The sequence below is a fragment of the Mirounga angustirostris genome, unplaced genomic scaffold (genome assembly GCF_029215605.1).
Source record: "Mirounga angustirostris isolate CCGP_5_RB_7025 unplaced genomic scaffold, mMirAng1.0.hap1 SCAF_9, whole genome shotgun sequence".
Taxonomy (NCBI): Eukaryota; Metazoa; Chordata; class Mammalia; order Carnivora; family Phocidae; genus Mirounga; species Mirounga angustirostris.
The window spans coordinates 47,547,745-47,788,643 of NW_026991717.1; the positions used below are offsets into that span (position 1 = coordinate 47,547,745).

A 240,899-nucleotide genomic window follows, 5' to 3' on the forward strand; every position below is an offset into this window, starting at 1 on the left:
ACTGATTCTGTAACGACTAGCTATTATTGACTTTTTTGAAAAGAAATAGTTTCACATATTTATGATTTTGAAAGTGCAAAGGTTCTCCCAGCTTTATATAGAAATGAGCATTCTCCTGCTCCATACCCTTATTCCCACTCTCTAGATACAACCACTTTGAACTCTTTTAGCTATTTCTTCCATGGTATTTATCTCCATATATTCAAATGACTCATTGATATGGCTATACCTAGATTTTATTTAGATTTTAGATCTTATCTATCGACTTTCCACATGGAAGCTGAGGTTTTGCTCTCTTAAATCTCCCTATCCACCTCCAACTCCTCCATTCTCCAGATAGAAGTATGTCATAATTTTGGTTAAATCAATCTTCAGTGCTTACACCCCATTGCCGTGTGATTATTAGGCCATGAAGTGCACTATATAGTAATATTCTTTCTTCCAACATTTTTTCTTTTTCCTGGAGTTAACAATTATTGTGTTGTTGTTGTTGTTTTTCATTTATTTAGCTACTATGTACTTATTACTAACTCATTGCTAACTTTCCTGCAAAAGTAGCAATCTCTCAGTACAACAAAATGCATTGGGTCCTTTGGCATCTTTTTCTGGAGATAGACCCAACTCCACGTCCTGGCAGAGCCCTCCAGACTGGCCAGCTCCACAGCGCCCCCCGGGGGCATCCCTTTCCATCCTGGGGACTCTCAGAATGTAGCTCCTGGGATGGATCACACCTGCTTTTCTTCCATCTTCCTCTTTCTTGGAGAATGCCTTCATTTTGGAGGAATACACCTAAAGATAACCAGGAATTGAAAGTTTCAAGACTTTGCAGTTTTGAAACTGCCTTGATTGATGATGTGGGTGTGTACATAATTCTGGTATAGAGAAATCATTCTCTCTCAGAATTCTGAAGCCTTGCTCCATGGTTTTCTAGCATTTAGTGTGGCTTTTTTGGAAAAGTCTGACGCCATGCTGACTCCTGATAGCCCCTTCTCTCTCCCAGAAGCTCTCAGGGTCTCCTCTTGGGCCCTAATGGTCTGAAATGTCACAATACATTCTTTGTTGTCCATCTATTTTCATGCACTGCACTTGGCACTCTGTTGACCTTCTCCATCTGTACATCCATGTCCTTCAGATACGGGGACATTTCTTGAATTGTGTCTTTGATATTTTTCTTCCTTCCATGTTCTCTGTTCCACCTCTATGGAACTCCTATTATTTGGATGTTAGACCACCTGGACAGATCCCATAATTTTATTGTTTTCTCTCCTACTTTCCATCTCATTTATGTTACTGTTCTACTTTCTGAATGATTTCCTTAGCTTCGTTTTCTGTTTTATTTAATTTTTCCTTCTACTCTCAAACTTTGAAGTTCCAAAGGCTATTTTTGCTCTCTGTTCTCTTATAACAGCTTCCCGTGCTTGAGTGTACATCCCCGGGGGATCAATCACAAGACCTGGTCGTTGCTATGATGGTTGTTCCTTCTGCCACCTAGACTGCCTGTTAATGCCCAAGTTCCTCTTAGCTCTTTCTTTGTTTTTGTCTCTTTGATATTAGTGATTTCTCTCAATGCCTGATGACTCATTTTTGAGAGTGGAGTACTGAAGAGCAGATGGCAGCCCTCTGTGTGAGGACAGGATCCACCCACTGTGGGGTTCGCCAGAGTACGTGATTGGCCACTTTCCCCAGGGGACATCCAAGTTCTATGCCCTGAGCCTGCCATCTTTCCCAGGAAGGAATCCTCCAGGCTCCCATCTGGCAGATAGCAAGCTGGCTGCCGGTGCTCCTGGAGCTGGGTAGCAGAGTGGCAGTGGTCTCATTGGTAAAAGTACCAACTACCAGCATCCAACGCCCCGTCCTCAGCCGTGCTACTGCCCAAAGCCCACAGCTCCAGGGAACCAATGTCTAGTCTTCTGCGAGGATGGGGGACAGGATCTAGGAGGGCTGTATCATGTACAAATGCTATTTGTAGCCCCACCCGCATTCCATTTTCAGAGGATACAGCTTCAAGCTGCCCTCGCTCTCTATCCACATTCTGCCCTAGGTTCCACCATTCTCTAGTCTATTAAACTGACACTTGTCCATCTCTTTTCAGTTTCCCAGATTTTATTGCTGTTGTTTACTGTCCTCTTCTCTTCTACTGTTGTTTTACGGTCTTAAAAGAGCTGAGTGCTATTTTAGTAGGGTTTCAAGAAGGAGCAATGATAAGTGAGTGAGTTCAACCTGCCGCTTCACCAAAAATCTGTGTCATCTTGGTGAGCTACTTCGTGTCTCTAGGCCTCTTTTCCCTTCTCTGGAAAATGCTGCCAATTAATACTTACCTCCCAGGGCTATTCTAGGAATCAAATGAGGTACCATTTATAAAGCCCTGTAATAGTTACTGTGAGGCATATACTATGTACTCAACACATCACAGTCCCTGTTTTCAATTACCAGATCCACTCTAAGACAGTGGCCTGCAATGCAGCAAAGAAATATGCAGCTTCTGTTCAAGTAGAACTTCCCAAATAAAAATTACATCCCAGGGGCACGTGGGTGGCTCAGTCATTAAGCGTCTGCCTTCGGCTCAGGTCATGATCCCAGGGTCCTGGGATCGAGCCCTGCATTGGGCTCCCTGCTCCGTGGGAAGCCTGCTTCTCCCTCTCCCACTCCCCCTGCTTGTGTTCCCTCTCTCGCTGTGTCTCTCTCTGTCAAATAAATTAAAAAAATCTTTTTTTTTTATAAAGATTTTATTTATTTGAGAGAGAGAATGAGATAGAGAGAGAGAGCATGGGGGGGGGGGGTCAGAGGGAGAAGCAGACTCTCTGTTGAGCAGGGAGTCTGATGCAGGACTCGATCCCGGGACTCCAGGATCATGACCTGAGCTGAAGGCAGTCGCTTAACCAACTGAGCCACCCAGGCGCCCCAATAAATAAAATCTTTAAAAAAAAATTAGATCCTGGAAGTCATCGTTTGCTGAAGATATCATCTTTCCACACCCATGAAATCTGAAGACTATGATGGGCAGGCAGAATGTGATGGTTACTTTAGATACATCCTCTCTGGAAGCAGGAACTGAGTGAGATGGCTCTGAAATCACAAAGAATCAGTGAGTCTCTGATGACTAAATATCACAGGGAGACAGGGCGATGGAAATAGGGCAGCTCATTGTTGCTGGAAATTTGAATTGCTTTATTTCCAGGTGGTAGCTTATTGGAATATTAGAACTATCTCTGAGTAATTAGAAGTATACAGGTGGGTTATATCAGTAAGTGGTGTAGAGTAGTCCTGCAAACTGTATTTGCATTAGAGCTAGAAAATAAATCTGAATTTAAACAAGGAACATCCAGCGCTTGGATTGACCACAAGGCCTTCTCAGTAGGATTCTGGACGCTCAGGCTTGGGAAACACACATCTCCCCCTAGGAGCTGGGTTTTAAAGGAGGTTTATCTACAGAATCTGGTATCTTTTTACCCAGGGTGAGTTGATATAATACAAAGCTCATGCAAAGACTACTTGGGAATACATAAACCTTGGGGGGGGGGGGGCGGGGGACATAGCTTCTCTGAGGAGTGATCATGCCTGACCATTTTCAGAGGAAATCAGCATACACACTGATGCTAATGTTGGGGGAAAGCAGTTGTAATCTATAGATGATGAAAAAACATTTGACAAGAGTCTTTGGCAAAGACTCTTTTTAAAGAAGCCATGGTTGTGAGGAATGTTCTCTCAGGCACAGAGAACTAGTGAATGGGCAAGAAGGAAGGAGCATTTGTGAATAAGAATTGCTGTCAGAGAAGAACTCTTAATCCTGGAGGCTTCTGGATCCTGGGCTTTGGACCATTCTTTTGCTTCTTTTGAACATTTTTAGTGATTACATCTTCAATGTTTAGGAAAATGAAAATAAGTAAAAAGAAAAATTCCTTGAAATCCTGCCACCAATCTTAGCTTTTTCACAAATGGTCTTTGAATAAGAGGAAAGATCTAGAAAAATCTTGTGGCTTGAACATGGTCCTATGTTCCTACAACAATGCTGAGCTTATGGCCTATGCACAAAGAGGGATCCCCTAGGGCCAGATTTGAGAGGGCCTCAAAAACTAATCTACTCTGTTGTGGGTCTACACCTGCCCCATCACAGATGTGTTCACACTAGGCAAATACTGGGACTCAGCAAGTTCCCTCGTGAAAGGCCAACACCTCATTGGCCTTAACACACCTTAGCAGGGATTACTTTGCTTTAATAAGGCCAACACCTTTAAAAGCAGAGCACAAGGCCCCAAAGGAAAGGGAAGTAGGAGGCGCCTGGGTGGCTCAGTCGTTAAGTGTCTGCCTTCGGCTCAGGTCACGATCCCAGGGTCCTGGGATCGAGCCCCACATCGGGCTCCCTGCTCAGCGGGAAGCCTGCTTCTCCCTCTCCCACTCCCCCTGCTTGTGTTCCTGCTCTCGCTATCTCTCTCTGTGTGTCAAATAAATAAATAAAATCTTTAAAAAAAAAAAAAAGGGAAGTAGTACAGTGCTCTGTAAACGGCAAAGAACCGTACAAAGAGAGTGTTATTATTGGTCCTAGGCATGGGATTCTAGATAAAAGTATGACGGAGCCTCCTCACTGAAGTCAGGTATCAGTAGGAAAACTATGAGTCACGAGGAATGACTGTCTAAACAATATATGCAAACATGAGACATGAAGACCCAATATACCTGTCAACGTGTCTTGCAGAAAGATAAGAGGATCACAGCTGATTGAGAATGTCCTCTGCACTGTGGGATTGTGAGTAGGGGAGCCTCTGGGCCAGTTGGCCTGTGACTGCCTAGCTTTTAGAGACCGTCATGGTAGCTGCAATGAAAAATCATGAAATCTGGGCGCCTGGGTGGCTCAGTTGGTTGAGCGACTGCCTTCGGCTCGGGTCATGATCCTGGAGTCCCGGGATCGAGTCCCACATCGGGCTCCCTGCTCAGCGGGGAGTCTGCTTCTCCTTCTGACCCTCTTCCCTCTCGTGCTCTCTGTCTCTCATTCTCTCTCTCTCAAAAAATAAATAAAATCTTTAAAAAAAAAAAAATCATGAAATCCCCCTACAAGGCTGTTATAATCATACAGTTATGCAGGCACTTTGGACAACAGCTTGGCAGTTCCTCAAAAGGTTAAGCAGAGAGTTACCTTATGACCCAGCAATTCCACTCCTAGGTGTATACCCAAGAGAACTGAAAGCATATGCTCATAAAAATTTGTACACTTAAGTTCATAGCAGCATTAATCATAATAGTCAAACAGTGGAAACAGTTCAAATGTCCATCAACAGATAACTGGACAAACAAAATGTGGTCTAGTCACACAATGGAATCTCATCTGCCATAAAAAAGAATGAAGTATCAATACATGCCACATGGATGAACCCTTGAAAACACCAGGCTAAGTTCAAACACAAAAGCTTATATACTGTATGATCTCATATATATATATATATCTATCCAGAATAGGCAAATCCATAGAGACAAAAAGCTCATTAGGGGTTGCCAGGGCCAGGAGGATGAGGTGGGGGGTTGGAGCGGGGCGGGGGAGTGAGGAGTGACTGGTAATGGATATGGCGTTTCTTTTGGGGGTGATGAAAATGTTCTGAAATTATATAGTATTGACAGTTGCACAACAGTGAGTGTACTAAAAAAACAATGAATTGGAGCACCTGGGTGGTTCAGTCAGTTAAGTGTCTGCCTTCGGCTTAGGTCATGACCCCAGGGTCCTGGGATTGAGTCCTGCATCGGGCTCCCTGCTCAGCGGAGAGCCTGCTTCTCCCTCTCCCTCTGCCTTCCCCCCAACTTGTGCTCCCTCTGGCTCTCTCTCTCTGTCAAACAAATAGATACAATCTTAAAAAAAACAGTAACGAATTGTACACTTTAAATGGGTGAATTATATGTTATGCAAATCATACCTCAATAAAACTTATTAAAATAAAATACATGAAAACCCCCAGGATGCTTAATTTTTCCTTTCCAATGCCCAGAAAAGTCTTAGCCTCCTTCCAAATACACCAAATATACATCAGCAACTAGCCTACAAGAAAGGGTGGGGATCGAGCAGAGTGGAATAACCTGGTGGGAAGCTATTCCATGTGAAGCAACCAGTGCATTTTTCTTTAATAATTGACAGTGAACATGTCTAGACACTTTCATTATCTGTGAAAACACTACAAAGACAAAACAGCAGAATCAGAAGTGTGGGACCAGCCCCCCACCCCCACCCCAGGACACACCTTTGGCTTTGGTTGCCTGTTTCAGGAAGGTAGAGGGCCGACTCCACAAGGCCCTACCCTGGCAGGTGTGCGGAACAGGAAGAGGAGCTGGGAAATATTGACACTGATGGAAGAGACTGAAGTACATGCAGCCAGACATGGGAGGAAACAGAATGGAGAACACTCAGTCCGATGCCAGGAGCCTTTCAGATGGGTCTCTTCCTCAACCAATTTTATCTTCTGCTGACAACTGTACTTCTGTATACACAGCTTCCAACAAAACACCCAGCATATGTGGGAGTTCAATAAAGATGTGTTTCATGAATTAAGAGCAACATCACTTATGGCAGCAAACAAACAAACAAACAAAAACCGACTTCAATGTTGTACAAAAGACTCTTGGTTCATATACATTATAATTAGGCAAGTTACTTAATCTTTCTATGCCTGAATCTTTCTTTTTGCTAAAATGGAGAGAATAATGGTACCTTTCTCGTAGGCTTATCACAAGGATCTGAACGAGCTCACGTATGTAACCTCCTAGCATACAGTAAGGACAAAAGGAGTGTCAACTATCATTATTATTCCATGGAACACTGTGCAGCTCTTAAAACTATGCTGAGGAAATATATTTTATACATGGAAAAATTCATGGTAATTTGAAGAGTACGTTATGTAATAGTACAAACCGTATGTTTCCAAATTTTATAAAATAAACATGCAGAGAGAGAAAAAATTCTAGACAGATATACATGAAAATACTAAGAGTTCTTTCTAGATAGCAAAACCTGCTTCCCCTCCTCTTCTCCTTCTCACTCATAGTCATATAATTATTAATCTATCTGTATTTATTAACAATGAGTACAAATTATTTGAATAAGTGAAAAAAATAAATATTCCTTTTGGATTTTTTTAAAAAGCATGTGACATAATAATTCCAATTTTGGGAAACTATTCCAAGAAATAATCCCAAATACCAAAGGAAATATTGCCTATAAAAATTAGGTAAAGTATATTTTCTATACATTATAGAATAATATAGTGATTTTAAAAGATGTTCAGGATGTTCTAAAACATTAGAACAATGCTTTAAAATATTAGAAAATATTACTAATATTAAGTAAACTAGAGTCAAAACATTGATCTCAAGCATATAACAAAAAAGATTAAATATCATAAGTTAAACTAGAAAGAATTAGAAAACAACATTAACGGGGAAAATCATCATTAGCAGAACATTAGCATGTTTGACTCTGTCCTTTGTTGATTAGTCAACTCCATTTGTCACCTTTTGAATGGACAGGGTACATTCTTTCTCAATGATTCACAAATTAACTTAGAAACTTTTAGACTTGAGGCACCTGGGTGGCTCAGTCAGTTAAGTGTCTGCCTTCAGCTCAGGTCATGATCTCAGGGTCCTGGGATCGAGCCCCGCGTCGGGCTCCTTGCTCTGCAGGAAGCCCGCTTCTCCCTCTGCCTCTGCCTGCCACTCCCCCTGTTCGTGCTCTTGCTCTCTCCCAAAACTAAATAAATAAAATCTTAAAAAAAAAAAAAAAGAAAGAAAGAAACTGCTAGACTCATTAGAACATCAGTTCTTCCATCAGTGAACAGTACACTATGATGTAGGACTAAAATTATCACATCTATTTGGTCTAGGAGGAGAAAGGCCCAGAGGAAATATGCTTTCAATTTACAAAATCATAAAGTTTAGGTAAATATAGCCCTGATCACTGATCAAAATGTGAGACGAAAGTCATTTCAATTCCAACATTGACGAGGTCCCTCCTACAAAGATGAATAATGAGTCTTTGCCGTGGAGGAGCTCACCACCTAATGGTGAAGGGGGAAACAACTACAATCGGCTAACCACAGTTCGGGAAGGGCGACATTAGAACTAGGACCAGGGGAGCCCAGAGAAGGGAGCAATTTGGATGAAGGGTCAGGGAAGGCTTCATATGGGACTTTTGCACTAAGCATGGGTACAGTTTTGGCAACTGGTGGGTTGAACAGTCAGAACCCAAGCAGGGATGATGTCCTTCATTGAACAACTAACAGGCAGTGTGTAACTGATCACTCTCAGGGTTCTGTGTTGGTTTGTAAAAGGATCAATGTCAACCAAATGGCCCTTGGAGCTGCTGACAGGGACAATCCCTGCATGAAGGAGCGGACATTGCAGACATCTGGGGGGACATGGCAGGATGCCATCTCACTCAGGAGGGCACCTAATTCCAGCCTATGTCTGGATCGGGGCTGGTCTCTGCTGACCATGAGATCTGCTTGAAGGAGGTCCCCATGGCCACAGGCTAGCCCGTCCATTCTGGACCCCATAGTTCCCATTCCAAGTTCTAGTTCACCTTACACTCAGACAAAAACCATGCTGGAAGAAACCTTGAAAGTTATCAAATCTACTCCACTCCTCAGGGAGGGACTAGATGAGGAGAATTCTGAGGGCCAAGCAGATGGTGGTTAGGGTAGAGTCAGGAGTGGGGACATCCAGGAGGAGGAACAAGATCCCAGTCACTAAGCACTTCCTTCCACAATGTGTCCTTGCATGCTTGACAGCTTGATGCTGAGGTTGGTTTGCATAGTCATTCGGTAGCAAATCCCTGCAGTGAAGGCTTACAGGCCCCACAAGCCTCCGTCCCAGGACTCCAGGTTTGGCCAGTGTGGTGAATGTGGCGCTCTCTGCTGCCACCCAGTGGACACACTGTGAAAGGTCAGGTAGGAAATGTAATCCCAAGGTTCTCTGCGTGCATCAAATTCTTGGCGGTTCTGGAAACTCCGGGAGGGAGGCCAGCAGTCAAAGTTTTAACAAGCCCTCCAGGCTATTGTGATGCACACTCAAGTTCAAAAAGCACTGATTTAAACTAACTAGTGATTTGCACCCTGGGATGTTTGAAATGGATAATTAGAGAATTCTCAGTTGGGGGAAGCTGATTCTCCTTATTGATAATCAAGGATCATACTAAATGTTACCAGCCACTTAAAAAAATTATTCATCTTCTTCTCAGAAAGGACAAGAAGGCATAAAACTCAACACTCTGTTTTTTTATCCAGAATCTCTTACTTATAAACATCACTGCTTCCCTGTTTCTGGGAGTCTTCCATCAACAAAATAGGGATAGATGGAACATACCTCAACATCACAAAGGCCATATACAAAAGATGCACAGCTATTCTCCACCCGCAAAGGGGAAAAACTGAGAGCTTTTCCCCTAAGGTCAGGAACAAGATAAGGATGTCTACTCTTGCCATTACTATTTAACATAGCACTGTTGTCTTAACCTCAGCAATCAGACAACAAAAAGAAATAAAATGCATCCAAATTGGCAAGGAAGAAGCCAAATTTTCACTATTGGCAGACAACATGATACTCTATGTAGAAAAAAACCCAGAAGACTCCACTAAAAAATTGCTCGAACTAATACATGAATTCAGCAAAGTAGCAGGATTTTAAATCAACGTACAGAAATCTGTTGCATTTCTATACACCAATAATGAAGCAGCAGAATAAGAAATCAAGGAATCGATCCCATTTGCAATGCACCAGAAACAGTAAGATACCTAAGAATAAACCTAACTAAAGAAGTAAGAGATCTGTACTCTAAAAACTATAGATCACTTATGAGAGAAACTGAAGAGGACACAAAGAAATGGAAAAACACTCCATGCTCATGGATTGGAAAAACAAACATTGTTACAATGTCTATATAACCCAAAGCAATCTATACATTTAATGTAATCCCTACCAAAATGCCACCAACATTTTTCACAGAATTAGAATAAACAATCCTAAAATTTGTAGGGAACCACAAAAGACCCTGAATAGCCAAAGCAATTTTGAAAAAAGAAAAGCAAAGCTGGAGGCATCACTATTCCAGATTTCAAGCTATATTACAAAGCTTGTAATCATCAAGACAGTATGGTACTGGCACAAAGACATCGATCAATAGAACAGAATAGAAAACCCAGAAATGGACCCACAACTATATGGTCAACTAATCTTCGACAAAGCAGGAAAGAATATCTAATGGAAAGAAAACAGTCTCTTCAACAAATGGTGTTGGGAAAACTGGACAGCAATATGCAGAAGAATGAAACTGGACTGCTTTCTTACACAAAATAAATTAAAAAACAAATTCAAAATGGATGAAAGATCTAAACGTGAAGCAGGAAACCATCAAAATCCTAGAGGAGAACACAGGCAGCAACGTCTCTGACCTCAGCTGTAGCAACTTCCTACTAGACAAGTAGCTGTAGGCAAGGGAAACAAAGAAAAAACAAATTATTGGTATGTCATCAAGATAAAAAGCATCTTCACAGTAAAGGAAACAATCAACAAAACTAAAAGGTAGCCTACAGAATGGGAGAAGATATTTGCAAATGGTGCATCTGATAAAGGGTTAGTATCTAAAATCTATAACGAACTTATCAAACTCAACACCCAAAAAACAAATAATCCAGTTAAGAAATAGACAGAAGACATGAATAGACGCTTTTCCAAAGAAAACATCCAGATGGCTAACAGACACATGAAAAGACACTCAACATCACTCATCATCAGGGAAATGCAAATCAAAACCAAAATGAGACACTACCTCACACCTGTCAGAATGGCTAAAATCAACAACACAAGAAACAACAGATGTTGGCGAGGATGCGGAGAAAGGGGAAACCTCTTGTACTGTTGGTGGGAATGCAAACTGGTGCAGCCACTCTGGAAAACAGTACGGAGGTTCCTCAAAAAGTTAAAAATAGACCTACCCTATGATCCAGCGATTGCAGTACTAGGTATTTACTCAAAGGATACAAAAATACAGACTGAAAGGGGTACAAGCACCCCAATGTTTATAGCAGCAGTATCAACAATAGCCAAACTATGGAAAGAACCCAAATGTCCACTGACTGATGAATGGATATGGAAGATGTGGTGTGTATATATGTATATATGCAATGGAATATTACTCAGATATCAAGAATGAAATCTTACCATTTGCAACAATGGGAATGGAGCTAGAGTGTATTACGCTAAGTGAAATAAGTCAGTCAGAGAAAGACAAATACCATATGATCTTATTCATATGTGGAATTTAAGAAACAAAACAGATGAACATATGGGAGGGAGAAAGAAAAGAGAGGGGGGAAAAAACTACAAGAGACTCTTAACGATAGAGAACAAACTGAGGAGCGATGGAGGGAGGTGGGTGGGAGAGGGGCTAGATGGGTGATGGGTATTAAGGAAGGCGCTTGTTGTGATGAGCACTGGGTATTGTATATAAGTGATGAATCACTGAATTCTACTCTGGAAACCAACATTGCACTGTATGTTAACTAACTGCAATTTAAATAATTTTTTTTTAAAGATTTTATTTATTTATTTGAGAGAGCGAGAATGAGAGAGAGTACATGAGAAGGGGGGAGGGTCAGAGGGAGAAGCAGACTCCCCGCTGAGCAGGGAGCCCGATGCGGGACTCGATCCCGGGACTCCAGGATCATGACCTGAGCCGAAGGCAGTTGCTTAACCAACTGAGCCACCCAGGCGCCCTAAATAATTTTTTTTTAATCTTCCAAAAATAGAGTCCCAAACCTGTTTTCCAGCCTCACATCCAATCATTCCACCGCTTTATTCATCCTAGACTCTAACACAACTGGCTGATTCTCTGAATCCGAGCTACATCCATGCACTCATCCTGTTCTGTCCACCAAAGAGGCACCCATCTGTTTAAAATTTCCTCCACAAAGCCTTTCCCAGTTGCCCCGGCCAATAGCGATCTTTCCCCTCATGAACCACATCACAGTTCCCCTGTATCTCTCTTTCAGCGCTTTAGGCTCTGCCCCTCGTTTTTTTATTTCGTAGTGGTCATTTCTTATCCCTTTGAGTCCAGGGACTGAGTCCTACTTATCTCAACATAGGCCCCCGCAGAGTAGGTGCACAGCAAATGCCCTCTGGAAGGTGTAAATGAATAACTTTGGTCTCACGAAATAGCAGCTCACAGCAAATGTTGGAAATAAAATCAGTGGGATGCAAACATTGCAACATAGCTGTAACTTAGGAGCCCCAGATGACCTGGGCTAGGTTGGGAAGACAAACATTGGTATTGTTCAAAGTCCTCTCTGGGACTCCACCACTGATGGCCTGGGCTCTGGATATGCAGCGCCCAGTAATCCACCATCAAGGCCAGTAGTGACCACAGCTCCCCCTGCTGGCCACTACAGCGATTGCACCAGGACTCACGGCAGGTAGCCAGCCCTGTGAAGCCTTCCATCCCATCAGTCTCTTAGCCCCTTAAGGAACCACCGGAGAACCCAGGAGCCTTTGGAAAACTTCACACCTGCAGCCACCATTTATACCTGGTTAGGAATGCCACCTCCCACAGACCCTGAACCTTTGGTCCAATTCTCCTATTGCCATCTCAGGAAAATGGGGTTGACCCTGTAATTTCTCTTCTCCCAGGACACTTGCCCCAGTGATCCCCATCCTCGCTGCCTTTACCAATAAACGTCCCTATATTTAAGATTTTCACCATGTGGACCTGCTAAAAGAGAGACACCCACTGGGTCTGACAAAGGGTGGGACAAAGGAACTGGGACAAACGGTATCCTTGAAAGAGAACCCGAAAGCCAGTGGGAAATCAGAGAGTAAGGAATCCAGGACATCCTTCCCTCCCCCCACCCCACCCCGGCCGAGAGAATGTGTGAGAAGCAGAAGATAGTCGCCAAAAGAGGGACCAAGTGATGTGATGCCTGAGTGGGCAGGTGGGAAAGGACAGTCCGCGAAGTAATCTGGGGCTGACAAGGCCATGAGCACAGAGTCCTAGGCATGTCCAGGCACAGGAATTTGGGTGCCCGGATCCCTTCTGAAGGCCTAGGCCTCTTCAGACAGATTTTGGCCTCTTGTGGTGAAGCCCCCTCATGTATTTGACACTATAGTTACTGGAGAAAAGCCTTGTGGTCAGCCTTCCTTCAGGATCACCTCACTGGGTCATGAGCTCCAGTCCTGAATGTTGCCCTGCTGGTGAGCAGTCCAAAGGCAGGTTTCCTTTGTTGTGGGGAAGGCAGGGGAGGAGGCAGCCTAGCGGTGGGGAGTCCCAAGGCCCACAGCCACCTCACCATCTTTTAAATCCCCTCAAGTTGCTTTCATTTACTTTTCTATGAATGTGCCCAGTGGGATGCTTACAAATTCTGGGGCCTGGATGAAAATCAAGAAGGTGGCTTGGAAGAAGGGGCGCCTGGGTGGCTCAGTCATTAAGCGTCTGCCTTCAGCTCAGGTCATGATCCCAGGGTCCTGGGATCGAGCCCCGCATCGGGCTCCCTGCTCAGCGGGAAGCCTGCTTCTCCCTCTCCCACTCCCCCTGCTTGTGCTCTCTCTCTCACTATGTCTCTCTCTGTCAAATAAATAAATAAAATCTTAAAAAAAAAAAAAATTAAAAAAGAAGGTGGCTTGGAAGAAATAAAAGACACTAGAAAGAGTGGTTGCTTAATTGAAGATTGGAGAGATTGGAGAAACTGGGATAGAGATTGGAGAAACGGGTCAGGGATGGAGGGCTCTGTTTTTTTTGTTTTTTTTTTTTTTACTATTTTACTCTATTATATGATTTGCATTTTCTATTCTATGCTACTTAAAAAACACACTAACCTTAACCGAGAAAAATTAAAAGAACAACAATAGACAGATCTCAAAAGTACATCTTGTGACATAAACCCCACCGACAATACAAAAGGAGATTAACCTGATGAAAGAGGTTATCCTGTTCTTCAGGAAGAGACGCAAATTAGCAAAGCTGGAGGAACTATTGGTGTCTGTGTAAACTGGTAAACCCTTCTGAAAAGCAATCTGGTGGCACTTACAGAGACTTAAAGATTTGTTTTTCACCTGACACCCCAGTAATTCCACTTCTGATCTCTACCAAAGCAAATAATTGAAATATGGAAAAAAAAAAAAGCCCTACAGATACAAAACTATTAATGGTAGGAAGGCAAAATTTAGAATCCTAGACACCCAATATATGGTGACGGTAATTCACTCAATGGCTTGTTTCGCAGCATTTTAAAAAGTGCTACAGATTATCCAATATCGGGAAACAGGCTTATTCGAATGTTAAGGGACCACACCGCATATATAAAATCACATAAACACTGTGGTTGTGGTTATGTTCAAAGAAATTGCATAAGAAAAAAAAACTGGGAGAAAATGTGCTAAATGCTCATGATGGTGGTATCAGGCTGGTGGGGTTATTTTCCAATTTTTAGTAATACAGTTGTCTTATTTTATATGGAAAAATAAACACATAAAGAAAGAAACGAGGTCTTCCAGTCCCTCTAACTGCCAAGCGGGAGCACCCATGAGGCCTCTTGGCAAGTTGAGGGGTGATCCTATTTCCAGAAACTTCAGGCTGGAAAATGCCTGCTGAAGGAAGAACACCATAATGCCTGCCTCCATTGCCATACTGTTAGAAGAGCTATTCCTGGGATGGAAGGATTCCAGCTACTATGTCGCAGCTAAAAGGGAAGTCTACCAAATGAAGCTCACATTCTGATCATTGAGGGTCCAAATGGAACACAGCAAAAGAAACATGGCAGCCAGCCCCAGCTGGCCCTGAGTGATTGATGTGCATGGAACCCTCTTCACCCGTCTGACCATCCAAGAAAGGTTGCAAGCACCAGGGTCCATGGAGGCAGCAGCCAAGGCTGGGTGTGTCCAGGGATGACAGAGGATGCCACCACTCTTCGTTCCCTAGGGCAGACAGCCAGTGAGACCTTGGTCTTTGTGAGCCTGGAACTAGGCTTGTGGGCATCACAGGCAAGCTGAAAACACCACTTCCCAAACAGGCAAATCACTGGGTGTTCCTTCAAATCCATATTCTTTAATATCTGTCCACCATATTTGAGAGACAGAGGGGTAAGGAAAGAGAAGGAATATCTCTGGGGCAACATCCCAAAGTGGACATTCCAATTCAGCCAAACCAGGGCCCTGCCCCTGTCTGGGTTCACCATTAGAAGGCAGCTTAACCACCACGCCATCAGTCAAATACGCCCCTTGTGGGGGAGGGGTTCTCCCCACTCCCCAGTGCAGCTTCCATCTCTCCTTCTAGGGCTCTCATCTCCACTCGTCCCTCACTTCACTGATCCTGGACACTGACACAACCGGCTGATTCTCTCAATAGTGGTTGCCTTTGGAGGGAGAAAAGGAAAGAGCAGGGAGTGAGGGACAAAGGGAGAAATCTTCAACTTTCTCCGTAACATTTTATTTATATATGGGAAGCAGTATGACCCAATGTTAGCCACTGTTAATTCTCGGTGGTGGGAACACAAATTCCTTAAACAAACAAACAAACAAACAAAGAACACACCCAAACTCAACTAGAAACTCGCAGAGATTTGAACCCGTGTTAACCTTGTACATTTCGGTCTTCTTCATATTTGATGCTTCCTAAATGTCTTTTTTGCTGATGTTGGTAGCAAAGTCACAGGGACTAACGCCACAGCTGGCCTCCAAACAGCTGGGGAGCAAGCTCTGGACGCACACTGGCACTTCTCAGAAATATGCCCCCGGCCCCCGCGGCTGCACGCCTCTGACCATCACAGGGCTGAACAAGTCCGGCTTATCTTGGGCACACCTAACCTTCCCATGGGGCCTGGGAAGCCACCTAATTTTAGTGAGCGCACAAGCACTCTGTACTTGAATTTTAGAATCCAGCAGCAATGAAACACACAAAGGAAAAAAATGGCCTTGAAGGGGCGGAGACAGTAGCAACTGTTACTCATTTCAGAAACCAAAGCTGGTTCGGGAAGCCACGCGTGCATCAGGAACGAACGCTGCTTGGGAGTCGGGGCTTTGGATCATAGCCGGTCAGATGAGGAGGTGGCAGGCAGGTTGAGTGGAAGCCAGTTCTGTTTTCTAGCCCTTCATCATCTAAATGCCAAGAGAATCTCCCCAGGGAGATTGGACAGCGACATGGCCTACCTCCTTCAAGAGGAGCCAGGAGCCCGAGGGTGTCTGTTACCTTTTACAGATCCAATTTCCCTCGCCTAGCTCTTCAGGGAGCCCTGTACAGATCTCCAAAGAGCCCCGGATTCATGACCATTGATAGGCTGGGAACTGCAGGGAACCCCTGGCACCCGATGAAAGGCCAGGCAGCCCCAGCCCCAGAGATGCAACTCCGCAAACCAAGAAGGCGGACCACAGGCTTATCACTCCGGCCCTTCCGAAGGCCAAAGGGCATTTAACCGGAGACACCTGGTTTATCTTAATCTCCAAGCCCTTTCCTGGAAAACAAGCCTGTCCTGAAAGGACCAGAGGGCCCCGAGGTTGGCCAGGCTCGCAGCCTTCAAACGGCAGGATGGGGGCGTGCAGAAAGGTTTGGGCAGGCCTTGTGCTCCGGGTGCAGACTTGCAGTCCAGAGGCTGGGGCTCTGTGACCTCAGATAAACCACCCAGACTTTGGGGCTAATGGCCTCAGCTAGGGAAGTCTAGGGACATCAGTGGTGTCCCTAGGAGGGGCAGCAAGGGAGAATGGCCAAGGTACGGGGAAGCTCTGGGTTGCAAGGGCAACCGACCAGGGGCTTTCTCCCAGCTCCACTATTTACTAGCTCGTGACTTGGGACACATTCTCTCTCTTTCTGCACATGTTCCCTAAATGTGAAACTACCCCCCTCACAAGGGACACATTAAATCAGACAAAATGCAAAGATTCCTGGCCCATGGGTGTCTGCCCAGTTGCAGCGTCCACCCTATTAAGGGATTTCAGATGTTCACAAAGAATCATCCCTATACATTAAAAAAAAAAAAATCATTCACCACGATCAAGTGGATTTATTCCTGGGATGCAAGAGTGGTTCAATATTTGCAAATCAATCAACCTGATACGTCACACCAACAAGAGAGATGATAAAAGCCATATGATCATTTCAATAGATGCAGAAAAAACATTTGACAGAGTGTAACATCCATTCATGATAAAAAAAAACCCTCAACAAAGTAGGTTTAGAGGGAACACACCTCAACATAATAAAGCCCACAGCTAACATCATACTCAATGATAAAAAAACAGAGCTTTTCCCCTAAGGTCAGGAACAAGACAAGGATGTCCACTCTTACCACTTTTATTCAACAGAGTACTGAAAGTCCTAGCCACAGCAATCAGGGAAAAAGAAAAAAAAAAAAAAAAAGACATAAGGCACCCAAATTGGTGAGGAAGAAGTAAAACTTTCACTATTTGCAGAAGACATACTATATATAGAAAACCCTAAAGGTTCCACCAAACACTACTAGAACTGATAAGTGAATTCACTAAAGTCACAGGATACAAAATCAATATACAGAAATCTGCTGCATTTCTATGCACTAATAATGAAATAGTAGAAAGAGAAATTAAGAATACAGTCCCATTTACATTTGCACCAAAAATAATAAATACCTAAAAATAAACTTTAACCAAGAAGGTAAAAGACTTATACTCTAGAAACTATAAACCACTGATGAAGGAAATTGAAGACAAACAAATGGGAAGATAGTCCACGCTCATGCATTAGAAAAACAAATATTGTTAAAATGTCCATACTACCCTAAACAACCTACAGATTTAATACAGTCCATATCAAAATACCAACAGCGGGACACCTGTGTGTCTCAGTCAGTTGAGTGTCCAACTTTTGATTTCAGCTCAGGTCTTGATCTTGGGGTCATGAGTTTGAGCCCTGTGTTGGGCTCCACGCTGGGCATGGAGCCTACTTAAAACAACAACAACAACAACAACAAAAAACCACCAACAGTATTTTTCACAGAACTAGATAGAACAAAGAATCCTAAAATTTGTATGGAACCACAAAAGAACCTGAATAGCCAAAGCAATCTTAAAGAAGAAAAACAAAACTGGAGGTATCACAAATCCAGACTTAAAGCTATAGTAATCAAAACAGATGTTACTGGCACAAAAATAGACACACACATCAACAGAACAGAATAGAAAGCCCAGAAATAAATCCATGATTATATGGTCAATGAATCTTTGACAAAGGAGGTAAGAATAGGCAACGGGAAAAAGTCTCTTCAACAAATGGTGTTGGGAAAACTGGAGAGCTACATGAAAAAAATGAAACTGGACTGCTTTCTTTCACCATACACAAAAATAAACTCAAAATGGATTAAGGCCTAAATGTGAGACCTGAAACCATAAAAATCCTACAAGAGAGCACAGACAGGAATTACACTGACATCAGCCATAGCAACATTTTTCTAGATTTGTCTCCTGAGGCAAGGGAAACAAAAGCAAAAACTACCGGGACTACATCAAAATAAAAAGCTTCTGCACAGCTAAGGAAACAATCAACAAAACTAAAAGACAATCTACTGAATGAGAGAAGATATTTGCAGATGACATATCTGGTAAAGGGTTAGTATTCAAAATACATAAAGAACTTATACAACACGGCAGAAGACATGAACAGACATTTCTCCAGAGAAGACATACAGATGGCCAACAGACACATGAAAAGATACTCAACATCACTCATCATCAGGGAAATGCAAATCAAAACCACAATGAGGTATCATCTCATACCTGTCAGAATGACTAAAATAAAAAACACAAGAAATAAGTGTTGGCGAGGATGTGGAGAAAAAGGAACTCTCATGCACTGTTGGTGGGAATGCAAACTGGTACAGCCATTGTAGAAGACAGTATAGAGGATCCCCCCAGAATTAAAAATAGAATTACCGAAAGATCCAATAATTCCACAACTGGGTATTTTCCCAAAGAATATGAAAACACCAATTCAAAGATACATACACCCCTATGTTTACTGCAGCATTATTTATAATAGCCAAATTATGGAAACAGCTCAAGTGTCCTTTGATAGATGAATGGATAAAGATGTGATATACAGAGAGAGAATGCAATATTATTCAGCCATAAAAAAATGAAATCTTGCCATTTGCAACAGCATGGATGAATCTAGAGAGTATAACACTAAGCGAAATAAGTCATTCAGGGAAAGACAAATACCATACAATTTCATTCATACGTGGAATCTAAGAAACAAAAGAAATGAACAAAGAAAAGAGGAGACAAACCAAAAACAGACTCTTAACTCTAGAGAACAAACTGATAGTTACCAGGAGAGGTCAATGGGGGGGGGGGGGGGGGATGGTTAAAACAGGTGAAGGGAATTAAGAGCACAATTACCATGATAAATAGTAATGTATAGAATTGTTGAATTACTATATTGTACACCTGATAGTAACATAACACTGTTAACTGTATTGGAGTTTATGCTATCATTTTTCTCCATAAGATTTTTTTTATGTTTATTTATTTATTTAGGGAATCTCTAGATCCAAAATGGGGCTCGTACTCATGACCCTGAGATCAAGAGTCGAATGCTTCCAACTAAGCCAGCCAGGTGCCCCTAACTATACTGGAATTTAAACAAAACAAAAACCAAAGAATCACCCACAGGGCAAAACTGATTAGACTTTGTAGAGTCCCTGTGTGGCGTTCTGAAGGGACACTCTCTGTCACTGTGTGGATGGAGAGGCAGGAGCTATCGGCTCCCCTGACGCGCACACACAAACCCCGCCTCCAGCTCATACACTGAGTTACGGAGACCAGGAGTCTAGCTTCCCCAGCTGGAGCCCTGCTACTGCTGGGAATGACTGGGGCGGAGGTCCCCCTTACCTTCGAGATGAGCTTCTGCACACAGCTCTAAGTCCTAAAGCTGGCTGTGATCAGCAGACTCCCCCCTCCCCTAGACACAAGGTGGCCTCCGCCCACTTGTAAGGATCCAGAGCCCATTCCCACTGGGACCGCTCCTCCCACGCTCGCAGAAACTATGCTGTCACCTCCGGGAAGGCAGCCCACTATCAAGCCCAGGAGTTTCAGACTCCAGCCCAACCACCTGGTAATCTTCAATGAGCGATTCTGGGGTGAGGGGTTTTCTTAGTGACCTCAGTGGAGAGTGTTCTGGTGAGAACAATCTGCTGATTTCAGATCGCAAGAGCAGTTTTGAATGTAAAACGAACATGAAAGGGACACCACACGATGAAGAGTATTGTTATATACGGCTCTAGAAGGAGCTCACCAGAGAGTAGAGTCTGGGGTTGGGAAGATGAATGTTCCCTGGGAACCATCCAAATTCCAGGACTTGCTGATGCTTCTCAAAGACCACCTTCCATGCAACGAGATAGTGGCAAGGCCCAGCGACCACCTTGAGCAGCCATCCCACCCCAGACAGGAAAGGCGAGCACAGCACCAAGAGGTCGTTGAAGGTAACATGAGAGATCCAGCAGCAAGTGGAACCAGAGACGGTTGGGTTAGACGAGCAGCTAAAAATCTGTGACTCACCTTGATCATGTGCTCTGTGGCTTCGAAGGCTAATTTGATTTCCACCTGCCTGTGATTGCAGTGCTGAGTGGGGGCAGGCAAAGGTGGTTGAGCTGCACAGAAACTCACACCTGAGGGGGATCTGAAAAAGGAAAGATCAGGAGGTCTGAGGGGTCTCTAATTCGGGATCAGATGAAAGACCTCTGTCCTCCAGGGCGGTGAGTGTTGGGGGAGGGGCAGCAGAGCTTCCTGGGAGCAGAGTGTGAGCCCCAGAACCAGACCCAGACTCTGGTCCTGCACCTCCACCTCCAACCGTGTGCCCTGGGGAAGGTCAGGGACTATAAATGGGAAAAAAAGACAAATTTGGCATGCCATAAACATAGGAAAGACTGAATACTTAAATCTAATTTCCACTCAGTTTAATAATCCCCATTTTGATAATTGCACTGTAAGCTCCTGCAGGTGCCAGACTGTGGCTTACACCTTGCATCTGCTACAGCACCTGGCCCGGGGTGGTAGGTACTACTCCCAGGGCGGCCCCCACTCCAGATGTGACTTACAGCCTCCGATTCCTTACCTGCCGAAATTTCTGCCTTTCTCATGAACTTGTTTAATTCTGTTCACCCAGAAGACCCCAGGAATCATGCTCCCCACCCCCAGGGAGTCCCTGACCATCTGCTGTGAGAGCAGGTGGGATTCCGTGCGGTGGGAAACTTGCAAACATCCCCCGCACAACAGGCAGTATTGTTGAGTGTCTTTTGGACCGCTGGTAAGGGGCACACGCTCAAACCTCGCTTTCCTCACGGAGAAAGGCATGAATGCCTGCGGTGATTTTCAGCGCCTGGCATTCGACGGGTCTGAGAGCACCATCAAGGCATGCGGATCCCTCGGCAGAGCCTGGCACCCCACCTGCCTGTGGGGTTGTTCAGCCCCTGACAGGAACTGGCTGTCAGGTCATTTCCCCCTACCATGTGAAAATTTAGAAAACTTTCTGGTTCATGACTGTCTAGCAACAAAGACAGGATCATAGCTCCTATCAACCAATTCAAGGAAGGAATGTCAAGAATGCAGACAAGGGTGCCACAGGCCTGGAAGGACTTTTCCCTTTAGCTCTGGGCTCTCCTTGGGTCTCCTATCCCCACCAAGAGGACCCTGGCGGGGGGAACCAAGGAAAAGGGGCCTAAATATAGTTTCAAAAGGAGATAATACCAAAGAGGGCACCTTTTATTAGAAATGATAAAATGATACCTCAATAAACCTGACCTTAAAGAAGAAAGTAAACAGCATTTATGCAAAGCCTTTGATGACTTATTAAAATTAGAAAATCTCATTTATGGGGCGCCTGGGTGGCTCAGTCGATAAGTGTCTGCCTTCGGCTCAGGTCCTGATCCCAGGGTCCTGGGATCGAGCCCCACATTGGGCTCCCAGCTCGGCGGGAAGCCTGCTTCTCCCTCTCCCTCTCCCCCTGCTTGTGTTCCCTCTCTCACTGTCTCTCTCTCTCTGTCAAATAAATAAAATCTTTAAAAAAAAAAAAGAAAATCTCATTTATATTTGAGATGCTCCCTTTAGTCAGAATAAGAGGAGCCTAGGGCTGCACCATAGCTGGATGGGCAGGATGTTTACATTGCTGGGGGCATCGAGGGGGCAGTGGGTAGAGCTCAGGGCAGTAAACAGCACCCCCTTGCAGGGGCCCAAAGAATTTAGTGAAAAGCCACACAGGAGGGTAGGCAGTGTTGTGGGAACCCGCCAGGGCCGCTGAGGGACCCAGAGGAACAGCAACAGGAAGCCAGGACCACCTTTAGGACCAGAGGCACAAGGGGGAGGTAGGGTCACCCAAAGTCCTGTGGGAGCTGGAGTCACGACGGAACCCCGTCCCCCCATAGGAGCCACCGCCAAAAATGTTGCACGAAGCAGAGAATGATAACAGAGAAATATCCAACCCCTACCTGCTGCTCCTGGCTGACCCTCAACAGAGCAGCCATAGGTCATGGAGAGACCCCAGGGCCGGCAGGGATCGGCCTCCAGAGGACAGGGCAGAGACTGTATCTGAGGATGAAGAACCAGCCGTGTAGGTCCCTTTGTGGAGAAGGAGCCCTTTCCTGTAAAATGGGGACCCTGGTACTTGCTGTCAGCCTGCTATCGATCAAGAGAGATCATGCGTCAACTCTGATGGTAGGAGAACACATTTTAGTTTAGGAACAAGGAATAAACAGGGCGTGTCTGTTTATCCTCAGTTATGAACGCACTTCCCATGTTGCCTTTTTCTGCAAATGGGCAGGCTGGATTTCTCAGAACATCACCATCTGCAGGCATATTAATTCTCCCAGTGTTTACCACGGACCCGCTCCCATCCTTCTAATTTCAGAAACTGGTTCTGGGCATGAAAGGCCACCACGTTCCACTTCCTCAGGCAGCCTCCAGCCATTCACCTTGGCTGTTTCTTGGTGGACACGGAACCAAGCTCTGGAGAAAACAAGGGAGTTAAAATAATGGCAGAGTCAAGATTCCTGTCGGATGACACCATTTATTGAAAGGCAATCCTGCTTTATCCAGTTCACGTACATGGAGGTAGCTGCCCACAACATCTCTTCCCCATGACAAACCAAAGCAATCAAACATCCCCAAAGCTGAAGCACAACAGAATAAAGCTTCTTGCATTTGTCAAAGGACACTCCGAAGCAGGAAAAAAAAAAATTATAAAGATATACGATGATTGTCTCCTCGGCATTGCATTAGGCCACATATTGGTTTATTAAATAAAATATTTTCTTTTTTTTTTAAGCTAGCTAAATATTCTTGAGTAGGGTTAGTTCTTAAAATAATAAACAGGAAAGAAAATGAGTATATAATAAAATCAAAGAATGATAGCATGTCAGAGCTGGAAAGGACCTTGAGCCATGGTCCTCATGTATTCCAGGCAATCTTGCGCTCTGAGAGCACACGCCCCGTCCCCCATCAAGGTCACCCCCGTCAAGGTCACCGGGGCAAGAAGAGTGAGGACTTGAAAACATCTCTCAAGGCCCAGTCCGATGTTCTTCCCACCCTGCTACCCCGCACGCCTCACCTCCAGCACCAAGCCCGTGTAGGCTGATGCCTTTGTTAACATTTACAACGGCCCATCTTTTACCGTGAGGATGCAACCCTCTGAACAGGGATCTCTTTTCTCTTTCCATGGGCACTTTTGCCTCTTGCAGCCTGGTGACCACGAGGAACTGCCAGAAACAGTGACTTTCTCACAAACCCCAGATAGACACTCGCCCCACCCCGTCCCTCCGCCAAGTTCTTGCACCTCTGACCTTCTCCTGTCCCACCTGTAGTTATGAGCGGGCTGAGGCATTTGTGGGCAGACTTCTTGGCATATAGCTAATGACAGTGAGTGGAAGCAGCAGGGAAATCAGAAATATAGTGAGGGTCGGAGAACCCCCGGGGAATTCCAGTGAATCAGGCTTGTTGTGTCCCCAAGAGGACAGAGGCGCTCCAGGGCTGGGTACGGAGGGGCTAGGCCTCGGCGTCCGTTTGTAGGACTACTGTCCTGCACTCTAGGAGGGCATTTGGGTCTGTTTTATTCACTGCTGTATTCCCAGTGTCAAGGACTGTGTCTGACACATGGTGGACGCCCAATCAATATTGGCTCAATGAATGAATGATGAAAGGGAGCAATCTCTCTGCACCTCAAATGAATAAGCAGAGGCAAGAACCACTCCAAGCCAGGAGAGGTGGGGCTCCCTGTCCTGTTAGGGAGGCAGGGGTGGGGTGACACGTGCCCTTAAAGCAGGCTGATCACTCTGAATCCTGTTCAGTGGGCTCTGAGCCCTGGTGTAGCTAGGGCACTGAAGCTCCCTGCTCCTCACGGTAACTGTCATGGAGTTCTCTGGTCCATGGGCTATCCGTCTCTTAGGATACCTGGGGATACTGCCAACCCAACTGAACACGATCCTCTCCGCCCCCGTATATAGACACATCCTACGAGGTTCTCTCCCTGGCCGTGGCCCTACTGAGCTGCCTGCTCTACACCCTGGCCCTGACCTGTGGGGGCCCGGCTGTGCCTGGACTCGGCCTCTGGGCATCCATGGGACCAGTGGCAGTGGGAGGTGACACCAGGAAGGCCAGGAGGAAGTACTGGGATACGACAAGACTGCAAGTTCCCAATTCCACATTCCCTGTAATGCTGCCCCAGCAATGTAACCTCACCCAATTCCGCTTCCTTCGTGCCTGGTGCCGGCCCACGTCCCTCCGTCCCAGAAAGCCAGAAGGAGCCTTCCAGTCTGCACCTCCTGACTTTTTTCCCCTCACTTTCCTGACATAAACTCCAGATCCGGCTCAACATCCCCCTTGTCTACACATCCCCCAGCTTTCACGAACTTCCCTCTTCCTTCCTCCCCACACTCACACGGGCCCGCTTACCCCCTCTCCTCCCTCCCCCCATGACCTTCCTGGACACCGCCCGCCTCTTCCTCACACCCTCCCACTCCCTACCCAGCAACCATCGGCCAGAGGAGGCTACCTGGAGGCCTGACGTGGGTGGACAGGAGGAAAGGACCAGTAAGAAACGACAGGAGGACCCCAACCCTCCAGAAACCACATGATTTGTCAAAAACCTTATTTACGAGTCTCCCCACCCCAACTGTGGAAATGAAATTGCAGTTGGTGACTGGGAATTGGTCTCAGCATGGTTCAGAAATTGTAACAACCTTCTAGATAAAATAAGTAGGCAGGGCCACAGATACCCATGACCTTCTGACTTTCTCTCCCTCCGTAAGTTGTTCACCAAGACCACTTGAACTTCTCTTCTCGGGATTAACTGTCCCTTATCACCACGACAATTCCTTTTGTCCAACTCTGATGTCAAAAGTAGTCTGTATTCTACCCTCTCTCTCTCATCTCTGTGTCTTCATCCTTAAAACCTCGTAGCTCCATGTTTTAAAAAATAAGAAGAAAGATGTGTGGAGTTTACAAACAAGCCATCCTACAAGCTTCTGTAACATTCCACAGTGGAACAGCTGCAGCCCAGGAGAATCTGGATTCAAATATGTGCAGTCTATGCATCATCTCCTCCCCCGCACAATGGCTATTAAATAACAACTAGTAGCCTTTTGGACCCTTCTCCTTGGCCAGGGAGGGAGGAGGGCACAGGAGCACCGTTGAGAACAGTGCGGCAGACAGCTATGCAGAATCCGGGCTTCCTCCCACTGAAATAGAGCCTCCAAACCCACAGTGAGTGGTGGTTCCTATGCCTCAGGCGCCAACATTTAAACTGCTACCTGTCCAAGCGAGGAGAGGTGCGCTACCAACTCAGAGACCCCGGGAGGAATGCAATGTGGAGGAGTCGGCCTGTTCTGTGACGAGGAGGTGCACGGGTCTCAGGTCTCGGCTCCGCATAGACGCTGCCTCTCCTGCTCTCCGCTGCGGGTGGCTGGCTGCCGGGCCCTGCCAGGCATGACGGGCCACCGCAGCCCCGGAAGGGGCCTCACATCTGGCTGGTGGCGGCGCTGTCCTTGGGGAAGCTGTGGCTCAGCGGCACCTCGTGGAGGCTCCCCCCATCCGTACTGAGGTCATCATCATCCGTGTCGTCCAGCACCTTGCTCGGCAGCTTCTTAAGTCTGCCGAAACAACAGGGGGCATGTGTCCTGGCCCTGGGCTGCAGTTTGTCTCTGATCGGGGATGAAGGAAGGGTCTGGGGTTCCCATCTCTCCACCCCTCTGGCTGCCACGGAAGCACATGAACTGGTCTGCACCTGACAGTTCCTTCAGCAACAGGGAGCAAACTGCCTGCAGGCGTCCGGTGTTGCCAGGAAGGGCTAGACGGGGCTGGAACAAGTTCAGTAGGGCTTTTTCCTTTCGCCTCAAGCTACGATATGTCTCGTCAGGGTGCTGTTATTGATCCCATCTTAATTAAAAATTTTGATATCTTGTTTACCATGGGTTGTTTGCATTCACTTTATATAACAGCGCATGAATTATCTATCTTGATTACTAAGATTTTTGGTGCCCCCTTAAATGGTGCACCCTAATGCCAGCCCTGGGGCCAGGCTCTTAATAGACAGGCCCTATTTATAGGATTCTCACCGGGCTGGGGTCTTCTGTCCATTTACAAGAGAACCACCTGGGCTACCTGCATAGTCAGCCTCTGGGAAAGGCTCAGCTCTATGGATGAGCATGAACTTAATCTCACCCTGTACCCCAGTGACCCTGGGGCAGGGAAAGTGACCCCCACCCCAGGCCCCTTCCAGTCATGGCAGGGGGACTTTAGAGGCAGCTCTCTCCTGAGATCAGGCCCAAGAGAGTCTAGTCTTCATGGGGATATGAAGCCAAACCTTATCTTTTTTCTCCCTAAAAGCAGGACTCCTAAGGACTGGTCTAGAGGCTGCCCCCTCCAGGGTGGTACGAGCTAGGTCTCCTGCTCTGAGCCTCAGTTTCCCCTTATGGACAAGAGGGATGAAATCTGTCTGGCTGACAGCAGGGGATTGGTATGGGGAGGACACATGTGGGGTGACCGAAGTGGATGTGGCCACTCTCGACTCCAGGATGCGATAACCCCGAGAGGCAACAACAAGGAACTGGAGTCAGACACCAGCAGTAAGCATGCCCTGACAGCGTCGAGCTCTCCTCAAATGGCAGGGGGATCACAGTCCCTGCGGGGCCGCCACACTCGCCCACCTGAGGTCCTTCTTCATGGCATTGAGCTGTCCCTGTAGCTGCTCGTTCACATCCATCTGCTCCTCCAGCTCCCTCTGCAGCTTCTTTTTAGAACTTTCTAGTCTGTCGATCTCCTCCTCAGCCTCCTCCACTTGCCGCTTCATGGCTTTCAAGCGCAAGCTCAGCTGCATTGGGAGAGAAGGCAGGTTGAACGCCGGCTGGTCACCCAGCCCAGCGGGGATGGAGAAGAGTCCAGCACAGAGAGGCCTGCAGTCCAGCCGCGTCCTCCCCAGGCGACCAAGAGGTGGCAAAGAGAGCAACCGGTCTCAGCTCCGGGGCTGAGGGTTGCTGAACCCCCTGCTAAAGTAGGCTACAAAGGCCCCATTGTTCTACAATGTACCTGGGGAGAGGGGAAGACAGGACTCAGTCTCTACAACTCTATCACCCACCCGCAACAGAAAAATCTGAGAATAAGGGTCTCTCACCTGGTCCTTCTGATCAGTCAGCGACAGGTGCTCATCATCCACCTGCATCACCAGCTCCTTCACCTTCCGCTCCAGCCGGCGGTTGCTGAGCTGGAGGCTGGCCCGGTCCCTAGAAGGGCAGGGGGAATAGAACCGAGGACCCTCTCATCCAGCCCCACAGGAGGCCCTAGCCAGGCTGTGGAGGCAAGGAAGCTCCAGCCAAGAGGCCTGGTCAACTCGTGGCTTAGGGTCGGAGACATGCAGCGGTCAGAAACGGGGGCTCCATGAAGGGGAGCGACTTGCCCGAGGCCGCAGAGCCAGCGACAGGCAGAGCTGGGAATGGAGCTGCCCTGCGTTCTTCCAGTCCCAAGCTTTACTTTGTAAGGCAGAGGGCCCCCGACTGCCCAAGTATGAGCGGCATGGGTCTACTCTAGGCTGCTCCAGCCCAGCCCCAAAGTCCTACTAGGAACGGATCATGTACAGTGCTATATGCACGCACACCTCACCCCTGAGGGGCCAAGAGTAAGAACAGAGGCGAGTCAGGCTCAACCGGGTGCTCGCTGGCCCTCGGGCTATGATCTCGGAGCCAGATGCAGAGAATCTCCTGGAAAGGAGGGAGGCCCTCTGATCCCAAGCGTCTTCCACCCACTGTGGGGGTCCTGCCCATTTCTGAGCCAGCACTGGGCCTCTGCTCCAATACCTCTGGCCCCTGGGGTAGAGTGGACCCCCTGCCTCTAATCCAGCTCAAACTCAGTAGCTGATGAGGCAGCCTGTCATTCCGAGGGGTGGAAAGGAGCAGCCAGCACAGCGCGGAAGCTGTGGGCTCAGGCGTGGGACGCCTGCGCTAGAGTCCGCGGGCCAATATTCAGCCCGGCTACCTTCCCCAGTACTTACTGGCACCGGTCTTGCTTTTCTCGCCTATTGTACTTGCTCCACCTTCCTCACAGGAAGGCTCATAAGGACAGGAAGAGGCACAAATGGGAACGTGCTCTGCAGTGTGGACACCACTGCTCACCGGGCCTCCGCACCTCGGCTGGCCGGGCTCACCTCTCCTCGCTCTCCAGACGGTCCTCCAGCTCAGCGATCCTGGCTTCCAACTGCACCACCAGCCCCTCTTTGCTGGACCTGTAGGAGCCTTCCAGGTGGATAATCCGGCTCTTTAAGTCCTTGTTCTAGAATCAGACAGGGATGCTGTGAGGGGTTGTGCGTCTGCTGTGCTCTCTGTGCAGGGAAGAGTACAGGGTGGAGCCAGCACGTGGTCAGCAACTGCGATGAGCCCGCCCTCCACACGGGATGCATGGCCCTGGGGGACCAGGGGAAGCCGGGCATGTCTCTAGGGACAGGCCTTGCACTCCACTCCTGGCATGCTGAGAAGAGATTCTACCACATTCCCTCCTGAGCCCAAGTGAAATCTTTGGCCGTCGTAGGACTCCTGGATGTCAGGCAAACATGCATGGCCTTGTTTTTGTATAAACCTATGGGGGGGAGGTGGGGATGGCAGGAGAAACAGGCTCCTTCACCAAGATCATATAGGATATTCAGTGAAGAATTTACATGAATAGCATGTAAAAGAAACGATTCCAAAACAAAATAAAACAAAACAAAAAAAAGAAACGATTCCAATAAGCTCTGTTGGCAACTCATGGCCCCCATTTTTCATTCCCTTTATGTCAGAATTTAGCCCTCTTAGGATCTAGAAGACGCCACCCGCAATTCCTCCTCCCTAGCTGTTCAACCTCCAAGCAGATTTAATATTATTGGGAAAACCTCTCTGGAAAAGGCCTTCAGAACACCTCCACCTCTCAGGTGAGTTAGGCTCCAGAGTTCTTGGGGTGCCATGCAAAGGAGACCCCACCGAGGGGGTCTAATCCAAGACCAGCCTCACCTGCCTCTCCAGAGAAATCTTGTCACACTCCAAGTCCTGCTTGACAGCTCTCTCCTGCAGGAGCTCGCTCCTCATCTGCTCCATCTGCACCAAGGAGAACAAAGCCCAGCAGTTAGAGGGGCTGTCTCTGTATCCTTCGTGTTGATATGGTCCCTGGGTACCAAATTCCAACCACCAAGCCAGCTTCTCTTCATCATGCCATCTCCTCTTGGGGGCAGGAGCTGTTTCTTAGATATTCTTGGTTTCGTGATGATTGCAAAGACAACGTTACAAACGACGGTAACGGTCATAGCAAACCCTGCTGTTATGGGCTGAATGGTTGGCCCCCCAAAAAGATACACTGAAGTCCTACCTCCTGGTACCTAAGATATGACCTTATTTGGAAACAGGGTTTTTACAGAGGTAACCAAGCTCAAACGAGGTCATTAGGGTAGGCCCTAATCCAATATGACTGGTGGCCTTATAAAAATGGGAAATTTGGATTCTGGGACAGACATGCAGCCAGAAAAGACAGCCACGTGAAGAGAGACACAGAGACAATGCCACGTGAGGACAGAGGACTGGAGGAAGGCATCTATGGTCAGGGAATGCCGAAGAGCCAGAAAGCTGCCCGAAGCCCGGAAGAAGCAACAGAGAATTCTCCTACAGGTCCAAAGAGAGCAAGGCTCTGCTGATACTTTGATTTCAGACTTTTGGGCTCCAGAGTTATGAGATAATAAATTTCTGTCCTAGGCCACCCCATTCGTGGCACTTTGTTACAGCAGCTCCAGAAAATGGAATCACCTGCTTAGCACTCCACAAGCACTATTACTGTCCCCACAACAACCCCAGGAAGTAGGTAATCCTATCTCTGCGGAGGGCACTGGGGTGTAGAGAAGCTCATCAACTTGCATGGTGCTCAACCATCCCGGCCAACTCGCCCAACTTGGAGGATGTTCTCGGGGCACAAGACTTCCGATGCTAAAACTGAGCATCCGGGCATCATTCGTCCGGGGATGATTCAGTGATCCAACTTGCCCGAGATCTACACAACTAGTAAGAGGGGGAGCGAGCACTCATCTGAGTTCCTGACTGCTGCAGGGTAAGTTCAAACTTTGGGAAAGGCTTCTACACTTAGCATATTTCAGACGCTGCTAGATTTCTCCCTTCGTGTACCAGAAACAAAAGTCAGCAAGAACACTGGGCAGCTCTTGGTGACCTGGCAAAGGCTAAACGTTACTGAGGATTTCGTCTATGTTAATAGGAAATGAGCCTTGGGGTGCCTGGGTGGCTCAGTCATTAAGCATCTGCCTTCGGCTCAGGTCATGATCCCAGGGTTCTGGGATCGAGCCCCGCGTCGGGCTCCCTGCTCTGTGGGAAGCCTGTTTCTCCCTCTCCCACTCCCCCTGCTTGTATTCCCTCTCTTGCTGTGTCTCTCTCTGTCAAATAAATAAATAAAATCTTAAAAAAAAAAAAAATAGGAAATGAGCCTGGTGGAGCAGTACCCAGAGAGAAATCCCGTGGCCTGCCTCTGTTCCCCAATCCCCAGCGGGCTTTCAGCAGCAGTGACATGAACCCCAGACCCTGTTCCCAGGACTGTCCAGCAGAGGGCAGCCTGAAGAAGCTGGGAGAACTGACCACGTGAACCAGTAAAATAAAACCACCCCTTCCTTCATAAGGTTCAGCCTGGGTAAGAGGTGCACCCACGAGTCCCTGGATGCCCGGGGTACACCTGTAACAGTCTCACTGGTCTGGTCTCCACTTGCATTTTCACCACCTGCACAAGCACCTGAGTAAAGGAACAGCCCACCCCTCCCCCACCCTCTGCCTGGAGAGCAAGACCTTGCAGGGTGAGCCAGGGATAATAAGAGGAAACGCTGGGACAGGCTTGCATCTGCTCCCGTCTCCCGCTGTCCCTGCCACAGTGCATGCAGGGAATGACAAGCAGCGTGGTGTGGGTGGCCCAGAGTGGGTGACAGGGAGGGCTGAGGAATGAGTCTGGTGATGGGCAGGACCTGGACCTGGAGAGGCTGGGACTCTGCCCACAGGTGAGGGAGTATCTGTGTGGTCAAAACAAAAAAAACGCTGACATTTTTGCATTTCTGGCCAGCAGGCTTCTAAGTCAAGGGAATTCAGAATTCTACAGCAGGGGACACTGACGCCCAGGGCAGGGATACATGTGACCAGAGAGAGCAGAACTAGAACCCAGGCCAAGCCTACTCACAGCCCACTACTCCGCCTGCCCTGGCTCTCTGGACCAACTTAGTGCAAAGGCCTCACGCGGATCTAGGGTTCAAATACAGCGGTCATGTAAAAACCAAGACCTGGGAAGAAGGCAATCTCCTTAGGGCACCCTTGTACGCTGCAGGGAAAAAAGTGCCAGCAATGCTAAGGGTCAGCCGGCAGAGCAGGGAGAATTCCGTCCGTGGCCCGGCTCCCACCCCGCCTGGCCCCAGAGCCCTCGAGAATCACCTGTTACAGAGGTGCTGGAATATTCCTGTAACTGCCACATGAGCACAAAGTCCACAGCTAACGAATGCGGGCTCACAGCCCCACTCTGAGCACGGCCTCCAAACCGGCCAACGCAGCACACGGAGCACGGAGGACGTCAGCACGGCTGGGCCACGGGACTGCCATGTGCCTCCCGGGGGAGAGTGTTCTGTTCACCAGAACACGGTTAAACTGTCACTGTGATGGGAAGTCATTCCACAGCCGAGCAGCGGAGGCCTGGCTTCTCCTCTGGCTCTGAGTTCACTTGTGTGTGACCTCAGCCACCTCACCTCCGGGATGCAGACTCATTTCTAACACAAGGCACTTGAACGAGATAGCCTGTGAGGGCCCTTCGAGGTGGCTGGTCACAGTGAAAGCACATTCTGGTGGGTGCAGAGTGGCTCTCCCTGCGAGGAAGCCAGAGGCCCCTGCCCCCATCCTCCGACCAGAGTAGCCGCCCCATCTCTCCAGGCACTGAGGAGTGTCCCCAGAAAGGACATGAACGTACTTGTGTGCTGGGGGACAGCTGGTCTTGGAATGACGGGATAGGTGACAGGATGAGTTCGCTCCTTCGACGTTAGCAGCCCGAGGACACTGACAAAGACCAACACAGGACCTGCCCTAACTGTAGCCTCGTGGGGGACAAACGAGTAAGTCCCATATGTGTGGCGCATGGCAGTGGTCACAGCCCAGGCATAGAGGGCCAGGGAAAGGGCCCCTCAGCTGTGACCCACCTGAGAGGCCAGGCTCAGGCAGGGTAGAGAAAGGGGCAGGAGAGGGAACACAGCTTCCCAGACCAGGGCCACCAGTGAGTCAGAGTGGGAGGTAAGCAAGAAGATGGGGTGCTCGAGAAACAAAGCACCGGACTAGACACGCAGGGGCAGGAGACAGGCAGGTTAAGAGAGAGGGCACAGGGAGCAGTCCCATGGGGCCTGTTACTACATGGTGACCAGAGAGCTTGGATTGCACTTACTAAAGGAAGTCTTAAGCATTTTTACAGTGCTGTTCCTTTAGTCCTCCATCCCCCCACCCCCTCGCAGGAGGTAGGTCCCGTACCAGCCCCATCTACCCCTAGAGTCCAGGAGAGGCTGCAGACAGGTGCAGAGACGGGATGGCACCAGCTGAAGCCACGGGCCTGATGAGCTCCCCAAGGAGAACTGTATGAAGAATGAGGAGGCCCCAGAGCTGTGCCCTGCGGAGCACTCCCCCTAGGGGAGACTGGGACAAAACCAGGATACTGCCCTGTCCCATAAGCCAAGAAGGGTGAGGACTGAGGAAGGTCAGGCAGAAGGAAGCCTGGGGAAAAGCGCCTGAGCTGGACAAGAAGTTGGCTCTGGAAGGCTCGGCAGAGAGGGGAACCCAAGTGCAGAAACTGGGAAGGTGCCGGGCACGAAGAGGTGGAAAAACGCCTTTCCTCGAACTCCAGTGGTGACGAGATGACAGCTACAACTGGAGGGCTGGGGATGTGAGGGCCCCAAAGAGGGCTGTAATAGAGGCGCCCCACACCTATTAGCAGGCGAGGGTGAGAATCACGGAGAAAGGAAGTTACAGACGCTGGACAGTGACGAGAAGGGAGTTGAACAGGGAGACTGACTGTGTATGGGGAGGGACAGGATGTAGGCCCGGTGCCGGGGGCAGCATGGAGTGGGAGAGAACTTTCTCTGAGCCTCTGAGAGACAGCATAATGCAGGACTTAAGGGAGGCAGGCTCCTGTAGCTCAGAGGCATGGGAGGGAGGGAAAGGAGCGAAGGGAAGGGAAATTATTTTTCCAAAAGTGGGGGATAAGGAAGAACTGTGGGCTTGTAGAGAGAGAAAGAAATTTAGAAATTTAGTTGTTGTGAGGCATTAGGCTGAAAAATACCAAAAGACAATAAAAGGCCGGCAGAGTGGAGACAAGGGTGTGGTTGTAGCTATATATGGCATCTGCTTTTAGGGGGTCAGGTGGTGGTTTCTGCAGCTGTGCTCCAGGCCTGACGACCGAGGAGGGAAACATCAAGAATCAAAAGCCCCGGGTGACATGCCCGGGGCAACTGCGAGTGTCCTGGGCACGTCTGGGCCTATCAATCCTCCTGCCACTCTCTGAAGCAGATGTTATCACCCAATTTTCCAGGTGGGAGGTTCAGGAACGTTGGACGCAGCTTTGGGATTCTAGCCCAGCTTTCTGGCTGAAAATCATTCACTCCTTTTCTCCCTCTCGGCAAACGTGGAAGACCCAGGTCTCTCAGTGAAGGGCAAATCGTACAAGGCAAGAGCGTTCGGGCGGGGACTTCCACAGTGGAGCGAGGCAGAGAAGCTGCAGGGAGGGGCTCCGGGACCACCAAGGGGCCATGCAGCGCTGGGCCCAGACGGGAGTTCAGGAAAATCCCTGTGACTCCAAGCAGCAACCAGTGGCCAAGTCTAGCTCCCTCAGTGCCACTGACTGGAAAATCTGGGTCCCGCCAGGATACGGGCCTCCCAGTGCACAGGAGGGCTCAGGGGGGCAGCATCCCAGAGGTCTCCTCAGGTTCAGGACCTCCCTGGAGGGGCACCTGGGTGGCTCAGTCGGTTAAGCGGCTGCCTTCAGCTCAGGTCATGATCCGGGGTCCTGGGATCGAGCTCCGTGTTGGGCTCCCTGCTCAGCAGAGAGTCTGCTTCTCCCTCTGCCTGCCGCTCCCCCTGCTTGTGCTCTCTCTCTAACAAATAAATAAATAAAATCTTAAAAAAAAAAAAAAAAATCTCATTGCTAAAAAAAAAGACCTCCTTGGAGAGCCCCAGGCAAATGGTGATACTCCAAAAAAATCCCAAACAAAACAAAACAAAACGTCACTATTTATACTCCCCTACATCTCTTCAAAAGATGGCTATTAAAATGGAAGTGCAAAATAAATCAGAGTGAAGAACAGGAAGGAACAAATGTGCAACCATAAAACTTAACAGTTACTGTGACGGGGCTGTCCATTTTTTCTTACGCTTTCGCAAACCAGGCCTTTTAGCAGGCATGCGAGGCTTCCTTCAATTCTTCAAAAAGGACAGCCTGACAGAAGATTCCAAAATAAGCCGACTACATGAAGCCTTATACAAGGAAGACCTTGTGAAGTGACGGACAATGCTCTCAAGGCTGGGTTTTACCGTAAACCAGAAGTACTTTAGCCCTGTCAATACAGTGATCCCTAGGACTGGTCCAGTGACTTGAGCCCACAATGGGAGAAGAGAGGAGAGGTGAGAAAAGAGGAAAGGGGAGGGGATGGGAGAGAGGCGAGGAGGGGAGGGGCAGGGAGGGGAAGGAAGGGGAGAAGAGAGGAGGGGAAAGGAGAGGAGGGAGAGAGGCAAGGAGGGCAGGAGCAGGGAGGGGAGGGAAGGGGAGAAGAGAGGAGAGGAAGGGGGGAAGAGAGAAGAAGGGAGGGGAGTGGAGGGGAGAGGGGGGAGAAGGGGCGAGGAGGGGAGGGGAGGGCCGGGGAGAGAAGGGAAGAGAAGAGAGCCGCTGGCTTGGCCAGCTTCCTCCTGTGGACCAGAGAAGTAAATCTGTGGCTGGGAAAACATTTCTTTTATATAAGCTTAGTGCTTTACATGTCGTTTACCCTTCAACTATACTAAATAGACCAAACAAAAACTTTTCCAGTCAAATTAAAAACAGAACAGGAGCTGAAGGCAACAGTTTATCAGAGCTGGATTGGAGAAATGCTAAACCCTGAGCATCTTGATCGGAAAGAACAGTATCAGATTCCAGTGGGTTTTATGTCAGAGGCACCCATGACCTGAGCCAGCTCTCAGGATGAGACTCAGCAGCCTTCCATGTTAATGAGAAGCCAGAGATATTTATGATCGCTAATAACAATATTTTGCCCCATCACCTGTGTTTACCATTGGGCTGTAGAGGGCCTTGGGACCTACACTCCTGGCTGGTATTAAAAACACCAGGAAGATCCTCAATCATAAGAGAGGAAAACCATTATTAACCAACTATACACATTGGGTTTTAAGCCGTCCATACAATCGGAGCCAGGTCTGAGACTAAGGAGCATTTCAATTAAAAGAAAAGAAGCTCCATAATTGATGGTTCAGTCACTGACTGCAAAGGAGCCTTACTTCCCAGTACCATATCCTGCCGGATGCATCACCCTGGTGCAGACTGAGGAGCAGGTGTGAGCCAACCACCTGGGAGCAGTTCCAAAAAGGAATGCAGGGGTCTGCAACTTCATCCACTGGGATTTATTCTGTTGTTGCCAAGGCAACAGGGAAGCCTTACTCAGCCCCTGGAAGGATCATAAAGCCACCCAAAGCTCTGGAGTTGGTGTTTTTCCTCTTGTCTGCCTATATTAGAAGAATCATCTTTCCACTGAGCTGGGTCATCATAGCTTCCATGGCCAAGAAAACGCCTCTCCATTGAGGCCCAGCCCAAGTGTTAACTGTTTGTACTCAACCATCAGGAACAGCACAGCAGCGCCCAGTGAACTAGAACACGTTTAAAACACACCAATGCTGGGCCTCTCTTTTACTATGTAAATCCTGGACTCACTGGACAGTCAAGAGAAGATCATAAATCCTCATCCATATTAAAAGACACCATGGCCTTATTGTTAACTTGTGAAGAGAGGCCCCAAATGTATCTGGGGAGGTCTTTACCAGTCTTAAGTCTGATGCTGGAATGATGGGAACAGGTGGGAGGCAGTAGGCTCTGGAGTCAAATCCTGGCTTGGCCTCTAAGCTTCAGGACCCTAGGTGGTCACTTATAAGCAGAAACAATGACACAAAAGCATGTAAGCAGGGCACACAGAGCCCAGCACTTAGCAAATCCTCCGTAAAGATAGCAATTGTAAATGGAGACACGGTTTTGGAGGAAGGAGAGAAAAAAGGATTTCTTTGTATTTAAACAGACCAAAGCCGGTGAAATACCCACTATTTAAATCAATTTGCCTTCAACTTACAAGCCAGAACCCTTCCTGAATCAGGTGAAACCATGTTTGGGTGAGAAAACAAATAGTCCTCACCTCTGTTTTACAGAGTAGATAAGATATGACTTTATCAAGTCTAAATTCATCCCTTCTCCTTCATGTTAGTCAGATTTGGAAACAAAATTCAAGCATCCAAAAAGTTTGGGGAAAAAAAAATTTGTTAGGATTTCCTGAACCCATCAGTCTGAAAAATTACATCCTGAGCATGTACGGAAAAGAACGGCTGGGAACTCACAAATAATGCGCCCAGCATTTACTGAGTGTCAAATGTATGTATAAGAACGGGGGAAAAAAACATACAAAGGATAGGATGTTTGATCTCATAACTGCCTTTTCTATTCTCTGTCCCCGAACAGCCCAGTTGAGCTTCCTCCTGGTCTCCCCTTCTGCTGTCCTTACTCCCAACCCCACTACATTAATCTTTTAAAATACCCCGGATGCCTCACTGTCTGCTCTACAACCTTCAATGGTTCCCCACTGCCTTCAGGATAAGGTCCATTCAACACCCTCAACCTGCCTCTCCAAACTTATCTCCTACTATTCCCTTATGGAAACCAGAAACCTATCACAGTATTCCGTTCATTGTCCCCCAGACACTGTAAATATCCTACTTCCCAATCCTAATTCACACTATCCATTCTGTCTAGGATTCCCTTCCCACTCCTTAGTTTGTCTAAATCTTACCCTTTCTTCAAAACTAGCTCCAGGTTCACCTTCCTCAAAGAACTCCCACCATCACCCCTTGCTATGATGGCCTTTCCTTCATGAGCTGCCTGAATCCTGCACTTGGCATTTAGTATCTGTTGCTTTTTCTTATTAATCATCCATTTTGGGGGGCATCCTCCATCTCTTCAAACACTCAAGGACAGGGGCCACTTTTGATCATCTCTACAGTCTCACCACAATGCCATTTATGCACACAGGAGGTATCCAGCATACCTTATGAGCACCGAGCACTGGTAGAACCCTGTTTGGGGAGTCAGGAGATTTGAGGCCAGCTCTGCAACTGACCACCTGTGTGAGCTGGCCAGATTGGGGGGAGGGGGGGCGTGACGATGGGGCTGGGCCTCAGATCTCTTGTGCACTGCACCAGAAGTCTGGGGAGAGGAACTTGGAGGTCCTTGCCAGATCTAAGATTCTGTGAAAGGGGTTGGCCATTTGCTCATATTGCTGGAAAACCTTCCCCCCCCGCCCCCAGCTTTTCTACCTAAGCCCTGCCACTAAGACTAGGGAAAAAATGAGAGATGTTTGGGGAAAGCAAAATTCAGAAGGGGAGCTTATAAGAATGCAGAGTTTAAGTAAGAGCTGTAACCTTTTTCCTTTTCAATTTAAAGAGAGCAAGATCCAAAAAGTCTAACTCCCTACGCCTTCCCTTTTCAGTGCCTGGAAGCAGTTTGCTGAGCTTCTGGGGCTGATGCTATAAATCGGGTTGGAGATACCAGACAGGCAACATTTCCTGTTCTTTAGGGGATGTCCCTGTTAAGGAGGCATCACAGGTCAGTGTTTGGGGGGGGAGAGGAGAAGGGGTCTTAGGTTTGGAAGTTTCCCCTCTGATTCTGGCAGGAAGGCAGCAGGTTCATGGCCCAACAAGTTAACGTAAGCGGATCAAAATTAGGGCCCGACTATCTATACCCAAGGCCCTTCCTTGGAACCTTTACTTTAAGAGGCAAAAAAGAAGTCTCAGATTGACCCCAGCATTGAATAAGAATTAAATGTTGTCCTGTGAGGCGGGTATTCAGTCAACCCAGTTCTCTACGCTACCCTTTCTCACAAATCCAGAGATAGCAAAGGCCAGAAGAGAGGCCTTACCTCAGGAGTTTTGTTTTGTTGTTGTTTTAGCAATTCCTACAAGGTGAACGTGACACTCCGTTCCTCCACTATGACAGGCACCAAGTTTTACCCCTCAACCCCCCACCTCAGGGAGGGCAGGGACAAGAAAGGAAATAGAAGGGAAAACAGAACGAACAGGGCAAACAGGCTAGAGGCTGTGGAGCCCTCCCTTCGGGCACTCAGCTCAGACACAGGGAAGGATGGGGGTTCGAGGGACTCATGACACTTGGCTAGACGCAGCCTTGTCAGAGTGGCTCAGTGTTGGAATTTGGAGAAGAGCCGCCCTTTCACAGACTATAATAATAGTCTGTGATAACGATAACTCCTCTCCCCCACCCCAACACTGACCTGTGACACCTCCTTAACAGGGACATCCCCTAAAGAATATGCTCAGAGAGGCTGGCACCTTCCTGGGACTCCATGGGGCTGGTGCAGGAGTTAGGCCAGGCACTCGCAAGCCCACGTTCTTTCCAGTAGACCAAGTTCGTTCCCTTAACCTCCTCCCTGGGCTCACTTCACGTTCTTGGCTCAAAGTATCTTCGGCCATGGCCACATGACGGAGTGCAGCTCTATGTGTCACATGCTCAGGTGAGAGGAGAAAGAAGGGGACTGAGTCATCAGTTCTCTTCAGGCTGGGCCATCAGCTGAGCCAAGCAAGACAACCACTTTCTGGTTCATTGTGTCTGTGTTTTGTTTTTGGTGTAAAACATGGGGCTCGGGAAGCCTGTTTTGCCTGCCTGGTTATTGACAGGGTGACAGACTTTGCCACCGTTCCTCCCTGCCTAAGCCACGAGCAGCATTAGCAAAACGAATTCGTGGCCACTTCTGTTATCATGAATGCTTAGCAGATCCTGAAATGCCCCATGGCCCTGTGGGGGCTCAGCCACACTGGCAGGAACGCGTCACCAAGCAACTTTTATACCAGGGAAAGAGCCTAACAAAATGCAGACTTTAGTAAGAACGTACAAGGGCTCAAGTGTCAAGGTTGGGTGATCCATTTGAGGTTTCCATGAAAGCCTTTCCCTAGCTTCTGCAGCTCCGGTTGGCTGGGCTGCTCCCCCTTGAGCAGGATACTGTTAGCATGGCTTTGGAACTCGTAGACAGAACTGAACCTGAGGACGGAGGTTCGGATTGGAATTTCTCCACTCTCAGAAGCAAAACAACACAACTGTCTTACTTGTTTGCAAAGAATCGGTCAACAGGGAAACAATGGAAAAGAAGCCAGTGATTTCCCTTCAACTTTGAAGAGGGGCTACCATCATGGAATGGCATCATCCCCAAGCATTAGAACCTCCAGTTCTTGGTTGTCCGGAGGTGGTGGAAAAGTGGGGCATGTGCCGAAGTCGAAGAGTGACCAGAGGAAAGAGCTTCTTGGGATAAAGAAGATTTTGCCCAAATTAACTTGTATTTTAGATTTTTAATTTTAATCCTTTATATAGATAAAATTTCCTCATTTGTACTCAGCCTCATCCAAGGCTTTTAGGTTTTGTTTGCATTGCTTAATTAAGAAAGTGCCCAAAACAAATCAAGAGGTGAAGAACTTTCTGAATGTCTATGTATGGTTTCTCTGGTACCATTTTCAGAAGCCCAGCATACAACTAAGTTGTCACTGAAAATACATCCCTTCAGAGGTTTCTACAGGTAGCCATGGGTGTCATGTAAATGAAAGGCTGAGATTAGTGAATATAGGTTCTTTTCAAAACTGTCACTACGTATTCTGAATATCGTCCCATAATGCTTCCCCATGTGATCTGTCAAATGGTTTGGGCAAGGCAACCATTGAAGGGAACCACCACTTCCCAATGAGAGGACTCCCTATCCCCAGGACAGAACCCAGCTGCTTTAAACTTTTTTTTTAATTAAAAAATGGAAACAAAATTCAAAAACCTTCGGATTACATGGAGTGTCATTTAGGAAATTAGTTCTATTATCTACAGTGTGAAGACAGCGAACACGGTCCCTGGCTGCCTCCCAGTGTTGCTGTACAGATCGAAGGTAAGAGGAATTCCTCACCTTTGAAAACTGCAAAAAGCATTCACTTGGAAGAGGTTGTTAATGTACTGTGAATGCTTCATAGGCGTCTGTATGGCTATTTAGCTTGTAAAGTTCTTAAAGGAAAAATCTGCATCATGTCCTCTACTTTCCATGGCAACCCAATTTCACACAATTGTTTGTTGGACTAATGATTCTTAGAGCCTCTGCTCTAAGCAGAGCAGTTTGCCTATTATGGCTAATAGACTGTTACCTATAATCACTCTGGAAACTTCCACTTTGTGTGCTTTATGTTATATACTACACCTCCCTCTTCATGGCTTACTATGGTGAACACTACCCAGCCTTCCATCATTTCTATAAGGCAAGAACTTTCTTCCCTCTTCTAGCTGAATCCTTGGGTTTCACTTCTCACATTTCCTTTTCCATGAAGGACAATCCATTCATCATTCAACTACATACAGCACCTGTTCCCTGCTCCGAGTGATCCTCTCAGACAGCAAATCTGAGTTATTTCTTTCTTCTTCCAGTTCCATCTCCAGCTGAGACACCTTGTCCTAAGAAAGAAGGAAGACACAAACATAGCCCTATTAAACTCACACTGACCCAGGTGGAGTGCAAGGACGGCCCTGGGGAATGCAAACCTCAAAGGCAGATCAGAGCTGAGTATCACTAGAGTTTAGGGAAAGGATGCATCTCCTTCTCATACAGCCCAAAAAACCGAGTTGTATTGCTTTCATAATGTAAGATGTAATTGTGCATTTCAAAAATACATGAAAGGAGACAAAATATTACCCCGAGCCCTAACATAAGCCCTGTGGATATTTTAGCCTGTTTCCTTCACATCTTTTGTTCCCCTTATGAATCAGTAACTTTACAAAGATCTACCTAGGCCTAAGGTCCCCAAGTTACCTGTTAAAAGGCAATGTGGGAGCTCAGACATCATCCAAGACACATTTTTCTAAAAATTCCAAGCTCTGGACAATGCTTTCTCTCCCTCCTGCTCAGAGTTTCCGAGAGCCTTGCAGGAGTAAAGGCTACGACTTACTATTGCCCCCGCCTGCTTTTCTGGGACACCTCACACACTTCGTGCATTAGGCAGTCAGTCCCAAATCTGCACCTGAGTAACCCAGAGATAGCGGTGGCTCAGTCATTACAGAAGAATTGTCATTTCTGTCTTCCTTGCTGGCTCCTCATTTAACACCACTGAGTGCTAAGAGAAAAGCATGTCAAAGTAGCTGCGTGTATGAAAAAAGAGGCTTCTAACACAAACCACCCTACCTAGAAATAGGGGCTTGTAAGGTCTATGCACATGTTTCTCCTGTCACTCGCCAATGTGTCATATGTCTGCGTTAACTGAGTGCCATACTTGGTAAAAAAGCAATCGGCATCTTGAGTTTTGAAACACGAGTCTGCAGCATCTGCACGTAAACACTGTCTCTGCAATTGTCAAAGTGGGCTGGCTGACAAGCTCTGGACGCTTCTGTAAAGGCCAAAAATCAGAGCTACTCACGTGAATGAGTAAATGTCTGTGAATGCCTTCCCTGCTGGTGAATGAAATCTACAGGGAACCCAGAAAGCTCTCTCCCGTGAGCTGAGAGGCTCGAAGACCAACTTGGAACAGAGCACCGGGTTCTGCACTGACCCTCCTTTTTTTTTTTTTTTTTTACATTTTATTTATTCATTTGAGAGAGAGCACGAGAGGGGGGAGGGTCAGAGGGAGAAGCAGACTCCCTGCTGAGCAGGGAGCCCGATGCGGGACTCGATCCCAGAACTCCAGGATCACGACCTGAGCTGAAGGCAGTCGCTTAACCAACTGAGCCACCCAGGCGCCCTGACCCTCCTCTTTGTTCCGTGGTCCCTGACGCCTCCGAGGCCAGTTCCACTCGTGGCAGAAATCACCGAGGGTCCACAAGTGCTTCATTTACGTAAAACAGCCACCTGAGTTTCTGATCCTACAGAAAATGCCCATTGTTGAGAGAGCTCTTGAGTCCAGAGAATTAATTTGTTAAGTGCTAGTGAAGGAACAGGCAAGATATTCATCACAGCAAGCTAGTCCTGCCAGCTACCTCTGAGGGGAGGAAACACTCCTCCAGCGAGCTGCTCTGGTAGGGCCTTGAGAGCTATTCATTTTGTCATTAATGGAGAAATATCTAAAATAATGCCCAGGGGCAAGGGAAGCTCAGTCATGTCACTGCTTCTAGACCTTGATTTGGTAAAAGGAAATGTTCTTTCTAGTCAGAATATTCTAGAAGAAGATGACAACCCAATGTTTAGCTAAAAGCACCTCCTCACAGGCCTCTCTTCCTGTCTAAAATCTGTACTATTCAAAACCCACCAAGAGCATTCAGGGGCCCAGGTCAGGGGTCATTACACCAAAGGTTCTCACACCGCTGTCCAATGCAGCTTTAGCTTGCTTTGAACCAGATTGTTTGGGTCCTTGAAAAATCACTTCCTAGTTAACTGGGTTGACCTTAGCTTGCCTTAAAATGACCCCCTCTAATGAGATCAGAAGCAGGAACAATAGCAAAATACACAGCAATCCTACAAAAGGACAATAAGACTGTAACCAGGTTATTCTAGTGTCTAAAAGGGGCCCATCTAATAAAATCTTTAATGGTTGAAATATCCCTCCCTGGATGGAAATTGCTACTAAGTCCCCTGGAGGTTTTAAAAGTTATTTTTATTTATTTGCAAAATTGAATCAGAAATTCCATTGACTTTAAATTCAAACCATCTCTCCCTGTCCTTGAGCACTGTCTTTTTACCAAAACCTTGACAATTTTAACTTCTCCCATAGGTCTGGGGCTGATTCTCCCCCTCACTAAATTCCATTGGGATGTGGGGTATGTGTGTTTTCGGGGGGGTGTTCTGGTTTGGGGCTGGTTTTGTTCTTGAGGATTATTCTTTTGTATAAGTTCAGGTGGACTGATGTTAAGATTCCTCCTGTCCTGCTCAGTAGCTTGTGCATGTTTTGATTCTATTACTTGATTCATATTTTTCTACCATGTTGTGAACAGGTCACCCCCAGCTGGTGACCCCAGTGAGCACATTCTGACATGCTGTCTTAGACTATGTACATATGGTGTATCCAAAAATGAACTGAGCCACAGTTTGCTGCTAGCTTTGGCAAAGCTGGATCATGGGACAGAAAAAAAAAAAAAAAAGGCCAGAGTTAGGAGACAAGAACAGAGCATGCGGTGTGACAAATGAGAGCTGGGTGTCCCCAGGAGTTAGGTGGTTCGGGTCCAAGGCACAGCTCAGCCCCTCTCTAGATTTGCAGCCGTCTTGTCTCCTCTGTAGTTGGAAGCACCTCCCAAAGCAACCAATAGAAAATGCACTATGTGCCCTTATGTAAAATCACCTGGCCTCTTTCCGGCTCTGTTTTGCTTCCTCTTCAAGACAATGAGGGCACTGTGCTAAACTGTCCCCATCATTCCTTTTGGCTCTGACAACTTATGAGTCTATGAACTATTAGCTTCTTCCTCAAATCAAGAAATGACTTTACTAATGTCTGGCTGTTCCAGAGAATAAAAACCGAAGGCATCCCAAAGGCTTAGGTGTGCACAGAGAGGTCACTTCTCTTGTGTCCCATGCTTGCCCTGCACAGGCCCCGGCTCACACTCGCATAGCCTACAGACCTCCATCTGCTTGACGAGTCGGCTTCGGTCGTCTTTGAGGTGACTCTTGGCCTCCAGCTCGTACTCCAGGTCCTTCAGCGTCTGCTCCAGAAGTTGCCTTTTTGTGAGCGCTTCATCCTGAGCTCTCTGGTAGTCCCGTAACTCCTCCTCCATCAGGCGCATCTAGAAGGAGGAGTGGGTGGTTACCTGGGCTGCATCAGGAGAGCATCTGGACAGACAGTGCAGAGGCTGACCCCAAAGATGATCGGGGGATGCCCACATACTGCAGTCCAGAAGACCCTGAGCCAGTTCCAGCTCCCTCTGGGCCTCAGTTTCCTCTCCTATAAAAAGCAGCAGCTTCCTAGCTACAGGTAGCAAACCACTGAGTTATAAATTCAATTTAGTAGATGTTGGCCAGCATTTTGAAATTTAGTATAACAGAAAATATCAGAGTAGAATACAAATAGATATTGTTTTGTGAAACCTTTGTACTAGACACTCATACATTTGTATGGATGTACATATTACTGGGTTGCGATGCGGGACGTAGTTCTTACTATATAGGTCATGGCCAAAAACACTTGAGAGCCACCGAACTAGGTAAGTGCTTCCTACAGTGTGATTTATGACCCACCTGTACCAGCATCATCTCAGTGGGAGGGCCAAAATGAGGGGAAAATAAAAATGAAATTAATGACCCCAAAACAACTCGCAAGCACAAAATCTAATAATATAAGCATGCACATTAGGTGAAACCATCTGCTCTCTAGAAGAAAATCCTAAATCAGCTGTCATAATCTACAGTGTTCTTTTCATCCACAAGGTGGCACTGAACTAACAGCTTTGAAGAAAGTGCAACAAACAGATTGCTACGCAAGGGGGTTGTCCCTGTTTTCTACTTCGCTGGAATCTCCCCGAGGGGACCAACCACCTGTACGTGCTCCTCATACACCTGTGTGGATTGATTCAGTGAAGACCAAGACTATCTGTTTTGTTTCCAACTTCCTTCCCTCTTGGAGCTGGTATAGGGTATTGGGTGAAGGCACCGTCTTAGGAATAACTAACTACACCAGGGGTTTAGTTCCTTCAGAGAGTATATGACAGTGAGTGGCAAACTCCATTAGAGAACAGCATCTTTTGGGGGTGATTTTCACAGAGAAGTTGGGGAAGCCTCAAAGATAGTCTGGTGTTGGGGGTGGGGGGGCACCAGGTTAGGCTAGTTTCAGAAGCCCAGTGGCAAAACTTTAGGAAATGGGTTCCTGGAAGCTGACAGGAACCCCTGACCTTTCAATGAGAACAGCACAGCCTTGAAGAAGACCTCTCCAGATAAAGACCGTCATCTGGTGTAGTGGTAACTGAGTCAAGGGCTCTGTCAAAAAGAATACTCAAAAAAAAAAGAAGAAGAAGGTAGCAGGAGGGGAAGAATGAAGGGGGGGAAATCGGAGGGGTAGACGAACCATGAGAGACGATGGGCTCTGAAAAACAAACAGGGCTCTAGAGGGGAGGGGGGTGGGAGGATGGGTTAGCCTGGTGATGGGTATTGAGGAGGGCACATTCTGCATGGAGCACTGGGTGTTATGCACAAACAATGAATCATGGAACACTACATCTAAAACTAATGATGTAATGTATGGGGATTAACATAAGAATACAAAAAAATTTATACTTAAGTAAAAAAAAAAAAAAAAGAATACTCAATGAGGCCATGCCCCACAGAACACGGATAGTGCCTGGGATCCCAAGCACTACTAGCTACACTAGTGCTCCCCTGAAGTAGTCAGAACTGCCCTTCGCTAAGTGGGATTCAGACAATAAACCAACAGTGAACTCCAAGCCTTCATTCTCTAGAGATAACCTTCGTCAGAACTTCTCTGGCTCCACACCAAAGGCAAAACATGTCAAATGTCTATTTCTCTTAAAGCAAAGAAGGCAGTGCTTTGCCCCTGAGGATAGACCGACTCCCTGCCCCTTTTATGTTAACAGACAAGCTTTATCTCAGCTCAACCAAAACACAGGGTTGGGGGCCGTGAACAGAGGTGAGCTTGAGTTTTTCAAGGATCCAGGGTGACCCTGGCTTGTCAATTCACTTTTGTTTTCACCAACTCCACTGACTTCCATAGCTGGATACAGGGCAGTATCTGCCTGCAGTTTCCTTCCAGAACGATGAGGTGTCCATTTCTGCCATTCAGACGGAAACTGTGTCTCACAGGGCTGCACCACTGAGAAAAATCTAGGAAGGGTCATCTTTTGTTTTCACTGTTAAGGGATCTCGTTTTGAATGACTGCTCTTTTATGAACAATACTGATCTCCTTCTGGCCTTAACTAATCTCTCTGGGTCTCAGTTTCCTCATCCAACTAGAGGATCTCTGAAGTTCCTTCCAATCCGAAGATTCTAGCAGAATGATAACCATCACACAAAAAGCAACAGGAAGGGCGCCTGGGTGGCTCAGTCGTTAAGCGTCTGCCTTCGGCTCAGGTCATGATCCCAGGGTCCTGGGATCGAGCCCCGCATTGGGCTCCCTGCTTGCCGGGAAGCCTGCTTCTCCCTCTCCCACTCCCCCTGCTTGTATTCCTTCTCTCGCTGTCTCTCTCTCTGTCAAATAAATAAATAAAATCTTTAAAAAAAAAAAAGCAACAGGAAGCCCTTTGCAGAGGTCATCATGACACTGATTTTTCTGAAATCAAAGCAGCGCACCATGTGTTTGTTGGTGTTCTGGCAAATATCCGAAACTCCCCTCCTGTTTGCCGTAGAAATGCAAATGACTTTCTTTTAATGCCAGAAAGAACTGTGATGTCACTATGCTAATTTCAGTTACTGGGGTCCTGCATCATATGACCCTGCAGCAGAGGGGACTTGTTATCAGGATCCTTTCAGAAATGTTCTAGAAGTCTATAATAAATCTCCATTGTTCTTTCACACAGTTCCAGCACTGACTCATGGGCAATATCTCTTTGATCATCAAAGATATTAAAAGTTTGTTTTTTAAAGAAAAACTTGTTTTCCTGTGGAATCTTGATGCTCTTGGCACTGCTTATGAAAAAAAGCAAGCCTTGGACTCTAAAAAAAAAACCCTTAACATTGGTGTCCAGGATATACAAAAACCCTCGGCTCTCTAGTCTCACACGTTATCTCATTTCATTATTAAATCATCGTTATTTGGTGTGTTTTTAAAGAGGTAAAAACAGATGCTCCGAAAATTGGGGTAAGTTGCTCAAGGTCATCCAGCTGGCAAGAGGCATAACGAGAAATCAGCATACGCCGTACTTGTGTTTTAGAACCTTCAGCTTTCCATTAAAATAATCAAAAACATTCCTTTTATTTTTCTTGGCTCTTTACAAGTCAAGACTGAAGGGAGCTAACATTTGAGTTATTTTGCTCTACACCTATTCCTAAATATAATACTAAAAAATATGTTTTAATAATTTCAGTACTCATACATTCCTGAAGATTTCTTTTTGTCTCCATTATCGTTGTTCTGAAGCTCATGTCCACCACACCCGCTCCCATAAAAGTCTGTATTTTATAAATGAATGTCAAAAAGCAATTGTTTACTATAATCTGTGTTCTAGGGTTAAATTAAAACACTAATACACAAATGGGCGCCTGGGTGGCTCAGTTGGTTAAGCGACTGCCTTCGGCTCAGGTCATGATCCTGGAGTCCCGGGATCGAGTCCCACATCAGGCTCCCTGCTCGGTGAGGAGCCTGCTTCTCCCTCTAACCCTCCCCCCTCTCATGTACTCTTTCTCTCTCATTCTCGCTCTCTCAAATAAATAAATAAATCTTTTAAAAAACAAAACAAAACAAAACAAAACACTAATACACATGAATCGTTGAGACACAGCTGGGTATACCAGTGGTGCTCCATAAATGGCAGCTAAACATTTTAGGCAGAAACTGTTGGATGAATCGAGAAAATGGTCACTTTAAAGTTGTGTCAATTTCAGCCCAGGGCCCTGGGACTTTGTGTCTTAGAATGCCATTTGCCCCATGTGACCATCCTAAGGGTTAACACTGAAGAATCAAGTCCAAATGCTGTCTTCGGACGTACCCTGAGTCTCTCCTAGAAGAGTTGCAAAACAGTCTCTAGTACAGCATACTCTGAACGGGGGGGTAAACCAGGAAAGGATCTGGCCAGGCATTACCTCATCCTGCAGTTTCATGGCAGTCAGACGTGACTTTTCGGCCTCTGAGGTTTTCTCCTTCAACTGCCTTTGCATTTCTGCAAGCTCCCGGCGATTTTTCTCCTTGTACTCATCCAGCTGGTTCTGGAGCTCCAGGGTTGATATGCGGGACACCTCAACAATGTCAGCCATCTGGAAGGAGTGACATGGCTGTGAGCCCACCCTGTGATACTCCAGCTGGGGCCCGAGAGCTAGGTTTGGGTCCCATCGAAACACAGAACACATCTCCTCCTCTTTCTTCTACAACCTCCCCAAAGACTTTGCAAAGCACCTGGTCATGGGCTGTCCAGGCTTGGTCACCTCTAACTTGGAAGTAGCAAGGAGGAGTGAACAAGCACACCTTTTGTGGCTGGATACCTAGACCTGGGTCATGCCCTTGCTTTGCCACTTACCAGCTACATAACCGGGCCATGCCCTTAAACCTCACTGGGCCTCTGTGGTGTCCTCATCGGAAATACTGGAATCATCATATGTACCTTACAGGGGTGTTGTCAGAATTAATACATAAGAGAATTCCAGTTACAAAATAGCTGGTACAGTGACTGGTACATAGTAGGGATCAGAAGATGGCAGGCATTCCTGTTGGCTCCTAGAATGCAGGGAGCCCGTCAGCTTTGTGCCTCTCCCCCTTCTGGGTATTTCAGGGCAGAGATGAGCAGAGAAGAGAAGTAGCAACTACTAGACTTTGAAACTGCCTTTCACATTTCTGGACAAGAAAGATGGGTGCAAATGCAGACGTTACACACGGTTCTGATTCAGGTAACAATTGTTAAGTCTGCCCTTACGTGCCAGGCTTCTTTGGGTGATTGTTGAGAGGAGCTGGGCCCAGAATCCAGAGAGTACTGGCATTTTCTAGACCAGTTTCCCTTTAACTGGGATTCTCAACAAGTCCAAAGAGCTGCTTCAGGGGATCTGGAAATCTGACACATGCATGCTTAGACATCAGTGTAGGTTTCCTTAGCTCTCACCAGGCCCTCAGAGGACACTGGGCCCCAGCCCAGGTGTTCCCCCCACACCCCTTGCTTCCCCACCCCTCACCTCCTTCTGCAGTTTCTCAATGGTCTTGTCCAGGTGCCATCGCTCGTTCTCCATCTCGTTCTTCAGTCTCCTTAACTGCTCCTTCTGCTCTGTCTCATCTTTGAGCTTCTCAGACAACTGCTTCTGCTCCTGGGTGGCCCGACTCAGATTTCTCTGCACACGGCAGGGAAGGGACAGCACGGTCACCTACCTACCAGGTCAGCCCCAGGAACAGGGGGCAGAGGGAATTCTGCAGCCACACCACAAAGCAATCAGACCTGCTACATCGGTGATAAGGAAAAGGATCAAAACAAAACCATCCCAAGACACAAAGACACGGCTGGTTCTGAAATTCAAGGACCCAAATGCAAAGTTGACTCAGCCAAAAAAACACATGAGAATAAAGGGGCAAAGGATTTATTACAGAAATACAGAAAATGGCCAAGGCTGCTCAGGGCAGTGATTAAGGACAGTGTCTGAAAACATGAAATTTTCAAGTTCATGCTTGAAAACTGAGGTAAAGATATATATCAGACAAACCTGAACCAATGTGGCAATTTACATCCTGTGTTATACAGCATTACATCTCATGGTCTAGAATTTCCTCTGCTCTGCAGACGCTTCCTACAGTTAAAATAGCTAAAAATGAATCTATGAGGAAAGAGAACACTGACCCATAAGGTCAAGAGTCCACTTGGGTAGAGGGAGTTGTAATCAACAAAATCGTGGTTGGACTCATAGATGGAAGAAAAAGGAATCTGGCAATCCACAGGTGGATAAACTTGATGAGTAAAAGGTGTGAAACGGAAAAGACACTAGTTAGAAAAGTGCAAATGAGTGTTATTTAGTGATTCAGCACCAAATCCTAGTACTTACCATAAAATGAAACTATCTTGAGTGAGCTATTTTCCCCAGGATCCCCTGAAGCTCTCACCTCACCCAGTCACAGAGCCTGATATTCTTTATGTAAAAAGATGCAATTCTAAAACAAAATCCTAAAGTATCTTAAAAAGATTATGGTGGCCTCTTTAAATGGCTAAGTTCTGCAGCCGCTGGCGTAAAGATACCAAGAAGGGGCAGAGCTCAGAAAGAGGCAGCATGACCCAGACGTGGGCTGGATCATCTAGAAAAATGGGTCTCAGGGGCGCCTGGGTGGCTCAGTCGGTTAAGTGTCTGCCTTCGACTCAGGTCATGGTCCCAGGGTCCTGGGATCGAGTCCCGCATCGGGCTCCCTGCTCAGTGGGAAGCCTGCTTCTCCCTCCCCTCCCCCCCCCCGCTTGTGTTCCCTCTCTTGCTGTGTCTCTCTCTGTCAAATAAATAAAAATTTAAAAAAAAAGAAAATGGTCTCAGGTACTGAGGGCTGCATGTGAGTTGCTACAGGGACTGCTTAGGACTTGTGTCCTGTGTCTCCGCAGCTGCTGTTACAAGGACAACAGTCTCTGTATCTGTACGGTGCTTAACAATTTACAAGCTATCACATGCACCAACTCAGGCGTCTTGAAAACACTCCCAAATCACTTGGGGCACTCCTGGTTTGCAAAGCATGGCCAGCCATGCTGCTGGCCGACCCTGTGACCTGGGGCCAAAAAGCCACCTGTGGAGGCCTTCCGGCCCCTCCACTCTGCCAGGCTGAACTGCACTCACAGAACCAGCCAACGCAGCTGGGCTGCTGAAGTTAATTTCTGCGGGAAACCAAGGTCAACAAAAGCTGTTGGGAGAAAAGAAGGTGGTAAAAGGAAGGTAATTAGAAGTTCAGTGTGGAGGCAATTAGCAGGAGTGTGTCCCACCACAGTCCAGCTGGGCACATACCAGAAACAGGGTCACCTCCTGGGATTTGTGTTTGTAGTTGATTTAGTGGTGTTGGGGGCAAAGGGGAGGATGCAGGGTAAGGCAAGCAAGGTCTGGTTCCATGTGTGGGAGAAAACTCTCAAGTAACGTATCTCAAAATGTAAATTCCCGAAAAACAACAAAATACAGAGGGACATGAAGGGCTTCCTATAGGATCCAACTCAACCATGCCCTTAGAGACCACCCCCCCAACCAGCCTCTTTTTCTCCTCCTGGATCCCAATCCCAGAGGCTACAGGCCAGCAGACAAGCCAGCCTTGGCTCCAATCAACCTCCATATGGTGTGTGCATCTCTGCTTCCCCCTTGGCTCAGGCAGGGCGCCCTGCCTGGCCCCGGTCTCCTGTGCCACCGGAGACATGAGACTCACCCACTCTGGGCCTGGGGCCCCGCCAAAACCCCACACACCCCACCCCAACACTCACACATTTGTCTGGAAGAACAGTGTTGCTAAATTATTTAAAAAATATTTCTTGTAGCTTGCCTCTATTGCAAGGTAGTAAGATCTGTCAAGGCAGGAAGAGATTTTCCATCTGAGTATGTCTCATAGCCCAGATTCATGATGAGACATATGATAAAAACTCAGTGGCTGGAAATTAATACCTACCCCCAAAAGTGGTCTAAAGACTTTGTATGTCAGAGTCGCCAAGTAAGGATGGGGTGTTCCTTACTTGAAATGCAGATTCTAGCCCCCTGTGATGGAATCACAATTTTCCTTAGACCGGGGCCCACAAATTTAGACTTAAAATTTACTCAGAAAATTCTAACATACTTTAAATTTTAGAGATGCTGTTTAGAATAATGTTCTGCCTCCTCAGTTCCTCCAGGAATGTATTCCAATACACCATTGCTGAGAAAACATGTTCCAAACTCACACAAAAAGAAGCAAACTCCCCATTTTGCAGCTGGGAGTCAGGAGCGAAAGGCTGTTGCTACAGTGACTATATTTCGAAGACCAGCAACATAAACCCATTGACCAAAATACTGCGACAAAAATCGGGGAAAAAATGATCAGTTCAGAGAATAGAAAACACAGTTATTGAATGTATAGTGAGTACCCTTGAGCTTGAAGACCACTGTCTGTTGATGGATGCAGAGCCTTTTACTGTATGACTAAGGAAGGCCCCTGTTAGTCCCTATTAACAATAGCCGAGTGGCAGGTGAGCCCATGGACTTACAGGAATGAGAGGCTTGATCAGACCGAAGCTGGGGGTGACGGCCCCTGAGCTATGGCTGACCCGAATGAATCCTAGCACAAGCAGGCTCCTCTCTGCCCCCGAGGAGAAGCTGTATACTGAAAGGAAAGCTGCAATGAAGCACTGACAAAAATGAACTGATGAGGGGCGCCTGGGTGGCTCAGTCATTAAGCGTCTGCCTTTGGCTCAGGTCATGATCCCAGGGTCCTGGGATCGGGCCCCGCATCGGGCTCCCTGCTCGGCAGAAAGCCTGCTTCTCCCTCTCCCACTCTCCCTGCTTGTGTTCCCTCTCTCGCTGTGTCTCTCTGTCAAATAAATAAAATCTAAAAAAAAAAAAAAAAACTCATGAGAACACTTCTCAGGAGTGTTGTCCAGATACACAAGTTACAGCTTGTGAGAGCAGCTCATGAATGAAAACGCGCTCCCCTTACGCAGCCTCTGTGGGGACACAAGACCGCGTGGGTCCCAGGCAGTTCCCTGCCACAGTACCGGGGCTGCCACGGGGGAAGCTCTAGGGCTCTCTTCTGTCATTTCATGACACGGAAGTCCGACAGGGTGGGAGGGGAAGGCTTACAGAACTTACACATTATCCCTCCCCAAAGGAGAGAATGGTGGCTTCTCCAGAAAGGGTTTCTTCACTTCCCCATCTGCAGAAGCCGTTTCTCAAGGGAATCCGACACATCTCTGCCTGAAGGCAGTTCCAGTGGATCTACTCGGCAGTGCCATCCTAACCCCAGCAGCAGGGGTCGAGCAAACCAACAATGGCATCGTTCTATCCCACTGCCACTTTCTGAGTCCTAATAAATCAGACCTAAGTTCCCGTGGCCTTTGGCTACTGTGTCAAGGAAAAGTTACCATGCATGAAGATGCCACAGACTGCTAAAGGTACAAAGACTCTGAAATATAAAATGCCATGTGGGGACTAAAAAACAAAAACAAGTTACTCTTCCCTCCTCCTCGAAGGGTTAAGTTCGCTTTCGGTTGCCAGCTTTGGGAAGGGAGGCATGCGGAAAGTCATCGGACCGGCTCTCTGGTTCCCGATTTGACAGAAAACCCAGCATCTGAGAGCCATGGTGCATTGTGCAGGGGACTCCTTCCGAGACCGGCTACCTGAGAGAACCGCGGGGAGGCTGCCGGGCCTTCTTGAGTGTCTTCCAGAGAGCGCTGCTGGTGGTTGGCACGGCCACATACCGCCCCAGGCCTTCATGCGCCAGCCAGCCCGGCACCACGGGGCAAACAGGCCCGAGCACCCGGGAACAGGTCAGGGATCATTTCCCAGGCGGGGCGAGGCTAGCAACCCGGGGGTGCGGTGGGTGGGGATTACATTAAGACCTTTAGGCCTTGAGGCCATCACCCGCTCTCCCTCCGCCAAAGCAACCCGGAGCTGCAGATCCACAGCTGGTACACTACTTCCTTCTGTGCGAAATGCTCTGGTTTGACCTAAAGATGATAAAGACGGACAGCGTGTAATAGCTGCGCCCAGCACTTGGTATGGACGTGACACGAAGGTGCAGACTTTTGTCCCTGCAGAGTAGGAATGCTTTCCCTCTCCTCCTGCCCCCAGCTAGCTCTCCCGGTGGAACCCTGCACCTCAGCGGCTGGCCGTCGTCAGCACAAGGCTTCAGGAGCAGCATGCTGAGCCTGCCGTCCACGCCAAACTAACCAAACCAGAGTTTGTAACAAAGAGGAGGGAAGGATGGAAGGGAGGGAAGGAGGGAGGGGAGAGAAAGAGGGAAAGAAGTCCAAAGTGAGGACAGTCAGACACCAAACTCAAGAGAAAAGCGGGCTTTACTGTCTGCAAAAACAAGGTCTTTGTCCAAAGCTGGAGAGAAGGCACAGACCTCCGCTCTGGGGGTGACGGCCCCTGGCTACGGCGGACCTGAAGCGAATCCTAGCACAAGCAGGCTCTCTCTGCCCCGGAGGAGGGGAAGCGGTATACTGAAAGGAAAGCTGCAATTAGGCATTAGGCAGATTTACAAATCTGAACCCTGACTGCTTTGTCAGCCCCTAACACATTTCATATGTCCCTTCCCCACCCAATGGTCCTCATGGAAAACATTAACAATGTCCTCCTTGACAGCTGCTCAAAATCACTGCCTTTGGCCTCCTCAGAAACGGCCTGAGGAATGCTTGATGCTGGTTCTTTAAAACCCAGAGCAGGTAGAAGGACATACCTGGATCCCACTGAGGTCGCTGTGCAAACTCATTTTAGAGCTTCACTGCAGACATTTTTTTTTTTTTAAGAATGTACTTCCTACAATCTTTCTAACCTTCAAATGGGAAAACCTAATTTTCTAAGAATCTACTGATTTCGAATACAGATAGCTATCTAGTTTAAAAAAAAAAAAAACACCCGACTTCCTCCTGCTTTTAATAGCCGTCCTGAAGGACTACACTCTGCGGAGTATATTTGCCCAGAGGAGAAAGGAAATTGGCTTCTGCCAGAGAGCTGACTCCACACTGCCTCGGGGACCGATCCTGCCAGCTTTCTCACACAATTCATATTTTATCTTTGGAAAGCTGTCAAGCTCTTTACTGTCTACACCAGGATTTCTCCACCTCGGCACCACTGCCATTTGGGGCCAGATAATTCGTTGCTGTGGGGGCTGTCCCATCCCTGGCCTCTGCCCACTCGATGCGAGGAGCATGTCCCTGGCTGTGACAACCAAAAATGTCACCAGACATTGCCAGATGTCCCCCAGTTAAGAACCACTGGTGGTCTAGATGGAGGGTCTGAAGCCCAGTGTGGTTCTTACTATGCAAGGAACTCACTGGGTGTAGAGGACCAGTGGCGATCTGTCCACGTCTCACCAATTTTGCTTCTCAGGCTTCTTCTATGAGGAATAAAGACAACAGCTCTATGTTTACCTGCACATCTTCCAGCTCACTCTCCAGGGTCCTTCTGGCTGATGTGGCTTCTCTTTCTTCCTTTCTTGCCTGCACAAGGGCCTCCTCTAATTGCCGGCTCTCTCTCTACAATGACACACAAGGTCAGAGTGCACGCGGATGCGTGTTGTGTCTAGGAAGCGGGCTCGGGGGCATGAAGGGAAGGCGGGAGACATCCAAGGACACAGCCAGCAGTGGACCCAAGGTGGCACATAGCAGGTAGGCTCTTAGACATGTGTGCCTGTCTGCAGTTCCCCATTTAGCCAGACGTGAAAGTGCGACTCATCCGGCATGACTGAAAATACATATCCAGCCTCCCCCCTGCAGCTTTGGAAAGAGCAGGTATGGAATGGACTCAGGCATACGGAGTTTTGGGAAAGGTTTCCAGGTGATTCTGACCAAGGAGCATTTTGGGGAGCCCTGTTGGAACGCATCTCCCTTTACAATGCTTCTGTCCCCTCTTCTATGGTCAGTGTGAGCTCTCATTGCCCCCTCCATGTGCGTGTCTCTTGCCAACAGCCTCCCACTTCTAGAGAGCTGGCAAACTAGATAATCGGTTAAAACTGGTAGGGCTTCAAAACCCGTCAACTATGTGTTAAAGAAGAAAAAAGTCGCCATGCGTGAGAACGGGTCTGATGGTGGTATTAAGGTGGCCTCTGCCCGGTGTCAAAAAGCTGAGGGTGCCTGACGTCTGGTTGAGCGGGGACGCCTGTGTTTCCCACCCTGACTTCATCGGCCCCGTTCCTACCTTCCTGACAAGCTCATCTCCTCAGTATGCCCTCATAGAGGAACAGCAGAAATGGCTGGTGGAGAGGACACAGTCGCCACTGCCTCCAGCTTTCCTGCTAAATTATGATAGTAAATCTCCTTCCGCTTCCAAAGCCACAGACACAGGAAAAAAGAAGGATCCGCGGCTGCCAGGCCTGGGCTGGGGGCCCAGCGAGCCTTACCTCGCCCTTCTTGAGCATTTCCTTTGCTTTGGCCTCATCGCCTTTCATGTCAGCAATCTGCCTCTGAAGCCGAGCGACGCTCTGCTCCAGCTCTGCAATGCTTTCCCGCAGCTTCTCATTCTCCTCCTGCAGCGCCTTCACGTGCATTTCAGCTCCCAGCTGGCTCTGCTCTGAAGTGTTGCTCCGACTGGCCAGGACCTCGACATTCTGTTAAAAACACGGAGCGGGTGAGCATGGGAGCTGCTGTCAAGGGGCCGCCCCCAGCTTCGAGCATGGCTGACCTTTATTAAAAACCCGCGATGTGCCAGGCGCCGTGCGAAGCCAGGGATGGACATGCTATAGCCTGGAGGCCAAGTCCAGCATGCCACCTGTTATTAAAAATAAAGTGTTCGGGGAGCATCGCAACGCGCGCTGGTTTGCACACCAGCTTTCGAGCTACACAGCGGAGCAGCAAGTGGCCGATGCCTGTGAGGGAAGGCCCCCCTGGTGCTGCAAAGCCTAGAATATTCACTCCCTAGCTTTTCCCAGAAAAACTTTGTCATCCCTTGCCTGTACTAAATCTTTAACATGGGATTTCAAGCTTTTAACGACTCTTGGAGGTGGGTACTATTCTTAACACTGTTTTTAAAGACAAAGAAACTGAGACTTGGGTAGGTAAGGAACTTGTCCAAGGTCACTTAGGAGCAAGTGCATTTGGGCAGACGGACTCCAGAACCTGTTCTTGTAAGCGCTGCCTTCGGCCCGAGTCCACATCCCTGACCCCTCGCCAAGTGCGGGGCCCCTTAATGGAAGTTCTGGATGAAGGACAGTTCCTGTTTACAGATTTTTTTAATGTCCAATACAAAGCAGAAATTAAAATTCACTTAAATTGTGATAGAGTTCCTAGTGCAAGCTCTGGGCACCATCTTCTGAAAATGAGCTCCATGCTGCACAAAATTCCTAACAGAAAGGCATGGTGACAAGTACAGTGTGGTTACTGCTAATTCCAGATGTACCATGGGCGCTTTTTTTTTTTGGCTCAGCAACGTGAAGTGATGATAAGTGGCCTTGTCCAGAATTCCACTTCTCCCAGATCTCTCGCCTTCCATTGCTCCACTACTACAAAGATGCTAATGTCAGCAAATCGGATGCTCACGGAACACCCCTGCAGATGCCTGCAAGGAAGGGAAGGCCCAGGGAGGGCAAGCTTTGGCTTTGAAAGTTATGTCATGGCCCCATGGGAGAACTATCTGCCGGAATTGCTTATTTGCTTGCATAGCCTTACAGAAAGATCTTTAAATCTCTTAACAGTACAATAATATGTATTATCCTGAACTTAACCGATTAGAGAGTTTCAGAAAACAGAGCATCTTTTCAAACCCAAATGTTTAATTCTATACATCTGGGAACACCCATCACGTCAAGCTACTGGGTCAGAACACGGTTAGCTGCCATTGCGAAGGAGAAAACTAAAGTGCCAACCACTAGGACTCCTCAGGACCCACTTGGGTATCCTCTCCTACCGAAACCAGCAAGATGAACAAGGAGAAATAGTGTGGTTGAAAGCATGAGTAAGGATCCAAAGAATCCAATAACTGGTCAGACCAGGGAAGGAAAAAGAAAAGTCTAGATTGCCCATTCCTGCCCTAACTTTCCCATTAAAGTATGAGACTACAAAGCTAGAGTTATAAGACAGTGTGGCACTGGCATGAGGATACACATACAATTCAGTGGGACAGAATTGAGAGCCCCCAAGCAAATCCAACATTTATAGTCGATTGATTTTCAACAAGGGCGCCAAGAAAATTCGATGGACAAAGAAGAGTCTTCAGCAAAGGGTGTTGGGACAACTGGATATGCACAGGCAAAAAGATGAAATCAGCCCCCTTCCTTACAACATACACAAAACTAACTCAAGATGGATCACAGAATAAGAGAAAATAGTTATAAATCCTATATCTGTTAAAGGACCCATATCTAGAATATATAAAAAATTCTTCAATAATAAAAAGAAACCCCAATTAAAAAACGGGCAAAGAGGGGCACCTGGGTGGCTCAGTTGGTTAAGCGTCAGACTCCTGATTTCAATTCAGGTCATGAAATTAAGCCCTGGGTCAGGCCCTGTGCTGGGCGTGGAGCCTGCTTAAGATTCTCTCTCTCTACCACCTCTGCCCCCCCACAGCCCCTGCTCCCACTCGCAAATACAGTCTCTCTCTCTCTCTCTCTCAAAATAAGGGGGGGCAAAAGATCTGAGTAGACCCCTTTCCAAAGAAGATCCACAAAAGTCCTACAAGCACATGAAAAGATGCTCAATATCATTAGTTATCAGGGAAATGCAGATCAAAGCCATAATGAAATGCAAATCAAAACCACTTTGCACTCACCAGGATGGTTATAATCAGGAAGATAATAGCAACAGTTGAGGATGCTATAGAGAACTCAGAACCCTTATACATTGCTGGTGCAAATGCGAAACGGTGCCCCCACTTTGGAAAACAGTTTGGCAGTTCCCCACAAAGTTAAACAGAGTTACATGACCCAGCAATTTCACTCTTCAGCGTATACCTAAGGGAAAGGAAAACATACGGCCACACAAAAACTTGCACAAAACCTCACAGCAGCATTATCCCTGATAGCCAAAGAACGGAAATAACCCAACTGTCCATCGACGGATGAATGGGCAAACAAAATGTGGTATATCCATGCAATGGATTATTTGGCTCAAAAACAGAATGAGGTCCTGATCCATGCTACAACATGGATGAATCTTGAAAATGTTATGCTTAAGTGAAAGAAGCCAGTCACAAAAGCCCACATGTTGCCATTTATACGAAATGTCCAAACTAGGCAAATCTATAGAAACAGAAAGAAGATCAGGGGGTGCATGGGGCTGAGGGTGATGAAAATGTCCTAAAACTGACAGTGGTAATGGCTGTGCAACTCTAGGAACATACTAAAAACCATGGGATTGTGCGCTTAAACAGGTGAATTGCATGTCACACAAATTATGTCTCACTACAGCCAAGAGAAGACAAAGGAAACTGGGACGCCGAGTCAGGGCAGAGGGGAGAGGCGAGGCGTTGACCTCAGTGGTCTGAGGTCGGCCGAGACACCAGGGAGAGGAAAAGCAGGCTACAGATATCTGCCTAGATGCTCTGGTGAAGTGAAGAACACACACGTGCCATCACTGCTCTTTTGTTCACCCAGAAATCTCAGGAAGAACAAGGCCACTGAAAACCGGATCTGGTTTAACCTGAATTTGGGCCTAACTGGCCCCTGACACTCTAGATAAAGGACCTCGCACTGTGTTTTGATGTCTAGGACTTGGTATACTCTCCGTTTGCAAGTCGGGGAGGCACCTCCTGAGTCCTGAGGGATTGCATGCCGGGCGGGTTGGCCAGGCAAGTGAATGGCTGAGCTGGGGGCTGGCAGGGCTCTGCGGCCTCGCTAGCCTTCTGTAACACAGGCTGGGTGTGACTCCAGGGAGCCTGCATGGGTGGAGACGCCGAGTCCTGTTTTGACTATCTGTAAATGATAGTATATTTTTCTCTGTGTCTTCATAGGGTGGCAGACATTATGTTTATAAATAAATTTATCTTAACCCTCTGTTGGCACACTTTTCCAGAAGCCCTCCCCGTCCCTGAACCGCCCCCCCAACACACCCAAGCCCCTATTTTATATCAAGTCCACAGGCCAAACTTCCTTTTCCTGCAACCATACCCGATTCCCAGCATATCCCTTTGTTCAAGGCAAGTCCTACCTGACTTCTCAGCGAAGAAAACAAAACTGTTCTCGAGGACCTTCAAATCCCCCCTTCCAACTCTGAACCTTGACCTAAGCATCATCTTTTCCAAATGCTTACGCTTGTATCTCAGGAATGTGGTGAAGGGCAGCAGAACTCTACCGGGCCCAGAGCTGGTAAGGACCGACTTAGAGGTCACTGGAGACGGTACTGCTGACCTCGCTGAAGTTGCTGGGACCATGTTTCTCTGATCCTTTGATCTTAAGTCCTGTCTGTCATAACAAGATGGCAGAGGCTGTTACAAGCATCAATAAAACTAAGGAGCGCATGGTCTCTAAAGATTCATTTAGCCGTATCACATCACCAAGGTAATATCTACTTTTAAAAGAATCGTATGGATTTACTTCTCAGTATTTTAACTACTGTTCATTCCTGCAAGCAGTCACACAGTGTCAGCAAAAACCAGCTCTAGTTCCGCTGCCACTCCAAAAGGTTGGAAGCACCTTGCAGTCTTCACCACAAGGGCAAAAGTAGCAGATGTGCTATGTTCTATTGTTGGTCAAGACTGGACCATCCCTTAAAATTGCACTGAGATCATTTCTTCACCTTTCAGGCGGCCGAGGTCAGAAGGCAGGTGGGTAAGGTGTAAGTGGTGTAAGGGATCACAGGACCCCCCCACCCCCCTGCCACTGCTGGGTGGGGGGTGGGTGCTGGAAACTGGTATGAGGTCCTGGGGGGCAATGTGGTAGTATCAGTCAAAATTATAATGTCCATTCCCTGTGACCCCACACCTTCTCTTCTCGCACTTGTCCTACATGTGTGCAAAATGCCATATAAACAAGATGATTAACGGCAGCATTATAATAGCAAAAGATTGAAGTGAACTAAATGCAACCAGTGGGGCATTTGTTAAACGTTACATGAGTTCAGTGATAACCTGTGCGACCGAAAAACTAAAGGAACAAGAAAGCAAGGAAAATGCAAGGGAGAGAATGGTACCCATAGAAGGGAGGTCTGTATAAAAGAAAAGCAACAGGAGATAGACAGGTCATTACCTGACTACCTGAGAAACCGGTAACACTGGCTGGCTGTGAGGAAGGGAAGGAGGGTTATGGAAAGAAGGAGAGGGACGTTTTCCATGGCAAACCCTCCTGTAACTCTTGAACTATGGAAATTCAAGAGATACGACATTTTTTTTAAATAAACACACATTTTCTTTGAAAAGACTATCAATGCCCACAGGCACTTGGGGGACAACCACCTCCCCAACCCAGCTCTCGCCTCCTCCAGCCGCTAGGAACCCTTCCCCAGCACATTTGCAGATGCTTCTGGGCCATGAAAGATAGCAGAGCCGGAGCCCTGGGGTGCAGCTGTACAAACAGCCTAGCGCCAACGAGATCTCCCACGCGGGTTTACATAGCTAAGAAATTCCTTTTCACCACATACAGCTGGGAGAGTGCAAAAAGGCCCAGATGGCCCAGGACTTGCACTTATGGGAGCATGTCTCCAAAACTTCCACTCGGCAACCCGAAGGCAGAGAAGTCCAATGTGGGCTGATGAGAGACATCCAAGGGGCTGTGGAGAACGGCTTTTCAAGGTTTGGGTTTTTCCAACAAAACTGCATGTATATATTTTGCATTTGACACCACGATATTTTTCATTCTACTCCATGTCTCTTTTTATATTAAGATACGGTGCCCTTGGTGCTCTGGAAGACGGACCACTTCTCCCCTACAGCTGTGCCAGGTACGCTCCCCTCAACTACCCAGTACCCAGTACATGCATGCCTACCTCAACCCGCGTAACACAGACGTAAATCATCTCAAGAATGGAATTCTCAGGAAGGAGCAGGGGGCTCTCCAGTCAGTCGGCCAGATCAAACTCAAATCCAGGCTGTGCCCATTTCCAGTGTCTTTTGCTGGAAAGTGTCTTTTGGCCTCATAGAGCTTTACTTCCCTCACTTGGAAAAGGTGGATGAAGTTCCCCCCCCGGTACACTGTGGTCAACATCTAGGCAAGAGTCCTCACCATTACCAAGAATTACCAAGCCCACGAAACCCACATATGTTTTCCCAAGGGCAGGACTAGGCACAGTTCACTTACTGTGGTTCTAAATCCTCCAACTTGGCTTCAGACCACAACTTGCACATTTTGGGCAGCTAAATGTCAAGCCTACATTTCTCCAAAGAGAAACCCGAGATCTTCCAATGGTCTTTCCAGGACAACTGCACTGCACAAATTAGATGACCCCCATCTCATTTCAAGGGCAAATCAGGTTTCTTGGTTGGCTAATTCATTAAAAGTTTAAACATCATTTCCCAATCAAGGAAGGTCTGCTAAACTGATGGCAACTAAGGAAATTTTTCCAAAATAGACAAACAGCATGTTTCAACGTCCTGAATTTCCACTACTTCCAAAATACTTGACTTTTAAGTGCCCCAATTACTCTTAAAAGGGGAGGAGAGGATATAATTGTATCACCAAAAAAAAAAAGCAAAATCCCAGTCTTTGCCAAGTACCACCATTCACTGAAAATAATGACTCGCTATTATAAGTTGACCCATTTTCATGAGTTAATGCCCACATTTAGAAATGCTCACACTGTCCCCTGGAGCCAGAGGAAACTTTTATCCATGACGAGCACAAAATTCCCAAACAGCAGCAGAAAAAGCCAGGCCTGCGTGGTTTTTTTTTCTGATCCAAAGGGGCTGATGCACTTTCCTTTGCAGGAGCACAGGCACCTCGGACGGGTTCGCTCCTGGCTTGGCCACAGACCCAACACGTGGCCAGATGGGGCTTTACTAATTAACAAGGCCTCCGCCACAGCCAGCTTTTGTTTCTTTTCTGTCTCCCTGTTTTGCTGAATGAGTGAAAACAGCTGAGGCGTGGAGGCCGGGAGTCCAGGCAATGGAATGTGGGTCTGTCAGTTCCACGTCACTGGCCGCCCCCACACTCCCGTGTGTTGAGGCTGCAGGACCTCAGCTGACGGCTACCAGAGTGGCCCATGGGTCAGGCCATCTGCGGGAGCTTCCTGCCTTTTCACCAGCACAGCTGTGGACGCCACTTTCACCTCCCCAGGGAGGACCTGGGTCACAATTAGGAGTCCCTTTCTCAGTTTAAATTATAGAGAACCAGGTCCCCTGTATGCTGTCCTCACCTGAGCAACAGTAAACTATTTAGGAATAGAAACAGCATAAGCTGTAGTCATAAGCCGCTCACTTCATCTCTTTCCCTCGCTGTCTATGAATTTCATTGGCATAAAGCCTCCAAGCCAGGACTTCTCACACTTGACTGAGCCTCGGACTCACCTGGGGGTCTGGTTAAACGCTCACCCTGACTAGGGAAGCCTGGGACTCTGCATTTCTAACAAGCTCCCAGTGGATGCCAAAGATGCTGGCCTGTGGGTCTCACTCTGAATGGTGAGGCCAAGACAGAAGAGAGGCTGTTGTGACCTCGGGGCCTATCTGCGGAGGCCCACAGCGGAGGCCCCAACTGTTCAAGTCCTTTATGCTTCCTGGCCTGACTCCAGTGCCCAGAGTGGGGGGTGTCAAGTGGCTTGGACGTGACCACAGGCTTTGCAGCCTGCCCACACTGGGACCTATGCAAACCTCTGACCCCTCTGAGCTCAGTTCACACCATTAAAGAAGTGTAACAGGTGGGCGCCTGGGTGGCTCAGTCGTTAAGCGTCTGCCTTCGGCTCAGGTCATGATCCCAGGGTCTTGGGATCGAGCCCTGCATCGGGCTCCCTGCTCGGCGGGGAGCCTGCTTCTCCCTCTCCTGCTCCCCCTGCTTGTGTTCCTGTTCTCGCTGTCTCTCTCTGTCATATGGATGAATAAAATCTTTAAAAAAAAAAAAAAAAGAAGTGTAACAGGTAACATTAGCTCTGAATAGGTCAGAAAATTAAAACAAAAGAAGATAAGAGATAAAGACGCTTGCAAAAGCTGACATCCCTGCACTCATGTAAAGTGATGGGGTTTCCCTTCCTTTCTGACTCTGCTTACTTAACCATTTTTTGGTCACGGTGGGGTTGAGCCACTGAAAAACATCATCTCTTAAATCCCTACTCTACATCAGAATTTCCAGAAATTCTCTCACTACATTTCCCAAATGCCAACACCATTCCTTCCCAACGTATCTGCAGCTCAGAACTGAATCGGTTATACTGTTGGAATTCCCCGTGAGCTTTGTTTGTGTTTTGGCAAGGGGGCAGCATACGAGTGAGACAGGAATCAGCGAGGAAGTAGAGGGTGCTCATCACCAAAACCCCAAATATCTTCAAGGGAGAGTTGATTCTAACACCAAGCACAGTGGTTGGAAGATAGGGATTCTGGACCAGACTCGGCTAATTATTCACTGTGTGAGGACTTCAGGCCTGCAGTTGGCACCTCTGTTCACGAACTGGTCTCATTCCAGTGTCCTGCCGGCTCTCACAGTCTGGGATTCTAGAATGAACTTGAAGAAACTGAGGCGATATCAGGCAATCATGGAATTAAAGAATTCCAGAGGTTTTACTCTTTTAACATCATGCTTAAATTTCATTTTTTCAAATGCTGTCAGCTAATCTCAGATCCTTTTTTACCGTTGTCCCTACCCTGGTTTCTGGAAGTGAGGACTCTTATCCAAAGGCAGGCAACTTCTGGCCACCGAGCAGAACAAAGTGTCACTTAACTGCCTTGACTCACCGAGTTTAAATGTATTATACTTAAAGAAGATGCTGTTTACATCCTATTTTTCTCTCTGCCCTGGTGGTAGTTTTCCTGCTTACCAAACCACCTGAAAGATACTCCCTTTCAACAGATTCAATTACCCAATTTTCTCTATGTAACTCCGTGATTACAAAGGTTAAAAATATACCTGGTTTTCTTCACAATATTCTTGTGAAGTAAGTCAATATAACCCCCTTTAAATAGTTAAGAAACCTGCAAGATTTGCTCTCAGAGTGGCCTGTCATTCAGACACAGGTCCCAGACAAAAGTTATGCTAATAAAATACCTCACATTCACTCACAGAATGCATTTGACATAGGTTCTCATTTAAGCCACACAATAAACCTAGAGAGATACCCAAGATGAAGATAAAAACATCTATGATAAACATACTCTGCCCCTAAATAGGTCAAGTGCTTTTCCCAAAAAGCTACATGCTCAACAGCTCAGGCTTTGACATATGGTACGATTCCATTGATATGAAATGACCAGAACAGGCAAATCCATAGAGAAAGAGAGTAGACTAGTGGTTGCCAAGGGACCAGGGAAGGGGAAATTCGGATGATGTAAGGGGCTTGCTATCATTTGGGGGTGATGGACATGCTTTGGACTTGGCAAGTAGCGACACCTGTCCAACCTTGTGAATACATAAACACCATGAACTGTACATTCTAAAAGTGAAAATAGTAAATTTTATGCTAGGTGAATGACACCTTAATAAAAACAAATGAGAAAAGAGTACCGGCCTTGGCATCAGCCCCCCTTGTTCCTCTCGAAGCCTCGGTTTTCCTGTTGTTCTAATCATGAAGGGGGACATTGCACCAAGCACAGAGCAATGGTTGGGGCGCACGGTAAGAACTCGATCGATGACAGCTGCGTATTAAGGTCAGGTAGCCCAAAGTCACATGATCAGGACTCATATCTAGCTCCGAATTCCTGTCTCTGATCTCTGCTACCTGCTTCTAGGTTCTTCTGAGTAGAGCAGCAGCTTCATTCATCCAGAGAAAGGAAAAGGAAGATCCACACCTGGCAACTGGGGGGTTTGGCAATGTCCACACACTCACCCTGACTTAAAGGGGGTGGGGAGGAGAAAGGAATATGCAATTATATCAGGAAAACAGTCAAGGGCTTCTCTAAAACAGCCTTAGGCTACACTTTTATTTTTTTTATTTTTTAAGATTTTATTTATTTATTTGAGAGAGAGAGAGTGAGAGAGAGCAAGAGCACAAGCAGGGGGGATGGGCAGAGGGAGAAGCAGGCTCCCCACTGAGCAGGGAGCCTGATGTGGGGCTGGATCCCAGGACCCTGGGATCATGACCTGAGCCAAAGGCAGATGCTTAACCAACTGAGCCACCCAGGCGCCCCAGGCTACAGACTTTCAATTATGCTTTTGCCTTTATTCTTCTTTTACACCATTCCTTAAAAAGTTCTTACAAAAATTTCTCCAGTGTCCCTGGGTCCTCTCAGTTTTCAGGAGATAAAAGGACCCTCACGTCATATTTATAAGACGCCACTTCCCTCACCCTGAGGGCGGCTGTCTAAGCTGACCTTGTAACCAGCATGTAGCAGTTCTTGTTTATGGAACCCAACATCCTCCCGGGTGTGGCTGGCCCTTCAAGAAGCTGCCTGCTAGCCGGCAGGACTCCACCCAGACAATGCCATGCATCCAGAGTTCTGCGTCACCAGGAAAATATTGGGGGGTAGGGGCAGGAAAAAAGCACGGGTTAGACGCCCAGTTACTTCTGTCACCGATAGGCGTGACAGCTTTCCAAATGGTTAAAATCAGCTCGCTGTCAGCACACACGTGCCCAACAGGTTGAACAGGATTTTTGGAGAGAGAAGATAAATAAGCAGGTTCTCCAGAGCATTGCCTATGGGGGAGTTATGGGGACCCCTCCAAGATAAACCAAAGGCTCAATCTAGAAGCCAACAATTCCTAATTGAGTTCACAGTTCTATACTGTTCCCTTCCCAGAAATCTTGTTACTGTGAAAGCTGAGCCTTCAACTTTCCCATTTTGCTGCTACCGTATTTTCTATACATACTGAAAGGATTAACCCTAAGTTGTAGAAATCACGCCATTTAAAAATTTTAAATAAAAATTCTTAGACAAAGAACTCTCAATCCAATGACCATTCCCATTAGGGCCTCTTTGCACTCCCAAGCTAGACCAAATTTCCATGCAGAAAATTGTCTCCTTTGTCCCCCACTTCCGCAGCTGCAGGGATAAAGCCAACAGGGGCAGAAGAAAGAAAAGCAGGACTAGCTGGACCAAAACTCTCCCCAAGCTTTGAGGCTGGTTCCCACAATAGCCGGGATTAAGACATAAGACAAGGATGACCTTTATTGATTTCCTCCTTCAAAGATGTTGGCTGTTTCCTAGGACAGAGCTGAGCAGACTGAGCTCCTATAAAGCCCACGCAGGGTCCCCAGGTCCCTCGCTGCAGGCCAGCCTGACAAGCAGAGGGAGCAGGGCCAAAAAGAGGAACGGCCTAATCCAGGTAGGGTCACCTGCCCACTTGGGAGGTTTGGCTCCAGTAACAATTTCTCTGAATCACAGTTTGGTTTTCTTAAAAGCAGGGGTGGTATTACAGATCCATTCACTGTACGGATCAGGGAAAATGAAAAATAATGGGGCCAAGTGTCAAAACACTAGTCACTGTATAAATAGCAGTGTCCAGGAAAGAATGAGTATGTACCACCCAGAAGTTATAGAACATAAATCACAGATTGCCTTTGAGACAGAGGCTTGAAGGAGGCGTGGCGAGTTTCTGGCCTCCTTCCCCTTGGACCAGTTGTTTCTGAGCCTTGGCTGCTGGCACGACTCTCACTCGGTCCCAGACTAAAGAGAGAACAAAATATCACCTTTCCTGTCAGGGAGCTGGCCAGGTCTAAGCTCTAAGCGCCACTTACTGATCCCCATACGCCCCTCCCACTGCTGCAGCAGTCATGGGCCTGGGTCTCCCAGGAACTCTGATGAGCAAAGCAATCTCCACCCATACCCTGCCATGACCCCCATGAGGAATGTAATGTGAGCAAGAAATAGTCTTTTCTTAGTTAAGCCACTGAGATGTGGTTATTGCGACATAACCTAGCCTATCACGTCATGGAAAGCCCTACTACTTACAGGTTCAGCCCATCCACCTCCAGTCCCCTGAGAACAAAACTCTGAGTGCAGTGCAAGCTTCATCCCGAAGAGCCTGCGGGGCTGTCACAAGTCAGGCAGACTTGGGTTCAAATCTTGACCCTGCCACCTACTGGCCATGGGACTCTGAGCCAGTCCATTACCCCTGAACTGAGTTGAAATGTTTTTCAACTTTGAAATGCCAATTACATGACCCAGCACACAAGGTCCTGGTGGGGATCAAAGGTAATGAATGTGAAGTACGTAGCATGTGGCGAGGCATGAACTATGCACTAAAGAAACAGCAGAGAGGGGCACCTGGGTGGCTCAGATGGTTAAGCGTCTGCCTTCGGCTCAGGTCATGATCTCAGGGTCCTGGGATCGAGTCCCACATCAGGCTCCTTGCTAAGCAGGAGCTTAGCACAAAGATGCTTCTCCCTCTGCCTGCCACTCCCCCTGCTTGTACAACTCTCCCTCTCTCTCTGGCAAATAAATAAAATAAAATAAGAAAAGAGAAAGAAGAAAGAAAAGAAAGAAAGAAAAACAGCAGAGAATGCAGTGACCCGCACACCATCATCTCCGCCCTATTCTGACTACTTACTAGCTGTGGACTGGAGCCTCTGACCCCTGCTCTGTGAAAAGGGGGACTAGTGCTGTGCCCGCTCTCAGGGTGGCCGCAAGGGCTCGGTGTGAGCGTGTCTGCGGGAGCAGGCAGCAGGACGCCCGCGCCACGGTGGCAGCCGCTTACAAGGGAGCATACCCCACCTTCCTCCAGACCACATACTTTATCCAGCCTGTCCTGAGGGAGCCCTAGTGCACCAAGGGCCAGGGAGGCTGCGTCCCCGGGTGCATGGAGGGCCCAGTCCTTGACTGGCCTGCCCTGGACTCCCGACTGCTCTCCGGGCCCCGTCCGATCAGAAGCCTCCTCCCCCAGCCCCAGCCAACTCACTGGTTGCCATTTACTGGACCATAAGCACTGCTTCTGTTAGGGACTCTGAACTTGGGGACCCACACACCAACCTGCCCCTGAGATTCCGCCACCAGCCCAGGTGACCTATGAATTTGAGAAGCCCCCTTGAATATTATCCACGAAGATCTGGCCCCTGGCCAGGGGAGGTCCCTCACCAGGGCTCCTACTGATCTATCACTGAGGATTCGGAGAGCGAGCCTGGCGGGCCCTCCCAGCTTGAGCGTTAATAGTTACAGTGCTCTAGCGAGGCTCTGAGGGTAACTGAACACACAGCCAGGAAAACCTGCCATTTGCCACCAGAGCCCTGGCCAAACACTCAGAGCGTCCTGAGCTGTGTGCCTGTGGATGGTGACTTAATGAAATGCTATCATGGGTCCTGACGACATCCGACATCCCAAATGCTCACAAAGCTCGGAGAGTGACCTGTGTGGAAGGAATGCTAGAGGCAGGATGGAGCCAGCAGCCTGGTCCCGAGGCAGCCCCTCACGTGCTGTTCGACCTGAGGCAAGGCACAACCTCTCTGAGCCTCCTTTCCACAGCCATCAAATGTCTGGGCACAAGGGAATCCAATTAAGGATTTAAGCATGCACGACTGAGGGTCTATGCTGGATAACTATACAAGTCGTATGGGGCACAGTGCCATTCTTAAGAGTTTGAAGTGCCACTGGGTATTTACCCCAAAGATACAAATGTAGGGATCCGAAGGGGTACATGCACCCTGATGTTTATAGCAGCAATGTCCACAATAGCCGAACTATGGAAAGAGCCAAGATGTCCATCAACAGATGAATGGATAAAGAAGATGTGGTATATATACACAATGGAATATTATGCAGCCATCAAAAGGAATGAGATCTTGCCATTTGCAACGACGTGGATGGAACTGGAGGGTATTATGCTGAGCGAAATAAGTCAATCAGAGAAAGACATGTATCATATGACCTCACTGATATGAGGAATTCTCAATCTCAGGAAACAAACTGAGGGTTGCTGGAGTGGGGGGTGGGGTGGGAGGGATGGGGTGACTGGGTGATAGACACTGGGGAGGGTATGTGCTCTGGTAAGCGCTGTGAATTGTGCAAGACTGTTGAATCTCAGATCTGCACCTATGAAACAAATAATGCAATATATGTTAAGAAAAAAAAAAAGAAGATAGCAGGAGGCGAAGAATGAAGGGGGGAAATTGGAGGGGGAGACAAACCATGAGAGACGACGGACTCTGAAAAACAAACTGAGGGTTCTGGAGGGAAGGGGGGTGGGAGGATGGGTTAGCCTGGTGATGGGTATTAAAGAGGGCACGTTCTGCATGGAGCACTGGGTGTTATGCACAAACAATGAATCATGGAACACTACATCTAAAACTAATGATGTAATGTATGGGGATTAACATAACAATAAAATTTTTTTTTAATTAAAAAAAAAAAGAGTTTGAAGTGCCACAAATGAGTTAAACATGTTCACAATTGAAATATAAGTAATCACAGCCTGAACAGAGGGTTGTGAGCACGGCAGTCTCGTGGCCTCCAAGACCGTGTCCGTCTCAGTGATTAAGAATATGGCGCCTGCAGGGCAGATAAAGGTTATTTCCTCTCTCTGGCCCACCAAAGTTTCCATTTCTCCAGATAAGTTAAAACAGACCTGGATATTATTCATCCACTCATATCTGGCTCATAAAGTGGTACAATGTCAGCACTATTTGAGACACCAAATTTCTCTGGTTCAAAGCCCAATCTGAATTTCCAATATCCCCCCATCTCTCTCTGCCCCCGCCATATCTCTGGCAGATAAGCAGCCATCAGCCTCAGCTCCCAGGGGCTGGAAACACACTGCCTATCAAATTGGGCCCTTCCGTTTTCTGACAGCTCTCAGCCATGGAAACATCTTCATGCTGAGCTGATGGTATCTGTGTTCCTATAACGTCACTAGGCCCAACCAAGAAGGATACAGCCCTTCCTCCAAATGACAGCTGCTCCAACATGTGAAGCCCCCATACCTCCCTCACCACCTTACCCCGCCCTTTCTTCTTCAGGCTGAACTTCCAAAGGTCTGCCCTCACCCACTGGAGTACGGTATCAAGTACTCTTTCAAGTGTGGGGCCCCAAACCAGAACAATGCTCCCTGAAGAATCTGGCCTGCCATTGCCCTGATTACCAGCTACCCCAGGCTCCGGAAACAAAGCCTTCCAGGAAATAAAACAGCCAGATCCCTCCCAGACACAGGTCTGCACAGAGGCCAAAGATGAAACGGGTGCTTGCTCAAGTCCACAAGCCAAACAGAGCTTCAGCGACCTGGAAACATACAGACACCCATGAGACCATGGCCAGGACCCCCCTGTGAGCAACACTGCTGGGACCAACGGTGACAGTCAGGGTGTCACTGCCGGAGCCCCACTCCTGCTCCCATCCCTTCTTTGGCTCCTAGTCCCTTTCCGCTTCCCCCACCACCAGGGCACCTCCATCCACCACCCCCTGGTTCCCCAATATTTCTCATATAGCTCCGGAGCTCACCCTGTCACCCCAACACTGTTCTCTTTGCTTCTAAGTTTTCGGGGGGGGGGGAAAGACTCTCTTTCCCTTAGCCTCCTTTCCCTCCCGCACTTCTCTCTCTTTATGGCCAACACCGTCCAACCCACCCCATTCCAGGGCTAGGCCTGGGGAACTGGACCAGAGGCCCAATTTCCCACCGGCCCCAAGTGAGCTGCTGGTTGCATCCTGCAGGACAAGGCCCCCGGCCAGACAGGCACAACAGAACTGAGTGCTTGCTCTATGCAGGCACCAGGCCATCCCATGGGCATCTCACTTAACTCCTACGTTACCCCTCCCCTCCTGAGCGAGAGACTGTCAAATCCTTTGCTTATAAGCAAGGAAATGGAGACACTAAGAGGTTGGAGACACTAAGAGGTCAAGTAACCTGCTTATGGTTTCAAGGCTAGTAGGCAGTAGAGCCAGGATATAATCCCAGGCGACCTGACTTGAGAGCCCAACATCCTGAAAACTCAACTGTGAGCCCATGGCAGGCAGGGCCTGCATCTCCCTCTGGGCCCAGCCCAGGGCCTGGCACACACTGCACTCAAGTTCAAGTTCAGTGAATCAACTGGCTATCTCTGTTTTTCAGTGTCTAGGTACGTTTGTATCCAATGACAGTCACCAACACACACATTACCCCAGTACATATTGAGTTTATATTGTTTTAAATCGTTAACATACACTACCTCTGTAGTCATGAGCTACATCAACTTTTGTTATCTGACCTGAAAACCTAACCCCGATTTATAACAATGTTGCCATGAGAAAATCCTTTCAACTTCCAAACACCCTGTATAAAAGAAATTTTTAGCACCTTCCTTTCCTAAATTGAGGCCCCAGTTAGCAGATTCCTTCATTAGGGTGCTGTTTACCTTTGCATTACTAAGGGCTCTGTCTTGACTCAAGCCTGCTTCACTTCACTGCATCTCTGCCTCAGGAAAGATGCCTGAATTTCAAAGGAATGTGTGAACTGGATACTCCTCACAGTTTTTACAAAGGCCCCATTCTCAATCCAAATTTTTTCACAAAATTGTAAGTTCTGAGAGGCACAGCGTCTTGTTTAACCTGATAAATGATTATCCTAATTACTGAATTTTAAATGGATTTAACAGGCATAATGCTAAGTGCACTAAGTCACAGAAAGACAAACAGCACATGATTCCACTCACATGGGGAATTTAAGAAACGAAAAATAGAGACAAACCAAAAAACCAAACTCTTAACTGTAGAGAACAAACTGATGGTTACCAGAGGGGAGATGGGCTGGGGGTTGAAGGGGGTGTGAAACAGGTGATGGGGATTAAGGAGGGCACCTGTCGTGATGAGCACCAGGTGTTGTATGGAAGTGCTGAATCACTATATTTTAATCTGAAACTAACATAACACCGTATGTTAACTATACTGGAATATAAAATTTGTTTTTAAAGAAAAAAATGAATTTTCAGTTCCTTGAGATGGCTAAAGGTTTTAGCTTAGAAAGGGCCTGACATCTTGTAGCCATTCATTTTCCAGGACATGGAGAGGTTAAGTGACGTGTTTAAAGTCACACGGTGGAATTTCCGCCGTGGTGGGAACTTGGTGGACCCAGCATTATCTATTAACCTTGGTAGTACCTCTCCTGCCCTTGACAAGGACAAGGTGAACACACACCTGCCTCTTCAGCACTGCCTGGGAACCCAAGCACTCCAAGACAGTCCTGTGCCTATCTGGCCTCAGAAAAACACAGAAGAGATTCTCTTTCGGCCTCCTGCCACCAAGGAGACCGTCACCAAGGAGAAAGGGTGCAAAGAAACACATCCTTTCTTGAGTAATCATAACCCACATATTAAAGGCTCTGAAAAGTCCTGTAATAAGAAAAGCCATTTAAAACTTTATCTCAGGGGGCGCCTGGGTGGCTCAGTTGGTTGAGCGACTGCCTTCAGCTCAGGTCATGATCCTGGAGTCCTGGGATCGAGTCCCGCATCGGGCTCCCTGCTCGGCAGGGAGTCTGCTTCTCCCTCTGACCCTCCTCCCTCTCATGCTCTCTGTCTCTCATTCTCTCTCTCTCAAATAAATAAATAAAATCTTTAAAAAAAAAAAAAAACTTTATCTCAGGAGTTCCCAAATTTGTCTCCGATATGTCTTCTGCTCTCCATCCCTACTGCCACCATGCCAGTCCAGGCTGCCACCATTTCCTTCCTGGATAACAGCAGAAACCTCCTGGCTGGTCTGCCTACAGCCCCTCTTTTGCCCTCTCCGATCTATTTCCCGCACACAGGGGCAGGAGAGAGTATTTTTAATCCCCTGCTTAAATGTTTCAATGGCTTTCCTGTGCTCTTAAGAAGAAAGACAAAAACAAACAGCAAGCCTTCTTAACTTGGTCCACAGGGCTTCCATGGTCTGCCTACCTTCCCAGCCCCATCACATCTCACACTCCTCCTCACTCACCCCATCCTTCCACTGGCCTTTTTTAACCATGTTTGCTCCTACCTCAGGGCCTTTGCACTTCTGCCTGGATGACTCTGCCTCCCCATATCATTAGCTCCTGCTCAGCCTCATCATCACCTCCTCAAGGAAATGGTCTCTGACCCTCCAGCCTAGGTCAAATCCTAGCCCCTCCCCTCCATGAGCCTCGTCACTTGTCACACAGGTACAATTTTCATTTACTTACATGATTTTTTTTATCCTTATATATTCTCTCCCACCGGGCTGTACGCTTTCTGAGGGCAAGAAGCACATGTCCACTTTTGCTCAAGAGGCTTAATACAGTGTCTGGCCCAAAGTAAATACTCAAAATTACGCACGCGCATCTGCGCGCGCCATTGGTGAAACCAATCAATCTGAAGCATGAGCAAGTGATGTGAAAAAAAAAGTACAATACAGTACATCCCATAGTGGAGACATAAGCCAAGTGCTCTGGGAGAGGAGGCAGGGGAGCCTTAACTCTACCTGGGTGAGTGCGTAAAGCTGCAGAGTGCTCGGTGCCACACAGAGAAGGGAAGGGAAAGGCTGTGTGTGCCAAGGTACAGAAGCCAGCAACGGCTGCCTGCTTTCTGCTGGATTCTGCCCTACAGCTGCAATCCTCAAGGGAAAGGAGACTGTCTTCTAAACTCTCTTCTCTAGCACAAAGCCTAGTGCGCCAGTGTGAGAAGTGAACCTCTCCCTGTAGGTCAGCAGGGCTAAATTCCATCAGGGGAGCCTCGGGGCCACCCTCCCCCACGTGCGTACGTGGGCCAGCCCACGTCTTTGCTGCACGGCGCACACACTCAGCTCACCATGGCCCTGAGATGAAAGCCACGGTGTGCAGCCTCTGCGGGGTCTGCCCCTAGGCCTACAGCCCTTCCTAACCCCTCTGCTCCTGGGGAACCGCCCCATTTCTGGAAACTGCAGGCCTCTCTTTAATCCCACTCTGTGGCTGGCCACTGTGCTCAGTAATCTTCCCATTGATGCAGAATAAGAAGCCTAGGTTAAGAGGTGTCAGGTCACACATGACCCTTTTCTGTGGGCTTTGACTTGGCTGTTTCCAAGTTTAAGCATGTGTGTACGTGTCTTTAGTCTACTCCCCGTCTGCAACAGGGAGACATACACCAGACGCTCCTCCTAGAGTTTAACCAAGAGGAATCCCGTAAGGAACCACTCCCGCCCCTCCACCCCCCAGCCCCCAATCTAACCAGGCCTGTTCTTTGTTCCACAAAACCAAACAGCTAGTTCTGCCTGCCAGGGCAGATGAGGTGCACACACACACAGGAGCAAACAAAGAGGCCCTCTTGCCCAAGACGGTCCTTCCTGTGGGGCTGATGTGGTCACCGGCGCCCTTTGTCTGAAGCCACCAGCTGAGCCAGGCACCCACGGGGACCTGCAGCCACTGGGAATATCACTCCCTACCCTTCTATTTCCACTGCCACCCCTGGCGGACCCAACGGAGTAGCATGTGGGGCCAGGGTATCTGCGGCTCCATTGTGATTGCATGCCCCCCCGCTGGGCAGTCCTTGCCCAGGCCTCCCCTCTCCTCTCCTCCCTGGCCTACAGGCATCCATCTGTCACATCTGCAGAGTGCCAGGGACCGTGCTGCCAACAATCCAATGGCACCCTCACTACAGCTCTGCGGCTCTTTTCTGTCCCCATTCGACGGATGGGAAAAGCAGGGCACAGACTAGTTAAGTGACATGCCCCGAATCATACCCGGCCAGGGCTCAGATCAGGTCTACCTGACTACAGGCCCCAGGCCACCGACCTCTTTCTTGAGTGCCTTGGTAATTCCTCTACCAAAGGGACTTGTTAGGGAGTGGAAGACTATTAAACCCAAACATCGGGTCGAGGACAACTCTTGGTCGGTTCAGTGAACAATTCCATTGATAATTAGAACCATTTTCTTGGAAATAGTCACATTTTGGTTTTAAGACCCTACAGAGACGAAAATAGGCGGTGTGGGTTTTGTCTCTCTTTTTGAATGTATTTGTTGCCTTTGTGAGCACATCCAATTGCACTTTAGATCAACCCTGGGAATATTTTCCCTAAAAACACACATTTCCTCCTCTTGTCTTTCACCCATTTATCTTATCTCCGCTCCCCAGAGCTCATGAGGCTCCCCTCCACGGTCACTCCTGGTTATCAGTTTTGCTTTTGCAAGCAACATTTATCTGGACTGCTAAGACATTCTTGGCCTTCCAGAAATATGCTTTCATTTTTTCTTGTCAATTAGTTACTTTATAGGCTTCCAAAGTCATGCTTTCCTAGAAAAATAGATGCCTTCCGAACTCCCTCACCCTTTACGTGGCATTAACCAAAGCTGCAACGGAACTGGGACCTTAAGACTTTAAACTAAAGTCATTCTATACCAGGAAAAATAATGCTGATCATCATCCAAGTGACATTAAACACTTCCCAAGACAATGTGCACTAGCTTACCTCTCTTGCTTGGTGTTTATAAGCACCTCCCCCCCAAACTGCTCATCGATGCTGTACCATGAAGAATCTGAGAAAGAGGAGGGTGGCTCTACTTTCATATTTTCCCAGACAGTTCCGAAGGCTGATGTTCACCCTAATCCCTTCCTTCTCTCCTTGGTGGTGCTCCTAGGTCAAAAGGGCAAAGTAAAGCTGTTTCTGAGAGTCCTCAAGGTATAAAACCAGAAATTCAGGTTTTACGATAAATTTGGTTTTAAAGAAAGCAGGAGGTAATTGGCATGAGGAATTCTTGACATGGAAGGGAGGCCTTCTATTAAGACAGGTCAAAACATTCTCAAGGTATGAGACCTGGCAGAGGTTTCAGAGTCACTGCATTTTACAATCCACAAGGAAGCTGGTAATGAGACCCACACAAGGCAAGCCTAGTGGTTAATGAGCGGACTCACAAAGCAAGAGGAATATTAATGATATAATGCAAATGAGCCGCTGACACCCGGTTTCTGGGTTACACATGCAGGCTAGTTCATGGCTTCCTAGGCAAAACCTCCTCTAGAAACTACAGGAAAGGTCCATGGTTTCATGACCCATGGGGTATCACCAAGCTGATTCTCTAACCTACGAAGCCCCTGGAAGGATGTAAAGAAAAATAAGACTCTGTCCTCAAAGAGTTTCGAGGTGATGAACAACCATCTTCACAGCTCCTTTCATACAACAAATGGATGATAAATCCCTAAGAAAAGAGCAAAGAGAAAGCTATTGCATCCAGAGAAGAGGAGCTACCTTCTGGCTTTACAATCAGTATTCTACAAGAAGCATATGGAGAGATTCAGAGGAATGGCAAAGATGCCAGTGCGTGAGCTCATGCCTAGACACTCAAGTTTCCAGGGAACACCATTGGCCAAAATCTGTTGGATGGGATACCGGCTGAATGCTGTGCACCATCACAAGTGGCTGGGGTTCAGGAATGAACAGAGAAACACATAATCCAGTCATTCTGGGATGGAAAATATAATACACACCAGTCTACAATTAGTCTAAAATAAAGAATTGGGACCATTTAGCCCCAAACAGAAAGAACAGAAAGTTCATGGGATTGGGGCCTTTCCCAAAATAAAATCCATCCTTCCTAATGCTTCTTAATTTTGTATTTCTATTTTAAATGGCCTAATCGTATATACGAGTAGTTTATTATAAGCCGCTCATGAGTGAGGGGTGTTAAATGCTGAATCCGGGTGCAGAGGGGAAAAAAAGACCAAGAGACAGGACAGTGGCCGAGACAAGCTCTTTCACGCCCTGGATTTCAACAGAACCATGGCAGGAACCTAGAGAGGAGGAGAGAAGAAAGAGAATTCTTTGTATTTCCATCATAAATAAAGCTTTTTGGCCGCCAGTTCGGAACACAGATCCTTCTCACTTGCACACTATCCAGTTACAAATACTCATATGACAACTACGCCTTTAAAACAATAAGTTCTATAAATGTAAAATTTTTAAATGGCAAGAGCACAGGCATATAAAAATGATGGTCTTTGGAGCCTTCCTTGACTTGTAAGATTTAAGTGATTTTCAGGTTGGTATGCCCAGTCAGTGCTTTTTACATCTCTGAGTGATTACTGTTTATCTTACTCTTCTGAGTACAGGGGTCCAACAGTGGCCCATGACTTCATGCCTCACCCGCACAGATTGAGGAGAGAAGTCTGGGTTTCTTGGAGATGGAGACCACGTCTCACTTATCTCCTCAGCCACAGTGCCTGGATCAGTGTCCTATTAACAACTGGAGCTCAACAGCTATTTGCCATTTGCTGAATACCCCCGAGTGGGGAAAATTACTAAATGCCTATTATAACCACAGCAGATGGAAAGAACAGAATTCAAGAATTTGCAATGTCACTGCATCCAGCAAATGGTACTTTGGAGGATGCTGACTTAATGCACGTGAGGCTAGCTATGTTCGCATCAGGGTCGACGCAGTAGAGCTTACGGCCATCCAACAGGCCTCCTGAGCCTTTGATCCTGCATTCTACACTTAATCCCAAAAAATGAAAGAAAAGGAAACAAGAGATGTCATTTTATCTCTTTTCAGTTTAATCAAGTTGATCATTTTGAATCTCGAATCCATCATCTAGTAGCTGGGCTCTCTCTGCCTGCTCTGGGTCTTAGGCCATGGGAAACAAGTTCACAGAACAGGGCCAAGGATCCTGTCATCTATCACTAGGCAACTCCTTCCAAATCTCTCTGTAACCCCAATCTCCTTGCCTAATAACCCCGTTAAAAGGAAAAGCACATGACTTCTGTGAGTTTTTGATGACTTTCGGGGATTACCTCTTTCTTCAGTCTTACTCAAACACTTAGTAGTTTCCAAAGAAGGACAAGAGGATCAACGCGATTGACCTTTATTGCCATTAACGTCACTGCGAATTTGAAATCATGAATTCATTCTTAAAAACATTATTAGTTCTAGTCTAATATACTTCCTTTTCTTGCCTTGTTTATTCCTGATAATAAACCAGACCTCAGAATCACAAACACTCATACCCACATTTGCCTGATTGACTAGTCCCCTCTTCCCCCCAGGGCAGAAGGACAGATGTGCTACCATAATTCTCAATGTGAAAGTAAAATCTGGAAATACAATGCCCATACCCCAAGGGCTATTCAAGGCTCCAGGGCAATGACTTATTTCTCTCTCAGTCATATGTGAGCCTAAAGTAAGCAGAAACGACAGCAGGCCTGTCTGGATCTTAGCATCTGTCCTCTCTCTCTGCTCACAGACTCCCCATACCTCCAGCCTAGGAAAGAAACATGGGTATAATTTTCAAAGTTGTATGTCAAGAGAAGCTTTACTTCCCCCTGAAGAAGTGTTTTCTCTCCCCCCCCCCCCACTCCCTTATGGACAGCAAACATCATGAGGTTGACCGTGTTTCTTTTTTCACTCTGACCACCAGGAATCTCAGGGCGACTTTTCTAATTCGCCTTCAGGATCTTTGGATGACATGCTTCGGCTCTATTTTGTCCCCTACTACTCCCAGGATTAACTCTATTTGAATTTCTATTTCCCATAATTTTTTATTTTATCCTACATGCTTTTGTGAGTGGTGTCAGATTCATCCTATAAAAAATATCAGGATGTAAATGAAGTTGCAAACCCATTGCCCATGGAAATTTTTCCTTCCAAAGGAGAGCCTGGCGACCCTTAATATTTGCACTGTGCTATTTGGTAAAATTGCGAGTGTTATTCTGAAATGTGTGTGATGCCTCTGAGGAAGTAACTCAGATTACACCTACTTCATATTCTGGGACCACTAAGAGGGTCAGACCCTCTAAGCCCTCCATGAAGGGATGCCTATCTTCCTGCCTGCCCGGTCTTCCCGTTCTGCCCTCATCAGTTTGACAAATCGAAGTCTTCAGTTGATAAATAAAGTGGGCTCCTCCAGGTATGTCCCCCTACCTGTCGATGTCCAAGAGCAAAAGCCTTAAATGAAGAAATAAAGCCTCTTAATGAGAAATCCCTGGGCATGAAACTGGTGCGGTGGGGAGGGGGTTGTTGGTGCAACTAGTACCATGGGAACCCTACTTGAGATGAACCCCCTTTTTGAGAGCACTTTTACCAACAGTATCCCATTGTGAACTTTATGCTGGGCTTGACTGCATCATGGCATCACTATCCATTCCTATTCTACCTCTTGGCCACAAGATGGGCACCTCTGGTACGAGGACCATAATTATAGCAAATGGTCATGCACACAGTAGATTCATGGAGTATTTGTTCTGACACTCAATCCCTCATTCCATCAGCCAACACACCTGTGAGTGCCTGCTGTGGACCGGAGGCGGTGCACAAAGATGAACGAGGAGGGCACAGTCCAGTGGGGCAGACAAGAGTGCGTTAGCCACAGTGCAATGTGCAAGAGATCTAACAGAGGTCCACGGGGCGTGCAACGGAGAAAGTTGTGCCATCAAAAGGAGGTGGTTCAAGATGACCTCAAGGAACAGGTGCTGAACTGGGTGTGAGGCGATCTCACCAGGTAGGTTTACTTTGTCAAATAAAATCTATTTTTCAGAACAGTTTTAGATCATGGAAAGATTGCTAAGCTAATATAAAAGTCCCATATACCCCACACTCAGTTTCCTCTATGATTGCATGGTACATTTGTCACAATTAACAAACCAGTATCGATACATTATTATTAACAAAAGCCCATACTTCATTTAGTTTTCCTTAGTTTTTACTTAATGCCCCTTTTCCATTCCAGGATTCCACTTAGGACACCACATAACATTTGGTCATCCTGTCTCCTTAGGTCCTCTTTGTTGGGACGGTTCCAAAGACTTTCCTTAGTTTTTGAAGACTGTCTAGGTTTAAAGAGTACAGGTCCAATATTTTGCAGAATGTCCCTCAACTGGAATTTGTCTGATGCTTTTTGCATAATTAGACTAGGGTTATGGGTTCAGGGGAAGAAGAGCACAGAAGTAAGTGCATTCTCATCACATCAGACCAAGGGTATATGCTATCAATGTGATCGATCACTGTTGATGTTGACCTCCATCACCAGTGTTTGTCACATCTTTCCACTGACAAAAACAAAAACAAAAAAGTTACTCTTTTTTCCCCGCTTTCCACACTGTCTTCTGTGGAAGGAAGCCACAATGTGCAGCCCACACTTAAGGGGGTGGGAAGGTTAAACGACCTGCCTGAAAGCAAAGTACCTGTATAAATCATTTGGAATTCTTCTGAAAGGGAGATTTGTCTATTCTTCCCCATTTATTTATGTATTCAGTCATTTGTTTATGGACAAATGGATACTTGTATGGACCCGTGGATATTTATTTTCTATACCCAATACTACTTTATTTTATTGCTCAAAAGCGTTCAAGTCTTGGCCACTAGGAGCTCTTTCCGTTGGCTCCTGAGTCCCTTTGCCATATCTGCATCAATACGTGTGCGCACGTACGCGCGCGTGTGTGTGTATGGTGTGTGTGTGTTTCTTTCTAGTGTTTCCTTACCTCTGTCACTGCCAGATCGGTCTTTATAACATGGTTTCTAAATAGCAAAGTCTCACCATGCTGATAACATCTTCAAGTACACCAGCAGAAGAGAGCTTTAATGTAAGAGAGGACCTCAGAGGTTGTTCATCTAGTGCCCTCCTGAGGTCACCTCAATGCCTGGGGACACAGAGCCCTTTTGAGGAACCCCTGCTTTCTATTACTTAAGCTCATTTCTCTTTTTTTCACTATTCTGACTACCTACTATTGCCCATATGTGAATGCCCAGTCGACAACAGAGAAATGTGTCCATCACTGAATCTCTCCAGCTAACCAAGGGACCTCAGTAAGGTTGCAGCCTGAGCGGGGTCAAAAATGTGCTTTTGGGGGGTGCCTGGGTGGCTCAGTCGTTAAGCGTCTGTCTTCGGCTCAGGTCATGATCTCAGGGTCCTGGGATCGAGCCCTGCATCGGGTTCCCTGTTCTACGGGAAGCCTGCTTCTCCCTCTCCCACTCCCCCTGCTTGTGTTCCCTCTCTCGCTATCTCCCTGTCAAATAAATAAATAAAAATCTTAAAAAAAAAAAAATGTGCTTTTGGAACCTTCAGATAGTCAGGGAAGAGGGCACTCTTTATTTTTTACAACCAGTTGAATTTTCCTGACAATCTCTCACCCATTTGGGACAGCAGTAACCACAACTTGAATTTAGCAGTTAGTGCTGCCTCAGTCCCTTCTGGTTTCAACAATCTCTTTTGGGGAAACCTCTATGTCCTAATGTCCAGGCCTCACCACCAAACCTGAAGTCTGGGGAACAATTTAGGTGGTAAGGGGCCTGGGAAGCACACCTTAATGGGGGCAGACAGGGCTAAGATCATTTATTAGGGTAAGAATAGCCTCTTCAGCAAATGGTGAGGGGACACCTGATATCTACATGCAAAAAAATGACTTTAGAACCTTAACCCCACACCATCCTCAAAGATTAAATCCAAATGGATCACAGACTTAAATGTAAGAGCCAAAACTATAAAAACTATAAAACTAAAATGATAAAACTCTTAGCTGAGTAAGTCATCATGACCTTGGTTTAGGCAATGGTTTCTTAGATATGACACAGGTAACAACAAAAAAAAATACATTAACTAGACATCACGAATATTTAAAATGTTTGTGCTTCAAAGGACAGCATCAAGAAAGTGAAGAGACAATCCAAAGAATGAGAAAAATCTGCAAATTACGTACGTGGAAAAGAGACTGGTATCTGAAATATATGAAGAACTATTACAACTCAATAATAAAAAAAAAAATCCAATTCAAAAATGGGCAAACGACCTGAACAGACAGTTCTCCAAAAAGGACATATAAATGGCCAATCAGCACATGAAAAGATGCTTCATATTATTAGTCATCAGGGAAATGCAAATCAAAACCACAACAAGATGCCATTTTACACCATTACATTGGCTATAGTCCAAAAGATAAATAATTATAAGTGCTGGGGAGAATGTGAGGAAATTGGAACCCTCACACATTGCTGGTGGGAATGTAAAATGGCACAACCACTTTGAAGATCAGTTTGGCAATTCTTCAAACAATTAAACATAGAGTTACCATATGACCCAAAGATGCTACTCTTAGATATATACCCTAAACAAATGAAAACATCTGTTGCTAAAAAAACTTGTACACTTCATCTACTCCATAAGTACATGCAGAGACTGTAGAATACTGGAGACTCTTTTCAAGAAAGGCTATCTTAAGGTTTTTATTTTCACACCTGGCAGCACCTGAACTTGGACCTAACTCTAGTTCATTAGGACAGAAAACATGACCTCTAATCCTAGACCTGCACATTAAGAGAAGAAAAGAAGCCAGTATGGGCAAGATTCTCAATAACACACTATCTACAAAGCTAGCAACTAAACACAGTTCTAATCACCCAGTCCCATATAGATATTTGCCTCAATCTTGGGCCTTCTTTTTTTTTTTTTTAAATATTTTATTTATTTATTTATTTATTTGAGAGAGAGAGAGAGCGTGCGCATGAGCTGGGCAGAGAGGGGCAGAGGGAGAAGGAGAAGCAGACTCCCCACTGAGCAGGGAGCCCCACACACAGCTCAATCCCAGGATGCCGAGACCATGGCCTGACCCAAAGACAGATGCTTAACCAACTGAGCCACCCAGGTGCCCCAACCTTGGGCCCTCTTAAAAATATAAATTAATGTGAACAAAAAGAAAAATCCAAGTATATAGATTTATTTGGTTACACCCAGTGACACTTATATTATTACCAATTATCAGAGAACACGAACCCATTAAAATTCCTAAAAACATTAGTATAAAAAAATGTATTCTAAGCCAGTATGCCAAATATTCCCACTAAGCATCATTCTTGCCCATAAAAACAAAAGTAAACCAACCTTCCTCTTCAATGACTTTTTTTTTTGGCTTTGCATACCTGAAAATAAGTAATGTTGGCTCAAGGGAAAGTAAACTAAGAAGGTTAAATAAACTCAAGAAGAGAAAGGAAAAGTTGTTCTTTGGAACTCACTTAACATCTTGGAAAAACTCATCCCCCAAGGAGTGGTGGTTCGGATCTTCATAATAAATATGAATTTGCAAACTCAACCCAACTTCCCCAAAATACATGCACACAATATAGAGTATCTGATCTTAGTCTCTTCTACGTGCTGTGCAATTAGAGTTTAGTGTGGTTGTCCTGGTACAAAGACCTTTAAGTCTGCCCACTAAAAAGCTTTCCTCTGTTAAAATCTTGGCTTGCATCAGGAAACAGCTAAACTGGGCTGGGAAAAACAGTGCCAAAGAAGTCAATTATCTCCACAGTACTTCAAGCATGGCAGGCAAGGCCAGGCCTACAATTGCTGTGACATCAGTAAGAAGTTCTAGAATATGTCCTCTCAGTGGGAATGTAAAACTAGGACAGAATTCAAACAGCCTCTTCCTTAGGATCATTTAACTATTTCAAGTGCTCACTGGGGCCAATCAAAACTGGTAGCTCCAGCTAGCTTCTCTCTTGTGCCAAAGACCTTTCCTTGGATGTCCCAAACGCCCTTCAAACTCAACACGGTCATACTCAATATAAATAAAATGGAAGTCCTCACCAAAACACGACTCGGCTAAGACCTCAACTCCTCTGGATTTTCAATGTCTCCAATACTCATCTGATCACTTAGTATAAATGTCTGAAGGTCACTCTTGACAACCTGTTCTCACCCATTCAATCAAACCATGGCTGAGGGCAGGGACTCCAGTTTAAGGACTCAGATGGCAGAAGTGAGGGAAAGGAGGACTGAACAGATTTACCTGAGAGGTAGAAACTAGCATACTTCATGATAGTAACAGTTTACTTCTTCCAGAAGCATCCAGTGTCTGTCTTGCTTTCCAACCCTGTGTTTCTCTCTTACTCACTGTTAGTTATTCACCTCCTTCTTTCTTCCCTCCCCACCTTCTCCCTGACCCTTGCAATGATACCATTCCCATTTCCACAGAGAAAAACAGAGTCATGGGACCCTAAGGTTTGGTTTACATTTTTCTGACAGGTAACTTAATACAGGAGAGGTAGGGAAGCTTGACCTGGGCCAAATTTTTTGGCCACATCTGGCAGCCAAGCCCTGTGGGAGATAAAGTTTCAGACTTCAGCACAAGTGAGCCCAACCCTGTCCTGAAGTATCAAGAAGGCAGCTGATCCAGGGGCGCCTGGGTGGCTCAGTCATTAAGCATTTGCCTTCGGCTCAGGTCATGATCCCAGAGTCCTGGGATCGAGCCCTGCATCAGGCTCCCTGCTCCGCAGGAAGCCTACTTCTCCCTCTCCCACTCCCCCTGCTTGTGTTCCCTCTCTCACTGTGTCTCTCTCTGTCAAATAAATAAATAAAATCTTAAAAAAAAAAAAAAAAAAAGACGGCAGCTGATCCAACAAGGTCATCACCTCAGCTTGTCTAAGTAGCCTAGGCCCTGCTCTTGACTCACCCTCACTTCTGATTCTAGTCCCCTGACTCAGCTGCTCATAAACTCAAATTCTGGCTCTCCTGACTCTGGCTTGGTTTGCTGACTTACCTTGGCAGGCTCTTTGATTTCTCTAGCAGGAGAATGCTAGGCTAGAACTCAGTGAGGCTGGGGCACCCGAAGAGGTAGCAGGTGGCTAAACCCCTATTAAATCATTGTCCAGGGGGCTGTGCTGCTGCCAGTAAAGAAAATGCAGATGTTCTACACTTGTTCACCTAAAGACACTCCAAATACATTGTAAGAGGAAAATATGTATTGTCAAAAGCATAATCTGAAACATATATTTTTCCTATCTTATACTCTTATGCATTATTCAAATTATTTTAAAGCAAGCTTTTTCTATCATTCCTTTTACTAAAGCAACTATAAAACAGAAAAATTCCATAAAATTATTATCTGAATGGGAAAAATGGCAAATATAATACTTTACATATCCTCTACCACTTAATTTTAACATGCAAATATAGATGTGTTTGTAAACCACTAAAAAGGATGCATTCTCATTCTGTTGATGATATAACTAAGGCTATGAGTGATTAAGTGGCTTGTCCAACTAGAAACAATCTATCTACTGCCCAGGTAAAAGAAATCATTTATTTTTATCCCTGAAATTTATCTGTATTTACTATTTTTTTTAAGATTTTATTTATTTATTTGACGGTGAGAGAGGGAACACAAGCAGAGGGAGTGAGAGAGGGAGAAGTAGGCCCCCCATGGAGCAGGGAGCCCGATGTGGGGCTCGATCCCAGGTCCCTGGGATCATGACCTGAGCCAAAGGCAGATGCTTAACGACTGAGCCACCCAGGCGCCCCTGTATTTACTATTTTAAAGTCCTTTTCTGGGGCACCTGGGTGGCTCCGTCGGTTAAGCGTCTGCCTTTGGCTCAGGTCATGATCCCAGGGTCCTGGGATAGAGCCCCAAGTCAAGCTCCCTACTCAGCGGGGAGTCTGCTTGTCCTTTTCCCTCTGCCCGCCCCCCCACCCCCACGCATGTTCGCTCACTCCCTCTCTCTCTCTCTCAAATAAATAAATAAATAAATAATCTTTAAAGTCCTTTTCTAGTAAAACACACATTCTTTTCAAGAACTGATGGAATATATAGCACAATAAACCATAACCTGGGCCATAAAACAAATCTCAACAAATTTAAAAGAACTGAAGTCATGCAAGTGTGTTCTTTGACCACAATGGAATCCGACTGGAATCAATAAAAGACAAGAGGAAAATACCTAAACACTTAGAAGTTAAACAACCCACTTCTAGATAATGTAAGGGTTGAAAAAGCCTGAAAGAAGAGAAAAGAGAATACATTCACCTGAGTGAAAATTAAAATACAACATATCAAAATTTATGGAACACGGCTAAATCAGTGCTGAGGGGGAAATTCAAGGAGGAAAAGTCTGAGTTCAATAATCTAAGCTGCCACCTCAAGAACCTAGAAAGGGAAGAGCATTACAAACTAAAAGCAAATAGAAGGAAGGAAATAATGAAGATAAAAGCAGAACTCAATGAAACTTCAAACATAAGAACAAGAGAAAAAAATAGTAAATGAAACAAAAAGCTGATTCTTTTAAAAGATCAGTAAGACTGACAAACCTCTGGCAAAAATGACAAAAAAGATAAAATAGAAATTACCAATATCAGGAATGAAACAGGGTATTGTTCCAGACCTTGCGAGCATCAAAAGGATAATACAGGAATACTACAAACAACCTTATACACGTGAATTTGACAACTTAGAAGAAATGAGCCAATTCTTCGAAAAGCATAAACTACCACAGATTACCCAAGATGAAATAGATCATTTACCTGTCCCATACCTATTAAGGAAATTGAATTCATAATTCAAAAATTCTCAAAATGAAATCTCCAGGCCTAGATGGTTTTGCTGGAGAATTCTACCAAGTGTTTAAAGAAGAACAAACATGAATCCTACACAATGTCTTCCAGAAAACAGAAGGGAAAGAAACACTCTTAATTCATTTGATGAGGTCAATATTACCCTGAAACCAAAACCAGACCAAGACGGTACCAAAATAACATACACAAAAAACCCCGTAACTATAGACCAATATCCCTTACAAGTACAGACCCAAAAATCCTAAACAAAATAATAGAAAGTAGAATTCAGCAATATATAAAAAGAATTAAACACTAAGACCAAGTGGAGTTTATTTTAGGGATGCAAGACTGGTTTAATGTTTGCAAATCACCGGAAAAATCACATGATCAGATCAGTGATGCAGAAAAAGCATTTGACACAATTCAACACCCATTCATAAAAATACAAATAAAAACAAAAACTCCCAGAAAACTCTGACTAGAGGGGAACATCCTAAACTTGATAAAGAGCACCTACAAAAGACTTATAACTAACACTGGATTTAGTGGTAAAAGACTGAATGCTTTCCCCCTGATATCAGGAATAAGGCAAAGATACCCACGCTCACCACTCTTACTCCACAGAGTACTGGAAGTTTCTAGCCAGCATAGTAAAAAAGAAGTAAAAAGCATACAGATCGAAAAGGAAGAAACAAAACTATCCCTATTGGCAGAGGTGTGGTTGTCAATATAGAAAATTCCAAGGAGGAAGCACAAAAATACTGTGAATACTTTTGTCCCCCTTAAAGAGTTGATAATCTAGGGTGCCTGGGTGGCTCAGTTGGTTAAGCGACTGCCTTCAGCTCAGGTCATGATCCTGGAGTCCCAGAATCGAGTCCCACATCAGGCTCCCCGCTCAGTGGGGAGTCTGCTTCTCCCTCTGACGCTCTCCCCTCTCATGCTCTCTCTCACTCTCTCTCTCTCAAATAAATAAATAAAATCTTAAAAAAAATTAAAAAATTAAAAAAAAAAAGAAAATTCCAAGGAATCCATTCCCCACCCAAAAAAAAATTAGAACTAATAAGATACTATTGGTATCTGATAATGTCAAGATACAAAGGGGAGGCTGTCATTCTAATCATCAAGGAATGATTTGGAGGAAAGAGAAAATCTCCGATGACCTATCAAAGAAAGTTGGTTTCATGTGGAAGGGAGATGGCCCCAAGCCAGCTGGTGGGAACAAGGTCCTAGACCCACCAAGCAATGCCTCAAGCTCACAAACAGACCACTGGGAACCAAGAATGTGTCCGCCCTCCTCTTTAAAAGGCTGTATGAATTCTTGGCTAGAGTATAAAATTTTTTTTGTTTTAAGATTTTATTTATTTATTTGAGAGAGAATGAGAGCACATGAGAGCGGGGAGGGCCAGAGGGAGAAGCATACTCCCTGCCGAGCAGGGAGCCCGTTGCAGGACTCGATCCCGGGACTCCAGGATCATGACCTGAGCCGAAGGCAGTCACCTAACTGACTGAGCCACCCAGGCGCCCTAGAGTATAAATTTTTAAAAAGTGAATATTTCTCTTATAATTCTCAAGGATGGGACCTGAATCATTTAAATTCTTCTTTTGACATCTTTCCAGGGGTGACTCTGCAAACTCCTGCTCAAAGACCAAAAGAGACAGCTACAACTTATTGGACTACAGTCCTATTTTCGTCAGACACATAAATGCCACTTGGAACTCTTTTAAACCCTAAATCCAATGCATATTTTCACACCTATGCTCAATGCTATCAACAGAGAGTCCCTACAATCAGGAGGCATAGATTATCCATCTTGGGTGACAAAAGGTCCGTTTATCCTCTTCTAGTTTCTCACATCTCACATTTTATTTTACAAGTCCTTTATTTAGTAACCACATGTTTTTAACATTGCAATGAAACCAAGGCCGACTGCTCTGTATCTAGGATCACTGTGGGCCGATACCCCTGGGGCAGAAATCCTGGCTGGTATGACCCAGAGCTCACTTAGGCTCCATCCTCTGCTGCCCCGCTTAGGTCTCTCAGAGCCATCTCTCCTCCCTTTACCCTCTAGACGGTGGGCTCAAACTCCTGATTCCTCTCTCTCTCATCTTCTGATGCTCCCAGCCCCCCACTTCCTATCCACACCATCTCCACCCCTCTCACCCTCCCCCTGCCATCCCTCATCCCTTCCACCTCCACCTCACCTTACCACGCCCATCACACTTCCAACTAACGATTGTCCATCGTGCCTGTTTCTCATGCTAATTTTCCCTGTAGCTGGGCACCGGCCAGTCCCCAGTCCTCTCCCTTCTAGCTCCTCTCCTTCCTCTTCCTCCTCTCCTTTTCTCTGGCTTGCTGTGTTTTTCAGTCCCATCCTCCACACGCTCCCATCTTGTGCAGCTGCCTTCCCCAAAAGTACATGTGGATTTACAGAGTCCGTATTTGTTGGCTGCATAAAAGTGCTGGCCAGCGTACTAGAAAAAGTACAACCAGGAACCAAAAACTATGTGCTGGAACCATCTCTAACCAAGTCATGGCACCTTTATAGAGGTCTAGGGGAAGGAGAAGGGCAGCTGGCCATCTACAGCACTTTGTAGCTTTTTTTTTTTTTTAAGATTTTATTTATTTATTTGACAGAGAGAGAGACAGCGAGAGAGGGAACACAAGCAGGGGGAGTGGGAGAGGGAGAAGCAGGCTTCCCGCTGAGCAGGGAACCCGATGCAAGGCGTGATCCCAGGACCCTGGGACCATGACCTGAACCGAAGGCAGACGCTTAACGGAGCCACCCAGGCGCCCCAGCACTTCGTAACTCCTGACAGGGAAATAACTGCATTCCTACTTCAGAGAGCAAGAGTGCAACCCCCCAGTGCAGCTAACACATATTCATTTGGACAACTCCCTAACAAGTGAGTCTACCTTTGGATCACCACGTATTTGCTAGCAGCCTAGGCTTATCCAAGAGTTAACTAGAACTTTTAATCCAGCTGTCTTTATTGCTCTGAGGTTGCTTTCATTTCAGGGAGGAGAGAGAACAAATTCTACAGTGAGAGCTTCCCCACCCCCCCCCATATAAAGTGCCTCTAGAAGCCGCAGTGCTGTTGACTTTGCATTAGGAAGTTTACTCAGTATAACCTTCACCTTGCACCGGTGGTAAAAGATTCAGACCTGCTCAAGAAAAGGGGCGATGGGTGCCTGGGTGGCTCAGTCGGTTAAGCAGCTGCCTTTGGCTCAGGTCATGGTCCCAGGGTCCTGGGATCGAGTCCCGTATCGGGCTCCTTGCTCGGCAGGGAGCCTGCTTCTCCCTCTGCCTGCCGCTCTCCCTGCTTATGCTCTCTCTCTCTGTCTCTGACAAATAAATACATGGAATCTTAAAAAGAAAGGAAGGAAGGAAGAGAAAGAAAGAAAGAAGAAAAGAAAGAAAGAGAGAGAGAGAGAGAGAGAGAGAAAGAAGGAAGGAAGGAAGGAAGGAAGGAAGGAAGGAAGAAAGAAAGAGAGAAAGAAAAGGAGCTATGATTTAAAATGAAAGCTGTGTGGGCTGGGCTGGCAGGGAGCCTCTCCACCTGCCTTACCCACCCCGAGCCCTCAATGTGGCTCTTGTTCTCTACCCCGAGGAGTGGCTCCATATGAAGCCAGGCCCCCTGACCTGGGATGACACCTTTATCTCATGGATGCCATGAATATGGTAAGCAAACAGTTGTCCCCTGCTGGATGCAGATAGGACCGATGTAGATGAATGTCCACTGTAAATGCGGAGACAGCAACAACCTCTCAACAATAAGTTATTTCTGGGTCATTTTATCCTGTTAGCTCAATGCCAGGCCAGGCTCTGGCTCATTTCCACCAGAGTTTTGTCAAGGTCAACATCGATGGCTGCACAGAGGTACAGTAAATTATTAACCCTGGTTCTCCACAGGGCCCAAACCAGCCACAGAGGTCACCACCCACCAGCCACGTTTTCTCCCCAGTTCAGCAGCGGAAGTTCACGGTACACAGCCCACGGGTCTGCCTCTGCCCAGAAGGGTCACTGAGACAGATATTGGGAAGGGCAGCGAGCTGGGGCTGTAAGGGAAACTAGTCGTAACAGGATGGGGAGAAGGAAGCTGAGCAGGCAAGGTCAGCACCTGGCAGCCTGGAGTCTCAAGAAACCAAGTCCCAAAGAAGCAGTGGGAATCTTCTTCTCACACAAGGTCAGGGGCTGAGAGACGTAGAAGAAAAATACCTGGCCAGGCAGACAGGACCCTGTAGATCAGAGAGCTTGTCGGATTCTAACGATGTACTGCTCCTTCGGGCTTGGCACGTGCTGGACTCAAGTTCACAGTCATTATTTATAAACCCACTGGCTCAAAAGACTTCCCCATATGGACTGTGGAGGACAACCGCAGTGCTTATTTTCCAGAGCTTCTTAATGCCTTGGCTCTTGCTCCAAAGCCATGAAGAACTCCATGCTTTCCAACTAAATATGCAGGCATCAGAGGCTTCCCTGCCGGGGGCCACACTTCTCCTGGTGCAAGACAGACATCTTTATAGGCTCTTGGGCAATTCAGAGATGGAAAAGCCAAGTTTTCACATCCTCCTATGCCACATCTGCCCAAATACTTTCAGATCCTTCTCAATGCCACCTCTTCTGGGCTCGGCCATTTATTTGTTTGACTTTATCCCCAGTCTTGTTCCAAAAAGTCTCTGATGCACATCCAGCCCTTTTTTCTAACCATAAGTGGACTCAGAGTTTCCCTAAATCCAGACGCAGCCAGTATTCCTTCTCTCTGGACCACACACTTGAGAAACATGTGCAGAAATTTAACAAAATTTTTTTAACAAAAAGAAAGAAAATGAGGAGAAGTGTTAAAAGGAGAAATATGTGCACTTGGCCATATTTTCCCCTTCGTCTCTAAGTCCCCAAGGATAAGGCCCATCTGCGACTTTGGAATTTCCTAGGAAAGGAACCAACCTCTCCCCTGTCCCTTCTCCCACCCAACTCCTACTCACTGCTGACAAAACAACATTACTTTATTCTTTACTGTGAAAACTGCTGCAATCACCCTGTGGAACGAACATCTTGCCCTTTATTTGGTCTCTCATGAAACCAACCTAACAATGCTGGCTCAAACAAGTTCTGTTCCCTAGTGATCACTGGGGCAGGAGGAGTTTTCCATTACATCTGCCTCTGACTTGTGCTTACACACATTTCCAGGACCCGAACGTGTGGTCCCCACGAACACATGACTTTATCGGTAGCTCCAGAACTCACTAAGCCACATCTAATCACTGCAGAGGACACCTACTACTCTAATGGCTTTCTTCTGCAATCCATCTGCCACCAACAATATGCCTCAATCCACTTATGTCAGATATAGCAGGCACTCAAAAATATTTTGTTGAATGAGTAAGGACATGAACACACAAACACATCTACCAACTGCCTAGGGTAAGACTACGGAGGATACCAAACGATTAAGGAAAACGGCTATCCCTAAAAGTCTCAGGAGACAACAACCCCAAAGTGTCCCAAGCTCCAGTTCATGAAGTTCCCTCTGTCTGGAATGCCCTTTCCCACCTGTAAGTCACTCACTAACTTTCACTGCTCCCCAGACTCCATCCACGCCTCATTCCCTCCTGGGGAATTCCCTTTTCCTGGCCCGCCTACACAGAACAAAATCATCCCCTTTGTCTTTCTGCTTTACATGCTGGATGCCATCACTTCGCATGACGCTCCTTGAGCTGAGTGAATACACGGCTATGGGCAAAGCACAACAGTAAGTGCTCCCAGAGGGACAAAGGCTCTGGGGATCTCAAAGAGAAAGGGCAGCAGCTACCAGACCCCAGGAAGAGGGCATATGAGCTCAGCCCTAAGGGATGGCAGGGTTCTAACTGGCAGAGACGGGGGTCCCGGGGTGGGAAGGACATTGGAGACAGACAGCTAACATGACCAGAGACAGAGGAAAGATGGCAGGGGGTTGCCAAGGGGACACAGGGGAAGGTCCAGGAGGAGGATACGGGAAAGCAAATCAGAAAAGCCAGGCTGAGGCCAGGATATGTACAACTCTGGGAGACAGAGTTAGCAGACTCTGTGAGCATTATTTTCCCAACAGAGAGAGGAGGATTTTGGGGATTACAGATGTGGTTTGCCAAAGGATGCAGTCATCGCTCACCAACTATGCTTAAGGTCACACAGCAGTCATCTGCGTAAAAAGAAAAGAATATATATGTGCATGCGCATACACAGATGTACATGTAGGCATAGATTCCAGGTTCTCAACATGTTGGGGGGAGCAGCTGTCCTGTGCATTGTAGCATGTTTAGCAGCATCCTTGGCCTCCACCCACCAGAGGCCAGTAGCTTTGCCCTGGTTGTGACAACCAAAAATGTCTCCAGACATTGTCAAATGTCCCCCAAGGCAAGTGGGCAGAATCAGCCCAGCTAAGAACACCCAACACAGACCACCTCCCAAAGAGGTAAAGAGTTACAAGGGTTGGGAGGAGGAGAAAAATTTAGGGTATTTTGGTGACTGGTGCACAGAAATTGAATTAAAAAAAAAAAATCATGTGCAATGTTACTCTACAAAATAAAATATGGTACCCCAAAAAAGGATCTCCCTGCCAGTAAGCAGTGGAGACCAGGCCCATGTCTCTACTCTGTCTACTGCACCATGCTGACCAGGCTGGAGGGGACCACAAAGCAAAGGCCCAGAGGCGGCAAGCATGGGGGACAGGGGCGCAGAAACACACATTTTTGTGGAGGGAACGGGGATTCTTCAGTGTGACTGGTGCTGGGTTCATCACAGAAAACAGTGAGGACCAGGGCTGAAAAGGCAGGCTGAGAGGCGGCCTGTGTAGGACTCTGACCGGAGGGAAGCCACGGGGGTGGGCGGGGGAGCAGCTGCAGGGTAGCCCACCTGCAGCAGGAGGGAATGGTGGGGAGGGACCAAATCAGGAGGGGAAACAGGAAGGGCATTACTGAGCGCATCCAGGCTGACGCTAAGGAGGCTGAACTAGGGCAGCGGCCATAGGAAAGGAGACGAGCCGATGGCATAGAAGCCACAGACCCGGGCAGCAGACAGAAGGTGAAGGACAAGGAAGAGACAGAGATCCCAGGGACAAAAAGTAAACATTCCTCACTAAACTCAGGGGTTCCTCTTGGCCCACCTGGTGGAGGCACAGATCAGTACCCCCATTTCATTGTACATGGGATAAATTCAAATGGTATGAAGGGTTTTATACACGATTTTTTTTTTTAATTTTTTTTAAAGACTTTATGTATTTTTTGACAGAGAGAGACACAGCGAGAGAGGGAACACAAGCAGGGGGAGTGGGAGAGGGAGAAGCAGGCTCCCCGCTGAGCAGGGAGCCCGATGCGGGGCTCGATTCCAGGACCTTGCGACCGTGACCTGAGCCAAAGGCAGACGCTTAACGACTGAGCCACCCAGGCGCCCCTTATACATGATTTTTAAAGAGTTTTCCTCTCACCGCATCTGCCTACTTGTCCCCAAATGCAATCACCACTTATCGCTTTGCATCCTTCCTGAGATTGTCTATATGTGCACAAGAATATATGCATATGCATTCACTTGGGGCTTGTTTTTATTAATACAAACGGTATCCATTTACAATAAAGGAAATAAAAACAAGGACCAGGAAATTTCTGGGAAGTCCATAGCAGAGCCAGATTTAGAACCCCGACCTCTCCTTAAGCTGGTATTCTGTTTTGCCGTTGTACATTCTGATTCATTCACACGGAGATTACTTAGTGAGCACTCTGCAAAGTATCAGAGATAGAAAGGATAAGACGGTCCCTCCTTCAAGATGAGGAGAATGACATATGACCTAACAGGAATAGTCTAACAGAACAAGAACTAGAGCAGCAGTGTGGCAGGATGCTGTATTTCTGCTGGAGTCAGTGGCTATTAGGAAAAGCGACACAGAAGAGATGGCTTTGTTAAACCATGGTATCAGGTATCTATTACTACATGCCAAATTGTCCCCAAACTCAGCAGCATAAAATAACACTATTTATTATCTCAAAGAGTTTCTGAAGGTAAGGAATCTAGAAGTGACTTAGTTGGGGAGTCCTGGCTCAGGTCCGCTGATGAAATTGTAGTCAAGATGCCAGCCAAGACTGCAGTCATCTGAAGGCTTGAATGGGGCCCGAGGATCCAGTTCCAAGATGGCGCACTCACATGGCTGTTGACAGGAGCCCTCTCCCTCACCACAAGGGACTTCCCACAGGCTGCCTGTGGGCCCTCACAACATGGCAGCTGGCTTCCCCCAGAGCAAGCGGTTCAAGAGGAAGCAAGGAAGAAACTTTTATGTCTTTTACGACCTAGCCTTGGAAGTCATACTCTACCATTTCCTACTGGTCACCCAGATCAGCCCTATTCAACACGGGAGGGGACTACAAAGGAGCAAGAGCACCAGGAAGCCCAGATCACTGGGGGCCATCTCAGAGGCTAGCTACCACAAATGCCTTATATATCCGGATTTGTTTTGACGTTGTACATATTTCTGTTTCCACACTGCTCCTTATCTAATGGACTTAAAGCTTATGACGGGTTCCATTTTCTGCTTAACGTGATCAAATAACAGTGCCAAATTTTTCCACCAAGTAGAAATCTACTTAATGATCTTGGCAAGTCTTTAGAAAAAAATTCATCAGGCAGAGTTTAGAGGGTCAGAGAGAGTATAGAGGATCAGGGAAAGTGTAACACAGATTAAGTAGGATTTCTGGTAATAAAACTGAAGTGATTTTCCTTTCAGATGTTAAGGATTTAACTATTTGCAATATTCTAGTGGCTGCGATGATCCCTGCTGTTGGAAAGAGCCCCTCTCTTTACACTGCCCAGTTCTGTGGGCTGACCATATTCACGCCCGGACACGCGTCTGGTTGCTGGCCCTCAGCGTGTGGACACCGCTCCTGTCTTGCTTACATACCTGCTTACATACCTGAACTCTGGGTGGTGTCCCTGATGCTTCAGAGATCTCAAAACATTCATTCCATTTGGGGAGATAGGCAAGCACACCACTTGGTTATTCTCACTACTTCTACAAATGCATGAAGGCATTTCCAGCCCTGACACACTACAACCACCTTAGCAGACAAGTAACAAATGAGAACTTTCCTCCTACAAACCTCACCACCATGTAGCAAACTTTTCCCTTCTTCCAAGGTCCCTATCCACCCTCATCCACTTGCTCCTGGACACAGTTTACAAACTGGGAGGCACCTGGGTGGCTCCGTTGTTAAGCGTCTGCCTTCGGCTCAGGTCATGATCCCAGGGTCCTGGGATCGAGCCCCGCATCGGGCTCCCTACTCGGCGGGAATCCTGCTTCTCCGTCTCCCACTCCCCCTGCTTGTGTTTCTGCTCTCACTATCATTCTCTCTGTCAAAAATATAAATAAATAAAATCTTAAAAAAAAAATGCAACTGAGGGATGCCTGGGTGGCTGGCTCAACAACCCTTCCCAACCCATTCCCAAGGTTAGGAATTGATGCTAATGTCAAATCTCCTGAATTATTTAAGCCTCGTCCTCTGGTCATTCCTCAGGACAGATGGGAAACGGACAAGAGCTCCCCTCCCTCCTCCCAACCCCCTCAAAGCCTGTGTCAGGCAGGGCAGGGACGGCATGACTTGTAGACCAGGCTGTTGTGCTGCCCTCCCTGAGGCCCGGGAAAGGTTTTGTTACTTCCTTTCCCACCCAATTAAGTTTCAACACTTTCTCTTCACACTGCAAGTGAATTCACTGTGATTTTCTGGGTCATCTGAGTGCTCTGGGTGTCCTGAAAGCCCTGCTTCTGCCACCCCTCCCACTGGAGCTGCGGGAAAATGCTCTCCTGCTTAACCACACCCATGAAGCCTCGAGGTACCGTCATTAAAACCTGGCCGACGTCCTACCCATCCCTGTGTGAGGAATCTTCCTAATGCAATCCGGCATCGGTTCTTCCTCCTGCGCTGTGATGCTCCCCCAAATACAGCAGCAAATCCACTCACGACTCCCAGGAGGAGAGCTCTTGTACTGCTGTGGTCCTAACCAGGAAATAGAGGTCCTCCTTGTAACTATCTTATGAGGTCCTACCCTCTGGAAATCTTAACTGTAACTGGAATCCAACTGTCTCCTTAAGCAAATGAAATCTATTTTAGCTCCTCTCCCAAGTCAATGCTCTTTCTTGGTCTTGCATTTAGGGTATTTAAGCATCCAGGATTTCTAACTGTTAACTGTGAGTTTCCTAAAAGGAGTTGAGTACAAAGACAGCAGGTTCAAGGGGTGCTAATGTCCAGAAACTCTTGGAGAGGTCCTGGGAAAGGGAAGTTATCGTTTTCATTTCTAATTCTTAACTATTTGGTACGTAGGAGACACTTAGGGTGTCCGGGTACAGAATGGATGTGCGGCCTGCTTCTCTCCTGAATCTTGCCATCCAAGGCAGTAAGCCTTTCCCACCCTGCTTGTGACTCAACCCCAGCACCAAAACTTCATTATCCTCTTATCTGCATGCCTTTCTTCCTACAAGACTGTAAAAGATCTTCAAAGCTAGAGACCATGGTGCGCCCACCTATGGGGCCCTCAGTGACTGACACCAGTAAAACACACTCAAACATTTGATAAGAAAGGAATGGCTGTCTCTGGGACTCTTATTCTGTCTTTTACAAACCACAGCAAGTGAATTTGGCAGCTCAGCTAAAACACCAGGAGTGAAGTGCAGAGATGTCCTGTTCACCAAGGCCCCCAAGAGGTTTATCAGGACCCCTGCACTTGGGATCAGTCACAGCAGGAAGGGGGCATATCTAGGGCTTAGACGGTGGGTCCCAAACAAACATGCTAGGACACCACACCATGCTTCCTATTTAGCTACTCTTTAATCAGTACAGAATGTAAAAGAGCAAGGTATTACTAAACGAGTCATTTCTGGAGGAGAAAAAAAAAAAAAAACTAGAGAGAAGAAAAATGAAAGGGGACCTTGTTTAACCTTGAATCTTCCCCATTTTACTTTTGCCGATGGAAAGTTCTAGGCCACCCCAGGCACACGTGAGTCGGTGGAAAAGAGATACTTCCCTTTACCTGGGCACATGCAACTGCGCCACTTCTCCTGTTCTCAACAGTGGTCATGCAGAGTAAGCGGATTATCTGAAGTTAGCAAGCTCAGGAAATATGGATTTTTTACAGGTTCCCTCACTACCCTAGTTCCCATGGAGAAAAAAGAAATGAGATTTTTCCCTGAATCAGCCCTGTCTTTAAGGGAGGCAATTCCATTGATCCTAAGATTAGCAGTGGTTTTGCCATCTGAGCCTCTGCTGACCTTTTTGCTTTTAAAGAAACGGTTCGCGGGTTGTAAGAAAAGAGGGAAGCAAAATCTAGAAGTGATACAGGAGAGGAGCACTGAAGCACATCATTTTCGTAAGATTGAGTGACATTTCCAGATTGTTCAGTGAGATGCAAACATGAAGCCATAATTTGAGGACAGTTTTGGAGGCAAGAAAAAGTTGCAACATTACTGAATTTGAATAAAATCTATATAAGTGTTACAGAATTTAAAACGTAGACATAATGTTAGAAAGAATTTATACTCTACAGAGAAAAACAAGATGAAAGCATGGAGACTTCTATATAAATATGCACTGCAGGGGCACCTGGGTGGCTCAGTCGGTAAGAGTCTGCCTTCGGCTCAGGTCATGGTCCCAGGGTCCTGGGATCGAGCCCCGCATCGGGCTCCCTGCTCAGTGGGGAGTCTGCTTCTCCCTCTCCCACTCCCCCTGCTTGTGTTCCCTCTCTCACTGTGTCTCTCTGTCAAATAAATAAATAAAATCTTTTCCTTTTAAGATTTTATTTATTTATTCATAAGAGACAGAGAGAGAGAGAGAGAGAGAGAGGCAGAGGGAGAAGCAGGCTCCCCACCGAGCAGGGAGCCCGATGCGGGACTCGATCCCAGGACTCTGGGATCATGACCTGAGCCAAAGGCAGACGCTTAACCATCTGAGCCACCCAGGCGCCCATAAATAAAATCTTTAAAAAAATATATGTAATGCAAAAACAAGTTGCTTCTAGAAGTTTCTCAAATATATCATTTATTAAGCCAAATTCAGTGCTCTTCTGCCTGCTTTCCTGTTACTGGACCTGGCTGCTTGTCTTCAATTCTCTGTGCTTGCATCATCATCCTCCTCTCCTACCCTAAGCTGTCCCAGTCCACCAGGAGTGGTCCCCACCCTCGTGGAGTGGCTCACCATCCCACCCAACAGGGCTGCCCTGCCTCTCACCAACCGCTTCCCCTAGGGGACCCACCTGGAACTTTCCCACCCCCAGCAAGGCCTCAGCACCTGAGGGAAGATCTGCGGCTTAGCTGTCTCTTCTTTCTCCCTCACCTCAATCATGGCACCCCCGTGGGGTCTCTCCTGCCAGTCCTGCCTCTCCTGGCCACCATCCCCCAAACCCGCAGTTCCATCTTCCTCACTCCTTACTTCTAACCACTTTTCCACCTGCTAACTTCCCCTACCTGCAGGTCACTGATAGGAAAGCACGTCCCAGGTCCCTACAACAAACACCAAGTAAGTGTTCCCTCAACAATTAAAAACCACTCATGTGTCATGTCATTATGACACTCAATGAGTCCTCACATCCTCTCTGCCTCACCTTTTCTATCTTAAGTCTGTGTTCTTAAAAAAATAAAAAAACACATGTTATGAAAAATTTTAAACATTAGCAAAAGTAGAGCACATAGTATAATTAACTCGTTCTTATCCATCATGCAGCTTTAATACTTATCAACACATGGCTAATCTTGTTTCATCCACACCCCCACGCACTTTCTCCCCCAAGTGGATTATTTTAAAGCAAATTCCAGATAGCCTACCATTTCACCTAAAAATTCTTCAGTAAGTTTCTTTAAAAGATAAAGGACTCTTAAAAATAATGACACTATTGTCACCCCTAAAGCTTTTGCTTACTTTATTTCTTAATATCCTTAAATATAGAAACAGTATTTAAATGTTCCCAATGATTTCAAGTGCGTGTGTGTGTGTGTGTGTATTTACAGTTGGTTTGTTTGAACTGGGATCCAAACATGGTCCACGTGTTGGATCTGGGACTCTGCCTCTCAAAAGTCTCTTTCAATCTGTAACCATCTTAACTTGTATTGTTCCACAAGGCTCCAGCCCAGACCCACATTGCATTTTCCCACCTACAAGGTGCTGGACTCAGTACCGGGTGCTCGTGTACTTGGCCTCCATGCTCAAACACCACTCACATTCCCCTACACACTGCCCTCCTGAGCACAAGCCACCTCCTACAGCACTTTGTGTCTGGGACATTTACTTTTTCCTACTCTGTAGTCAGCTTGAGTGTTACTTCTCTCCCCCGCTTCAATCTTCTGGAAGGTACATTTATCTGATTTATCTTCATAACCTTCATAATACCTTGCACTTGGCAACGGTTCAGTAAGTAAATCTGTAAATGCTATTATTTACAAATGATACAAATGGAGAAGTGAAGGATGGCAAGAGTCTCTCACATATCTTCATCCTCCCTCCACTTACCCCTCACCCACTCATGTAAGAAATATCTGTGGCTTAACTGCTGTATGTTGGGGCCGTACAACAGCCTCATGGCTCCGAAGTCTATCACACAATACAAAAATAAAAGTCGCTCCTTTAACATCCTCAAAATGTTCTTAACATAACTTGACAGTTTTCACCTAATGTTCTAGTAATTTAAAACTTTTAGTGCTCCGTATTGAATGGAGCACTGGGTATTATACGCAAACAATGAATCATGGAACACACAAAAAAAAACTTTTAGTGCTCAAGCTCAGGCCAGGATGAAATATTTGTTATTGGACAACGATAAGATAACACTTTAGGAGTTTTTGGCCCCAGGGCAGTGGCGAAAATTAGAAAATCTGATGCCAGACAGTTGGGCTGCCTCCTAAGACTTACCAAGGAAATGAATTTTTTACTGCAACACAGTTCCTCAAGGAAATGTCAGTTTTTAGTCACAGTGATGGGGGAGTCCTTCCCCTGGGGCTAGAAAAGGCTGAAGGCTAGTACACACACACATTTAAGAGACACACTACCAAATTTAAAAAGTTATATTTAATTCACTCTCCTCCAAGTAGTTAATAGAATAATCTTAAAATTCTATTCTACAATATCCACATGTAAATCATTTAACAAAAAGGCAACATCTGTCCGCTAGACTGACATAATTTTTTCCATTAGATAAGATTCTGTCACATTTGTTTGGCAACCACCTTCAGAAGCAAAAGCTAACAGGTGCAAAGACACAATCATGATGCTCTTTAAAAAACTGCAGGGAGGGGCGCCTGGGTGGCTCAGTCGTTAAGCGTCTGCCTTCGGCTCGGGTTGTGATCCCAGGGTTCTGGGATCGAGCCCCACATTGGGCTCCCTGCTCGGCGGGAAGCCTGCTTCTCCCTCTCCCACTCCCCCTGCTTGTGTTCCCTCTCTCGCTATGTCTCTCTCTGTCAAATAAATAAAATCTTTAAAAAAAAATAAATAAATAAAAATAAGAAAAAAAACTGCAGGGAAACATAAAAGCAAGGTACAGAAATTCAGAGTCATAGCAGGGTTTCTTAAAAGACCTCCCACATCACCATCAGAGAAAATCCAACAGGAACCACGCCACAGGGACTGAAAACCTAGTTAAGAGGGGAATTTGTCCTCCACTTACTTTCATTCGTCAGACATTACATAGACATAACTGCGTGCCAAACACTGTGTTAAACTCAAGAGACAAAGATCACACGCTGTCAATGTGCAGATGGGTTGAGTTTGGTCTCTATCATTCTTTTCTTGCTAATTTAAAAGCCAGGAGATCTCACATCAACATCCAGATATCTGGCTTCTTAAAAAAAAAAAAAAAAAAAATTTGAGAGATTGCAACATGAGCCCAGGATTCCTTCACTGACAACTTTCAACTGCAGCAGAGAAGCAACTGACCCTACAGCAAAGGGCACACTTTCTAGTTTGCCACAGTCTCCACCGTGCCCTACTGTCACCCCAACAACACACCCAGAGGTCCACTCATTGATGTCCCTGTCTGGGCCCTGAGGTACTTGGGTTTGTCACTCTCACTCTAGGGAAAAAAAAGGGGGCGGGATAAAAATGGCCCCTGTACTTAAGAAGCTCAGAGTCTAATGAAGTTGGTAGACATGATGAATTATAACATGGTATGATACAAACTACAGTAGAGGAATAACCAGGGAGCAACAGAAACCCTATGGAAGGATCCACCGAGGGAAGTGGAGGTACCCAGTCATCATCACAGGGGAGACGACATCTGAGGAGGGTCTTGAGGGATGAAAAGAGGGTGGTCAGGCAGAAAAGTGGAAGGAAGTCAGTCCACATGTGCACAGAGGTGAAAGGACTAAAATAATATGGAGTTTTCGGAGACAGGGTTAGGCAGAGGAAGGGCCTACCATGCTAACAATTTTGAACTTACATCTGGAGCAGTGGGGAGCCAAGAGAGCATTTAAGCAGAGGCTGACATGATCAGATTTGTCCTTTCAGGGAAAGATGCTGATAGCACTGTAGAATATGACCTGGGGCAAAGAAGCTTGCTGGCATGCACCCCTTTGGATGCTAAGGTGAGCCCCTTTGTGTTAGTTTCTGGGTGCTCAGAAACCCTATGTTCTCTGCCCATGATAGATATCTTGGCGAACTCACCTGTTATTTCTTTCACAGACCGGTACAGGTCAAGGAAGTTATCTCTCTTGAACTGGCATAATGAAAATGCTGTAAATGAACATATAATACTGACCTTTGCAAGGGTCAAAATGCAACAGACTAAGTCTCTACAGATTATCTCAATTCCACTCACCTACCACGTTTCCCTTCCCCACTCACAGTGTTTGTGAGTGGACGTAGAAGCTTCTGACAAAATATCTTGCATCCCAAGTGTGGCACAAGCTTAACTGTCCTTACATTTAAATCACTATAAACATGCCCCAAGACACCATCCTCAAATACCCTTCAATAAATCAACCACGTTAACTCAAGCTCTGACGCAAGGTCTGAAGGTGAAGAACACGTGGTGGGTCCAAAGGAGAATCATCTTTCTCACTAGCCTCCTGGCACGTCCCCCATGAAACAACAGCACAGAAAGGCCTGGAGCACCGCACAGAAAGAAAATAAGATGGAAAAAACAGACACGTCCTCTCAAAGCAACGAAAATGAAATCGGTTTCCATTTTCTCCCTCAAACGAAACCAAGTCTCAAAAACAAAACAAGAAAAACACTAAGGCAAATCAATGAGAAGAGCTTTAAAAACTGTCTCAGTTATAACAAACCCCAAACAGACTATTTCCCAGACTTTTTATTGTTATAACAAACAAAACCATCTTTCACTTCTTGTCATTTGCAATTACCATGCCATAATTGAAAATCAGTGAATCACTATGCAGCTTAGGGGAGACAGGGGGCCTACTCGCTCTGAGCTGTCTCTGTAATCATCCCAGAATAAAACAACAATATCAAGAGTTCTTTCCTCATCATCTTTAACCTGTGCGTTGCAGAGACGCTAAAAACTTTATGCTCTGTAATTCCTCTCGTTCCCTAAAGATGGCATGATATTGCAGAGCATTTTCCCCTTCAAAACACTGCTTTTCTCTTCTCCAATGGCCAAGATGAGGCCTGCACCAAAAGACCTCAACATAATTTTTCAATCTATTTATAGGAGCCAAGAATTCAATTAAGAGAAAAATTATCTGGCAAGGGTTTGGACAATTCAGCCAATTAACCCTCGTGGAACTCTGCTGAGAAAAGAAACTGAACTGTTCAACACAAGGCGTCACGAGTCAAAAGGAACAGGCTAAGGCAGGGGCAGGGGTGAAGGATTCCAGAAATCTGGGTCTGGTCGGCCACCCTGCCCCGTTAGCAAAGCCACACGATGCCCTCGGCCACCGACCTTCAGGCATACCTGGAGGGGCCCAGCTCTCTGCTCTGCAAGAGGCTCACTCATGGGCCTCCAAATCTCACCTTGAACGAGAGCATGCCCGTGTCTTTAACAACGTTTAAATTTACTGACTCAAAAGGGTCCACAGCGGCACTGCCAAGCTCATTATCTGTGAACAAGCTCTACTTCCATGATCTGATGAAACTGAGCTTCACTCTGTAATGAAAAACGACTAGCACGGGTGTGGGCGAGGTGGTCTCACCCCCTCGTCTGTCCCCAAGCCAGACTCTCGCGCCCCAGGCCCACGGGCCCTAGGGTCTGGTCAGACCTGGCGCGGTGACTCACCTTGGTTGCTTCTTCTACACTCTCCCTCAGGGCCTGCAGCTCGGCGTCGTACTGCTCCTTCAGCTTGTCCATCTCCAGGTCATGGCTGGAGACCTCTTCCTTCAGGGCTCCCTTCAGGGCGGTGAGTTCACGCTCCCGCTTCCTCAAGAGGTCTTCCTGCTCCTCTTTGGTGATGAGCAGATCTTGAAGATCCTGTTTTGCCTGTAAGAGTTCCTAGAGAGAGGAATCATGAAAGGGGAGGTGAGGATTAATCACCTCCGCTGAGCAGCCCGGTTGGGGCCAACGGCCATACTCCCAAGCTGTCCTCCGACTCTCTCCTCCCCACACTCCCCACCAGTTTAGCCCATCTCCCCGTCTTTCTTTTCATTCCTTGGACACCATCATTCCCCTTGATTTGTCTGTCTCAGCTTTTCGGAGTTTGATTTAATTTGAGGGAGGAGAAAGGGAAACTGATTTCGTTTTCATTGCTTTGAAGGGGCATGTCTGCCTTTTCCACCTCCTTCCCTTCCTGTGCAATGAAAGGCCTGTCGCTCTTGCAACGAACGGGCTTTGGCGTGCTGTTGCTTCACTGGGGGACATGCCGACGGACTGGCCTCACTGACGTCACACCACCCCTGGGACCCCGGGGGGCGCGTGCGCAAACCCGGGAGCCAGGGTCCCAGGCCTGGCTGACTCCGCCCCCTCTCCTCGGGTCCCGCTCGCCCCCCTGAGCCCGCGCAACACTCCCATCTTCTCCTCCTTAACTGCCAAGCGCTCCTGGCGAAAGGCACAAAACCGGGGCAGCAAGTTCCACTACAAATCGCATTCCCTAAACCCAAGTGTGTCCTGCCAAAAGCTCAGCATTCCTTTTACTTCGCCCTCTTTGTCCCAGACCCACCGAGCTCTCGTCAAGCCCCGACGCCCTCACTTCATGCTGGCGGGACTCGGCCATGGCTGCCTCAGCTTCCTGTCCACCCCGGCTCTCCTCCGCTTGCCCGGCCTTCTCCCACCCGCAGCCGCCTCACACACATCCAGCTGCCCCTCGCCAGACTGCTCCCAGCCTCTCCTCCATCAGTGATCTTTCTTCTGTCACTTTGTTCTCTTCCGTTTCCTTGCAGCTATGTCCTTTTCCTCAGGCCGTAAGAATCCACTGGGTCAAAGGCAACAAAAGAAAACAAAACAAAAACAAGCTTCCCCACGAAACTTCCTGAAAGTATAATTTCTGTTGGCTGTGCTTCTTAACCACCTATTCACTCCTTAATCTCTTGCTATATAGCTTTGGATCCTATTGCACTAAGACTGTCCCCTCCAAGGTCATAGTGACCTCTTAATTACCACATCCAGGCTTCTTCCCGGTCCTCAATTGTTCCCCGACCCTTCTTTGATCCTCCCCACCCATCTCCTTCAAATTCTCTTTGGCCTTGCAGTTCAAAGAGGGTACATGCCTGTTTTCTTCCCTCAGGCTGCTTTTTCTAGACAGTCTTTTCTGGCTTTTCTCTCCCTCTTCCCAAAAGCTAAGATGATCCCCAAGAATGCAACTTTGCATTCTTTATTCTTTTTTGGCAAGCTCATCTATTTTTTCCCGCCATCTATTAATTCTAAGCAAGTAACTCCCAAACCTTTACCTCCAACTCCTATCTGAGTTCAGACCGGCACTTCCAGTGACCTGCCAGACACATCCATCTGGATGTCCCATGGGCACCTCAGATTCAGTAGGTTTATATTTTTTGGTGAATTCATCATGTTCCTTCCTTTCCTCCTCCTCCTCCTCCAAAAGTTCTGTAACATCTTAGATCCTTTCCCTCACCTCCCTGGTTTAGGCTCTCCTGCCACCCAACTGCTCCCTGCATCCAGTCGCTCACCTGGGGCCCCTATGACATTATCCACATGCATCCTCTGTCTCAAGTGCCCCTCTTCCCTCTCAGTCCCGCCTCTCTCTCTGTCTCTCAGAAAATCTCTGAAGACGCAGATACAGCAGGACCTTCTCCAAGAAGTCTTCCTTGAATCCCCCTCCTGATACCCACCTCACTTTAGCTATACATCTCAGAGCATGTAATTCTTTTACCTGCAGTCCATTAGACTATGTTCTTTTCTCCCCTGCCAGACTGTCAGCCCCTCAAAAGAAGGATACCGATGTGATCATATTTTTGGTGCATGGATCAATGTTATTGGGAATGCGTCTGTTCTGAATATAAATGAATTAACATGTGCAGTACAGCAGAAGTCTGCAGATAACAGAATTCTAAACTAGTCTCTCTTTTTCACTGGTGCCTTCTGAGTAAATACACATGCTGTGCTCCTGGAGCTCCCGGGAAATCAGAGGAATGACTGCCACCGGGGGAGCCGAGGCCTCAGAGATGAGAAACTACTTTCCATTCAAGAAGTATGTCACTCATGAGGGGATGAAAATATAACTGGCAATGGAATCTCTTTCGTTTTCTCTAGGACCTGCACATCCGTTGAACCAGGGGAATCTCTGCAGTCCCAGGGTAGGGCTGCACTGCAGACACCGAGACTTCGCACCTTCCAGAATCTCACTAGCAGGCACTGATAAGTTCAGATGAAACGCCAAGAGATTCATCCAGATAACTACAGCAATTCGGGGTCTTCCGAAGCACCAAGCGCAGAACACATGAGCGAATCTTAGGAAAATAGAGCCGATCCTGAGATTCGTCAAAAGGGGGACATCCTGGTGCCGAGGCTGCCAGTCCCTCCTTCGGGAGGACCAGAGCCGCACCCATCACTGTTGCTACCGGCTGTCCCTGCAGGTCTTCCTGGGCCTTCTGCCAGCCTGTTTGTGGGAGTCCCTGTGATTCCAACCCCCGTTTCCTGCTCTTACTCTCACACATTTGTTTCTCAGTTGTTGTGATGATAAGGCAGTTTCTCTTCCCACACTTATCTTTTCCAGGATATATCTGTGCTTTGTGTCGCCTTTTGTGTAGTGCCACCAATGCATGTCAAGAACCTAGGTTTTCATGGTCCCTTTGACAGCGACATGGTGTTGTGTGTGGCTGCCGCCTAGGTGGCCCGTGTTGTACAGATCCCATCAGATTACACCGCGCCGTATCGCTCAGCAGCACTTGGAGGTGGTCCAGGCTCGGAGAGACCAAAAGGCAGGAGAGATTTCAAAAACTTGACTTCATCACCTCATCAGCCTTACTGCCAATCATCTCAAGCCAAAGAAAGGAGAGGAAATATATAAATTTCAAAACGTAAGTAAATATCCATTGGAGATGAGCATGCCTCTCTGGAGACACCACTCAGAGAAAACAGAGGGAGGCCTTGGCCAATCGGAATCAGCACTTTCAAAACCTCTATGCAGGGCGCCTGGGTGGCTCAGTTGGTTGGGCGACTGCCTTCGGCTCAGGTCATGATCTTGGAGTCCCGGGATCGAGTCCCTCATCAGGCTCCCTGCTCAGCAGTGAGTCTGCTTCTCCCTCTGACCCTCCTCCCTCTCATGCTCTCTGTCTCTCATTCTCTCTCTCGCAAATAAATAAAATCTTAAAAAAAAAAATTAAAAACAACAACAACAAAACCTCTATGCATCCAGGCTAGCTGCAGACACAGAAGCCTCTAGGAGATAAAAATCTAGTGAGTACGTCTGTGGGCTAGGGGGAGGGGCTACAAATTTCACTGTGCTTGGTACGCAGTATGTAAAAAGAACTGTGCTAAGCATTTCCAAAAATCCTAGGAGATGAATATTCAAGGAGATTAATAGTATTCTCATTCCTAAATGAAAAAAAAAAAAAAAACTGGCACTCTGAGACACTAACGTGCCTAGGATCACACAGCTTATAGGTGGAAGACTGGGACACAGACTGAATACCGCTGCCCCTTCTCTTTATCACCCAGCCTCTGTAGGCCTGACAACAAGCCTACACACTCAAGAGGAACTTAGGGGCAAACAATTACACTGTGCTCAGTCTCTTCGATGCAAACGCAACAGAACACTGTGTTTGGCTGGAAGTGCCTATAAGAAGGGTGTCCACCTCCTTAAAGAAAAGAGACAAGCCCAGAACCTGAAAGGAAAGAAGGAAAGCTGAAAGAAAAAGAAAGCACACTCTGGAACCTGGCTGTTCTTAGCAGCAGCAAGTGGCTGTCCTGACAGCAGGTGCACTGAGACCCACACACCAGAATATCCAGGCCAGCAACTCACTGGCCCATAGAAAGCCCCATTTCACACACCACCTATTCACAGGTATTCCATGCCAAACTGAGAAAAATGCTGATCTCTTCTGTGTACATATTTCCCAGAAGTTATAAGGTCTCTATCTGCGGCCCATACTCACTAAAAGGACACATAAAAGGTTTTATGTCGAAACTGTAGCTGATAGGGAATTATGTAATTTTTTCCCCCAGAAGAATGGCCTAGAAAGCAGATCACAGCTGATGAAAAACCTTATTTTTTAGTTATTTTTTAATTAAAATTTGTAAAATGTGCAGTCATATCCTACCAGTATTTTACTATTAGAGACCTCGTTTCTGAGCACAGTTTATCCTCAGATCAATACAATTTCAATACCAGAATATTTTAAGTACTTGCATCTTGGCAAATGCCAGGGATAAACCGTTACCAGTCTCTGCTGCAGTGAGGCCCATCCATCAGCACTGCAGGCTCCCATCAAAGACAATGGTTGGTAATTAGAAACTCCACTGTCAAGGCACTTAGAGCAAGGTCTCATGTTCACCCATTACCCCCAGAATGGAGAGGAATGCATTTACCAACAAAGAAGTGATTGAAAACTTATTTTGTAATCATTTTTGTAACTTGAGTTTAAAAAAAAAGTTCAGAACCATCAACTGTTTAACAGAATAACAAAGTCATCTTATTTTTGGTCAATTATATGGTTTATCCTAAGAGAATGGTATTTTTTACTCTTTCTTTCTTTTTCACTCTCTCTCTCTTCCTTCTTTTTTTTTTTTTAACTTTATTCTCTCTTACTGTTACTTCACTGATTTTGTGTTGGTGTCCAATGTTACTTAACAAAATGTAAAAAATTAAAAGAGATTTCATGAAAAATCTTGTGCATTTGGCAAGCCTCCCAAAATAAAAAGCCTTCAAACTTTTTTCAAACACTCAAAAGCAGGAGTGCTTAATATTCATTGTGTTTAAGAGCCTGTTCTAAGCCAAATGCCATGGAAAACTTGGCCATAACTATAATCTGTTATCAGATTCCCCCAGGCCACTTTTTATTAAGATATGAAGAATAAATTGAATGTGACAAGGAGATAGGGTCTATTTTATTAGTGCTATAGAAACCATAGGTCATGTTTTAACTATTGCTGACAAGTCAAAGGAACCTGATTGAAACAGTGAGGATGAACCTCCAGAGAAACCCAATCTGACACAGAGAAACTGTGCCCTAACTCATCTTGCAGAAAGACAGAATAGATGATATTCCTCCTGTTACAGGAAAGAGGCAAATAATCAGAAAGCCAGCAATATCGGCTATTTTAAGAACAGATGTGCTCTGTTTCCTTTTCTGTCTCTCATTACCAGCCTGAAAACACATCACCAAAACTGAGGCTCATATCCTTATCCTAGTTACCACTATAAATAAGTCAGACTATTTAATTAATTAAATTTTATTCAATAATATATGCTCGGTGCATTGTGCTTAAAAAGGCAAAGAAGCATGCGGCTCAATTCAGAATTATTCCCTTTTCTTAAATGGTGACAGTTCTTTTTTTTTTTTTTTTTAAAGATTTTATTTATTTATTCATGAGAGACAGAGAGAGAGAGGCAGAGGGAGAAGCAGGCTCCCAAGGAGCAGGGAGCCCGATGCGGGACTCGATCCCAGGACCCTGGGACCATGACCTGAGCCGAAGGCAGAGGCTTAACCATCTGAGCCACCCAGGCGCCCCAAATGGTGACAGTTCTAAAATAATTTAAATACTGAAATTTATTTATTCATTTGCTCTGTTGCTTGGCACTGTATGAGGCATGAAATGGGGGAAGAAGCAAAGCCGACATGTTCTTGAACTAACTGGCTAGTAGAAGAAATGGACAGATAGAAAATAGAGCAAGCTCAAATGTGCTAAAATGAACCTAAAAGGAAACAGGATTTCAGGTGAAAGGACAATTAACAATTAGAGGTTTCTATTAGTGAGAAAATCCAGCAACTTAAAAGACTTCCCAACAGCAAAGATAACACCTTCCCTTTTTAGAATCAATAAAGTGTCCACACAAGTATCATAGGATATGGCAAAGTCTTCTATTTAAATTTGTTTATGAAGCTACATTTTTATTGAAAGTCATAAACTGTTCAGTGACATCATTTCTGGGAACTTATCCTTAGGAAATTTTTCTAAAGAAGTAAAAGGATACATGTGAAAAACATTCAACACATTTTTATGTAATTGAAAAAAAGAGAGAAACAATAGAGGATGATGAAATTTATTATGGTTTATCTCCCTAAAAAATGAAATATGAAGACTATAAATTATAATAAGGAAAAGTGTTTCTGAAAAATGAACTTTTTAAAAGATTTATTTATTTATTTGAGAGAGTGAGAGCACTCATGTGCAAGGAAGGGGCAGAGGGAGAGGGAGAGAGAATCCTAAGGAGACTCAGCAATGAGTGCGGAGCCCGAAGCAGGGCTCGATCTCATGACCCCAAGATCACGACCTGAGCCAAAACCAAGAGTCAGATGCTCAACCGACTATACCACCCAGATGCCCCTTGACTAATGAATTTTTAAAGGCAGGTATCAAAGCTGTAGGGACACTATAATTGTCCCTAAATTACAGAAGGGTAGATGAAAGCTATCAATGGATAGGGAGGTAGTGAAGAAATAAATGTAGATATAAAAATAGAAAATGTAGAAATAAAAATAGTCATTAAGATGTTAGGAAAATATTTCTACCACCCCTCCATTTTAAAATTCCATTTTATAATTTAAAAAAATTTTAATTTTTTTTTTTTTTTTTTGAGAGAGATAAAGAGAGCGCGTGAGCAGGGGAGGAGGGGCAGAGGGAGAGGGAGAATCCAAGCAGGCTCCATGCTCAGCAGAGAGCCCGATGCAGAGCTCCATCTCACAACCCTGAGATCATGACCTGAGCTGAAATCAAGAGTTGGACTTCACCAACTGAGCCACCCAGGCACCCCCATTTTATGATGTTTTAATATTTCAGCAACAAATACACCATTTTCAAAACCCCATTCTAATGTACCTTGTCTTTGTAACTCAGCCCCAAGAAGAAGGCGGAACCATGAGAAGCAATATAATACCATGAATGTGCTGGTTTTTAAGATAAAGGTCACTGGCTAAAAAGAGGTGCTATGGAACAGGCCCAAGGCTTTCTCAGGAGAAAAGATCTAAGTGGAGACAGAGAGAGAGATGCTCATGTGGGAGAAGAGAAACAATTCCCCTCTGCCTACATGGTAAATGAATTTGTGAGAACACCTATAACTGGGTAGCCACCAGCGCTCTGCTCTCTGCCACCACCAAGTCACAGGGAAGAGACTCTAAGTTCTAAAGAGCAAGACCTAAAATCCCTCCAGGGAATTAGTCCAAAATGAAACAAGGAAGGGAGTGAGAAAACACTTGACCGCTGAGACTTGGAGGCAGCCAGAAACTTGAACTCCAAGACCAGAACAAAGACCCAGGCCCTTAGGGGGAAAGCTGTAGAAAATGAGAAGTAAATGCTGACAAAGTACCTTTATTGTTTTATTTTTTTATGGTTTCTTCTTCTTTTTTTTTTTGCATTGTTCTAAATTGTGTATCATTTATTTGTTGGCTGTTCCTACAAACCGAAACTTATAAGGAAATAAGCTTCAAAACTATGCCAAAAATACAGGGTATGATAATTATAGCCAATATCAAAACACCTAAATGGACACAGAGATACAAATTCTATTTCTGATCTTCAATTATACCCATCTCTGACCAAAAAAAAAAAAGTAGACGTTCACAACCTTTGTATGTATCTACCACCTTAACAGGATTGCAGTCTAATTCAGGGAAGAGATAATGACTGTCTTTAGGAAACCACACAATAATTAACAAATGCTAAGCAGAGGAAAGAGTCAACTTCATTCACTGATTCGTGGATTGATAAGAACTAAATAGTCAATAGGGAATATACTGATATGGGCAGAAGCCAGACGGACAGCCTATGTACATAGCAAAAGTGTTCATTCATTCATTCACTCATTCATTTATTCATAATGAATCCATCCAACCATCTCCACAAATATTTGCCAAGTGCTATATGTCCCAGGCACTGGAACAGCTAATGAGGATAAAACACTAAGCCAACCATCACCAGCCCTGCCTCCTGGAGCTTACACTCTTGTGGGGGCCTTAAAAAAAAACTGTGGTAAATGCTGTATGGGCATGAGCATCTTTAAAATGCTTTCCCATTACTAGCATTACTTACAAAGTGTCTTTGCCTAAAGTTTAACCTGAATCTATTAGTGTTTAGATCTAACTTCACATTTACTGGAAATGCAGGATATAATGGAACAAGTTAACGGACACCGTGAGGAAATAATCAGACAAATCCAGAATGTGGGCCATTGGTCTGGTCTCTTTGGAAAATCAATGGAATGGAAGAAAGAGAGCAGGGAATAGGAAATTGGTGGCAGAGAAAGAGAACAATGAAGGCAATATGGGATTCTTGACTGGACCCTGGGTTGGGAGTGGAGGAAACAACTATAAAATATACTTGAGGGACAACTAGCAAATTCTGAATAAGGACCAGGTATTACTGTTATATTATAGGAATAATTCATTGTTTTAGGTATAATAATAGTATTGTGGTTATAACAAAATTCCCTAATTTTTTAAGATGCGTGCCAAAGAATTTAGGGGTGAAGTGTGGTATTATCTGTAATTTATTTTGAAATGGTTCAGCAAAGATGAATAGATGGACAGATGAAAAAAATAACAGGATAAATGAATGAACATGAAGAAATGGGGTATGACAAAATATTGACAACCATTGGATTTGGATTGGGGCTCTATGGGAGTTAATGAATTACTTTTTTCTACTTTTCTGTATGGTTGAAATTTTTCCTAAGACAAAGTTTAAAAACTATTACAGATGATGCTTTTATGGAATCTAGCCATAGGCATAGTGGAACATGGCTTGTAGTATCCAGACCCCGCCGCCCCTACCCACCCCACCCCCTCCAGGAAGTTGGGGCCTCTCTTGACACCTGATCCCACGCCCTCCCCCCCTTACCTCAATCAGAGCTCCCTTTTCCCTGTCCTCAGCTCGTTTGGCGCTGTCCAATTCATCATGCATTTCTGAGAGCTGGTCCTGGAGATCCCTGATCTCTGTCTGGTGCTGCTCCCGTTCCATCTTTACCTGGAACAGTCTAGCAGGGGAAGAAGCCCATCAGAGAGACGGTGCTAAGCCTTGCATTGTTTCATCCAGTTTGATTTCAAACCTTCAGAGGGTCAAGCAGAGTCCTCTGAAGCCCCAAGGAGCCTTCCATTCTCCGTTCTATACTGAACAAGGAATCACAAACCAGAAAAGGCACTGGTAGGAACTCATGTCTACAGTCTAATTTGTCCAATAAGAAGGCAAGTGAGAATTCAAACCAATGTAATGGGGAAGGTTATGCAGTGACAGTTTCTCCCCAAAAGGAGACTGTAGGGTACTAGAATTTAGATGATAAGAAAGAAATTGACCCAAAAAAGCAGAACCTCTTTGATAATGCTTTCACTAAAGCCACCCTACTCCCTACCCCCCACCCCGCCCCCAGGCCCAGAAGAGTCAGCAAATTATGGCCTACTTGGCCAATCTGGCCCACGGCCAATTTTTGTAAATAAAGTTTTATCGGAATAGAGCCATGCTCATTCATTTATGTATTACACGTGGTCATTTGCACAATACAATGGCAGAACAAAAGGGGTCCAACAAAGACCATATGGCCCATAAACCATAAAATATTTACTACCTGATAGAAAAAGTTTGCCAACCTCTGCTCTAAATCAAACTCACAACTACTTTACCTTTTGATTTTGTAAAGTCTTTACTACACCCTAAATTTTGTTTTTTTTCTCACCAATTTTTCTATCTAGGAATGTTTTTAAAGCAATTTCCTTCTGGATTTCACTCCTGCTTAGACCTTCACTTAAGACCTCCACCACAGCCGCAGAGCTTCATAGCACTGCACGTTTGCAGACTTTGGCTTCAGATCCCTTTTTCACAGATTTTAATATGATGCAATAGCAGGGCCATCTTGGCTTTGACCTTCCCTCTCTGCAGACTCAACAGAGGCATAAGCACTGGTCAGCAGCATTCAGGATAAAATTCACAAATTGGGAGATTACAGAAGTCATAGGACATGTGCTTTTTGGAGGCTGGGTCCAGGCTTCTTGAAATCTCCGTCTACAGATATCACCATTCAGTATTCCCTGCTTCTCGCTTATCAGCTCCAGGAGCCAGTCTCAGAGCTAAAACTTTACAAGGCATCCTTTAAGGTATTCAACGAAATTTGAAATTATTAACCTTTCTGCTTACCGGTCTTGCATGTGTCATCAGCTTCGCAATTTTACAAGGTAAGAGGGAGAAAAGGAAGGGTCAGCAGCCCCTCTAAATATTTGGAAGGCTGGGTAGTATTAAATAGACAAAAAGATTCTGGCTACATGGGATGCAGGAACCAAGGCTCTTGGCCCAGAACTCACTCCTCCAGGTTCTTCCGGAGCTCCCCTTCGCTCTCTTCCAGGCGCTGCTGCAGCACGGAATTCTCTTCCATTTTACTGTCGTGCCGGCCCTGGAGCTCTTCCAAGCTTGCTCTCATTCTCTCTCTCTCTTCTTTCATGTTCTGCTGATTCTAAGATGAATACATGTGATTTTCAAGTACCTCCACTGAACGTTAATGCAATCCCACAGAAGACTACCTCAAAACTCTGATGGACTCCATGTCTTTGCACTCATTTATTAAACAACTTAATCACCCTATATGACTAGGCCTGGGAGTTTGCAACTAGAAACATTAAATACTGAATGAGTTGTAATACTTCTAAGAGAAATACAAAGACAGCTAAACCTCAGTCTGCTACTTCTATTACTCAGTTTGGATATTTAATATGCATTTAGTTTCCTACTGGCCTGCCTGAATCCAACAGTGTTTTACTCTGTCAAAGCAAACTGTGTCTATGGGCTTCGATTACTTTAAAAAAATTAAAAATTAGGGCGCCTGGGTGGCTCAGTTGGTTAAGCAACTGCCTTCGGCTCAGGTCATGATCCTGGAGTCCCAGGATCAAGTCCCACGTTGGGCTCCCTGCTCAGCAGGGAGTCTGCTTCTCTCTCTGACCCTCCCCCCTCTCATGCTCTCTATCTCATTCTCTCTCTCAAATAAATAAATAAAATCTAAAAAAAAAAAAAAAAATTAAAAATTAAAAAAAAGTTCTTTGGATAGCAGGAGCCAAATATACAGGAATTTACTCAGTGATGAGAGGAATATTTCTTTTGGGGGGGAAAAAAACGCTTTCGCTTCGCTTGAGCACCCAGATTTGCTTAAAATATTCTTTGCAAGACAGAAATTTAAAAAATAACATAAAAGGAAAAATCAGATACCTTGACTTCTAGTTGAAGCTTTCTCTGAAGTTCAGCCACTTCTGTGGTCAACTTGTTTTTCTGTTCCAACAGGTCTCTGACTTCAGGCGAAGAATTAGAAGCCTGTAATTAATTGCAGAGATAACCTAATGTACATGTTCGAGATGCTTTATTTTCTTTCTCCCAAAATGTAATGCGAGCAGTAACATCAAAATCTTAAGACCCAATTCAAATGTAAACCCCTCTAGAGAAAGGGGCACAAGGAAGCCTTCTGGGGGTGATCAGAGTGCTCTGTATCTTGATCAGGGTGGTGTGTGCATGGACACACACCTATATTAAAAACTCAATGAACTAGACAGTTGTGCGATCTACTGTATATAAGTCATACCCCAGTAAAACAATGTAAAAAGATAAAAAATAAGTATTTGTTGAAGATCCCTCTATTGCCTAAAGTTATAACCAAAGCCCATGTTTCTGTGTTCCCAAGGCCCTTCGTACAATCCATCTATTACAGAACTTCCATTGCACTGGGAATCATTATTCTAGAACCTGAGATTTTCTTGCTCTCTGCATATGCCTGTATACAAGTAGTAAATAAATGTATGCTGGCTGAATTGGCTTTCTTCTTTTAGATGCTACATTTCCATAATGAAGGGAGATATAATAAAGAGGGGTCTGATTAGAGAGTCTATTAGAAAACAGACTCTGATCTGAGTATGAATATTAACGATCTCATTTTTTTTCTTCCATGGATATAACAGAATGATGCTCTTGAAAGGATTTGGCTAAAATCCTACAGCAAAGTGGTTAGAACACCACAAAAGGGGAGGAAAAGGGATAAAAACAGGAATCAAAGCTAGAAAAAGCCGTCTTGGCTCTCACACGCCTGAATCCAGGTGTGAGTTGTGTGTGATGAACTTGGAATGAGGTACTTCCTCACCTACTCCTGTGAAGTTAACCGAACCCAACCACCAACAAAAACACAGGATTTCCTATTTTCTTAAGCAAAATGAGAACAATCCATTATGGAAATCTAAATCCAACCCAATGAGGGAAATTGTACATTGTTCTCGCCCAAACGAAAACTGTACCTACTCTGCTGTTTCCAGTATGGTCTTTCCTTCTCTCACAGGAAATCATTCAACTGACACCAAAAAGATAAAACTCCAAAGCCTCTGGCCACAGATAATCAGATTCAAAAAATAACAGAGGAAGAACAAGAGTAGAAAAGTCTGGGCAATTAAGCAGTCATGGTGAATGAATGAACGGAATGAAATTCTACAAATACCACACTATTCATTCCTGTTCAAAGCCCATCGGTGATGGCCCATCACCGTTAGCCAAAAATGGAAACTTCTGTGATTTCCAAGGTCCCTTCTATCTGGCACTTCCTCTCCACACCCTGGCTCTCTGCTCCAGCTACACTAAATCACCTCCAGTCCCCTAAACATAGCGAACACGTACCTCTTTGTATTTGTTCATGCTAGTCCCTCTACCTAGAACATCCTGCCTTCCCTTCTTCTCCCAGAGACTTCTTTACTTTTTTAAGACACTGTTAGTGTCCCAGATTCCAGAGGGCTTAACCTAACTTCCCTAGTTTGGTCTGGATACCCATAGTCTGTGACCCACAATGACAATCTTAACATCAAGGCCAAAGGATGTGTTCACCCTAAAAATATGCAGGTGAGTGAAAAGCAAGAGTCACAGTGGTAATTTGGATTTAAGAGTTTTAGCACAAAACCCCTACACCAATTTTAAGAACTATGTAGAGCCCCCGAAGCCTGCCTATAAGCAAGGTGTATAATTTAAAGATTCCCCCATCGGAATAGTTCGTGTGTGTGTGTGTGTGTGTGTGTGTGTTGTGTGTGAGATCATTCTACTAGATGCCATAGCAGCAGTCATGGGTTAGCTGAGCGCTGAACAGTAGAGAAAAGAGGGAGCTGATGCCTAAGAACATCCTGTATACCTATGTTTCCAAAGTGACAAAGAAGCTATAGGCAAACTTCCTGTGAACGGTCTCTGGTATACTCTTTCCTTTGCATGCAGAATTCCCCGGGAGAGAAAGAGAAGACACACAAGCAAGAAGTGCGTCCCAATTCAAGGCGGTGCAGGATTGAGGAACAAGCTTTTAGTCGTCCCTCTCAAATGTTGCTTCCTGTCAGGACACAAGGTATGTCTGGCATGTAGCAGATGTTCACCAAACATGGGATGACTCCTTTAACAACCAAAAAAATCTCCACATCCCAACTGTAATTCAGCACAATAAATGAAACAGGCAGTTTTTTAAAAAAGAATTTGGCCCCACTCCACTTCTTCCTTTCTCTTCTACCCATGCTGGTTGGCTTCACCAGTCTCTATTCCTTATTCTCCTGTTCTTATCCTCTTATTTCTTATTCTCTGAAGTTCTAGAGCTTCCTTCGATACCTTGGATATGTTAGGGTTCTCCGACCATGATTCCATTCCATTCTCCCTATTTTTATTTTCTCTCTCTCTCTCTTTTTTTTAGATTTTATTTATCTGAGAGAAAGAGAGAGAGAGAAAGAGAGAGAGAACATGAGGGGAGAGAGGGTCAGAGGCAGAAGCAGACTCCCTGCTGAGCAGGGAGCCCAATGCAGGACTCGATCCTGGGACTCCAGGGCCAAGACCTGAGCCGAAGGCAGTCGCTTAACCAACTGAGCCACCCAGGCGCCCTTATTTTCTCTTTCTAAAGTTCACCCCCTTTTTGTTTCATCGTGTTATATGTTATATATTTTTTAAATAAAATCTCTTTAAAAACCTTGCTGAAAAAAAGGCAGGTGCACAATAATATTTACAACATGATCTTCCATCTTAGATCCTGCTCCCTACTCAGGTAACTTTCCACTTACTGCAATAACCAAATGTATAGGAATGTACTGGCTGAAGAAAGAGCAATTTGTATGCCACATTCCAAGTTAAATGCCCTCTGCAGAATACAGAACTCCAATTTACTTGATTATTTCCTTGTGTGCTCCCTGCTGCTCGAGACTTTAAAGTCTGGATTTTCTCAAAGACCAGGTTGACTTTCCGTTTAGTTGCGTCATCATTATCGGTGCTTCTGGAAAAGAGGCAGCAGAAAAAACAGTGAGGGGTACAACCATGGGTCTCAAGATACTTTAGGTGCCACAGCATACAAACAACAGAGCCGTTTAAGAAGATAAACTGCAAGAGGTATGAATTAATTAAGGCTGCAGGCAAAGCCAGTGTGAGAAGAACAGGATGGATGGTGTACTTCTCTTCAAATAAACTGTTCTATGTTAACACTAAATTTGGAATGAGGGGTCCCATTTCCAAGCATGTGAAAGAGATGTACCAACATTCTAAGCCTGGAGAAAACATACAGTGAAAATTCAGTAATTTGTTGTTTGACTCAACTGACTTATATTCATTCCAGCAAGGAATTTCTTCTGTGTGTCTCTCTCACACAAAACCACATCCACACACTTTACTTGTAAATCTTAAATGATCTACAGTGACTTTAACTGGTTTTTAGCCTGTGTTTAAAAAAATAAATCGCCCAAGAGGAGACTGTCAATACCCCAGCTCTTTGTCTACACTTTCACAGGTAATGATCAGATAGAGTTTTGTTGTGTGTTTTTTAAAGATTTCATTTATTTACAAGCAAGTGAGAGAGAGTGAGAGAGAGAGCACAGAGGGAAGGGAGAAGCAGACTCCCCACTGAGCAGGGAGCCCGACGCAAGGCTCGATCCCAGGACCCTAAGATCATGACCTGAGGCCAAAGGCAGACGCTTAACCGACTGAGCCACCCAGGCACCCCCAGATAGAGTTTTACTAACTTCGACCACACCTTCTATCACACATACCTGGCAGTTAGGAAAAAAATTTTAAATAAGTTTCCTCAAATAGTCACCTCCTGTTAAAGTCTATTTCACCAGTCTCTCAATACATCATGAGCAAAAAAATACAGCAACAACTAGTTCTTAGCTAGAAGAATCTGCTCGGTTACTCCCCACCCCACCCCCATGCCAAAAAGAGCCCCTCTCTTACATTCTGAAACTATTTTGTCAGCTCTTTAATTGTAAGGTACGATGCAAAAATACGAAGCGTTTTGATACCAATGAGTACTTGCCAAGTGACTTGCAGTCACGTCAGGTTGTAAAGCTTTTTTTCCTTTTTAATCCTTTCTGATGAGACAATGGAAACAGAAAGTGCAAATTCCTGACCTAATATCTAAGCAAGGACTGAAAACCAGATTACTCAAACTCAGCCTCCAAGATAAGTATGCGAAAAGCAGTGCTTTTAAATGACTCATACATGCTTTAAAAATCATGGGAGCAGGGGCTCCTGGCCAATGTCAACTCCAGGGAGGGGAAGAAGTGGTTTTATTTAATAAAGGGGTTTTATTTAATAAAGGCTAATAAGGGGACGATTGATTACTACTATATGCATGAAGAACTCAAGGTGGCAGACTCAAGTCAAAACTGAAGAGTGGACATTCTTCCCATCTTTGAACTTCTTTTTAAATAATAAGGAGTCATTTGAAAAATAGGGGCCCGTGGCTGGCCCAGTCGGAAGAGCATGACTCTTGATCTTGAGGTCGTGAGTTCAAGTCCCACACTGGATGCAGAGATTACTTAAAAAAAATAAATTATATATATAAATTCATTTTCCCCCTGCTCTTCACACCCACGACCCACAACTCAAATACTGTTATGCAAACTTCAGCCATTGACTCCTAAGCCTCAAAGAGTTCACACAAGGGCAGGAAGGGAGGGGAAAACACAAGGTCTCAGAAAAGGAAATTAAGAGCAACCCCCCCCCCCCGCAAAAGGACAAGACTTTGCTCCTTTAAGAAAAATCACTAACCCCTCTTTGAGGTAATTGTAAAGTATCTGCTTGGCCGTCTCCTCATTGGTTTGTTGAGTAAGCTCTTGCTGGCCTTTCAACAGATCCGGTGTGGCCTGGAACATAAAGCCTGTTATTAGACCACAGGATGAAGTTTCCAGGAAGAAGTCAAAACCCTGATGCAGAAGCTTCCAAACACATTCCTACTTTCCAAAAACAATTCCTCAGGTAAGGATCCTCATTACAACTGGCTCCACCACTTAGTAGCTCTGTAACCTTGGGCAACTTACTTCACTTTGCCTCACCTCAATTTTCTCACCTGTAAATGGAGATTAATAGTACCTACCTTCATAGGGTTGGTGCAATCCTAGAATCTATAACAAATAGTGCCTGACACTTACCAACCTTATCATCATTTTTACCACTATCATTATTTTTTATTGGTACTACCAAAACACTAAATATACCACTTAAGTAAATTCCGTCACTCTAGGATTCACCTAAATTAAAATTAACCTAATTTCTCAGGCCAGATATTAACCCAGTCACTCAATGTCATGAGAAAAGTCAATATATCTACACAACCTAAGCACTGAACCTCTGTGTGGAAACAAATTCTGCACACCTTCAGATGTCACACACACACAGAGAAATCAAGCATATAGTGTCAGGTCACTTGACAGACAAGACCACAATGGGATTCTAGCTGTACCTGAGTTAACTTGGAAAACCACACAATTGGCAGTAAGTTGAAAACTCTGTAGGGGAAAACTGACACAAATCAAATATGCAGTTAGTGATTCAAGACAGAGGGTCTGCATTCCTGTAGCCTCCTACAGCTAGCATTCCCTAAGCATTACCTCAGGCCAACCTGAGCATTACCTGAGTACCAGAAGTAAATGTCTTCACAGAAATCTTCTTGCCACCGGAGTCAGGCGAAGTTGCTAGTGCCCGATTCTGTAACATCAGCGTCGCAGTGGCTGTTTTGATTTCCTCCTCCTTTTTATTCTGTGCTGGGAGGGAAGATGCGTGCGTGTTTGTACTCTGCCGACCACCTGTGTTTTCTGGAACTTTCCCATCCTTGCTCTGCTGGGGAGGCCTGAGGTGGGCCCCCTGCAGCTTGGCGAAGGCCCGGCCCACGCTCTGTCTCCCCCGGTGCTCCTGAGCAGGTGACCTCTGCGGGCACACCTGCGACGGGCGGAGGAGGTGTTCGCTGGACTTGCCCAGGTTCCGGCTAAATTCGTTTAGGTACTCGGCGTTCCCCTGGAGACCAAAAGGAAAGGCACTGTCCACGCTTCTGGACCGCTTCCTGTCTTCCGGGTTGATTCTGTTTCGCTTCCCAGACCTTCCTCTCCTCTGAAGCCCGGGTTTTTGGTCAAACTTTTCGATCAATTGATCCACACCAGGAATTGATCCTGTATCAATATCCCGCCCAGTTCCTGGCAAGAAGGGGATATACCGTCTGTTTTCGTGACGATTTACATTGTCGGCATGGATGGCACATTCCTGATCATCAAGTAAAAATCTGTACAAAGAGTTGGCCGAAGTGGGAGTTGCCGATGAGGAAGAGGACCTCCGGGACCGAGCTCCATCCAGCACAGGTCCCGCTGAATCCTGTCGCCGGAAGGGAAGCACATCCGGCCTGGCTTTCTTGGTTTCGGGATGGGTGTGTGGGCTGTGGGCCATCAGGGACCTCCCACTAGGGGAAAGGGCCTCCTCCACCAGCCCCTCCTTGGCACAGCTCTGAACATTTACGCACACTGAGGTCTGCTTCTTGGGGTCATCGATGACCACAGAGCTGCACAAACGAATGGCCGTCACGCTGGATTTGCCCACATCTTCCAAAGGAGGGCTGGTAGGCTGGGAACTACCAGGTTTGGGGAAGCAAGTCCAAGCCTTCTTATTGTTGGAACCTTCTTCTGTTAAAGTGTTTAGCCAATTACTCTCAGGAGGCTGATGATTTTGCAAGTTCAATTCATTCTTTTCAGGGTCGTAGGGCTGCAAAAGCTCTGGATGCCTCTGAAAGTTCAACATGTGGGATGGTTTCACTGGCCCCTCTTTGCATTCGAGAACCCCATTCTTGCCCTCAAAGAGAGAGGATTGTTTCAGGTTTCTTACTGGGCTGGGTTGGGCATAAGGATTTTCTGGGAGCTGCAATTCTTCTGCGTTGCTCTCCTCCAGCACAGACCCATTGCTGGAATGCAGGGGCAGGTTATTTATCATTGGAGATGGAAATGGTGGCCCATTTTCAGGAAAAGATGTGCCTGTCAGACACCGCTCCGTGTTATTCAGGACTATGTAGGGGTGGCCATCAATTCCCTGCACCCGGATACTGACACCATAGGAGCCTGCCTTAGAGTGTTGGGAATTCCTTGATTTTTTGCTATCATCACTTGCGAGTCTCAGATGGACGCCATATTCTTGCTGCACATGTTGATATTCACCGAAATACAGCTCCATGGTTCACTGTTCCCGCTACCAGGGAAAGATGGGGTAAAAAGAGGACATTAGGTTAGAATTACATCTGTTTTTTGTTTTTTGTTTTTTTAAAGATTTTATTTATTTATTTGACAGAGAGAGACACAACGAAAGAGGGAACACAAGCAGAGGGAGTGGGAGAGGGAGAAGCAGGCTTCCTGCTGAGCAGGGAGCCCAATGCGAGGCTCGATCCCGGGACCCTGGGATCATGACCTGAGTCAAAGGCAGACACTTAATGACTGAGCCACTCAGGCGCCCAGAGAATTACATCTGTTTAAATGAAGATGATGAGGGGAAAGTTCCAAGAAAACACAACACTTTAACCAGCAAGGACACTTCAACCAAATGCTCATCCAAACAGGCCTTTCTGGATGCCCTCCGTGACCATGGTTTTGTCAACACCGGGCTTGAACCGTGGCCTCTGGGGGACGACAGGCATAAGAACCTGACACTTTGGCATAACCTCCTTATTCTGTTTCTAGCTGACAGGCCATTCTGGTTGCTTTGTTTTTTTCCTTAGTTGGTTTCCTCACAACTTATGCTATTTATTTTTAACCAATAGGATGTTCCAGTTACTAGCATTTGAGAACAAGGTACTTTTCCATGAAACGATTAAGACCGAAGGCACTCTGATGTTCACCATTTTCTCTTTTCTCCTGTACTACTGATCTTCCTGTTGGAATAGCATTTTCAACCTTTTTTATGCACAATCTTGCTTTGAAATCTTTCTATTTATTTGTATATGATGTGCAGAACATTGTTTTATTTTGTTCCTGAGACTGCCAATGAGAGCAAATGATTAAAAATAATTTTTCATCATTTTTTTCTTACCAAAAAGGTTCCAGTAACACATGGATCTGAAAAATGTTACAAAAAACTAAAGAATTGGGGCCCCTTATTTTGGGATGTGTCCTAATGCCAAGAATCAGTGCCATCACCTTTCTGGGGCATGGCCACCGTGGTCAGAGACAGAACACAGATCACCAGGCAGGACGCCCAACCCACCCCACCCTCTGAGGCCTCCCACCAGAAATTCACTTCCACCCCCTCTAGAGAACCCCAACAGCAAAGAAGCCCCAGGAAGAGCAGTAACAAGTGGTCACACATAACAGCTGTCTCATTTCTTTCACTGCTAGGGGCCTTTTTCAGTTTTCTTTCTATTCTGGAGTCAGTCTAGTAGCACATTTTCCAAGAAAATCATCTATCTGATCCACATTTTCAAGTTTATTTGCACAGAGTTTTACAAAATGTAAATCATTTCATCTCCTTTATAATTTCTCATTATCCAGTTGTGTTTATTTGTGCTTCTTCACCTAATTCTTGACTGAGCAAGTAAAATGTGTATCTACATATATATATATATATATATATATTTTTTTTTTTTTTTTAAAGATTCCATTTATTTATTTGACAGAGAAAGACACAACGAGAGAGGGAACACAAACGGGGAGTGGGAGAGGGAGAAGCAGACTCCCCGCCGAGCAGGGAGCCCGATGCGGGACTCGATCCCGGGACTCCAGGATCATGACCTGAGCCGAAGGCAGTCGCTTAACCAACTGAGCCACCCAGGCGCCCTCTACATATATTTTTAAAAATAACTGTTCTCCTAAAGAGTAGCTCTCAAGATTTCGCAATCATTTCTCTTTTTTAATTTTCTTATTGAGTTCTAGCTTGATCTTTATTATTTCCTTCTGCTCTCCTTTGTTTTGTTGTTCAGTATCCAATTTCTTGACTTGCATGCTTCATTTATTTTTTTTGTTCTTTTTTTTTTTTTTAAGATTTTATTTATTTATTTGAGAGAGAGAGCATGAGAGGGGGGAGGGTCAGAGGGAGAAGCAGACTCCCCGCTGAGCAGGGAGCCTGATGTGGGACTTGATCCCGGGACTCCAGGATCAAGACCTGAGCTGAAGGCAGTCGCTTAACCAACTGAGCCACCCAGGCACCCTATTTTTATTCTTTAATTACATCCCATGAGTTGTGATATCTGACTGTCAGTTAGGAACTGTGTTGGCTCCTACTAACAAAGAGACCCAAAATAGCAACTTTAGAGTTAGGATTTTTTTTTTCCCCAGAGGCAGGAAGTCCAAGGCCAGAATGGATGGCAGTATATTTCTGAGGAATACCTCTTTTATCTTTCCACTCATCTACTTTTAGCATGTATTAGTCACCCTAGGATTACAAAATGGTTAACCCAGCATCACATATGCCAAAGGTTTAGTAAGTAGGTCAGCTGAGTCAACCTTTTTAAGGAGCTTTCCTGGAATTCCCACCCACCACTATTATTTTATATCTTTCTCATTGGTGAGAACTTAATCATATGGCCACCCCCATCTACAAGGACGGATTGAGAAACAGGAATGTTTAGCTGGTCATTGACACTCTCAACAAAATCAACGTCCTGTTAACGCTGGGAAGGCAGCCGGTAATTTCTACCACAGTAATGTTTCTATCATGATTTCCTACATAGTCTCAATCTATGGATTTGATATTTGCTTTGACCCATGAGTTGTTTTCGAGAAAGTCTTTTCATATCCAGTATGTTTGCTGTTGTGTTGTTTTGGCTTGGAGGGTCCTTATTTCTGTATGTTGTGAATTTCTACCATGTACTGTAGTCAAAAAATTAAGTTTCTATTATTCCTTCCTTTTTAAATGTATTGAGGTTTCCTTTGTGGGCAAATGTATGGATAATTTTTGTCAACATTTAAAGGGTAATGGGCGTAGTCTCTTTTTTAAGGCATGGCATTCAAAATATATCCATACGACTTTACCAATTATTTATTCAGCTATAGTGCATCCTGACTTATTTTGTCTTTCCAATTTGTCTTGGGTCTGCCTGGATACATCTGTCTCCTACCAGCCTAGTGTTGTCACTTCTGCTTGGTGATTATTCTTCTAAATGTAGAACATGTTAGACGTCATCGCCCCCAATTTTACAAACGGGAACAACTTAGAGAAGGACATTCATCTGCAAATCCATTATTAACTCACCAACCCCAATGATTTCATGATGCCTACTTGTATTTTCAGATGTATCCTAACAGTATTAGGCAATTTCATTTTTAATCGAAGTAAAACAAGATATAATGAAAACTTGGACTCTCCAGCTTCCCTTCTCCACCCAGTCACATTCCCCAGAGGAAACCAATTGCAAATTTTAGCTATTTCTCTGATATTCACCTCCATGGTGCCCAGTAACATGCCTAGCTGCAATTGCCTAACTTACCAGTTTTACATATGGGAGATGACACACCATACATGCAAATTTCTCATTCTGTTAGCTTCTCAATAATATTATTTATATTATGATTATACATTATTTATATATTATTTTGATATATATTGTTATGACTATTTAAATATTCATTAAAGAGCCAAACTGTAGACTCTGGCCATCTTTCCTTATAAAACTTTAACTTTTCTAGGGTTAATATCTGATTGCTATTCTCACTTGTCTTCTTTTTGATACACCTACCTATCCTTAAATCCTTTCGTCAGCGACATCCCATGTTAGATGCTTACCAAGCACTAATTTCAAAATAACCAAACTATCAGATAATGTGGTGATCTTTTCTCCTGGTGCCCTCCCTTCTGCAGCCTTCCATCCTCCCGCCTTATATTAGGGTCTGGTTGCTCTCTTCCTTGCATATTGTTTCCTAAGTTTCCTCTTTCTTAGTTTACCCAATTGGTCTGAGGGAGCTCACTTCCAGTAGCTTTTTTTTCTTTTTAAGATTTTATTTATTTATTTGACAGAGAGAGAGAGAGAGCAAGCACAAGCAGGGGGAGCGGGAGAGGGAGAAGCAGGCTCCCCACCGAGCACACAGCCCTATGTGGGACTCAATTCCAGGACCTGAGCCAAAGGCAGATGCTTAACTGACTGAGTCACCCAGGTGCCCTCCGGTAGCTTTTTAAGAGGTCCAAGGGAGTAAACTTTTTGAGTCCTTGTGTTTTGAAAAATGTCTTTATTCTATGCTTACTTTTGATTGATAGTCTAGCTGGATTTAGAATCCAGGTTAGAAATAATTTTCCCTCTGATTTTTTCTTTAATTTTTTTTCCCCCAAAGATTTTATTTATTCATTTGACAGAGAGAGATACAGCGAGAGAGGGAACACAAGCAGGGGGAGTGGGAGAGGGAGAAGCAGGCTTCCCGCGGAGCAGGGAGCCCAATGCAGGGCTCGATCCCAGGACCCTGGGACCATGACCTGAGCAGAAGGCCGACGCTTAATGACTGAGCCACCCAGGCGCCCCTCCCTCTGATTTTTTAAAGTATTACTCCATTACCTTGTAGCTTCCAGGGATGCCGTTAAGAATTCTTCTATTAAGACACCCTTTCCTCTGTGTGTGCCCTGTGTACTTTTCTCTGACAGTTTTTAGGACCTTTTCTTTGTCCCTACTGTGGCTGAAATTTCACCATGATGTATCTGAGTGAGGGTTTTATAAAACATGGGCACTTAATATACTTCTTCAATTTGGAAATTCATGTCATTAGTTCCATGAAATGTTCTGGTATTATTTCTGTGAGAATGTTCAAAGAACCATTTTATTTTGGTTTTGGTTTTTGCATCTAAGATATTAGTAATGTTGCATCTTTTAGACTGAGTTTCAATTTTTTGGATTTTTTTCCTCATCTACTTTTCAACTCTGTCCTTTTCGTTTTACTTTTTGAGAGCTACATCCTCAACTTCTTTTAAAACTCAAGTATTTAATTTGTAATCCCCATTATCTCCTTCTTGTTCTCTAATTGGTCCTGTTTCATAAATGCTATTCTCATTTTAGACATGAAATAGCTTCTCTCTCTCTCTGAAGATACTATAATTTTCAAAAGAAAATGTTTTTTTCTGCTTTCTGCAGTATCTCCATCTTCTGTAAGGTATCTCTTTGCTGGTCTGTTTTGGTCCTTTCTTTCCTGTTGAAGCCCTTCCTAAGAGGACTCAGATCCTTGGCTGCCTGGTCCTATTTAACAGTAAAGTACTAAAAGCAGATTGGAGCCTCTGCAAGTGGGAAGAGGAGTTATTAGCTAATGAGCTTCAAGGAATGGGGGTGTACCAAGATTTCCAATGAGGGACATGCACATTTCAGTATCTGGGGCATTTTTTTCTGGATTGGTTTGATTTCTCAAGGAAAGAATCTTCCAATCCATTGCTGGGGCTGCACAAGCCTGGCTGCTGGCATTATGGGACAGGGCAGGGGAAGGGCATGGAGGTCCCAGCTCTCATTCAATCCCCCTGTTTTCAGCCATCCATACCTCCTTCCAAGATTACTCCAGTTCAATTTCTCCAGGGAACAGACCTCCAGTCTGCTGATTGACCTCCTCCAGGGGGGAGGGGAGCAGACACAGATGGGTGTCTAGATACCAGGGTGTAGAGAGGGCCCTGGAGGGCTAGCTGTTCAAGGCACTCACATAATTCCCTAGGTTTCAGCCCCTCATCCCCGCCTCCTACGGCAACCAACCGATGCCTTCCATCTCTGAGCCTCCCAGCAGCTCTGCAGGGAAGTCATCTCGTTTCTCCACCACCACCAGTTCAATGGTCTCTCTTCCATTTGTGAGCAAGCTCTCCTCCACGAGGTCTGACATTCTTTGTCTTCGTAGCTTGAAACATTTTTGCGCCTTTACTATCTTTTCAGTGGGATTTTGAAAAGGGATAAATCCCCTGCTTGTAAACTGATCTAGCTTGACAAGGCTAATAATATTTATAAAATACTTCAGTACTAGACCAAGAACAGCAAGCGTGTCTTAGACCGAGGAAGCAATGCACAGAGGCCAAGACCAAATGCCTGGGTGTGTCCCAATCCTGCGCGGAACAACACTGGCTTGTGTTATTCTGGATCTCTAGAAGTGTTTGCACTCATTAAAGTTTATAACAAATACTTTTTTAACAGAAGAGTTTCTGAACAAACAAATGTGTTCACTGCAATGCTTTGTTTATGATATTTGCTAAATGGGGTCACATTTTACTCACCAATAATCTCTTCTGCGCTGACTCTGAGTTTTCTATGAAAATATTTTTCCTTAATATTTATTAATAAAATTCTTTTCTAGGGTTTTACAGCCCTTTCATTAGCTGCTGCTACTATAGTCAACACTAATTACATTTCAATCTTTGAATAAGGCCACCTCGGTTTATTATAGTCTTAGCTCCCTGTTAGCAAATTAATCCGCATATTTGAATTTCATGAAATGTCCACAATACACATTTCCTTGACAACAAACCTCAATCCAATATTTTTGCAGAATGACATTTCTCAGCTGGGCACTGGTGTTTTAAACAAATGTGGATTTCCTTCCCAATCACAGTGTAAACACTGAATTAATGAATGAATTTAAGGACAGCTGTTCATTTTCAGACACCAGGCCACACCACCATCCTAATACACTCCACAGAACACACTTGCTCAGTTGGGGACTGAGCCCAACCAAGAACTTACATAATTTGGCAATAAGTGCAGACCAATTGCCAGGATGTAACGTTGTGGCACTTGGCAAATAAAAGTGGTGTTTTGGAGTGGAAATAATGCTTTTGGAAAAGACTACTAAATGATGATAATTGCTTTAGTTAGCGAGATCAATGAGTGTGTTTCTGAGTAAGAACAAAGAGCTTAGCACTTGAAAGAACGATGAACATATGCCAGACAGAAACAGTTCCTCTCTCTGGGACATCACATGTTATCAGCTGGGCACAGAGATTAGTCACAATGCTGGGCCACACATCCCCACCTCATCGCTCTAATTCCCTGTGGCACCCCTAAGACCTGGAAGCCTATGCACCAGCCCCTCCAAAGGCCCTGCCAACTACCGTGGAAACAGAGTCAGGCATTCGGAAACGTCTCTGCCATGGATCTAGGACAACCAATCCGACCACACTCAGACTGGAGCACAGATGCCAAGCTGGCTTTCCAGGGGCCCCCAAGTCTCCTCTGGAAGTCTGCCATGGATGGTCCCCATGGATGGTCCCACTACATCCGTCTCTGTTCCATTTTTGTCCATTTTGATCCCACTCCTCTTTCCTTACCTGGTTAGCATGTGTGTTACCAATAAATTTATAATGTTCTTTTCTTCCTAACTTTTTTTTTAAGATTTTATTTATTTATTTATTTATTTATTTATTTATTTATTTATTTATTTATTTGACAGAGAGTGAGCACAAGCAGGGGGAGCGACAGGCAGAGAGAGAAGCAGACTCCCCGCTGAACAAGGAGCCTGACGTGGAACTTGATCCCAAGACCCTGGGATCATGACCTGAGCCGAAGGCAGATGCTTAACCGACTGAGCCACCCAGGCGCCCCTTTTCTTCCTAACTTTAATTCTAAAATTCGGTGACTGACATTTTATATTCTACATGGGCTCTGAAAAAAAATACAGAATTCATGTCCAAACAATGTTGAAGATATATTATTCATCCTTTTTCACCTCTTGACCCTGAAACGATTTCTAAAAAGTTCTCCCACCAATGCAGGGCTAAGAGATGGAAGTCTGCAATTGTGAGGACAAGTAATGGAGCCCAGCACCCAGGTGCAGGGGTGGGGAACGTGTCTGATATTCAACTCAAGTCAAATCCTGGCTCTGGACAGGTTCTTTAACATCTCTGAGTGTTTCCCTCTCTCTAAAGTCAGATTACTGATGATTACTGCATAAGGTAATTAAGAATTTAAATCATAAATTGCAGGCTAAAGGAGATAACAATAGTAAGTGAAAAAAATTCAATATGGCGCTTATGGCCACAAGAAAGCTAACTTCTTGGGGCGCCTGGATGGCTCAATCGGTTAAGCATCTGACTCTTGATTTTAGCTCAGGTCACTATCTCAGGGTTGTGAGATGGAGCCCCATGGTGGGCTCCACGCCAAGATTTTCTCTCTCTCCTCTCTCTCCCTCTCCCTCTGCCCCTCCTCCCACTCTCTGTCTAAAAATAAATAAATAAAATAAAGAATTTAAATTAAAAATAAAAAAAAAAGAAAGCTAACTTTGATCATAAAGTGTTTTTAAATATGAGGCAGAGGCTAAAAACCCCACTGGTTAACCAAACAGCGTTAACCACCAACATCCTGAAATAATTAACTAATTAAGAACCCAGACAACAGCTGAGAATCTAAAGTACAGTGCTGTGTCCTTAGTGGAAATTCAGTAAATAAATGCTGTAAGAATAAATGAATGTCTTTATGTTGCCAGGCACACGGAAAAGACCTTAACCAGAGAGATCCATGACATTTGTCCTGTAGTTTCCTATATGGAGCGTAAGCCCCAAACACATAAACACAAGGTTATCTACCACTGCCTTTTTTCTATAAGCCAAAATCTAGCCTCAAAATCCTCCTCAACACCGCACTCCCATTGTCACTGACAATCTGTGTAGACATAAAATAAAACCTACTTGCCATTCCTGACACGTGATACTTACCTAAAACTATCTACACTGACTGAAGCCAAGAAATTAACCTCCTAAAACCTAGGGGAGTCTTCTTATATTTCCCGAGAAATTTCTCCAGTCTTGTCACTACTTCGTAGGCAACTCTAAACACTGGGATGCTCCTCAAACTCCGTGCATACCTTATGCTCACATTCATCTTATTGCCATTAAAACATTCTACCAGGCCACCAAGAGGAAGGGAACCCTTATACCCAGCAAGAGAAGCTTCGATCCTCACCCTGTTATTGCAACCTCGACTTTCAACATTTTCTTGCTCCAGTAAAAAACGATCCCCCTTCAGCTACAAAAACCCTGTTCCTTCTTCAGGCTCAGCACCTGCCTGCTCTGGATTTCAGGACAGTCTGCCTTACGCAGCTCCACACGGGATCTCCGGCAGTGGTTCTTCTATTGATGGGTTTTGTCCCAACAACTGCATTTTAAGTTTTTCAAATGTGGTTGCGCCGTGCCATGGCATGTGCAGGAGGCTTTCTTTGTACCATCTTGTCTGCTCAGAGCCTCGCAGCCCCTAACTTCTCCCTTTTAGAGATGTGTCAATGCTTGATGGGCCAGTGGTTTCCCCCAACGTCTCACCTGGCTTGGGGGCAGTGATGGATTCAGGCCCAGACCTTCTGTCCCAAAGACCTGAGCTCTTTCTTGTGCGGGGACCATGTTTTCCTTTTTCTGCCTCCCACAGCATCTGGTACAGTCACACTGGTGTGGTCATCGCATGGCTGTGGAAAACGCGCCCCTACATCCCACTGCACTGGCATCCAGCAAGCCAGCCTCTGGACTGTCAGGTGTCAGGAGCAGTGTTAGTCTCCAAGGAGGCCTTCCTCCTGAACCCAGGACAGTGTCTTGCACATAGCAAGGTACCAAATGAATAAATGAATGAACTAATTAATAAAGTATGCACAATGCATGTAGCCTTTTAAAATCTGAACAACTTTCACGCATGCTCCTACCTCCAGCTGTTAAGTATGTCACTGTTGTGTTTTTTTAAAAAGATTTTATTTATTCGTTTGAGAGAGAGGGAGAGAGTGCACATGAGCGGGGAGCAGGGGTAGCGGAGGAAGAGGGAGAGGGAGAAGCAGACCCCCTGCAGAGCAGGGAGCCTGACTCCGGGCTCAATCCCAAGACCCTGAGCTCACGATCATGACCCGAGCTGAAGGCAGACGCTTAACCGACCGAGCCACCCAGGTGCTCCTGTGTCACTGTTCTAAACACTGGAACCTGAGCATCAGATCACTGTGGCTTTTTTCCCCACCCCAGCAGCCATGTTTATAAGATGTGCATACTTCGGGCGCCTGGGTGGCTCAGTTGGTTAAGCGACTGCCTTCGGCTCAGGTCATGATCCTGGACTCCCGGGATCGAGTCCCACATCAGGCTCCTGGCTCGGCGGGAAGCCTGCTTCTCCCTCTCCCACTCCCCCTGCTTGTGTTCCCTCTCTCACTGTCTCTCTCTCTCTGTCAAATAAATAAATAAATAAATCTAAAAAAAAAAAACAAGATGTGCATACTTCAAAAGTAGAAAATAGGCCCTGGGTTATCAAGCATCTCCTCGGGGAGGTAAAAGGGACACTGGAATTCCAACAATGCCCGCTGTAACAAGCCTGATTCCCAGAACCTCCTCAAACACAACGTCTGCAAAGTGAATTCCAAAGCTAAACATTCTCCCCTGGGATATGTGTTATGCCTTCTGCAAAGTATCTCTTCTTGGTCACTCAAAGTAAGATTAACCAGGGCAATCTGTCCAACTTTGTCCTCACCAGGGAAAAGATGGCAGGAGTCGGCATCCTGAGCAAACCTCGCCAAATGACTCAAAACCCAGAGGCACCCAGGAAGGGTCCGTGGCATGCAGCCTCCCCACCTCCCTGCAGCCATCAATTCATAAACCAACCAAGTGCCCTAGATGCACCCCTCAGTTGTTTGCACAGGACCCAGAAAGACAAGGCTATAAATGACAGGCACCTGGATTTGCCCACAGAAGCTTACTGAGTCCTACACTGCTAAAAACAAACAGAAGATAACACTGGGTAGCCACCCAAAAATCTTACAATATAAAATTAAAGTAAACCTAAAGTAGAAACCTAGCAGATTCCCACATGTGTAAATACAGGTTGTCTGTCATTCATTCAGTTATCACCCCCAGCATCTGATGGCACCACAACTCCGATAAACTCTGGGCGGGTGGCAGGGGAAGGGGGACTATCCCAGGGCCCAAAGTCACGCCCAACATGCTGCATCTTGCTCTCACCGGTTACTTAGGTAACTGGAGAACGGAAAGTTCTTTTAGATAATCTGAGCATTTCTTTTTTTTTTTTTAAATAGCAGTTCTTTTTTTTTTTTTTTTTTTTAAAGATTTTATTTATTTATTTGAGAGAGAGAGAATGAGAGACAGAGAGCATGAGAGGGAGGAGGGTCAGAGGGAGAAGCAGACTCCCTGCCGAGCAGGGAGCCCGATGCGGGACTCGATCCAGGGACTCCGGGATCATGACCTGAGCCGAAGGCAGTCGCTTAACCAACTGAGCCACCCAGGCGCCCAATCTGAGCATTTCTGAAGTCCTCTTTACCCTTCTCCCTGAAGCATTCCCACCCCACCTCCATCTCCACCTTCTGCTCTTCGCCTTCTGCCCCAGTCTCCGCGGCTGCACAGCTCCACAGGGCTGAGCCCGTTAGCACAAGAGCCTCCAATTATATTTGGAAGTTACTACGGTCTGAATGTTTGTGTCTCCAACCCCTTTCCAAATTCATGCTGCATTCATAACTGCCAAAGATGCTGGTATTAGGAGGTGGGGCCTCTGGGAGGTGCTTAGGTCATTGAGGGTGGAGCCCTCATAAATGAGATTAGTGTTCTTTTAAGAGAGACCCCAGAGAGTCTCCTAGCCCCTTCCACCTTGTGAGGACACAGCAAGAAGGCACCAGCTATGAACCAGGAAGAGGGCCCTCACCAGGACGCCACATGTTGGTGCCTTGATCTTGGACTTCCAAAACTGTGAGAAATCCCCTTCTGTGGTTTAGAAACAACCCAGTCTCTGGTATTTTGTTAGAGCAGCCCAAAGGGATGAGACAGAAATGTACAGGATATAAACAAACGCATATATTCAAATGAAATGTGTGGGGAAGTACCCCTCACAGCTCCTTTCAAAGCAAAGAATCTGTCTCCTCTTGGGTCTCAGGTCCCAAGTGCAGAATCACCTCCTCTCCAGTCTCGAGGGGCCAGAAGCACCTGGGGCAAAAGTCAGAACTGGGAGCTCCTACCTGCACACCTTCGTAACCCCAGCCTGGTACCATCAACTCCAATGTCTTTGTTTTGTGCAGAAATATGGAAGTATCATTACTTTATGCAGATGTCTCGGGTACAGAAGTTTCACAGTTCAGGATGCTCTTCAATAATTAGAAATTGAAGCAGTAACCAGAAACAGAAGGTTCAATTATGTAAATAAACAAAAGTAGTACCTACTTTATCCTTTTGGGGTTTGTCAGTACATTCTTCGGTATTCATAGGAATATGAATATTTTTAAAATTTCACTCTCTTGAAAGCATGCTAAAAGAGCCCATTCAGAGCCACGCTATCTTCATTGTGTTAAAAATAGCTTTTCACCAGCAGTTTGAGATGTTAAAACCTATTCCTAGGGGTCCCTATTTTAGTCTTTCACAAGCTTGTATCAGTACAGAGGTCTTTAAAGAAAAAATTCTCAAAGACCCTTGGTGTTAACCTAATGTACAAATATGAAACCATTATAGTTCTTATGATACCATACAACCAAAACAAATCTGCACATTAAACAAAATATGTTTAAGAAGTCAAAACAATTCAGATTCACAACACAAATTTAATACCCAGGACAACGTTCATTTTGCCGAAACTGAATCGCCATCGCCGTACGTCGTGTGAGCAGGACACTGACCCTACGGGGCAGGTCCTCCTGGTTTCACCGTGTACACGTCACCTTGTGCAATACTCCGTGCCCTTTCTTTATTCAAACAACTGCGAAACCTTCCTCTGTGCTGTCTGACATAAAACTATTGGGTCTTTCCGTGGGGCGATGGCCTCATTTACGTGCCCACTGTATCTCAGTTTCTTTCCAATAGGTCATGATAATTAAAATACAACAATATTGGGTGCCTGGGTGGCTCAGTCGGTTAAGTGACTGCCTTCGGCTCAGGTCATGATCCCAGGGTCCTGGGATCGAGCCCCGCATCGGGCTCCCTGCTCCGTGGGAAGCCTGCTTCTCCCTCTCCTACTCCCCCTGCTTGTGTTCCCTCTCTCGCTGTGTCTGTCAAATAAATAAATAAAATCTTTAAAATAAATAAAAAATAAAAATAAATAAATAAATAAAATAAAATAAAATAATAAAATTAAAATAAAATAAAATAAATTAAATTAAATAAATACAATGCAATACAATACAATACAATACAATACAATACAATACAATACAATACAATACAATACAATACAACAATATTACCCGAAACCCAGCCCTTGCAAACATAGCCACTGGAACTGATTGTCGGTGTCCAGGAGTCACCCAGTCACTGAGGAGATGCTGACACTAACCTTCTGTTTAGTCACTCACAGGTTCTCACGGAGAGCCTCTCTCTGGGCGAGGCCCCTGCCACCGCAGAACTTACGCACTAGTGGTAACTCAGTGACAAGTGCTGTGAAGACAAGGAAGCAGGGCAAGGAGAGAGCAAGGTGGTGGTAAAGATCCGTCTGCACTACAATGGTCAGGGAAGGCCCCTCTGAGAGGGGAATAGCTGACTGGAAGGCTACGGGGAGATCTTTGCAAGCCATGCAAGCACCAGGTAGACAGAACAGCAAGTTTAGAGTTCCCAAGAAATGGAGGTACTATTCGAGTTGGAGAATCAGCGAGAAAGCCAACTTGGCCAGAAGAAATTGAGAGATGAGCAGGAGAGGTACCGGGGAGGGCAGAGCAGTGGGCAGGAGCCAAATTATGGGGGTGTGCGGGAATCCAAAAGGGCTCTGGGTCTTATGCCAAGTCAGGTGGTTAGTCACGGATAGGAGTCAAATGTTCTTGAAAGCCAAGGGCCGGATGAGCTCCCCTAGGAAGTAAGGCAGATGGAGAGGCTGAGGACAGAGCCCCGGAGGCCTTGCTGCATAGTGGGCTCCTGGACCAGAGTCACAGCATCACCTGGGAGCCCCACCCCCAGTGAATCATTATCTGTATTTAAGGAGATCCAAGGAGGGCCGCAACACTGAGGAATGAGAAGAGAAGGAACAGACAAAGATACCAGAGCAGGGACAGCCAGCGGATGGGAGAAAACCAGGGAGTATGGTGGCCTACAAGCCCACAGAAGCTGGTGTTTCAAAAAGGAAGGAGGGTCCAAGGAGCCAAATGCTGCTACTAAGCCGATGAAGACTAGGGAGCAATGCCAGTATTAAGCATCATGGAGTCGAGAACTCTGTCCCTGACTCGGAAGGCAGGGAAACCTGACCAGAGCGGGCTAGCAAAAGAACGGAGTCAAGACAACTCTTTCAAGGAATGTCAGTTTTCATAGAAACGAAAGCACAAAAACACAAGCAGTCGGGGAAAACTTAGATGTCTCCCTTGCCCAGCCTGCTCCCTTTCCAACCCAGGAGATCTCTGGCAGATTTATTCTCAATCCCCAGGGATGCGTCTGCAGCCCGGGGGGCGCCAATGAAACGAAAAACCTGGTATTCACGCTCAAAATATTCTGAGCCAGACCTTCCCTAATTTTAAGGAACATAACTTCTCTCCCTCCCTCTGGCAGTTGCCTATTGTCCTGGTTGCAGCTGAAGCTCCAAGGCTGTGCCAAGAGCAGCTGAAGAGGTATGGTCTGCATTTAATTTCGACTAACAGCAGAAGCACATGGAAATACCTTTTCACCCTGGAAATGCCAGAAAAGACAGAAACAAATCCAACTTAACAGAATCCAAACGGGAAGAAGTCACTCCTTTTCCCTCTCTTCTACAAAACCCCCTGATCTATCCATGCCCATGCCCACCCAGCCCTAGCCCAAGTAGAGGAGAACCTACTAGAATCACGTTCTAAAGGTAAAAAGGCTTTCAGGGGCCACGTAACATACCCCTGTCATCCGTTAGACAAAGCACTTTCAAGCTCCTTCGTTCCCAGTTTTTAGACCCAAACCACTGCTCTGGGATCCATTCCTACCCCCATTATCACTTCTCCTATGCCGGTAACACAAGAGCAGCAATTCCAGTTTATTTTCCTCTGCCTACACCCAGTACTGACGTTAGTCCCTCGTGTCTGTCTCACGGTCCCACAACACACTGCACGGGGGCCCTTCTTTCGTTCACGATAATGACAATAATGTAGTTAACTCTTAAACACTCCACACTATGCACCAAGTACTCTTCTAAATGCTTGTATACTAAACATTAACCTACTCTGAACTGTAATGTCCAAAACTAACCTCTGGACATTAGCCTAATGTTGAGCATTAACACACACGCTTTAATTTGGGTGGGTAAGTGATGACCGTATAGAAAAATACGGCAAAAAGGGAACATACTTAAAGGTCTCATTTTTCTCCTAGGGGCTCAATTTAGCAAGGTTTTGTATTAAAACCCAAAGAGTAATTTGTTTTCCTGGCTAGCTCTCCCCAGTCGGAGCCTCCTCTGAGTCACAGCAGTAGAAATCAGGGTGTGAAGCCCTGGCAAATTCACCCTGTACGCTTTGACTGTCCTGAGGGTGGCAGGAAGCAGACATTCCTATCCACACAGGTGCCAAGGTTGTGAAATGAAACAGGCAATAAAAGTAAATAACTTTTTTTGAATCCTAGACATGAAAAAGATCACTACAAAGGAAAGAGAAAAAAAGAAGAGGAAAAAGGAAGAAACACAAAAGGAAAACAATGAAAGGAAGTCCCTCCCTGGCAGTTAAGAGTTTTTGGTTTGTTTTCGTTTTTTTTAATCACCCATCTATAAGAATTGAGGGTCATACATTTCTCTGGAGCTTCAGGCCTCTTTTTGTTTCCGTGACAGCTCCTATGATTTTTCTACAGAGGGCTGTAAGGCAAAGACAGGATGACCTGTCTAAAGAAGCTAAAAACACTTAACAATAAAAGTAGAAACATGGAGAACTCACAGCAGCATCCCAGAGAAAAATCTGCCTCAAGGAAGCCTCGGCCTTTAACATGGAACTTTTACCAGTCACTCACATCCACGTTGCAATGTTCACCAAGCACTTCCAAGCTCACGATCTCGGGCAGGACAGGAGCACGTGATGCCGTCTGTCTGGCCACAGTGAAGAGCTAGAACTCGAGTCCAGCTCAGAGCCACCAGAGAGCGAGCCCTCCGACCCTTCGCAGTGTGCTTCCTGCTTCTATAACCAGGCCCTCCTGCTCTCTCGTAGGCTCGGTATGTTTGGGGAATGGGGTTATGTTTTTCTCCAACTAAGTGATTATAATCTTTCCACTGAGCAGCATTCCCTTGATCCTGACGCTTATTTTTGCTCAAAGTATCCCATCATAGCATCAGACAATTCCAATAGAGGCTTTACCCTGGAGCTTTCATAGGTAAATGTACCTAGACCCATCTCCTACCCCAGATCACTGGAGGAAAGGGAGATCCTTTGTGGTTTAGAGGTAGAAAGGGAATCGGTGATTTAAGAAAGGGACCCCTCAACAGTGCAGGGGTGCCTATCCTTCTTCTATAGAGAGGGGTGCATTAGACTGCTCACCACAAAACACCACAGGCTGAGTGGATGAAACAACAGAAATGTATTTCTCACAGTTCTGAAGGCTGGGAAGTCCAAGATCAAGGTGCTGACCGATTCAGTTCCTGATGAGAGCTCTCTTCCTGGCTTGCAGATGGCAGACTTCTCACTGGGTCAGCACATGGCCCCTCCTCAGTGCCTGTGTGGGGAGAGATCTCTCTCCTCCTCTTCTTCCAAAACCACCAATCCCATCAAGAGGGCCCCACCCTTAGACCTAACCTAATCTAATCCTAATTACTTCCCAAAGGCTCCATCTCCAAATAACATCACATGAAGGGTAAGGGCTTAGATCTGGCTTAGATATCTGCATTTGAAGGGAACACAAACATTTAGTGGCAAATGGGTAGGACAAAAAGGAAGCAGAGGGAGAAAAGATTATGAGAATCCTGTCACCCAGCGGCAAAGAACCACCATACATTTGGTAGATATAATTAAATATCCCCAAGTTTTTTCTAACTCTGTTCCCTGACAGCTGAGTCTTCATCCCCCCATTTCTCTCTCCTAAAGAGCCATCAGACTGAAATAAATCTATCTATATTACAAATGTATGAAACAGGTGCCTGGGTGGCTCAGATGGTTAAGTGTCTGCCTTTGGCTCAGGTCATGATCCCAGGGTCCTAGGATTGAGTCCTGCATGGGGCTCCCTGCTCCTTGGGAGCCTGCTTCTCCCTCTGCCTCTCTCTCTCTCTCTCTCTCTCTCTCTGTCTCTCATGAATAAATAAAACCTTAAAAAAAAATGTATGAAACAACTTCACAGAAGGGGGTGAGAAAAAGAAATTATCTAAGTAACTCTAAAGATGGGTGGAGACCAAAAGCAAAAGGAACTATACACAGGTATTTTAGGGTAGTTGATTAAGTTGTTTTCCAAAGAGGGATGGGTTAATAATGCTGAAACCACTATACCTGTATCCTGGTACTAGACAAACAGTTAAGTCAATGGATGGCAGATGGTGGGGGCCTTGTTTCTCACTATTGGAGTGGGAGGCTATAGATCTGCAAGGGGAGAAGGCTAGAATGACCTTCGATAGTGGATTCCACTTGGAAACATCAGTGTGAACTCGTGTTTAGCTCACCATTGATACAGATAGTTACATATTTATAAATACAGTATATACATGTTTTTCCTTGCTCTGTCAGCCAAGAGGGCTTAGGAGCAACAATATTGCAGTAGCAATGAACACTCCTAGCACCCAGATCTTGGTTTATAATACCAATAAATTCTCTCATAAAAGCAACCAGAGCTCCTTGAAGAAATGGCCACTTCCAGGACTGGGGCAGGAAACATACAAGAGGGCCTGAAGCATCTTGTAGTGCCAGAAAGTAAGGAAGGGCTTTAAAAAATAAAAAATAAAAAATAATTTTTAAAAAACCCACAATGCCTATAATAACAGAGATATATATAAGAGATATGGAGTTTCCAATGGCTAAAGCTGGAACACTTTGAGCAACAGATAAAGAAGTATCAAAACCCAAAATATAAAAATAAGTATCTATGAGTACATGCTGATATAAGCAAATGATTAAATAAATACATAAATGAAGGAAGAGGGACAAATCTCCCATGCAGAAGAATTCTAAATAACTGATTGAGATAATCTGCCTTAAAGGAAGGAGAACGCAACTCCTCACTCCCTGAGTGTAGGCTGCACACAGTGACTTCCTTCCAGAGAGGACAGGATGGAAAGAAGAAAAAAAGAAGAACTTTGCAGTACAGAAACCCCGACAACACGACCTCAGCCAGGTCCCTACTTCATCAAGGTCATCGTCAGTCGTGGCAAGTCATATTGATAGTATGTACTGGAAGGAAAATGGCAGTTTACCTCCCCAAATCCCCACCCCCAGGGTAATAATGAGAAAAGCATAAGACAATTGGTAATATAGAGGGGCATCCTATGAAATACCTGACTAGTCTTCCTCAAAACTGTCAGCACCATCAGAAACAAAAGTTGTCCCAGGAGCTATCTCAGCCCTGAGGAGCCTACCATTACAATTACATGTAATGTGGTACCCTAGATGGGATCCTGGAACAGAAGAAAGACATTAGATAAAAACTAAGCAAATCTAAAGAAAGTATGGACTAATAATAATTTATCAATATTTGGGTTTTTTTTTAAGATTTTATTTATTTTGACAGAGAGAGAGATAGCGAGAGCAGGAACACAAGCAGGGGGAGTGGCAGAGGGAGAAGCAGGCTTCCCGCCAAGCAGGGAGCCCAATGTGGGACTCGATCCCAGGACCCTGGGATCATGACCTGAGCCGAAGGCAGACGCTTAACGACTAAGCCACCCAGGTGCCCCAATATTTGTTTCTTAATTGCGACAAACCAAATGTATGATGTCAATAGAGGAAAGTGGGTGGATAGTCTATGGAAACTCTATACTATCATCATGATTTTGTTATAAATCTAAAACCATTCTAAAATAGGAAGTTGTTGGGGTTTTTTGTTCTGTTTTGTTTTTTTCAAGTAACATTAAAAAAGAAACCACCAGGCAGTCAATCCCACTTCTGTGGTCCTTGTGGTCACTTCAGAGCCAACACTTTTAATTCCTGACTCATCTTCCACCTCTGGCCTGTAGGTGGTCAGAACACAGATACTCATGTCCTTCAACAGGTCACCAGGCATACCACCCTGGTGAGGTCTCAAAGCTCTACTCTTGGATGGTACCTCTGCCGGAAAAGAACAGGGTAAATAATCTTCCAGGACCCTGTGAACACAGAGCATCCCATCACAGGGAGGTGGAAAGAAACCCAGCGAGTTCCCAAGCTGATAGGCTATACAAGGTGGGGTGTGAATATGCTCTCTGAGCTGGGGACAGTTTCCCACAAGACACAGAGGAGAGCTAAATGACCAAAAAACTTGCAAACTGCATTGTGGAAAGGAGAACGAGCACATGGGGGAGAGCTGGGCAAACACAGAAGCTATGCCTTCCCCAGAGAACGCGGCATGGGGGCAGAGTTTAAATGGGGCATCAAACAAAACCTATTCACCAGTGTTGCTTATGGACGACAGAACTCAACCTCCTTCCTCCTCCATCTCAGAGCCAAAGAGCACGCTTTTCCTAGAGAGAAACGTTTACTGGATGAAACACAAAAGAGCTGAGTTAGTCACAGAACAGGACAAACCAAACAGGAGAAAACAGAGAAACAGGGATTGAGAGCAAGAAAGAAGTAGTGAAAAATGAGAGATAAGAGGGAAGCAATTATATGGAATAGGATATTAATTAAACTTGCTTGGCCACAGGGAGCCGCAGTGACAGGAAATGCGGACCAGGGTTATCATTTGGGCTGGACAGGAGCGGCCAAGTTAAAGCCCCATTTCAAACATTCCTTACTAAGCACCACCTGAGGGCTCAGCTGCCCAGAGTCTCCTTGCCTCCCCAGCCGTGCTCTTCAGAGTTGCCCTCTCCTATAAACACGCATGCCTCTGATGGCGTCCCTGAGGTCTCAGACACCTTGGACTGTCACCGGCTGGGGCCCAGGCTATCACCACCCTGCTTTGATCTGGACCCAGTGCTGCCAAAGCCCTAAGCCTCCCAGTCGAAGACTGTGTCTGCCCCGCAGTGACACAGATCCAACCCCAAGGCCCACCAGACACTGGGCAACATCTCCCTCGATCCTCTCCCAGCTTCCTCCACAGCAGCTGTCTTTTTTTTTTATTTTAAATTAATATCTGTCTTCTCTATCGGACTGCAAGATCCATGGGAACAGGGGCTATATTGGGTTTTGCTCACCATTTTACCCCCAGTTCCCTACAGAATGCCTGACAGTGCGTTTGTGAATTGACTGATTGATTGAATGAAGGAAGGAAGGAACGGAGACTCCTTCCCCCACAGCAATCCAAGACCTCCAGAAGGAAAAAAGTACATTCCCATTCTGAGTGCCTGGTACAGAGTCTGACCTTGGAATCAGTTTACCCATAGAAATGACAGTATAAATAGCGATTAGGTGTCTGGTGTTTTTAAACAAACCAGATACATGATTAATAGTACAGTAATAAACAATACCGATCCCTCACCGAACATTTACCAAGTACTACGCTAAGCACTTCCAATACATTGTTCAGCAACCCTGCCAGGTAGCTTATTACTTATCATCATTTGCAGGTGAGGCAACTGAGGCTCACAGGAGTTGAATCACTGGCCCAAGGTCCCCCAGATAGCTGTGGCAGAGCCTGAAGTCACCGAGGCCAATCTGACTCCAAAGCCTTCTCTCTTCGTGACTCCAGATTTTGACCATAGAACAGGTGCAATAGATGCTGGTTGGGGGCCTGGAACCCAAGCACCATTTGGAACACTGAGTCCCCAGGACAATGCATTCTAGCTCCAAACAATCAATGAATTGCAAAATAAACTTTCAGAACGCATCTGGTTTGTGGGTTAGGGGCCATCTGCAGAAGGCCAAGGATGTGGCTGCCAGGACCACACCCGGGGGGCAGCAGTTGAGCATCTCTGTGTGCCCCGGCAGTAGACATGAGACAAGGTTCCAGAACACACGGACAGCAGGCACCTCTGAGAGCAAGCATGGTTCGGGAAGGCCTTCCCAAAATACCTCCAATTCCAACCAGAGGGAAGATGGCGTCTGATGGCAAGGAGGCCATGTTAAGAGCAGGGAAGGGAGGGCTAGGGTACAAGAGGATGCTGACTTAGGGAAAAGGGAAAGCAGAATGCAAAGGGCTGTCTGGAATTCTAGGGGAAAATGAGAAAATTCTTGACAACTTTAAAGAGGTGGTGAGCCATGGTTCCAGCAGCTCTGGGAATAGAAATGTCTCCCGCCCCTATGAGAGAGATTGGGCGGGTCACTACCATGGAAAGGGGTGATGGGTTTCCACCCCAACATGTAGAGTTTGGATGCTGTCACTTCCATACTTAAACTGGAAAAGGGTTGAGGATTAAATGAGATCCTCAGTGTGGAAGCACTTTTTCAACTATAGTACATTAAAGAAAAAGAAGGCATCAAAACCATATTTCTGTGGGTTGTTTTTTTAACAAACCTCTGCTATTTGGAGACTATGAAAACGTGGCAATCATTCAGTCTCACAAAGCAGGTGAATTCACACAGAGAGGCTCTCGAACAGATTCCAAGTTTGTGAAAGAACAGTTAGGGAAGAAGTGGCCATCTCGGGGCCCACACAGGGCTCACTGGGAGAAAATCATGAGGGACTGGCCTTACTCCTTTTCTGGCAGGGCTGTAAGCTGGGAGGCCGAGAACTATGATTGAGCAGCTGGATTTATATGAAAGACCCCTCCGGGTTTCTCTTGGGGTCTTTGGTTCCACGGACATCTACCAGGAACCCACCCGACGGAGGGTGCATGCCGGGCCCTGAGGCAGACAACAGTGATGATGGAAGTGGGAAGGCAGGAACAAACCAAACTGCCTCCAACGTGGGCACAAGGGGCAGGTGGGGAGCTCATTACTGCAAGAGGGTGGGTGGCATGGGGAAGACTTTAAAGCAAGGCACTTGCAACCGAGTGGCTTAGAACAACATTTATTTTTACCGTAAATGGAGGTCAGATGTCTCATTCAGCTAACATCCAGGTGTCATCAGTGCCGCATTCTTTCTGGAGGCTTTAGGGGGAAATCCCCAGCCTTTCCCAGCTTCTAGAAGCTGGCTGCACTGCTTAGCTCTCTGGCCCCTTCCTCCATCTTCAAAGCCAGCAGGGTAGCCTCTTCTGACTTTGCTCCCTTCGTCATGCCCCTCCTCTCCTGCCTCCCTCATGAGGACTTGCGGTGACACTGAGCCCACCGGGATAATCCAAGAGAATCTCCCCATCTCAAGGTCCTTATTTTAATCACAGTCCTTTTGCCATGTGAGGTGACATATTCACAGTTTCCAGAATTAAAATGTGGGTATCTTGGGGGGGGGGCATTATTCTGCCTGTCATGTAAGTGGACAGGGAAAATCAGCCTCCAGAAAAGAAGAAAAAAAAAAATTAAACGTTCAGAAAACAGCAAGAATGAGATGAGATCTTTTTTCAGCTTCCCCAGTTCTGATTTCCTGAGGATGCTCCCTCTTGCCCTTGGGTTGCTTAAAACACCACCCCTCTGTTCTGCGAGTTGCCCCAGAAGATTCTTCACTATGCCCTTGCCCCAAACCATACACCCAGTAGGTGGTAGACATGGGATTTACACCCTAAAGCCCGTGCCCTGAACCACTAGAACCACAGAAACTCAGGAAACACAGGCGCTGTGTTGAGAGTTACAGGGCCAAACAGACCAGCAGACTGGACGATGGGTCAGGCCTAGCAAAATGAAGTTTAACAGGGAGCATCAAAGGCCCCCCAAAAAACAACTGTTTGCCTCCAGAATGGGTAAGGCACAGAAGCAAATCTTGTTTTTTAAGAAAAAAGGAGTTGGGGGATCAGAGCTGACAAGTTCACTGTGAGATAGATGGTTGTCAATGAACACAATGAGCTCTGGAATTATACATACAGATTCGGCAGGGCAGGGCAGGGCAGGGCAGTTAGCCGGACTGCAGACTCCCTTGAAATCAAGAACAACTAGCCCCAACTATCTCAGAAGTGTGTCTTCACACCCAAGCACACAGCCTCAGGGGAACATTCAGGGAGTCCCAAGGACAAAAGAGCTGAGCAATCACATTAGCCAAATGAACCCTGCTAATCGGTGCTAACTCCCTGGTGAGTTAGGGAGCCCCCTCTGCTTGGGGCTGATCAGAGATAGTCTAGTTTGCATGGCCAGGATAATGTCAGGACTGAGAAGCTAAGAGCAGGCACTGGGTACAGAGGAGGAGAACAGGGCTGAGAACAGGAAAAACTGTCATCCAGTATAAATACCAGAAGGGCTGCCATGCGAAAAGAGATTAAACTTGCTCTGCACGGCTCCAAAGGTTACAACAAGGAATAATGACTAAATGTGCCAGGGACACAAATTCCAATTCAATCTGAGCCGGGGAAAGTTTTCTAACAGTGAGAGACGCCTAGAGATAAAATGGGCTGTTCTGGGAGACAGTGAGTTCCCCATCGGTGGAGGAAAGCAAACAGCGTGGGGCTGCCTGGAATCCCTTAACAGGCTCACAGGCAGGTTTGAGAAGGAACTCCAGTGTCAGCCCCTCGGAAGGGGAAGGGTCTTCCAAATCTGAGAGTCAATGATCCCATCTCATACGTACTCAGTAACAACTGTCCACTTGCACATGCAGAGAAAACATCAGGACGATCACACCAAAGATAAGAAGCACGAAGGTTAAGTACAGCCGGGGAGAGAACAGTCTTTAGGATGGGAGAGGGTAACCGAACAACCAAAGAGCAAAGTATTCTCCAGATCTTATCCTGCACTTTTATCTGTGCCAACACTGACTTGAAAATAAAAGTCCCTTGAGTGGAGGGAAGCTGCTCCTGCCTGCAGCTGGGGTGTGGGTGTTCTGGCCCACCCAACACATCCACCGCCAAGGGACTCCAGCCCGGACAGGAAGTGAAGGACAATTACTTCAGGCACATCCTTGACATCAGGCTTATCCCCAAACCCTCATCATCAGCTGGCTGCCCTCCTTGGTAGAGGAAGGAAGTCGAAGGAAATCTGGGCACATCACATTACAAGGCTGTGAACACACAAAAACTAGGAGCCTCGATGGACTTTTCCAAGAAGCACTGGGCACTCATTGAGGACAGCATCTGTCCTTGCAGTACTAGGGAAGAGCTGGGGCAGCAGCATGGAGACTCCTCTCAGGGAAGTACTGCAAGATACTAAGACACTCCATACAAAGCGGAGTCAAGGGATGGGGTAACAGGGTGACGGGTATGAAGGAAGGCACGTGATGTGATGAGCCCTGGGTGTTACACGCAACTGATGAGTCAACGAACACTCCATCAAAAACTAATGATGTACTAGATGTTGGCTAACTGAATTTAAATAAAAAAATAATAATAAAATAAAATAATAATGCAATTAAAAAAAAAAGAAACGGAGTCAAAGGCCGATGAAATCACCCACATCACAGAAGAGAATGAAGACAAGGAGTGAGAGGTGTGCAAGACATGGCAGGGACGCCGGAAAAGCCCAATTGTAAGCTCCCTGAGGACAAGGACGGCAGATGGGGTTCGGCTTCCCAAACCATAGAGAGCACAGCTGGTATAACACGGAACACGTGAACGAATGCCCAGCTGGCAGTGAGTGAAGCCACAGGGGACAAATACAGACTGCAGACAGCTCAAGAGGACTCTAGAAGATGACTCGGAAGATGACTCAGAAACCGGCTCCTGTCGGAAAAATCTGTATCTACAGATGAAGCACCTGCTCATGGCACACTTCTGTAATATTTTGACATGGAGAAAGACGTTGCCAATGGCACCATCCAATACGGTATAAATTTGACATGCATATTAGTTAACTCCTTCAAAAGTTGGGTTTTTGGTTTGTTTTTTTTTTTTTTTTTTTTTTTAAAGATTTTATTTACTTATTTGACAGAGAGAGACACAGCGAGAGAGGGAACACAAGCAGGGGGAGGAGGAGAGGGAGAAGCAGGCTTCTTGCGGAGCAAGGAGCCCGATGTGGGGCTCGATCCCAGGACCCTGGGATCATGACCTGAGCTGAAGGCAGACGCTTAACGACTGAGCCACCCAGGCGCCCCTGGGTTGTTTTTTTAACGTGGTCTTTGTGGTAAAGTGCTCATTTGTGTTCTCTAAGCTGTTCTATATTTTCAGACTCTTGTATCAAAATACAGAAACTACATATCTCATTATCTTCAAGTAAATCTGATTTCCTCCACTGACTCTGAAAAGACACAAACATGATAAACTTCACTCTTGGTAGGAAAAGGATTGCACGTTATCTTTTTAGCAAAGGAGAGAAGAAACTAAAGCCACACAAATGCATCATGTTTAGGGGCACCTGGGTGGCTCAGTTAAGTGGCTGCCTTCAGCTCAGGTCATGATCCTGGGGTCCCAGGATAGAGCCCCCATATTGGGTTCCCTGCTCAGTGGGGAGCTTGCTTCTCGAAGTGAATAAATAAAATCTTAAAAAAAAAAAAAAGCAGCATGTTTAATACAAGAATTGAAGGGCACGCTCATAAACCATGATAAAACTAGGATGCAGAGGTTTAATATTTTGAAAAAGCAGTCTTGCTAGGTTCTATTTATGGTTTCTCTAGTGGTTAACAAGACTTTTTGCAGGTCTTTAACAAATATTATAGCAACAGATATATTTAATTGTATTTTTCCTCTCTCTCTCAATCATTATTATTGAGCCTTCTCATAGTCCAACCCTCCCACCTCAAGGCACACCACGCATACACACACACACACACATTGGCACTATGCAGACAGATGAGAGAGAGGAAGTGATGAGATGGCCCCCATCCCCCTCCATCTATTGACCAAACCAGCTGCAGGGAGTAGAAGAGAAAGAAGATGGCTATCTGCCCAAAGGACTAAGTGTCATTCAGGTCATAAGCAGAAAGCCACAGTTCCTGTCCAGTGGTGATACAGACATGTCCCACATCAACAACGGGGAAAGATCGACAATTTCCTGAGTGCCTACTATGGGTCAGGCACTCCTTAGGGCATTTTACCTAGGTTCACATTTAACCTTCCTAACATTCTTGTCAAATGGGAAACCTGGACTCCCAAGACGGCGGACCTACTGGGCTCAGCTCCATCCTGAGCTCCATGGAGAAGCCACCCAGCCTTGGTGACCAGGAGTCTCGGTGCAAGGCCTGAGGGCAGACATTACAGGAGCAAGGGAAACAACAAATAAAAGGATGGAGAAAGAGGGGTCAGATTTCATCCAAGAAACTGGGCAGATCAAGAAGTGTCAGCTGATGAACAGGATAGAGAGGAGCATTCTACACGATATGGTGGAAGTGGCTGGCCTGACATCCTTCTCCTTTGGGAAAGATGATGAGAATCACTAGATCTTCAAAAAGAAGTTTGCACCCTCAGATGAAGAGCTGGACTCCTACCATCATGGGGAGGAGTGGGACCTGCAGAAGGCAGAGGAGACACAGAAGCTGAAGGAGCTGGCCCAGAGGCAGGAGAAGGTGGAGGCCCAGAAGGGGCCCACGGTGGTGAGCCCTGCTAGTGAGACTACAGGACAAGTATAGCCACCTCATTGGCAAGGGGGCAGCCAAGGATGCGGTCCACATGCTACAGGCCAAAAAGACCTACGGCTGTGTGCCCATGGCCAACAAGAGGAATCCATGCTCCATCGAAGAGGCCATGAATGAGATCCGGGCCACAAAATGTCTGTGGCAGAGTGGGGAAGAGTTGCCTCCTACCTCCTGGGCACCCTACTCCCTTGGACAGGTCAGGGGCCAGGGAGGGACAAGGCTGCTGATATCAGAACCCATCCTGGAGCCCCACCTTTGCACCACCCCCTAACAGCTGTCACCAGTCTGGGGGAGCCAGGCGTTTGATCTGTCACTGTTGGGGCTTAGATATGTACGTGGCATGCATGCTTGGGCATGCATGTGTGCACATGTGTGAGTGTGAAGGCACAGGTGGGTATTTAACGTCTTTTATCCTTTCTCCTTGGAATTTTCTTCCCCGTGGGGCTGGGATTACTTCACATTCAATAAACACTGTTTGACAACCTCCCTCCCCTCCAAAAAATGGGAAAACTAAAGAACAAGGAGCTTCATTCAGTAACTTGGACAAGGTTATAAGCTAATAAATGACAGAGTGTGGATTCTGAGCACATCTGGTCCATCCACTCCAAGTCCCTGTTTGTCCACTTTACTAGACCATGCCACCTCCCAAGCAGGCAGTCCTCACACCACACACAGGGGAGCCCCCCAACTAGGGCAGGACTCACTTCCCTGAAATGGTGAGCTCTTGCTGCTCAGAACCCCAAACCTTCTGAGCTAAAATACCTTCTGGGCTGATGGCTTGTGCCTTTAATCTTCCCGAACAGAAGGAATTATTGCCACCTGTCAAGAGGGTAAAGGGCAATGCCTTAAGGCAAGGCAGCATACAGTGAAGATGCTCTGCAGGGCACTTTCCGTTCCTAATTCTCTCCAAGTAGTTTTGTTTCTCAAACCAAACAACATCTTATTGGGACGTCTCTATGTTTTTCTCATAAGAAAAACAACTGCCTGGTTAGACTCAACTTAGAGCCGTGCCCACTCTTCTTGTAGTACCTTCTGATTGCCTTGTAACAGCGCTAAAGCTCCTGGCCCCATCTGATCCTTTCTTAAAAATCCTGACTAAGCACGGGACATGGCATTAATGTCAACCCCCCCACCCCCTGCCCCAGGCAACCTGGAAGCATCCTAGATTCTTCCTCTCCCTTAGGTACCACACCAGTTAGTGATTCCTTCTTGCTGACCCTCCTAGAACATCTCAGCTGTTCTTCCCTGTTCCCGTGCTGGCATCCTCATTTGCCCTGTTTCTCACCTGCATGTCAGCAATGGTTTCCTGAATTTTCTCTCAGCCACCAGTCTTGTTTTCCTCCAATCCATTCCCCACATGACCCTGATCTTTTCAAGTGTGACCTTTTCAAATTTGTCCACTCGTTTGTACTTCAGCTTAAAAATTATTCAGTGGTTTCTTCCTTTACGCTCAGGATAAAAATACTCCTTGGTATTTTTTTTTTTTTTTTTTTTTGCACTCCTTAGCATGGTATACAAGACCAGGTCCCTGACAATCTCGGGCTACCTGAGATGGCCCCATGCAGGACTGAGGGTCTCCAAAGGCATCATGCTCCTTGGCTTCCATGAGCTTGCCTGGCAACCCCTATTCTTCTCAGACGTCACCCAAGTTTCCTGCCTTTTGTCCCCTTCCCACCCTTCCCTCTGACTTCTCTACCTCCCCGTTGCAGACTACGGGCTCCTGGACGGCAGGGCTGCCCCTGAATCTCTACAGTGTTTAATTCCTAATGGCCCTCAATGAATGCACACAATGACCCAGAGGTGGGGGCTGAATGGCAATTTCAAGAGTACACCCCTCGTTGCGCCCGGGTGGCTCAGTCGTTAAGCATCTGCCTTGGGCTCAGGTCATGATCCCAGGGTCCTGGGATCAAGCCCTGCATCAGGCTCCCTGCTCAGCAGGAAGCTTGCTTCTCCCTCTGCCTCTTCACACTGCTTGTGTTCCCTCTCTCACTGTGTCTCCCTCCGTGAAATAAATAAAATCTTTAAAAAAAAAAAAAAAAGAGTACACCTCTCATGAAGAAGGAGCCTAGGAAGGTCCTGTGCTGACTGGTGGGAAAGTGCCTCCAGATATCTAGCCCTGGGAAGACTGCCCGAACTTTGCTTTTGGGCTTGAAAGTCTCATTTCTGAAGAATCAGTTCTGCAAGCCCAAAGAGAGCAACTGGACGGTCCCCATTTGAGAAAAGAGATTTACCTCTGAGTGAGGCACTCAGGACAAAGGTCTCTATCGCAGGAAATGAGTGCAGCTTATGAATGTATGTGTTCATCATCCCTGACATTTGGGGCCCCAGGGAAACCCAACTCTGTTTTCCCTTTACCAAAATAAACATATAACAGGGTGTGTTCTGTCCTCAGTTGCTTTGGGGAAACAACTTCTTGGAATGAAGTATTTTCTTTTTGAGTATCCCACCTGCTGTAAGATTTCAGCAGCACACAGATATTTAACCAGGCCACTTAACTTTCACCCCACCCTCTCAGCTCCCTGCCTTTTGAAGAAACTAAACAGAGTAAGAATACTTTCAGACATGGAACAAATTTAAAAATTTAAATATCATCAAAAGGGGACCACTGTTTTCAGTAGCAAAAAGACTACATGTCATTCTAATGAGCTTTGTGATAAGAAACTTCATCCACACTAAGCCTACTTTTCACAATTATTTCCTTGAAGATGTTTTTGGTAAGACTAGAAGCAATTCAGAAAATAAAGCAGATGAGAAATCTTTTTTTTTCCCTCATATTTGCTAAAAACAAAAAAAATAATATTCCCGGGCATCGGGTAAGTTACAGCAAGTGAGTCAAGACCTCCCGTAAACACTAAATGTTAGCTCTTGCTGCCAAATGTCCTGAAACTCCTCGTGTATGCAGGAGGCCGTTTTGGCAACCCCCCCCCCCCCAAAGAGCTGGGGCAAATGACAGGGCTCTGCCGTCAGTAGTCAAATGACCCAACAGCTACCAATTCTACCCCCATCAGATACTAGAAAACTCACGTCAGAAAGACAGATGGCCCAACCTTCCACGTGGCCTGTGAACCGACCAGGAATAAGACAATAAATTCTAGTATCAGTCAGTACATAAGCACCAAGTTGCTATGTGGGAGGTAGTCAATCTTTTGTTAAATAAATGAATGCAAGAAAAAGCATTTGTTTCAGAATATACTCAGGGCACAGCACTATCAATAACTGACCATCAGTTTAGTATGCATCTTAATAATTTTCTGGATTTACACAGCATTTTCTTTTTTTTTTTTTTTAAAGATTTTATTTATTTATTTGACAGAGACACAGCGAGAGAGGGAACACAAGCAGGGGGAGTGGGAGAGGGAGAAGCAGGATTCCAGCTGAGCAGGGAGCCCTATGCGGGGCTCGATCCCAGAACCCTGGGATCACGACCTGAGCCGAAGGCAGACGCCCAACGACTGAGCCACCCAGGCACCTCTTACACAGCATTTTCATGCAACTTTCTTACCGTGCTCTCATGTGCTAGTCGACATTTTAAAACACATTTTTAAAGCCGGCTGGCATCTGGTTTCACTCCAGGCTTGTTGTTCCCACCTTCAGGGCCCTGCCTTGGTCACTGGCCCTACTCTTACGTGTCACTAAGCCACAGCTATTCGGCAATGGCTGCAGAATGAGTCTACAGGAAGTCCTGGGCTTTCTGTAATTCCAGAGAGTTCTAGGCTGTCCACCTCCTTCCTTCTTGAAACCCTTCAATGGCTTCCCACTGCCATCACAATAGAAGCCTGAAGATGACCTGCAAAATCCAGTGTGTTCTGCACCTCCAACCCTACCACCTCTTAGAACATGGTCCCCTTCCCCACTCCCCTTGCTGTTCCCAGAACACACTTTAGGGCCAGAATGTCTCCGTCTCCTGTCTCCCTTTCCCAATGCTCTTCCCCCAGAGAGCCATGCTCCAGACTTCCGTTCTGGTTCTGGCCTCAACTTCTCGTTGACCACCTCAGAAAAGACCATCCCCATAAAGCGGGATTCTCCCCATCCCCCACCATCCTCACAATCCACCTTATCTCACCAAATTGTCCTGAGCTCTTATCACCCGCTGATAAGCCTTCATTTGTGTGTTTATTGGCTTCTCCTCCAGCAGATCTCCCCCACCTAAATACAAGCTGCCAAGAGTAGGATCCTTGCTTTGCTATCCTTTGCTAAGGATACCTCTATATCTTTAGGGTTAATGTAGGGTCTGGCACATAGCTGTAAATATGCCAGTTGGTAAATATCTGTACTGAATGAATAATAAGCATTTGTATTAAATGTAAAATGCAGCCCCACCAGGTTAAATAAGGCCAATGCCTTCTAAGAGCTTTCAGGTCTTCTCAAAACCCCAGGGAAGGGGGCAGTGTCTGGGCTGGGGGAGGGGAATGTGGAGGAAGCACGAAAAGGTCAGATTAATAAGCCACCTTCTCAGGGCCCCCCCATCCCTTCTCCCCTCCCCACTTACTGAGCTCACCACCCACCCTTAAACAGAAAAGAGCCGAGAGAGCAGAAAATGCTGCAGAAAACAGAGAACCTATAACAGAGTCCAAACAGGAAGAGAAAGCCTTACCACCTGGGTGCGGGAAAAGCAAGGTCACATCTCCCAAATCAGAAGCAGGGCCAAATGGCTGCCCGAAGTCCTTGACACAGGAAAGTGTGACACACCAGCCTGGGTACAAGAAAGAGGGTCCATTGCAGAGACGCCAGAAGCAGTGATGTTGATGTCACCACTCACCCCAGAGGTCATGGGATGGACGAAGTGAAAAACAGAGCCCTTGACTTGATAACTAACACCAACACAGCACTTTACAGTTTAGAAAGCACTAACACCACATGACTTTACTGATACGCATAAAAAGACAGGGAGGTGGGCTGCATCATTTTACAGGTAAGGAAACTGAGGCTCAGAAAAGTCAAGTGATTTCTTGTCTCAGATCACACAGCAAGCAAGCAGAGGTGGAAGTTCAGGGGTCTCAGTGCTCCGAGGACTCTCAGGTCTTGTAACCCTTCAAATCCAGACAAACAATCCTTGAGACCCCTCTCAACATCGTTAACAGGACTTCACCCACATTATGCTAAGGACTATTTATTGAAAAGCAGGATGCCCTTCCTGAATTCCTCCAGGGATTTATTCATGATCTCTTGACTTGAAAGAAATTTGGTCTTCTCTAAGTCTTTCTCGGGTGCTTGAAAGCTGAAGAGACCAGAGCAAAGTCAAGCCCAGGCTTCTAAGCCCACTGTCTCCGGCTCCGCAAAACCACAGCCACAAGGTAACGACAGCAGAATGAATGAACAAAACTACCACTGGAAGCATTTCTATGTGAAAATGCACCATCTGCAAAACCTTACTGTAAGGGCCCAGATTTCCCAATAAATCCTTCAAAATAATCACGACCGTAGCTCTCATAGAAACTTGGGTCTCTGAAAATCCCAGACAGGTTCATCGGATTTATTAGAACTGCATTCTTTGGGGCGCCTGGGTGGCTCAGTCGTTGGGCATCTGCCTTCGGCTTAGGTCATGATCCCAGGGTCCTGGGGTGGAGCCCCGCATTGGGCTCCCTGCTCAGCGGGAAGCCTGCTTCTCCCTATCCCGCTCCACCTGCTTATGTTCCCTCTCTCATTATGTCTCTGTCAAATAAATAAAATCTTTTTAAAAAATAAAAATAAAATAAAAAGAACTGCATTCTTTACTTGAAAATATCGCACATGCTTTTAAAACTGAAAAACCCTTCGTGTTCATAAATCCAAGAAGATGCTGTTCGGCTTTTGTCACCAGCTGGTAGATGAGAAATTGAAAAGGAAAGAAGTGGATTTGCCCTGGAGTTCCAAGAAGTCCAAAGCTGGGCCCCTCCAAACTGAGCAGGGAGGCATGCTGCAGAGCTCCCAGGTTCTTCTGGGCCTGGCACCTCGAGAAAGCACTGAGAGGGGAGAGACATGTCTAACAGTCTAAACCAACACCTCATAATGCACTGGAAGCAGACAAGAAGTCAAGGCTGACCCCAGAGCACTGGCCCAGGGTGCTCCCCGGGCAGCAAACACATCTCAGCTCTGGGTGCCAAGCGGAGCTCTAGGAGGCCCCCTCTCCTCCAGGGAAGACTCAGAAAGAGAGAGGGTAGGTGACTGGGCTCCGGCTGTGCATCTGTCTTCTAGAAGGTCAGGGGGAACCCACAGAGGTAGAGAAAATATCAACCCTGGGACAGAGAGGGGTGTCTCTCTAGACATGGGCATTAAACCCCATAGCTGTGTTCTCAGGCTGTTTCTTTTCCTTCTGTGCAACGTCACCTCCATCTGTTTAGACTGAGTATTTGCCAGCTTGCCTCCAGCCAGCCAGATGTTGCCTTTCAGCGATTGCGTATTTCTATAATTATTTCCAGGAGAAGCAAACACTCTTGAAGTACTGGGGTTTGCCATGGAATTCACTTTTTCCCACAAAGGGGCGTGGGTCGGCCTCTGCCCCCTCCTCTCGATGGGCCAACGATGGGGTAGGCCACCCAAATCAATGCAGTCAATGAAACGTGGTTTGAAAGAAACTCCTTGGTATCAGTGAAGAGTTAATTCATCTCCCAGCCTTTGCTTTTTGTTCTAGGAGGTGCCTTTTTGTTTTATTGTTTGTTTTTTTAACCCCATATTTCTTGGAAAGGAGCTTTACTAGTTAAGGAAGAGTTTTAAACACATTCCCATTAGGCCATCCTTGCAAAAACAGTATAATTTTCTTCACAGCAGAGTCTTGGCCTAAACGCTTCCAGGAAACCAGCATGTTGTCCTGCGCTCAGAAGAGGGGCGTGTCAGCCTGGCCGGAGAAGCCGGGCAGGAGTCAGGGGGGCATGCCGGTCTGGCCAAGACCACCTCTGAGGGTGCCACTGAGAAGGCAGACCCCCTCGTCAGGAGCTGGCAATCAGGGCTCCCGAACAGTCACTTTCCAAAGGGTCCCCTAACATCCGGTTCCTGGCAGGCACTGCGGAAAGTACAGCCTCCCAATGATAGCAACAGATCCCATGGTGGCCTTTCCTGACATCATTTGAAAACCACCTCCAATTTCATCAGTAGATTCAGAAAAGTGCCCGGTCCTTGGATTTGTATTTGAAATAGTGCATGCGTGCAGTGCAGCTGGAATTTCAAAGGCCTACTGTGCACGGACCTGTCAAAATATTTGAGCCTGTGGCACAGGGGAGTGGGAACCCCCTTCCCGGTGGCTGCGACAGAGCAAACAAAAGGCCCCTAGGAGTGATTTAATGTGACGCAGGAGAGGCGGGGGTCAGAGCAGCTGAAGCCTTCAGTACCACTGTGCATTGAACTTGCCAAATACTAAAAGAGCACCTACTGTGTGCAAGTCACCTACAGGTGGGGGGGCCTCCACACAGTTAGGGTAGGTTCAGCTGCTCATGACTGAAAACCCAAAATAACTTTGGCTTAACCACTAAGAAAGAAGTGTGGAGGCTAAGCAGTCCAGGGGTGGTATCGTGGCACATGGTCATTAGGGAACAAGGCTCCTCCTTTTTTTGTGCCCTACTTGCTTAGAGCATGGCTTCCATCTCCACGATGAGCTCGTGAGCCAAGATGGCTGCTGGATTCCAGCCATTGTGTCCATGTTCCAAGCAGCAGGTAGGAAGAGAGAGAAGAAGCAAAAGGATGCATTGTCTATACAAGTCAGTCTCTGGAACCTTCCCATAAGCCCCACACATAACACTTCACCTTTTACTTACTAAAGCTTAAGTCCTTGGCCCATAGCCAGGTGAAAGGGAGGCTGGGAAACAGAATCTTTTAGCTTGGCACATTACTACACCCTAAAAAAATATCAGGTTTTTTGGTTACCAAAGAAGAAGGAGAGGAGTGATACTGGATATAAAGTTAGTAGTCTTTGGCACAGAATGCATAAAAAGAGAATCTGAGGGCACCTGGGTGGCTCAGTTGGTTGAGCAACTGCCTTCGGCTCAGGTCATGGTCCCGGGGTCCTGGGATCGAGTCCCGCATCAGGCTCCCTGCTCTGTGGGGAGCCTGCTTCTCCCTCTCCCACTCCCCCTGCTTGTGTTCCCTCTCTCGCTGTGTCGTTCTCTGTCAAATAAATAAATAAAATCTTTAAAAAAAAAAAAAAAGAGAATCTGAGTATGAGACAATTTGGCATTCTACTATGTTCAGAGAAGAGTTGATAGTAGAAAAAAAGAAGGGGTATTGAGGGATGAAGTCTCAAATGATATTATCCCTCAAGGATGACTAAAATCTTTATTAAGTTGAAGATGCTTAATAAAACCAATTTTCCAGAACCACCCACCTTTGGACTGAACATATTTCACGAGACATTAAAACTGATAAGGAAATTTCTTCAACATTCTAGAACTGTGGCGCCATCAGAATCGCTTGAAAGCCTTTTTAACAAGTCCCTGAGACCCCTTTTGGAAATTCTGATGGATGGTTTACAGACGAGGCCTAACGTTCTGCATGCCAGCATGCGCGTACCCACACCACCCCCCACACACACGCACACATGCAACCCAGGTAATTCTTCTGACGGGTAGTCTGATTCAAAAACAATGACTTCATCCAACTCTCACTGAAAACATGAAAAATAAATAAATAAAATAATAAAACATGAGAAGACAACTTAAAACAGTCATGTGACTTGTCCCAGGTCCCTATCGGTTTTCAGGCAGAACCAAGCCTAGAATCTTGGTCTCTTTACTCATAATCCAGTCCTCTTTTACCTGAAGTCATCTCTCAAAGGAATGCAAATTTGGGCCTCCAGACTCCTGGACACAAATAATCCAACCATCTAGGCAACCTACCCAGATGTTCTGGCTGAAGGGTCTTAGTCTCCAAGCTAAATCCAATTTCCATCTAAATCATCCTTACCTGGCCACCAGCAAACATGGCACAACCAACCGTCTGCCGGAATCCCTACCCCTGTGGTCAGACCCAACACCTTCAGAACCACATGCTGCCATGCACGCCACCTGATAAGGGGGAGCACTTGGAGTGATTTAAAAATGGATATGGGGCGCCTGGGTGGCTCAGTTGGTTAAGCGTGCCTTCGGCTCAGGTCATGATCCTGGAGTCCCGGGATCGAGTCCCGCATCGGGCTCCCTGCTCGGCAGGGAGTCTGCTTCTCCCTCTGACCCTCCTCCCTCTCATGCTCTCTGTCTCTCATTCTCTCTCTCGCAAATAAATAAAATCTTTAAAAAAATAAAAAATAAAAATGGATATGTATAGGGGTGCCTGGGTGGCTCAGTTGGTTAAGCATCTGCCTTCGACTCGGATCATGTTCCCGGGATCCTGGGATCGAGCCCCACGTCGGGCTCCTTGCTCAGCAGAGAGCCTGCTTCTCCCTCTGCCTGCCACTCCCTCTGCTTGTGCACTCTCTCTCTCAAATAAATAAATAAAATCTTTTTAAAAATATATAAATAAATAAAAATGGATATGTAGATAAGTGTGTGTGCATGGATGTGTCTATATATCTGCAGTACATCCCTCTTCTCTGAAATCTCAAAGACCCAGGGGAAGGAGGTCGAGGGATTACCCAGGGATAGAGGTCAGAGGCTGGAAATGATCCATATTTCAGTCAGCATCTGAACACGATATCTTCCTGTGTTGGGGAATTCCCCACATATGCCGGAGCTGAAGTGAAGCAGAGTCCACCACCAGCTGGTGGGAACGAAAAGGCCCAAGTCTCATCTCTGCCCCCATGAGGTGGGCCTGTGTCCCCAGGGTGGCGTGGCCGAGGCGGCAGGGCCTACTCAGAGCATGCCTGTGGCCCTATCTACCCACCCACCTGTGGTCCCGGACCATTTCCACAGGCTGGTTCCCACCTGCCCAGCAATTCTGTGAGCCTTACAATATCTTGGATCTACAAGGGCTAGTTTCTATCACTGACAGTTAAGACCCGTGATTGGTGTCCTCATGGAAAGAGGGAGGCCTCGTGCCCCAGAGGTCATCCATTTCAGGGTAAGTGGATAACCTGAAATGGTGAAGAGGGAGGTGGGGATTTAGGAAGACCCTGAGGCCAGGCTAGAAAGAGCCACATGCAGAGACCAGAGGGCGCAGGAGGGATCTGCTTCTGGTGATAGCATTTCCCCTGGTGTCTTCTCTTTCTTCCATCCTTCCCTCCTCCTTTTCCTGGCTCTATCTGCCTCTCTTCTTGACAGAGAGGCATCCATTTCTCCTCTTTCTTGCCTCTACATCCAAGAAATCAAGGTCTCCCTTTCTGACTAAAAACTGAAACTCAAAAATATCTCATCTGACACTTCTGACTCACAATTTGCGCTTTGAAAACACCAGGAAACATGCAGAAATAGCCTTTGATGAGGGTGGGAGAAAAACAAGTGCAAATTGGCACATTTATGGCAGATAATACCACATTTTAAATGTATACATCATCTGATCCAGCAATTCTACTTCTAGTAATTCACCCTAAGCAGAAGAATGATACAAACATAATCCTAAATGTATAAATACTTGTATACAAAGCATTTATAATAACTCAAATGTCCATTAATTGGAAGCTGGCTAAATTTTTATATATCCATATTGCAGAATACCGGAAAGCTATTAAAAAAATTTTAGGGGCACCTCGGTGGCTCAGTTGGTTAAGCATCTGACTCGATCTCAGCTCAGGTCTTGATCTCAGGGTCATGAGTTTGAGCCCCACATTGGGCTCCACACCCAGCCCCCCCACAAAATTTAAACTTAAAACTTAAAAAAAGTTTTATATACACAGCCATGAAAAGTATCAAGATACCTTGTTTTTGAAAACTATCAGAATGATATATATAGTTATAGAGTTAGCCTTGTTTCTGTAAAATCATATATGTTTATTAAGTTACATAAAAATCTAAAAGTTTACCAAATTCTTAAAGAGTAGTTATGCCTAGAGGTGATAAAATAGGACATTTTGAATTTAAATCACACATTTCTGTAGTGCTTCCATTGTGGTTATAAACAAGTTATTATTACTGTAACAAACAAAAAATAAATAGAAGCAGAAATGGCCTTTGAGCATGCAGAACAGTGGTGCTGGAAAGTCACCATTTCCTTTTCAGGCAACACACAGTCTCAGACCCAGCACCCAACATACAACACAGTTCACCATCAGCTTCCTTCTTTTCTTCTTACACACAACCCTGCACAGTTGGAAATCACAATCCCTAGGCCAAAGTAAAGCAGAAGCAATGACATAGAAGTGTGAGCTGCTATGCAAGCAAATAAGGTATCAGTTACAGACAATGACAGAAGGACCACAAAAAGCAGTCATATGAATTAGAAGCACAGCAATTTCCACAGCTATTTAGTGTAGGAGCAAGGAGACTTATGCACCTAGAGCCTCTAAAGATATCTCCACATGAAAGCAGCCCAAGTGTCTATTGATAGATGGAAGGATAGAGAAGAGGTAGTATATATATAATGGACTATTACTCGGCCATAAAAAAGGAGGCGATCTTGCCATTTGCAACAACATGGATGTATCTAGAGGGTATAATGCTAAGTGAAATAAGTCAGAGAAAGACAAATACTATATAATTTCACTCATATGTGGAATCTGAAAAACAAAACCAACAAATAAAAACCAGAATCATAAATACAGAGAACTGGTGGGCGCAGAGGAGAGATGGAGGAGGGAGGTGGATGACATTAGATAAAGATGATGAAGAACTACAAACTTCCAGTTACAAAATAAGTCATGGAGATGAAAAGTACAGCCTAGGGAATTTAGTCAATAATATTGTAATACATATGGTCACAGATGGTAACTACCTATCGCGGAACATACAGAATTGTTGAATCATTATGTTGTACACTTGAAACTAATGTAACATTGTATGTTAACTATATTTCAATAAAAAAGAAAGTGTAAAAAAGATATCTCCACATGATAAATAAGACTAATAAGAATGATGTTGATTAACATAACATAATAAAAAAAAAAAAAGACTAGTAAGAGTGAAAATGGTGGGGCGCCTGGGTGGCTCAGTCGTTAAGCGTCTGCCTTCGGCTCAGGTCATGATCTCAGAGTCCTGGGATCGAGCCCCACATCGGGCTCCCTGCTTGGCGGGAAGCCTGCTTCTTCCTCTCCCACTCCCCCTGCTTGTGTTCCCTCTCTCACTGTGTCTCTCTCTGTCAAAATAAATAAATAAAATCTAAAAAAAAAAAAGGAATGAAAATGGTAAATTTAATTAGTGTCTAGGTTTTAGTAATTCAGGGAAATGTGTCCCTATTGAAATTTTATTTTTTTATTTTTTTAAGATTTCATTTATTTATTTATTTGACAGAGAGAGACACAGAGAGAGGGAACACAAGGAGGGGGAGTGGCAGAGGGAGAGGGAAAAGCAGGCTTCTATTGGAGCAGGGAGCCTGATGTGGGGCTCAATCCCAGGACCCTGGGATCATGACCTAAGCCGAAGGCAGATGCCCAATGACTGAGCCACCCAGGCAGCCCCCCATTGAAATTTTAATTAAAAAGCTAAATATTTAGTCTTGCCCCTTAAACAAATAAACTTCAAAAATCAGGAAAATGACCTAATATGAAATATCTAATTGTCCAACATGTTCCATAATTAAGCTATTATTTTTATTTAGGTTGTATTTTCTGAATTAAGTTTTATGAATTCTGGGTTTTGTTCTTAAAGACCATTAAAGTAAATATTCACTATTCTTTAAAAATTTTTTTAAATTTGAGTATAGTTGACACACAATGTTACATTAGTTTCAGGTGTACAACTTAGTGATTTGACAAGTTTATACAAAATAATTATCATTCTTAAAAGTTATTCCCCCACACAGGCAAAATTAACTTACACCTACATGAGAGAACTTTACCGTAGGCCAGCAAGCTTCAATAGAAAGATTCCATACCCTCTGCTCTTGAGAGAAAAACAAGAGATCTCTACAGATTGCCATGAAGATCTAAAGTACATTCAGGATTATAAGATTGTATATTTCCTGTGTATTTTTTTTCTTCTTTACCCCACCCCCCAGTGCATTTTTACTGGCAACAAAAATTAGTCCTGGAGATGTCATCTCCTTCAGGAGATGAAGCATGGCTTCTAAGAGCAAGGTTCCACTTCTCAAACCAATGAAAATTTCAGCCAATAATGCAAATTATTCAGATAAAGACTTTAATTAGGATTTTGAGATTAGATTCAATGTTGAAAAACAACAAAGAGTTGGATTTCATGCATTTGAAGGAAACAAGACAATTGTTAAAATATGAAGCCTGTGCACCAAATAATGAAGTGTTCTCCATTCAAAGTGTTGTTCCCTGTGCGTTAGTGTTCAAGTGGTTAAAACAATAGGAGTATGTGTACCTTTGCGACTGGGCAAACAACCTGCCAGTCTAATTAAACTCCGTTTACACTGGGACATGAGCCCAGTTTTCCAACATGCTCTGTTACTAGGTGTGAAATAAGACTTATTTTTCAATCATGTTGTATGGTAGATGGCTGCCGTGTGGGTTACACTTTCCCATAGTACACAAGTCCCCTCTGGACGCGTACAGCACTTCCCAGCACCACAGTGCCCAGGGCATGGCAGGTGCATAATAGATGCTGGATTCCTTTCCTTTTTCCTTCTTCCTCCAAGTAAAATAGGAAAATGGCAATACGATGTACACTTACAGTATCATCAAGACTCTACTCCGGGGCATTCCATTCATTGCTTTCTTATTTCATCGTATAGGCACCCCAAATATCACCTAACTGAATCTTGCTTGTGTGAAACAACTCCAGTTTTGTATTTAGCATACATATGCATACACATATGCAGTGGAGAAAAGAGAAAATACACGCAAATATTAATGCCTGTATATCTTGATGGTAGAACTGAAGTTTTTAATTTTCATCTTATACTTTTCTGTGATTTTCAAAACATTTTACAATAAGCATCTATTGATCCAAAACCAAATTTGCTACAACACAGTCCCACTACATGCTCACTAGAGGACTAAAATGGAGATGACACACAACACCAAGCATTGACACTGGAACCACTGAAACTCACACACTGCTAGGTGGGAATGTAAACTGGTAAAGCCACTTTGGAAAACTGTTTCACAGTATCAACCACAATAATGTGGCTCCACAATAATGAAGACCCAGCAATTCTGCTCCTAGATATATAACCAAAGAACCGACATACATAGGGGCGCCTCGCTGGCTCAATCGGTAGAGGATGCAACTCTTGATCACCACCAGGTCTTGAGTTCAAGCCCCACGTTGGATGTAGAGATTACTTTAAAAAAAAGAAAAGAAAGAAATAATGTGCATACATATACTGAATAAGACCTTTTAATAACAGCCAAGAAATACAAATAACCCAAAAGTCCATCAACAGTAGATAAATCAATTATTGAGGTACAGTCATACAATGAAATATACAGTGAGAAATATAGCAATGTATTTAGTAGTGAGAAAGAAGAAATTACTAGTGCAAATCCATGCATGAATGTCAACATAATGTTGGATGAAAAAAGCCAGACACAAAAGAGCACACTCTATATGAATATCATTCCATTTTTATGAAGTTCAAGATTGGTCAAAATTTACCTACAATGAAAAAAATTTACCTATGGTGATAGAAACAGGACGGTGGTTATCTCTGTTGAGGAATGATGCCTGGGAGGAAGTGAAAACTTCTATTAAACCCTATGCACTTATGATAGTTGTACTTTTCTACCTTAAAAAACTAAACCACCATAGCTCTAACCACTTACTAGCCATATGGCCCCGGGCAAACTCTTCACCTCTCTAAGGGGCTGTGTGTGTCTACATCTGTAAGTGGAGACAGATACAAACAGCACCTACTTGGGGGGAATGTGATGGGAATGGAAGGAGGCAATGCACGCAGAGTGTCTACCATAGCGCCCAGCATGAGGCGAGGGCCCAATATCCAACAACCATAGCAGGGGCAACCGTGTCCTGAGGTCTTACTAGGGTGCCAGGTACGGCTCTTAGCTTTCAGCTCTTAATTGCTTTGCAACACCATCTCCCCCAGTGGGAGCTCCTTCTCCATCGTAACTCAAGGCCAGGAGCACAGGCAGGGACTGGGACATTCAAAAGTTGTCTATGTTCTACACAGCGTTTATTTCAACAAGGGTGAATCATTCGTTATGCTGCTGCTGGGGTTTCAAAGAAAGGAAACTGGCAGGAGTCACACATCAGGACTAAATCCAGGCCACTGAAGAGAAAAATGACTGCAGCTTCTTTTCTGAAAGCAGTAGCTGCTTTCTGCAGGAGGAGAAAGAATATTTTCTCCCAGCGGAATAATTCATTTTAAATTGAGGAGTCATTTGGGAACTGACAGAGCTCATCTTTCTTCCCTAAGGAAAGAGGAGACAAGGAACTCTCTGTAAAGTTTTTCATGCTGACTAGCTAAATTTACTGTCCTTTAATGTGTATCAGATTCACAACTAAAATAATTTATAAAGTGTATGACTACTGTGTAACGTAACTGAAAATGCTGATCATGAAGCAAGGGACTCAAGAGTACACAAGATTATTGTAGTTAAATGAAACATTATCAACACCAATAGAAAAGTCTCCGATTGACAAGATTAACCAGTAGATTTAGGAAGGACTCAAATCTCATGAATTTTTGCTTCAATTAATTTTTCATTTGCTTTCAACTAAGGAAAGACAGACTACCTGGTTTTGAACCTAGCCCCACTACTTACTAACTGCATTACCTTGGGTGAGTTACTTAATCTCTCTGTGCCTTTTTCCTTAACTGTAAAAATGGGATAATAATAGGGTTATTATAAGGACTAAGTGAATTAATAGGTGTGAAGTACTTAAAACAGTGCCAAGCATTATCAAACACCATAGAAGGGTTCTATCATTAGTTTTTATATTTTCTGATGTAGATGCACATTTCATCTAAAATTATCAAACTTAGGGGTGCCAGGCTGGCTCAGTCGGTAGAGCATGTGACTTGATCACTGGGTCCTGAGTTTGAGCCCCATGTTCGGTGTAGAGATTACTTTAAAAATAAATAAATAAATAAAATTATCAAATTATCCTATATTCAGATATAGGATAGACTGAAAACCAGAGGAGGATATATATACTAAGATTATGTGAAGTGAGCATAAACATTTGGGTTTATAGGTATACACACATGCACATACACACAGACTCTCTCCTTCCCTCCCCCCCATAACATTCTTCCCTCTGTTCTACCTCCTCCTCCTCCTCCTCCTCCTCCTCCTTCCTTCCTTCCTTCCTTCCTTCCTTCCTTCCTCTCTCTCTCATAAGTAATTTAAACCAGGTCCACTCTAGAACATAATGCACCAATGATCTCAGGATCTTTTGATCCCAAAATGATCCCAACAAAGATGTGAAATATTACTCATCTTCCAAATATTTCTAAGGACCCATTACAAAAACACACATGAAAAGGTATATTTGCTTCTTTTATTTTAAAACCATGCTGGAAATTTCCAAGGCACATTTGAGCCGCAAAGCTGATGGTGTTCAAACATGGACTCTTTTCAATCTTAGCAGAAAAGGCCTACTAAAATTTTACATTTTCCTCCAATTGTGAGCGCAGAAAGCTTTTCATTTTATTCCAAAGGAAATGATCTTACCACAGCTCAACGGTATCTTTATTGTCTGAATAAAGTGGGCATCCGGTGGCCATTACAGAGAGTTAAATGCTAAAACCCAAGGGTATAAAAGTTAAAAGCAACTTAATGGAAATGTCAGTTACAACATTCTTTCTTTGATTTATAAGAATCAAATTCAGAGAGAGCCCTCAGGCAAAGGAATTATGAAGAGTATCAGCACAACAGAATGGTAGCACCCTACTGCCCCTTCATCTACCCCTCTCCAATATAAAGACTTTCCAGTAATCATATGCCTTTACCTTTCCACACGGCAGAGAATTCTACTTGAAAATACTACTACGTATAATTCTTTCATTTCACCAATAAGGACATTCACACTTCTCTACTAATACTGGCCAAATAGAAAATCCCCATTTCACTATATTATCTGGTTTCTTCCTATTATCAGAGTGACATAATTAATTTTCTGATTTGTTAGTTTGGAGTATCAGAGAGCCTTATTTTGCTTAAAAAAAAAAACAAACAATTGCTCTATTTAGACCATCCAGATACCTCTCCACTAAAGCTGCAACTATAAACACAGTTAACATATGATGGTGGTTCCTGTCTTTGCCCTACCCTTAGTTGTAAAAACCTTACTCAGCTTTATTATTCAGAACTTGGCACAGTAGGCTTCAGTTTGAGATGGATGATGAATAGAAAGTTGCATACTCAGATTGATTTTTTGCAATGAATTAGATTCTGGGAGCTCAAGGAAATAGGAGGAAACAGAAGCCATATTTTATTTGCAAAATAAGTTTCCAGCAGAATCGACTTTTACTTGCTGACTTGAGCTGCTAAGTTGGGTTTTGGCGCTTCCTAAAGCTGCTTTGGGTCTTGATCTAAATATTCATTCATTCTTCAAATGTATGTTTGATTCTACTATGTGTAAGGCAAGGTACAGGATACCAAGGGAGATTTTTCTTTTTTTAAATGACCCTGTTTCACTGCTGGACTTTTTTCCTTCCCCAACTTCCCTTCAGGCCAATCACACACAGCCAAATGGCACTCCCATCCCCTCATAATGCCCACGTTAGGACCATGGTTTCCTCTCCTTAAGTTCCTGCACACTCTAATACCTATCATTTCCTTCTTTATTATAAAGGTAATACATACAGTGATTTTTATAAAATTCAAACAGTCAAGAAGGGCATGAAATGAAAAAGAAACTTTCCTTCCCAACCATACCACCAATCTCATAGCCCAGAAATAAACATGTTTCCTGGGACTTTTCACAGAAATTTATCTTTGCAATCAAGAATTAAGATTAAAAAAAAGGGGGGGATCTCAATACATACCAATGCACCTTGCTTAAAAAGAAAAAAAAACCTTAATAATAGATTTTGTGAATTCTTCTTTATCAGTACTTACAGATTCGCTCAATTCCATAATGTACTAATTTATTTAACCGGTCCACTATTGTTAGATTCTTCAGTTATTTCCAGTGTTCTGCTATTATAATGCTGCAATGAGTATCTCTGTATGTTTGCCAGCACTTGGGCAAGTATATCCACAAGATAAATTTCTAACTGTGGAAGGGTCGAGTCAGGACGTATATATTCTTAATTTTGAAAGATAATGCTGTGGCCAACACCACTGACTGCCTACAACCGCCCCTTTCCCCCTGGCCAGCAAAGCTCCAGTTTCGACCCCTCTCCTCCCAGTACCCATGTGCTTCAGGGAAGAATGGGCCTCTATCTAACCCACAGATTGGCCTAAGCAAGCCACGGGAGCCCCCTCTCCCATGCAAGTCGTCAGTCGGGGGTGGGCATCTGACCCAGTTAAGCCAGTTTTGCCAAAGGGGCGGGGGACTCCTAGCAAAGGTTTCCTCTGCTTTCCTCTTTTCCCGCCTCTGGACATCACTGTATAGGAGGATACAGGATGGAGCTGCGGCAGCCACAACAGGACCATAGGAGAGGGAAGCTTGAGGACAAAGGCCAAACACTGAGGCTGGCCAAGAGAAGGGAGGAAATGCATCTGGGTCTTCCATTAATTAATGCCCAAAGTGCCCTACCTTTGGACTTCTGGTTTACATGCGATAATAAATGTCTTTGCTATTTAAACCACTTTTAAGTGAGTTTTATTTACTTGCTGGTGAAAGTATCCCCACTGCCAAACCTTCTGGCATAAAGCCAGAAGTCCACTGGCTTTATGACCCCACCCATGGTACATAGGAGCGTCGTGTCTCCTCACCCCATTAGCTCACAGGGGTTTCATCCCCATTTATTCTCTGTGCATTTTCACTTAACGGCCAGTCTTTTTTTTCTCGGAGAGTCTGACAGTTCTTCATTTAAAAAGGACACCCTACGAAGAGGTAACACAAAGGCTGGCTCTTCTTGGCCAAAATTTCATTCTGCTCCTCCCAAGGCATTGCATTGAGGCACAAGGTTGAGCCGACTCCTTCTGGAAAGTAGACACTGCCATCACAGGGCCAGGATATATTGTAATGCCTTAAAGCCAGGCACACTTCTCTGCCTGGGCTGAGACAGTCATGGGCATGGGGAAGGACAAGCCCTAGACCGTGATCGAGGATGGCCTAGCTTGGATCTGCTACCTATGAGCCACTTGGCTAAAGAGAAGTCACCTACCCCCCTCCTGAGGCCTGTTTCTCCAGATAGAAAAGGAAGACTCTGGAAATGAAGGCCCAGGGTCCTTATAAAGATGGGACAGCATGCAAGAAGGCCCTGATAATCAAGCGTCACTGCCTGGTAAAGGGGGAGTTAGGCCCACTCCCATGGACCTATGCTGAGAAAGGACCGTGCGAAGGGTAAGCCAAACCCCCCGCCTCCCCAGGTACTTTGGCTCTTTGTCCTCTTTGCTCTACCTGTCACTCTCCTGCCATCACGGTAGGAGCAGATCAAGTCATGACTGCAGACCAGGAGGAAACCCAGCCCATCACTTCTGCCCCTCCCACAGATACTCGGAACTCTCAGGAGCACCAGCAGTGAATGAATATGAAATGACGTTCAGCGAGCCAAGAGTCAGCGCATGTCAGGCTAATTTACGGTAACTACCAAGGCCTAAGCTGGTACCTGAACAAAACATCTTTGATTCTTCACCCAGCTGGCCTAGGTTTAGCAAGCTCCCCAAAGGCTGGTTTTCCAGGCTCTCCCATGCTTCACTCCACTATAATGGGGTAACATGTCCACGTTCTTGGCCACGTGACTTTGCAGTACCTCCCACGAAAATGGACCAAGCATGCTTCCCCACCAGACTGATAATGGATTTGGCCACGTGTTTGTTGGCCAGTGAAATGTTGGCAAAACATTTGGCAGTTATGAGCCAAAGTCTTAAGAGCCATCATGCATTTCCACTTGACATCTTATGCCACGGTGATCCACCACAAGAGGCACATGTACTAGGTAACTGCTGCCCCTTCAGCCTGGGCCCCAGAATAAGCAAATGAGGAAGAGACCCAAAGCCAAATGGAAGTCTGGCCCAGCCAAGGCCAGCCTAGGTCAACCTAACCACACCCAGTCAACAGATGACCAAGTGGGAAAATCAATGTTTGTGGTTGTGAGGCATGGCGATCTGGGGTTGTTTGTTACCCAGCACTATTATGCAGGAAAAGTTACTATAACCACTCTAAGAGCAAAGACAATGGTAAGTTTGCCTGGTACATATTAGACATGAAATAATAAAACACTTGTGCTTATTCTAAGGAGATCTTACTTTGTTCATCAAACATATAGAACACTTCTACACATGTGGCACCACACTAACCCACAGGGAGCCGAGAAAAGCAAAAAATACAAAGGCGACTAATTCCTGCCAGTGTCTTTTTAGTCTAGCAAAACTCCAAGGTTCGTAATCCTATTGGGCTAGAGGGCTCTGTGTTAACAAAGCTTCTATTCATTTCATTCATTCATTTATTGTCCTAGGTTAAATCACAGAAGGGATGAAATTCAGCATCTGAGCATTTAAGTGATCCTATTTGTATATTTATTAATGGAGGAATCTACTTCCTTCTACAAATGTACTATTTAATTAAAATACAGAAAGGAGATGTTATTTTTCAAAAGACAGAATTTAAGGGCGCCTGGGTGGCTCAGTCGTTAAGCGTCTGCCTTCGGCTCAGGTCATGATCCCAGGGTCCTGGGATCGAGCCGCGCATCGGGCTCCCTGCTCTGCGGGAAGCCTGCTTCCCCCTCTCCCACTCCCCCTGCTTGTGTTCCCTCTCATGCTGTCTCTCTCTCTCCCTGTCAATTAAATAAATAAATAAAATCTTTAAAAAAAAAAAAAAGAATTTAAGTTATTTGTTAATGAACTCCTTGGTTCTATTAATTTTACTCATTCATTCAACATATATTTACTGAGCACCCGTGACCTATAGCATGGGAAGCAGCATACACAATTCCTAGTCCCAACCCTTGGCTGCTGAGGTGTAGCCACAGAATACAAATGAATTATTTAAAAGTGTAGTTGAGGGGCGCCGGAATGGCTCAGTCAGTTAAGCGTCTGCCTTTGGCTCGGGTCGTGATCTTGGGGTCCTGGGACGGAGCCCTGCGTCAGGCTCCCTGCTGAACAGGGAGTCCGCTTCTCCCTCTCCCTTTGCCCCTCCCCCACTGCTTGTGCGCTCACGCTCCCTCAAGTAAATAAAATCCTTGAAATAAATAAATAAATAATATAAAAATAAAAGTGTAGTTGACATATCCATATAGCACCCAAATTTTTTTTTTAAAAAAGAAAACCACAGAACTCCTTATGGTTTTAACTCTAACATTTCTGCATCTTACTTTTAAAACGATTCCATTTCAACTGCAATGTGAAGATTTCACAGTTCCCCTCTCTCCTCTTATCGAGGACAAACAGAAGATGGTTTTTAGCCATACTCCTTCTTAAATTCTCCTCCACACAGAAAGTTGTGGGAGACTCATATATTCGATAGGCTTGGGCATGAAGTCTTCTCAAAGGTCTTTTGGAACTCTAAAACTGTATCCATGGGTTTGCCCTTCTCCCCACATTTATTTTCTCCCTCAAAGAACTTTAATAGACTCATCAAGCATGATTTCTCCATCTGCAGGTCATGCCTTTTAAGGGTCCAGTGATATCACTCTCTACCATGGATTGCACAAGCCTGCCGGGTACAGAGATGAATTTGCTTTGAAAACAAGAAGGATTTCTACAATTCTAACTGGGAATTCACAAAAAGCAAAGTGCCAGAATAATAAGAACATACACATATACACCTCCCTATCCAGACATTGCTCCAAGCACCTTAGACATATTAACTCATGTAACGAAGCCAGGATTTGGATCCAAGCAGTCCAGGGCCAGAGTCCAGGCTGGTAACCACCAGGCCCTGCTGCCTCTGGGTAAATCCCAACCTGTGCCTGTGATTCTGGATTTTCCCACCCTCCTGCCCTCAGCCAGCATAATTCGGGTCCCCAGAAAGGCAGCACAAAGGGAAGGCATCCTAGAGGGCCCTTTATTTCAGGACATAGCTTTTCTCTGAATGCATCTCTGTGATAACTTCTAAAGTTTCCAAAGAAAGAAACTCTGTAAGCCCCCAAAAGCAGCCAACATCCTGCTTCCTCTTGGTGGGCCCTATTTCTCTCTCCAGAATCAGAGCAAAAAGCAGAGCGTCCTCACCTCTAAGGGCCCACGGCCTCCTTAGCCCGAGAAAACTCCAAATCCTGGTGGAAGGACCCAGAAGAACCTCACAAGCCCTGAGCTGCTCTCCTAAATGCTTTCATCTCTTGTTACTGAAGCCCTCCATCCTGTTACTAAAGGTCAGAACAGGGGTTGTGGGGAACACAGCACCCCCTTTCAGCCTGGTCCCGCGCCAGGGAGCTAGTTTGCATCTCTGAGCTGCTTTAGGCCTGTCCAATCTTCTAAGGGTCTGGCTGAAGGGGGAGGGACAGGGAGAGAGTCAAGATTGTCTGGATCAATGACAAGCTACAAATCTGGCCCAGGCCTCCACCTGGAAATCTAAAGCAAAGGATATTATTAAAGTCACAGGTTAAGGATCACTCACTCCACAGCTTCTCATTTAGAAGCCCACAGTGGGGTTCAATGTAAACACTTCCCAAGAATGCTTTAAAACAGGGGGAGGTTTTTATTAACCAACTTAATTGAGGGCCACTTCTCATTGTGGAAGGCTTTTAAACACAGGAATGAAAGGGGCCTGGTAGGTGTTTTCCAGACACTTGTTTTTAAAACCTGCCACGCTGTCCTGGGGACAGCTCAAGCCCCCCCGCCCCCGCTTCCCCCCTCCCTCCCACTCCAGTGTGCACTCCTGCTGGTAATTCTTCAACAGAAACAAAATCCCTGATAGGACCTGCTCTCCAGCAGCACCAAGAACCCGCCTGAGCACTTCATTCCAATCTTCACTTCAAGGGCCATTAGAATCACTGGGTGGGAACCATGGAAAAAAGAAGGTGGGCCAAAAAGGGCCAAAAGGAAGAAAGGAAGAAAGACATTAAATGCCTGCAAACCGGACAGGACTTGGGAAAAAAACAGGCCAATGAAAATGAGGCGTGAGCTGATCTCGGGAGAGACCAGGGAAAGAGGCAAGAGTGCTGGAACTGGCTGGACTGCCTGGGAAACAGGATGCAAAGTGCAAGACGCCAGCCACAAAGGCCACGTAGCGTAGCACCCCATGTACAGAAAACGTCCAGGACAGGCGCCGCCCGCAGAGCCGAAGAGGAAAGCAGGGATGCAGGGCCTGCGGGCGGGGGAGGAACATGAAGCCGCCGCTCTGTGGGGACAGGGTTTCCCTCTGGGCGGACGAAGGCGTTCTGGAATTAGATGGTGCTGACAGTTGCACAAGGCTGTGCTGGGCACGTACTTAATGCCACTTAAAATCGAAATTGCTCAAACTAGCTCGAATGGCCAATCTTATGTTATGCGTCTTGTGACACTGAAATGTTAAAAGATACTGGGAACTCCAGAGAAAACCTTCTTCAGCTCCTAACCCAAGAGCCGTCCCTTCCTCACCTGAGTAAAATTACACATGCTATAGGCCAAAATAATAAATAATGCTATTTTACTAATAACAGTGCATTTATGGAGCTAAGCTCCCCGTGCGCACCACACACTCCAGGACACTTCTCAAGGACGCGTCACTTCCCTACACCTGTGCTCAGGTGGGTGGTGGTGGTGTCATCGTCTGCCTCCTTTCACAGGTGATGAAACTGGGGTGTAAGAAAGGTCAAGGAGTTGGCCCAGGGTCAGAGAACAAATAAGGGAAAAGCCAAAGGGTGAACCTAGAGGTAGGGTGACCGGGTGGTTCACGCCCACACGCGTCCTCTCAACCTCCGCGGGCCGCACTGCCTCTGAATCACATGCTCCCCGGGGGCAGGACTGTTTTCCCGGCCGAGTTTACCACCTTGCCGGCAACACAGCATTCTTGGGCTACCGAGCCCGAGTCCTTTTTAGTGCCATTTACCAAGTGGCCACTTAGGAACGGGGTTCTCTGAAAAACACGACCAAAAGGCACACCTCAGGACCCATACCGTACCTTCGCATGTGTAGAGCTATTTTCACATGGGCACATGTGAAAATTACTTCATTTTGCTGTCTTTAGTCCTGGAACAACGTAAGATAGGAGGGGAACCTGTCCTCTTTTATGGAAAAGAAAAGCAAGCCTCACAAGGTTTGTGGCTGATCTGAAGCCCGGCTCCTGCAGACCAGATTTTAACTACCCCGAGATGTTAAGGGTTTTAGCATATTAACTATTTATTTGTAAATGTATACGTATTATTTATATGTAAATAGACGCAATTACAAATGAAGCTAAGCGCTTAACGGAGAGGAAAGTAGCTCTTCCCACACTTCAGGGGCACCTGTGGGGAAACCCAGACGCATCAAGAAAAGGTTAATTTCCATCTCCTCCTCCCGACTTAAGAAAGGAGGGCTCTCTGTCCCCCTGGCTCCCTTTGGCGAGAAATGTGAAAAACAGCCACCGCTGTTAGAGCTCGCACTTGCCAGGGCTCTCAGCCTAGCACGACCGACTTTTGGGGCCAAATGCTTCTTTGTTGTGGGGGCTGTCCTGTGCACCGTGGGGTCTTTAGCCGCAACCCTGGACTCTCTCCACCAGATGCCAGGAGCCACCGTCACCCCCAGTCTGACAACCAAGAATGTCTACAGAGATCGCCACCTGTCCCCAGCAGGGCCCCACCTGAGAGCCAGTCTCTCGTGTCAAAGAGACGTGGCCCCAACAACTCTACGAGGCGGGCACTACACCCCCATTTTACAGGTGAGGAACAAGTCCGGATGGAAGGGGGAGCTGCCCAGGACTCCACACTCCCGGCGAAGGGAAGACGCTCCCCCCACCCCGCCCCGAATTCTGGAGACGGAATGAGGACACAAGGGACAGAACCACTTTCTATGTCTGTGGCCCTAGCAAAACAGACGGTGGGCCAAAGCCGCCTGGTATTTGGTGCTCGGCCCCAAAGAAAATATGCTCTGCGGGCTCTCCGATAAGAGCAGCCCCAACAGCGTCTGAGAGTCTGAAGGGCCTCCTTCCTCACAAAGCCCCCTGCAAGCGGGTGGTAGGCAGGCCCTGCGAACAGTAACTGCTTTACGCACAAACAGGAGATCATGGCCATGGGAAATACATTTTTTTTAAATGTGCTTTTTTCAGGAATTCTGATTACTTTTATGAAACACTCTCCCGTTCTCCCTCTTGTTTCTTTTCTGTTTAGAAATCACTGTAGCTGCTAGAGAGAGAGAGAAGAAACACAGGGACATCAAGTTTCCAAAGGCCAGCTGCCTTCCATCCCTCCTTCCATGAAACTTCACCAAACACCTCTTTTCTGCTAGATGCAAGTATACAGGTCAGTGGCCAGATCCCTCCTTTTTATAGGTTTGCTTACAGGTTTGTGGGGATGGAACTCGTTCACAAAGGGGACCGATGGCATTCTACTTGTGAGATAAAGGCATACACAAGCAGGCCTTTTAAAGAAATGAAGAACCAGTGCAGAGACCACCGTGGGCCTAAGGAGGCCATCTGAGTCATTAAGAGCACAGCTCAGGGCCAGACGAGTCTGAACCCTGGGTCCCACCACTCGGTAGCTGCACAACCTGGACGACTTACCCAATGTCTCAAGGCCTTGTCTCCTTCATCTGTAAAATGGGTTTATGGTAGTACCTGGTCCCTAGAGTTGCTATATTAAAAGCCCTCAGGGCTGGAAGTAAGTGCTCTAGGAGGATTTGCTATAATTATGAGAATTACTGATCTTGGGCAAGTCTCTGGGATATCCAAAGATGACACCCGCCCCGCCGCCCCCCCCACCCTGCCCCTTCTCTTTCGTATACCACCCAGCTGCCTCACACCCAAGAAGTTAGACTCACTGCAGGGACCCAGTGCTGTCCAGTCCAGAGCAGACCAGACACCAGGCAACCAGTGGCTTTAATCCTGGCCCCACTCCCCATTTCCCCTCTTTCTCCTTCTCACCCTACACCCTCACCATCCCTCCCCACCGCAAAAAAAAATTCACAGGTGGCCCAGGGCGGCAAGGTTGAGCCTGTCTGCCTACTTCTGGAACAAAGGGGCTCAAGCCCCAAACCAGAAACTCACAAGTAAAAGAAATCTTTTAAATTTGGTAAAATCTACCCTGCAGTCTCTTTGCAAACTACTCCTACCTCTCCCTCCATTCTTTCTCTATCAGCTCCTCTCCAACTCCTAATGCTTTCATTGTAATCACTCTCTCAGTAAACTTTCCGGGTTTTTGATATTAGATTAGGGCAAGGCGAGAGGCTAATCAACTTTTCAGCTACTACTGTGTAATTCTGAGTAAGTCACTGTTTTTAAGAAGGAGTATAAAAATCTCCTAGGCAAAAATCTTTTTTTTTTAAAGTGACCAATACCGCTACAATGAAGTTCAAAGATATATATTAATTCATAGGATATATTAGAACCTCTTCACGGCTTAGATAACTGGGCCATTTCTCTTTCCTTTCAAATGAAGTCCAAAGAGACCAGCTGTTTAGAGTCTGAAACCCCCAAACTCCCACTTAGTACCTGACTCCAGACCTCACCAGGTTCCTCACCTGGAAAATGGGACTAACAATACTGACGTGACAGGATCCCTGAGAGGAGTCCTGGGCACAGTAGGCCCTCTCCCTGGTATGGACGGTAGATTCGCAAGGGAACGCAGAAGGCCTGTTTCAAATGCAATAAAATGCAAGGATAGAGAGCCAGGGGAAGTCAGAGGTAAAAACCAAGAGAATTCCTGAAGCCAAAACTAGAAAATCATGGTCACCTTGCCTCAGTCTTCTGTGATTAAAGCAAGATAAGCAACAGTGAACGATTATTAATAATAAGGGGGCTTTATACTTCTTTAAAAAAAAAAAAACACACACACCACACTACATAGTAACAACCTGAACCATTGTGTACTCTACCTAGGGCAAGCAGAAATGCCTGTGATTGGGTGGCAGGGAATAAACTTGTCCCTATAAACAAAAAGGCTGCCAGCCAGGTTGGCAGAAATTATCCATGTTCGAGACAAATGCCCTGTGCTCTAATCCCAAACATACCAACTCTATGATGACCCTACCCTGACACGCCTGCGAATGTTCTCTGGAGCCGATCCTTCTCAGGTTGAAATACTGAGCTACAACCCACTGTAGTAATGAACACACACTCACTAACCCTGTTTTAAACTCATCTTTCCTAATTATAGCCCCATAGGGCCTCGAAGCCCTTACTACCTGTAATTTTAGGAGCTTGAGGTAATTGCTATGCAGCAAAGGTTTGTTTTTGTCGAAAGTACCACATAAATAAGAATTGAATGTGCACAGCTTTATTTTGCTCCAGAATGTTCAACACTGAATTTTGCTTTTAATTTCCTACCCAACAGCCAATTAACTACAGACACTCAGAAGTGTGCAGAGCTGGCAGAAATGTGGGGATCTCTCTCACTTAGGATGTGGGATCCATTCAGAGTCTTTCTGAACAGCCTAATCTACCCTCTCCGTTAAAAAGCAAAACATACCGGGCGCCTGGGTGGCTCAGTCGTTAAGCGTCTGCCTTCCGCTCAGGTCATGATCCCAGGGTCCTGGGATTGAGCCCCGCATTGGGCTCCCTGATCGGCTGGAAGCCTGCTTCTCCCTCTCCCACTCCCCCTGCTTGTGTTCCTGCTCTCGCTATCTCTCTCTCTGTCAAATAAATAAATAAAAATCTTTAAATAAAAAATTAAAAAAAAAGCAAAACATATCACCTAGTAAAGGAAAATGATAAATCAATCCAGACCTAAGAGGACTGGATGTTAGAAAAATAGGGCACAGAAAACATACTTTCTTAATCAGCTCTGCTTAAGCACACAGAGCAGTAGAAAACCCTGAAGGCTCTCGAACCTCAACTCTGCTACTTCCTTGCAGCGCCGTGAGCTACAGCAGGATCCAGCCCCTCACTGGGCCTCGGCTTCCTCATCCGTAAGGTGAAGCCACTGCCACCTGCCTCTTGAGTAGGTACAGGACAAGTGCTAAGCACGCAACCCGGTGCTTGGAAGGGGGCCAATAAACAAAGGGTAGCTCCTCTTTTAACCGTGGGGTTATTAGCCCAGTGGGTCAGCTGTTTGGAAACTACCCTCCGGAGGGAAAAACAGTGTGAAGTCCAGTTCTCAGTCTGTCCAAGGAAATGTGAGCTAAAGTGACTACAGAATGACAAAGAATGAATGTCGCATGCTGGCTGGAGTTGCAGACAGTAAGCAAATCACTTGCTCTAAAAGCACACCAGCTGCATCTTCAAAGAAGCACCGAGTTCTCTCCTGCCCGCCCCACAGCAGACGTAGCCACTGCTAACGAAGCTTACTTTGCCAGTTACCAACATGCCCCAAATGGACCCAGCCCCGTTCCCGGCCAGCTTCCCAACCCCAGGGAATGCCCTGCACTGCTTGGTTAAGCGCTCCTTCAACCAAATGCTTCTGCCAGAATCTGGCCTCCCTTCCTCACTCCCCACTACCTCTCTGCACCATCTCCCCTCTCTGTCAGGAAGGACTCAAGTCAGTCATTTAAAACTTGATGTCCAGGGGCACCTGGGTGGCTCAGTCCCTTAGGCATCTAACTCTTGATCTCAGCTCAGGTCTTGATCTCAGGGTCGTGAGTTCAAGCCCCACGTTGGGCTCCACACTGGGTATGGAGCCCACTTAAAACAAAACAAAAAAGCCTTGATGTCAGACCTAGTAAATTCTAATTTAAACCCAAGCAAAGGCATTTACCCAGGTGAGGCTAGCCAGGGGCTACCTGGCTGCTCCTCACAGTTCTTTGTGCTCATTGTGATTATAAGAGCTCCCAGTTGACTATAACCCACAGTTTTCATCTCCACCAGACTTCAAGCTCCCTAAGTCAAGGACTGTACCTTGTTCACCAAGAACTCAATGAGCGAATGCGGAGCTTTGCCAGTAATCGAGGCAAACAAACGACAAACAAAAACCTGGCGTGAATTTAAGATTGAGGCACTGTCTCAATCTTGGCTGGGGGGGGGGGGGGGCGCTGACAGAGGGCAGTGCCTGACAGAGGAGGGTAAAGGCAGGTTGGAACCGGGGCACTGGACTGCAAACTCCCAGAAGCTTCCCCTACGTGAAAGCCAGACAACCGTGGTGATACTCCTGTCACATCCCTTTTTTTTTCTTTCTTTTCCATTTTCAGAGTCTTCATGCCATTACTTGTTTCTTGATAACAGCAGTGCCATGTGACAAAATAAGCACTTGGTCATTCAGGGAAAATTACCCAATTTTCAGTTCCCTTGAACTTTGTTTTTCTCTGCTGATGCCAACTTCTCCCATTGCACTGCCCGGATCAGAGCGGGGAAAGAAAGGAAAAGCGCAAAATCAGTTGTTGCTGTTGTTTAAAGGTCGACGGCATCTCTCAGATAAATGGGTTTCAGGGGGAAAGGCAGGTAAGGAATCCATTACATTTCTTTAACCACTCCGCACCCCAACTGTACAAGCAAGTTAACTGTCCCTACTTACAGAAGGAAAAAAAGAGGAAACCGATAGGGCAGTCTACTCGTAACACAAATCAAAAATCATTCTTCTGAGTGTCGTATACCCTTCCTCAAAATGAAGAAGCCCCTTGCTAACTTTCTTCTCATTTTTCTTCACTTACTTCCAATCATTTTAGAATATCAGAGCTGCAAGACCCAAGTGAGAAACGTTTCAATAAATCTGTTTAGAGCCACAGATAACATGCATTTTTCCTTTCTTATGTTTTTTTTTGGGGGGGGGGAAGAATACACGATTATATTCACAGTGTAACCAATGCTGTTCAAGTGCAACTTTTCAGACACCAAGAATTCAATAGCATCCTCAAATAAACATTTTTCCCCAAAATGGCGACAAGATTAGAAAGGTTACAAGCCATGCAATACCATGCAATACCACAATAAGGCAGGCTTCATTTTGTTGGCCTGGTCCAAGGAGAAAAAAAAAAAAAAAAATCAACAGTAGGAAAACACTTTCCATATGGTCTTGCTCCCCAAAGGTTGAGGATTCAGGTCAGGGGCCACCCTGTGAGACCATGCACTCCACATAACCTCCATTCTCAAGCCAAGACAATTAAGACCGCTCCCACAGCGGCCCCATTTCCAGCAATTGAACACAGTGATAGGAGCGGGGTATGGTAGCAGAAGGTGGGAAAAAGAAAATCCAACGGGCAGAACTACACAATTTTCTATTTTTCAAAATGAATGGTTCTTTTGACTCATGTTAGGGGCTAGAAATGAATTCAAATGTTTCTCCACCTCTGGAGGGTATTCTCTTAAAAGACGCCCTGCTCCTAAGAAAAACACAAAATAGAGCGCCAGCCAGCACCTAAAAAGAAATAAAAGCCACTGGTTTGTGGCCAGGTAGCAACATTATACTTGGATACAACAGAAAATTAACCAAGATCCAAGCAGACTGTCACAATAGCATGGACACTGAAAACACACTTAATAAAATATATATGATCAAATTCAGTCAATATTGATACCCATGTTCAATTTTTCCTTAGTCCTATTTCCCTGTCATTTTTAAGATCATCAGAAACGTGGCTAGGGACTCAGCTCAGCTGTGCATTGCTACCGTAAGGCACCAATTCTGTAATTCAGGTATTACTCTATCAACAAGAAATATACACTGTGTTACATCTGGGCTTAATCACACAACGGGAATAAGCTTAAGTCACAAATGCTCGCACATTAACACAAAATTGGCCACAAAACCTTAAGGATCTTGTTAGCTTGCTTTCTCGAAGATCAAATCCTCACACTTAGAGGCAAAATCATTATCTGTGGCAGACGGTCTCCAAAAGTTAATGGATTCCTAAAGTATTTTCCCTCCTTTTAATCTGAAATCTTCTCCAAATGAGATGAGTCAAATTATCACTTTGTTTTGCCTAAGCATAACAACCCTGTATTATAACCTTGATCCTGCAAGGACTTTGTGGCTTAGATTCCTACACTCCCAACTCCTTGACAGAAAGTGCCCAGGCAATATTTACTGTAAACAGAAAGGCAGAAACAAAGCATACTCCAGAAAAAGGCACCATCTGCAGTCGAAGGTTGGAAAGCACCGACCAACAGGCCCTCCAGGTGGAGAGGTAGCCTACAGCAAGGCAGTCAAGAGTGCCTGAGATGAGTTGTTAACACGGATCTTCCCCAGTACAAAAAGTAGCTCTGGGAGCAAGCGCCAAACAAGCGGTTCTCAAATGTGGCTGCACGTTAGAATCACCTGGCTTTTTTTTTTTTTTTAAGATTTTTATTTTATTTTGTTTAACAGAGAGAGAGAGAGCACAAGTAGGCAGAGCAGCAGACAGAGGGAGAGGGAGAAGCAGACTCTCCGCCGAGCAGGGAGCTCGATGCGGGGCTCGATCCCAGGACCCTGGGATCATGACCTGAGCCGAAGGCAGCTGCCCAACGACTGAGCCACACAGGCGCCCCAGAATCACCTGGCTTCTTAATTCCACTGTCCAGGCAGCCCCCCCACCCCCAGCCCCGACCCACTGAATGGGGATCTCTAGAGGTGGGACCTAGGCATCAGTATTTTTTTAAAACTCTCTAGACATGCTGCCAAGTTTGAGAACCAGTGCCCCAAAAGAATTCTCAATGTGTTTTGAACAGCGTTGGAAGGGCACTGCTCCCTTGGGGTGAAGGGGTCCGCACATAGTAAATACACAAAGTTTTTTAAAATCCCGTGTAACTCCAACATGATAGCCAAGCACCTGTCTAGAGGCCAAGGAGTGATGCAACTTGGAAAAGTCCCTTGGAAAGCAAGGTTCTGTGCTGTAAGACAGGCTTTCAGGGAAGACCTGCCTGGACGGGGAGGGCCAGGGAGAGAGCCGCGGCCACCAGCCCTTTCTCTGCAAGGGACGGTCTGGACGAGCACGCCGAGAAACTAAAACTGGGTGGGACAGGGGCTGAGGTGCTCCGTTTGGGACCTCGGCTCCCTCGCAGCTGTCACAGGAACCCGGGGGGCGAGGCAGGGTGCGAAGGCTGCCGATCCCTCTTCTCCGCAGGGCGGTAGGTCCTGGAGGCCCACCCCCAGCCCCGACGCCGCTCCCCACGGAGTCCCCGCCGTCTGTTGGGCAGGGCGGCGGGCCGCGAGCGCACCTTCCAGCCCCGGCACCCGCGCGCCTGGCGGCGGACGCGCCCCCGCGCACCTGGCGGAGCCCCAGCCCCTCCGGTCCCGCCGCCGCCTCCGAGTCACCTCGGCCCCCGGCCCAGCGCCCGCTCCCAGCCTCGCTCACCGCCGCCGCCGCCCAGGTCCCGCTCCCGCCGCAGCCAGCAGAGCCCGGCCGGAGTGCAGGGGCCGCGGCGCCGCCAGGAGGCCGGGCGAGCCCGCCCCGCCCCGCCCTCCGGAAAGGAGGGGCAGGGGGCCGCGCGGGGGCGAGAGCAGCCGGGGCGGCCGCGGGACAGGCGCCCCTCGCTCCCCGCCTCCGCCCCGCGCGCCAGCTGCTCCCCTCCGCGCCCCGACTGGGGCTTGGGCCGCACGCGCCGCCCGGCGCCGGCACCTCTTCCCACCGCACTTCACGCCCCACGCTCCTCTCTTACCACGCTTTGTCCTCGCCCTGCCCGGGATCGGAATGTCCTCCCACCTCCCCTCCACCATCGCTGGGTGTCTTTCTCCTGCAAGCCGCCAACTTTCCAAATTCCCGGTTTCGCAGCACCCCCCCAACCCCGGCCTGTCTCCCCCCCGCACCCACCCCGCGGCCCCTGAGCCCAGTTTTCGCTTTACCCCTCCCTGCAGCCCTTTTAACCCCAACTGGGCAGAAACTTAAAGTGTAACTTTTCTTCCACTGCAATCAACTCAACAAATATTTATTGAGCACCTACTATGTCTAGACCCTGGTGGAGGGGTGTCAGATGATAGAGGCCACTTCCAGTCTAACAATAATAAAAGTCTGTCCCTGCTAGGGAGGCAGGGGAGTGGGGTGCCCCAGGTCGCACAGCTGATAGTAGTGGGACGGGGATTGGAAAGCAGATTTCTAGCATCTAGTTTAGGCCCATTCCAGGGGAAACTGCAGGACGCCCCTGGCCAGCTGGGAGAGCTTGAGACCAAGTATGAAATGAGGAACAGGATACCTACCCCACCAGGTTGTGAAGGTTGCCTGAGAAAACGTGGAAATATCAGGCGACCTGTAATTGGTAAGTCAGTGGTTGCGGACATACTGAATGAAGTAGACACTTGAAAATTCAGTAATTTCAAGTAACAATATAAAAAGGCTTTAGGGGCACCTGGGCGGCTCAGTTGGTTGGACGGCTGCTTTCGGCTCAGGTCATGATCCTGGAGTCCCGGAGATCGGGGATGGAGGCCCGTGTCGGGCTCCCTGCTCAGCAGGGAGTCTGCTTCTCCCTCTGACCCTCCTCCCTCTCATGCTCTCTGTCTCTCATTCTCTCTCTCGCAAATAAATAAATAAATAAAAATCTTTTTTAAAAAAAAGGCTTTAAAAAGTAATAGTGAATGGAAGAAAATATTTCCCAATTATATATCTGACAAGGGATTAATATCCAAAAATATATAAAGAACTCCTACAACTCAAAAAAAAAACCCAGACAAGCTGATTTAAAAATGAGCAGAGGATTTGAATAGACATTTTTCCAAAGAAGACATACAGATGGCAAACAGATACATGAAAAGTTGTAAACATCACTATGCAAAGGACATCAGGGAAATGCAAATCAAAACCACAATGAGATATCACCTCACACCTGTTAGAATGGCTGTTCTCCAAAAGGCAAGAAATAACTGTTGGTATGGATGTAGACAAAAGGGAACCCTTGTGCATTGTTGGGAATGTCAATTAGTACAACCATTTTAAAAACAATATGGCAGTTCTTCAAAAAATTATAAATAGAACTACCATATCATCCAGCAATTCCTCTTTTGGGTATTTATCTGAAGAAAATGAAAACACTAACTCAAAAAGATATATGCGCACCCCCCCATGTTCATTGCAGCATTATCTATAATAGCCAAGATATGAAAACAACCTAAGTGTCCATCGGTGGATGAATGGATAAAGAAAATGTGATGAATATGTAACATACACAAATGTGTGTATGAATAAATGATATATATACAAATTTTATTTTAGCCATTAAAAAAGATGGAAATCTTGCCATTTGTGATAACATGGATGGACCTTGAGGGTATTATGCTAAGTGAGGTAAGTCAGAGAAAGACACTACCATATGATCTCACTTATACGTGGAATCTAAAAAAATTTAAAAGGAGCTCATGGACACAGAGAACAGATTGATGGTTGCCAGAGATGGGAGGTGGGGAGTGGAAGGTGGGGGTGGCAAATGGTTGAAAGGATTCAAACATCCAGTTATTACATAAATAAGTCATGGTGACTATATATAATACTGTATTGCATATTTAAGAGTTGCTGAAAGAGTAAATCTTGGGACACCTGGGTGGCTCAGTTGGTTAATCGGTTAAGTGTCTGCCTTTCTGCTCAGGTCATGATCCCAGGGGTCCTAGGATTAGGCCCCCCGCATAGCACCAGGCTCCCTGCTCAGCAGGGAGTCTGCTTCTCCCTCTCCCTCTCCCCCTCCCCCTGTTTGTGCTCTCTCTCTCAAATAAATAAATAAAATCTTTAAAGTAAAAGAGTAAATCTTAAAAGTTCTCATCACACACACACACAAATCTTTGTAACTGGATGTTAACTAGACTTATTGTGGTGATCCTCTCACAACACAAATATTGAATCATTATGTTGTAGGCATACTAGAAAGGGGAATGGGGCCAGACAGATGCCTTTGAAAAGGCATGAAATACTGCAGTGAGGGGGCTCAAGTTAACCAACAGTACTTGGACACTGCAAAATGGTTAGAAGAGAACTTGCATCTTAAGGAGGGAAGGCATTTTTAAAAGGCCCTAGAGACCAGGAATGGCAGAAACTTGCAGCCTAGGAACCAGCAAAGCTATGAGGAGGCTTTGACGCAGGGTGGAACAGGAAAGAAAGAAATTTCCAAAAAGAAGCCACGAGACTTGGGAACCAGGTGTGTGCAGGGAGGGATTGCAAAAGGCAAAGACAAAGCTGATATAGACTTTGGCCCGTGGCTTAGAGCACCAGAAATAAGGATGATTTTCTATGAGAGCTGTGGAAGGCTCTGAGGTAATGACGGCACTTTCCAGTGGAAATAGCCCACAGGCAGCGGGAGGTGGGGGTGGGAGGTGGAGGGCCAGATGTGAGCAGCGTCCAGGTGCAGGGTGAAGGAGAGTGAGGGTCAGACCAGGTGCCAGGAGAGAAGAGTGCCGTGCCCTCAGTTAGGGCAGAGGGGACTGAGGGCAGCGGCCAAGGTACTTGAGAGCTGAGAGCCAGCCAGCCATCGGGAAGACCCAGGGAAACCTTTGATGGCTACCAGTGGTGAGTGGTTCCTGAAGGAGAGCCTGGTGCCAAATGTCATTAATCTTACTTCTTCCCTAGATCCTTGCACAAGGAGCTCTAGAAAGTACGTGCTCAGTAAATATTTATTAAGTGTTTCAAAAGCATTAATCAGGGGCGCCTGGGTGGCTCATTCAGTTAAGCGTCTGCCTTCGGTTCAGGTCATGATCTCAGGGTCCTGGGATTGAGCCCACTTCGGGCTCCAGGCTTAATGGGGAGTCTCTTCCTCTCCCTCTGTACCTCCCCCTTCCCCGCTCCTCTCTCTCGTGCTGTGCACGCTCTCTCAAATAAGATCTTTTTTAAAACTTACAAATAAAAATAAAAAGCGTTAATCAGCAATTGCCCTCCCACCCACTTCGAGGCAACTATGTTGCCAATAACAAAAATAAGGGGAGCCTTTGAGGGTGAGGAGAGAGAGGGGGTAGAGATTAGTTTATCAGAGAAACTGCCTTTTGATGGGCTGTTATCAGGTTGCATGCTCAAGCCCCTTCAGCCCTAACTGAAAGCAAACCTTTCTCTCCGGGCAAAGCTTGAGAAATTTTGAAAAGCATCCTTCCTTTATTTTTATTCAATGTAAGTCTCCCTTAACTGCTGCTACTGAGCCTGTAGAAAGAGGTGTTGTTGTTGTTGTTGTCGTTCTTTGGTTTGGGGGTTTTGTTATTGTTTTTGTTTTGTCAATTGCAGCAACTTGCCAGAAGTGAAATTTTCAGGAGGAAGAGTAAAGAAAACTCTCCTCTTTTCTCCACCCAATTTTGTGTCCATGGAAAACATGATGCAGGAACATTGAGAGTAATGCTGTGGGATGAATAACATAGAAGTAGTGATGTGGAACACAGGAGGGGCCACGGGAGGGAAGCTGCATCGTGGACCGCTTCCTGTGGCTCCCACTGTGAGGATGTAGGGAATGCGGGTAATAAAGGGAGCGCGGAAGGACATTTGTAGAAGGTGAGCTCAGACATGCAAGACAGGAAACAGGAGGAAGTGAGTAAAGCAGAAAAGAGTAAAGTGGTTTATTTGGTTGAAGTGGAGAAGCTCTGCTTGGGAAGAAAGTGGGGGTGGAAAGGGGACTTCTGGCTGGAGCCTTTGGAAGAGTCAGCCTTAGTTTGGGTTGCCCTGGCAGTGGGGCCTGAGACAGGATATGGGTCCGGTGGTTATTCCAGAAGTGGAGTGAGGGAGCAGGAAACGTGAGAGAGGGAAGGAGGCAGCCACCATTAGGGTGTAATGGTGCCTCTGGAGAAGGTGCTCAATGCTCCCCCACCCCCAGAATTCACAGCCTGGAGGTCTGGGGGGCAGGGGGAGAGCTGGAGTATTTTCCCAGAAGTCCAGCAAGGACTGCCCCTGAGGTCTACACTCCCCACCCCAGCTCCCTAGGGCAAAAGCGCTCCCTCCAGGGGGGGGGGGGGGGCAGCTGACAGCCCTCAGTGACACTGGGTTTGCACAGAATCATCCCGTAGCAACAGCTCTCACAGTGCATGTGGGTCCTCAGGCCCTGCCTCCTACAGCTATGGCAGCCAGCCGGCCGCTTCTCCTGGTACTACTCCCACTGCGTCACCCCCAAGCTGTTTCATGGTGGAGTGACTGCCCTGGAACTCTAGAGGTCAGACGTCTAGCAAGTTCCACCAGCCTGGCACCACAGCGACTTCTCTGCCATCCAGTGAGACCAAGCTGTGCCCTCCCCAGCAAGGCCTGGCTCTGAGCCAGAGCAGAGGGGAGGCTATTGCTTGGCTGCCCTATCTCATTTCTAGACCGTCCACCCTTTCCAAATGAGGCTAAGAATCTCTGCCTCAAACCATTCACTTGTCCAGGTGTTCACTCTTGTAGGTGCTAGAAGATACTTAATATAGCAAACAATTAAGTTTCTTTTTTTTTTTTTTTTAAGATTTTATTTATTTATTTGAGAGAGAGAGAATGAGAGACAGAGAGTATGAGAGGGAGGAGGGTCAGAGGGAGAAGCAGGCTCCCCGCCGAGCAGGGAGCCCGATGCGGGACTCGATCCAGGGACTCCAGCATCATGACCTGAGCCGAAGGCAGCCGCTTAAACAACTGAGCCACCCAGGCGCCCCCCTCTTTTTTTTTTTTAAGATTTTATTTATTTGAGACAGAGAGAATGAGAGAGAGAGAGCACATGAGAGGGGGGAGGGTCAGAGGCAGAAGCAGGCTCCCTGCCGAGCGGGGAGCCTGATGCGGGACTCGATCCCGGGACTCCAGGATCATGACCTGAGCCGAAGGCAGTCGCTTAACCAACTGAGCCACCCAGGTGCCCCAACAATTAAGTTTCTATTTGAAGTTCTAGAGTCCCGTGGGCTGGCAAACTTGCGAGGTCTTCCTTCGGCCTACTGGAAAAAACTCTAACCCCTTGGCGAGGTGTGGAAAGCCGTGCATGCTCTGGCCCGGATTGCCAGAGAACTCAACAAGGGGCCATGCCCCTGCCCACCTCACCCCTATACTCTGGGCCCGCTCTCGAGGCTCCTTTACCTAGAACGTCCTTCCCTCTGGCTCTTTATCTTTTAAGGTTTAGCTCAAGTCCTTCCTCCTCTGTCCACCCACGTTGCCTTGCAGAGTTTTATCACAGCACATATTTACTTATAACTCAGTCCCCCCACACATGGTGAGCTCCTTAACTGCAAGGAGAGGGCCAGTTCCCTCACTGAGTCTCCCGCCACTAGCACATATCCGGTGTCCAGTAAATGTTTGATGAATGAATAAACAAACACTTGCTAGTCCCTGCACACCCTAGCCATCAGGAAATGCCACTGAGAACAGGTTCTGAGTTCATCATTTTGTGGCCAGACCAGGGCATAGCCCCGCCCATCTGATTCTAACAAAACTTGCCCCGTGGACTTGGACTAGTAATTTAATAATCCCATGGCCTGGATCCCAGGGTCTCTAAAGGGAGGTGATATTCATGAACCCCACAGGGAAGAGGTGGAGTCTAATTACTATTTAAAGATCCTAAATAGCCTTTAGAAAAACAAATGTGTTTGTGTATAGTGTGGAGGAAGTTAATGAAGCTGAGTATGCCATTAACACATTCTTATTCTGGGGGAGACAGGAAGATAAAGATACCGTCACTTTATTTTTTTATTCACTTTAAAGGTAGGATGTCCCTATCATATAGGTGAAAATGTTGAAAGAGGAGGAGAAAAAAAATGAAACATGGTTGAGTTGATTCCACACTGCCCTTTCAGGATTTCCTCTAAGGGGACCACAAATTTTTCCCACAGGTGTCTCAATGTGCACAATAAAAAAAAAAAAAAAAAACAAGAGAGAATAAATAGCAACATTAGAGGGATCCAGCATAGTCAAAAGAATTTTATGTGCATTTTGTGGCTCCGTTGTCCCCAAGCAGGGCTGAACTTTCTAGAAGCTTGTCATGCCTATCTGGAGTAGGAAAGGCAGAATTCATCAGCGATCAGCCGAGGGAGGGACACACAGGACAAGTTCACAGTCCCTGTCTCCTCGGTCATTCTGACACCACTGATATGAGTTCAATGAAGATGCATTTGTTAAATATTATCCCCAGAGTGTCCCTGGCTGTGTCGAAACAACTCTAGTATATAAAAGCCTTGCCTTTTCACCACACTTTGGCCAAAGTCAGGATAGCTCAAATTCCAAGATTAAAAACAAAACTTAAAAAAAATTCTTTTTTAAATTTTAACTCTGTGGGCCACAATTTCTCTGTAGCAAATTAATGAACCATTTGTAGGGGGTTGGATTACTTGATCATAGGTCATTTAAGCCATCTTGCGGGCCACATTCTCAGACTACCTGGGCAACAGATGAGACCTGAAACACCAGATGAGCTGTTTTTAAATGCTCCGTTTTTGGGCGCCTGGGTGGCTCAGTCGTTGAGCATCTGCCTTTGGCTCAGGTCACAGTCCCAGGGTCCTGGGATCAAGCCCCGCATCGGGCTCCCTGCTCAGCGGGGAGCCTGCTTCTCCCTCTCCCACTCCCCCTGCTTAGGTTCTCTCTCGCCCTGTGTCTCTCTCTGTCAAATAAATAAATGAAATCTTAAAAAAAAATAAAAATAAATAAATGCTGTGTTTTTGTTCATTTAGGATTGCCAAAGCTCTCAAACAAGGGAGTTCTCCTTCCAGAATGCATCTTTCTGGGTATGTCTAAAGAAAAAGTATCAAGGGATTAATTGGTAGCTAGTCCTGAAATAACAAAAACTAGAATTTAGTTTATCTTGCAAAAGTCGATATGATTTATTTTTCTAGAACCTAGAAAGAGTTGGCATAGGGCTTGTGAGTTGGTCTACTAAAGAGCAGGCTGAAGTCCACAGGCTGGTGATTCCCTCTGTTTACAGTCCTGTGGTCAAGGAGACAGTGATTGTAGCAGGAACTTGGATTTCTGGGGCAGTCTGAGGAACTTCGCGTTGCACATTTAAATGTCAGAACCACCTGGTGAGGTAGATGTTCTTATCCCCATTTTCCAGATGAGGGAGTTGAGGCTCAGAAAAGTCACACAACTTGCCCAAGACCAGCTCCTTAATGAATATGTGAAGAAGCAATCTCTATGGCTCCTGGGTCTATCAGAACCAGAGCTTTGCTGGAGAATCCCAGGCTGTCAGACTGGAAGGCATTTAGGGAGATTCATCCCAAGACTTCCTTCCCTCATTTCAGAACAGGGTTGGTCTTCGCCTCTCCAGCGCCCTGCACGAAGCCAAGGGGCCCTTAGCGCCTGGGCGGCCATGAGGAGTTTCCAGATGGGTGGTTTGGGGCAGTTTTCCCCTGTGTGCTTGCTTGCTGGCTTGCTTGCTTGCTTGCTTGCTTTATTTATTTATTTATTCATTCATTCATTCATTAAAGATTGTATTTATTTATTTCAGAAAGAGAGAGATGGAGAGCACAAGCATGAGTGGTGGGGAGGGGCAGAGGGAGAAGCAGACTACTTGCTGAGCAGAGAGCCTGATGTGAGGACCCTGGGATCATGACATGAGTCAGAGCACTGACTGAGCTACCCAGGCACTGGGCCCCCCACTGTCCCCTCGCCCCATGTGCTTTAGTCTCACACCCAAGGCTCAGAGGGGACCACATGCCCACAGAACCCAGCCTGGAGCTGTCCCTCCATGCCTGATACCTCAGTCCCTCCCAGCCCTGAGACCCTTCTGTGAAATATAAGGACATGGATATTGGTGTCCATAGGGCTTTCCCTCGCCATATGATTTCCAGATTTTGTGCCAACACAATGAAGATGACTTTTAAGCTTTGGATGCGGGCTTAGAAAGAAGGAAAAGGGGCAGCAGAGGTTTGTGTATAAGTCAGCCTTAAGCAGCTCTGCCCGCAGGAGAGGCCAGGGGCATCAGGGGCCAGCACAGCCAGGGTGGAGAGCCTCTACATTGGCGGGGACAAGAGTCACCCTGGGCCTCTCAGTCAGGGACAAAGCTTCTCTTCCTCTGAGGCCTCCAGCCCACTCTGTCTCTGAAACTACGGGGACATGGCCAGTGGCTCCAATCGAACACGGCATTAAATGTTTGGATAAAAGACTAGGCACTCAAAGATGCCTCTTAGGCTATCATTGGCAGCAAAGCAGAATTTACAGCTGGCTCACTGCAGTGGGATAGAGACCACCGTGAACCATCTGAAGTGGACAGGACATGATAAAGGAAATTTAGGCATCACTATTGCCAGTGTGAGGTCTAAACATGACTGATGTATTTTAATGCGAACAGAATAATTATATTTAAGGATACTCAAAGATGTACCCTTACATAGTTCCTTTACTATAGGGCTACGTGGTCTTCTGCGGTACCTGGGCACTTTGGCATAGTGGGTCCCTTCTTCCAAAAAAATATTAAAAATTATATCTTACAATGGGGCGCCTGGATGGCTCAGTTGGTTAAGCGTCTGCCTTCGGCTCAGGTCATGGTCCCAGGGTCCTGGGATTGAGCCCCACATCGGGCTCCCTGCTCCGCGGGAAGCCTGTTTCTCCCTCTCCCATCCCCCTGCTTGTGTTCCCTCTCTCATTGTGTCTCTCTCTGTCCAATAAATAAATAAGATCTTTAAAAAAATGATATTTTACAAATGCATTGGTATAAAGTATGTTAATATTATATAGTAAAACATGTTCTTCCACCTAAATGCTCATTTTTTCTCCTCTAATTTTAAAAGAAATTAAACATTTTGTGGATTTCTGAGAGCATTATGGGCCTGAGCAGTGTACGTGCTGAGTCTAATGAATGAGTTGGCCCTGTTTATATCCAGAGGGTTTCCGCCCTACAGTGACTACTTGGGGAACTTTAAAAATTAGCTTTGTTTGGAGCTCTACCCCTGGAGCAATTAAATCAAAGTCTCTAGAGGGAAACTAGGCACCCAATTTTGGCATTTTTAAAAGTTCTAATAATATTTTCTTTGTAAGGTATGTTTCTCAATAGCAAATTCTCTTTTTTTTCTTTTTTTTTTTTTTTAAAGATTTTAATTATTTATTTGACAGAGAGAGAGAGAACACAAGCAGGGGGAGCAGTAGAGGGAAAAGCAGGATCCTGGCTGAGCAGCAAGCCCAATATGGGGCTTGATCCCAGGACCCCCAAATCATGACCTGAGCCGAAGGCAGATGCTTAACCGACTGAGCCACTCAGGTGCCCCAACTTATTGGGGTTTTTTTTCCTAAAAAAATTGTTAAGAGACTACCTTTTGAGGCTAGAGAGGGACTGCTATTCTGCAGATCAATTTCCCCAGTAGAGAGCCTGACTATATTTTATTTTACCTTTTTTTTTTAAGATTTTATGTATTTATTTGACAGAGAGAGACACAACGAGAGAGGGAACACAAGCAGGGGGAGTGGGAGAGGGAGAAGCAGACTCTCCGCCTAGCAGGGAGCCCGATGTGGGGCTCGATCCCAGGACCCTGGGATCATGACCTGAGCCAAAGGCAGATGCCCAACGACTGAGCCACCCAGGCTTCCCTATATTTTATTTCTATCAGACAAAATCTACTTCTCTACATCACAGTGGGACAATGTTTTTGAAATATCCGTGACAAAAATCCCCTTTCTTTCTGCTCTCTGTAGCTGTCCCTCCCCTTTTCAAGCCCCTGTTGTTTGGCTGTTGGCTTGAGGGTGAGATGTGACCCGGTGGGAGGCAGACAAGAAAGGAATTCAGCGTGGTGGTTTTTCAAAGGCCTTTGGACTTGGAGGTCTCTAGGCCTAGGCTCAAAGTTTGGGCGATGTGAGGCACAGCTGTGGGATTTGCTCTGGTGGAATAGAAAATATTATTCTAGACTAGAGGAGAAGAGACTGAGGGCAGAGCATGGTGGGTGGATGTGAAGAAACCACTGAAACAAATGAGAAAAACTAGATGTAAAGGCCACTGCAAGGGGACTGAGGAGTACTTTGGGAGCCACCATGTTGGCTCGCAGACTATATCAGCTGCCGCTCCCTGGGCAGGACTTCCTTTATGCCGCAGCCAGCCCTTTGCCCGGTGACCGCCCAGGAGGGGATGCCCACTCATGCCAGAGATTTCGCATAGTCCCCTTCTCCTGATCCTGGACGCTCCGTTCCTACCTTATACTATTCTAGAACATTCTTAAGCTCCAAGAAGGAGGATAGAGTTCTGGATACCATGCTCTCATAAGATGGCCTGGCATATTTTCACGGGATTACAAAATTTTTAAGAAAATACAGAAGAAGTGAAAGATAACTACCACAAACATAGTTCAGTTCATGTTTCACTGCCTTAAAACTTACACTTAATACCAGAAAAAGATCTATCCAGTCAGTGGTAAAATTCAGACATCTCAGAATTAGTGGATATAACAAAGGTTGAAAACATTTTAGAGGGGCGCCTGGGTGGCTCACTCGGTTGGGCGGCTGCCTTCGGCTCAGGTCACGATCCCAGGGTCCTGGGATCGAGCCCCGCATCGGGCTCCCTGTTCCGCGGGAAGCCTGCTTCTCCCTCTCCCACTCCCCCTGCTTGTGTTCCCTCTCTCGCTGTGTCTCTCTCTGTCAAATAAATAAATAAAATCTTTAAAAAAAAAAAAAGAAAAGAAAAGAAAACATTTTAGAAAGGAAAATGCCTAGATTTGATATTAATGGAGACAGCTAAGAAGTATGATACTAAGCGACATTAAAAAAAAACAAAACAAAAAAACAATAATATAATGTAACAAACTGAATTTGGCCAGAACATTCTCTGATAAGGGAGCTCTTAGGAGCACACACACCATCTATCTTAATTATATACCTTTCCAAAAGATAGAATACAACAGGAAGAATGAAGTTTTAATGAGCTTGGAGGGCTATAAAATGGTTGCCTTGTTATAAACTCTGGTTGTTATATACCAGCAATATTTTAAATTTTGTTTTCACAAAGCAAGGAATTTGCAAGGATTTGCAAGGAATGATAAAATAGAAAGAGATTTTTCAACGCGGGTTACTTTACTACTTCTGAAATGTAGCAGCTAAGAGTGTCCATGTCTCTCTGTCTATATTTCTTTCTTTAGCTGTTCTGTTTGAACGAGAGGTACGTAATAAAATTGACAGTTTTCAAAACATTGTGTTTTGGTGAAAATTTTCTGGAGATGGATGGTGATAGTTTTACAGCAGTGTTATGTACTTTATGCCACTGAAATACACACTTAAAATGGTGTACATGGGGATTTTTATGTTTGTAGATTTCACCACAATTTAAATAATAATGATGATGATGATGATGATGATGAGCCCCTGAGTCCAGATTGTAGGGGGAAAAATACAAAAACATTGTGATTGTGGTTTTGCTTGTCTTCATATGTGTGTATACTTATATATGACAAAAGGAAAAGAGGAGATGATTTACATTTATTTTAAAAAGAGTTTTCTGATTACTTGTGTCTAGCTGATGAAAGTATAAAATGTGAGCATCAGTACATGTCTAGGCTGTTGTGGACTAGTGAAGGCATCTAGTAAATGGAGAAAATTTGAGTCTGGGTCTTATTTTATGAAATATTATAATTACACACTAATTAGCTTATGATAAGAAAAAAATCACAACATCACTTTTAACATTTAGCGTCTTATTCAAGCCCACATAGCCATGCTTTCTTCCAGTCTTAGTCCTGCTCCATACCATGCAAAGCACCCAGAGGCCAAGAAAAAAATCCACACAAACAACAAACTCCTCTTCTGAAATCTCCAAAAGATACCAACATATTTTGAAAATGTTTCTTATGCAAATGAACTATTGGAGGGGCATCAACAAAGCTGCGTATAGTATTAAATTCTTTATATTGACCTGGATATAGTAACACAATCTGTTGAAAATGGGATTAATGATGACAAGAGGCATCATTTTTGGGAAAGATACCCATTACTTAATATTCCTATTGTTCTCCAACAACTCCACCAGCAATAGAAATGCCCGTTCGGTCTCCTCTGCCTGCTTCCCACATCCATTCCAATAGGTGAGGACCCGGGAAGAGGGGAGAGAGGAATTTCCATGTGCCAGGCTATGCAGGGTTTTAAATGCATTGTCTCATTCAGTCCTCACAAGTTAGCCCAAACAGTGTTGTTATGTCCATTGTGCAAGGAGGAAAGTGGCACACGGAAATTATATAATTTGCTCAAGATTGCACAACTAGCAAGTAGCAGAGCTAGGATTCAAACCCAGATCTGTCTGACTCCAAAGATTATGTGCTTAATCGTTGTGCTGTATCACAAGTCTCTAGAGCCAGCTCTTTTATATATAATGTTTATCTTAGAATGTGTATTTTTTCATTATAGAAATAACTCAGACCTTCCAAGTCAAGATGGCACTGACTGAAACCATTCTCTTCTACTACAAATACAGAAATAAATGAAAGACGAAGGTCCCCACATACAACGAAAATTTTTAGCTATAATGGCTGCCCCTGGGAACTCATGGAGAGCTAAGGTCAGATATGAGCTGGGGGCAAAGGCCCCCATGCCTGCTTGAGAATGGGAGCCATATTCACTTTCCTCAGAGTGGGAGCAGACTAACCTGACAGCCCTGGGTATGAAGCCAAGGCTGGAAATCATGCTTTCTGCTCAAGAATAGGGACTCAAATCGCTTGCTTATTAGATTTAGAACCAAAAATATACCTCTTGCCCACAGCAGGAGAATGACACAGGGGCACTTGCATGACTGAAAACTGACTCACACCTAATATCCAGAATTTAATCTCTGCCCAGAGAAGAAACATTAGACCACTACCCTAAGATCAAATTTTAAGAATGTGTAACCAGGAAACCACCCAACAGTGAGGAAAAAACTCACTTGAAAGAAGAGTTCTCAGACAAAATGGCAAAACACATGAGTCAATCCAGTGCTATGAACACTGGACTGGGTTCAGCAAATGAGATAATTCATGCTGGCAGAAATGTAGATAACACCACAAGATAACTATAATAAGAATATATATTCTCAAAATCCCCAGAGAGAAAATAAGGGATGGTATTCATAAATCAAGAAGAGGAAGCTGTGAAACAAAAACAGGCAGATATTGAAAAGCACTAACTAAAAATATTGAAATGGAAAAATAATCATTTAACTAAAAATTTAAACAGAGGGATCATCATCAGTTTGGACACAGTTAAAAACTATAGTAAATGAATTATAAGATACAACCGAGGCAATTACCCAGGACTCAACCTAAAGAGGTAGAGATAGAAAATAATGGGAAAAAAGGTGAGATCTCCAATTCCAGATAAGAGTTCCAGAAATGGGGGTGCTTCGGTGGCTCAGTCAACCATCCAACTCTTGACTTCGGCTCATTTCATGATCTGAGATTGAGCCCCATGTCGGGCTCCATGCTCAGCAGGGAGTCTGCTTGAGATTCTCTCTCCCTCTGTTCCTCCCCTAACTTGTACTCTCTTGCTCTCTCTCTCTCTCTCTCTCAAATAAATAAATAAATAAATAAATAAATAAATAAATAAATCTTTTTTAAAAAGAAAAGGAGTTCCAGAAATGAAGAACAGGGAAAATAAGAGATACGCAAGAATGAAATGCCTAAGAATATCCCAAAATCGAAGAAAGACATGAGTCCTCAGGTTTAAAAGGTCCCATTAATTGAGAACATCAGGGATAAAGGGAAAATATTAAAAGGTACTAGAAAAAAAAGTCTACTCAGATCGACAATAGACTTTTTTGCAGCAATAATAGATATCAAAAATAGTGGAATAATAATCATGACTGGGCTGAGGGAAAATCACAGCAAATTTCATAAATGAGAATTCTATACTTGGGCTTATTATTCAAAAGCAGAGGTGAAGGAGTGTATGGGAGGCTCAGTCATTTGAGCATCTGACTCTTGATTTCAGCTCAGCTCATGATCTCAGGGTCATGGGACAAGCCCTGTGTCAGGCTTCACACTAAGCACAGATCCTGCTTAGGTTTCTGTCCCTCTACCCCTCAGTCTGCTTGCACTCATGCTCTCTCTCTCAAAAAAAAAAAAAAAAAGAGCAATGATGAAATAAAGACATTTTCAGACTACAAAGACAAAGTGATTTTATTTCATACAGATCCCTGCTAAGAGAAATATGTACATTTAATGAAGAAATGGAATGACAGATGAAACAGTTAGCAAAGAAATACTGATCAAAGCAACAGTAAAAACATGTTGGAAATCTACATAAATATTGACTATTCCAATGATAAGAGCCATTTTTAAAATTATTGCCCAGAAAAAAAGAAGCAGAGAGTTTGCTTTCTGACTCATTCTATGAGGCCAGCATACTCTAATACCAAAACAAGATAAAGATATTACAAGAAAGGAAAATAATAGACCAATAACTCTCGTGAATATGAAAAATCCTCAACGAAGTATTAGCAAATCAATTCAGCATTGTATTAAAAGAATTATACATCACAACTAAGTGGGAATTATTTCAGGTATGCAAGGCTAGTTCAACATTCAAAAATCAGTCTAATCCACCATATAAACAAGCTTTAAAGAAGAAAATCATAATCATGCCAATTGTTTAGAAAAAAAAGCATTTGATGAAATTCAACATCCATTCATGATTAAAAACTCTCAGTAATCTAGAAATAGAAATTGCCTGAACTTGATAAAGAGCATATACAAAAAGCCTACAGCCAACATCATCATACTCAATGGTGAGAAACAGGATGCTTTCTCCCAAAGATCAAGAACAAGGTTAGAATGTCACCTCTCACCACTCTTAGTCAACATTGTACTAGAAGTTCTGGCCAGAGCAATTGGAGAAGAAAATGAAATAAAATACATAGAGACTGGGAAGAAAAAAAAATTGCCTTTGTTTGTAGATAATCCCAAAGAATTGACAACAAAACTCCAGAAAATAAGCAATTATAGAAAGGTCACAGGATGCAAGGTTTATATACCAAAATTAATTGCTTTCTTATAAACCAGCAACAAACAATTGGAATTGGAAATTAAAAACACAGTACCATTTATATTGACAAACCCACCCCCAAAAAGGAATGCTTACATATAAATCTAATGAACAATCTTTAGTATCCATATGCAGCAAACCTCAAAACCAGTGAAAGAAATCAGAAAGATCTAAATAAATGAGAGATATTCTGTGTTTACAGATCGGAAGATTCATTATTGTTAAATTGTCAATTCTTCCCATCCTAGTATAGAGATTCAATGCAAATCCAATTAAAATCCCAGCAAACTATTTTATATATAGACAAACTGATTCTAAAGTTAATGTGGAAAGACAAAAGCCTCCCATATGATCTGGCAATCCCACTTCTAGATATATATCCAAAGCAAACAAAATCAGGATCTTGATAAAATATCTGCACTCCCACATTCACTACAGCATTACTTACTATATAGCCAAGGTCTGGAAACAATCTAAGTGTCCATTGATAGATGAATGGATAAAGAAGATGTGAGATACACACACACACACACACACACACACACTCTGGAATATTATCAGCCATGAGAAAGAAGGAAATCCTGCCACTTGTGAAAATATGGATGGAACGTGACATTATGCTAAGTGAAATAAGTCAGAGAAATACTGCATGATCTCAACTAAATGTGGAATCTAAATAACCTGAGCTAATAGAACAGAGTAGAACAGTGGTTGCTAGGGGCTGGAGAATGGGAGAAATGGGGAGCTATTGGTCAAAGGATACAGATTTCCAGTTAGAAGATGAATAAGTTCTGGGGATCTAATGTAGAGCATTGTGATTATAGATAACAATATTAAACTATATACTTAAAAGTTGCTTGAAGTAAATCTTAAATGTCTCACTACAAAAAAAAAAAGTAATTATGTGACATAGTCAAGATGTTAACTAACCCTATTGTGGTACGCATTTTGTAACATCTAATTATGTCAGATCATCACATTGCAACACCTCAAACTTACACAATGTTATATGTCAGTTATATCTCAATAAACCTGGGGAACAAAAAGGAATTGCCATAATCCTTCACTCAAATCTCCCAAATGTTAGGGGTGCCTGGGTGGCTCAGTCGGTTAAGTGCCTGCCTTCAGCTCAGGTAGTGATCTCAAGGTCCTGGGATGGAGCCCCGTGTCGGGCTCCCTGCTCAGCCGGGAGTCTGCTTCTCCCTCTCCTTCTGCCCCCCCCCACCCCCCGGCCCAGCTCACTCTCTCTCTCTCTCTCTCTCAAATAAATAAATAAAATCTTTTTTAAAAAAATTTCCCAAACATTAATATCTTACATGGTCCACGATACAATTATAAAAACCAGGGAATTAACATGGATACAACACTACTATATAATCTACAGGTCTTATTAAATGCTCACCATTTGTCTATCTAATCATCTTTTTTTTTTTTAAGATTTTATTTATTTATTTGACAGAGAGACACAGCGAGAGCAGGAACACAAGTAGGGGGAGTGAGAGAGGGAGAAGCAGGCTCCCCGCCGAGCAGGGAGCCCGATGCGGGGCTCGATCCCAGGACCCTGGGACCATGACCTGAGCCGAAGGCAGACGCTTAACGACTGAGCCACCCAGGTGCCCCCAAGCTAGTTCTTTTCTACCCCCCCCCTTTCAGTGTGGTTATAGTATTCATCTGTATTGAGTTCGTTTGTAACAATCTGTGTTCTATTTGGGGAACACACACCCTGCTTAATTTTTTAAAAAAATTTATATACAGTAAAATTCACTCTATGTGCTTTGTAGTCCTATGGGATTTGACAAATGTATAGAGCTATATCTATCACCACAGTCATGAAACAAACAGATGCATCCCCCCCAAAAAAATTCCCTTCTGCTGCCCCTTTGTAATTAACCCCTCCCCATACCCCCCATTTCTGGCAACCACTGATCTGTTTTCCATCTCTATGGTTTTGCCTTTTCAAGAATGTCATATAAGTGGATTCATGTAATAGCTTGGGGATAGCTGGCTTTGGGGATCTGGCTTCTTTCACTTAGCAAAATATGTTCATTTTCCTCTATGGGTCATGATCCACTGTCATAGTTATTTACTTTGTTGCTCAAATTCCCCAGATTTGGCTATTGAGAGCCCTTTCAAGTTGGCTCCTGGGATCTCTTCACACGTCTCCGTTGTGTTTCAAGGACTTCCTCGCTTTCTGGCACCACAAGCTGCTCCTGGCTTATTTTGTATTTTCCCTTTTTCAAGGGAAATCCCAACCCATTTTTTTCAAGAAGCCCTTGTACCCGGAGAATCCATTCTAGTGGGCCAGACATCCTGTTCTCCCAGAAGAGGACCTGGGGAGAAACTGACTCATCCCCTTCAGTGCCCAAGAAAGAGAAGAATGTATTGTTTTCTCATCAGAAGGCCCTGAGGTGGCAGAATAGAGGAGCTAAGTAAAGATGTGACCTTTCGGTGCCCATCAGGCCACTGGGGGGCTCATACCAGTGTTGACATCATGCATCTACGGCTTCTGTGATTTGGCAAGACGACCCAAACAGCACTGTGCGTGGAGGTCTGTCCAAGGTTCTCAAACACGATGCTAAGCCTAGGATGTCCCCCTGCATCATGGGATGCAGTCTGGCTGCCTTTACGCCCGTGTCCTTCTGCTCCCAGCCGTTGGGAGTCAGTCACATCAGAGTAGTTTTGCAACTTTCTCATCCAAGTGCCTCAGTTGAGGAACCCCTTGACATCTACATAAAAACTATGCTTAAAACTTGTCTTAAAAATATGTGATTCTCTCAAAACCCCCTGCTAAAGCAGTTTGGATCAGGGGCAGGCCGTGAGAGTGCCCTGAGGTTGCTATGGGAATTGGTGTCCGTGAACCTCAAGTGCCACCTAGTTAGCAGCTGGTTGTTAGCAGCTCTTCAGAAGCAGGGATGTTTCACTCTTCTTTGAGTGAACAATTAGCCGAGGGGTTTCACCCAGGAAAGAGATGCGCTGTGTGACTGGACTCCCTCTCAACCGTGGCAGCCCAGAGTGGGTGAGGGGAGTCAGACCTGCTCTCAGAAGGGGACACACCAGGGGCGCCTGGGTGGCTCAGTCAGTTAAGTGGCCCGGGATCAAGCCCCCCATCGGGCTCCCTGCTCAGTGGGGAACCTGCTTCTCCCTCTGCCCCTCCCCCTACTTGTGCTCTCTCTCCCCCTCTCTCTCTCTGTCAAATAAATAAGTAAAATCTTTAAAGAATGAATAAACCAAATGATTTTAACCCAATGTTTCAGGGGCTCTGGGGTCCAGCTTTGGGTTTTAAATACTCTGAGTGATTCTAATGGGTAGCCAGAATTTGCTGTAAGACAAAACATCTCTAACCTTAAAACAACGTAGACCGTGTGAGTGTCACATGGAGGTAACGTGCAATAATTTGGTTCAGTTCGGGGTACCTAGGTGGCTCAGTTGGTTAAGCGACTGCCTTCGGCTCAGGTCATGATCCTGGAGTCCTGGGATCGAGTCCCGCATCAGGCTCCCTGCTCAGCAGGGAGTCTGCTTCTCCCTCTGACCCCCCTCCCTCTCATGTGCTCTCTCTCTTTCATTCTCTCTGTCTCAAATAAATAAATAAAATCTTTAAAAAATAATAATAATTTGGTTCAGTTCTTTACTAAATGGAAAAAAAAATTTCCTCTAAGTTGAATCTGCACTTAGACATATTGTTACTCTCTGAAAACAAAGGTAAAAGGATTAGGAAAACAGATGGTACCATGAATATCTTCCTATACTTGTGACATAGTTCTTATAGTAAATAAGAACACAGAGCTTTATTTTATTCCCATGGATTCAGTAGTTGTCCCCTAACACTGTATAGAGAAGCTGGACCCAGAAGCCATACACTGCTCAGAGGAAATGCACGATTCAGATTCAAAGCTCTACTAAAAATATAATCACGGGCCAAGGGGGTGTCCTAGCTCTGACCATAAGCAAAATCGTGATGTAGGAGTCCCTGCCACATAACTCATCGCTGACAATGGGCCAGGTGCTGTCCCAGAGTTTGGAGGATGAGGTGGGTCCAAGCAGCAATGTCTATCTACCGTGACTCCCAAGTTGAACCTGTGGACAGGGGACCCATGAAAAACAAGGGGGCCCCAGAGACGGTGATGAGAACAGAGTTGATGAAAGCTTCAGGTGCTGACTAATTAATGACTTTGGCATTTGAGATTGATGGTATTGGACTTCACGGGTGTGACCAGGTGGAAGGGAGAGACTCACCCACTGGTGGCTATTGGGAGAGAAAAGGAGGTTAAGGGACATATCATGAGTCAACTCAAAAGTCACCCAAACGTTGAAGGGCATGAGGCCTGACGTCCTTACTTTAGAGACATAGAAATTGAGTCACTGGAAAGTAAGGGGACTCACCCATGGTCACACAGCCAGATGGGGCCTCGAGAGACCAGATGTCAACTCCTGCCTCTCAGTCAGCCCTGTCCATTCCCAAGGCACTTCCTGAGCCCTGAGCATCTGACATCACATAGGTAACGGGGATATAGTGGACACCCTGTCGCCAAGGAGGCCACAGTCAACTCACACATCTGTACTGGTTTCCTATTGTGCTGTAACAAACTACCACACATTGGTGGCTTAAAATAACACAAACTTATTATTTTACAGTTGTGTGGTCCACAAGTTCGATGTGAGTCTTCCTGGGCCAAAATCAGAGGGTTGGCAGGGCTCTGGTCCTTTCTGGAAGTTCCAGGGAAGAATCCGTTTCCTCGCCTTCTTCAGCTTCTAGAGGCCACCCACGTTCCTGGCTCATGGCCCTCCTCCTCCCTCTTGCAAGCCAGCGATGTCAGGCAGAGATCTTCTCTCACTGCCTCCTTCTGCCCCCTCTGCTATACCCCGCTTCCACTTTTAAGGACACTGGGGATTGCATTGAGCCCCACCTGATAATTCAGGATAATTTCCCTGTCTTTGGGTCAGCTGATTAGGAACCCTAGTTCCCCTGTGCCTTGTAATAACACATTCACAAGTTCCAGGGGTCAGGGCATGGACATCTTTGGCGGCCATTTCTTCTGCCTGTCCCACTTCCCATGACATTCTTGACAACCTGGTTTGCAAGAGAAGGGCTGGAATCAGAAGGCTCGGGAGGGCTGAACGAGGTGTCAGAAGAAGAAAACTGTGCCTGGGGCTTGTCACAGGCTGGAACCTTTGTGCATAAACAAGGGAAGGGACCGCAGAAGGGAGGCTTGAGACAGAAAGGGTCTGTGTATGCCTCCCTCACCTAATCACGCACAGGGTGTGTTTCCCAGAAAGTGGAAATGTTATGCAGGGTCAGGGAGGCCACGTTCTTTCTCGGGGCCAACGGCGTAATGTCTGGAATGAACTAGAAGTTTAAAAGCTAACCTGTTATGAAGTCAAGTCAAGAGCAGAGAAGGACAAAGCTCCTGGCCCTGCCCCCACCGCAAACTGACTAGCCGAATTCTGAGCAAGCAACCACGAAAGTTTAGCTGCTCCAGAGAATCTCCCCATTTCAGGTGGACAGTCATAGAAACTTCAACCTGAAAGGATAGATTTAAAATGGAAATAGTCTCCCAGCTGGTCTCCCTGTCTTCAGCTGTCCCCCCACCTCCCTGCTGCCCCAGAGATCCTTCCAAAAAGCGTAAGAGTGCAGCTTACACCCTCCGGTGCTTTGCATATCCTTCACAATAAAGGTGTATACTCTACTGAAGGGCAGATGAGTCCCTTCACCATGTGGGACATCCTGTTCCCTGCAAGCAGCTCATATTCCCGAAAACACAACCATCTTTTCATCCTTGAGTTTTCTGGAATAAACTACCTTCCTTCTCTTTCTGGAAAACTCTTACTCACCTCTCAAGACCAACTATTACTTCCCCAGGGATTCCCACGGGAACTGAGTGGCTGCCTCTCACCTGCTCTCACTGTTCACAGCCCCGTTTTCCTGCTGAGCTGAGCACTTCAGGGTCGAGGGACTGTCATTTTCCTCTACTTCCCCAGGACCTACTGAGCAAGGGACCTGACAGGGTCGGAGCTCTGGAAATGTTTGTCACATGAAGAAGGATTATAGAAGGTTGGCATGCTCTGCTTTCCCAGTCCTCTAGGAATTGGGAATCTGGAAGTCGAATCTGAATGAGTTTCACTAATATGTGAAATTGGACTAAGTCTACAATTAAAAAGAAATTGGCATTTCTGATAGATTGATGGTATTCATGGCCACAATTAATGGCCTCCCTGTACCCACCCCTTGGCTTCATGACTTTGCAACTCCTCCCATTAAGAAGTAGAGTATGTTCTCTCTCCCCTTGAATCAGAGCTAGCCCTGTGACTTGCTTTGGTCAACAGAATGTAACAGAAGTAGTAATGTGCCATTTAGAGTCCAGGCCTCAGGAAGCCTTGAATGTGTCTGGTCTTTGCATAGGACCCCTGCCTCAATCATCAAGACAAGCCTGGACCAGCCTGCTGGAGGAAAAGAGACCAACCATGGGCTAATCTGTGGAATAGAGCCAACTCATCTTACTCGAGGCCATGCTAAATCCACTAACTCTAGCTCTGGAACCAACTAGCTGGCCACAGAGTAAGCCCAGGTGAGTTCAGCCAAGCCTGGCCCAAATCACCAGAACCAGCCATCCAACCTGTAGACGTATGAGCAACAATAAATGGTTGTTGTTTTAAGCTGCTAAAATTGGGGATGTTTTGTTACACGGCATTATTGTGCAATAGATAACTGATACAGAACAGTTCATGGCTAAGAGGCAAATGGGAAATGAGTGAGTGGCTGCTGGAGTGGATAGGAGGGAGCCAAGGAAACCCATCTTCTTTATTATTTTAATTATTAAAGTTTCATTCTAGGGAAAATGAGTTCCTTTTCTCCTTTGATCTGCATGCACTAAGACTGCTTTTCATTTGTTTCTTCCTGGTGTTCACGTGGGGACTAGAAGCAGGAATGGGTTCCAATACAGTATTTTCCTGAGTGGAAATAATTAATTCAATGTTTCCTGAAATAAGGAAGTCATCAGAGACCTATTTTTTGAACCTGCCGAATGGATCTGGTATTTGCATTCTGGATGCTGGTTTCAGGAAGAAGTTACAGGCCTGGTAGAAAAGATTGCTTGAGGAATGCCGTGTTTGGAACATCAAAAATAAAAACAAAGATAAGAGTCAATGTGACCCTGCAATTTTGACAAACGTGGAAGTGAGAAATCAGTCAGGGAGCCAAGGGGCTAGAGTCTGAAGGGATATGGGGTGGGGATGGTCACCTGGAGGCATCCCAAAGCCCTGGAGGATGATTACCAGCTCAGCACATCACATCCTCAGAACATTTATGTCTGTCTTGGACGGGTTTGGCCTTGCTCCTAAACATTCCCTCCTAACTCATGGGGCCTCCTTCAAGGCTAATTTGGCAATTGCTTCAAAGCACACTTCAGAATTTTCCTTCACAAAGATGAGGAAGGAGGACAGAAGGGTTGTGCCTGCCCCTGCCATGTATTCACCTCCAATCTCACTGCCATCTGGAAGGGCTCCCTCCCCTGCTGAGTCTTCCTCACAGCCCTTGAGGGCTGCAGGCACCCACCTTGCTGGCCAGAAGTGTAACTCCAGTGTTGTCTATCTTGCCGAACCTTTATAATGGTCTTAGCGACTTCAGGTGCAAATGCTCAACAGTTAAACTGGATAAATAAAATTTAGGGGGGAACTTGGGAACCCCACACTGTATGTAGCAGTGCCCCCATGGGAAATGTGTTCCCTGTTCTTAAACAGCTGAGCCTACAAATGATCTTTTCTTGGGGCACCAGCCATTTCCAAGGTGGCTCGTCTTCGAGCAAAGGAGAAGCACACATCCTCCCTGCGGGGCCTTTCAATTTTCATCAAGCTCTGCATTCGAAGATGCTTTGCCTGATTTATCTGTTGCTCTCGTCCACCCCTTTGGTCAGGATTTTCCCCAGCCTCTGATCCAGAAATCCCCTCTCCCTTATCCTACCCTGCAGTGAGCTCTCAGCCTCGGTTTCTCCACCCTGCTTCTCCCACACTGCAGCTCTTTGCTTTCTGAAGTGCTCTGGTGACGGGAGGGCCGACAGCCCGGCCACATGGGATTACCCGCTCTTCCTACCTTGGCCCACAGAAGCCAACTCTTCCCCTGTGGAAACGGCAGTGAAGCCAGGCTCAGATGGCCACAGCCACTGAGATCACTCTCTCCTGGGAGGTGGCCGCAGGATGGGGTGGTGGGCGTGGAGATGGCCCAGGGCAGTGGCAGCCAGCCTGCCCACATCTGACACACGGCAGGCCTGACAGCCACCTCGGCAACTGCTTGGCCTGTGACGTTCCTCTTTCAATGTCCCCTTTCGTATTTACTTTAAAAATAAACAAACATGGAAAGGTGGACAATTTCAAACACACAAAAGTAGGAACATAATGACACCCCCCCAATGCCTGTCCCCCAGTTTCCACAATTGTCTACGTCTGGCCAATCTCCTTTCATCTATACTACCACCCATTTCCCTCTCTCCTGATTATTTGGAAATAAATCCCAGGCATCATAGCTTTTTCTTTTTTTCCTGTAAATATTTCAGTGATTCTAAATGTAAGGACTCTTTTTCCAAAAATGCAACCAAAAGATGGCTATTATCAAATCTGAAAAGATTCAGTGCAATCCCTTCCAAAATTCTAATGGCATTTTTCACAGAAATAGAAAAAAAAAATCCTAAACTTTGTAAGGAAGCACAAAAGACTCCAAATAGCCAAAGCAATCCCGAAAAAGAAGAACAAAGCTGGAGGCATCACACTTCCTGGTTTCAAACTATATCATAAAGCTGGAGGTGACAAAACAGTATGATACTGGCACAAAAACAGACATAGGGATCAATGGAGGCGGAATCGAGAGCCCAGAAATAAACATACATATATATATATGAGTGTGTGTGTGTGTGTGTGTGTGTGTGTGTATATATATATATATATATATATATATATATATATATGTATATGGGCAACTAATATTTGACAAGGGAGCCAAGAATCCTCAATGGGGAAAGGATAGTCTCCTTAATAAATGGTGTTAGGTGGGACGCCTGGGTGGCTCGGTCGTTAAGCTTCAGCTCAAGTCATGATCCCAGGGTCCTGGGATCGAGCCCCGCATCGGGCTCCCTGCTCCACGGGAAGCCTGCTTCTCCCTCTCCCACTCCCCCTACTTGTATTCCGTCTCTATCTCTATCAAATAAATAAATAAAATCTTTAAAAAAAAAAATAAATGGTGTTAGGTAACTGGATAATTACATGCAGAAGAATGAAATTCTTACACCACTCACAAAAACTAACTCAAAGGGAGTAAAGCTTAAACATCAGATCTGAGGCCATAAAACTCCTAGAAGAAAACAGGGAAGAAGCACCTTGACATTGGTCTTGGCAATGATTTTTTTGGGATGTGACACCAAAATCACAAGCAATAAAGGCAAAAACCATCAGTGGGACGACATCAAACTACAAAGCTTCTGCTAAATATACGCCCAAGAAAAACAGAAACATGTTTACACCAAAACTTGTACATGAATATGCATGGCACCATTATTCATAAAAGCCAAAAAGTGGAAACAACCCAAATGTCCATCAACTGATGGATGGATAAATAAAATGCGGTTTGTCTATACAATGGTTTATTGCTTGAGAATAAAAAGGAATAAAGTATTGATATAAGCTACAACGTGGACGAAGCTTTTAAACCTATGCTAAATGAATAAGCCAGTCACAGAAGACTACAAATGATTCCAGTGATATGAAATGTCCAGAAGAGGAAAATCCAGAGAGACAGAAAGTGGATGAGCGTTTGTCTGCACCTGGGGGCAGGGGGAAGGGGAGAAGGGGGAGGGACTCCTAACGGAGCGGGGTTTCTTTTGTGGGTGATGAATTAGAGATGATGGTTGCACAAACTTGTAAATAGACTAAAAAGAAATCCCACTGAGTTGTACACTTTTTTTTTTTTTTTAAGATTTGATTTATTTATTTGACAGAGCACAAGCGGGGGGAGCGGCAGAGGGAGAGGGAGAAGCAGACTCCCTGCTGAGCAAGGAGCCAGATGCGGGGCTTGATCCCAGAACCCCGAGATCATGACCTGAGCCGAAGGCAGACACTTAACCAACTGAGCCACCCAGGCGCCCCGAGTTGTACACTTTAAAATAGTGTATTTTATAGTATGGGAATTATAGCTCAGTTAAAAAAAAATATAGGCGGGGGGCGCCTGGGTGGCTCAGTCAGTTAAGCATCTGCCTTCCACTCAGGTCATGATCTCAGGGTCCTGGGATCGAGCCCCGAGCCCCACCGTCGGGCTCCCCGCTGAGCTTCTCCTTCTCCCTCTCCCTCTGCCTTCCCCCTACTCGTGCTCTCTCTCTCTAATAATTAAATAAAATCTTTTTTAAAAAAATACAGGCAGCCCTAATGAAGTAAACAGCAGCAGCAATGGCCGATAAGGCAACAAAGAAAGACAAACGACATCCTGAACCTCCCGCTGGAAGGCCGCTCCACCGCCTCTGAAGGAACCTTGCCAAAAAAAAGTGGACAGGAATCCGAGGAAGCCGGGCGCTTCGGCGCAGACTTACAGACAACCCAGAGGCAGAGAACTACGTGAAACGACACCACACGGTGTTGTTCAGACTGAGGGAAACTGCATCGGACCAACAACTCAGTTATGTCAACAAACAAATTCTGAAGGGAAAAAAACGAGGGGAACTTCTGGTTCATATAGCAACTCTGTGTTTACCCCTTTTGAGGACCTGCCAGGCTGTCTTCCCCAGAGGCCGCCCCGTCTTACCTTCCCACCGAAGTGTGAGGGCCCCAATTCTCCACATCCTTGCCCGACACTTGCTATTGTCATCTTGGGGATGACAGCCTTCCTCCTGGGGGTGAGATGCCCCCCACTGCCTACCCGGGCTTGGGCTGTGCTCAGTCCACAGTAAAGCTCAAACATGCCCTGTGGTCAAGGCAGGCAGCCTGGTCCTTCGAGCCCCCCCAGCTCCCCCGCCGTGTTCCTGGGCTGCGTGCTGCATGAGCAAAAAACACTGAACGACACACAGTCTCTGACCTCGAGGTGCTCGAAGTCCAGCCAGGGATATGTGAACTAGCTCTTTCGTTGGCAGGACCAGAGGCCCCTGCGCTGGGCTGCATTCAGCAGGGGGAAGGTTTGCTGCAAGACTGCCCAGCAGCAGCCCGAACCAGGATGCTGTCAGGAGTAGCCCCCCCGCCGCCCCCACTCCCTCTCTCTCTCTCTCTCTCTGCCCCTGTCTGGAAGGGTCTCCTTTCTTCATTCCACACCTTCCAGCAGCCAGGTGCTTCTGCAGCAGGCCACGGAAGGCTGTGAGGGGTCCCCTGGTCGGACCAGCTGTGGCCAGGGAGAGGAGCAGGGGCCTGTGGAATGAGAGAGAATCTTCCAGGGGAGACAGCCAGGGACGACACAGCCACATCAGAGGGATGGGGTCTGCACCAGGCCTTCAACCCCAGAGAATTAGAAAGAGAAGAGAGGGCCTTCTAGCCCAGACACAAAGGCAGGAAACCAGATGTTCTCAGGGCCGATGAGGGAGTGGCTCTGGAGGGAGGAAAAGGTGGAGAAAAACAGAGAGGGGGTCCTTGTTGTGCTGTTAAGGGTCGTGACGGTTAAGCTGAGGAACATGGATCCTATCGTACAGATCAGTGTTTTTCCGAACTTAATTTTAGCCACAGAAACCTTTGTTTCCATAGCAAATACTCCCCAGAAGCTTCAAGCGTGACTCAGGGGAAAGCAGGGCCACTGTGGTCGAAGCAGAGGTGCCAATGAAGTGGCTTGCCGGGGAGTGGTGTCCCCTCCGCCCCTCCTCATCCCCTCCAAGCCACCCCCCCCCCCAATTCCCTGAGCTCTGAGGGTGGCAGACAAGCTCTGATGGGAGCTGCCAGAGGGCTTGGGAGGAGAATGACAGGGTCAGTTGAAAAGGGAATGGATTGAGCAGGCTGAGGAGGGGAGCAGGGAGCCTGCGGGTGTGGAGGGCCTGGACTGTGCAGGGGTGAGCACAGACATGGAGAGGCTCTGAGAAGGAAGATGGAGGAGGGCTGGTGAAGGTCTGAGGAGAAGAGAAGACCTTTTAAGGGCAGCTCTGAGCCTGGGAGCCTGGTGGATGGATGCAGAGCAGGGGACGCAGTCCAGGAGGGAGGTGGCATTGGAAGCTTTATAGACATGTTGAGTCCGCGGTGATGGCAAGCAAAAACAAAACGAAACAGAAAATAAGGTGACCCCAACGCTGCCGAGCAAAAGTGGGGTGTCTGCTACTGCCCAAAGAGGCCAAGCAGGGCAGGACTCCCCAGAGGCCCCACCGTCCCGAGAAACACCTAATCCGAGCAGTTTGCTGAGAACTTTCTGGACTGGGGCGGGGAGAGGTTTAAGGCACAAGACAGAGTTAATTAAATCATACCAAATTACAGTAAAACCTCACCATTTCCATGTCGGTTAATTAAAAATAGCGACTATTTCAAAGCCACGGCTAGTCCCCAACCAACGTGTGGCCTTTTATTACTATTTAATAAAAATGCTGAGATAAGCCGAACCTGGTAAATGCAAAGTCCATTGAGGGTTGGAGAATTTCCCTTTTTGTTCTTTGGATTTCGAGTTAATAAGGTTTTATTGCAGAAAAAGTTGAGGTATCCATATGCCGCGATGCCAGAATGCTGACGGCCAAGAAATAGCGCTCTAAAATAATTCATTTTGCTCCCTGGCCTGGCAACGTCATAGACCTAGAGCTATAGTTTCTAGGATTTTTTTCCATAGAAAATTGCCTTTATGTGTTAGGAGGTTCTAGCCCATCCATACAAAACCACTTTTTGAAAAAGCACTATTCAGTCCACCAACTATTTGTTTTTAAAACAGTCCCCAAAATAGAGGACGGGCCAGATGCCACCTGTGGCAGCTCATCGGGGCCCCGGTCTGGTTCTGGGTGGGGCACCCCCACAGGGACCGGGCGCTCCTGCATGGCCTGTCCTCGCTGTCCGGCTTTGGCATTTATGCCTACCCACTGGGGTCCCCCAAGCAGCCCCTGCTCAGCATCCCCACCAAACTCACTGTGGCTGGCCTCGGGGCCCTAGAAGTCACTTCGCCATCTGGCTGACCCCGCCCGAGTCCCCAGGGACACCCGTGCCAACTCCTCCTGCCCACGTCGGGGCTCAGCTGTGGCACAAGGACCAGGCACGTCTGCTCACTTATCTTCCCAAACTGGAGTCCGGGCCTGGGCACAGCTCTGGTTAGCACGGGCCGTGAGTCTTTAGAAGACAGGGGACTCTCTCTCTCTCTCGAAAGGATTACTGTCACTTTCAGGCCATATACAGTTGCAAAGAAACAAATGAACATGTTTGAAATTTGAAAATTCATTACTCTCTTTTGGTGTAAATAGCTCCTTTAAGAAGACGGGTACAAGTCATTCTAGAAAAAGGGATTTATCATGGAAAGAGGCTATCTTAGCTTCCTTTATCCTTATTGTCTCGTCCCCGTCTGTCTGTGTAGCTCAGTGTCTTTGTCCACGGGGGCTGTTGTAACAAAGGACCACAGAGCAGGTGGCTTAAACACCAGAAACTTACCTTCTCACAGTTCTGGAGGCTACAAGTTTGTGAGCAAGATGTCGGCGGGGTTGGTTTCTTCTGAGGCCCCTTCTCTTTGGCCGTGTCTTCACGTGGTCTTCCCTTTATGTATATATCTGGGTCCAAACTCCCTCATCTTATAAGGAACCAGTCATACTGGGTGGCAGTCTACCCTAGTGACCTCATTTTAATTTAATTACCTCTTTAAAGAAACTATCTTCAAATATAGTCATATTCTGAAGTACTGGGGTCATGACTTCAACATATAAATTTGGGGGGGACAACAATTCAGCCCATAACACTTGGGAACTGGCATTATCACTACACGGACTAGAATTTAGATTTAATCTTTTTTTTTTTTTTAAGATTTTATTTATTTATTTGACAGAGAGAGACACAGCGAGAGAGGGAACACAAGCAGGGGGAGTGAGAGAGGGAGAAGCAGGCTTCCTGCCGAGCAGGGAGCCCCATGTGGGACTCAATCCCAGGACCCCGGGATCATGACCTGAGCTGAAGGCAGACGCTCAACCGACTGAGCCACCCAGGCGCCCCTAGATTTAGTCGTTTGAAGGACCTTCGGGGTATTGGTGATATGCAAAACACCTAAAAATATTCGAAGCCCCTTAAATCCAAATTACTACATAAAAAACAAGTATTCCTACATTGTATAGAGGTTATGCCATGTTTATTGGTCTTATTTGTTGATAACCTGCTTTTATATTCTCTTACAGAACAACTTATGGAAATTTATGCTTCCACATGAGAAGTTGTACAGAAGGAAAGTTTTTCCGAGGTTGCACAGCAATGAAACTTGAATACAAAATCATCTATGAACTTCCTTTATAATTATATTTAAATAAATCATTTAAAAATACTCATTGTTCATTTTTTACAGATTTTGTGCAGTAGTTATAAAAATAATTGGATACCTGTCATCTTAAGATAATAGTTTTTAAAAAGGTATCTATAAAGGGGCACCTGGGTGGCTCAGTAGGTTAAGCATCCAACTCTTGATCTCAGCTCAGGTCATGATCTCAGGGTCGTGAGACTGAACCCCTCATTGGGTTCCTCGCTCATCAGGGAGTCTGTTTGAGATTCTCTCCCTCTGTCCCTCCCCCCACTCGTGTTTTCTCTCTCTCTCTCTCTCTCTCTCTCTCTCAAATAAATAAAATAGAGACGACTGGGTGGCTCAGTCATTAAGCATCTGCCTTCGGCTCAGATCATGATCCCAGGGTTCTGGGATCAAGCCCCACTCCGGGCTCCCTCCTTGGCGGAAGCCTGCTTCCCCCTCTCCCACTCCCCCTGCTTGTGTTCCCTCTCTCGTTGTGTCTCTCTCTGTCAAATAAATAAATAAATAATCTTAAAAAGAAAAAAATAATAAAATAATTTTTTTTCTTAAAAAAGGTATCTTGGGGCGCCTGGGTGCTCAGTCGTTAGGCGTCTACCTTCGGCTCAGGTCATGATCCCAGGGTCCTGGGATCGAGCCCCGCATTGGGCTCCCTGCTTGTCAGGAAGCCTGCTTCTCTTTCTCCCACTCCCCCTCCTTGTGTTCCCTCTCTCACTGTGTCTCTCTCTGTCAAATAAATAAATAAAATCTCAAAAAAAAAAAAAAAAGAAAAAGTATCTCTTAAGCTGTAATTCACAAAATCTGTCACAGTACTTTATGCTTTTTTCCCCCAACACAGCTTAGAATCTCTCTCTAGACTCCACATTCCTTCCGGCAAATTCTCCATTACTGGCTATTCATTGTATAAAGATTGGGCTAGAGTTTCAGAGAAAATAAAAGTGAAAAGCACTGTTGGAGAGCTTTGGGCTCTTCCTCACGGAGGCAGTTGCCTCCCAATGAGTCAGAGCTCAGCAATGAGCACTCAGGTGTGGCCTGAGGTCCTGCCTTGCTCCTCGGGAGGAAGCCACTTTCCATCTGGTCTCTGGATCTCCTTCACTTGGGCAACAAGCTGCCCACATGGTCATACAGTTCATGCCTTGGTCCCCAAAAGCCCCCTTCCCCAACTCCTTTCCTGACCCCTTGCCCTATTTCTGACTTACTCTGGGTTATGGGAAGGTGTTTTGGAGGTTGTCAAGCCAAGTAACTCTACCTGCTCCTTCACCTGCTCTTTGAAGGTAATCCTGGGCATGTCACACTGGGAGTTGTGTTCTCCCCGTGTGGGCATCACCCACTCGGGACTCTGGCTGCCCCATTATTTCCCTCCATCAGGAAAGACCCATCTCTTCACATTTCAGTGCCTGGGGCCTCCATTTTGACTCCCTACTTCTCCTGGGGGGACATTTGCCACATTTGCAGAGTATGTGACAGACGCCCTTGTGGCCACAGTGGAGCCAGCCCAGTGACTTCCCTGGGCTCTTGATTCTTGCCCCTACCACGCCTTTCCTAGGAACTTCAAATCCAAGCACCAAGTTAGCAATGGAGAGGACTCTATGCCTATCAACGGTGTGAGAAGTGTTTATTCTCCACTTCTCTCCCTTCCCCTCTCTCTAACTCCAAAGCTCCCCAACTCCCCAACCCCATACAGAGGCAAAGGGTAGATCGTACAAAGCTGCCTGCTTGGCCCCCAAATGCCTGCTCAAACCCCACCTCTGCTCTTGCATGACCTCTGACCTCTTCACTCTCAACCCAGACCAAACACCTGTCTCTACCACCCACTCAGGCCAAGGCGGAGACTTCATTAAAGAATTCATCCTGCTCCCTGTACCTCCAGACAAGGAAGCACAGCATTTTAAGAGACAGACCAGATTCTATTAAAAGATCTAACAAGGTCAAAATATTTTTAAATAGTTGCTAGGTACAAAGGATATCTTTGCTAAATAGATGAATTAGTAAATGGACATGAGCTGCCTGAGTGAATTTCTTATGCAGACAGCAGCACTTGTCATCGGGGGAACATGAGCAATGGACAGGCGTGGACACAGCCTTGCTAGACTTACCAGCTCTTTAGTGACTTTTGGAAATCAGGCCACTCCCCTGGGCTGTATTTTCCCCTCCTGTTCTGATTTTAGCCAATTGGGTGTGCAGCTGTTGTGCAATGGTGCCACCTGCTGGTCGCTTGTAGAATAACCACCGTAGTAGCTCCTCTCTGATCCCTAAATTCCTGAGACTGAAATTTCTGATGCCTTTTCCTGTTGTCTTTTGTCCACCAGTGTGTCACCGCAAATTAAAGGACTGAATATGGACATTCTCCTCTCTTGCTTTGCTCTGTCTAAAAAAATGAAATTGCTCAGCTGAGCAATATATCCACTGATATATGATGGAAAGAACAGCAGAGTTAAAAATAGGAGGTTCAGTGGCACCTGGGTGGCTCAGTGGGTTAAGTGTCCGACTCTTGATATCAGCTCAGGCCTTGTTCTCAGGTTCATGAGTTCAAGCTCCAGGTTGGGCTCCATGCTGGGTGTGGAGCCTACTTAAAAAAAAAAGTAGGTTCAGGTTCAAATCCCAGTTTGGCAACCTACAAGTTAAAGGATGTGGGTGTTACTCAGCATGCTTGGCACCCATTTTCTTGTCTGGAGAATGAAAAGAGGCATAGGATTCTTATGAAGGTGACACAAGATAATATATGCGCGACTGTGAGCACCGTGCCAGGGACAGGACAGGTGCTTGGAATCAAGCACACGCGTTGTGGAATCCTGAGCCATGGGGATGCATCCTCTGAAGGAAGGCTTAGCCAGTTCTACCGTCAGTGGTGGAATGTAGTAGTCACCTGGTCACGTCCCACCTGTTTGCCGGCAGTGGCCGAAGTTATGATGGAGGCCATGTCTCAGCAGGTGGGTAATAGCTCAGTCCGCAGTGCCTCGGACCGTGCCTGACACTGGTCCGGTCGAATGGATAAAAAATGGGGCCAGCGTCTTGGTAAACTTCAACCCAGGGCTGTTGGGGAACGTCGTCCAAAAGTTTGTGACTGCCAATTGACCCCTGAGCTGGACTTGGGCACTCAGAGGCTCCTCACCCCTTCCCCTCTCCTTAAAACGTGGGCTCCTCTTACCTTTCCTGCTCCCAGAGGCTGCTACAAGGACATCACCTTGAGATGGTGATGTGCTGTGGAAAACACCTGCACGGTACACATGACTGAGCCCAATTAAGGCCTTTTCATAAACTTGAGAATTGGAGGGCAGGTGTGGGGATCTATTCAATTTGCTCCCATCCAAGACAAGCCTCAAATGTTAAGTCCCCTTTGCTATTCTTTTTTTTTTTTTTTTTAAGATTTTATTTATTTTTTTGACAGAGAAAGACACAGTGAGAGAGGGAACACAAGCAGGGGGAGTGGGAGAGGGAGAAGCAGACTCCCTGCCGAGCAGGGAGCCCGATGCAGGACTCGATCCAGGGACTCCAGGATCATGACCTGAGCCGAAGGCAGTCGCTTAACCAACTGAGCCACCCAGGCGCCCCCCCCTTTGCTATTCTTAAAATTGCCATCTATCTGGGTGCCTGGGTGGCTCAGTCTGTTAAGCGTCTGCCTTCGGCTCAGATCATGATCCCAGGGCCTGCTTCTCCCTCTGCCCCTCACGCCACTCGTGCTCTCTCTCTCTCAAATAAATAAAATCTTTAAAAAACAAATTGCCACCTACGAGTGTGAAGGAGCCTGCCTCTTTCTTCAGTCTCTCCCTGCCCTCCACATGGCGGGGGGGTGGGGCGGGGGGCAGTTTCAGATTAAACCAGGAAAGCTCCCTGGAGGGTTATGAACTTAGAAGGGCCAAGTGGCAACACAAGGAACCCCTCTAAGCCTTGGTTTCTTCCTCTGTAAGATAAGGCTAATGTAACAAGGTGAGCTCTTTAGTAAAATAAAAAAAAAACCTGGTCTTTGGGGTTTTGTTTGTTCTGTTTTGTTTTGGTGGTGGGAGAAGGTAGTGTCATTTGGCTAATAATGCTTTTGCTCTGGATTAGCACCTTTCTTCCTCCCTGTTCTGGGAATAAGAGACCTCTGAAGGGCTGAAGGGCTGAGCTCTCCCACCCACCTATCAGCTCCTCAAGTAAAGAATTCTCACGTTTTACCCATGGGGACAGGGGAGAGGGAGTAGCTGGGTGGTCTCAGAGGGGAAGAGGCTGAGATTGGTATCTTGACTTGAAATGGGAGAGTCAACAGTGCCAGAAGAGATGGGGGACAAGAGTGGTGGTCTCAGCAAACGGGGAGGAATCAGGGTTGGGGGAGCGCCCAAGATGGCTCAAGGAGATGGGGCGTGAATGTTGGGGGGGTGGTGCTGAGCCTGGACTCCGTGGTCTGCTGCCTCCAGAGACCAAGGTGACAAAGAGCCAATCTCTCAGCAGTGCCCATGGTGTCTTGAGGCCCAGAGCACCACTTCTCAGGTCCCTAGGACCCCAGGGAGCAGGAAAGTTCCCAGACACAACAGCGGGATTTCCTTCCAAGCCTGGTAGAGGGAGCTAGAAAACCAAAGGAAACTGCAGACTTCCGGCCCTAGTCTCTCCAGCAAACCCACAGCCCGCACCGGACACAGCAGCCTTGGGGAGCTGCTGGGAGGACTCGGTGGCCCGGCCACACTGCGCGGTGACTGCCGGCCCCTTTCCTGACCATCCCCGGCTCATGTATATAGACTCTGGATACAGAGGCTGTACACAGGCAGAAAAGGGCTTGGAAAAGGACTTTGATGATCCACTTCCTGAGGCAGGATGTGCTTTTTCACACCAGGAAATCCTGGCTCCAGAGCCCACATTTTCAGGGGGAACGTGGCCAGTCAGCTAGCATCCTCTGGGCCGCCCGTGGACCGGGGGCCGAGGAGAAAACCACCAATGAGCCAGAGAGGGAAAGCCGGAACTGCCCTGGTGGCTCAGCTCATGCCTGTCACTCCACAGGGAAGCTGCTGGCACATGAAGTCACATGAAGTCACATGGCGCCCCAGGTAGAAAGGCGCGGTGACGCGTGTCCCTATTGGGCACAGGGAACTGCGGAGACACAGCTTCTGTCCGTGCAGGAAGGGGCTTCGGTGAGTTCTTGGTGGCTCAGGTCTGCCCCCCCGCCCTTTCATTCTCAGAGCCCCCACCCCCCTCCATCCCCAGTCTCGAGCTCTCTGAGCCCCCTCCACTGTGATAAGAAACCTAGCATGGGGAGGAGCAATGGCCTGCCACGGCCCCCCATCATCTTATGGTAATGTCCCAGTGAGCCCCAAAATGTTTCTGAAGAGAAATAAACTCTATCTCAGAAACACTGAAAAACCACCAAAGAACGTGAAATCACCTTCCTAATGTGGGAAACATAATCATAGTTCTGTTTGTTCTGTAACATTTTTCACAATCAGGAACTGGGAACAAAGAAGAGCTCTGAGCATCACATTATGGAGAGGACCCCCCTCTCCCCAGTCATCTTGATCAGACCAGGCCTCTGTCTGTGGGCCCCCCCCAAGGAAATCTCCCTTCTTGAGGGGGGCTGCTGAACCCACAGGCCCTGGTGGCCTCTCTCCTGGCTATGGAGCCACCATACGCCCAGGGCTGGCCCTGCAGATCCAGCGGCCTCAGTCACTTACGTCACACCTGCCCCTCCTCCGAGATGCCTTTCCCTTGCCGAGGAACACTTGACATCCAACCCAGGAAGAGCAACCCTGGGACTGCTGGGTGGAGAGGGCAGGGGGTCGGTGACCAGGTTTCCTGTGTGGAACCTTCTTTTCCCTCCCTCTGGTCTGATGTGGGGAGGGCCGGGGGCCAAAGCCCTTTCTCACAGTGTCCTGCCTTGTGGGCTTCCCAAGCATCTTCCCATTACCACGTGACTCCCAGACCCCGTGTGCAAAAGAGACCCCGAAAGAGATCTCCCTTTTGGCAAAGGAAGAAACTGAAGAACAGTGAGGTTGTGGAATTTGCCCCAAATCACACAGCAAGTCAGCGGCAGAGCCGTGATGGTTCCTCCGTCCTCAGGCCCGTGTGCTCGCGCTACAGGCTTTGGTGCCGTGACTGTCAGCTCCCGCAGCCTATTAGCATCACCCAGGGAGATTTAACTTCCCCTAGAGGCCCTGTCAATTAAATCAGATCCTCTGCAGGTGGCAACTGGGGGGATGGTCATTGCAAAAGTTCCCCTCTGGGGATCCCCTGAACAGCCGGATTGGGGAATGCCTCTGGATTCAGGCGCAGAAGTTCCACTCTGCCTCCAGATCATGGGGCTGTGTGATTTTAGTGAGGTCACTTAACCTTTCTGAGTCTCATTTGCAAATTGCTGTGTAATGATGCCCATCTTCCTGATAAAGAGCAAACAGAAGGATCTGCACGCTGGATCCGCTCCAGGGATCAAAGAACAGGCGTTATGAGATGTGATCGATTATGGAAAGATTTTTATAAGCTTGGTGTACTGTGGTTATCAGAGTCACAAGACAGGTTTTCTGTTTCTACCAGTCATCATTTCCAAGATGGTGATGGCCTTTCTGTAACACAAGTGTCCCCTACAGGGGCCACCTTCAAGCCGTCAGGCCACAGCGGTGGGCACATGGTAGGCCCTCAATAAACGTAGGCTGAGCATAGATGGGGTGGGAGCCAGTGCTCCTTGAAGGCACCTGCCACGCACATTTGACAGCTGGCCTCCCGTGGTAGCTGGTGAGTAGGCCAAGGTCGGTGAACATGGCTGTCCAGAGGAGATTCGGCTGCTCTCTGAGGCCACCTCACCCAGAGGGACTCTTAAAATGACAGGAAAGCCAATGTAGCGCTGGCTTTGTGGTTCAGAGAAGGGCCGAAGGATCATTTTCTTGGGGGGAAAATTTCATTAAAACAGGTCTTTGCCTCTTGGCAAAAAATAAGTAATTTCCTCCAGCAGTCTTAGACAAGATATTTTGGCAAATAACCACCGGACAAGGAGACCTGAGGGGCATGAGTGATCATGCAGTAAAGGGTCAGCTGAAGAAGATGACAACAGGCAGTAGGGAGCCACCGTGGGTTCTTGAGTAGGGAAGGGGCATGATAAGCCCAGGGCTGGGGGCAGATGGGAGAGGACGATAAAGCAGAACATGAGCAAGCCACTGGGGCTCTGGCTCCCTGACTGTAGGAATCGTCTGAGTCCTGTGGTCACCTGGGCCTCCTCCCTCTCGAATAGCCACAAACTTCCACCCCAGAGAGCACGCAGTCCAAATGCCTCTTGGCAGGCGTCCCTTACAGATAAACCACTGAGCCTAAGACAGCGTGTGCTTGCCCAGCCACAGGCTGTCCCATTTCTTTTGTACTGAGCCTTGAGGTCAGAGGCACCTCCTCATCTTGGAAGATCCTGTGAATGGTGGCAATTGCCATCTTTCTGGGAAGCCTGTGTTCTCTTTGAACGCTAGTCATGATGGTAACCATGACTGCCGTTTATAGAGAACACTTATGTAACTCTGGATCCATCCAGGTCCTCACCCTGATTCTGAGGTTCCCTGACCAAGTCTCCTTTGGTCACTGCCCAACATTCTGGCTTGAAGCTGTCCTTGAACTCAAGAGGTATACTCCTACCTCAGGACATTTGCACATGCTGTTCCAGCTCTCTGGGATGTTCTTCCTGTTGGTGACTTCAGGACTCCCTCCTGAAATGTCACCTTCTCTCTCACAGAGCTCCTCCCTACCCGTATTCCCTCTTGGTTTTTCTTTTAATCGATCACACCTGATATATACATTTGTTTCTTTGCCTGTTGTCTCTCACTGGCCACCCCACTCCTATTTATGAGCTTCTGGGTTTTCTTCATCCCCGTTACTTCCCCAGAGCTTAGAACTGGCCGGACAGTCACAGACACTCTGACAACATTTGTGGAGTAACGCCCCACCCCCCACCACGGGACTGGGCACAGGAGAGCCATCCGGCCTTACATCAGGGCCTCGGCAAACACCAACCCTCTGAAACCCAGAAGCAGAGGTGGTGACCTTGAGGGTCCTTGCAGCTCCAGGACTCATGCTCTGTCGGGGAAGCATGTACTGCTCCCTGGATCTGCGGATACCGGCTCCTTCCTTCCTTCCTTCCGACACAGGCCCTGGAACCTCCCCACTGTGGGAGCTGCCCTTTCCTACTACTGCCCCCATTCTACTGCCCCCTGAGACCGCCATGCCCACCCACCAGCCCCGCCCAGCACCCTGCTCTGCACCGTTTCCTCCCGCCCCTTTTCCCTACTTGCAATTACCCCTTTTCTGCATTTGTTTACTTGTTTAGAGTGTCTTTCCACCAAGAGCCACACTACCCCTTAGAAATAGGATGCGAGGGGTGCCTGGGTGGCTCAGTCATTAAGCCTCTGCCTTCAGCTTGGGTCATGATCCCCGGGTCCTGGGATCAAGCCCCACATCCGGCTCCCTGCTCCGCGGGAAGCCTGCTTCTCCCTCTCACTCTCCCTGCTTGTGTTCCCTCTCTCGCTGTGTCTCTATCAAATAAATAAATAAAATCTTCAAAAAAAAAAAAAAAGAAATAGGATGCGAGCCGCAAACATGAGCCACGTGTGTGATTTTACGTGTTTTAGTAGCCGTGTTTCAAAAACAAGAAGAAACAGGAAATACGTTAAGAACACTTTTTCTTCAACTCAATATCCCAGAAGATATATAAAAATTCAACATGTGATCAGTAGAAAGGACAGGATATTTTACATCCCTTTTTTTCTCACTAAGTGTTGGGAATTCAGTGTGTATTTTACACTCACGCCTCGTATCAGTTGGGATTCACCCGCATTCCTGGTGCTCGGTAGCCACACGTGGCCAGTGGCCACCATCTGGGGCAGCCACTCCTGGAGGCCGCCAGGCTCCGAGAAGAGCCCGCGCAGTGCAGACAGGGGCTTCATCTGTTGAAGAAGGACGGTAAAATGTCGGCATGAGGTTCAGTCGGTGGTACCCCTGGAGCAGGGTTCCCATGTGGGCACGCGTGCGTGCACGCTCGTGGGCGCATGTGAGTGTGTCTGTACGCGAGAGAGTTCGGGGCTCTGGGATCAGACCCGCCTTGTGTCTGTCCGTCCTCTGCCACTTCTCTGGGCCTTGGCCTCCTTTTCTGTGCAAGTGAGGATGGGGATAGGGTCCTAGGGCGTAGCCGAGTCGGGAAGTTCAAGCAGGCAGCGCGCGCGCGAGCCGAGGGCACGAGCGATGCAGGGCAGCTTCCTTCGCCCCCTCGCTCCCTCCCAGCTCACGGGGCGCCCGTGGAACCGACCGCGCTCATGCCGCCCCGAAGGGCGCACCGCCCGCGCCTGCCCACCCGGCCCTGGCGCGGCGCCCGCGATGTGCCCGGCCGTGAGGGGGCCCCGTCGCGGCCGTTCCCCAGCCCCTAGCACGGCGCGCCTCCTGACATGCGACAGGTGCTCCCTGTACATATGTACTGGGTGAACGAATGAGCGATCGAATGGACATCGGGAAGGGTGTAGCCTCTGCAAAGGGCAGTGCTCCCAGAAGCCACAGGATGGCATCCCGCCTGTGTCCCCAGACTGAGCGGCAGTGGCCCATGGCAGGGGACAGTCTCGAGAGCTGCTCACCCTCCCTGCGGAGAGGGGGGTTCTTCTGAGGGGCAGACCCCTTCCTCCGTGCTCAGCACGTGTATGCCACAGAGAGGCCTCCGGCGGTGGTTGTTTGTCTTTGGAAATGGGTAAAAGGCATCACCCAGATTTGTTTCTAAAATGGGCCTGGAAAATGTTCAGGGAAAGATTTATTTTTGCAAGCAGGCTTCTGCCAGACACAGATTGTATCTTCTGGGAAAATGCTGGGTCCTGTCTAATGAGGGAAAAGGAACATGAAGCAAGGTGGGATGTTCAAGTTCGAGGCCATTGCTAAGCACGGCTAGGGTCCATGAGGCCATGAAGGGCTGGGGGCCCAGCCCATGAGGGCTGATTAGGGCTTAAAGGGCACGGCTTGAGCACTTTACTCCCCCGGAGGAGCCCCCTCTCTCACTTGAGGTAATAGGGCCACCGGCTGCACCCACAGCGCCCCCCACAGCTCTTCTGCAAAGCCAGGTGGCAGGACACTAAAGCCCATTTCAAACGCACCAGGAGCCCATGGTCACCGGCCATCTAAGGCAGAGCTACACGATACCCCCCACTTTCCCATGGGAACGGGAACGGGGTCTGCTAAGCCAGGGAGCTCCTTGGGCAGAGGTTCTTCCTTCGGGGTTGGGGTGAGCCAACCGCAACCTAGAAGGCAGGTACTGAGGGGGCCCTCAAAAGCTCCATCAATAGCCAAGACAGCCGTAGAACTGAGTTCACTCACCTCCCAGTAGCTCGTAATGAAAACTCTCCGGGGGAGGTGTGGGGAGAGGCGCCCAGCAGCTTCCCTCCCCTGCCCACGCCCCCAGCCCTCTTCCGGGTCCATAAGTGCAGAAGGCGCACGGAGGGCGGCTGTCATTGTCCAGGTTCTCACCCCTATTGGAGAGCTCCATGTTTGGCCTCATCTGTTCACCAGGATCTGCTCCCCCTAATCCATGGACCTTCAGGCTTCCCAGGGGCTGCAGCCACTCAGCCCCTCACTGTCCACGCTGTCTGTGGGACCCCCACGGACCCCCACTTCCCCAACTTCCTCCAACCCTGTGCGTCCTCTTTGCGTTTCCACACGCAGCCCTGCTTCCCACCCACCCTGCACTTTGTGAAGGCAGCGAGGGGGTCTGCAAGCTATTTTCAAGATTTCAAAAAGCCCAAAGGAAATCATACATTTACCTCAGTGAGGTTCCCAGACTAAATAAAACATTAAGTTTATTTGCTTTTGGCTAGAGTCATATCAACTCAGTGCGGTAACAGTGGTTATCTGGACTGATCAGAAGCACTAATTGGCAGTTATACGTCTTTGATGAATAAAACTCAAAGAAACAAATTATTATTCAATAAGTGTAGTTTGTTGGGTAGATAAAAGCTTTCAAAACATGGAATCCCTTGAGGAAAGAACTAAAAAGGATCTTTCATGGTGAAAAGGGTGGGAACCTCTGATCTGCACAAATGTCATATTTTCTTTAGAGCAAAGCACACGCATTTTCCCATCGGCCTTTGATGCCAGATTCCTCATTAGTGAATTTGACTTCACAGTGTTCCTACAAATAATACATTGTTCATGGCAGCTTTTCCCAAAGAGTGATTCACCAAACGCCATTCATAGGTGTTCCTTGGGAACTCCTAGGTAAGGGTTCGTGACCATAAGAATTTTGGACAAAACTCGCTAAGCAAGATGAAACCATTGGTTATGGGATTCTTTCGGAGCTCTTAACAGATAATGTGAATCAAGAATCCCCAAGAGGGAGACGGAGGGTCCAGCATTCCCTGCTGCCATGCCGTCTATTTTTTGAGGTACATTCTCAAAGAACAGGTGTTCTACAGAGAACACTTTGGAAATCATGAGTTTATGATGACAAAGGTGACGCGAGAGCCCATGGACAGCCACAGGAACAGACAAAAATGAAGACAGAGATGAGGAGACAGTGGAGAGGCAGAGGTGGGGGGGGGCCGCAGGGTGGAGGGGGTGGGGTGGGGTGCCGAATGCCGATCGTGCCAGTTCTTCCAGCGTGACGTTCCCCTCCCCCCTGCAGAATGGTGATGGGGCAGGTGTGCCTGGCAGGGCCTGTGACCCCCTCAACCTGGATCGAAAGGCATGGCTCCAGTGACTTGGGAAAGCCCAGGTTGATTTGACTTCCCACCCTCGGTGTCCCCCACGAGGACGGCAGGGAGCAGACCGTCAGCAGCTTCAGTGACACCCCTACTTCCGAAGATCCTCCTTGACTCCTCACTTCAGGCGCTGGGCGGCGTCCCTCTCCCTGCCTCTGGGGCCACCCCAGCCTTTTTAGGAATTGGCACAGAGCCTCCGCTTGGCTGGCCAGCAACACAAACGATTCGCCGTGTGCCGTGACGGGGTGGCTATGTGACACATCCAGATGCAACACGGAAAATGAAGTGACCCGTCCAGACGTTTCCCCCACACAACTCCAAATACGGAGAATCTGGAACAAGGCCGAAACGGCCAGTATGGACGGGCAGGATGCAGCCTTGTGAGGGCTTCTCCAGGAGGATGCCCAGACCCGCGGCCAGGTTTGTGTTCCAGACCTCCTTGGCAGAGAGAGAAAATGGAGAGAGGGCACAGTGCCTCGCAGGCCGCAGTGTGGGGAGCGGGGGAAGAAGGCGAAGGGGAGAAAACCCTGTATGCAGTGCCTACGATATGCCTCTCTTATTTCATCCTCTTAGATACCCAGTAAAGTATATTTATTATCTCCATTTTACCGATGAGAAAACCAGGGCTCGGCAAGGCCCACGGATAATTAATAAGCGATCTGTCTGCCCCACAGGCCGCCCCTTCGCTCTGCAGCTTCTAGGAATTCAGGAGACCTGACTTAGTTTAAGGAGAGGGGTTGCCCAGCCCGTGACTGTGTGAGAAGACACAGCTGGGACATTGTGAGGGACGGGGGTGTCAGGGGGAGAGGATCCTCTGTGGCCCCTGCTGCCCCAGGGTCACCGGCAGAGGGCGTGAGGCCGTGAGCGACAGACCGGGCAGGAAGGCCAGCCAGGCTGAGCCCCAAGGGTCCATCCAGAGAAAAGACCACTGCCCCCCGGGGGGTGACCTTTGAACGAGCACAGGCTCCACAGCAAGGATATGCTTAGTGAATCCCTAAAACCGCGGGTGGAAATGACTGAAAAGCTTCATCAGAGGGGCACCTGGGTGGCTCAGTCGTTAAGCGTCTGCCTTGGGCTCAGGTCATCATCTCAGGGTCCTGGGATCGAGCCCCGCATCGGGCTCCCTGCTCAGTGGGGAGACTGCTTCTCCCTCTCCCACTCCCCCTGCTTGTGTTCCCTCTCTTGCTGTGTCTCTCTGTCAAATAAATAAATAAATAAAATCTTAAAAAAAAAAAAGCTTCATCAGAGAGAATCTAGCAATGATTTCCACTAGTGCTTTCTATTTTGTGTGGCAATTTCACATGCATACTCTCGTCTTCCACGGGTTAACTGTCCTGGGAGGGAGGCTGGGGAAGTAAGCAATTATTGTTTACCACGGGACAGATAAGGAAAGTGTGGCTCAGAGAAATAGGGGAAATGCATCCTTGATGCCTGACAACTGCTGATTGGCAGAATTCCTTACTTTTCTACACGTTTGATACAGCACAACGGCTAATCTAGAAAGACCTCTGAGATGAGCTATGCGGTGTCTTCAATTGCTCAGCCCATTAACATCTGTGGCAGAACTGGAATTCGAGTTTCCTGGCACCAGAAGCGTGGTTTCTTCGCCTCCCGCCACCAATTTCTAGACTTAACATAAGAAGTCACCTTCCACAGATTTCAAAGGCTTTCCATACCAAAATGGCCTCCTGCCTCGGGAAACACTTGCTGGGGTACTCAACGATAGTCACCCAAAGTTGCATTGACCAAGATTCGGTGACTTCATGTGCAAGCTATCTTCAGCCCAGGCCATCTCTGGAATTTACCCAGAGGTCTTCTGGAACCACAAGTGGATGACTGTTGAGCAAACTGACCCTGCCATTAACGGTAAATTTAATGCCAGCCCTTCTTCCCAGTGACCTCATTTGGTGAGTCAGACTTAATTCTATCACAATCCCCTGAGCTCAAAGTTCCGAGTCATCAGGTGGCATGTCTCGGAGGCTTTCTCAGATGGGGTACTGCTTTTGATCGCCTTAAGGGATGGGAAAAAAGTCTGTCAATCAACAGTTGCTGGTTTTCAATGATGTGTCCTTTTGGCTGCCTTTTTTCTATTTCTTCTTTTACTCAGTGAATTCAACCAGGTACTTTGGAATGCACACATTCATTCATCATCAATTTTCAGCTAATGTCGTCATCAGATGTCATAGGGTTGAGAGAAATTGAAATATTATTCTGAGGAGAAGACCATTGTAAAATCTCCGCTAGGGACAGGCAGCCAATTTGGGGCCATTGAATTTAGGGGCTCTGTGCTTTCTGCCTGTTATTAACACAGCTTCCGTTCCATGGGAATAGAAATGGGCTGATTATAAAGTTCATTATTATGTTACCTTGGTGACAGAGACAATGGCATTTTAAGACAGCAGAATAGAGAGTTATAGAGTTATCAAGTCACTTGGTTAAGATAAGGAAAAAAGATACAAGATCTGGTAAAATAAATAAGCACTGTGGAGCCCACATCCAGTAAACAATTCTTTTTAATTAAGGAGGAAATTTAAAGCACGAAAGAAGAGAAAAGGCGCTTAAAGACAATTTCTGTCAGTGTGAGGTATTTTCAGGAAAGAATTAGGGCAACAAGGGATTATTATTTTTTTTAAGCTTTTGATTGAAATCTCAGACTTTCATCCCTTCTGCAGTTAGAAAATCAAGAGGTGAGTGGTGCAAGCCTCACAGAGGGGAACGAGAGGCCAGAAATAAGCTGGGGCTGTTGAAGTTCCTGGGGCAAAGTCAGCGGGAAGGTGGTGGCCACTCACCCATCCTTAGAGTAACCCCGCTTTTTCCTACTAGACTGGCTTAGTCGGTAGAGCATGTGACTCGATCTCAGGGTCGTGAGTTCAAGTCCCACGTTGGGCATGGAGCCTACACACACACACACACACACACACACACACTCTGACTTGGCTTCGTGTCTTGGCCACACTGCCAATCAGATCATTTCCAACATCAGTATTTGCCAGCCCGCATGCTGTCCCCCAGGGCTGTGCCCTCTCGAGGGGTCAGTCAGGCCTCCATCCTGCACATACGCCATTCAGCCCTCCTCACATGGCTGTGTGTGTCGGGGGGAGGGGGGTTGCATAATGGCAGGAGAGCAAATTCCTTGGGACAGAGCCATTTCTTTTGTCTTTACCAACAAACTCACACAGGGCTGCTGGTCTTGGCTCTTGTACCATCCGTCCAGGTAGGTCGGTTCCTTGCCAGATAAAAAGAATTCACTAAAGTCTCAAACATTAAAAAAAAAAAAAAAACTACTTCCATTTTGCCATTGGGGAAAAATCTCTTAGCCGTGTAGGAGCGCTCTAAGAAGTCCATACCATGGAGTATTCCACACCATTAAAAAGGAGAAGATCCATATCTGCTCATGCAGAGGGATTTTCATGATGCATTTATTGTTCAGTGGCCAAGAATTGTATTTGGTATAATCCCATTTTTGCACAACAAACAGTGACTTAAAAGGAACGACACCCTGTACGTGTTATTCTTTCCGAACACACAAGGAAAAAAGCACACGTTTTCAGTTGCCTCTACCTGGGGTTATGAGCATAGGTAAAGGGCCTGGAGGGGCATAGGAGAAGATGTTTTGAAGAAAGCATTTCTAAACAAGCATAAAAAAGTAAGTATTGGTCGCCATTACAGGTTCTCACGGAGGGGTAAAATGAAAAATAAAAGTAACTTTCAAGTTGAACCTTAGAGTTTTAATCGTTTTTTTTTTTTTTTTTAAGATTTTATGTATTTATTTGACAGAGAGACACAGCAAGAGCAGGAACACAAGCAGGGAGAGTGGGAGAGGGAGACGCAGGCTTCCTGCCGAGTAGGGATCCCGATGTGGGGCTCGACCCCAGGACCCTGGGATCATGACCCCAGCCGGAGGCAGACGCTTAACGACTGAGCCACCCAGGAGCCCCTGGAGTTTTAAAGTAACTGTGGTACAAATGCACACTGCAGGCCCTCCTGCCTGCAGATGAAGACAGAGGGATGGGGGGCAGGGGTCTGGTCTAAGGAGCAGGGACAGTCCCCACTAGGACGAGGGACAGGTGTCCTCCTCCTTCTCCTCCCTCAGTCCCTTCCCCTCTTCCTGCTCTGGCCCTCCACACCTTCTCCCTGCTGCCTCCTCTCCCCCTCCTCTCTTCCTTTCTTCCCCTCCCCCACAGGTTCCCCTCTTCCCTCCCCTTCCTCCCCTCCCCCCTCTACCCCCCTCTTCCTCTCCCTCCTCTTCCTCCAGGAAACTATCAGTGGTGGTGAAGCCTGCTCTTCACCCAGGGCCTGGTGAACTGAGAGCCCTGAGCCTCTGGGGAGGGCAGCTCTGGTTCTTCCAGCTTCTCTCCCTCCCAGGATCTGGTAAGATAAGTGACCTATCAAAGGTAACAAAATTTTTCACCCCCGGCCTAGGACCCAATTCCCCCAACTCCAAGTGGAGTCTTGGTCTCCTGAATCAAGTGGCCGGACAGGTTTTCTGACTGCTCTGGAATCCCCGCAGGGTGGAGGGGGGTGAAGCCCCGCCAGTGGATCAGTGGATTGCTTGCTCTTGGGTCTCACACGAGGGAGGGTGCCGCCTACTCCTGCCCTCGGGGATTTGGGGGGTGGGGGCGCAGCTCACTGCCTGAAGCTGAACCGAGTGTTCATTTTCCTGTGCCCAGGCGCCCGCTGATGGGCGCCCCCTGACCCAGAGACAGGGAAGAGCCCTGCTGACCGCAGCCCATGGCTCTTTGTGCTTCAGAAATGGCTCTTTGCAAATTTGCCAGGTGCCGGGCTGCCCTGGGCAAGCGGCTGGTCCCAGCCTGCCTGTGTGCTCCCCGCCTCCAGGCCTCCTCCCGTCTCACCCCCACCTTGGCCTCTGCTGCTGAGAGCTGTGAGGTGCTGTGGGGGGGAGCCAGGAAAGCAAGGCCTCCCCTGCCCCACGTAGGTGCAGAGATTCGGTCTCCCCCGGGGCCTGTGTGCTTCCCGCCCCGACATCGCATCGTTCCCATGCTCCCTGTCTCAGGGCATGCCACCCGCTGTCTAGTTGCATAATCCAGAAACTCGGGGGTCAACCCCCACACTTCCTTCTCCTTCATCCACATGGGAATTAATTGCCAAACCTGGTCATTTTTATCTCCAAAACATCCCCCAAGTCCCTCCGAGTCCCCCCACTCCTGTCTAAGATGCTCGCACCTCCTAGTTGCACCACGGCGGGGTCTCCTCCTGGGCCCCCTCTTTACTTCCGCCTCCCTCCAGACCCACTGCATGGGGACGTCTGGCCGTAAGGCAGAGTTGGGTCCTTCTCACACTTCCTGCTTCCAACATTTCTGGAGCTGCAACCCACCGCTCTAGGCCATTCTCCACACAGCAACCAAGATAATTGTTCCAAACGTAAATGTGATCTGTCACTCCCTCTCAAAAACCCCTCAGAGGCTCTCCAGATAGCTTCTTTGATCAAGTCACCCTCTGAGGGCTGCCTTCTGCCCACGCACCCACCCACTTGGCAGCTCACTTCCCCCTGGCCTCCTGATCTGGGAGGCCTCCCCTTACCCTGGCCTTCCTTGGCTCCTGCATATGCTCATCCCCTCCTAGGAACACCTCCTTTTCTGCCCACCCTCTCCTTCCCAGATATCAGATGAGCTCTCAGGGAACCCTTTTCCTCCTCCACACTTCTCTGTTTGCAATTACACATTCATGAACATGATCATTTCATCAATGCCTCCATTCCCACCCCCTCTATGAGGGCAGAAGTGTGTCCGAATTTGTCATTGTCATAGCACCTGCTCACCATTCAGGAATATTTGTTGAACTGAATGACCAGATAATTACAACACGTGTTCAGGTGAAGGCAATGATGGTGGATACGGGATTGAAAAGATCATGACCCCAAACTCAGGATTCCAGGAAGACTTCCTGAAGGAGGTGGCATTTTAACTGAGAGTTAAAAGGCTAACTGGATGTGTTCAGGCCAGGGCACTGGGATAGGAGGTGGCGTGCTTTGCAGGTAGAGGGTATTAACCCGGGTGTGGAAGCTGGGTGGATAGAACATTAAGTAAGTAATCCACAGGAAGTAGCACGTGGGAGATAAGACTGGAAAGATGAGCTGTGAGCCAATAACATAGAGCCTTGAGCTGCAGGAAAGGAGCTTGGGCTTGATGCTGGGGGCCACAGGGAATACTTGAACATGAATTTTAGCATGGAGAAGGCTTCACTAACATTTCACAGGTGCAGTATTTAAGCATGTCTTCACTGGAAGGATCCAAGCTCATTCTAGCCCTGCCCCTTCAAATGGCAGGTGAGAAAGTTGCAGAGAGGGAGAGTGACTCTCCAGGAGAGAGGGAGAGTGACTTCCTCAAGGTCAATAGCTGACTCCCAGTGCAGTGCTCTTTCCAAAAGAAATGAAGGATTATTTCAATCCAATTTTAATCTCATTTTAACCCCTCATTACTTCTTTTTGTTGCCCTGAGCAGCCAACCTCCTTTTCTTTGCCCATTATTAGAAAAGAGGTTTGTTCATTAAAGTATTCCTCCTGGCTCCTGCTCTGCTGGCCACAGATGTTTAGAAGGGCTGGCTTCTGGGCCCAACTCTGGACCTTACATACACTAGGGACTTGAGTCAGTCCATCCTCCCTGTGGACCTCAGTTTCCAGTCTGCACTGTGAACCCCAGGCTTTCTGGAGAGAGTTAATGTAGGGAAAGCCATCTGCAAAGCCAGCCATAATGTAAATGAATGTGCAAAGGCCCTGAGGCACCCTCAGGCTAATAACTTCATCCAGCTAGGTAGGCCCAGAAGTGGCCATGAAGACTCCAACAGTAACTCGCTGGTGAGCCTAGCTGGGCGTTTCTAACATTTTTAATACCTGCCCTCAGGTTTGCGAAGAGGCAAAGGGAGGTGTCAGGCATCAACTAGAATTCTGTGTGCAGAACAAGGCTCTGAGGAAGCTGCTGGTGGGCCACAAGCACACGCAGCGATTGAAGAAGAAGAGGAAACATGCACAAACCAAAGCCAGTCATTGTTCCTCTTTTAAACACTATTACATCATGTCGTCCCCAAGGACGGACTCTGTTGGTCCTGAAAGAACTTGTGAATCATTCTTTTTTCTGAAAACAATTACTCTACACATGCAGGAATCCCCATAGCAACCATTTTCTGTCCTTGGAGGCTTACGGAGGAAGTACAGGGAGAGCTCTCTGCATCTTCCTGGGATCAGAGGCCTCCCGTTTACAAAAGTCGGAGAGACAAAGAAATTGGCCTCCTCTTCACATTTCAGCTGAGGTAGAAGCTAAAAGGAACATCTAAAAGGAAACAATAACCAGGGATATCGGTGTTGGAGCCAAATCTGGGCGCCTTCTGAGGAAAGGCGTGGGAAGCACAGCGGAGCAGGGCCGGCCGTTCGGGAGGCTTGCAGGCAGGAGAGCCCACGCCATCTGGCCCTGGTCTCCTCAGGCGATGGTTGGGCCTTGGCTTCAGCCCAGGACTTCCCCCCGCCGTCCCCCCAAGCTGCTCTGGGGAGAACTCCTTGCCTTCTTATCCCTCCTCTTCCTCCTCCCTTTTTTCCCTTGAGTCGGGAAGCATCCCCTTCCCTCCTTGCCAGAATGAGAAAAGAATTAGAAAAACCACTTCGGGTCAGTCTGGGCCTCCACCACTCACTTCACAGGGAAGACACTGGGGAATAGGAATGTGGGGTCTGCTGGTCCCAGAGGTGAAGCGGCGCAGGCCTGTGTGTGTGTGTGTGTGCGTGTGCGCTTTCCCACATGGAAGCTTCCAGCTCTCAGGAGAGCAGTCTCTCTCTTCCTCACACAGCCCGTGGCTGCCCCTCTTGTTCTCCCCGTCCATAGGAGCCTCTGCTGGAATGAATTTGGACAAGCACCTGTTTATAGCTGCAGAGACTTCCGTGGGGCCCCTGCCATGTAAGAGGCCAAGCTGGGGTTCACCTCCTGACTTGAGGACCATCAACAACCCCCCACACCCCAGGCCTACTCTGGACCCCCACAGGCACAGAGAGGCAAAAGCAATGGGGTGTGGAAGGGTGGAGGCTCACCCAGCTGGATACCATCGTGGTTGTCCACGGTCAGGGGATTTGTCCTGCCTCCCGGGCCCCAGGATGTTTCTCTCTCTCTCTCTCTCTCTCTCTCTCCTTTGGTTCAGAGCCTTAAGCCACCTGTCATGTCTACACCGTCCACCTCAGTGTCCCTTCAGGCCTGCCCTTCTCACCACAGTCTAGGACTGCAGAACCTTTTCTCTCCTCACCCCGAGCAGTCAAACCCCATGCTTTAAAGCTTTGCTTTAGGAATGCAGGCTGTCTGGGACATGGCCCTTCCAGTCTTGACTCCCACCCGCCTCCGGGCTTCCCCGTCACAGTCCGAGGGGCCCTCGGCCCCCACCCCGCTGAGTACCTGCTCTTTCTCCCTCTCTCCCCAGAACAGACCCTCACCCACAGCCAGACATGCACCCGGGGAGGCTGGGAAGGGGAGCTGGAGCAGGGGGCACAACCATCCTCTGGGGAGGGAAAGATCCCAACAACTAGGTCTGCTGGTTTCCTGCTGGGACCCCCAGCGCTCCGGTCAGCAGACCCTGTTCTCAGGCCTCGCAGGAGGCCGAAGCGGGGACACTGTCAGTCCAGGGCAGGTGGGCTCTGCTCCAAGTGCATGGTCGTTGGAGTCTTTTCCTGGGGACAAACACAGTTCACTGCTCGCCACTCTATAAAGAGAAAGAAAAACAAAGCACCCTCACTCCCCAGCCATATTTTGAGGAAAACAATTGTGAAAGTATTCACCTATGCCTCCGTTTCTAGCCCTAAGATCAGCCCATCTTCCTCCCCATTCGTCAGCACCCCTCCTGAGCATTGGTTCCTGCGGCATGTCCTGGGCCCCCGCGCTGTGTCATGGCCCGAGTTTGTTGCTGGGAAGGAGGGAAGGCAAGATCCTGCCCGCAAGGCCGAGCAACCACTGCCGGCAGAGGGACAGACCCCTCAGGGAGGACGTCTGCCACCCCCCTCCGCCCTCCTGCTGCCTGCCGGCTTTCTCTCCCCAACTGAGGTTTGACGTAAGGTTTGCACCTGATGAATGTCCTCTGGGCGAAGTCGGCCTGGTTATGGTACAAACAGTGTTTACATACAAGTTACGCAAAATTCCACATAAATGGGTTCTTCCCTCAGGCTGAGCACAGCTCTCTTTCGCCCTGGGGTAGACGGCCTCCCCACTACACGGAAAGTCATCTGAAAGCCCTCCCCCCTGCCGCCCCCACACACGTGAGGAGCCCCATGCCGGCACACAGGCAGTTCACTGCCCGACCGACTGCTCGGGCAGAGGCCGCAGGGCTGGGCCTACAGGCCCCCAGGGGCCCTGCCTCCTCGTCCTGGGGGGCTCGTCCTGAACGTTCTCATCCTTCGATCAGGGATAGTAATGCCCTCCTGTGGGATTGCTGTGAGGATCCCAGACCGTGTATATAAAACCGAAACCACAAACGGCAAAGGGCCCCCCATAAAGGGTTTTCTGGAGAAGCGCTTTGATAGGGAGTTGCAATTTCCAAGAAAGAGGTTCCTCAGTCCACAGACATTTTCGGACCACCACTGTGCCAGGCGCCACGGCCCCTAGGAGTGCCTGAGAACATGGGAACGGAGCCCGCAGGGCAAGGAAGGTGCCGGGAACGGGTGGGCAGGAGCTGAGCAGACAACCTCGAGGAGCCGGATGAGGAGCCACGGATGGATGGAGCCGCGCAGCCAGCATTCGCCCCGATCCAGGCACAGGGAGTCACAGAGGGCGCCATCTCCTCTGCCCTCGGTGGGGTGGGGGGGGTACTGAGGTGGACGGAAGGGCCACGGGGAGACTCACCAATGGGCTGAGCCGGGAGGATGTGGGTGCAGCCAGCGCATCCTGTCTGCCAGCAAGGAGGGTGGTCCTGAGGCTTAGAGGCAAAGACTCCCTATCGGCAACACAGGGAGGTGTGCAGGGCCCCTGCGCCGACGTGGCAAGATGTCCCCAATCCCAGGCTGGTTCCCTGGAGCAGAGAGGCGTGGTCGCAGACGGAAGCCCCAGAAATGGCTTAGTGCCTTAGCGTGGACTGAGCCAGGCATGGCTGGGCCAAGGCCACCCTCGGATGCACCTCGTGGCAGGAGGGCAAGGGACAAGCTTGAAGTGCCACTGTCAGGCCCAGGGAGGCTGGCAGGCATTGGATTTTCCATTCAGCAAGAGCCTCTCCTGGAATATAAATTCATGGTATGTCACATCCACACGTGAGCCTGGAGGGCTTTTCCTGCTTCCAAACGAGGCAAAGTCATATCTTCCGCCACCAAGAACTTCCACATCGATCCTAAGCTCCTTTTTATTTTTTATTTTTTTTAAAGATTTTATTTATTTATTATTTATTTATTTATTTATTTATTTATCAGAGAGAGAGAGCACATGAGAGGGGGGAGGGTTGGGAGGGTCAGAGGGAGAAGCAGACTCCCTGCCGAGCAGGGAGCCCGATGCGGGACTCGATCCCGGGACTCCAGGATCATGACCTGAGCCGAAGGCAGTCGCTTAACCGACTGAGCCATCCAGGCGCCCCTTCTTTTTTTTTTTTTAGTTGGCAGATGAAAAAGACTGACCACTATCCTGGATGCTGTGGTGCAGTCAGGGCCCCCCGCGGGAAGGGAGAGGGACTTACTCCCCCCACAGCTAGGGTCTGCCCACAGAGGGGCCTGGGTTGTCAGCCCCCGCCCCAATACCACACCCGATACCTGACTGACTGGGGAGGAGGAGGAAGGGTGGATATAAGGCCCTTCCCCTTTGCCCCCCTGGGGCCACCCAGCCTCAGTCTGCTGAGACTGCACCCCAGCACCACTGCCCCCTCCCCCCTCTGCCCTTCCCTTCCCAGGTGCGGATCCCCCTCCCCAGCTCCCCCGCACACTCCTGCGTGCTGCCCTCCATCTCTGAGCCCCGTCAGCTTGCCAGGGACCCACTGCAGTAGAGTTTTGGCTCTGAAAACCTTACGTACCCACACAAAGCGGTGGGACGATAATCCGGACCACTTGGGGCCCCGAGGCCAGAAGGTTCTCTGTGTCATCATGTAGAACAGACTGTGAGGGTCCGGGGTGCCTCCGGTGTTTCTGTTTTTGTCACCTGAAGAGCAGGTTTGCAGAGAGGGCCCTGTCCTGGCATTTCGGTTTTCACAGTTGCTCTGGGACCCCTGCCAGGACAGGGCCTCTGGCTGGGAGAACTTTGGAAAGACATTCACCCAACCACCCTGATCCCCCAGGTTACTTGTTTCCAAGGCTTTTAAAAATAGAAGTGTGAAAACCGTTTAATTGCCAAGAAGCTATGGGGTTCCGTGCTTCTGTGGCCAGGGTCAAGTTGGAAGGCAGCCTTGGAAATGTAGGAGGAAAACAAGGCCTTGTTTTTCCCGCTTGCCTGTGACTCAGACGGGGCCGGCACCCTCGGCCAACGTCATCTCGGGCCAAGCGGAGTCACGTGCTGAGCAGCGGGCGCTGGCAGGCTGTTGCTGGTGCTGTAATTCCTCAGGGCGCCGGAGGCTTCCGGAGCGGCCTCCCCTTCCAGCCCCGGAGCCGGGAGCAGAGGGCGTGATTGCCCAGTAATCGGGGTAGAGATGGGAAGTGGCATCCTGGGAACTCAGGCAAGGAATGAAATCACAACCTTAACGTTTCTGCAACTTATCTTCAAAAAGAAAACATCAGAGTCGCCTCTTGCCACAGGTCCGAGCAGGTTTCTTTAAAGAGCATTTTAAGGGCCTGGGATAAAGCCGGATAACGTATCAAGAATTTACTTAAAAGGCAGCAATTTGAAACGTGTGATATTTTGCAGGATCGGGGTTGACGTTTACTTTGGTGGAAGTTATGAGGGCAGAGTCAGCTGAGCAAAGGATGGTGTAAACCAGATGTCACTGCGGTGGAGAATAAACAGGCTTTTCCAGAACCATAAAAATCTTCCATTTCAATATAGTAACTGATAAGCTAATGATAAACCATTTTCACGTCTTCATTAAAAACCCCGAAGGAGTTTTCCTGCCTGAAATTTATCTCCCCTAAACTCTTCCACGCCCTCGAAGCGATAAAGCTGTTTCGTTCAAAAGATGTACGTTCAGATTTCATTTTACTGGTTCGGTGACGTTTCCGCCACTTGAGTGAGACAGTAGTTGGTAAAAGGCCACACCAGTTATTGAAAACAGTGATACGGTGACGATTTTGAGAATAATCTGAAATCATATACATGACGTTATTTTAGGCGAGGGGTTAGGTCAGTTTTGTCGGTGGAACGCAATCTTGGGACTCGGTGCCCTTGGCCGCATATCTGGAAGGTCACACTTCGTGACGTGGCCCGTGACGGTACGTGCACATACCGGTACGGCGTCCAGCTCCTTGTCGAGGATAAATTATAGTGTCTACCCGGAGGATGGTGGACACCAGCAAGCTCCTTGCCTTCCTGACACCATCCCTCTGGGAGCTTGGACCTGACTCTCGGCGGGGGGTGGGGGGAAGCGGGGAGCCGCGGTCCCATTCCCCAGACGTGTGACTTGGAGATGGCCTCTTCCTTCTTACCTTCAGGGTCCCTACTGAAAACTCCAGGCTGAGCTGACATTTTCACACCTTGAAAATGCCTTCCCCGTTGCCGTATAGCTCTAATTAGGAAAATGTTCTCTAGTTTCTCATCCTTGGCTTTGAAAAATGCACACACACACACACACACAATCAGAAAGCCTCTGGTTTGAGGAAACACTGAGTAGTTATCTTGGTAACTTGCTTAAACACAGCCTTTCTCACTGCTGGAGAGTACCGTCCAGGAATATGACCCGTGCAGCCACCGAGCCCTGGGCCCAGAAGGGCCCCACAGTTGGCTCAGCCCTCTGCTGTCACATTGGATGAACCTTGAAGACATTCTGCTCAGTGGGATAAGCCAGACACAAAGGACAAATGGGGCCTGCTTCCATGTGTATGAGGTACCGAGAATGGTCACGTTCATGGACACGGGGAACAGAGTGGTGGTTGCCGAGGGCCTGGGGCCTGGGGAAGCGGGGAGTTGTTATTTAAGGGGTACAGAGTTTCAGTTTGGGAAGATGGAAGAGTCCTGGAGATGGACGACAGTGATGGTGCAATATGAATATAGTTGATGTCGCTGAATTGTACCCCCCAAAAGGGTCAAAGCAGCAAAGTTTATGTTGTGTATTTTGTACCCCAGTAAAAACAAAAACAGAATTCTGCTGCTGTTTTGAAATTGTTCTGCTTTTAACAAGGGGTCCCTCATGTGCGTTTTGCACTGGGAAGTTGTGTGGCCGGAACTGAGTGGGGCTTCTGGAAGTTAGTTCTGGGGTTAGAAGATCTGAGTTCTGAGTCGCTCTATGGGAAGGGGCCTGAGATTCTGCATTTCTAACAAGCTTCCTGGTGTTGCTGATGTCGTGGACCGCGGCCCACCCTCTGCAGCAGAATGGAGCAGTGAGATCTGGTTCGGATCCCAGGAAAGTTCCGGGCACGGTTCCTAAGGACCATAGTCGGTTTTGAGGAGGGCATGACTTCTGAGGTCCTTTCGGTGGCCACAGGACACACTGAAATGTGAGCCAAACCCTTTGCTGCTCCCCCGCATTGGGCAGTAAAGTCACCACCGCCTTGCAGCCCTCCAGGCCCCTTTGCTGGTTTGGTGAATGGGATCCCTGCCACACTTCCATCTCCAATCCAGTTCTTTGCTGCCTCTGGCAAAACAGGGAACTGCCCCCAGGGCTGAGTCCTGATGTCAGGTCTGCCTCAGCAACCCCCTGCACATCCTAACCTCTTTTGCAGCCCTGGAACTCATCAGTTAGGTCTTGGGAAACATCCATAGCCCTGAGGCTTGGCTGGGCCTTGCCTGTGGCCCTGCTCAAAACACTGGCCTCCGTCTCAGTGGGGCTGGGTTCCCCTAGAGCCCCTACCTGGCGCAGTCCATTGTGCGTGCCCCGGGACCCCTGAAGCCAGCCCGGGGAAGCTCAGAGTTCCTCCAGGATTTCTCTGTCTTTCTGACCCCCAATTTCCTAAAGAGCTTCTGGAAACAAACACTGCAAATAATAAAAGTATGAGTAGCCCACTGTGCCCGTTGTTGATTTCCTGCCTCTCAGATTCCTGCCTCCCTTCTGCCTGCTCTGTGAGGTTAACTACGGGCCCTGTGAATGTCCCCCCCCACCCCGCCCCCGACCCCGGCAGCTGGCACCGAAGCTCTGTGGGGAGAGGGCACTGGAAAGACATGAGGACGAGAGGGTCTGGCTGTGGTGTGCTCGGGCGCAGGCCCCTGCGGGCAGCCTCCGTGGCTTCGTCGGGTCCACCTTCCACTTCCCAAACCCCGGGCGCCGCACCCACGCGGGCCTCCCGCGGCGCGAGGCGGCCAACAGCTCCCAGGACCATCAGCAAACCCGTGCCCTCTTGGCTGACACCTTCCTGCAAGCTTTCCCCAGCCTCCCAGAGGGCACATTTCCAGCAAGTTCCACCGCCGTGACACCACGGTGACTTCTCTGGCCCCCAGTGGGCCCAGCTGTGCCCCCTACAGCAAGGTCTGGTGTGGGGGCCCTTCCCTGGGTGTGTCATCTCAGCCTGCAGCTCCGCGACTGTTCCTGTCATCTGCTCTTCCTATACTCCTTAGTGTTACTCCAATCCTCTGTTACACTTGGTAAGTCTTTATGTTAAACCTTCCCTGTTCAGATGACTGTGGGGTTTTCTCTCCTGATTGGACCCTGACTGACAGACCAACATAGTAACATTTATATAGCATCGACTCGGTACCAGGTACAGTTTTAAGCAATAGGTGAAATATTTAAGATATATATTCATTTAGGGGCGCCTGGGTGGCTCAGTCGTTAAGCGTCTGCCTTCGGCGCAGGTCATGATCTCAGGGTCCTGGGATCGAGCCCCACATTGGGCTCCCTGCTCAGCGGGAAGCCTGCTTCTCCCTCTCCCTCACTTGTATTCCCTCTCTCGCTGTGTCTCTCTCTGTCAAATAAATAAATAAAATCTTAAAAAAAAAAAAAGATATATATTCATTTAAGTCTCAAAGGCAATAGGTACTTTTATTATCCCAGTTTATGAGTGGAGAAACTGAGGCACGAGAGGTGACCTTTTCAGGAACTCTTCTTCCTGGTGTCGAACATATCCACCCTATGAGTGGGGTAGACTCTGGCTCACTCCACAAGGCATCAGCAACACCCTTGTCATATCCCTGAGTGCCTGTCACTGTGCTGGGCCCATCACTGGGCTCTGTAATACTTCATTACTGTTCGTATTGCTCGTTCGCTGATGATCTGAGGGGAGGCTGGGCCACACTGCGAGCAGGGTCTCCCTTGTTGCCACAAGCCGGGAGAAGCAGGGCTGGCCTTGGTGGAGGGTGCTGGGTCACACGTGAGCTGGCAATTTCAAAGTTCCTCCTACTTCAGGATTTTACGATTTGGGGCGCCTGGGTGGCTCAGTTGTTAAGCATCTGCCTTCGGCTCAGGTCATGATCCCAGGGTCCTGCTCCACGGGGAGCCTGCTTCTCCCTCTCCTGCTCCCCCTGCTTGTGTTCCCTCTCTCGCTGTGTCTCTCTCTGTCAAATAAATAAAATCTTAGGAAAAAAAAGATTTCACAACTCACTGAAGTCTCAAGGGTTTGCATACTGGTTTCATGGAGGGCATTTTGGGGGGCAGTGATTCCTGCCCTACTTCTGCTACCAAAACCATGAAGAACCCAGGTTGGTCTCAACTTACCCAGGGCTACCCCCGGGGCATCAGGACCACCAGAGACGGAAAGGCTCTCCAGACAGAACTGCAGGTGAGGGGAGCCCTAGCAGAGCCTAACCCTGAGTTCCAGGCAGAGCTCCATCTGGTGTGTCTGAGGGCCGGCAGCTTCCAGGGCTTAGCACCATTGGCTGCTCTGGGTGAGGAAGGAAGGAAGCGATAAGAAGTGTGTTTTGGGTGGAGGTGCCTGAGAACAGAGACAGAAGAAATGCGGAGTGGAAGAACAGTGTGGGGCCTGTTCCCTGTCTGCCCCAGGAACTAAGTCTGTTCCTTGTGAAGATTTTTTTCCTTTTTTTAAAAAAGATTTTATTTAAAGTTGTTTTTTTGTTTGTTTTGTTTGTTTGTTTGTTTTTTTAATTTGACAGAGAGATTGACAGCAAGAGAGGGAACATAAGCCGGGGGAGTGGGAGAGGGAGAAGCAGGCTTCCCGCCGAGCAGGGAACCCGATGCGGGGCTGGATCCCAGGACCCTGGGATCATGACCTGAGCCGAAGGCAGACGCTTAACTGACTGAGCCACCCAGGCGCCCCTCACTCTGGGTTTAAACTCTGCATCCAGGGCAGCTGGGGGCAGGGGGTGCATTGGTATTTTGTACCAGTGACTCCGGGGCGGAGTGGCAATCAGGATGGGATTTAGCGTTCCTCCGAAACCCAGTGCATCTGGAGACCTAAGCAGAGAGGTTTGCTTTGAAGGAGATGACACAGCTGCTGGAGCATCCCCTCCCTCATCTCCCTCAGCTTCCACCCCTGGGCGGGGGTGCGGGGAGAGCATGTGGGCAGGGTTAAGGGAGGGCCAGCAAGGCTCCCAGCCAGGATGGGTAGGATTAAGAAGTGATCCTCCGGCTCTTTCTGATTTTACTAGCAGAATTGATGGGCTCTGAACAGAGATCTGGACGTGTAGTAATGGAAAGGAGCGCCAACTTGGAAAATGCCGAACAGTATTTTATCTTAAAATATATATGTATGTTTAATTTGCATTTGGTTTTGGAATACTGGGAATAATGCTTTTTGGAAAACATAATCTTCTGCCACTTTATTCCTCTTCCGGCTTTTTGAACAACTTGACTCTGAGTAAGCACCAGCTAGATGAGTGGGACAAAAAAACCCTGGGGGGTGGTCGTGGGGTGGCAGAGCAGGAGGCCCCTTGGAAGTTAGCATCTTTTCAAAAATGTTCCACCCCAGCACTGGATAAGCATAGACTAGGTTTGTAAAAGCTGCCTCTATGAAAATAATCCCCTAGGAGATTCTTCATAAATTCAATTCATGAATTTGGAGTTGTAGCAGTTGAATAATGATTGGCACAAGGATCTGACCTTTTGGTTGGAAAGGCGAGTGATGTCTGGGTTGAGGCACTGGGGGCTGGCTGGTAGGTTGGGGGGGATGGGGCATGCTGCTTTCTATTGTAATTTTTATACCGGAGTAAAAAAAAGGTATCCATCAATTCAGATCAAGGGGCTAAGGCTAAGTCCTTCCCATTGATAATAATTATTTTACAAGTGTCAAGAGACAGTCTTCTCAAGGGCTGGCCGAGTGGACCCATCTGAGGAGAACCTCCTTCTCCCCCAGCAAGTGTCCCCTCTCCCGGCCTCCATGCTGGGCACGCCTCAGAGCGCTTAGCCTATTAAGAGCCATGGTTCCCATCATCCTACCCCATGGCCCCCAAAGATGTCTGTCCTGCCTGTCACTTATCACATTGTCACCTTTGATGGGCTCAGATTCTGTAGTTCTGTCAACCATTTCTGTGCATGGAGATGGAGGTGTCATCCCCCCAGTTCAGATGTTGAAGGCCTAACACCCCCCCACACACACACCCAGTACCACAAAATGTGACTTTATTTGGAGATAGGGCCCTTGAAGAGGTAATTATGCTAAAATGAGGTCACTGGCATGGGATCTAATTCAGTGACTGGCATCCTTCTAAGAAGAAATCGGGACACACATAAGCAGAGGGGTGGCCGTGTGAAGATAGAGAGGACA

General features: G+C 46.7%; 1 protein-coding gene and 1 pseudogene across 4 annotated transcripts; one reads left to right on the top strand and one right to left on the bottom strand.

The window, feature by feature from the left end:
- Positions 1–23,024: 23,024 nt before the first annotated feature.
- CGNL1 (cingulin like 1) lies at positions 23,025–181,839 on the bottom strand. 4 transcript variants are annotated; one of them, XM_054513523.2, is made up of 20 exons: positions 181,685–181,813; positions 163,546–163,638; positions 121,624–123,216; positions 120,763–120,857; positions 118,888–118,993; positions 115,939–116,040; positions 115,044–115,192; positions 113,593–113,728; positions 104,425–104,637; positions 56,425–56,631; positions 55,457–55,561; positions 49,569–49,721; positions 48,492–48,662; positions 44,368–44,529; positions 41,194–41,283; positions 29,505–29,588; positions 28,667–28,791; positions 27,641–27,749; positions 27,177–27,340; positions 23,025–26,120 (listed from the first exon to the last, which is right to left on the bottom strand). In XM_054513523.2, the coding sequence occupies exons 3-20, from the start codon at positions 123,199–123,201 to the stop codon at positions 25,988–25,990; spliced, it is 3,882 nt and encodes a 1,293-aa protein (XP_054369498.1). In that variant the 5' UTR covers positions 123,202–123,216; positions 163,546–163,638; positions 181,685–181,813; the 3' UTR covers positions 23,025–25,987. The 4 variants fall into 4 exon arrangements, with proteins under 4 accessions (XP_054369498.1, XP_064426489.1, XP_045755948.1 ...); XM_064570419.1 differs by lacking the exon at positions 181,685–181,813 and adding an exon at positions 163,973–164,021; XM_045899992.3 differs by lacking the exon at positions 163,546–163,638 and having other exon boundaries at positions 181,685–181,839.
- Positions 146,925–149,706, top strand: LOC123862082 (sperm-associated antigen 7-like; annotated as a pseudogene).
- Positions 181,840–240,899: the final 59,060 nt, after the last annotated feature.

Excerpts from the sequence above, each read along its gene's own strand:
- CGNL1 (XM_045899992.3), bottom strand. The coding sequence starts at position 123,201 with ATGGAGCTGTATTTCGGTGAATATCAACATGTGCAGCAAGAATATGGC. Across the intron at positions 29,589-41,193 it reads TCACTCGGAGCAGGGAACAG|ATGGAGCAGATGAGGAGCGA; the intron begins GTGCTGTATGTA and ends TCCTTGGTGCAG. Across the intron at positions 27,750-28,666 it reads CGTCTGGAGAGCGAGGAGAG|GGACCGGGCCAGCCTCCAGC; the intron begins GTGAGCCCGGCC and ends CTGCCCTTCTAG.